General features: G+C 44.8%; 5 protein-coding genes across 9 annotated transcripts; 2 read left to right on the forward strand and 3 right to left on the reverse strand.

Annotated features, from left to right (window-relative positions):
- The first annotated feature begins 6,183 nt into the window (after window positions 1-6,183).
- BPHL (biphenyl hydrolase like) lies at window positions 6,184-24,075 on the forward strand. The gene is made up of 7 exons (XM_056331740.1): window positions 6,184-6,508; window positions 9,300-9,403; window positions 11,958-12,124; window positions 16,202-16,355; window positions 18,686-18,817; window positions 21,374-21,497; window positions 23,959-24,075. Exons 1-7 carry the CDS (start codon window positions 6,408-6,410, stop codon window positions 24,044-24,046), a joined length of 870 nt encoding a protein of 289 aa, XP_056187715.1. The 5' UTR covers window positions 6,184-6,407; the 3' UTR covers window positions 24,047-24,075.
- Window positions 24,076-24,325: 250 nt separating this feature from the next.
- Window positions 24,326-27,115, reverse strand: LOC130146062 (tubulin beta-1 chain). The gene is made up of 4 exons (XM_056331739.1): window positions 26,961-27,115; window positions 26,191-26,299; window positions 25,808-25,918; window positions 24,326-25,599 (listed from the first exon to the last, which is right to left on the reverse strand). Exons 1-4 carry the CDS (start codon window positions 27,015-27,017, stop codon window positions 24,539-24,541), a joined length of 1,338 nt encoding a protein of 445 aa, XP_056187714.1. The 5' UTR covers window positions 27,018-27,115; the 3' UTR covers window positions 24,326-24,538.
- A 13,006-nt stretch (window positions 27,116-40,121) lies between these two features.
- On the reverse strand, window positions 40,122-42,782 carry LOC130146404 (tubulin beta-2 chain). Its single transcript, XM_056332512.1, has 4 exons — window positions 42,626-42,782; window positions 42,038-42,146; window positions 41,626-41,736; window positions 40,122-41,417 (listed from the first exon to the last, which is right to left on the reverse strand). The coding sequence occupies exons 1-4, from the start codon at window positions 42,680-42,682 to the stop codon at window positions 40,357-40,359; spliced, it is 1,338 nt and encodes a 445-aa protein (XP_056188487.1). The 5' UTR covers window positions 42,683-42,782; the 3' UTR covers window positions 40,122-40,356.
- A 13,684-nt stretch (window positions 42,783-56,466) lies between these two features.
- PSMG4 (proteasome assembly chaperone 4) lies at window positions 56,467-62,754 on the forward strand. Its single transcript, XM_056330236.1, has 3 exons — window positions 56,467-56,730; window positions 56,857-56,932; window positions 62,492-62,754. Exons 1-3 carry the CDS (start codon window positions 56,551-56,553, stop codon window positions 62,611-62,613), a joined length of 378 nt encoding a protein of 125 aa, XP_056186211.1. The 5' UTR covers window positions 56,467-56,550; the 3' UTR covers window positions 62,614-62,754.
- A 1,365-nt stretch (window positions 62,755-64,119) lies between these two features.
- SLC22A23 (solute carrier family 22 member 23) lies at window positions 64,120-177,827 on the reverse strand. 5 transcript variants are annotated; one of them, XR_008820562.1, is made up of 12 exons: window positions 176,374-177,639; window positions 159,138-159,241; window positions 153,669-153,823; window positions 99,354-99,522; window positions 94,121-94,248; window positions 87,543-87,632; window positions 82,082-82,184; window positions 78,836-79,068; window positions 76,185-76,217; window positions 74,229-74,352; window positions 67,895-68,544; window positions 64,120-67,798 (listed from the first exon to the last, which is right to left on the reverse strand). XR_008820562.1 is itself a non-coding variant. In XM_056330232.1 (11 exons), the coding sequence occupies exons 1-11, from the start codon at window positions 176,911-176,913 to the stop codon at window positions 68,187-68,189; spliced, it is 2,037 nt and encodes a 678-aa protein (XP_056186207.1). In that variant the 5' UTR covers window positions 176,914-177,639; the 3' UTR covers window positions 64,120-68,186. The 5 variants fall into 5 exon arrangements, 4 of the variants coding, with proteins under 4 accessions (XP_056186207.1, XP_056186208.1, XP_056186209.1 ...); XM_056330232.1 differs by having other exon boundaries at window positions 64,120-68,544; XM_056330234.1 differs by lacking the exons at window positions 64,120-67,798; window positions 67,895-68,544 and adding an exon at window positions 68,553-72,880 and having other exon boundaries at window positions 176,374-177,811.
- Between the last annotated feature and the right edge of the window lie 79,929 nt (window positions 177,828-257,756).

The following is a 257,756-nucleotide window of genomic DNA, read 5'->3' on the forward strand; positions in this document are numbered from 1 at the left end:
CACAAACACACCACCCCAACCCTCAAAAACCAAACAAACAAAAAAAAAGGATGGCGTTCATTTTTGAAAAGCAACCCATCACGACAGACAAAAAATGCAGGAAAATAGGGGGGTGGGGGCGGAGGGATGTATTATAGTGTAGATCAGATACCTTTCTTGGCAAAAGAAAGAGGAGAAAGGACAGAACAGTAATTTCACATCAAACTGGCAAGCTATCAGCCTGAAGGACAGGACAGAGGAAGTAATGCAGCAGCCTTACAGGAATTTTTCATAAGATGGCTGAGGTGCAAGCCAGATTAAAAAAGGCTGTGGGCTGCAGCAGCAGACCTCTTCCTCATGGTCTCTCCTTGAATTTATACAGCGGGTGAACTCATCCACTTTCGCACAAGGACATTATGTTTTCCAATTTTAAGAGAGTAGGAGCTTTGAGACTTTAAATCATGGTTTTATTGCTAGTTGAGTTCTGCTCACAGAAAGTACTAGTTTAAGATATTGAAGAGTCCTCTACCCAGAATTCTTGTGTTCCTTGACATCACTCACTTTTGATTTCTCCTTTACTCTAGGCAACAAGGTTAGGAGCTTTTTCTGTGGAGCCAAATCTAGAACACTGTTTAACAGCAAATGATCAAATACCATTCAAGTACAGCCTCCACCCCATAGTCATTGCTACACAGCAGCCAGTCTGTCCTGAAATTCTAAAATGCATAAAGGATTCGAGTCCATGCAATTCAGAACAATTTACTTAGGTAATTTTGTTACTATCCCCATTCACAGCATACAAGCCACTAAGAATTTTGGGGAATTTTTACAGCTTCCAAAATAGTTGCTAAATGATACCAATTAATAATACTGAATAAAAAACTCAGGACACTGTTGCAAGTATTGGATATGTGAACTTTGAACTGAGCTGGCAACATACAGCTCCTCTTCCTCTGAGGCCAGTTTCCAAGGAGAGGCAATACTCAAGAACGGGGCCTCTGACTGATCAAGCAGCTTTAAATAAACTACATCCATTTTCTCTGTTAGATTTTTCATCATTATACTAAAACACATTAAAACCTCTCAGCCTTGGAGGCACATGGAAAATAGAAAGTCTCTGAAACACACCCAGCCTTGTACATGGCGAGAAGGAGCTACAAGGAAACAAAGTAAGAAGGATCATGCAGTACGGGCAGGACCACATCAGAGCTAACTAGGACTTGGGAGGGCTTTCTTCCATGGACCCTAGTGCCCTCTTGGCGTTTTTTCCATCCCTTTCTCATCCCAGTCTACAAACTACAGAAAGTGCTCCTTGCAGCATGCCAGGTTTCCCTCCTAGCATACCAATGAGCATCAGGAGTCAGCCAACTGATGCTCATTTGTTCCTTACCACAAAACAGCAGCTACGGAAAGTGCAGCTTTCACACTCGATCCTTAATACAGCCCCTGGGGAGAAGGGAAAGGGGGAAGTTAGGATCAGAACAGGGTCTAGGGTGCAGAGTCTAGAAGCTATCTTCGTGCTGGAGGAAGTATTGCCTATGAGTGAAACAAAGGAGGCCAGGCTCCTGATATTTATGCTGGGTTTCCCCCTCCTCTCCGACTAAGTAGGTCACTTCCTTTCTTTTTAGCAGTTTCCTCATCTCTTTGGTACAGACTCTAACTTCTGCCAGAGCTAAGATGTGGTCAGATAATAAGTATTAAAGTTCTAGAGCTCAGAGAGATGCCTGATGAGAGCTGTTTGATTCAAAAATCCGCATTAATCACCTTAACAAACTAGTAATACTGCTTGGATTTTGAATGATGTGATGCAATTCCTGTGTGCCCCACACACACCTCAGGTCAAGAGAAATAAATGCAGTACTGAAAGAGTCATCTGGGTCACAGAGTTCACTAAAATCGATTCTTACAACACCTTTCACAAACATATCAAGAACCACTTTCTGAATGTTACTCTTTCCCTCTCCAAAGTAGAAGCTGGATCTGGTTTGGTACCAGAGTATTTGGAGCCATTTCAGGTCTCTGAATCCAGAATGCCCTGAATCTGAACAAAAATTATACCAAGACTCTGCTTGGATTTGCAGGATGGGGATCATATTCAACTTTGAAATTATGAGACTGCCTCACATTGACATGTCTGCACTTGGGCACTTCAGATTTATAATGCAGCTATTCATAAATATATGAAAGGTATGCAGACACTACTTAAGCTGACAGACAACTATCCTTTGCTAGCATAAGAAAGACACAGGCAAACATAAAGAAAACAATTCTGAAATGCATGTCTGTGTCTTAGTACCTTAATCAGTCTGAAATGTTCTTTTGAGCCAAAGTATCCAGGATCTTTTTCTACTAGCTGTTCTGCTTATGGCAAGATGTTCTCAACTTGTTCTAGCTACCTGCACCTCCTGCTGCAAAAACACATGCTGCTACTCTCCACTTGACAGCTTCAAAAGTCATTTCACATACACTCTATCTTTCTCCTTTGGAAGGTCAATACCAATTCATAGAAACATCGGCATTTTCACATCTTTGTTTTGCATTTGGCAATTCACCACTACCCAAATCTTTCTTCTTTGTGCAGCTGGAGCAATGAAGTTTTGTCCTAAGGTGAAAAATGTTGTCTGCTCTAACAAGCATCATCCAAGAGGCACAAGAGCCCATGTATCAAAACAGGCATAAGAATTGCAGGATATTTCACTTCATAGAAGTAACTAAAATGAAAGAGGCAAAAACGATCAGTCAATACATACACAGACTCAAGAAACAAGTCTACACCAAGAAGCAAAGTCTACAACAGTACCTGGATCACTAGGGTCCCCAACTAGACAGATATGGCTGGGACAGGGACTCCTGAACCCATGAGCAGAGAGTGAAGGAGAGACCTGTTCAGCTGAGGCTGATCATGGCCATTAAAGCCTATTAGTGCCCCCAATGGACCTGGCAAATAAGTTCCTCTTTGAAAGCTCCAGAGTTAAAGCCCTACTAATGGTAATGATTCTGGTGCATTGTACGGATTGTTGCTCCTGATATGAGAATCCCATGTGTGAGTGAAATTTATGTCTCTGGAGACCTGGAATTAGCCTTTCTACCTGATGTTCCAGCATGTCTTGATGGACCCACTATGTCAATAACTGACTAGTCTTTTCTAGATTTTCTACAACCTGAGGAAGTACAAAAATAGTAGTTCTGTAAGGAACAAATCAATGCAGCACTGACAGCACAGCCTGGCTGCAGGGACTGTGAGGGCTCATCACAGGTGACAAAAGTCCCACTGCACAGCAGTGATGCCCTCCAGAGCCTTGGGTGGATATCAGAGAGAAATTCTGCCAGCAGCAGCAGCCAGCAGCTGCCATTGAACATAAGTTTCTGTCTGTAGAGATGATCACACTGGAAAGATGGGGCAACACCAAGGGGGCCAAAAAAATGACAGAGCAGTTAAGAGGGAAAGGGAGATCTGTATTCAGGGACACATCACCAGGAGAAAAGTGCTACCTCTTTAAAAAATTTTTTTTATTTTCTTTTTTCTTTTCCAGGCAACAGCCAGAAACAGTTAGTTCCCAGAACCTAAACCATCAGCAGTAACCAGACAAATAAAAACATTTTAAAGGAGCGGACAGGAAAGCTAGTGCCCCAGTTGTTCTCAACTCTTTCACAGGTTGTGTAAGAGTAAGCCTGTGTCTGGCTTGCTCAAAGCATTTTCCCTCCTTTCAGCCAGTAATTTGTAAGGAGAACATATCTGAAGAAATAGTTGAGCTGAAATACTTAATCCTCCCAGATGCCCATCATTATGTCCAAATCTGCTTTACTAACAAGACTGGATATTCTGGTGAACTGAGTAGGTTGAACACAGTTTGAACCTGTGAGTTTACACTCTTTTTCTCCCCAGATCATCTGCCACCTGCATCCAGCCTTGGCAGAATCCTGCTTCCACAGCTGCTTCTGGTGCCATAGCCCTGTGGGCCCAGACAGCAACTCTCTCCTCAAGCATGGCTCTCTCCTGTCACCCATCATGGTGCCAGTCATTTTCCACACACACACAGAAAAGCATCTTTTGCCACTGCCATTTCTGCCCCAACTGCCATGTTAGTTTTCTCTCTCCAGGCCAAAGAAGGCAGGACACTGCCTGTGAGAGGGTTTGTATGGTCCAGGCTCTTGGCAGAGGAATGGCTGCTTTACAGGCCTTGTAAGCTCCAGAGCTGTGATTGAAGGCCTGGAGATTATGTGGTACACCACCTCAACTGTGACAGCCTTTTCTACAAAGGGACCACTCAGCTTTTGTCACACCAACAGTGGGGTTAACCTGCCTGGAACTACCCCATCCTTAAGTGGTACAAAAACCTCCTCATCTCCCTTTTCCTTCATATCATTAGGGCTTCTGGTTTTACCTTTCTGATTACCTCTTCCCCCACCCCTACAATGTATGACGAACCCTTTCTACTTTATCCCTCAGTTCTTCAGCACAGATTCTGAGAATTTCTTATATCCCCTTTAGCCATAGTAGATAGAGGATATGTAGGAAGATTAGATTGAAAGGCATTTTAACAGGAGTGAAATTGAATACAAGTTTGGGACCTTTCCCTCTAAAGCTCATAGTGATACATGACATAGGAGCCCCTTTTGATTCGTGGGAATTACAGAATTCAGGAAAAAAATCAGTTTTGTGTAGCAGAAGACCAAGCTACCTCTTTTTCCTAAAGGCAGAATAGTCAGCCATCACCTCCAGTCGTTTTCCACCAGAAAGAAATGTAGACAGTGACAGTCACAACAAAGATGAGCCTCTGAAAGCAGCCTAAGAGCCAAGGAAACTGTAGGGGCTTGTAGATGGCACTGGGCAAGAATGAAGGCAGCTTGTCTTGATGATGGATTGCTTGTAATTAGCCATACTAAAGACCTTAATCTTAAATGGTTTGATCTGCCTAAGGGATAAACTGAACCAGTATGCTCACACAGTTGAGTTAATCTCTTTATGCATTGGAATTTGTTATGACTGTTGTTCACCCCTAAGACTTGTTAGTCCCATACAAATGGCAATAGGGTGGGAAGGGTGACAACTATTCACTCTCAGGGCAGTCGCTGAGCTCCCGCTTAGCTGGAGTGAATATGTAACACTGACCTGTCTTGAGGAAATCCCTCTCATCCAGGTATAAGGCAGGAGACTTTGCTTCCTAGGTCTGTTTCAAGCCTGGTACCAGCTTTCTGCTATTTCCCTCACTACCCTCACAGCCTTCCCCACCAACACCATGGCTGGCTGTGACTCAGTCTGGATAATTCTCCTCCACACTTGGAAAGCAGACATGGGAGAAAGACGTCAGTCTCCTTGGTGCTTTATGAACAACCTGTGAGAAGGTCCAGAGGAAAGTAACACCAAGTGCTGTGGTGAACAAAGGCAGCCAGGCTGCTCCAGAGGTGGCTGGCCCTGGGCAGTATGGGCCAAAGCCTGCGCCAGGAGATGCGTGCTGTTCCCACAAGCAGGACATACAAGGAACACTGGTGAGGCAGTTAACGATCCCTGTCAGGGGCCTGGGGTCAGCATGCTGAAGGCATCATCTCAGGGGAGCTGCAGACCCCAGAGCTGCCCTTGCTGTCCCAACTGCCCCAGCCCCACAAGGAGCTTTTCTCCAGGCAGACCTGGAGTTGCTGATGGCCGACCACCTTGTCTTTGGTTTTCTCACAGTCCATGGAGCTTCTTGCGTCATGGGCAAAGCTGGAGGTGCAGCTCACTCTTGGGCCCCTGTATCTCCCAGAGCAGGGGACTCCGCTCGCTGTAGGCACCTCGCCTGGAGCTGTGTCAGGGTGAGGACGGAGGCGCCCGCAGCGCCCCACTGCCCGTCCCAGCGGCGCGGCTGCCCACCCGCCGCAGGGCCGGCCGCTGCTCTCCTCTCGGGGCCGGCAGGAGCGGGCAGGGCCCTGACCCCCCGCCTCCTGCCCTCCAGGCGGGCAGCGCGTCCCCTCTCGGGGGATGGCAGGTGGGATCAGGGCTCGCACTGGTGTGGGAAACCGAAGGCACCCACCGGACCGCCCACCCGGAGCGGAGGGCACCCACCTCGTCAGGGAGCGACCGCCAACACCGGCCGGCGGCGGCGCCAAAGCCGAGGCGCCCAACCCCCCGCTCAGCGAGGCCGCCGGCGTTACCGCCCTGCCTGAGTGACACCGCCGGCAGCCAATCAGCGCACGGGCAACCGCGGGCTGTCCCGCCGGCCGCCTTCCCTCCCGCCGGTCGGGGAACGGGGCTGCAGCGCCGGGGCGGCCGAAGTGCCCGTTGGGTCCCCGGGCACCTCTCTGCGGGCCGGCCGCAGCGCCCAGCGCAGCTCGCTGACAGGCGCCTCCGACCCGCCCGGGTCGCGGCCTCCACGCCCCGGCGCGGCCCAGCGCTGCCAGGGCAGGGCGGCAGCCCGCCCCGCCGGGGAGGGACGGGCTCCGTAGGCAAAATGGCTCAACGGAGCGCGGGCCGGGCCCTCCGGGCGCTGCTGCTGCAGCCTCAAGCCCGGGCCGTGCCGCTCGCTCCCCGGGGACCGGCTGCCTCCTACGGGTAAAAACCACAGTCGCCTCCTTCCCCGCTCCCCAGCGCCCTGGTCCCTCCCCTCCGCCCCGGCCTTGGGGAAGGCGGTACTGGGCAGGCCGGGCGGGTGTCACCGGGGGGCCGGGGTGGACGAGGTGTTTTAGCCGAGGGGGCGCACACTAGGTGCGGGGAGGGACTCTGAGGTGCCCACTGTCAGGCGGGGAGGTCGGGCCGGCTGGGGAGGGACGAGCTCTCGGCTGTGGTGCCAGGAGGCTGCAGGGCTCCGCGGCCCCTTCCCCCGGCGTCTGCCACCCTCCCCCGCCAGCCCGTTGCCGCCTGCCCATCAGGTGCTTCCCGAAGGTCGCTAAGAGAATACATACACCTAAGGTATAATACTGCTTATTCCTGCTTATTCCGCAAATCCTATTAAGGAAAGCATAATACCATCATTTTGTTTTCCCCGCGCAGATGAGGCTAGGGCGCTGGAGCACAGGGCAGTTGCCAGGTGAAGCTGCGCTTCACAGCGGTGAGGTGGAGCGGCCTTGCACTACTTCAGTTACAAAATAGCAGGGGGGGTGTTTTGTTTTAACATGTTTTCTGATTATGCCAACGAATGGAAAATACAGTCTTTAAGAAACCTTGACAGAAGTCATCGGGCTGGCAGGCTCACTGAATTGATTTCAGATTCACAGAAACTTGGTGTGGAGAAGACCAAATCTGCCTTAGGTATAGCCAGTTCCAGTACAGTTCTTCAGCACGTAAAAAAGCCCAGTTAATTTGTTTAGAAATTTTTCCAGAAAGTATTGAAAATACTCTTCATGTGAAACTCCTGGATGTCACTGGACTTTACACTGAGGAACAATCCAAGAACAGAAAAGTGTCACAAACTCAGCAAAATTCTCAAGCTCCTGATGTTAATAATTAATCCTAAAATAAATAAATAGATCTTTTGTTAGGAGCTGGAAATGCTTTTGGCAATTATTAATTGGAAGCAAAAAAAAAAATCACATTCTTATAAAATCTAATAAGAGCAAGGTGCTAATTTGCTGTGGTGAGAGCTATGATAAAACAATATGTTGAAATTAATGACAAAACAAAATATGGTGTATCAAGAAAAAATATATATTTATTTTACAAATAGAAAAAAGCAAAAGTCAGATGTTCAAAAAGGGAGTAAGAAGGCCATCTGAATGCTACATTCAGAATTAAAGTTGTGAAGTATATAGCCACATAAGGTGTGATATATGGACTTAGAGGAGGTTCAACATTACAGTCAAACTAATAATTAATTTAATCAATTTTCAAAACTATTCAGCAAAACTCACTGAAGTTATAATGACATAGTTTCTTTGAACTGGATTCTTGCCACAGATCTGCATTTGTACTCCAGTTCTCAAATTGGATCTGCACAGGTAGAAAGAGCTGATCCTGTTCTGCACAGTCACAGCTTATATTTAAGCATGTGGCATGATTGGCTATGTAGACCAAGATTTTATGTAAAATCCAAATGGCTTTGTGTTAAACAGGTTCTGTGGTTTAACTGCTGCTTATGTGTTGGGGACCTGAGTCTGCAAACTACTATTAATTTTCATTTTCCTTATGAGAAGGGTTTAAGTTTTGGGGATTTTTTTACCTTTAATTCACCATTTTAAACTCTATATGGTTGAGACTATGCTTATGTGCTTTAAGTAGTTCAGAATTTACATGTTAAAATTGAATATTTAAGAAACTGCACAGTGCTTACCATGGAATAGATTGTGGTTGCATCTAAGACTGGAAAATGGCATTGCTGTATGCGTGTGAAATTCACATTGATTGAATTCATAGGGCAAGAATATTCAGTCTAGGTAAACTGGGAAGTGCAAGGAATGAGGATTAACCATTAGGTAACCAAATGGCAAAATTTTTAGCATAGTGCTACCTTTAAATAAAATTAGGTTGTTGAAAATATGTCTTGCATTAGGGCACAAACTTGCTTGGGAGAACAGATGCAGTGGTTTATACTGTTAAGAAGATACCTTCAATCTATGCTACTTCTGCTTTCTTGCTAGCTGTTTGTATCTAGACATGGTATTTCAAGGTACCTGTTTGCATTTACACTTATGTCTTGCTTTGTACTGAAGGTTAATGTAGGAGCTTAAGTGTTAGGGCTGAGAGGTGGCCTATGCAGTTGGTTTCTGTGATACTTCTTCAGAGGGTGAGAGGTTTTGGTCACATGGTATTTTCCAATTAAGCAGTATCTCCTGCTGAGACTACACTGGCAGAAATATTATTATCAGATGCTTCGCCGCTCTTATCTCAGTGCAAGGTGGTTTTCATTGCAGACCGTCTGGTTCATGAGGAACAGTCACAATAGATTGTGTTTTCTTTGAGCCTCTGTGAGAGGCACAGTTCAATAATAACAAGGGGAATGCTAGCCATTTCAAAAGTTATATTGTGACAGAATGGGGCTTCTCCTCTCTAATGTATTTTTTTCAGTACATTTCTGTAGCCATGTAAAGTTGCTAATAAAACATATTCCCCTTGTTGCACAGTCAAGACATTTTTTTCCTCCCCTTTAACTTAAGTCATTTAACTACATTTGTGAAACTTAAGTACCAGAGCTACATAGTGGTCACAACTGAATACTTCTCTGCTTCTGACAGATCTTTTATTTAGTCTTCTGCTCACCCATGAAAGGCAAGTGAACCATTTAAATCTCGCTGTATTGTTGTTAATATCTAGAAGAAGCAATTATTCTGTATTCCTTGAATGACCATGCAGTAATGAGAATTAACTGTCTGAATGTTTTCCTATTTCTCTCTCCTTCCCCCATCCCTAGTACTTCAATAACATCTGCCAAAATTCAAGTGAATGGAGTCCACCTGCATTATCAGCGGACAGGAGAAGGAAGCCATGCAGTTCTTCTGCTTCCCGGAATGCTAGGTCTGGAGATTTTGTCTTATCTTTGTAAAGCAACCACCTCTTTCACCATCCAGTCTCAATACAGAATGCACAAAACTATTTTGTAATATGTTCAACACCTGATTGTGGAGCACTGTTATTAAAAAAATGCTACACATACAACAGATAAGAAACAGCAGAGTTATTACAATCAGTTAACAGTTTTTAAAGTTTTCATTTGTACCACCAGACACTTCTTACACGATGTCTTGGCTTATGTAGTAGTCACTTGCACTTTTGGATGTAAGCGCACAGAGGGGGTGTCTGGCACAGGTGGCAAATAGCTGCACAAGGTGCAAAATAACAGAGGAGACGGAAAAATCAGGTCAGCTATATTTGTTACACAGACTTAATTATGCATTCCTTTTTAGGAACTAGATGCATTCCAACTGAATTAATAGACATAATGCAGCACTTGCAGTTTATTATAGTGAAAAAGGAACAGTTGAGACTGACTTTTTTGCTTAAAAATGTATTTTCATGTTTTGGTTATTAAGGGCAACATTGTTAAGATTCTCAATGGCTTTTTGAGATGGACAACAGGTTGTGCTAGCTAAGTGGTGTCTGCCCATCGAGACCACTGCTTTTGATAATAACCCTTTAAAATTAATTCAGGCTTTTTTCCTGGGTCCTTGCAGCTCTGAAGAGCTGATCTGACTTACTAGCAGTTCATGGCAGGCTCTCAGTAGGACCATTACTGTGCTCAGAGTTGGGCTCATGCTTAACTGAATTGCTGGATCAAGATGACAGAATGTCAAGAACTGAAGAGCAGGAAGCATTTGTTCTTGGCATCAACAGTTTCAAGTCTTCATGAAGTGGTTCTTTCTTTCAAAGAGCTCTCAAAGGGAGAGTGGAAAAAAGTTAATGTTAGGGGTTCTTTAGCAGTCATATGTTTTAACCTAATAATTTTTAAGAGATTTTTAAACTAGTAGTCATGTTGCCAATGCTAAGTCTTGAAATAACATATTGCTTCAGTTCTGAATAATATTATTACTGTTAGGTGTACACTGCTATCATGCAGTTAGCATTATTACAAGCAGTAATAGTTAAGCTTGGTTTCTTTACCATTATTAAGTTTATGGTTTAATATTTTTGGGCAGCACTTGAGGGCGACACATTCTGACACATACTTCTTCCCTTTGTAATGATAACTGTTTGCAGTATTATTTTATACCAGTACTAAGTGTGTTGTGGCAGCAAGATAAGTGCTTTTAGGTCAACAAAATTAATTAGTCTTTAGACTCTATAAACTGCACTAAAACAAAAGGATGCTTCTCTTTCTAACTAGAAAAATACTAAGAAAACACAGCATTCAAATATGCTCTCAGCCTTGTTTAATTTTTAAGTTACAAAAAATATAGTAGAACAAGTATGTGCATGATAATGCAGAGGTTCATACAAAGCCTATGTAGGAATATGTGATTAATATTAATCAGGTTGCACTGGTATTTTTCAAACAACCCGGTATTTTGCTTCTGACTATATATAGATATATATATTTATCTTTAGATATAAATTGGTGTTGCAAGACATCATGCCAGGCTGTAGTCTGCTCATCACAGCATGCTATACACAGCCTCTTTTATCATTTAAACTAGCTCATGATAAAGGAGGAAGGTTCTGAGGACATATTTCTCCAAGTAAACAGAAAAAAAATCTTAAATACCCTTAAATAGCCTTTTTAATATAATGATGGATTTCCAATTTGATATTTGATTTACATCATTTGAATATATTAGATATGAACAGGTTTTAATCAAGTAGCATGTGATACTGTTACCACATGAACATAATGCAAATAAGCAATAAATTGCAGTCTTACCTTCATGCTAGCGCTCATAGGTAGCTTAGCGCAATAGACTGGAGTACTTAATTTTTCAATCCTTTGAAGATCTGAGCCGTCAATAAAAAAAACTGTTCTGCATGAGAAAAATGGCTGCATTTAGCTTATTTTGGTAAGACACATATTAGAAAAATGAAAAGTTAGAGTTTTATGCTTTCGTGTCACCACTGTCTCCTCAGGCAACAAGTATTTGAAGCTCAGCTGTAAGCACTAATATTCTCATATAAATGTTTTATTGAGTAAGAAAAACTGTCTTACATAGTGCTTTTCACCTACAGATTTGTAACTAGTCAGTATATTCCTTCCCCTTCAGTTTCACCTGTGCTGTCCAGATAAATATCAATGACCATGCTAGTGCTGTAAATCTATTAATGAAAAATCCCTACCCAGGTAACCCAGTTTAAGATTCTGTATTAAAGCATCTGAGTAGAGCACAGTTTTTTATGAGCTTACATACCTGCCAGGAATGGTTCACTCTGAGCACATTGCAGATATTTCTGAAGATTTTTATTGTGGTATTTCCTGTCTGAGAGTTGCAATGTTTAGTTACAATTAGAGATAAAGTGTACTTCAGTTGATGGATAATCTCTTTTTTAGAATTAAGAAACAAGTTTCCCTGGGTTTCCATTTAGAGTATGTATACTATGTCTGTATTGTGGTGGTTACTATAACTGAAAAATGATGATGTTTCAGGGAGTGGTCAAACTGATTTTGGACCACAACTTAAGTCTATGAATAAGCAACTTTTCACAATTGTTGCTTGGGATCCTCGGGGATATGGACGGTCCATTCCTCCATCTCGAGACTTTCCTCCAGATTTCTTTGAGAGGGATGCAAAAGATGCTGTGGATCTTATGCAGGTAACTCTATTCTGAGATTTTATTGTTTTTCATATACATATATTTAAAAGCTGTTTTCCTTAAATTTTGAGAAGGAGGAAAGAGTACTGTTAAGCAGGTTGTTTCCAGCAGGCAGCAAGTTATGCAAAAGAGCACAAAAGTGAAGGCTTAAAACTGAGCAGATGCACGCTGCTCTGGAAAATATTTTCTTCTTCCACCTCTTCTGCAAGATACATAGACGTTCAGCAGTGGGAATTAATTATAAAGCAATAACTTCTTATTCCAAGACCCTGCCCTAAGAAGTTTGCAGCCAAGAACCATGTAAGTTTAGGTAAAGTCTATATAAAAACCAAAGTCTATGCTAAATGGTTTAACTGAAGGGATTACAACAGTGAAAGGCTCTTCGAAAATATTCTAGCTAATAGAACCTTGGCATTTTGCCTTGAGCAAAATGCCATTTCAAGAAACATTTCATTCTAAAAATTAACTTGACTCTTCCCATTTTACAGCATATTACTGAAATAAATTTTGTGGGAAATCAAAGGGTTCCTGTGGTCATAATAGATCTTAATAACAAATAGAGTTATTGTGACTATAAAGCATATGATCTAAAGCTGTTATTACTTCTCCATCTTGCAGAATTTTTTATTTCAAATCTGTGTTTTTGTGTTCCTCTTTTATTCTGTCCTTATGCTAACACTATTTTCTGGTTTAGTTTTAACTAATATTTTGGCTTTGTTACATTAAGCTATACAGTCTCTTTGGCCGTGTTAAGAAAGTTGGCAGAGCATTAAAATTCCAAAAATATGAGACAACATTCAGGCAGTCAATCCAACTGTATTTCTCTAATAAGCAGTAACCTTGCAGAAACCCATCTGAAACTAGAAATGCAGCCTTCCTGGAGTATTCTGCATAGCAAAACAAGTAAGTCTGACAGCAGAATCAGGGTTAAGACACAGTTTTGCCCTCTAACCATAAAAGCAACCTCAGCACCATAAATCACCATTTTTTTCTGCTACACTAACAAAAAAACCCCAAACAACAAAAACCCAAAGATGCTGCCATGGATAGGTGACAAACTTTCAGCCTAAATGGTTGTAACCCCCTTTCCTGCCTCTGTTCAAATACTAATAAACATAAAATAGAAAACAGAGCTGTCCCCAAAGATAACCTAACCATATAGCTTCCAGTCAAACAGGACAGCAGCCTGTCTAATCTCTAAAGCTGCCAAAACAAATAAGAGATATCATCCTGGCTTTTTGAAGAAGTTTATTGATACAAGCATATACTAATAATTTATTAAAATCTTCCCAAGCCTGGGTAACTTGCTTCTATTTTAGCATAACATAAACGATAGCACAAATCCCAAGGAATCATCCCAACTACAATTTCCAGAATAAAACAAAGTCATAACTCCTGCAGAAGGCTTTATAAGGATGTGTGGTTTACATACATCATCTGGCCTACACTTGACCAAAAAACCCATCCACACAGGTGAGCCTTCAGAACCGCTTTTTCAGATTCTGGTCTCTGCTGGAGCTGTGAGTGCTGCAGAGTTTCTGTGAAATATCAAAAGCTAAAATTCTGCAGAGTGTTTAGCACCTTGATGCAGTTGACACTGCCCTGTATCACTGTATATGTTCTGTGAAGGAGTTTGCTTGAAATAAAAGGAGTATAATGCAAATAAATCCACTTTGCTGTACTCCATCCCAATGTCTAATGCTAACAAAGGCCATTAGCATTAGAAAAATAATTGTGAAAATAATTAGAGTTGATATTTAAGAGGTTCTTACTCTTCAGAGCTACAGTCTTAGCGAAAGTATGAGCTTGGGCTTCTCCAAGTTTTTGTAGATCAGCTGCAACCCTTGTGATGTACTCCCTGTGATCCAATGAAAACATGCAGTGCGGAGTGCTGTTGTATTGCAACTCACTGTTTTAAGTTACTTCTGTCACAGCATGTGTGATCATTTGATTGCATTTCACATAGGCCTGGATAGAGGAGGTGATTTTGAAAGAGATTTTGTTCACTTACAGGATAGAGCCAGCACAAAATCACCCACAGGGTTGAGCTGTGCGACCAGCTCTCAGGTTATTGCCAATGTTTGATAATAAAGGCCTGTACTGTAAGTGACTGAAGATTAAAGCAAGCAGACATGCATAGCATATCCAACACATCTGTTACATCACATTGTTTTTTGGAAGGCTGCAAAGGATAAATTAAATTCCTCCTGCTGGAAAGGCATCCTGAGAAAACCCAAAGAATGCATCAAGATAATGGCTAGTAAACAAGAGAAATACTGGAGGCAAGCCGATCTCGGTTGAAGCACTGGCAAATGACCTGACATGAACAAAAATCTTAATCTGCTATTCCACCTATTAGCCAACTTTGAGATCCGTAATTTGCTATTAGTGGTAGGGGAACAGCAGCAGCCAAAGCAAAAACTGGAGCTTTACAAGTACTGCTGCCAACTCCTGAATCTTGCCAAGACATCAGTAACCCTTCAGCAGCACGAAAACTACTTTTCAGGCAGGCTAGGGCCAACTTGTGACAAGCTGCAAAGATTCAAGGTTCTCTTCTCTTGCTGTCAGATCTTACTTTACATGTTCTTTTCTTTTGCCTACCTTATTTCTCTTCTGTTTAGTAATTATAGCTTAACAGAGTGAAATCTAGTATTGAGCAACACTACAGTGAACCTAATTCCAAGGAAGAAGCCAAAACCAGAAAAGCCTTAGAGTGATAAAAGCTAATAGGTATCAAGTTGACTGATAAAGTTATGCCTTACTTGAGCATGGAGTTTACAAGCAGTTTAGAAACTGTTTTTCCTCTGTAGTTGTTTCTCTCATTGCCTGCATTTTTGCTTTCTTCTCTACAAAGAAAGCAGGCCTGGACTTCCAACAACAAAATGTCAAGGAACAGAGCAACTCATTCAACGAACTTGCTCTTTCTCCTCCAAAAGTACAATATCTTCCTTAATCACATCTAAAAGACTGTAATTTCTAAAAAACAAGCAAAAAACTAACCAAACAAAAAAAATCACAAACAAAAAAAACCCCAACAAACAATCCCCCCAAAACCCCTTTGAAACCTTTATGTTTGTTTCTAAAAGAGTTCACAGACTGAGGCTTCTGTATGCAAAACCGCAAGTACTGCTTAACTATTTTCCCTGTACAACCTTCAGATGCATTTTCTCCTGAGTGCCTTTACCTTTACCTTCCCCACCCCACCATTTGCCTACTGAATATCACACATGCAATCCTGTTGCTGCCAGTACCCACTACCACAGGTTGTGCTATATGAGGAAACATGAGTTTCAAATTCTAGTGGAAAGCATTGTACAAGTCAGAATGAATTAAGGTCTTGGCTGTCATATTTTTTGCCCTGAGCCTTCCTTTTCAAGAAGGAGAAATTTCGTTATTAGTGTTTTGAATTGCAATTGACTGTGAAGCAATATTTAAAATGTACACTTAAAAGCTTCAGAAAATGTAAATTAGGCACTAAAATTTGATAAAATCCTGTAGCAAATACTGTAAGCATGTTTTTGTTGTTGTTACAGAGCTGTTGTTTGGTTGGTTTGAGGTTTTTTAGTTCAGCTACCATCAGTAAATTACATCACTGGGTTCCATTTTTAAAGTCCTAAACTTTCCTTTTTCTGAAGTTCATTTTGGTCTTGGATTGTCTGCCATCCCACACTGTGGTAGTCTTTGCCAACTTTATACCAAGAGAATCCACAGATTCTTGATACTATTAGGCTCTCTGATAAGGTCTTAACTCCTCATTGTAAATAAACATTTCTTAATTTCAAGAGGTTTTTTTTTTTTTAAATGCAGAAAGAATCTAATATTGCTACTGCCTGTTCCATTAAGTAGTTGTAGAAAATTGGAAGGGCTGGTATAATTTCTTGTTTTCTAACTTTCTGACCTTTTCTTAAGTATTTTTATATATAGCAGGAAAATTACATTTTCTAATTATGAAAGCTAACAGTAGTTCAACTATGTAGTGTTGTATCTAAATCTGTACTGTTAGTTTTCAAGAAGTATTTGATATTTATTTGTAAAACCAGCTGACGATTTGCATATAACTTTCTTGTACAAATCAAGGCACTGAAGTTTAAGAAGTTCTCTTTGCTGGGCTGGAGTGATGGTGGAATTACAGCACTCATTGCAGCTGCCAAGTATCCAACTCTTATCCATAAGCTGGTTGTCTGGGGAGCAAATGCCAGCGTTACTCAAGAGGATGTGAGAATTTATAATGGTATGTACAAACGGAATATTGTACCCTAAATTAATTATTTTCATTTCTTCTTGACCTAAGGATCTTAGTCATGTAGCAGCTAAGTGGAGACAGAGTTGAGGACACAAACTTAAGAAGCAGGACATAAAATTCACTAAGTTGTAAGTATAGGGGTAGAGTAATCATAGTGAGAAACTCCATAACAGTTACCCTAGGGGTAATATAATAGATCTTGTAACAAGTCCCTACCACACTGCTGAAAAACATGTTATAATAGCTTATCAGTAGTTTTCAGAAATTCAAGGTTGTTTTTCTGTAACAAATTCCTAAAAATAAATTCCAAATAATACTGTTGACCCCAGGCTCGATTTCTTTTCTCACATCTTGCACAGCCTTTAAACAAAGTCCACAGAAAATCACTGGGGTAGCACACAACATCTTTTGTCTCCAGGGATTATATAATATATAGACAGTAAGAAAACAAGCTCATAAGTTACTGTTTGAGTTCAGAAAGAAAATGAATCATTCAAGTAAGTGTCCCAGGATGCCTTGCTAATTTGCATTCCTTTAAACTTAATTATTGTGGTTAGAAAACCCTTGCAAAGTAAAGAAACATGGGATTTCTGATCCTTATTCTAGTCATATGAAATAGAATCTGATCACTTGTTACTGTAAAGGAAAATAGCAAAAATTGCTAGTGAACTCAGAAAGGGACCATGCTTCTTTTTGAAGTTAGAAATTGAAAGTTAACCATGCAGCCATCAACAACTGTAAATCAGTGTAGTTTCATTTTAATGATTGGAATTTGATTTATACCACCTGTGAAATCTGACTGTCTGGCTTCAGCTAAAGTACAAATGTATGTATTGCACATGTGTACTTACCTTACCTATACTAAAGCACTTTCATTGGTGGTAGCAGTAGTATATTTTTTAGTTCAGTGAGCAAAATGCTTTTTAGCTCTGTGAAAGTGCTGCTTTATTTCTTTACATGCATTTATATTTACAAAGTTTCTATTACATACTAAATGACATGCATTTCGTAATTATCAGCCAACAGGCTAAAATGTAAAAAAAAATATATTTAAAGACTGACTTAACACAGAGCAACCACAGCAGTTCTGACCTTTGACCCCTTCGTGGACTGCTGCTTTCAGCATCTCTTTCTGGGTGATGGGGCTCAGAGGGTTGCAGTGCAAACCTCCCACAGCTGGCCCATCATGCATCTCAGCTGCTGTGGAAGCTTTGGGAGGAGAGAGATGTGTTTATTTGGTAACTGTGTCCTTTCAGTATAGGCTCTCCTCCTTTTTAAAATTAAGGCCAGCTACAAGAATAAACCAGTAAATTCTATAAGGGAAACACCTTTTCAGTAACAGTTAGCCTGGGGTGAGCAAACTCATTTCCAATCAGATGCTGTTATAAAACACTTTCAGTCACTGCTACCTTGCTTATTTGTCTGAACAGATTCAATTTGTTCATTAACACCTCACTCCTTTCTTCCCTTAACTCCCATTTTAAACCAATTAAAAGCTTTGCTAGTGCCATGTATTGCTGTGTGATGATTCAGTACTTTTCAGGTCTCTTTCAGGTACTCTGCTATGCCAACATTGTTTTGGGCTTTGTCAATACAAAGCTCTACAGCTGAAATACAGTTTAGTGAAAGTCACCCTTGTGGATATCTGGTTTTGTGAGCAGTACTGAGAATTTTAGAAGGGGAAAAAGAAGGTAAATCTGATAAATAAATAGCTAGAATGTCAGATTATTTGTACAGCTTTAGCTAGCCTGCCATGAGTCACAGGATTCTACTAAGTAGAGTTGCTTGTTTTTCTGTAAGACTATGGCAAATGTACCATGATGTCAGCCTGCTGGAATGCCTTAGTAAGAGCTTCCTTCCTCAGAATACTGGTAGGAGCCATGGAAGAACTTCCATCCATGAGCCAAAGCAAAAGGCTGAAGGACATGAAAAAGAATTTCCAGCTCTGGCACACTGTTATAAAACTGTCCCCTTTTCATACACAAGGTGCCTCCTTGAGCTCTCTCCTTCTGCAAGCCCTCCAAACAGGAACATCATAAGTTTTAGGACTGAGTCCTTTGATTACTTTTTTTCTGTTGTTCCATGTGACCTCAACAACAAAATGGTCTTCTGCAACTCAGGAAGACCCCAGCAGAGATCGTAAAACTACTTTTTATAACCTTTCCATACTATGAATTATTTAACACCATTTCAGTACAGTTTCAAGTTTGAAATACAAGTCTGTGGTCTGGTTTGAAAATTTACTCAATTAGATTGACAGTACTGGGTTATATCTTGTTGCCGGAAAGGACAACATATTTCAATGTTATTTTTTGTAGGCATCCGAGATGTTTCGAAATGGAGTGACAAGGTCAAGAAACCACTGGAAGAGATGTATGGACATAGCTACTTCGCAAAAACCTGTGAGGCTTGGGTAGATGGAATATCTCGCTTTGCTGAAAAATCAGATGGTAAGGCTTTTACAATGTTAAACTGAAGAAATCATAGTAGCAGACAGTTCTGGATAAAAATCTAACAGTATTCCTAGCAGCCAGTAAAGGAAGGACTCTGCGTATGGCATTAAAAGCTCAATCTGACTCACAATCATGAATAAAGCAATTACTTGATAGATGGTTCACAGAATCAGCAAGGTACAGGAGGAACACACGCTTATGGGAAGCATTAGCTGATGAGTCTCCTCTTGTTCCACCACAAAACTACATTATTAAATCATTGCTTTTGTGCAGACTGAACAGGAGGGATTCTGTTCAAGCTTTTTTCTCCTCTGTCAGTGTGGAAGGATTACCTTTTGGTGACATCATTGTGATATCCCAAGAGTGAGGCCTGTTCATTCCAGGCTCTGCAAACAGGAGCTGAAGCACTATTTCAAAGCTAGTAGTATATGAGTTAGAAAAGAAGGAAGTTCAGATTTTGAGAACTCAGAATTAACAAAACACATTTAAAGACCACTATTGTTGCAGCTTCGGTGTTTAAAAATCTAAAAAGAATAGTTAAGCAAGACAATATAAAGCGTTTATCTCTGAAGATTTCTGCAATTGCAGACATTTGCAGCCAAGACTACCATGAATAATAACTTGCAGTTCTGTTTTTATTCACAGGAAAATTGCTTTTAATTTGCCTAAAGCAGAAATACATAATACATAAAACAAGGAGTCTGTAATTCTCATACATATTTTCCTGTAGCTCTCATATTGAAAGACAGGTAACATACATTAACGGGCAGCAGGTGCTACAAGGAAAGCATTCCATCATTTTGTATTTTTTTCGTAAAGCTTTGCAAGGTATCAGCAACATGGTACTAGTGATTGGATAAATTGTGATCTGATTTTATGTTACCCTTTCTTGAATACATCTCCTTAAAACTAGTTTATTCCTAAGTCCAAAGCCCAGGGTGGTAAAACTCTGGCTGTGACATCCTTTTACTGCCTGCACATGCCTCAGATGCTATGAGATGGAGTGACTGTGAAAAAGAAGCCACCTGGAGACATGTAACAAGGAGCTGAATTACCTAGATGCTGTAACTAGGTCAGATATTGGGAGAAACCTAATGTTTGCTAAAAAAGATTAACAACAATCAGACTGCAGGTTTTTCCAGGTGTAGCTTGGGGCTGGTGATTTAGACTATAAGCAGGCCTCCTTGGAATTAAAGTTAAGACCCAATGCACAGAGGGTGCAGATATGTCAAATACAAGAAAAGAGTTTAATAAAACACATCCAAGATAAGATGGCAAAGCCTTTGTTGGTCAAAATCTCAACTCAAGCTCTTTTTAATAAGTAGACTATTTGCCCTAAATGTGACAGCTTTTAGCATGAAATGCCATAAGAAATGAAATTTTAGAGGGTACCAACACTTAATGAAACTAAGTTGCATAAAGCTGCAAAATTCAAGATCCTTCTTGCTGTTCTGTGGTTTTGGAGTAAATATAATCTAGTGGTTATAATACAAAACAGTTTTAGGACTGGAAACTAGGAAATAATAGTTTGATTGCCAACTACATCCTTAGGTAAGTAATTTAAATATACTTGTTATTTGTTCTGAAAAACAGTCAACATTTGTGCAGGTGTTTGAGGACTATGGGTGAAGTGTACTAAATGAAAATGTTTAACCAGTAGAACCGCAAGCTAAGACTACATAACCAAACAATTGGAAAAACCTCCATGAAACATGACTTTAGAGCTAAGGAAAACATGCATATGTGAGCATTAACTGTATGGCTGTTGGTAGCTGCAAGGAGACAACTACAAGCAGGACAAAGTTAGCTCAAAGATAAATGGAACATAATACTCACCAAGTATGTTTTGCCCAAAGATTCTCTTGCACAAGCATGGGAAGTTAGGCAAAGAGTTTGGAAACTGGGTTACTAAGGGATGAGGAAAAAAGAAAGGGAGGGAATTGGGAACAGAATAGTCTTTAAGGAAAAGCATTACAATTACTTCTAGTGAGATTAAAGACTAGTAAGCATAAAATTATTCTCGAGGTTCTATAAGATGAATGGGGAAAATAACCTTTGAATAGTTTTAGTACTATTTGTATTAAATGGTTATTCATTGCAGACAGCAAAGGGTCTGGAAGGTGGAACGCAGGCACGAGTATGAACTAAGTTAACTTGTTGATAAAAGCAGCCAATCTCATAACCTGACAAGTGATGTAACAAAATGTAGCATTAACGGGAAGGCCATAACACTTCGAAGGCTGAAAATAACAAAGCCAGGAAAGAGATGCATGTATTTGCTTTGAACAGTCAGAGAGCATGGGGGAAATGTGGGACAGAAGTACTTCATTCCCTCCATCCATTTGAGCTAGTATCCATTAATGAAGCAGATTTCAGTGAAGTAACATTTTGGAGAAAGAAATGTTAATTATAGTCCTGAAGATTAACTGCATGCTATTCACAAGGAGAGGTAATAACTAGAACCCAGTGGAGTTCACAGTCCTTTACAGAAGTAGTTTCAGTCTTTCATATTATTTTAAAACAAAGCGTGACCTTCATTTATTTTCTCCCTAGGTAACATCTGCCAAGAGTTGCTGCCAGATATTAAATGTCCCACATTTATAATTCACGGTGAGAAAGACCCTTTGGTTCCACAAGCTCATGCAGAATACATTCATAAGCACATCAAAGACTCTCGGTAAGTTATACGATGGAGTATTTTTAAACCATTGTTGAAGAAATGAAGCAGTTCAAACCCACAGTGTAAAAAAAAAATAATTTTGGACAAGTTGTCTCTGCCACAAACAGAGCTATTTTAAACTACGCTAGCAAGTTACAATGCAAACAGCATAGCTGAACCTTTCTTGCAATATAAGCAGTACAATATCTTAATAAGCCCTTTCCTAGTCTTCCAAGAGAAACCAAATAAAATTATTTTCCTCTTTCCACTTCACACTCAGAACTACTCCCTAATATTTATAGAAACAAGCAAATTTCTTCTCTGTTTCTGTTATGGCCAGTGCAATCCTTTTGCTGCAAGAAACTTCATTTCTATCCCATTCAGTAGAGCAGTGAACTTGGATGCCATGAGTGAAGAGAGATTCCCAGTTATTAGAGAGAAGCACAAGATACTGATGTTTGCTCTGCCTTGTTGATGTGAATAACCTCTTCAAAGATTTTGTTTTCCCCACTGTCCCATGAATTTTCAGTGTTTTTAAAAGCAGAATGAGGAAAAAAAAAATACAACTACACTCAGAGATAGTACTTTATAAAAACATCAGGGCACCATCTGCTTGATTTGAGAATTCCAGAAATGCTTCCTATAAAATGCTGGGATTTCACCAGCAGAATTTTCTTTATAGATTTGCACATAAGTTCAAGAGCTCCATTACTAGTTAATAATAGACTGTGTTGATTAACTCTGGAGAAAAGAATTAGGAGAACAAGACTTTTTTTTTTTTTTTTTGAATACAGAATGTGGGGAACTATTTCATTGGTGTAGTCTCTGAAGAGTTGAGTGATATATTTATCTCAAAGTGAACCCCACAGTTCATAGAAATGCATTATGCCAGAGGAAAGATGAGAAAAACAGACCTTCCTAACAATCACATGCAACTGTTTTATTTCATGTCTGCTACTTAGTTACTCCCACATGCCTGCTTCGAATACCTATCATCCTGTTGGGGTTCACTGAGCTCTGAAACGTTCCAGATACTGAGGCAGATCCTTAGAAAAACTAAAACAAGGATCTGGTAACTTCTCTTTGGAAGACAAGCTGAAAAAGAAACACTGTTAGAAGTTGCTGTCTAATAAAATGTAAAATGGTTCTTCTCATGTCTTCATGCTGAGGTACTCCCCTATATGTGTATTTACCAGAAAAGAAATTAGCCTAATTGTGTTCTCAGAAATTAGTAGTTAGGTACATGGTCCCCTTCCCTTGTTGCACTGGAGATGGCATGTTCCATTGTGAAGCAGAAAGAAAACCTTAAATTTAGCATGTTTTCAGTAATATATGCTTCTACCAACAGCTTTTCTTACCTTGATTTTTATCTAGCAATGCAATAGAATAAGCTTATGCTGATTGTAGTGCAGATACATTGCTTATTTCTCTCCTGGTAGAGTGTGCCATCACTGCATATTTGCATGGTTAAGCAGCATTACAGTGGCTTAACAGCAGTAGCCAATAGTAGCATACATAGTGCTATAGGTTTGCACATCTGTGCACTGCTTGGTCTTTGAAGAAAGAGAATGAAATTCAGACAGAAGTGCTAGAAGAGCTGGGTATGCTCACACACTATTGCTTTTCACCATCAAGGCAAAATAGCACTTGTCACTACCAAAAGTAAGATCCCCTTATTGTAGCGGGGCTTAGATAACATGAAGGCAACATTACAAAGTATCAGTCAAGATGGCTTTAGCTCTGTTGAATTTGCTTAGTATGTGGTAGGGTAAAATAAAGAGACCCCCCAATATGAAGCCACATTAGAAGTACACACCTGATCCATAAAGTTTTTCCCAGATGGAAAACAATGGCAAATAACATTTAGCCTTGTCACACTCATTTCAGTATTACAAAGTTTTAACCTCTTCACAGATACTACTTTTCTAAGCTTTTTTTTCTATAGCTGAGGGAGTCTCAACTTCCCTTTTCACTTCGATGGATGAATGGTGTTAGTTTTGGATTGTCTTTTGCAGAAAGATTAGATAAAAGTCAAATGCTAAGTTTGGATGTTGACAAATCTACATTTCTGTGGCGATCTCTTAAATGTGTTGCCTGCCTGGCACAACCACTGTTCTCAGAGAGGGAAAATAGCTCAGGTATTTCATATACCTTTGGAAGATGCATCCCCACTCACATAAGTTTTGGAATCTTACCTTCTCTGCAGACCACCAGAAAAATTCCCAGAAACTAGGTCTAGGAAAAATTTGTTTTAAGCTTATTTTATCCTCCCCAAAGCAGGGGAAAGCTGTATGCTTCTTGCTTCAACCGTTGCTCTGGTTCACATTTTGAACCATGTACATAGGGACAGTACTTTAAAGAGAAGTTACATCAGTTCTGTACTTAAGTAAACAAGAGCAAGGAAAAGACAACAAATATTTTTAGTTATCTATGCTCACAGAATAAAATATATATTCAGTATTTGATTTTCTCTTTTAAGGTTGCTTCTGATGCCAGAAGGAAAGCATAACTTACACCTGCGTTTTGCAGAGGACTTCAACAGACAAGTGGAAGATTTCCTGTGTTGACTTAAATAGTAAAACAAGTTAGAGTTGTATGTTGTTTGTCCTTGCCTTGTTTAGGATTTAGCTGGCTTTCCATTTTCATTCAAGTTACAGGTAGGTTTGAGTCCTGTAAGAAAAAACAGGAAAGATATTTGCATGGGAACCATATATTTTGAGAATATGTAAGCCCTCAGTGGATCAGGAGTGTGCTGCAAGATTTCTGATGTCATTAAAATTCTTGCCACACAGGACAAATAGATGTTTTGTCCAATAGAGGTGTTAAGAAAGACAGGAAACGTGATCTAGAATTCATGCCTTTATGTGCTTTTAACATTAGAGGACAAAAACATTGTAATAACTGGGTTTCAGAACTGTTACATTGAAAAATCTGTCAAAGTTACAAGTGCAGAGAGGGTAACTGGGTACATAGTTTCTAGAGAACATGCTTTACCACCACTATCAGAAGTCATTCCATACACATGCCTGCTTTACAGAAGTTCCTTTGACACCAGGGATTTACGCCTCATCCTCCTCCCCTTCCTCTTCATATTCCCCCTGCTCATCAGCAGTGGCATCCTGGTATTGCTGGTATTCGGAGACGAGGTCATTCATGTTGCTCTCTGCCTCCGTAAACTCCATTTCATCCATGCCCTCGCCGGTGTACCAGTGCAAGAAAGCCTTGCGCCGGAACATGGCCGTGAACTGCTCCGAGATCCTCTTGAAGAGCTCCTGAATAGCCGTGCTGTTGCCAATGAAGGTGGCAGACATCTTGAGGCCACGTGGGGGGATGTCGCAGACTGCCGTCTTCACGTTGTTGGGGATCCACTCCACAAAGTAGCTGCTGTTCTTGTTCTGCACATTGAGCATCTGCTCGTCCACCTCCTTCATGGACATGCGGCCACGGAAGATGGCGGCCACCGTCAGGTAGCGGCCGTGGCGGGGGTCGCAGGCGGCCATCATGTTCTTGGAGTCGAACATCTGCTGCGTCAGCTCGGGCACCGTCAGGGCTCGGTACTGCTGGCTGCCGCGGCTGGTCAGAGGGGCAAAGCCCGGCATGAAGAAGTGCAGCCGGGGGAAAGGCACCATGTTGACCGCCAGCTTGCGCAGGTCGGCATTCAGCTGGCCGGGGAAGCGAAGGCAGGTGGTCACACCGCTCATGGTGGCCGACACCAGGTGGTTGAGGTCCCCGTACGTGGGAGTGGTCAGCTTCAGGGTGCGGAAGCAAATGTCATACAGGGCCTCGTTGTCAATGCAGTAGGTCTCATCCGTGTTCTCCACCAGCTGGTGCACAGAGAGGGTGGCATTGTAGGGCTCCACCACCGTGTCCGACACCTTGGGGGAAGGCATGACGCTGAAGGTGTTCATGATGCGGTCGGGGTACTCCTCCCGGATCTTGCTGATGAGGAGGGTGCCCATCCCAGAGCCCGTGCCACCACCCAGCGAGTGGGTCAGCTGGAAGCCCTGCAGGCAGTCGCAGCTCTCCGACTCCTTCCTCACCACATCCAGGACAGAGTCCACCAGCTCAGCACCTTCCGTGTAGTGCCCCTTGGCCCAGTTGTTGCCAGCCCCACTCTGACCTACGGGGCAGACCAAGAGCAAGGTGCCACATTAGTGCCCCACCAAGGGACACAGGTGATGCCACCTCCCCCACCCCACGGGCTTCACCCCTCACCTCCACCCCCACTCCGCTATTGGGATTCACATCCCCCAGGGTCACTTGCATGCTCGCACCAGGTCTCTCCTGGGCGGAGCTCCCGCTTTGGGACTCCTCCATCCCACACTCACCAAAGACAAAGTTGTCGGGACGGAAGATCTGTCCAAAGGGGCCGGAGCGCACAGAGTCCATCGTGCCAGGCTCCAGGTCCACCAGGATGGCACGTGGGACATACTTGTTACCTGTGGGGGAAACCAGTGCCAGTGTTACAGCCCCGCAGGCAGCAGCCAGTGCCACAGGAGCCCCAGTGTGCTCCCTTCAGCCTCCCCACATCTCACTGGAAAGACATGTCTCAATCAAGACTACCATGTTATCAGAGCCATTCTGAGAACAAAGCTCTCTTAGAGGAGTTACTGGCAGATGACAGCTCTTCTTCAGGGATATTTCCAGCCTCAATGAGCTGGCACGCCTGCCCCATTTATTTAAGGGCATCTGAGGAAGCAGGCACACTTACCAGCAGCTTCGTTGTAGTAGACGTTGATCCTCTCCAGCTGCAGGTCACTGTCCCCGTGGTAGCTGCCAGTGGGATCAATGCCATGCTCATCACTGATGACCTCCCAGAACTAGAAGAAATTTTGAGAAAACAGCAATTACTAATTACAGCTGGCCAGTGCCAATCACACACAGCAGCGCAGCCTGTGCATGCCATCGCCCCGACCACTCCCTTGCACAGCAGAGCAGCTGCCCAGAGGAAGGTGAGTCAGTGCAGAAGGGCCTCGCTGGCCGCAGCAGCTGAATTGCTGAGGTCAGAGAGCAGCTGGAGCACCAAAGCACAAGTTCATGCCTTTACATTTTGCGTCAAAAAGGTGACAGCCCCCGGGTAGCTCTGCTTGGTCTTCTCCCATTGTCTAGGAGCAGCTTAAGACCCTCCAGCCACTGCAAGATGGCAACACGCTCGGAGGAGGGGGCTCTCCGTGGCACCGAGCGCCGCTCGCTCCCTCCCCCAGGAGCCGGCGAGGGGCTGCGGAGGGGCGAGGCAGCGGGCGTCTGCACGGGGCGGGGGGGGCTGGGCAGCGGGGAACCAGAGCCCGGGCGCACCCCAGCCACCGCCCAGGCCCGCGACGGCTCCGACCGCCGGAGACGGGGGGCACGGGAGCGGCATCCGCGGCGCCTTAGCGAGTCCCGGGCCGCTTTTCACCGCCGGACGGGGCTGCGCCCCCAGCGCGGGATGCCCGCAGCCCCCACATCGGGAAGCGGCCCCTCCCTCCCCGCACCGGCCCGTACCTTGGCGCCGATCTGGTTGCCGCACTGCCCGGCCTGGATGTGCACGATCTCACGCATGGTGACGGTGTCCGACGCTGCTGCTGCTGCCGCCGCCGCTACTGCCGCCTTCTCCGCCCGCTTCCGCACTCGCCGCTGCGGCGGCCGCGCCCCACGCCGCCCCTTAAATGGGGCGCCGCGCCCCGCCCTGCCGGTGACGTCATGCGGGAACGGCGCGGAGCCAATGGGCGCGCAGGGGCGTGGCGTGGCTGCAGCATTGTCTCCCGCAGCGGGGGCGGGGCGGCCCGGCGCGGAGCACCGTGGCCGTGCCCGTGTCTGTGCCCGTGCCCGGGCGGGCCGCCCCGCAGGCGGAGCGCGGCTGGCTGGAGGCGCCTTCGGCCGGTGGGAGAAAGGCCGGAATCGGACGAGGCGTGGCTGAAAGCGCGGGGAAAAAAGCCCAAAACTCCGACCCCCGAGCTGCTCCCTGCGCACCTGTCGGAGCTCGAACACCGCCTTCCCCCGCCTCTCTGCCCCGCAGCAGCAGAGCGTGTGCTGCTGTGCTCTGTTAGCACCCCCGAGCCTGTATTTCTAGCTCAGGCCTGCTTAACGGTGCTTTGATCCGTCGTAACGACAAGAATCGATCACCTTCCCATAGCTCGGGCACCCGAGACAGGCAGGGACGGAGCGGTGCCAGTGGAGCCCGCAGCCGCTGCCCTGTGTGCCATGGTACTGCCAGGCCTCGCTACGTGGGGCTCTGATGCCACGGACACAGCGCTGGAGTGGAACTTCACGCTGCTACTATCTGGGAGCGGTGCAGTGGTGACAGCAGTTTGAACACCCGTAGGAACGGTGGTATCTTTTTCTCTGTAAGTGAAGTTACGCTCTGTCTTACCAGACACCTGCCATGTACCTCGTTTTGGAAGATTTTGGATCCTGCTCCTCGCATGTCTGCTTGTTCCCTTATAGAAATAAACTAAGTACATGGCAGGTGGCTGGGGGAGGAGGGACAGTTCAAGAACGACAGTGAGAACAATATATTTGAACCAACTGAGATACACACCTGTATCTGCACTGCTGCCAAGGAGAATATCCGGAATAATTTTTACCAAGATCTATAATGAATTGTGCAGAAACTATCAAACTTAACTATAAAATGTTAATTCATTCACAGCTGTAAATTTTTCAGTAGTGAAAGTAAGTTTGCCACACAGCTGGCCAAGCTGGCGAGGACAGCTTTACACCAGGACCAGGGGAGGGAGATGGCAATCCACAGCCCAGCGAGGAAGCCTGGAGCAGGTTAGCAAAGAGGATAGGAAATGAGGTGCCTCGTATTCAGCACAGCGGAGCTGGAGGGGGTCCACCTCCAGCACAGTGTGGGAGTGCCAAGGGGACAGCGTGGCAGGGCAAGCTCTCAGGCTTTTCCCGGGAACCAGCAGGCCTGGGTGCCTCTCTGAAGTGCCTCTACACTGATGCACGCAGCATGAGCAACGGACGTGATGAGTTAAGAGACCTGCATGCAGTTGCAGGGCTATGGGTCTCACTGGGATCACAGAGACCTGGTGGGACAGCTCACAGGACTGGAGAGCTGCGATGGGGTCATGCAGGCTTTTTAGGGAGGACAGGCTGGGAAGGTGAGGAAGGGGATTTGCCCTTTGCATGAGAGCAGCAGAAATGCACAGAGCCCTGCCTGGGGGTGGGTGATGAGCCAGCTGGTATCTAAAGGGCCAGGATTAGTGGGCAAACCAATGTGCGCTATGTTATGGTGAGTATCTGCTGAACACCTCCTGATGAAGAAGATCAAAGTAGATAAGACCTTCAGGCAAGAATTCTCACGTTCACAAGCCCTAGTCCTCAGGGAGGGACTCCATCCTCCACAATATTTACTGTAGGCACAACACAACAGGGTACAAGCAATCCAGGAGTTTTGTGGAGTGCATTGGTGATATCTTCCTGACACAGATGATCAAGGAGTCCAAAAGTGAGACACTCTGCTGGACCTGATGCAAGCAAGGAAGAAGTGGTCAGGGTGTGAAGGCTCAGGGCAGCCCTGGATGCAGTGACTGTGAGATGGTGGAGTTGAAAATCCTGATAGAAGGGAACAAGGCAAACTGCAGGATCACAGTTCCCTGGTCTTCAGAAGAGCAGACTTTAGCCTCTCCAGGTATCTGTCTGCAAGAATCCTATGGGAGATGGTCCTGGAGAGAAGAAGAGTCCAGAAGAGCTGCTTGACTTCCAGGAATCATTTCCTCGAGTCTCAAGAATGGTCCATGCCAACAAGCAGAAAATCAAGCAAAGGTGGCAGGAGGCCTGTGTGGATGAACAAGGAGCTCCCTGATTAAACACACATGTGAAAAGGAAGCATTCAGGAGGTGGAAGTAGAGTCAGGTCATCCAGGAGCAGCACAGGGTCACTGTCCTAGTGTGCAGGCTTAGGAAAGTCAAAGCAAAGGATGTGAAGGACAGTGAGAAGGACTTCTACAGGTCTGTCTGCAGCAAAAGGAAGTCTAGGGAAAAATACAGATCCACTACTGAATATGGCAGGGAACATTCAGTGACAAAAGGACATGGAAAAAGCTGAGGTACTCAGTGTCTTCTTCACCTTGTCTCTCACTGTTAAGATTTGCCCTTAGGAATCACAAGGTTTTGAGACCTGTTAGGAAGTCTGGAGCGGTGAAGACTTACTTTTGGTAGAGGAAGATCAGTTTAGGGAACACTTAAATAAATTGAACACACAAAAGTCCGTGGGTCTTGATGAGATCCAGCTCAGTGCCGAGGGAGCTGGCAGATACTATTGTGAGGACACGCTTCATTATCTTTGAAAGGTCTAGCCAATCTTGGAGCTTCTCAGGACTGGAAAAAAAATATGGGTGTCACTGCTAACTTCAGGAAGGGTGGGAAGGGGGATCCGAGGAACTACAGACCAGCCACTTCACCTCAATTCCTAGAAAGATGATGGAATTAATCCTTCTGAAAACCATTTCCAAACATATTCAAGGTCAAGAAGGTGACTGGGAGTAGTCACCATGGATTTACAAAGGGGCAGTCACGCCTGACCAACTTGATAGCCTTCTACAACAAGATGACTGGCTTGGTAGATGAGGGAAGAGCAGTTAACATCATTTATTTTGTGAAGGCTTTAAAACTGTCTCCTATAACATCCCCATAGGCAAATCGTATGAGGTATGGCCTAGATAAATGGACGGCGGAATGGAGTGAAAGCTGGCTGCACTGCCAGGCTGAAGGGCTTGAGATCAGCAATGCAAAGTTCAGAAGCCAGCCACCGGTGTACCCTAGTGATTGATCCTGGAGCCAACACTGTTTAGCTTCTTCATTAATGACTTATGCGCCAAGAAAGTACACCCTCAGCAAGTTTGCTGATGATACCACACTGTGAGGAGTGGCTGATACACCAGAGGGTTGTCCTTCCATGCAGAAGGATCTCGACAGTCTGGAGAAATGGGCTGGCAGGACCCTCATGCAGTTCAACAAGGGGAAGTACAAAGTCCTATACCTGAAGAGGAACAACTGCATGAACCAGTACAGGCTGGATGCCACCCAGATGGAAAGCAGCTTGGCAGAAAAGGACCTGGGGATCCTGGTGGACACCAAGTTGAACATGAGCTATGTGCCCTAGCAGCAAGGGTGTCCAACAGCACACTGGGCTGTATTATTAGGAAGACAGTTACCAGCAGGTCAAGGAAGGGGATATGCTGTGGTGAAACACATAGTGAGTTTTGCGTCAAATTCTAGGCTCCCCAGTACAACAGAGAGATGGACATATTGGAGTGAGTCCAATGAAAGGCCACGAAGGTGGTTAAGGAACTGGAGCATCTGTCATATGAGGAGAGGCTGAGAGCTGGGACTGATTTTCCTGGAGAAGACTCAGGGGAATCTTATCAATGTATATAAACACTTGATGGGAAAGAGTAAGGAAGATGGAGCCATGCTTTTCTCAGTGGTGCCCAGTGACAGGAAGAGAGGCAATGGGCACAAACCAAAATACAAAAAATTACATCTAAACATAAGAAAAAATTTCCTTGCTGTGGCACAGGCTACCCAGAGAGATTGTGGAGTCTCCATTCTTGAAGATATTCAAAGCCCAAGCGCACACAACCCTGATTAACCTGCTCTACTGACCTTTCCAGGCTGAGTAGAAGGCTGGACTAGATGATCTCCAGAGATCCTGGCCAACCTCAGCTATCCTGTAACTGTGTGCAAGGGAGAGAAAGGAGTGGGAGGCTATGTGTGACCAGCAACACCAGACTGATGGTTTGTTGATCTCAGTATCACAGTACACTGTAACATTATATTGCAATTATAACACCTTCAAACCCAGCGGATTTTTGCAAAGGTGAGGTAATAATTAATGTGGTAAATCATTACCGCTATCAAGAAGAAAGGTAACTGCAGCTGGAATGAACAGAGTTGTTTACATATTACTCAGGTTAGCCGTGCTTAACACAGTATAAATTGATGCATAATGTCACCACTTTCACTCAATTTTTTCATCTATGGCAGGAAATACTAGTGGCTAAAGAAGTACCACATATCTTTGCCTGGCATTTGACTGCTGTGTCCTTGGAAAAACTTTGACCGTGCTTTCAAAAGCGGCTCTCAGTTTGCTTCATTGACTTGACTTGCTTATCATCGGTGGCTCTTTTTCGCCCCCCGTGCAGAAACCTCAGCTGCTGTGAAATGTCACAAGCATGGACTGGCTCAAGCTTTACAACATGTGGAATTACATGTGCTGTTATTGCATGTGGCTTTTGCAATCACAAACTATCCAGAGGGCACTGAGATCTTTTCACCAAATTCTCTTGACGTTTGTGTTCCTTATATCCCAGCTGTTGTCGGTATTTTCCTTTGACACATTTCTGCAATACCTAGTCACAGGCAGCTTTTGTTACTGCTTGCACAACTCACACATATACATTTCTACTTGCTATAGGCGTAACTCAACCTTTTGGGCAGCAGCAGTTACATCTTCTCACTACTGGTGGAACTGCAACTCAGGTGCATCTCTGTGGGATCCACCCAGGCATTGAAGTGCTTTTTGGGTGCCAGATTCCTGGCAACCTACAAAGGACCAGCTTGAAGCATTCTGTTTCCCCTCCTGAAGGCAGCTGGATCCTCCCTAAGATGTCTTCTCCCCACATGCACACAGTGGCCTCCTAGGGCTTTATAGTTAAGGATTCTGACCTTTCATTAGGAAACTAATTCTTAGGTGCTATAGCACTGGTTGTAGATCCCCACTGGTTTTGGGGGGATGTAGCTCCAGGTTTTAAAACTGACCACCTAAAGGGAGGTACATGTTTGCACAAATTCCCTCACCTACAGCAATGCTGAACATCCACGAACACACAGCGAAGCAAATTAAACATCTTTATTTGGATGTCAATTCAGAACCCTCCATTCTGGCAAACACTTTAACAGATCTTAGCCATCTGTGACATTTAAATAGGTATGGGAGGTCCCTGTTGTATTTTTTACTATAGCTCCATGAATCCTAAGTGCTCAGCATAGCAAATGGAAGTCACAGCTCTCCCACTCATACAAAGGCAGTGTGTGCGCCCAGGAGCGCCCATGTGCCCCTCGGCAGCCAGAACGGCCAGCAGCACAGCAGCGCACTCCCTGCCTGCGCGGAGCCCTGCCTGCACGGAGCCCTGCCTGCGCCGAGCCCTGCCTGCGCCGAGCCCTGCCTTCCCAGTTGCCAAGGCAACAGTGGAGCCCGGGCAATGGATGCACAAGGGAGGCAACAGGGATCCCACAACATTTTCATGTCTGTCCATAATTTCCCATTGTTCAAAAAAGAATCTCAAATGTAGAAACGCGAGAGCTGCTCAAGGACACAAAACGCCTGCGATGGCTTTATTCTGTTATTTGTGATGGGTGACGTCACCTATTGCTCAGGCGTGTCTATCAGAGACTACATGACTTTGCGCTTTTCTTTTGGTACTCGAATGAGAAGGCTCTGTTCTTTAGCTTATTGTTTGCCTTCTACCTGGTAACTACAATATTCCCCCCTGATGAGGACTGTCTGAGGTCACCTTTGGAACCTGATGCTTAATTACTTGCAACGTGTGTTAAGACAGAAGAATATTTCTGCCAGCCAGAGGGTGGAATAATTGTGAAGGTATTTTTAATTCTAGTAATAAAATACCAAAAAGCAAAATCTATTTTTATTTCAGAATTACAACCCACTGCAGGCACTAGAAGCAATTAAATGCTACAACACTGAGCATGTTTTTATGAATGAGCAAAAGCAGTTTCATTGCAGAGTCCTCTGTACTTGTGTTTATTGCACCTAGGGGCGTTGTGCGTTTGGCCAGGAACAAAAGAGGAGAGAGGATAAGCGTGTGAGAGAACATCATGTTACAGAGCAATTTAGGGCACTGACAATTCTAAAATGACCTGTGCTCCTTTTGAGGGAAGAAAAGGTTCCTTGTTTCTTCAGGAACCTAGTATTTCTTCCACACCGTATGGTTTCTCTTGTGATCTTGGATTATAACATCCAAGAGTCAGGAATTTCTGTGAGTGTGGTTGTGCAGGACAGAGCAAACAGAACTCCACTCACCAGGCTTCCAAAGTTACCATAATAAACATGATCACATGTTGCAAAATGACTCCAGAAAGCGAAAAATATGTTGATCATCATCAGGCAGCAATTTACCGAGAAGAAAGGCAAAACAACGCAGCCTCTCATTATTTCCGCTTGGCACACCAGATGTGATGGGGTAGCAGCCAGATGGCTCCTGCCCCCATCTAGGCTGCATCTACCTTTTAAGATCACTCAGGAGATGAAATACATCTGCTATATCTACGAACTGGGTCCTTCAGTCAAGGGATTACTAAGATTCCAGCATCAATATAAATGAAATGCTGATATCACGTTTTCCAGGGCAGCTTATTTCCTGCACGTCATCGAGAACAAGGTACAGATAGCAACTTTGATCTGCTAGTCACCGTTTCTTTTGTTCCTTAGCCCCCTTCCTCTATCTTGCAATCTGATAGTTCCTTGTAACTCAAACTGACACTGAGCAAACTCTAAACTTCAGCTTGTGATGTCTGCTAAGAGATGCAGTAGTTTGTGGTGGGAGTCAACGTACACTGTTTAAAATTGCTGGGATTCTCTGCAGGGGTTCAGGGGGCTGTCACACTAGGTGGCTGAATCGACTCAACATCTTGCTCTGTTCTCTGCTGCTTCCAGCTGCCTACCTTTTCCTCCTTTGCACCAGCTCTCCCTCTGGCACACTCCCTAATCCAAGAAAGAACTTCTTCCCCACCCCCAGTTTACTGTCCCTAACTGTGGAGTTCAGGGAGCTGGACTGACGGGTAGAGGGGTCAGACATGCCCTGAAGCTGCCTAAAGGAAATAACATGGAGGTAGCACCTGAAGTGGGGCAAGGGGAACATCCTTTTTAGGAGCTGGAGGATACAGAATCAGGCCAGCCCATGGAAGTGGGAGTTTTCTTGATGCCCTGGAAACCTCTAATCCAAGCTTGCTTTTTCTCCCTGCCTGCTAGGGTGGAGCTGGAGTCATAGTTGGATTTTCCAAAAACCAGCCATACAATTAATTTATTAATTATAAGACCAGCCTTATGCTGGATGCAGAGAAGCAGACTGTAAGAAGTCAATGTCTGAATTTCATTTAATGTTGGTAAGGCTTGTTGTGAGACCATTTGAATTCTGCTTGAGAACCCTGTTTACTCACTATGAAGGCAGGCAGTATCTTTCTATTACATTCGCAGAAAACATGGAAACATTTTTCAGTGCAAAACAACAGAGAACTGTTTACTGAGCAAGCTACACAGCCTCTGCCAGGGTAGCCATTTCATCCTCTGTAGCAAATGTTTTCACATTCTGCTTAAGCTGGATTATTATTAACGTTTCTCTTTGCAATGATGGAGGCATTCTTGCTAAAAAGCAAATAAAATATGCCCTAAACTTACCAAGGAAGCCAAGTGAGAAAAATAATCTGATTATAAAAGATAGGATATGGATAAATTGAGACCAGTTAGAAAATCTCTACCCTACAAGAATCAAACATCAGTAAACAAGAATTTAACAAAGCTAACTTGATTTCCTCCTTTACGAGTGGAATTCTGCCCTTAAGGGAAAAACGACTTTGAGCGGGGAGGAGGGAATGACCTACTCTTAAGTTATTTCTTTTTTGCCTAGCCACTGTAAATACATAGCCTTCTTATACACATACTTCATAAAGACACAATTTTTCTGTCTGGCAGATTCACAATTAAAATACTTGACAATAAGATTGAAGCTAGGTACAGGGAATCGGTTTGCTTCTTGTTAAATTACTCAGGGAGAGCAAAGAGTTGTCACCTGCGCTGTATCCTTTGCTGGCAGGATGGCTGGGGTGGGGAAGGGGGCCAGGCTTTCACAGTTGTGTCCCCACCTAATACCCTCCCTGCACCTCAGTTTCAAATGCTCAGAGGGCTCCAGCTGGACAAGTGTCCAGTAGAGTCAGGGCCAAGAAATGTCTTTTTCCAAAATGCATTATGAGGCATTTTCCTGTGACCAAATGCTTCCATTTTGCATTTTCATGTAGAAAAGCTAAAGATAACAACCATCTAAAATGGAAGTATCTGAGATCCAACAGTGTGCTCTTTCCCATCTTGCTAAATAACAGACTAGGACAATTGTCGGGAGTACCAAAAGGCAGGTGCTCAATGTGAATGAATTTTGGATTGGAAGGGGGAAAATTCTCAAAAACCTCCTTTTTTTTTTTAGTCACATACAAGATCAGATCTTAATAATTATTTATAAAGGTTTATTTTGAGTTGAAGAAAGTGGCGGGGGAAAATAACCTTACTTGGATTACCTCAGGCACATATAACACATCAAAAGAATCACAAGCTTTGTTCTGTGGAAGCATAGAAGCCACTGAAAACTACATGGGAAAAACACTGAAAAAGACTGGGAAGAGGATTATTTGTAAATGAGAGAACAGAGCCTCCCCTGCAATGAGCAGGTTCAGGGAAACAGTGTCACCTGTAGCTCCTACACAAGCTACCGCATCTGAACAGCCCCTCCAAGTACACATCCATTACGCTTTAGCGTGGAACAGAAAAGTAGAATAACATCCTGGGGAGAAAGGATGTATACCAAATATAGGGGTCAGTCACATGATTTCTCCAGAGAGGATTTTATCTTCTCATAGCTTTAGCCAACACAAATATTAGGCCTGATTAAATAGAAAGCAATAATTGAAGCACCTCCCACTGTGAAACATTCTCCCATCCTGTAAAACAGAATTTAATATACTTTAACAGCACTTCTTAAAAACGTAGTAAAAAACAACAAGGTGTGGGTGGTTGTTTTGTTTGGGGTTTGGTTGTTGGGGTTTTTTTTGAAAGTGATTTCAGTGGAACCACCAATAAACTTGCCCTACTAAACCCACTACTGAAGTTCATCTTGGTCTTACACGTAACTTTGCTACAAGGCTTACAAGAAGGGGCAAAGGATAAAGGAAGCAGGGCAAGAACTCTTTCTGGTGCAGAGTATTGCTAGATGCACGGGCTGTTTGTGGTGAGGTAAGAAAAACTTGTCCCTCTTGCACCACTCTGCCACGGTCCCTCTGGGTACCAGAGCTGTGTTTTGCAGTAGGGCATTGCAGCACTGTCCCATAGGGACTCTGTCGGTCCATCACAGCTTCTTTAAGCACATAGTATTTGCACAGATACCTAGAAGGACCTACTAGCACCATACTATTTGCTACAATTTGAAGTATGTAGCATGAGCAGATTTCCCTGCACAGAAGATTAGGGGTTTGCCCCATTTTTGCAGAGAGCTTGCTGGAAAAGAAACCAAAGATCTGGATTCTCTTCTTTCTTCAGGTTATAAATCCCATTAGTACTTTGGTTTACCATGTTCTTTACCTCACACCTTCTGGAAAGATACACCTATCAGCAAGATGGGCCTCAGCTTTGATTTTTCGATTATCACATCACTGAGACCATTTTCTGTTTAACACAACCCAATTTCTGATATATATGGAAACCTCACAGATGTTGGTAAGGGGAGAATTGTTATTGCTCTCACTCAACAGACTGGAAAACATCTGTTGGAAAACAGATGTAGGCCTACGTTTTCAACAGATATTTAAATGTTTTGAAGAACCAGACTATATATTGGACCATCCTTTCACAACTGTTGGTATAAGGCCTTAGGCTGAGGTCCTGTAACTAAACAGGGAAGGGAAATTAGAGATGGTATCTCAGTGTTAACATACCTCATTCCATTTCAATTTAAATTAAACCTACATAGCACCTAGCTGCTTTTACAGCCTTAACCTTACTTTCTGGCATTTACCAACAGACAAACATTGAATTGTTTGCCTTGGTCAAGACATTCCACTAATGCAATTAAAAATGCCACACATTGAATAAAGGAAACAAAACAAAAAAAGTATTCCTTTTCCCAACACCATCAGCTCTAACTGTCAACAGAACAGAATGCTTCCCCGCAGGCCGCTGTTGATATGTTGAAACAATAATATATTGCTCGATACTATTAACTTCTTTCTCAATACAAATGAACCATTGTATGTGGCCTAAGCCGCACACTGCTAAGTCTTACTATCTATCCTCATTTCTTCCAGACAGGACGCCTCACGCAAGACCTTTGGGGTTAGAGGTGCTGCTCATCACACGGCCAAATACAAATCAACACCCAGTAGAGGTTAAGGCAGCCGAGTTATCTAATCCTGAAATCCTTTCAGTGGTTTTGCTTTCTTTGTGAAACAGCGAAAATGCAACCACCAGCACTTGCTAAGACATCTGTTTGTTGTTTAGCACACAGCAGCCAATCTCCAGTTTTTATAGCGAATGGTCTCCTGGGTGATAGATACAGCTAAATCTCAAAGATCCAGCAGAAGAAAATAGTACTGCAGCCCCCAGGCACAGTGTGAGACTCATCCTCCCTTATAGCTGGTTTACTGTTCCATCCAAGGAGGTTTGAACCTTCCGTCTAAGCCTTCCAGTATCCCCTTTTCCTACATTTCCCTCAACTCCTACTGGAATGGTTTATTTCTTTATTTATTTTAATGATTATGACTGGCAAATAGGCTGTGTAGGATTTATGAAAGGACATGTTTCTGTCTAGAGTATCTTTATTTATGGTTTCTCTTCCTCTAGATAAAACCGAATACAAACAACAGCAAGCAATGTAGGATGGTGTCCTACTTCTAGTAAGGGAGCTGTACTGAAATGTGTCACTTGGGTAGCTATATTTAAGGGTTAGCTAGAGTGTAATTACACTAAGAATTAGAAGCTAGACATGCTGAACACCACTGAAACCTGCTACGCTCCCACAGTGGAAAGGATGATCTTTACTATCAAAAAACAGTTTCTCATCTTTTAGTTAAAACTTTGTTTAAATTCATTTGCTGGCTCCCCTTCTCAGCTTTACAAAGCTATATGATAAACAGTTTCAAGTACAACCCAACTAGGTAATTTCAAGGGAAGGTTACTCGGGCAACCAGATAAGCTGTTCTTTCCCCAAAGGCCTGAGGCAGCATGCATTAACTCAGTTACTAAAACAACCTTGGTTTGTTTAATGCTTAATCCAAGAACTGCTCAAATACTAAGAAATACAAGTACTAGTGGACATATATAAACTCATATTAGTTTACTGACAGTTCAGGCAGTTTAAGTGCTTCTTGCCCCTCTTTACAGGGTGTACACCAGAAATCAAGCACGTGGATGATGGATGAAAGAAAAGCTTTAGCAAGTGCCAGCTGTCCTGCACGCCAGGTTAACAGGCCCGTCAGCAGGGCAGCATCCACAGGCAGTGGAGTCAATTAACAGAGCCAAAACAGGCAAGATATTAGCCATGCACAGCATCTCCATTTTAAGCCTTTTTTCCAGTAATGCCTGGCAAGCATTTCATTAAAGGACCACAACGGAGGTTGCATACATGTGGATACCAGCTCTGTCAGAGCAGTAAGGACCACAGTAACTGTAGCACTGGTAGCAGTTCTCAAAGCACAGTTCTCTTTTGGCACAGCACTCCCCTAAGTGGTGCTTGGGTGAACAAGGGACTAAGCTTACACATTGGGTAACTGCTACACTCCATGAAGGATTTTACTCTTGTTTTGTACGAGTACAGAAAGTCTCACAGAGCCTAGAACTACCGACAACTGCATTGTAGGCTCACACAGGATTCTTACATCCTTTAAGCATATGGCAACTTAAGTCCCCCCTCCCTCATTGTAAAGAATCCATACTTACCTTCACAAAGACATACAACAGGGTGCTGCTGCACTGCTCTCACCTCCCTGGGTAGAGGTCTGGCTCCTGCTGCAGGGATCAAGAGCATCAAACAGCTGCCCTGCAAATGCATAACCTGGGATGCTGGAAACTGCTATTGTCAGGGTATCTACGACTACTCCAAGACAGTATGTATGCTTGAGCAGCCTTTAAGCCATGTAATCTAGAAATATGCTCATCACCTTGTCTCCTATAAAAGGAGACAATTGCCCTGAAGAATCAATCCCTTTACAGTTAAGGGCAGCTTAATGGCTGTTTTTGAGAAACAATAATTTTATGCCCAAATAGAGGTGCAGGTTCTTAACCAAGTCCTCAAGTTGTCTGCTAGTACACAGCTATGCTTCCCTGCATGGACTTTTTATATTTAGAGAGGAGGGCTGCAGGAAGATAGGTCAGCTCAGGATCAAGTCAAATCACAAGCAGCCACCCATATGCTATATAGGTGCCACACACGGATACTATGGGTACCATGTACTTGTTCCAGGCCTTGGGACAAGGAAGAGCTGCTGAATGGCAGTGGAGAAGCCTGCAGCTATCCCATCAAATCTGTTTTGACAGCTTGTAATGTGGAATTCAATACCTTCTCACAGACCTCACTAGCATGTATGTCCATAAATAGGAGTTGCAGAATTCTCAAGTGCAGTGTCTTGTTTCTATTAGCTAAGGCAGCTTTCTCCCCAACAATAGAGCTGTCAGACACAGGAGTGAACCAACGGTTTCCATAAATTGCTACCATCTTCAACTGCAGTTTCCCCATACCGCTAAATTCACAGGCTGAGAAATGTTGATTTATTGAGTTTAAACTTTCACTGAGGTTAAGGAATAAACTGAGAAGCAAAGCTACAGAAAACTACACGAGTTATTTTCTTAATCTAGAGAGAAAAAAGGCAGAGGAGACAGTTTAGGACACAAAAAGCCTTTATGTTTGAGAAGTTAACCATTTCAACAGAAGACTCTGAAGTATTTTTTTTGCAACTACTGTTACATTGGACAGTCAAGGATACAAAACTGCTGACAGAAGCAACAGTGGAGAGCACCAAATTAAGAAAATGCATGCTTCAGCACAACTGCACAGATTCCTCCTCAATGAACACTTGCCTGCTCAGACTATACTTAACTCCTACCCATTTCAACTTTACGCCTCATCTTCCTCCCCCTCCTCTTCAAACTCCCCCTGCTCATCAGCAGTGGCATCCTGGTATTGCTGGTATTCGGAGACGAGGTCATTCATGTTGCTCTCTGCCTCCGTAAACTCCATTTCATCCATGCCCTCGCCGGTGTACCAGTGCAAGAAAGCCTTGCGCCGGAACATGGCCGTGAACTGCTCCGAGATCCTCTTGAAGAGCTCCTGAATAGCCGTGCTGTTGCCAATGAAGGTGGCAGACATCTTGAGGCCACGTGGGGGGATGTCGCAGACTGCCGTCTTCACGTTGTTGGGGATCCACTCCACAAAGTAGCTGCTGTTCTTGTTCTGCACATTGAGCATCTGCTCGTCCACCTCCTTCATGGACATGCGGCCACGGAAGATGGCGGCCACCGTCAGGTAGCGGCCGTGGCGGGGGTCGCAGGCGGCCATCATGTTCTTGGAGTCGAACATCTGCTGCGTCAGCTCGGGCACCGTCAGGGCTCGGTACTGCTGGCTGCCGCGGCTGGTCAGAGGGGCAAAGCCCGGCATGAAGAAGTGCAGCCGGGGGAAAGGCACCATGTTGACCGCCAGCTTGCGCAGGTCGGCATTCAGCTGGCCGGGGAAGCGAAGGCAGGTGGTCACACCGCTCATGGTGGCCGACACCAGGTGGTTGAGGTCCCCGTACGTGGGAGTGGTCAGCTTCAGGGTGCGGAAGCAAATGTCATACAGGGCCTCGTTGTCAATGCAGTAGGTCTCATCCGTGTTCTCCACCAGCTGGTGCACAGAGAGGGTGGCATTGTAGGGCTCCACCACCGTGTCCGACACCTTGGGGGAAGGCATGACGCTGAAGGTGTTCATGATGCGGTCGGGGTACTCCTCCCGGATCTTGCTGATGAGGAGGGTGCCCATCCCAGAGCCCGTGCCACCACCCAGCGAGTGGGTCAGCTGGAAGCCCTGCAGGCAGTCGCAGCTCTCCGACTCCTTCCTCACCACATCCAGGACAGAGTCCACCAGCTCAGCACCTTCCGTGTAGTGCCCCTTGGCCCAGTTGTTGCCAGCCCCACTCTGACCTACGGGGCAGACCAAGAGCAAGGTGCCACATTAGTGCCCCACCAAGGGACACAGGTGATGCCACCTCCCCCACCCCACGGGCTTCACCCCTCACCTCCACCCCCACTCCGCTATTGGGATTCACATCCCCCAGGGTCACTTGCATGCTCGCACCAGGTCTCTCCTGGGCGGAGCTCCCGCTTTGGGACTCCTCCATCCCACACTCACCAAAGACAAAGTTGTCGGGACGGAAGATCTGTCCAAAGGGGCCGGAGCGCACAGAGTCCATCGTGCCAGGCTCCAGGTCCACCAGGATGGCACGTGGGACATACTTGTTACCTGTGGGGGAAACCAGTGCCAGTGTTACAGCCCCGCAGGCAGCAGCCAGTGCCACAGGAGCCCCAGTGTGCTCCCTTCACCTCCCAGTTTGCTGCCTAGGACATGGCAGGCGAGGGAATGTGGATAGAGGCATTTTGGGCTGGGAATACAAAGGAACCATTGAAGCACCACTGGGGCAGCACCCACTGCAGGGACGGACGGCGGGGGCACGGGCAGCACGGTGGGATGTGCTGGGGGCGCCCCTGCACACCCACCCACCCCGCAGCACCGGGCCGGGGGGCTCATCGCAGAGCGGCATTACCGGTGGCTTCGTTGTAGTAGACGTTGATCCTCTCCAGCTGCAGGTCACTGTCCCCGTGGTAGCTGCCCGTAGGGTCGATGCCATGCTCATCACTGATGACCTCCCAGAACTGCGGGGACAGGGCGGGAGGGGTCAGCGCCACCACGCCCCGCCCGCGCCCCCTGGCCGAAGCCCCGCGACGTGGCACGCGGGGATTCGCCGCGCGTGGGGGCGGCCCCCGCCAGACGCGGCCACTACCGCGCCCCTCCCCCCCCTCACACCGACGGGAGGGGTGTGGCACCGGCTCGGCGCCCCCTTCCCCCGCCCGCCCGGACCCCTGCAGCCCACGGGGGGCGGGCAGACGGCAGAGCTGCCCCCCCCCACCCAAGGGGCACCTCGCACACGCCACGGGAGCCCCCCCGAGAGCCAACAGCCCCGCGCGCACCCCCCGCACCGGAGGGGCGAGCCCGGCGGTGCCCTGCAGCGGGAAGAGGGGTCGTGCCCCCCCAGCTGCGCCCTGCCCGGGACACGCGGAGCCCGGCTGAGCGAGCACGGCACCGCCCCGCAGCCCCGGGCAGGCGACCCGCGGCGACCCGCACCGGCCCGTACCTTGGCGCCGATCTGGTTGCCGCACTGCCCGGCCTGGATGTGCACGATCTCACGCATGGTGACGGTGTCCGACGCTGCTGCCGACGCTGCTGCCGCTGCCGCCTTCTCCGCCCGCTCCCGCACTCGCCGCTGCGGCGGCCGCGCCCCACGCCGCCCCTTAAATGGGGCGCCGCGCCCCGCCCCGCCGGTGACGTCATGCGGGAACGGCGCGGAGCCAATGGGCGCGCAGGGGCGTGGCGTGGCTGCAGCATTGTCTCCCGCAGCGGGGGCGGGGCGGGGCGGGGCTGGGGCGGGGCTAGCGGGGAGCGGCTGCGGGGCACCGGCACCGCCGCCGGCCGCCGCCCCGGTTCGTCGCTGACAGCGGGGACAAAGGCGCGGAGCACCGCGGCGGGTGTCCGTCCTGGGCCGCCCCGCGTACGAACCGGCTCTGCCACCGCGCTGCTGGCAGCCGCCGTCCTTCCGCCCTCCCGCGGCCGCCGCAGCCTTTTGTTCCCCCAGACAGTCACAGCTTCCCTGCCGCAGCAGCGGGCGTTGCCGCCGCGGGGAGGGGGAGCCCCCGCCCCTCGCCGGTGCTGCCGTTCGCACGGCGCCGGCGGGAGAGACACCTCCCCACGGGGGCACCGCGCACCCACCAGCAGCACCCCGTGCCGTTAACGCCCGCATCAGCGGTCAGGAGCCCCGCGCCCTGACCCGGTTCATCCGTCTCCGGCAGGACACGCGTGGGCTTCCCCGCAGCACGGGCTGTGCCGTATGACCTCTCGTCCGCCTCCCCTGCCCTGTACCCCGCCGTGCCCCGAGCGAGCCGTGCTCGCCGCTCCCCCGGTGGCGGGCTCAGCTGTCCTTCCCCTCCCGTCAAGGGCGGGTGTCTCTCCCTCGGCTGAGCCGGGGGCCGCTCCCTGGCAAAGCCACCGGCTCCCGCGGTCCCCCGCCCGGCTAAGGGCAGCAGCCACCAGCCACCCTCGGCCAGACAATAGACAACGTGGGTGCTGCTTCATGGGGCTGGGGGCGCGGGGGGAGGGTGTTTTCCCTTAGCTCGGCAGCAATGGGGTCTTGCACCTCGCTGACGGATGAAGAAAGGAGCTGAAAAGGGGGGGGGGGGGGGGGGGCAAGGGAGGGCTGGACGTGTGCGCCCCTGAGGTGCTTTCCCCAGTTTATTTTCCAGCATCCCGGTGTGGCACTGCGGGCGGTACAACGGCACACGCCCACGCCGCCGGAGAGGAGGAGGTCGGGGGGGTCGGGGGGGGGAAGCACCGAGGGGCGGCACGGTCCGCTCCGCGCCCGGTGCCCGTCGGTGCGGTCAGCGCGGCGTGTGGCTCCCCGTGGGGGGCGCCTGCTTCCCCACACGGTTTGTGCGGCGGTGAGGGGGTGCGGGGCCCCCCGGGGGGCTGCCCGGAGCCCCGGTAACCGCGGGCAGGCTCCCCGCGGCCAGCGCCAGGCGGAACTCCGCCAAACCCGGGTTTAGTAACACACTAGACGAAGGCTACAACAGCTCTTCTAGAGGTGCAGCTAAAGAGTTCATCACCATTCCCGATCCGTATTTCTTCCATACACTCTTTCCTTTGTTCTACCCATGTGCCGATCCCCCTAATCTTTCTAACCTCGTTTATGCAGATGGATAACCCTGCCTATGGATCACTCTAGATCTGGTTTTACATTCTGCCAAGGTAATCTGCAGAACAAACCGGTTTCCTCTGATTGATATGCCAAAGCATCCACACCTTTCTTTTGTTCATCTTACAGGGAGAAGGCATCCCGGTTCCAAAAGGGGATGCTGCAAAAGGCAGCCTCAGGTTTGTCTCTTCAACAATGATTGTGAGAAATATAAATCACATCACTTGCACTCCCTGTGAAATCTGTTTTTACTGGCCTAAGCCAGGAGCAATTTAATTAGTTGGTTGACTATGCTTCACAATGTGTAGCTTTAATTCCAAGCGAACATTTTTTGTGGCATATTAACTGCATAATCAACATCCACATCTATAATTACGGGTTTAAAAATAACTTGCAGATTAGCAACTCCGGTGGACCACTGGCCGCTCCAGGTAATGACTCAAAGCAATGCCAGCCTTTCCCATGGCTGCGGTGGGTGTGCTCCTGAAAACACTGGCGCAGCAAAACCTCTTACAGCAGAGCCGGTGCGAAACAGGTACTGTGACTGCTTGCTACTATTCTTTCCAAGAATTCTGCGTATTGTGCACTGTGTATTACTTATTGACCAGAAGGATTGTTGACATTTCAGGGCAAGAGGGAGTAGCTGATTTTATGCATCCTCCATACCTATGTTAAGCTCATTCCTTACAGCTTGAGGCTTCAAAGGAAGCCATTTTAAAATCCAATTCAAGGAAAACAGATTATTAACACTGGAGGAAAGAAAGTCACCCCAGCTGCTTTATCTTAAAAAAACCACCCCAATTCATATTTCTGAAGGGGAGGGGGGTTCAAGTGTATCTTCTGTGTAGATACGATGTGAAATGTTTATTTCTAAAATAAACAGCTGCATCACTGAGGGGTGAGGGAGGAAATCCAGGTCTCGCTGTTCTGCAACCCCTGGACAGGACCCTTCAGAGGGGAAGAGCCCATCAGGTGACTTCAGGAGACCTCAGGCGAGGTCCAGCTTAATTCGAGGGTCAGCATCTGAAATGGAGGGTTTCCCAAAGGACCAGCATTGCTCATGGCGAATGGCTCGCAGGGAAATGGACTGCTGAGCTGTTAGCTCAGTTGCCTCTCTCCCCTCTCTGTATTTGCCTCACATCGATGTGTCTGTCTGCGCAGCCCCTGCCCCAACCCCGGGGCCGGCCCTGGCTGGATTCCTCCATCCCCAGTCTCCCCGGCAACCGCCCCCCCCCCCCCCAGCCCGGCAGAAACGAGCTGCACAAAACAGAAAGGGACAAAAAAAGCCTGCAACATTTTCATCAGCCCGGCTGATTTCCCAGGGTGTAAAAGCAGCATGGCCAGGGGAGCGCAGAAGCGGCAGCAGGACGGGTGAAATGCCGGCCCGCAAGGTTGTTACACAGCCATCCTCGCCCGACGTAGGAGAGGATGAATAACATAACCTCAGTCAGGAGTTTGTTTAATGAAACTCAGAGGATCAACTCGGTTTTAACCGATGTATCCTCTCCCCCTCCCTGACAGGGTTTCCAACCTCCCAGCTACAAGGCTGGGTGTGACAACCGCCAGAGCCTTGTCTTCAGCCACTGAAGTGGTCACTGATGAAAGTCCCGACTCCCTTGCAGGATGCAGGAGGTTGCAAAAACCAGCTAACAACAGCCCAAGGGAAGGACTCGGTCATTTTACTTTATAATAGGAGATATGTGCATTTGTCTGATGTACTGCAGGACAGTTTGTGGGTCATTAGAAGGTTTTTCCTAAAGAGAAACTTGCCTTCCTTTCAGAAGGCTTTCACCCACCCCATGGCTCAGCATGCCATTTCATGGGTCACATCCTTGTCTGTGGCTCCTCTCAGAAGGATGTAAATGCCTTAAAGACCTTGAAGTTATGCCCAAATCCCCCAGAGTGGCATCTTAAGTTTTCCATACCTTGAGGGGCAGGATGCTGTAGTGTATAGAAATGAGAAAGTATTTTGGATTCTCACAAGCTGAGATGCTACACCACAGACCAGGCTAGACAGTAAATGACCTGTGTCTAGGGCGGCTCACCAGGGTTAGGGCAAACCAACACTTTGCTCCTCAGTATGCAGCATTGTAACTCAGGGAGGGGCAGGCTGGGAGGACCCTGGGTACATTTGGGAGGAATTCAGGGTGGTGCCCCGGGAGTGGGAGCATTTTGTATCTATGCAAACACAATTTTTGTTTGGCATCTCTATTTTCCTGTGGCTTTGTGGTTTTGCATATGAGTTGCAGGCTATGCAGCGGCTGGACCCACCTGTGCCAGCTGGTGGGAAAGGACAAGACAAGCAGCACAAGGCTGGCAGCAGCCATCACTGTGTTCTGTGACCCTCGGTAGCCTTGTCTCCAACAAAAGCCCTGCTGTAACACGGACTGGCTGCCCAGCCTGGGCCCAGGCTCTGGAGAAAATGGCTGAGCTATGGGAAGGTCAGCAGCACAGCACCACACCCGATAAGAAAAGGTATGAATTCAGGCAGAGATAGGATTATAGGAACACCACCATCAGTAGCTCAAGGACAGGGGAGCATCAACACCAGAATGGAAAGCTGTGACTTCCTAAAGGAAGAAAAGATGGGGAATGGGGGGGCAGAAAACTGCAGCGTGTCAATACCGAGGACGCATTTGTGGGGACAGCAAAGGCCAACCCACCTCCCTCTGCCCACGTCTGCCCGGGCAGCACGCCAGTGCTGTCTCTGCCCATCGTTGCGATGCCTCAGTGCCAGAGCTCACCAAAGCCAAGCTGTCTTTGGGCCACAGTACCTAGGATCAATGGCAGCATGTGCCAGATGAGACATGCCCCGGGTGGCCCAGGACTGAGCCATGAGGGTTGGCCACACCATCAGTGGTGGCCCCACGCCAGCCCAGCTGCTGGGTGGGCTCTGGTCACCCAACAAGCCCAGCAGGTGAGGCCTGGGCCATGACCGTGCTGTACCAGCCCCCTCTACTCATCTGGGCAGCGTCCTAGGGGGGCAAGTCCTCCGGTGCTGCCATGGTTGCCAGAGGATCCTGGGGCTCCTGCCCCACAGCCCCCACTGGCGCTGCCCATCTTGGGGCACCCCTGGCCTCACCAAGGGTGAAGCTGGGGGCTGCTGGTGCAGCCATCAGGGGCTGCCACGCATCCTTCCCACAACCGGCTTCAACCAGATCATGGGATTATTTTTTTTTTCTCTGTTACCACTGCTACAAACCAGTGTTTCTATCAAAGAGTTAAATATATGTGAATGTTTCAGTTTTGCTGAGAGCACCTGCCTGCTCACCGGTTACTCATTATTAGACCAGTGAAGGGTTGCTTGTCTTAATATTTGCCTTGCAAGCTAAGGCGAAACAAAAGCTGGAGCAAGGCTGCTGGCACTCCTGGAAAGCAAACCCCCCCGCCTCAGATTAAGGGCTCTCACTGCGGCACCTTGTCAGCAAAAATTACAGCAGTAAGGAGTCCCAGAGGAGGCTCTGAGGGTCACACTGGCACCATGTGATACCCTTCATGCGCATAGTGCCATGTGTCATGAACTTGGACCCCCCAGCACACACTGGATCTGTCACCATGTTATTTCTTGTGTCATCTCATTCATAGTAAGGTTTATGGGTATGCCCTTGTATAAGCAAATAATAATAACTGAAGCATCTAATAATGCCTCCAGTCATATTTAACAGATGAGACTGTAAACCACAGAAGTGCAAAAGAGAGATGAAAAATGGTTTCCCTAATGAGGAAATTATTGGAAGACAAGAAGCAAAGAGCAGGTAGGGAGGTGAAGGGCAGTTTCCCTGCGATCGGGTGAGAGCGCTGATGAGAAATTGATCCGCTCTCTAATATATCTGCTTGCCTGGCCACCAAACACGGCAAGGTGTTGTACGGATGCTGGGGTCCCCGAGTCAATGACAGGAAGGCATTTTGATTCTTGTGTGCTTTGCTCTCCCAGCATAAATATTAATAAGGTTCCAGCCTCAGTGCTGGTGCTGATGCAGCTGTTTCTACATTCATGTGGAACAAATTCAGTAAATGCAAAAGAGCAAGGCATGAAAGAAAATACTCACTTGCTCGTCTGAGTTATTCTTGAAACCTGGTCTTGGTCCTTTCTTTCCTAAGCAGGATTTTTTTTTGTGTGTTCGGGCTGAACTGAGATCGGGCTAATTTGCATGGTTTGAGGTCTGGTAGCGAATGGCAGTGTCAGAGGGTAAAACCGCTGTCGGACTCTCGTTTGCAGCCGTCAGGTCAGAACCTGGAAGGGCAGTGGCACCGAAGCCACATGCCTAGCAAACACTCCTTTTTTCCTTTGATCCTTCTTGGTTCAATATAATTTCTTTCCACCCCAGAGACTCATCCTTGAAACCCCGATAGCAACACGCTGCTCTGCATCGTTACCAAGTAGAGTTTCTACTGCATCCATTGCCTTGCTCGGCCGGCTAGGGTTTGGTGTAGTAAGGAAGCAGGAGCCTTTGTAACCGGATTGAACAAAGCATTTTTTCCCAAGGTCTTCTACCACCACCCTGCATCTCCCCTCCCTGCGGTAATATTGCGGCTGGCAGCGCCGCTCGCTGCAAGGAAGAGTGTGCTTGTCAACTCGTTAACACTTTCTTTTTTCCTTTGCAAAACGCATGGTTGTGCAAATGAATTGTAAAGATCTTATCAGGCTGCCGCCTTGGCTGCTCTCAGGTGCCTCTGATACAGATCTTTCAGAAGACTGGAAAAAAAATAAATATAATTTTGAAGGCTGAAAAAAAAATATGGCCCCAGATCACTCATACGTATATTAAATCTCTCGCTTACTGGGAAAGAAAAATGACTGTTTGGAAAGATTTCTTTCTCCCCAGCATCAGTTGCCCTCCCGTGTCGGGCTGGAGGGAGATGATCTGGGTGCCAATAGCCTGCAGCCGAGAAAAGCAGGATTTGGGGGAGCTGCACAGGGCTCTAGTGTGCTGTCAACGCAGTGGCACAACCTCTCCTGATGACAGGATTTGCACAAAGGCTTTGATCATCTGCTTTATTAAAGCTGGAAGCATCCCCGCCAAGCTAGAACCGGCGGCAGAGATGAAAACACCGTTTCCAGCCCATCCTTCCCCTTATACTTTAAGGAATCCCTGTCTCTGGGATCAGCCGTGGGGAAAAGGTAGCAAAGCTGGGGTGTGGTGGCACAGGGCTGCTGCACTGCCACTGTCACTGTTGGGGTGTGCAGGGCAGGTGGGTGGCAGGGTCTTACAGGGGACCCCTGGGCAGGGAGGCAGCCTGTGCCCCCGGAGCTGCGCGGTGCTCCAGGCTGGTCACATCTTTCCACGGGTGGGATGCAGGGAGGTGAGCAAGCCCTGAGGCCCTAACTCAGGAGTCCAAGGTGCGGCATTTCGGACAACTGCTAAGCGAGGTTCATCAGTACAAGCTTTATCTTCAGCTCACGGGAGCTGGCAGGTGTTTTGTCAGTTGGTTTCTGTAGAGGCTGGCTCAGATCCCGAGTCTGTTACAGAAAGGTATCGCTCCCAAATGCCATGAATTTCTTTGTCCTTCTCTCTCCTCCTGTTTTCCCATTTACAGCTTTCTACAGGATTTAGGGATAATTTTCACCTGGTTTGTGTTTGCCTCCTGAGAAACACATCACAAACGTCCCTTTATGGGACTTTGTTCAAACACAAGCCTTTCGATCCTGGGGAAGGCCACCACCCATCCCAGGGCTCTGTACAACAGCAGCAACAGCACCTCACACCAGCTTTTTCAAACACCGAGCAGAAAAGGGAGATGACTCCTCATGCTTTCTGAGAGGCAGCAGGGAAGGATATTTTTCATTTGGTGTTCAAGGGCAGGACACAGACTTTTTGAAGATGCAGCTTCAGTCTGTTGGGATCCTATTTAGCTTTGAAAATACATAAAGGAACTCTGATAACATTTTCCTAGGGTTGTGTGTTCTGCCAGCATTAACTATCCTGTCTGTTCTGTTGTCATGCAAATAGGCAACACCCCCATCTTTGGATACTAGTGCTAAGTATTATTTTAATTTTTTTTTAACTCTGGAGATCGGAGACAGACCACTGCAGTGATGCCTGTGAAAGTTACATGCCTTGTAATCATCAGTAACTTCAGATACACTGATTAGGTGGCAGCAGTAGTTGTTTGACGTACTTCTGTTAGGAAATTAAATACATCCCTGATCTAAATCATGCTGTTCAAGAACTGTACTATGACCTTGGAGAGCCTGGCCTGAACAGCCATATCCTTAATGGATCAGACAATGTTGGGCTGCTCTGTAGCGATGTACAGGTACTAAGCTACTGTTTGGGATATTTACTCTTTCTGCCGAACCACTGTATTCAACAGAGCAGGAAGGAAAAGCCAAGAAAAAAGACTGGCTTGGGCTAAGCCACCTCAGAGTGAACACACAAGGGCTGCTAAGGGACAATGCCAGGCCTGTTAGCTTCACTCCTTGTCCAGGGAGGAGGAAGCAAAGTAATCAAAGCTGATTTTGTCCAGCTAGTTTTGCTTGCAAATGGAAAAATTAAAAGGCCATGGCATTACTTTAAAAAGTAATGAAAGAGAGCAGCTATTTGGAGAACCAGACTGAGAGGCAGGCACTTGCTGGCATGCTTGAGAAAGGGAAAAGCTGTGTGTAGGCATGGCCAGTCAGACCTGCAGGCTAATGGACTTTGGGACAGAGCCTATTAAGTCCAAGGCCTGGTCTAAGGACAAAAAGAAGATTCATGGAAATTCTGACATCAGCCAAGGGAAAGCATCCAGGGAGATGGGGAAGAGACCAGAAGTGCAGCAAGTCCCATAACCACAACAGCAATCTACCTTTCAAAAAAAGGAATTTCATTCCCCTCCCAAAGCAACCTGAACCTTGATCAAACCTTTGTTTATGTGGCTGCCAGCACTGCCTGTTGAATTCCATGGCTAAGAGCATAACTCTTCGCAACCTGAGCAGACGCGTCAGCCCTTGAGTCAGTAGCAGACTGGCATCCCCTCTGGTTCAAGCACACAGTATATCCTACGTATGTTATGTACCCCAGCCTGGCATCCCATTAGGTGGCCCAAGGACAGAAAAATAGCAGGATCCATCAGGTGTGTTGTATGTCTTGTGGGATCTGGGCATTGAATTGGGCAATATAAGGGAAAACACTTTTCAATACTATTTCATTTATTTTTCTTCCCTTCTCAGCATTTCAAAAGCTTGGTTCCATTAGGCTTTGGCACCTGTTCCCTGTCAGGTCACAGGTATGTAAAAGCCCATTGCACCCACAGGTCTCACTACAGCTTCTGGCTTTTACACACCAGAGTCACTTTTTGTAAACTGCTTTGGGATGCTCCACCATGAAGAGGTCTATCTGCACATAAAAATACGATTTCCAGTCGACTGCGTAAACCTCTTCTTGTCCCTGAGGGGAGTGATGAGTCACTCTGTGTTAGTGCCTCCCACCCAGCAGCTATGAAGCCACGTGTCTCAAATGCTCCCATAGGTCTAAGATGAGTTCCTCCAATGACTCACATAACAATAAAAGGGAACTGTCTCATTCAATAACAGCAGAAATTTAGTCTGGGCTCACAAAAGTCCTTAGGAGCTGTGTCTTACACAGACTTTCATTCAGCTGCAGGAAGACAGGCAAGAGGTATTGTACTCTTCCAGTCTGCAGAGGAGTGAAATAAAGCAGAGCAGAAGGGATTTGCACAAGGTCACTGTGCCAGTCAGGCACAAAACCTAACAGCCCCAGTTTCTAGTCCAACATGCTGTGCAGGACAAGCTGCCCATCAAAAAATCACTGTCATGTGCATCCCAGGCCTCACCCTACCTGGGCAGGGAAATCCCAACAGCCAGGGTGATGAACCCCCAAGAAAAGAAAAGGGTTTTCATCAAGGGAAAAAGCTATTACCTTAAGCCTTTTGGAAATCGGGAACTGGATTTCCTTAGAGCAATGCCTGCCTGGGTACCAATAGATGCACTGAGGAGTTATTACAGCAGTTCTGCTAACACCGTCACGGCAGCTATTGCAGATGTGGAATTGCTTGTGCACCTACACTGTGCATTTACTTATGGGTGCTTTTTCAGACATGGGATTTTTTTTTTTTTTGAGTAGGGTCAGGGCTGGCCTTGATATTGCTTTGGACCATGAGATTCATAGAATGAATTTAGTGTAGTCCCCTTGCAGATCTCTTAAACTGTGATTTTCATACAAGTTCACCAGTCCGATTCCCCTGTTTCCTGCAACTTTTGAAAAAGTTCCAGCCTGGATTCTTTTTCCATCTCTTCTCTGGGGCCATAAGCTAGGATGATCAACACTTGACAGTGTGTTTTTAGCCTTCAAGTTGAGAGACCTATCTGTGGCCATGGTTAGGTGTTTCAGGAGCATTTTCCTATCACAGTTAATCCAACATCCCATCCTAAGATCCCAGGCATAGTTTCTGACCAGTTTGATTCCCCAGAGTGACTCATTAGCATATCAGGTGAGCACTATGAAGCAGGACTGGGGCAGCCCCACCTAAAATCGGTTTAGATGGTCACAGCATCACAGCCACGGTGGCTGTACAGCGTAAGCAGAAACACTCCTCCCTTTTTTGCCGGCCTGTGCTTACCTGATGCTGCCCTCCCTGATGCCAGCACAAGTATTTGAGCAGTGGCACACCAAGCCAGATCAGAGAACTGCTGCAGCTGAGAAAAATAATCCAATGATGACTAAGAAAGGAAGCATTTTTTTCAGCACCTTGGGTGCCTCGATGGCACAAGGAGAGAAAAGGCCCCCTATAGCCAGCAGTGCCATGAAGGGAAGTCTGCATACAATAAATCTCCAAGTCTCAATACAAAGCAGACCCCTGAAAGTCTGGGACTGCAGCACAGCTACTGTTACAGCAGCCTGGTAAGACAAAGCCTCACCAGAGTGGCTGTGGAAGCTTCATTTGGCTTTATCAAGTGGTCATTTACTCCTCTGCAAAAGGTCAACAAATCAAGAAAACTGGCATGTCCTGAGGCATCAGAAGAGGGTTCACTGACACACGCTAATGGTTCACTTGCTTTCTCATGTGTCAAATTCACACTTTATTCATGCAGTAGCAAAAGCGCAGAACATATTTTGGAATCAGAAAATATCCAGTTCATAACTGTGTGCTTTACCTATCTTAACTCCTCAGTTACCAGGAGGAAGATTTACTCCTGGCTTATGGGTGGTAAAAAATGGGTGGTTTAGGACCTAGTAATTCTTGAGGGCACCTTAAAATTTGGAGAAGAACAAAGAGCATGGAAGTACATACCTTTAAATCACATATCCTGGGTCTTGGATCTCATCTGAGCAGCAACATATATGCATATCTAAAATACCCACAGTGCTTCTGCTACAGTATCTTCGCTTTACCACGAGTTTGCTATCCAGTGTCTCACTGCAGCTGAGACTTCTTCTAGCCTTGTACCTGACAAATAAGGCAGACTAATGGGCACTGCTTTCACAGCCACAGAAAAAAAAAAAAAGATGAGCGCATTAAAGGAATTGCAAGAGGTTCCATACGCTGCTGGAGTACTTTCCCCTCTCATTTTCCAGGGGCTTCAATGGCCTTGCAGTGCTGTAATTAGGAAGTTCATTTCACGCATGATGGTCTGCTGCTGCGCAGCTCTACTTCTTCACACCTGCAATGCAAATAAAAAATGTTTACCCAGCATTTTAGTTGCTAGATGAACTTTGTCTTCTGAGCTTAAACAAGGTTTTAGCATGATTTACAGATAGCAACTACATTTCACAGAAAAAAACATTCAATTAAAATAAATGAATTAACCCCCCTGTGACTTACCTTCAGAGGTTTGCAGGGTTTAGGATCTCAAGGAAAGTTACAAGCACTTTGGACAAGACTGATGAGAATACGGACAGATCAGAGCGTGATGAAATAGGGGCATTTCCCCCCTGGGGAGAACCACGTCTACAGACAGCCTTGGTAGTAATATAAGAAACCAGTACTTGATGTGGCAAGACCAGGGAAGGAAACAGAGTACTCTTACTTCAATCCAGCAGATCATTTAAACTTAGGTTTAGCACACCAAGGAGGCCCCAACTTCTACCTGGTGGGAAGAGACACACTGGGCTGGAGCTTTGTTAGAGCAGATCCTCCACTGGGACTCCACTGCAGAAGTCAACTCTGTCTCAGCATAGCAGAGAAACTGGCTCTGAACACTTCAAGAAGGATTTGCCTTTACAGGCAAAGACATTAATAAATCTGTCCTTAAAACTGCGCACGTCTTACCTTTTGCCTTAACCTCTCTAACCAAATCAGTGGAAATTGGTCACAAAGGGGTGCTTCTCACTCAAAAGAGAGATCTAAAGCAGCTCAGATGAACTGTACCTTAAATGGCCTGCTTTTCTCCCCTAATCAAGGGCTGGGGCAAATCTCCCTCCGTCACTGCAGGTGTCTAATCACAGGAATCTCACCAGCACCACCAGCACCACCTGTGTGGCTCCCAGCAGACATATTGTCTGGTGCCTGGATTTTTATTCCTGCAATGCCTCTGGCCTGGGGTAGTTTTTGCTGATGTGGCTGATGGCCTTAGCCCCGCGCACTGAGCACAGAGCCAACCTGCAGCCACAACAAGCAGAAAAGATGAGCGTGATGCAGAGGGAAGTGTTTGGTGCACACAGCCAGCACTCCCCACCTTGCAAGGTGGGGGGTGTCACCTGTTTGCCAGCCTGATGTCCCCAGTTGCCACAGGCTAAGTGTCAGTTTGTAAAGGGCTGCTGGGACCAGGGAGAGGCTGATTTTTGAGCCTCAACAGAAGCCTCAGCTTCTGCACGTACCTTGCGGGAGGCCAACCCATGTGGAGGCAAAGGATTGGGACAGGCTGCGGAGCGGGGATGGGGGGAGAGCTGGGTACCAGCACGAGCCTGATGCCGCCGCAGCAGTGAGGCAGGGGACAGGCGTAGCTGGAGTCTGCTGCCATGCATCCCATAATGCTTTGTGCGAGCAAGTGACAAATGTAGGGCAGAGGAGATGGCCTGCCACCCCCCCTCTCCCCGAGCTGATCGGGTGCAGTGGGATGTCAGGGTATGGCAGCTGGGCTGGGCTTAGCTGCCTCCCGGGATTTAGCGTGGATGCGGCAGCACGGGCAGAAATTAGCAGGGCTGAGGATTTTGTCTTTTGGCAGATGCCAGAAGAACTGGAGCAGCTTAGGGAAGAAAAGTGATGAACAGTTCCTTCCTTCCCCCCCCGCCCCCTCCACCCCCATTTTCTTCAATGTGGAAACAAAGTTTTAAAATTTGGACGTGGAAATTTTGATTTCTGGAAATATATGTGAAATCGGAGGCTGAGGAATACTGATTACAAAGCCAATCTGCACGGTTAAGTGGCTCATTCTTTACGCAGAGCTGCCCGCCCTGCCCGCGGTGGGAAGATGCACGTTTTCAACGGCAAAGGGCCGTTGGCCACCCGTGTGCCACCCGCGTTCTTACCAGCAACAGACACACAGGTCAGGAAAACCCTTTTCAGCAAGGACCAGCTCAGCTGTGCTCTGGAGAAAGTGTGGCGGGCACCAAACTCATCCCCAGCGCAGGGCCTTTAATCACCCGCGCTGCCATGTTCTCCTGGACCCGGCAGCCCCCACCCGCTTGCTTGTCGGTCCCCCGTAACGGTAAACACCTCCAGGGTTGACCGAAACCAAGGTCACCGTGACCTTCCTCCTGCCCTGCCCCGGGGGCTCCGAGGCTGCGCAGCATCTCGCCGGCCCCTCCGCTTTAGGCTGGAACCCCGGGCTGCTCCCGGGTGGCTCCGCAGAGCCCCGTGACCGGCGGTGCCGCCGCAGGCAGCGCTTCACCCGCCATCTAGCGGGGCTTCGCCGCCCCTGCGCGGCCTCCCCCGGCCCCGGCCCCGCGGCGGAGGGGGCAGCGCCGGTGAGCCCCGGGGGGCGGGGGGGGGCAGCGTGGCCGACCGGCTGCGTGACCGTGCGCTGGGGGCGCGCCGGGGCTGCCGGTGTGCCGCGGGGGGAGGCGCTCCGAGGGGAGGCTGTGTCCTTCGGGGGGGCGTACGGAGGGGGTGCGCACCGACCGGGGGGGTGCACACTTCGGGGGGTGGGGGGCGGGCAGGGGTGCGCCCCCGGGGGGGTGCGCGCAGTGACTGGGGCGGGGGGAGCGGCGCGCGTACCGCGGGGGGCTCCGCAGCCGGAGCGTGTGCGCCCCCCGGCTGCTGCCGGCCGGGCCCGGAGCCGGCGGCTGCGCAGGGCCCGGTGCCGGGGGTGGCACCGCCGGCAGCGTCTGCGGCGGGGCGGGCACGGCGGAGCGCCGCCTCCCCGGGCAGCGGGGCGGGCCGCCCGCTCGGGCCCTGCGCGCTGCGGCCTGGCTGCGCCGGGAGCGGGGCCGATGGAGGCGGCGGGCGGCGGCGGCGCGGCGGGGGGCGGCATCGCCCTGCACGACTTCAGCGGGCGGCTGGGCGAGCAGCGGGTGCACTTCCACGCCATGCGGCTGCGGGACTCGCTCTTTCTCTGGGTGGGCGCCGCGCCCGCCCTCGCCAGCCTGGCCGTCGCCATGTGCAGCCCCCGCGTGAGTGTCCCCGTCGCCTCCCCCGGGCTGCGGGACCCCTGCGGCGGGGCGGGGGGGTGGGGGGCGGCTGGCGGGGCCCCGCCGCCGGTGGGGACTGACCGGCCCCGTGCTCTGCTCCCGTTGCAGGACAGCATCCCGGTGGCCGCCTCGCTGCTGGGCGATCCCTCCGACACCGCCTCCGCCTGCCTGGCGCAGCGCTTGGGTAGGTGCGGGCGGCGGCGGGGCCGGCTGCGGGGCGGGGGGAGGGGGGGCTGCCTTCCGCGGGGGCGGGGGGGCCGGGCGGGCCGGGGCTGGGCCGTGCTTGTGGCCGTGGAGCCGCCGCCCCCGGTGTGTGTGGGGGGCGCGGGGGGGGCTGGCTCGCTGCCGCCAGCAGATCCCCCGGCAGACCCCCGGCACCGGCGGTTTCCACGCGGAGTCACTTTTTCCCAGCTGTGTGCGAGCCCCGGCCCGGGGGCTCTGCCTCAGGGCGCGCCGAGCATCATCCAACGCGTATGTTCATTTAATATTTAAGTTGTTATTTAATATCATATTTAATAGCCCAACCCGGGCCGTGGGTGTGAGGCAGGGAAAGCACATGCTGGTGCCTGTCGAGTGGGATTTCCAGTGACCTCTATAAACCTGCGATGCTTCTGTGCGGTGGGGTGGCTGTCACGCAAGGCACATGCATTTTGCCTAAAGATGAAGCCAGCCCTCATCGCATCTTGCACCCCTTAGCCCCCACATTCTGGGAAGTTCTGGCCTGGAAGGTTCTGGATCGTCTCACAGATGTCAGCGTTTGTTCTGCCTGGCCTTGCTGGGCACCTCTGAGGATGTCTTCTTTTTCAGCATGTGTAAGAGTATCCCGCTATGCCTAGCGCAGTGCTGACCTAGCCAGATCCCTGAGTCTTAATGCTTTCAAACTCCTGTATCTCCACTAAAACAAATACCTGGCCTCATGCGTCCTGGCACCTTCACATCCCTGGCTGCCACATCATGCTGGTCACTCATCATCACCTGCCTGTCACTGATGCAGCTCCAGCTGGTGAGCTGCTGCACTACTTGGTACCAGGTTTTAAATGCAAGATGCTGCACTGCTCAGTTTCATCTTACTTCTGTTACTTTGGTTGGAAGCGCCATGTAATTCTTCTGAATGATTTGTGTGCTGATCTTTGTTACGGGCGACATGCCCTGAGTTTGTATTGTCAGGTAGTTTGATGAGTCTACACCTACTTCTTCAGTATGGCCACTAATGCATTTATCAAAAAGGGTTGCTTACAAGACTGATCTTTGAAAAACAGTACCAGTGTCTTTTCTTCTTCCTGCTAACTTATCTTTTAATAACTGCTGTTGTAGTCTCCCCTGGTGGCAGCTCTTTCTCTACTTACTGGCTTCAACCATTTCCACTTTAAGTAACAATTCTGTGGGGTATTGTATAACATGATTTCTTTCTGTGTAATTAGTGCATTATCATTAAGAAGTCAGTAAAAATGTAGTCAGAGAGAGTTTACTTTGGAGAAAGTGTTACAGTTCATGCTGCTTTCCATTTGGTCTCTGCGTTACTCATTACTACTTCTGAATCTTGCTCTAAGCTTCTGTGTGGCACCAGAGTCAGGCTAACAGCTCTGTTGTCTCCGTGATTCTCTGTTGTCTCCGTGATTCTCACCCTCTCCTGTTCGGTTTTTTTTTGTTTTTTTTTTTTTTTTATTACACATCCTTGCTATCTCAACTCTTAAAAGACTTATTACTGATGTCACAGATAGGGTTGGTAGTAACGTGCCATTCTTGTATTAGTTCTTTCAGTATTCTAGGTCGGAGGCTGTCTGGGTCACCTGACTTTTCTCCTAGTAAGTGGCCTCGGTTTTGCTGCCTTTTTTTAAAAAGGTAATTTTCTTATTTACATTGCTAATTTCACATACTTTGTTAGTGAGAAGCGAGTGTTGCTTGGTACTGGAATATTGGTTACTCTTTATCCTCAGAGCATAATGCACCTTCCTATTTTTTTTTTTTGGTGTGCCTTTAGTGTCTTTAATTATTTCATTTTAAGCTTGCTGTGCCAGCTACGGCCCAGCTAGGCTTTTAGTCAATGTTCCTCTGTATCTGTGCCATCTAAACTCTGGGTTGCAGATATCCTTGCTAGTCAGCCCCTTTTATATTCTATTTATACATAGATACTATTCTTACTCGTGCTATCCTGCTTGAGGATATTGATACTGTATTGAGAAAGGCCTGTAGAGCTTTTTCACCTTTGGTTGGAAGGACAAAGTCAGTAATACACTTCTGGCTTTGAATAATTATTTTTCCTCTTCACCTGAGCATAACTGACTTTTGAAAAAAGAAATACATCTTCTTTCTGAAATCCTACAACTTAGTATTTAAGCTTGCTGTTGGCACTCCAGCAATTCAAGTCAGCTCATGGTCGCTTATTCCAAAATTATTTATTCTCCTGAAACCAGTGGATCTGCAAGATCATCACTAAGCATCTCTGTATCTTCTTTGTTCAGAGTGTTCGGTAAGGAAATCTGTGTTCTGCCTTGGCTAGAAACACCAAGCTTTACTGTCATTGGTGTTTAGTTTTCCTCTGGGAAATTAAACCCTGTTACTCCCATAAATTCTGTAATAACAGAGATGCTATTCACAGCCATGTCTGACTTTTAGCTGTACTTCCAAGGTAGCCTTTCTAACCATCCTGCCATGTGGTAATCTTCAGGCAGGCAGTATCTTCCCTGCCACTGCCCGCCCCCCCCCCCCCCCCCCCCCCCATGCCGTCACCATTTTTAGCATACCGTTTCCATTCTGGTCTTTGCAAGCGCTAACTTAAGTAACGCATGATGCCATTTGAATATAAGTATTTTTATTTCTTATCCTTCCCAGTCTTAATTCAGTCATCTGCCATTTATTCTTGCAATGCCAGGTTCCCTGCCACAGGGGAAGCAGGAGTTTCAGTGCTGCTGTGCATCAGTGTACACGTTCTCCCGTGTGGAGACTGGTAGGGGCCCTAGCCAGAGCAGCTGCATTTGGTGTACTGACTCCTTCCTTATTTCAGGGTTGGGTTTTTTTTTTTCCCTTTTCCATTGCTGAAGACACATTTGCCATGTTCCTCTTCCTCTTTCTACCTATTTTTACCTGTATCTGTTTGTGTTAGGTGGGTGGACTGTTTCCCACCAGCCTGCCTGATTGCTTTGGCATGAGATATGTCTCGCTAGTCAAGAAACCCAAATCCTAAAAGATTGTTTCCCATAGATTAGTGGAGTCCGATTCTTGAGAATGCCTTGTCCATTAGTGCCTCCCTTACCTGCCTATCCTGAAATCACAGTGCTTTTGGCCACAGTCACTGCTGAAAAGCACCATGGCTTCATCTTCCCTCTGTAGGGACTGGCTGGCTCTCGGTGAAGATCACCTTTGCCTCTTCTTTGAGGCTTTCTGGGCTGGGCACAGTTCTCCTCCACCACCTACCTCTCTTCCAGCATGAATGGTCTACAGACTTTTAACGCCTAATGCTTGTTCTGTCCATTCTCCTGCTGCTACGCCTCTTCAGGCTTAGGACTGGTGCCCAGTCCATAAGGTTGTAGGAGTGGGTCTGTGCTGGCATAGTGCCTCCTGGCACCTGGCATGCCGCGGCTGCTGGAGAAGCTTTCCTCCACTTCGAGGGGCTGGTGCAACAGGGGTTATTAGCCAGGCAATGTGAGGAGCAGCCCCGCTGCAGGGCTTTTTCAGTAAGCCTTATCTTTTGCAGTTTTCTGCTTTATTCTGAAGTTGCAGAGAGTCTTCCATGGAGGCATAAGGTCTTCCCTCTTTTGTCCTTCCCGTAAGAGTCCACATGTCCAAATGAATCTGCAGGCAAGGTTTCTCTTCCCAAGTAGCAAGTGATAAGACAAGAGGAAACGGCCTCAAGTTGCGCCAGGGGAGGTTTAGATTGAATATTAGGAAAGATTTCTTCACTGAAAGGGTGGTCAAGCACTGGAGCAGGCTGCCCAGGGAAGCGGTTGAGTTGCCATCCCTGGAGGTATTTAAAAGACATGTGGACATGGCGTTTGGGGACATGGTTTAGTGGTGGACTTGGCAGCGTTAGGTTTGTGGCTGGACTCGATAATCTTAGAAGTCTTTTCTAACCTAAATGACTCTGTGATTCTATGAAGTGGGGACAGAAAAGGTCCTGCTCCCCCTTAGAGCCCGGGAAGGGTGCTGGGAGCAGAGCTGCTTGGTGCAGGCAGCCCTGAGGGATTCACGGTGTTGCTGGGAACTGGAACAGCATCCCAGAGACTCGGATGGATCTTACGCAAACATAATTAAGAAGTTGAGTTTTGACACTGCAGTGTACAATATAGCTTCGTTAGCTAGGATAATGGTATTAATTAGTTCAGAATTAGCATTGCATTCATTTAGGGCATGATGATGAAGCACTAGTGCTTACAAAACATGCTGCTTTATACCACAAAATCTGGTGCCAAGCACTTTTGCAATCAGAGCAACGTGCTGCATTACATCAGCATTTTGTAGTGCCAAGTCTTAAAAGGCAAATGAGTCCTTGCATTTCAGAAACAGCTCTACTTTTACTGAGCTGGGAAGCTGGTAACCTGTTAGAATGGAAAATAATAATAAATTGATTTTCATAATGAAAATGCCTCAAAGGACTTGTTTAACTACATTTTGTATGTCTATATAGGTCTTCTGTAGTTAACTTTCTCATGTAGAAAGGACCGATGTATTAGGTCTGGTGTCTTTATTTTAATTTTTTAAATTTCAGATGATATTTTTGAATATTCAGCACAACAGTCTGATTTGTCCCTAGCATCATCAGCTCCCAGCTCAGCCCAGAATATCTCGTGACCCGAATACCATTTTTTGTCCTCCATTTTACACAACTCAGTTTAATTTTAGTGCCTATTTTGCCTCTATGGTGCTTACATTCTTCACAAAATTTAGCTTTAGCAATATATAGAGAGTTACAGCTTTGCTATATTACTATGGTAAAATCTAAGTAGGGTTCCATTTTATTTATAAAACACTTATTGGTGTTATCTGATCTGCACTGATAATTAAGTCTTCCTTCCCCAGTGGACATTATTTTTGTCACTGTTAATTGGCTCTGTCATGGAAGGCAGCTTTTAATTTTATAGCACCTCTCTCTAGGTATTTGTCATTACAGTAACTTGCAACTTGTGCTCAGCTTCATCACGTCCAGCCCAGGCTCTCCAGCCTCTTGAGTGTTAATGGACACCATACAAATAAAGGTTAAAGGAAACACATTTGTTGACAGCAGGCTTAGACAAGACTGGTGCGTGCTTTTTGGGAGCCTTTTTAGGGGTTCACAGTAAAACAGAACTTTGTTAATTGGGGCCCAATCACTTTCCTGTGCACTTTTCCCTCTGTTAAGTGTTTTCCACAGCACAGTTACCAACTCATAAACTAGATTTCAGTGCTAAGAGTCCAGTATAGTCTGTGGTTTCACTTAAACTGTACTATATTTAAGAAGCATCCAAAATCCACTAAAAGCACTGCAAGGCTTTTTAGTGACTTAATGGCTGTTTGCATCAGGCCAAAGACTAGTTGGTAGTCACCAGGCTTATATTGCCCATTTCAACGACCTGCATAGTTTTGCCCAACGTGCCAGTGCTCAAGGTACTTGTTCTGCTGTTCCTTTATAACTGGGTCCAGCTTGGCAGGAGTAGAGAACGTAGTCTTAGAAATCTGCATGGTACAGGTTTTTAAGAGGCTTGCTTGACTACCATCATCACTTTTATATAAAGAGCAAACTATGGCTGACTATTGTTTTGTCTTTTAGCCAGCAAGACGAAAAAACAGATATTTGTTAGCTACAATCTTCAAAATACAGACAGCAATTTCACCTTGCTCATAGAAAACAGGATCAAAGAAGAAATGATGGCTTTTCCAGAGAAGTTCTGAGTTTGCATCATTATAAAATAACCTGAAGTTTTTGTTTTAGAAAACCTGATTGCAATCTTCACACTGACATTTAGTACATTTGTTTTGTATTGTTTTGTTTGAATTTGCAATTGTTATTAAATATAGATGGACCTAAATACACTTGGACCTGGATTTTTTTTTTTTTTTCAAATTTGCTACTCTGTTAAGTAGGGGACAGGTGAGTAGAATAGAAAATATTCTGCAATGTATGAACATCATTGTAAAAATGTGCGCAGAGTCTGGCCTCCATTCAGTACTGGGATCTGCTGGGAAACTGGTTCCAAATTCTAGCTGTACAATTAATCTGTTACGGATTAGTATTGAACATAGTATGGCAGCTTGTAGTGCTCAAATAAGAAAGCCCACATTTTTGTGTTGTGAAGCTGTAACAAAACGAGTGTTGCTTTGCTCCTTTTAGCCCCTGTTGGTTGTTGATACTAGTGCTAAACACTGGATTTCCTTCAATCTCTTGGGCACTGAGGAAGGGTTTCACAAAGGGTTATCTGTACATCCCTGAGGGCTACACAGAAAGGAAAAGCACAGCTTGAATTTCAGGGCCATAGATAAAACTGTCAGGCTGCTAGAAGAGCATCATGTGTGTAAATTGAGCATACTTAGAAAAATCAGAGCGGTCACAACCACCACAGCAAAGTGTCCTGCTTCTACATCTCTGGACTTGCTTTTAGGTAGGATGGATATTCTTTCAAAGGCAGATCCATGGGCTGTTTTGTTCATTGAGAAAGGCAGGTAAAAGTGAAATATACCAAAAACTCCAAACCAGCCCCAGAGCCAGTGGCAGGGTAGCCATTTGCAGCTGTCGGTGTGTGCCATGCTGTGGCACACTGCCTGTTCGCAGCGATTTGCAGGAACACTGAGGTACCAACCTGATGAGCGAGTCCAGGTTATTTCTTTTTTCATTGCAAGTTGAGCCCTGCCTCAGGCATAAGCTTCTGATACAAACAAAACCCACTGGTACTGCTGCTAGACAACTGTCCTAAGTTCATCAGTTTTTCTGTAGGGTCTTACCTTGCTGTGGCACCGTAATCAGCAATTAAAAACTTTAACCGAGAGGTTGCTGATGTAGAGGGTGCAAACCTGATGAGCCTCTTGTCCAAAGGGGTTTGAACACCCAGTGGCTTCGGTGTTGGCAGATTTGATGTGGGCGCAGAGGGCCCTTCCTTACCTGCTGCGAACAGTCACTGGTCCTTGGCTGCAGTTCAAGATCAGAATAGCAAAAAACAACTGTTGGAGGGTATTTTCTTTTTAATTTACATGAGCCAGGAAACAGACTCAACCATTCTCCTGTGATTATAGTAAAGGATAATTAGTTGCAAATCAATGTGCTGATTTAATTAGCCTGATTTACAAGCAGCTCATTCTGTTTGTAGAGGAGGGTAGGACTGTTTGCTGAGATGCCACTGACATTAGCCACTGCCGAGCCGTTCCAGAAGTCATTGCGAGGGAGCCAGACCAAGGAGAGCAAACTGATGGGACAACGTCTTTTTATTCTGTACATTTACATACAAAGTTCTTTTCAGTAGGTACAACAGATGTAACATCATGCAGACATTTAGCTTGTAAGACTGTTTTCAGTACTTGATTTAAGCTTGTGCTATGAGGAAGCACCACCAGACTATTCATGATCAAAACATACAGTAACACGATTCTTTTAAAACTTCATCAGAAACTGAAATGGGGAGGGAGGTCTCACCCACTAGACATAACACACCGTACTCCTTTCCCAAAACATTTTACACAATACATTTAAAATGAGGTTTGTAATTTTATTTTTCTTAAAAAAAAAAAAAAGTTACAGTGGGGGAGATCATCCCACCCACTTAATAGCGTTGTCTTATGTGCCAGCTACAGGTGCGACTTGACATTCACAGAGTTCAGTTAATGGCACTTCTGCTTCCAGTTTGGTGACCTTTAGTGTTGGGTCCAGGAAGTGGCAACAGTTAAGTAAAATACTTCCATTAAAAAAAAAAACCAACAAAACAAACCCAAACAAAAAAACTGCTCAATGAAACCAAGAAGTAAATCACACAAACCCCTTTCTGAGTGACCACAAAACACTTGCAAACGGGCGACCTGTTGTTATCCATTTGCAGTGTGTCTGGTAACAAAAGCAGTACCGAAACCTTAAAAGGGGACAAAACCCCCAACATCAAGCATAATGTCACTTTCACATTTTTGTTTAAACTTACAAAGATGGAATAAAGCCCTTGAATGGTAAACCCAAAGGAAGATTCACTGATGAACTTGGAGGTTACTGAAGGTTCACAGAAAAAGGCCAAAATGGATAGGGCAGCTCTGACCGCTTTCCCTGTTGCAGTGGCCAGAAAGAGCCACCTGAGAAAAGCCTTTCCTGGTGATGGCTGTGGAGGAGACGCAGCTGCGGAGCTGGTGGTGCAGCAGACCAGGACCCCAGCAGAGCGCCCTGTCCTGCTGCAGGACCAGGCGGAGCAGGGTAAGCATCTCCGTATTTCCTTTCTGCCCTGCTGCATCACCTGGTACCCGACTCCTCCACGCAAGATACGCTTAGCAAAGGCTTTTCAACTCTGTGAGCGTGTGTGGAAAAAATTAATCATCACAGAAGTGTTTATTTTTTCAGGAAAAGGAGCAAAACTGGAGCTGCCAAGGCAGGGAATTAAGTTTGTGTTTCATTGTCGTGACAGAGGCAGAGGGCCAGACCAACTGGACAAGTTTGGGTTCCCCATGTTGCAGAAGATCAGTACCGACTACCTGGTTTCAGGCAAAAAAACCGCAAAAGCAGTAAATCAAGTCAATTTCATAAGATTTAAAAAAAAAAAAAAGCTGCATGTTCCTGTCACCTAGTTTGTTTACTATATAAATGTTGATATGTTTAAACAACCAGTCACTTCCCTGGGCCCGTCTGTCATCAGAGAGCAACCACCAGAATAGGAAACAATAAAGCGCTGTGGACAACAGCGGTGAGCACACCAGGACCGCTGACAGTGCTGGAAGCAGCCAGTTCTATAGGCTTGTGGATGGTCTACAAGAGCCGTACCGTAGCTTGAGCACACAGGCACAGAGACCATGAACGAAGGAGCTGCTGGCTCCACGGCACGATGGACGGCAGGACGCTGCTCTCCGCCTCTGCGCTTGCACCTTCTCCACTTTCAGGCCCTTTTTCTCTTCCCTTAAGACTTGTTTTGCTTCTTCAATTTTTTTGTTGTGAAACCCTGTTTGTTTTTCCCCCACCTCAATGTGCGTGGCTTGCAACAAGCATCTTGCATCGAAGGCAAAAGGTATTGCACAAATCTGGCATGTGAATACTGCGCGAATGGGGAACACCTGGGCTTTTTCCTTAGGTGAACACTGACTGCGGAAGTCTCAGCACAAAACAAAAAGAGAAGCAGCTGCGCTCAAGCTCGACAATAAAACTTGAGTGCAAGGAAGATCGGGCTCTCACTGTCACAGCAAGTCTAGCAAAGGTGAAAAAAACCAGTAGTGTAACTTTGGGCAAAACTACCATCAACTGGTCCAGTGTTTCTTACCAGGCTCAAGAAGAACCCGAATGTCCACATCCTCTGTACAAAAATTAGCAGCTTTAGGACAACATTGTTACTCTGAACACAACAATCTGTCACTTCTGCAGGTCTACCTGTCCCCTTGCAGCATCTGAGGCTGTGCTACTTACTGCATCGCCCACCCGGGAGCATGTATCTCTGATTTATTGGGGACTGTAAGAAGACATCGGCAGCCTAATGGAGGATGGAAATTGTTAGGTACAGTAGTTAATTGACAATATATACAGCAAAGGAGAAAGGGGGAGGGAAGGTAGAGGAGGAAAGTGCAAATGAGCACTTTCTACGTGTGTGAACGCAAGATGTACATCAAACAAAGTGGCAATCATATGGACACTCAATACAACATTGACATCCTGCTGCTCTGTTTGTCTGAACGTCTGCACTACCGAGCAATCACAAATGGATGGCCTGAGTGAGAAAGGAGAAGAGGGAGGGAGAGCAGGGAGATTAACTACAATGCAAGAAAGCTGTTTGTTTACAAAGTCCTTGCATTGAACTAGATCCTCACGATATTCACACAGTGAGAACCAAAAGCCGATGGCCAAAGGAAATAGTTGGTTTGGGGCCTGGAGGAGAGAAGTTGAGTGGCCACTATCAAAGTGCCATCTGCACAGCAGGAGACAAACTGGATGTTCACTTTGCTTAGGCTAGAGTAGGACTGATCCAATTTGAGTGAACTTTTTTTTTTCCCTGAATGAAAATCCTACGAGAGCAGTTGGGGATGCGGGGAAATCTGTGTGAGTTCATTGTATATTCTTGGGTCAGAACCAGAAAACACCTCTAAAAGCCCCAAGACAGCCAACAGCAGACCGTAAGTCATTATTCACAGGCCATCAACTCATTCCTTTCAAATAGTCACTTAAACATTTTGTCCGTGTAAATTTAAACCCCGAACCCTGGTTCTAAAACCAGGTAAGATAATACCAGGACACTCATTCCCAGGAGTGGGAAGCCCAGTTGTGCTGTCTATGGAATAAAAGTACGGATCGTAGCCCATGCTCCTTACTTTTCACCTCTGCTGGTCTATGCTCTTCCTCTGGAGCAGTCAGTCAGAGATTCTGGGCCTCCTGGTAATTAAAGCCATTCTCGGCAAAACTAATTTTTGCATCATTGGTCAGATCATTTACATTATCAACACTACTATTAAAGACCAGCAGGAACTGGCTAAAATAGATTAATGGACTCTTAAAATGCAGAAGGCTGATTCTTGTTGAAAATCAGCTTATTTGGGTAGGGTTTTCTTCACTGCATTCAGTAAAAAACCCCCAAACTAATATAGAAAGTAACTTATAAGTGCACATGGGCTATAAAAACAAACACAAGCTGCCTAAAATGCAGTCAGAGTTTGAGTCACAACAGGCTTTGCTCTGTTTTTTCGTTTTTTCTTTTTTCTTTTGGTGTACACAAACACAGCAGGCAACGTGGGCGCTTGGACTTTCTAGACAGGCAGAAGAATGTTGCACAAGTCTAAGTTTCAGTCAATTCAACTTTGCAGTGGATCCCTCTTTCCTTTAAAGAAACACAAAAACAAAACAGAAAACAATCCCCCCCATGGTTTCTTTCTTGGAATGGCTGCACCTCTTATAATAAGATGGCTTCATTTTTGTGATCTATGAAAGGAAAAGGAAATAAAGTGCTTCTTGAGAATAAATCAAAATAAATATACATATTTAATGGCAGGAAAAAAAAGAGTTCTGAAGGGCTACCTCCAGCCAGGTCTTTTCTCAGATGAGTCTTTTCCCCCATAACTTTTTCAAGAGCAATCTGCACAACAGTTGAAGATGCCAAAAGTTGCTTTAGCAGCAGAGTTGAATTCCCCCAAATCTGTGTCTGCTCCATCACTGGTTTGTAAAATCTGTGCAAAACACCTTTGCCCAAAGTGCTGCTCCTCCTGCACAACAGCATCAAATAAAATACAAAAGAAAGAGGAGAATGGAAAAAAAAAACAAACGAAAACCCCACCCAACCAAAAACAACAAGAAAAAAAAATCCACCCGGTTACATCGACTTCATCCCATTGGCAGTGGTGTTCTCTGAGATCCCGTCACTCACGGCTGCTGAGTCATGAAGGCCAGAGTAATCCTTGAGTTCAGAGTTTGTCAGGAGCAGGGGCTGCTCCCCCTTCTTGTGTGGCAGGAGAGGCTGCCGGGTGTAATGTTCCCCGTCCGGGATGTTCTCAGGCAGGTTCTGGTTCTTGCTCTCTGGCAGCAGCAGGATGCAGATGATGCAGATGAGCGTACAGCAGGCGAAGATGACATGGTGGAGGAAGTAGCCTTTCTGGTTGTGAAGCTCCATGATGGGGGCGGTCAGGCGGCCGAAGCCCGCGCTGGCCAGGACCAGCCCCAGCCCGCCTCCCCTGCGGACACAGCAGAGGTGAGAGCCCGGCCCCGCAGCCCCCTCGCTCCTGGTCCCGCAGACCAACTCCCTGTCCAGCACGCACCTGAGCATCAGAAAGCTCTGAGGCAAGCCTGGCTTGCTCACAGCTTTCATACTGCACGGTAACTCAAGCAGGGAATTGCTTTGCTGTCGTAGATCATTGCTGCCTCTTTGCCTCAGCGTGGGGAAACAACTATACCCACTGCAGTAGCTTTTCACACCCGTGTAACTGCCCCCGTGTAAGAGGAAGAGGAGCTTTGTCACGTGAGTGTGTAGACAGCCCTCTAAAGTATTCCTATTTCCAAGTATTTCTATATTCAGTGGAGGATAACCAGATTTCACTTCGCATGCCAGCCTTCTCCAGCTCACGCCAAGAAGCAGTAGGTGCAAAAGTCAATTTTGGCTGCCTCTAAAGTGTCTTGCATCAGTCAGCAGTGGAGGCAGATTAGACTTTATAGGCCACTACCCTGGTCCCTTACACAAAACACTGAGTGCTGAAATATTTTCTCCATAAAAACATGTTGTGGCTGGAACCTCTCAACACACTGATGTTATAATAAAATGCACACTTTTCAGAAAAAAAAGATAACATAGCTAGTGGTCAGAACAGGAAAACAAGAGTTTGGGATTCATTTCTGAGACCTCCTCTTAACTCGCTGTACAAGTTCAGGTACATCCCTCACTTCACTCTTTCTTGTTCTTGTATCACAGAAAGGTTACAAAAAACTTAGCATTGGTGAAATGCTTAAATTATAAATAGGTAACTTTATAAAATATTTATAAAATAATAGCAGAAATGCTTATTACTTAAATGCAACGTGCTTGTGTATTGAGATGATACATGCACGCACAACAAAAAACAACAGAAACACATTAAAGCTTAAAAAAAGTGCAAGAATAACCTCATCTTCCTCCAGCTGCAAGCGTGGCAGTTGCTTGTGCAAGCCAAATTCAGTGCTCTCTCATGACACCCGCCTATGCCAGCAACCTCTCTTGCAGTCCCTCGTCTTGCTCATCAGCCTCTCCAGCTGCTGGAGCAGCGGGCCGGGCACACCTGCAGCACCATGTGCATGCCCACCTTGTTCCGAGGCACAGCTCGTGCTCATCTCTGCTGGGTGACCCCGCGCAGAAGCGGCACCGCAGGCGTTTCTCTGGGGCAGACCATTCCCTCCTTCTGCTGCGGCACCACTGAGGTCTCCAGCCAGCCAAGTGTCACCCTCAAGTGACTTGTTTTAGTAAAACCTTTGAGAGTGGCAGCCTGTCCTTCATTTCCCAAAGACGCTGCTGCCTGCAGAGGGAGGTCTCCCTGTGAGCTTAATCACTGGCACCCTGCTCCCCACGCCTCCATCTCCCGGCTCGCCTGGGCAGCACGCTTCCTGCAGCTCCTCTGGGAGATGCCATCTATTCCCAAACCCTCTGGTGATCAGATAGGCTCAGGTGCTTCAGTTCCTGGCCCAAAAGCAGAGATGTAATTATTAACGATAACTGGACCTTATAGAAGACAACTGAACTGCTTTACATCAGCCATTTGGAAAAAAAGAAAGCTTCATCTACTATTGAGCATACTAGTAATCACAGCATTACAAACCTACAAATGCCAAATTCACTCAGCCAACCACCGTGTTAAAGCTAATCTGCACCCAATCCTTTCCAAAACCCACCGCTGCTTACTTGACAGCTGAAGTGCAGCAAGCACAGGGTTCAAAAGATGCTCTTGGGACACTGACTGGATCAAAAACCCACATATGCACCTTCTAATTCTTCCGACTCGGCAGGGCATTTTTCACAGACAACAGTGATTTCCCCAAATACTGCAAAAGCCCTTATTAAAAACTTGCCAGCTTTCCAATGGCAATTTAGCAACCCAGCTGAATGCGGCCATTGTGCAGCTGGCCTCCCTGCAACTTCATTAATACGCTCACATGAGTAATCGACACAACCAGCCCTGAATGCATGGCAAATCACTCTCCAAGCTGGCTCTGGAGCAACAAAAACCTGGCTTATTTACATCAGTATTTGCTACAGCTAAATTGTATCTCAACCCCCAAGAAGGACCTGAGGTGAGTTTTAAAAGCCGCTGTAGAAGGCCATCAAACAAGCTGAAAGGAAACAGGAAAAGGCAACAACAAAGGCGGCTCTGTCGTTACAGGGCAAGTAGCTTCAGATCTGGAAGGGGAAAAAAAAAAAGTTTTTCCATATGACACCAGTCATTAGAGCAGGCATTACTTTATCCAGCACCATCACAACCTGACAAAAGAATGCTTGAAAATACATTTTGGTATGTGTCCTAGAAGATGATTTTTTAAAAAATGTTTGATTATACTGCAAAGACATAAATTCAGGGGTGGGGGGAGGGGAGGAGAGAAAAGGAAACTGAAAAATGCTGTCAGGAATTTTTTGTTATTCACATGCACATCAGGGAAATGGGTACAGGGCAAGAGAGGCAGCACCCTTGTAATTCACACTTTCTGCAGGTGCCACAGGGCAGCAGGTGGAAATCAAAACCATTGAGGGTGTTTTTGGGGCACCGCTCTTCCTCAGTGCCAGGTCTCCCGTGGGAGGAGGCCAGTGTTGGTGCTTCCAGGGCGCTCCGAGCTGCAAAGCAGAGCCAGGAGAGGGACTGTGAGGGCTGCTGGCTTATGGTCCTGGCGTGGGCAAATCATGAAAGGACCTTGGTCCACAATTTTGCCCTCAGAAGGGGCCTCCTAGCTCACAGGGGAGAATTTCCTCGCTCGCTGCCGCAGCGTTTTTTTCAGAGAGCAGCAAAACACCCTCAGTGATATTCTCTGCTCAAACCAGGCTAAGCCCAAGAAAGGGGATTTGCCCTTCTCACCACTGCTCAGGGGAGCAGAGGAACGTTAATCCTATCTTCAGATGGCCATTTGTCTGTCTTGAGCAAACATCTGGGCCACCCGGGTGGCACGGCTCAGGGTACAAAAGAGCCAGAGCACCACTCGGGCTGGAGGAGTGGAGAAGATTTTAGGAGAGCACGTGCTCCAGCCTCCCGCACAAAGCAGGGCCAGCACTGGATTCAGACCAGGTTTTGAGGGCTCTGACCAGCCAGCTCAGGCACTTCTTGAAGTCAGTCCTTGGAAACCTCCATGGTTTTTCCCTGCCTTTCCTGTCTGTAAGTGACCCTGTTGTGCGCTCAGTCCCAGGCCAGAGCTTCTTTGGCACACCAGGGCATCCCTCGGCTTCACGGGGCAAGGCGCTGCCTTTGGAAAGCCAGGCCTGGTTCAGGTCCCAGTAAACAGCACCGTACCCGCTGGAAATTTGGGTTGAGATGGCTCTTGATGGGTAAAGCTCCTAATTTCTAATTTCCACTCTCCATTTCTTTGGCCAGGTGGGCACAAAAGCAGGACAGAGAGAGAAAAACCAACAGATCTCTCTCCCACTTGGTAGTAACTGAGCACACAGAGGACGGGGAGAGGACACGCTATGCTTTCCTCAGCCTATTCCTACCTAGTAGCTGGGCAGACTGCAGTGGTGTTCCCATCAAGATTGTTAGAGATGGATTATCAGCACCCCTTAGTGCTTAGATTCAGTTTTTGGAAGGAGCTCCATACCAAAGCCCCCGGTACAAGGAACGGGAGCTGCAGGTGAAGCTCTCCTAACCTAGCACCAGGAGACCGGGGTGCAGTGCAAGGGCACGAAGACCCCTCTGTGCCACATGACAGCATGGGACCTTTGTGCTTCTGGAGCAGGTGGCACCTCTGGGCGATGAAGATGGCTGCTTTCCTCCTACACCGCTGTAACTGTTCATCTCAACCCCACAGCAGCAGAGCTGGCCGGGTGCTACGGCTTCACTATTATGCCACCACTACTCCGACAACAGCAGCGCTGTCTTCCTCCCTTAGGGATGGGGGATTACAGGTAAAGGATCTGATCAGAGAAACCCCAGAGATGGCCCCAGTGCTCTCTCTGCCTCCCTTTTCCTTAAGGCTCCTCCACATTCAACCAAAAGTATATTGACATGGTCTGACACGCTGAAGGGCATCCAAGGCAGTATTCTGGGGAACAGGTTATGAGGGAGCAGGCAGATCCCACCAAAACCCAAGATACAAGGAAGCTTAACGACACACCTCTGCCTGAGACAGGATTACACACAGCGCTGAGCACCACCCACTAATTAGAGCCTGGAGTGGTTCTTATCAAGAGCTTCACAGTGACAGGACCACAAAGCACTGCAGTGTCATCATCCCTATTAATAAATGGGGACCCTGAGGCATATCCAGCTATGGTCACTCGCCTGGTGTCACCCAGCAGAGTCAGGGGAAGCAGAATTTCAGCTCCCAACCAGGATTTTGTCCCCTTCCCTGTAGACATATAAATGATTTAAGAAAAATAGCTTGCAAAGTTCACACTGTGCATCTGACATTGGTAGATTCTCTTCTGGTTGACGTGGCCAATTCCTTATCTATGTGTCTTTCAAACAGAGACAAGGAGAAAATTAAAGAGGCATAAAACCACCATACTGAGTGACACACACTGAAGTAAATAGCTGTTAGTGTTTTGGGTGCTGTATAACCTCACCACTCACATTGCCTTTCCCTGTGGAAATAACGTTACCTGTAAAATACATTCACAAAGTCAGATTGCTTGGAAGAAAAGGCCATGGATCAAGGAGACTCTGGCTACTCAGCTGACAGTTTTGCTGTAATACTTCTGCAAAGTTATTGAAAAGGTATATAATTTGGAGGGGGAAAAAAAAAAAAAGCGGAAAAACCCGCGATTCCTCTTCCCTCCACCCTCTCTTCCTCCCATCCATATGACCTACATTCCTGGGAAATTCAATGGAGGCCAGGCAGACTCCTGAATTGCTGCAGCATTGCTGAAAACATAATCTAGAACACAAAAGCACAACCTTTGTGCTGTGAAAGGTAATAAACAGTGAATACAGAAAATGGTACAAAAACCTGACAACACATTTTATGAGAAGCTCTCCAGCAAAGACCATCTGCCTGATTTCTACTACTGCCTGGGGTGAAAGCACTCCTTTTTAAAAAAAACTTTGAGCCTTTGCTAAAATAGATCTGGGTGCAAAGAGAAAGATGACTATCTGCAATAAAAGGCAAACCACTCACACTGATGCTGCTGTAGGAGAGGCAGACTTGCAGAGCACCTGTACACACCAAAAGCATTTAACACCACATGCTGCAACACCTCCTTTCCATCAAAGTACCCCTATAGCTGGCCTGATTAATTAATGGAGGCAGGGATTGCTGGCACCTATGTCCTCCTCTGCACACTTGTGGAATTTCTCTTTTAATATCAAGCCACATATTCACATGGTCACTGCTTGTACAAGTCCAGCCAGAGTATGTGAAGCAGTGACATGGTTCAACTGCACTATCTGGTTCCGCTAAGTATTTAAGACCATACTGCACTGCAAACAAATGCAATTCATGATGCCCAGCTTACTGAAAATCACCACGATGGGACACAAGGTGGAGCTATGGGAAACAAAGCCTCTGTCTACAGACAGGCATTTACTTGGGCAGACTGACTGCAGTGACATTAAGGAGCAGCCCAAAAATTGCTATGAGGTCTCCAACTATGGGGGATTTCTCCTCCCATACAGTGTATTAAGTTACACAGTCAGTTATCAATTAAATGAGGATAATTTCATCCCTACTCTTTGAAGAGGGGACTCCAGTGTCTCACCTGATTACTGTGGGTGTGATTTCAGCACAGAAGAACACGCTGAGGCTTCCAACCGCATGCGAAGAAAACATACCCACGATGGAAAATGCAGTAGAGAATTTGTCTTTGACACTGTCACTCATACCTGCCAAGACAAGTGTGTTTATGAACAGTGAGGATAAGGCCAAACTTCCAAGGAAGAAAACAAGGAAAAATTGTTTCTGTTACTCATCCTCCCTAGACAAGAACTTGAGTCATTTTTGTAATACTAATTTAAAACTGGTATTTATAAAATCCATTCCCTAAGCACCTGAAACACAAACATACCTGAAAAAAACCCCATAATGCCATGCCAAAAATGGCAGTGATCTCTGAATTGCTTATGTCCAGCCACCACAAAAAAGTAAAACCCAAGAAAAAAAAATAGATCTTTGGGCAGTCTTTTAGGCACCAGCCGCTTCCCTCCCACGTTTGACAGACAAGCGGAGGCAGCCAGCGTTCATCAAGCTGCCAAACATCTGGTACAGCTCGGTGGCTTAGGCACCAGGGAGGCTTGTAGGACAAGAGGGAAAGAAATAACAGTGCTCCCGTCTCCGTGCTAAGCCCCTGCACATGATCAGTCTGCAGACTCTGCCCTAATAGCCGGCTTGACAGCCTTCACCTGACACCCTGGGTGAGAAAAGCTGATGCCAAGGACGGTGAAGCCCTCCCCTAAGTCACTGTGTCCAGCAAGGCTCTTTGCTCAGTCATTTCATGGCTGGATGGCAGCGAGGTTTCCAGGGGTGAACAGTGTCTACCAAGCACAGGGAGAAACCCCAGTAAATGTAAACAAAGCTAAAGGATTCTGTCTCCTGGCCACAATGACAATACATCTCTCATTTGATCCCTGCTCCCCACCTTCTGCGGGCAGGGATGGGATATCTGATCCAGGGTTGCACAAGCTCCCGTGGGTCCCTCCTGGCCAGCGAGGAGGCCACGTTGTTTGAACAGGCTATTGCACCATATGAGGGGAACACATCATGCCTGACAGGAGCACTAGGGAAAGGGCTGGAGCTTTGCGGCCAATGTCCCCCACCTTCCTCCAGCCAAGTCCCAAGATCTGCTTGGAGAAAGGGCTGCTCGGCAGCATGCAGTCTCAAGCAGGTGCACTCTCTGGGTTGGATCTAATGAAAAATAACACCTGCTTTTGTTCTTGCTGAACATATCAGCTGCCTGGAGAGCAAAAGGTATTTAGGAGCTCTTTGGTTACAACTTCCAAAACATGCTGCAGCCTGCTCAGGGCTAAGCTCTTTCTGCAACGCACCCCAAACTGGGGAGAGAGAGCAAATACTGCCAGCAGAGAAGGATGTGAGTGTGGCACCTTGCAAACTATGGGTCTCCGAGGTAACTCTTGCACAGCGGGTGAGGCTGCACTCCTGACCCTCCAGGGAGCCGGGGACTGCTCAGCAGAACAGACGCAGAAAAGCTGGGCAAGGTCAGGTCCATTAAATCAAATACAGAAGGGTAAATTTTGTTCCCCTGTAGCCTGTTACTGCATTGCTATTATAGTATTTCAGGCTGGGATAAGTGTCCAGGGAAGTATCTTCTAAAGGTGCCTAAGTCCCCTTATCAGAAGGGACTTTAGCATCTCAGATCTTTCTGGAAAAAAACAGACTGGCAATGTTGCTTCTGAGAAGGAGACTTTCTAAGAAAGCCTTGCCCCTTATCTAAAAAATAAACCTCGGGTGATCTTTGCACCTTCTCTTGACATGCAGAGGCGTGTCAGACTGTGGAGGGGATGCTACACTGAGAGACTGTATATAAACGAAGAAGCCAGCCTGCCAGCGGGGTCCCCAGGCACGGTGTAGAAGTGGCCTTTCCCCCTGCACCCGTCTGTGGGAGCAGCTCTCCTGCGGGTGCTTTGGCTCCAGCCTTTCAGATCTACCCGCTCCCGGGGGAGGGCTTCCCACACGGTGCTGACCCATCTGGAAAGCATACCTGAGTCTGGAAGTTGACTGTATTTTCCAATCACTGGATCCAAGACCACAGAAGTTAAGAGTACGATAAAAGTAAGAGAGAAAGGGAGAGAACACAAGAACATACTATTGGTTACATACTTATTTATTCAAAGGAAAAGAAACAAACCCAGGTAAATTCCACATGCCACCCTAGCCCCCTGCACCCCACTCCCACACCCTGCCTTCTCCTTTCCAGTGCCATGGCTGGCACATCTTCCCCTGGCCACCAGATAGAACACACCATTTCCAGGCCCCTTTCAGCTGGAGGACAGCATGCTAATGAGGCAGTGATAACAAACACAGCAGTAAAGCTTTTTTAAGAGCCCCAGAATTACCACTGGGATTAACACAAAGGCCTCTTTGTCATTAATGAAGGGGGAGAAGAGAAACTGCCCTCCTGCTGCAGCCCCAAGGGAATGGCCTACAGAGGCTTTAGTTAGAGAGCAAAACTCTGGGCATCAGCACCATCACACTGGTGGGAGACTTATTTCTCACCAAAACCCTGAGCTGGTGGTCCATGTGCCACACTAGCCACCAGCTGCCATGTGTCCCAACCGCAAAGGAGCACATGGCAGTACTGGGAAGCAAGGGGCACAGCTCTGCTGGTCATCTCCCAGGTTCCTGCGACATCCCAGGTGACATCCCAGGGTCAGGAGGAAGGGCTGAACACGGCAAGCCTCAGAGGACACCGGCAAGCCTCAGAGGCCACCGTGGGTTTCCTGCTGATGGGGAGTACCCCTCTCGCTCCCTCACCCTCCTCCTCAAATTCTCATTTTATTTGCCAGTTACACCCAGACTGCGCTACGCTAAAACACGCAGGAGGCTGTAACAGGTATCATAAGCAGCAGGGTCACTCCAAACACTGTGCCTAGCTCTTCTGAGGAAGAAGTGGGGCATGGTCTAGAGCAGGGGGAGCCAAACTACTCTGAAGTTCAAGGCTGCCTTTGCTTCCTCTTCTCACGAAGAGAGGGGTGAGGGCAGGGTGGGGAAGGCTGGATGGCACTGAGAGCATCCTCGGTGCCGATGTAGCAGGATGTGCCTGGAGCCCATGGCTGCTCTCAGTTTTAGCAGCTTTGCTCACAAAACGACCTAAACCCGCTATGGAAAAGGTTGTAATGATTCCTACAGGGTGTTCCTCCCTACCTCCCTCACCCCTTTTTTGTTGTTGAAAAGCTGCAACCAGATCTTCATGACTCTGGAGCAGACTAATGGCTCTGGCATGCTTTCTCTCCACTAAGCAACTGCATGTTTATTACCTCAACAGCCTCAATAAACATCTGACATCCTTAAAACCCGAATAAATTAGACTAATTAGTATGGAGAGACCCTGATGGAAACCACCTCAAGAATGTGGAGTTTTGGGAGGCTGCACACAGGCACAGCGTGCATCTGCATGTGAATGGTCGCAGCCCACGGATGGGCTGGGGACTGCTGGACATGGTAAAGTGTGCTCAAAGGGAATGTAAACATCTGTGCCAAGCTGGGAGCAAACACACACGATGTTGGAGTTGCCTCCATGCCATGAAAGAGGTTCCCTGTTTTCCTCCTACACTCACAAAAAGCATGTCTGCTGAAGGTTCACTTAGTAAATGCTTTCAGGAAACACGATCTGTAAATATGGAACAATTCTTGCTGCCTCAGGGCTGCCTTCAGCATGTGGGAATGTGAAATCTTTCCATCCTTAATGCAAAAAACTTTCTCATTAAAGCCCTTAATTATTTCTAAACTTAGAAATGAAAAACAGCAACAAGTTGTAGTGTTTGTTGCATATCCAGTTTGTTCAAACCATGTCTCAGTGCTCTTCTCCCTTCCTTGGGGTGAGGTTTCATGGGGCAGGGGTCTAATGGTTGGCAGCTGTGAGAGGGCAAAGCATATCCCACCTTCCCTCTACTTCAACACCTCTCTCTCTGATCCATCAAGTTCAACTTCCTCATCCAACAGAAAATTAAGACAAGGCAATAAAATAGGGAAAGAGAATATTTCTTTAGCAGTTTAAATAGCTGAAGCAGCTCAAAAGGGCCAGAGAAAGGTCACTGCCTGCAAAGGAGAAGGCAGGATACTCTTGTTTTTGGCAGGAACAACCCATTTGAAAAGCTATGTCACCTCACAAAATTATGTGTATATATTCACATGGGCTATACATACACACTGTGCTAAAAGTAGGGTCTTTCAGCTGCATATTTCCATGCTACCTATATATTACTTGCAGTAGCAAGATGCTCAGAGCAGGCAGAGGATATACATCTACTGCTTTAACTTCTGTTTGAGGCCATTTGAGAAGCAGACTGGAGTGGGAAGGTTTTCCCTTCCCAAGCCCTAACCAGCTCTTTTCCCAGAGGTTATCTCACTGAATGAAATTAAAAGCATTTTTTGTTTAAGTAACAGTCCTAGAAGCAGCACCAGTGCTCAATGAACTTCACCACGGGGACTCATCCAGCGCACAACGGCTTTTGTTAATGAACCTAAGACAACAAGTGTCTGGGGAATTCTTCAAACAGATTCAGCTTCTTAAGCTAAGCAGGTGTACGGCATGTCAAATCTGAGAAAGTCAAAGGAAACGTTCATAATTCCTGGTCCCTTGTTTGCATGTCAAACTTGTGTGATCCTGAAAAGCTCGTGTCTCCAACTTACAGTTGAGAAGGCCCAGCTGCAGAAGTGATGCCAGGGCCGTAAGGATCATGAAAAGCAGGAGTCCTCCTCTCCTCCCCAGAAACCCAACCACTGGGCACATGGCCAGGCAGGATGCCAGCGCAATCCCGGCCATGGTGTAGTAGTCCGCGTAGAAGTTGTGGGTAATCGCCATCTTTGCTTCGTGCCCCATCATGCTTTTTGCAAAACAGTGGTGTATGCCATAACCAGTCAGCCTAGGGAAAAGAGGAGAGGGTAAGAGGAGATCATTGCTGAGAAGGCAGCCACGCACTGCAACGTAATTCAACGCAGGAACATGCTAATGCACGAAGAGTTTCTTCCTCTGCAGCAATACAACACCTAGTGCAAAAGGACTCATCTCAGACTTCTAGGTGCTGTAAAAATAAGCAGCGATCAAAAGAAGCAAAAGAAAAAACTCCACTCAACTAGGCATTTGCAGTCTACTGGCTTCATTCATATAACCTGTTGCTTGTGGTACGATCAGGGTACGAGCAACTTCACAAGGACTCCTAGTGTGTGATTGCTTTTCCCAGTGCACTCGAGAACTCCCATCTCAAGAAGGATATCTCTCTGTTCCCAGTGCATCCACTGACAGCCATAGAGCCAGCGCTGCTGGGATGAAGCAGCCCGTGTGCTTGGACAGCAAAACACCCACGCAATACAAACATGTCTTCCAGGAAGACCCGCCTGTCTGTGTCATTTGGTCAGACTAAAGACTGCATCTCACTTCCCAAGCTAGCCTGTTACAACTGAAAACCTCTTAGAAATGGAAGTCGCAGGTGCTGCAATGATTCTTACAACTATGAAACAATAAGCCCTAATTCGATCTATGAATTTACACCACCCTTCACAGCAATGTGTCTCCCCCTCTTTTAAAAAAGTTTCTTCATGATGCCAGTGATCAACATCTTGCCACTCCATTGCACTCCTTCTCCTGTCTGCCCCTGCCCAGCAAATAAAGAGCAGGGTGCTGGAGGTACAGAAGTCGGATGAGAAGCCCCAGCATCACCCCTGATGTGGTGCAAAACTGCAGGAAAGCTGCTACGGGAGGTCAGTGCTCCCAGCCACCCCCGTCACAGCACAAATACCCCTGCTGGGAAGGGCCTCCTGCCCCTGGCATTTGGAGCAGACAAACCTCGTGTCACAAATTAATTGTGCCTGACAGAGCAGCAGGCACAGATCCAGGTCTCCAAAAAATGAATGGCAGGTACATTACACTGATACACCTCTATCCTCCTGAAGGTCAAGAATTTGAAGTATCTCTCAGTGTAAATTGGATATTAATATAAACATAGAAACAGCTGGGGGAATATGCAATTGCTGAGTGCCTGACAGCCCAGGGCCTGGGGAAATTTCTCTTCTGATCTTGTGAATCAATGCTATAGTTCAAAAATACACCCCCAATACCAAACACCTTCCCCTTGATAAAAACCTAGCACAAGTACTGGCTGTTACACAAGAATGTCATATAGACTATAACTAGATTGTTTTCCTAGATTATAGCTGACTCCTCCCATAAAAGAAATATTAATCAGCAAAAAAATGTTGATAAGATGGCAGAATTAACTGGTTTGTATCTTCTGTCTTTTCTGTGCATGCAAACACCCTTACTGAAGTTGCTTTTTAGGTCATGACCTATAAACTAAATGAACATATAATTTGAAGTTTGCTTTCCAGCCTGCTTCCCCAGGAATTACTCTATTATCTTAACTTGCTGAGCAGCTCAGAACAGTTGCTTTTAAAACTAAATACATTTATCCCCCTTGATGTCTTATCATTCCCTGCAAAAGGTTCCTTCTCCATGTTGCACACTACTAAAACTTAGTTAAGCCCCAACAGGGGCTTAGTACATTCCTTAACAGGAATAACAAATAAAATGAAATAGGTTTTTTTCCCACCCCCTAAAAACAAACATGGAAGCTATTTCCTCAAACACACATCTGCTTCATGCTCTACTTGGAAGGTGAACCGCCTCAATGTGCTACTGCCAGAAGTTATTCTTTGGGCTGCCTTGTTCTGGTTTAGGGAATTTCCAAATGTGTGTACTTTAAAGGGGTGAGGCAGAAAGGGAGAATTCCCTACACAACCTTTTTTTCCCAAATACAGTTAACACAGGCTACTAAATCTACCAGCTCAGCCTAAGAGGAAAATTCTGTTTCCAAACAGAGGGAGTCACCCACTGGTGGGTGAGAGACACACACAAAAATCATAAAACCTGAGTTGATTCTGCAACTGGTAATGCTGGCAACCAACCCCTGAAGCCCGTGTGCCCCTGGGTGACTGCCCAGCACAGGGGCTGTCCCCTCTGGGGGGTGACTGACCCCTGAGCTTGGTAACAGGAGTGAAGGCTGCAGAGTAGGGCCCTGAAGTAATGAAGAAAAAGCCACAAGAGAGCCATGTACTTCTAAACAGAGCAGAGGATGGGGAAAATCCAGTCTTCTCCCCACCTCCCATTTGAAAAAAAGTCACAAAAAGAAATGGGCATTTTATAAGATCAAAAATTTAGAAAATCCACTGCCGCTACCCTACCCAAAATTGGGTTTGGTTAGAGGCTGAATTTTCTGCCCATCTCTTTCCACTTCACAAGGCACTCAGTTCTGGACAGAAGGTCTCAGAGGCAGATGGTTTTGCCCAGGTAAGCATGTCCAAGCCGAAGCCTTAGGAGCTGGACATCATGCTGCTCTGTGCGAGGCCACACATTCTCCCTGTGCGCCCCACACGTGATCTGGGAGCACTGAACCACTTTGTGATCTGCTTGTGAAGCCCTATCAAGCACAGCTATTATACAAGGGAGTAGGCTTGTATTTACTGGCAAGCAACATCTTCCTCTGCAGCACAGCTCTATCAGATGTAAACAACACAAACTTGCACTCCTGCGGCATGAATGATTTCAAAAACCCCACCCAGGCCACCAGCTGCAGGTGTCTGCGTGCGTAAGCATGTACCAGCACATGGCTGTGCAAGACCGCTGGTGACAGCAATGCACTTGCACCACGACACCTGAGAAGACACGTGGTGCTGCTGCCTGAAATGGCTGATGAGTTCCTCCACGTTTGCCGTAAAAAAAAATAATTCCCTGCAACAGCTTGTGGTTTTCCAGGGCCATTTATCAGAGACACCAGTGAAGGGTCCCACGCTGGGAACCAGAGGAGCTACCCTATCATTTCCCATTACTGCTTCCAGTTCACCAACCACACAACCATCCAAATGAAGAGAGATCGAACTTACGAGTTTACACACAATACTACGATGTTCTTCCACAGGTTTCTTGTTCCCACCACTTTAACAATACAGACTTTCTTCGGTCTCCTGGTGATCTCCTTTTCCAGCTCTGAAACAAACCAAAGCAAAATCATTCTTTCAATGGGAAGAATGAGAAGGAGCAGCTTTGCTTGTGAACTACAGATATTCTGAGGGATGTTCGGGAGAGCAGGACACTATCGATTACACTAACAGGAGCTACAAAAATGCTGAACAACCTGCCTAAAGTCCATCTCAGGTTCCACTTTTTTTCTTTCAAGCTTCCTCTAATCTTCTTAGGGCTGAAGAACTGCCCAAGAACTTCACACCCCAAACACTCTCCCGGTTTAAAACATGTATGTAAACTAGGGGCAGTAAGGAGCTTGATCCCAGCAACCATGATATAAAATTTCCTGAAGAACTTCAGGGTTCTGTTAATTTTCAAATCCCCCTCCCCAGCAAGACTGTGTTTGTGCAGTTGTAAGATCTGCTGCCTTTCTGCAATGCACACCTGAAAAGCCATAGAAAGTGCTGGAGCTCAAACTAATTTTTTGTAGGAATTTTTTGAGGTTTCTTCAAATCCAGGTTTCAGAAAGAAGTGGCTAGGACGCTGTCAGCCTATCCTCCCTCCCTCCACGCCTCCACCCCCTGCTCCCCATTTCAAATATTTAAAATTGTTCTGATCAATGTCCTAAACAGAAGACATTTCCTTAAAGAAAAATTCTTGGCCATCGTCAGCTCTGATGTCTTTGCGTTTCAGAACTAAACCCTCACCATATCCTTAAAGTGCTGGGCAGCTCCAAGCTAACTTTTCTTTGCAATGCTAATAGTAAGACACAAGCCTTGCAAATATTCATAGAATCATAAAATGGTTTGGGTTGGAAGGGACCTCAAAAATCACCTGATTCCACCCCCCCTGCCATGGGCAGGGACACCTTCCACTAGACCAGGTTGCCCAAAGCCCCATCCAGCCTGGCCTTAAGCACTTCCAGGGATGGGGCACCCACAGCTGCTCTGGGCAAGCTGTTCCACTGCCTCACCGCCCTCCTAGTGAAGAATTTCTCGCTAATACCTAATGTGAATCTACCCTCTTTCAGTTTGAATAAATATTGCATCTGGTATTCTTGTTGGCCTGGGACAGCAATGAACGGCACTGCTTACTTCCCAAACATCATTAGGTTAGAGCTCCAACACCTCCCTAAGCATGCCAAGCAAAGCAGTTTCCAAACTACTGGATCAGTGAGGCAGCTGCAAGGGCATAAAGTCTCGTAAAAACGAAAGAAGCTGTGGTTATAAAGAAGCATCACAAAAATGATGCACTCCAAGGGTACAGGCTAGGACTGGGTTTCAGGGCACAGGCTTCTACTGCTGCTTTCTAGACTGACGGTGTTTACAGGCGGCAGCGTGGCCCTGTGCTGAACTGTGCATGCGTTCCCTTCACGCATGCATTCCCTTCATGCATGCGCAATTAGTGCTGGTGTCCTCAGTCGCCTGCACTGCCCTGCCCTGACCTCTGCCTTCCTCCACTGAATAGCAATCTCTTTAAGAGACACAAGACAGGGAAAAATGAAAGCAAGTCATGGATTTATGAACAAAACGAAAGACACATTTGTCTGCTGCTACTTGAAAGCTGCATCATAAAAATAATAAATCAAAGAAACTACTTATATGCAAATAGTTAAGCTATTCACTGCTCACAGGTCACTCCTGGTCTTCTACATAGAGTAACTACAAGGAATGCTTCTGAGAAAAGCAACAAAGGGTATTTTACATTAATGATTGTACTTAAGCAGAATATTGCTCTACTACTTTCCTTACTACCTGATAATAGCCATTTCTCCCCAGAATCTACATGGCGTGAAGCTCACAAAAGCATAAAAACAGAGGTGGAGCAAAAGAGGAAATTGGTCAAACTAATATTTGTACTACAGGAGCACCCAGCAGGCTCAGCAATGGATCAAGGCTATATTAAAAAAAAAAAAAAAACCAACAGTAAAAAAAGATGGTACCTAATCTTGAAGAGCAAGGCCAAAATGATTTTTGTAGCAAGATTCTGGAAAGGAGTAAGTGGGGATGAAATAATTCAGAACAACTGAAGCAGTTAGATAAAAACATGGTTATAAAGCCTATAACGGAGCCCAAGCAAAACCTTCTACAGCAAAAACGTCAAAGCAAGCACTAGAAGCAGCACAAGGTTTTGAAAAGCTACTATGACTGTTTACTATTTCAGCTGAAGGGCAACAATGAAAATAACCACACAAACAATACACGTTGCACAGATTTCACGTGGACATAAAGGTTTACTTTCAAACTGTCTAAGAATGACCAGATCTGGCCTGTCAAAGTAAAACGTCATCTGTGTCAGCAGAAGACAGTCCTTGATGCCATATTCTTTGGATTTTCTTAATTAGTTTTTTTTTGTTTCTCAGAGTAATTTTTTTTTCTTTGGGAAAATCCAGTCTCAAGAAGAATCCAGTCTCAAACATTACATCAAAGAATGCACAGCACCTGACTTTTTACTGAAAGCCTTCTGGCTTTACCAGCTATTTACTCCTCCATCCCTCTACAACGTGTTGAAACTCCAAATCTAAGTAACCTGCTTCAGATGAAGGAGTCTCCCCAAGTCTCCAACACCATCTATCTTTTTGAGAACTTTCTCTTCCTTAATTTTTATATATACCAGTCAGATATTACCCCCCCCCCCCAATCAATCATTTACAATAATCAAAATATCATTCAGATAGCAACGAATAAGCTATGGGAGTTGGAAAAAAGTCATCGCCTACAGAACTGGCCATCATTTAAGTGGCCTGCTGTCTTTGGAGGTCACCTGCCTGTACAAAAGGACCAGCTCGGACTGACTGTGATGGGCATCAGCTGAGTGACGGACAGCTCTTTGGCCGCCTGGACATTATAAATCAACGTTAACATCTTAAAAGAGAAGTTGAGCCAATGCCTATTAAAATCTCATGGAGCATACTATTGCTCTTTCTGTTGCTGGACTAACACCTGGAAAATTTCCCCTGCCCCCAACTTATTCTTTGATTTTGCACTGAAGTCACCAGTTCAGAAGGAATTTGCATTGAACATTTCAGTTCTGAATGATTTACCAGAAGGGTGAATGTGGAAAATAAAAAATACTTTTATCCATTTACTCAGAGGCCCATTATGAGTTTTCCCATACTCCGGAGCCCACACACACTCCAGGCTTCCTATTCAGGGACTCGGTAGGGAAACTATCAACAAGCTAACTCTTTATATCTCAGTGGAAATTAAAACTATTCATTGGGAGACTTAAGAAGTCTCACAGGGAGAGGAACCCTACCAGCTTCCAGCTCCCAACGCTGTTGAATTCTCGTGGGATCTTCTGCGTTTCAGGAGCATGGCTTTCAAAATCAGAAAGTATCTTTAAAGCCTTCAAATGAAGGCACCACCCATCTCTGCATCACTTGGCAAAGGCAAAATAGACACAGGTCAAATGATGCCGCCAAAAAAGGATGTCCAAAATGACAAATGTCCTGGGGTGATGGACTTCTGCTGGATTTTTCTGGCTGCTAAACGATACTGTCAGTAGCTCTTTGAACACGCAAAGAGCTATGGAAGCCCAGCACAGAGGCTCAATCAATCCCTGGAGCATGACAGCTCTGCAGCAGGAGGTAGATCAGTCTGAAATGCAGAGCTGAAGCAACCTACTCTCAGCCATACTGAGTTACTGGCACACAGGTTTATTTATACCTTCCAGGATTTCTGTCTCCACGAAGTCCCTTTGTGCTTATTTATTTATTTTTATCACAGAGAACTAGCAGCCTGAAACATTGCATTTTTGAAAAGCCAAACAGGAAAGGAATACCGAAGTCTATCAAGTCACATACAGAAATTATAAGGTGGGTAAAGAGCTGACTGATGGGAAGACAGCAATAAGGGACAGAAAAATGGAAATCATAAACAGATGGCAACAGTTTAGTGGCGGGGTGACTTGTCTGATTCTAAAAAAAATAATAATCTTGTTTAATAATTTCACTAGGGAGCTTGGCACAAACCTTTGGAATGTGCCAATGAAGTCTGGTGGTGACAAAGTGAGGCACTGCCAGCAGTACAGCGCAGAAATGGGACATTAGAGGGAACTGGGTGAGCTTGAGACCCTGCATTGCAAAAGCAAGTAAAAATGCAAAACACAAGGTAAGATACTCAGGGACTGTTGGGAAATGCTTCTGCTGCAAGATGAGCTTTTAGCAAATACTGTTTTGGACGGACTTGGTTATATGCTACTTGAACATATAGGCATCTTGAACTACTTGAACTATAAGGCACCAGTTCATTGTGTCCATGAGGCCTTTGCAATTCAGACAATGAAATACTGGTGCTCCTTTACAATTCCGGTCATCAATATTTGAGAAACTAAAGCTCTGGCAAGCCTATTTATAAAAGGAGAGGACACAGAGGAGAACTTCAGCTCAGCAAAGGAATGCGGCTGCTGTCTGCTCACATAGCATGGGAAAAGAGAAAAAGACATTTAAGATAAAGATGGTCACAGGAGCAAATAGGGAGGGAAAAGAGACAAAGGACCTGGACAGATACTGTGTATTTGAATGGAATGCTAAAAGGTACCCCAGTACAAGAGCAATTTGGAGTCTGGAATGGCCTTCCAACAAAAGTGCGGGACATAAATACTAAAACCATCTAAAATGAAGCTTATTTCCTGAGAGCAACGCTTTAACTCAATGACTATTATAGCAAAGGACTGATTGCAATAATTTGTTGCAATGCTGTATTTCTAATCACATTCAGAAAAAGATAAGAAAAGCCAGACATAAGGTTGCCACTGCAATCTTCAGTTGCTCATATGCATTAAGATACAGCACTTAATCAGATGATCACACATTTGTTTTTTCCGCCAGAACGCTCACTGCAGTCAGGAAATGGGCAGCTATTAATGATGTCTCTACCTTTCCCATTCAACATGTGTCCCTCAGCCTTATTATCCAAACCTCCCAGTGAGTACAAAATCATAGGTTTCCTCAGAGATATTCCTACAGTGCTGTCAGAATATTCATGTACTTCATAAATACCAATGAAATCATCTCCACCACCTTCTTGTAAGAGCAAGGACAAAGCTTATTCCTGTTTTGCAGGCAGGGAGATAAAATACAGAGGAATTGTGTCCAGAATGAGAAAAATCACACAGCAATACCCCTTGTAGGTGCCAATATAAATGCTGCCAGCTTTCTGCCAGTCAAGCCCCAGAATTACATGCTAGAGACAGACATTGGAGAAATTGTGATTAGTGACAGCACTGAAAGAGCCTGATTCCAGGGAATTTCCATTATCATACAAGAACATCCCTGGCAGACACAGGGAATGAGTACAGCTCTTCAGGAAGCATTCAGCTTCATTTCCCCAAGACTGTCCTCTTTACTTCTGCAAACCCTCTGCCTCATTCACTACACACCTTCCAAATTCTGCAACAAATGAGGAACAGACAACAGCTTCATTCCCACAGCATCGTCCATGCTATGCACAGATTCGTCCATCCTATGCCCTGTGGAAAAAATAGGTCGTAATCATGTTATTCAAGGCTGTATCATCATGCCTTCATGCCAGGAGGCCAAGCAAGGGTTGCCCAGGCAACCTGACTTCTTGCATTTCCCAGAGCATGACTTGGCAATGTTTACGTTCCTCTAACATTACCAGCATTAAAAAACCCGAACCACAACACAAAGAACACCTCAAATGTCATTGTCTGAAGCCATACCTGGGCCATCAGGAGGTTTCAGGTACCTACACATGCACTGCTGCTATCTACTGCCGGAGCTATGGAGGAAACCTCAGCAGGCAGAGCAGGTGAGTTGCACAGTACGGAGGGGTGAAGCACACATTTTAGGAGTGGATTTCACAGGAGAAGAGTGCTGAGACTCAACAAGCTTGACAGCTTGTTCTGGATGGAGGGGGGGGAGCAAAATGGTCACAGCCCCTTTGGTCTCCATGGTCTAGGCTCTCCTCTTTCTCTACAGCTGTTAATTGCCCCCAGTCCGTTGTTGCCTTTGCTCCTCTAAGTTCCCTCCAACTATCTTTATTCTTTGCTCCTACAATTCTTTTCACTCTTATTTCCTCTCTTCTCTGTCCACCGGTCCCCTCTTACTGTTCTGCTTCTCCACTTGGTTCCCGAGATCTCCTCTGCTGTCCACATCCAGCCTCAGCCATCCTCTCCCATCTCGGTGCACGTGAGCCAGGGGAGCACCGGCAGCACCAGGGCTTGCTGCCAGCCCTCTGCATGCGGTTCCTGCCCCATAAAGCTGGCTCCTCCGGGAGGAAAGGTAGCGCTGCAGACAGAGCCAGTGTGCCAGCCGGGCACAAAGCAGCTGTGACAGCCTGGAGCACAGCCAGCAAGAGTTTGTGGAGGACTCAACTAGTGAGAAAGAGTCATTCAAGCTTAAATAGAGGCTGACACCACCTCTCCTTTCTCTTTTTTTTCTTTCTCTCTTTTTTTTTTTTTACTTTTCTAGCATATTTGGCTTTTTCCCAGTGGCATCAAAAGGCACATCCTCAACAGAGCACTCTCTTTTCCCCCTGTCCTCTCCAAATCCTGCTGCTGTCAGAGGTCACTTCCACTCTCACCAGGGATACAGTCAGGGCATGTATGGGCTCTCCTCTTCCATTCCTGCAGACCTAGCCAGCAGAAAAGGACTTAACTGATCAGTTTTATTCTTGTTACTCACTATTTATCATGCACTGCATGTCCTGAAAGAGTTGCACAAACTCTGTCGGTTCCTGCTCCTGGAACACAGGGGACCACCAGGACCACCACCCCTCTGGAAAGCTGATTTAACATACAAGGGGGAAACAGAAACCACTGGCTGGTTTTGTTTGAGACAGAAATCTCTGTGGCTGACACAGAGTCCTTTGTTAAGACCTAAAGGCTTTTGTTAAGACCAAGTAGCACCTCGAACTGTTTTGACTAAATTTCCCACATTTACCTGACTACCCCCTGGGACTTGCATGGGATATTTAAGTTTGGCACCATTAAACAACCAAGAAACTGGATCTGGTAAAAGAATGCATCTGACAGGTTTGTACATAGCATCACATGGAGTTATCTGTATTAGGGGCCAGGGAACTTGCTTTCCTTCTCTAGCAAATACACCTGGCTCTTCATCTATCACAAGCTTTAAAACAGTAGTGTAATTCTAGGTGTGATGGTCTAAGGATATGAGTAAAGCTTTGTGGGGAGAGTTAATATCTTCTATTAGGGAAAGATACTTTCACATATGAGGTTTTTTTCACCCTTCCCTCTGCTATTTACCCAATGAAAAAAAATGCATGTAAGTACATAGATACAAGCCCCATGCTTAGGAAAAAAATAATATATAGCAAAACAAAACAGAAAACTAAAAAAAAACCTAAAAAAAAAATAAAGAAAAAAGTCATGGCAGTGTGTTGCTCAGCAGCAAGAAAGGTGAATGTAATTTTTTTTTTTCGATTAAAAGGAAAGCCCCTGAAAACCACAGCTTTCCTAACTGCAATCCACACACATATGCACACATAGTACTTGCCACCCCTGTACCCCTTCTTCCTCTCCATATTGCGTCCTGCACGCTGAAGTATTGGCATCTATTTGGATGCTTGATTTTTGCTGGCCACTTTTGTAATTACAGTAATATTATTCCTTTAAGCTTAGAAAGGAACTGTGGAAAGGAACAGCTCCAACCTGTCTGTCCACAGAGGAACTCTGGTTTGTGTTTTCATCTGGAGATGAGCAAAAAGGGGTTTTTGTTATTCAGCCTGGTCAGGTAGTTATTTTTCTCTTAAGCAACATGTGAAATGTCTCCCACCACAGGAAAAGATAATGAGAACCAAGAAAGGGTGGGTTTCCATGAAAGTATCAAGTCTGACACTCAGGTAGCTGCTGATACGGCTTCTCAAGCGGTTCATTTCCCAGCACACCCAAACATGCCAGCAGCGCTGGGTGCTGCTGGCGCAGGAGATCAGCTTGCAGCAGTCAGTCAGCTCCAGCCAGCAAACAGACCCTTTGTCCCACACAAAGACAAGACATGCATCCCACCAAAATAAGGAAAGCTGCCTAATATACAACACACCTTTAACAGGTGTAAGGACTGTTGGTGCTTTGGGGATTTCCAATTCCCCTAAACACTCTTTTCTCCTGTTCTTTAAACAGATGTCCATAATTCCTCGGTATTTATTTCACTCAGGTCAAAATTATTGTCCTGCAGCTGCACTGAAATGTATGTTTCTTTCTTGTTCCACAAAGGAATGGGGAAGACATGGGAAAGTTTTTAGAGAAATCAGCAGTGAAAAACCTGTACTGAATTAATTTTATCAATATATTTCATTTGCTCATGATTGAAGCTGACAGTTTTGGATAATGTTTTGAAATATTTGTCAACAAAATTCACAAAGCCTGTTTTACAAATGACATTTCAATATGCAGTTGGATAAAAATCATTCCCTTGATGCAAAAATGAACTTAAACTTTTATTTCTAAAAGAGGGCAGAGTGTTGAGCCAACTGGTGAAATTTTGAGACTCAGAACATTAGGGATGATTTAACCAGGTCTAATTAGCACACCTAGATTTCTTCAGCATTAAAGAAGAAAATACGACCACATAAAACCAGAAATCTTTTTATGAAGGCAAATTATTCCTGCCAAAAATCACAAGGTATATGAATCACTCAAAAATAAAGCCACTTAAAGGTGCTGAGGAAGCTGCTTTCTGTGTGTTTTGTAACCAACATCATCACCACTACATTACACCCCTGGGACAGACTACTGAAGATAAGGGCAATGTTAATTTACAACACTCTAGGCTCCTGTCAACATCCCTTGTCTCACTTTGTTTACCGTACAAACGCACTCCTGTACTATCTGGCTGGCTGAGTACTGTCCCTGCCGATGGTTTTCCCCAGGCAGAGGTTACCACAGCTGCTGGACCTTTCAGCTGCAGCTGGACCCCTGGCCAGACATCAATTGTTCTCTTTAGAGACACCTCCCAGGACAGCACTGGCAAACCACTCCTACCCTATGGATTGATTCAGGAACAGGAGATAAATTTTGCTTTTTTTCCACCCAATGCGTGGGCCACCTCCCTGTGGAGAAAACAAACCTTGCAGAAGGTTAGTGGCGCTTTCCACTATGGGCGGCATAGCCAAATGGACCAGTAAAAGCTTTCAGCAGGCAATGGGAACAGTGTGATTCTTCAGAGAGGAAAATAGGCCCCTTCACTGCTTGGACAGCAATTCAAAATTGCATTTTCTTCCATCCCAGAAATACTTCATCCACTTGAACGCTATTTCTTTTTATTACGGAACTCATATCAGCTGCCAAAATGGGTACATATGAAACTACTGTAACTCTTGTAATGATCTGTTATATAGGATACACTAATTTGACTGGTACATACGAGTTAAATTACAGTGGGGTTTCCAGCTGGAAGGGACTGCAAGTGAGCAGTTCATAATTTAAATGTATTGGGAGTAATTCAATCACAGGAGGCTGTTACAACAATGCAGCGAGGAATAATAAACAGCAGTACAATGGCCCCTAACTGGAGCACAACAGTTTTTAGCCCTTTCAGAGGGAAAACAAAGAATAAAACAAATCACAAACAAAACCCCCTCTACACAGATAGGAAAGCTCAACAATGGAGTCAAGGGGAAACAGGGATATCTGCATCAGGCTCAATGGCATCCTTTCTCCCAGACAAGTACCAGCTTTTTACCCATTCCCTGCTACAGCAACTACGGGCATGCGATTATAACACACAAAAGCAGAGAAATGTTTTCTTTGGCTTACTGACCCACTGGGGGGACAGGTGGGCTGAGTTTGATCACATTCTTCATTTGGAATTTCTGCTTTTCCCCTGTCCTCACTCACAGTCAACACTCGCATGCACCCAGAATGAGAGAGAAGCTCCTTCCTTTCAAAAGTTTTAGTTAAGCTCATTTCATCCTTTTGATAGTGCTCCTCTTTTGCTCTCCCTACAGAAATGCAGTGTCCCTCCAGGGCTGGGTCAGGAAAGCCTTAACGTGTGGGGCTACAGAAAGATTTTAAAGAGAAAAAGCGAGGGAAGAAATAACAAAAAAACCCAACAATGTCCCAAACAAATGCAGCATTAACGAGGAGGCAGAAGTGACCATGTTCTGTATCACAAAGTTTGCAAAGGATAATCTACTGACAACTGCTATATCTAAATGTATTTGCAGGCAGAGAATCTATAGCATCAAGATGTGTAATAACGCTGTTTTCCACATGAAAGGGAGTCTCTCCTTAAACAGGGGTGTACCTCTACCATGAAACCGCTGCAAAAAGTAATCAGTCATGAATAAGTCATAAAAACATTTTGATACTTAGCATTCCTCTATGGACAATATAATTATACGTGGCTTAAGTAATTCCCTCTAGCACATGCTTGCATCTTTACCATTTTCCTTAAAGGAAACTTCAAGTAATTTATTTTTTCTTTCCCCTAAAATACATTTTATTTCATCTGCAAATTCAAGTAGCTGACTAGCTGAGACAAGCCAAATTCAGAGTTGGCTGGTAAACTCCTAGTCCAATTGTGAGACATTTCATGGCCTCAGAGACAAATTTTCTTCAAGATCCATCATTTTCACTCTGGGGATGATCTGCAAAAGGGAGGTGGGGGTGGAGAGTACCAGGTCAGCTGCTGCTCACATACCCCTATGCTTTTCAGAATGTTACCAGAAAAACAGCATTTACATTGCAAAGCCATGTTGTTTGCAATGCAGATCCAGGAACTGTAACCCCAGACACAATTATGTGCAAAAAAGCTGATTAACCCGTGTGCCAACTGCACCACCAACCGCAGCAGTGACCTGAATACCACAGACCCAAGTCGGACTTTTTCACCCCTCACTGACGAAGACTGCTTCATTCCTTAGGCACTGATGTTACTGGTGACATTTTTCTCTTCTGGATCAAGTCTGTTCCAGTACTGACCGGTGCCTTTAGCACTGACTGACTGATGCTACAGTCACCCCAGAGACCTCTGACAGCAAGCATCAGCCAGGCTGATCCCCGTGGGCAGAGCTGTGGGGTGAGGTCTCCCTGCAGCCCCTGGGGTCAGAGCATGTAGGGTTTGAAAAAGTGGGGAAAAAAGAAACTTTTCCACTGTTTTCTAACTAGTGAGTAGTCTGATACAGATTGCAAGTGACAGTGCAGAATGGGTGTTTATCATCACCATCAGGCCTGTGAGAAGGAAGAGGGGAGCCTGAACCAAATCTGACAGGTGCACTGGTGAGAAGATCCAGAAACTCTTCACCTTTGTTGTTAGAGCCACACAGACACACAGTCTCTTCTGCAAAGCACCCTGTGAGACAGGAGCATGGCTATTTCAGTGACAATCCTGGTGACAATGAGAGTCAGCTCTTTTTAAAATCACCACCGAGGAACTGACAATTGAGACTCTCAGCCCAAAACTGTGCCCTACTGCTACCGCTTGTGGGCCTCCTCCCACCCCCAGAGCAGCATTGCTCAGATGGTGCAGCAGAGGAAAGCAAAACGGCTCTGGGAGCAAGGCTTTAAGGAGAAACTGCAATGTGGTTTAGGTCTGCCACAGGGCTGGCACTTTAGAATTGGAGGTTCAAGTGCTGCAACTTCTCCAAACCAACAAAATAAGTGATGCATGATGAGCAGGATCCCAGCGAGCATCTTCCTTAAAACACAGGAAGATGTGCCTTTCCAGAGGCACACAGAGCTAAAGGCACACTCTGTAGCCATGGTAAAATTCTTCAAGAGATGTCTCTAAAGACATATGGCACTGCAAGATGAGATTATAATTACTAGGACTGTTCAACAGGCCAAGTAATTTTAAACACAGCGCTGGAGTTCGGAATGGTTTTTCAAGAAAAGCAAAATGAATGAATGAATGCATGAATGAACAGGATGATTTTACAGGCAGTAAATAGATGATTTAATTCTGGGCAGCAATACCACATGCAGCCTTTGGAGCAGGGCGGAGGGATTTGGGGTTGCCTGTCTATCCTACTCACCGGGCACCACTCCTTTGATATCGCTTTCTGTGTTCATCCTGTTCTTGTGCGTGAACTGAAGGATGAGTTCCTTGGATGCCTCAAACTGTTGTGTAGCCATCAGCCACCGAAGGGACTCTGGGAAAATACTTTAAAGATGGAAAACAGGTTAGGGTTGCTTCCAAGTTTCTGTCAGAGGAAGAACTGATAGTGTTTAGCTGCTCATTTAACCATTCACTAGCTACTTTAATTATTTTCAAAAAGCAGAAGAATCACAAAATAAAGAGGAAAAACAGGTTCAGAATGGGCAAATCAATGACATTTTCTTTTACACCGATTCACAAATGGTACAGGAACTATCCTATCACATAGAAATAGGACATATTAGAATTTTATAATGTATTAGAGGTGCTCTGCCCTTAATACAATCCTCAAAAAACTGGGAGAACGTGGCAGCACTGTCTGAAATAGACATTTGCTGCCAAGGAGGGAATGAATGAGATGTGCAGTTAACATGGTAATTCAGACCAAAGAAGGAAAATAGCTGAGAGAAGTGATTTGGATTCTCTTATAAAGACACAGAGAAGAAAGAGAAAAATTACTTTTTAGGATTATAATGGAACAGATTTTTAATTTTTAAACATGTCAAAAAATCTTCTCCCACATATGCAGACTTTAAGTCATTCTTTTAGGCAGGTCAGTATTGTGCATGCTCCAGACAACATCCAGTTGTTTCTCTAAAAGCTTCCCTAGTAATGACAATATTATGTTAGTTGAGTTACCTTAAAAATATACACATGCACACAAAGGTACAAAATACAAAAGTTTATTTTCCAACTGGTTGTTTCCTTCAAGTGCTGATATTCACCTGATTCATTAGCTTAACTGATCTTTCTTCCTTTTTTTCCCCAGATGAGCTTATTTTAATAGGAAACCAAAAGAAATATGTAGATCTTAAAAACTCCCATACTTCTGTAGATACAAGAACTTTCCTATCAAACTCCAAGCATATTTTTCTTTCTTATTTAGGCCCCATTTTCACTAATCTTCCAAAAGCCCTTTCTAAGAACAAATTTAACAACTACTTTTACCTTCAAATATATAATAAACCTGACATTTCCTTCACAAAGCACTGCTCTTTGCTGTGGATGCTGCCTCAGTTCTTACACTTCTAAGCAGCGGACCAGGCAAGGCAATCGCACCATTATGGTACTATCTTTTAAGGCTGATGTAATTTCGAAGACAGCTTAGCGCAACCTCCCATCCTAGATAGAGAAAGTATTATTTTTCTTTTGAAAGAAGAAGAAAGAAGTCAGGCAGACTGCAATCTAAATGATATCAGGCAATAAAAAGATGTAACAGCCATGATGGCAGCCATTCAGCTTGACAGCTTATTTACTACCGCTGGTGCTGCATGGGCGCATTGGCATATCCTTCTGTACTGCAAAAGCATTTTTTTGAAAATATTAAGAATTCTTTGAATGCACAGTCTCCCCACGCTTGGCTCCAGAGAAGGGACAGCCTCCGCCACTAACCTAAAAGCTGCACCTTTTGCACAGTCTGCTGACAGGTCCCAAATGACAAGCCCTCCGGTGATAACTGCTCCTAGGGAAAGGAGGAGAGCTGCAGGGATGGGCACTGTGGGGACAAACACCATCTTCACCTTCCAGCTCCTGCAGTTTTCTCAAAGGAAAAAAGTGCTGAAGCCTCACGTCTTTCAGCTGCTCCATTCCTCAGTGCAAGCAGTGGGAGCTTCATTTAAGGATCTTTAAGACTTCTGGGCTGCTTTGAGCCCAGGTTATCAGGCACAGCAAGGGGAAGTGCTGGGTGCTCCATCTCTGTGCGAGCACCCAAGCATGGACCCTGCTGCCAAGGGTCATCTGTACGTACCTACTGTTGCACTTCCCGTTGCCAAACCAAGAACCACCACAAACTCAAAAGCCAAAAAACAACCCCTCATACCTAAAACAAGGAGGCAAACCCCCTGGCCCCTGTGGACTTCTGCACAGAAATTTGGTCGCAACCTCGTGCTTCATCACCTGGCATTAAATACAAATGGAATGAAGCTGAGACAGCTTTCTGCTGAGGGTGGGCAGTCACCCAGATCACCGGGCTGAGCTGACTGCAGACATCTGGTTGATAGTCTTCTACCTCCTGCATCCGTGAGGCAAGGACCAGCCTTTTGCAGTCAAAGAAAAGAATGGGAGGTGGGTGGCTAGAGGGAAATGTTCATCTCCTGTTACACAGCTGCTGCTTGGGAGAGGAGAGAGGGAAGAGAGGGAGGGACACTGGGGAAAAAGAACCAAAGGCTGAGAAATCTGAAGGGCAGTGAAGAATCCTGGACAGACAGACAAAGGCCAGGCAGGTACCACATGCAGCTGGAAGAACCATGACCCTGTCCAGATGCAGAGCAAACCTATGCCCACGGAAAGTGTGTCGTGTGTCAGTTAGGGGTCTGCCCAAGGGCAACAAGCCCAGTTATTACAACTTCGTGTCTTGGTGAGGATAAATCCAACCTAACAGCACCAGAGAAGAACTGGCCACCCTGTCCCCATTCTTCAGTTTTGGTTAGAGTCAATCAGGAGTTTATTTCAGATTACTGATACCTTTGCTGACCTTCACAGCATGGTCTTGTCAGGAGTTTACTTTGTCCAAGGGATGGGAGATAATGCCTCTGTATAACTGGAGCTCCCCTTCCCTCACAACTCTAACACAAACACACACACACTTTGGAAGGAGCCTAACTTCTTACAACCCATTTTTATATGCTTGTCACCAAGCCCTGTGCTCATGTCCAGCTTATGTGGGTGCCTCAGCCCTTCCAGAACGACCTGAGAGCTCAGCAAAGCCATCTGCTCGATTTGCAGGTGTCCCAGCCCACTAGCCTATCCCTCCTAGACAAATCTGGTGCTTCTCCCTTTCCTCCCATCCATGCCCAGCTTCCCGATCCACTCAGCCACCCACCTCCTAGGGATGGTATGACCTGCCATGTGCATGTGGCTGGGAGCAGAGCAAATCTATACGTGGGAGAGGGCTAAGCCCCAGTCTGGAGGGGCAAACAGCTCTTACGGCAGGAGATGGAAGTAAAGAGAGTAAGGAGGCAGCAGTGCAGGGGCTGTCACAGCGTCTGTTATTGAACTCACTGCTTTGGGTACATGATGGGGAATTAATAAGCAGTGTTGTTTTCCAGTCGTTCCTTTATTACAAATCAGTGAGTTTTCTTCCTTCATCTGTAACATATGCTGAGCATCCACGCTCAGCTCCCCCAACACAATGCTGGGGGCAGAAGGGAGGAAAGGGAAGAGGTAATAAAGCGGTGGCACTTTCCAGAGAACATACAACAGATGGAAGAGAAAAGCCTAAGAGAAAAGTGCATATTGTACCGACAGCATAATTAAACCGGCATCCTAACCACAGTCCATTTCTGCAAATGCAAAACGCCTGGGCACTGCAAATCCTGTTACTTTGGCTATTACCACTATCTATCAAGCTGTCATATCACACATTATGTAAGGGGGATCTATTTGCACGGGCTGCTTGTCCCACCCAGCCAAAAAGCCACAAAGCTCTTGCAGATCAGCAAATAAATATTAGCATTTCCTATCGCTTTCCATGTCACCCATGTCCAACGGGAAATGTACGAGACCTTGATTCAGCCACCTGGAAAACGTGCTACCTCCAGAATACTGCTGAGGGGTTACTGCTGTCCATGTTGTCTACCACATTTATTAGGTGTCTTCGTACTATTGTACTGTCCTTTTGGATACAAATACCTGTAAACATTTTGTTTGATATTGGGTTCTATCCAGTTGTGGATACAAGGCATTTCAGCTGGCAGGCATCCCAATGGGAGGTTGTAGAGTAGACCTACGTGTGTTTGCACGTGTATAACATATGGTGGGTTTGGAAGAACAGTATCGCACATGAACAGGAACACTCTTGGTTATTCATCAAGATTAACACTGACAAGATGTGACTATTTAGATGTTATATGTTGGAAAACAGCGGGAGGGGAAAGCTTCACTCTCTTGCAAAGGACTCGTAACTTTCTCCTATGTGCTGTGTTTTGCCCTCAGCCCAAGCTGCAGCATGTCTACCTCAGGGATACGCTAAGAAATCCCCACTGAGGGCTGTTACCATGAACACAGGAGAACTCTTTAAGGCTTTTATGCATTAATAGAAAAATATTTAACTGGTAAAAATTCTTACATACTGTAACAAGTTGCAACATGTTGCAACCTATCAGGCATTACAACAGCTTGGCCCCCACACAGTTCATAAACAACTTGGTCCTGTACAGCACGGTGGCCTTTTTTTCTCATTTTTCTCAGCATACAATTTAATGTTTTAGTCTTGTTAGTGTTATCTTTAAAGTAAATGATCTAGCTTGTTCTTACTCTTATGGTTTTGTACAACACTGCTCTCCTAAGCCTCCATTGTGTTATGCTGCCACTGCGTGTCACTATTAAGACAGAACAACAAAGAAAGGATTTTTGGGAGGTGTATATAGTCCTGGTGGGGATGGACCTGGCACCAACCCTAAGGTGACAGCCACCCTACTTTTCTCAGGACAGCTGTACCAGTGCTGCAATGCTGCCAGTGCAGTGGGCAGAGAGGAACAGGAACAGCTAGGAGGGGAGGATTCCTTGTGGGAATGACCCCCAGCTACTGCCCAGCGCAGACTAGTTAGTACTAGTTAGTGTATACTAATTTGGGCAAAATTGAGCAGGCAGTCTAGTTCAGGGTTGGCTACCTCAAGCACACAAGATGTCCAAGTGCGCTTGTTCAAGAGCTGACTTATGTTATTTTTAACCTAGCTTGGCTAACCCAGGCCAGAGAAAGCAGCAGTGACAGCCCAGAACCACAATGCAGGTTTTAAGGGAAAATTTAGCGGTGCAGCCGCAACCTGACAACAGCTAGGCTGAGATGTGGCCTCTCAACAATTGTTTTCATCTTTAAAGAAGAAGTGACAGTGATAATAATAGCAAAGTGCAACTTGCTGCTCAGTGAAAATGGACCATCTCCCAAGTTCCCACCACACTGCAGCATCTAACTGATGTGTGGGCTACAGCAAATTATGAAGTTTTTATTTCTTATTTCAAAGTCCAATCTTTGCAAAAGGTGAACGGAAGAACAAAGGGAAAGGCTGATATGTATTGGAAAGCACATACACTTCCCAACAGTGCAGCAACTCCCAAATCTCACATTAGGAGCTCATGTGGTCTTTGACCCGACAGGAGAAAGAAATACTTACACCCAGTAAAGCAGCATCAGCAGGAAAGGACAGATGATGACGGCCTGGAGGACCTGCCAGTCCCTGCAGAGGGCAGCCAGCCCCGGCATGAGGAACTGCCCCGCCATCTCGATGAAGCTCGCCACCATGGTGATCATGAAGCGGTGCCCAGGAGGACAGAGCTCTATCCCTGAAACACAGAGCACACGCCAACGCATTAGCCCCCATCCAGCAAAGGCACCCACAGAGCATCTCTTCATGAAACTTTCAGGGAGTTAATGTCCTCCAAGACCTTCGACCAAAGTTATGCACAATCACATAAATCTTGTTTCTTCCTGTATTTGGGCTTCAAATACCCTTGCAGAAGCCCGTTAACTGCTGGCTGCGGTGCAAACACTGCAACTTGCACACACCTACTGCATCTCCTGCAGACCTGCTGTATCGCTGTCAGCTCCCTTTCAGTCTCTGCCTAGAGAAGCATTTTACCAAGTTTTAAGTTATTCGTTTTTTAAAGGGAACGTAGGGTAAAACACAATCCAAAGATTTTTGGGTTCAGCCTTTTCACGCTTCTCAGAGATGCTGCATGCCTTTCCAATCCGTTTGCTGGGAGGCAGAAGAGCACAGCTCTCAGCAGGATACAGGCTCCCAGCTCATACGGGATGCCACCTGCCCACAGTTTAATATGCTACGACTCAGCCAGTTTCAAACTGGATTTTGCTGAGTGGGTTGTTTCTGGGTTTGCTTTTTGTTTTCACAACAGCTAATCTTGATCAACTTTCAAACGAGCCAGCCTTCCATCTGTCTTATCCTGTCCTCCATACTATCTTTTGCTGGGGGGCAATTTACTGCCATCACTGGCATCACTGGTTGTCTTAGCTGCCTTGTGACTAGTGAGTTCAGCAGATTAAAAGTTTCCTTAAACCTGGAATTCTGGCTACCTTTATTCAGTCCTCAGAAATTAAGATGAATTTATCAGAATGACAGCTTTTTTTAAAAAAAAAAACCAAACCAAAATAACAAAAAACCCCCACCAAAACCCCCCAGAAAAAAAAATCACAAGAAATAGCAGAAAAATTGGACTGCCTTGTGGAAATATATTCAAACAATTTTGTCACCAGTAAGATTGCAATAGAAGCCCCTATTTCATATTTCCCATTTTCCCATATTCACTTCTACAGATTAATAATTAAGCACAATAAACCTGCCACAAATGTGTAGTACTTATCGGCATGCTGATACAGAAATATAGGCTCATAAACATTCATGATATGTTGCTGTCAGCACTGTTGTATTTCCTTGGGTTGTTTCCTAGGGTTATCTTAAATTAGAATTTAACGGTTGTTAAAACTGTAATTGAAAAGCTATAAGCTAATAGGAAGAGATGACAACTGCTCCTTCATTCACTCTCTCATCTGCAGCTTGTTCAGCATTTATCACTGTAACACAGATTTAAACTAGTTGACCAGGAACTAGCTTGTGGATCAAAATGCAGGATTAAACACCACACATTCCCCCCCCCCCCCCCCTTTTTTTTTCAGCCAATGACAAAAACTATTGATGGATTTTTGCCAATACAGAAGGAAAAAGAATCTGTTGTGAGGCAGCCCAAATTTTCATTAGCTTAACCACAAACACAGCAGCTTTGGAAAAGAAAGGGCAGGGAAAAAAACCCCTCAAAGATTCTCACTTGCTATAAAAGGCTTTTACATTTTAATTAGAAAAACAAGATTAAAACACAGAGCTCCTTATGACATTAATATGGTTTCATTCTTACTAATGAAGTATCCTAAGCCTAGGTGATTTTTTTTGTTCTAAGCAAAGAGGTCACTTCCGTTTCATTGCTCTAATCTTCAAATATAAAGCAGTTCTGTTTGTTTTTCTAAACCTTAAAGCCACAGTTACTCACATTCCAATATTCCTTCATTAAGTACAAGGATGAGTTTTGTTGCTATAGAAACGGGAAGTCTGCATTAGATACATAAGGCTTTGGCATTTCAATTGAATTGCTTAGGTTAATATCAGATAAAAAAAATAACCAAGAGAACAACTTTTATATAAAGTCAGAAAGAGGTGTCCAAATAATAAAGTTACATTAAGGCACTGGTGCACAGTACATAACTATATGCAGCAGTTATTTGTTGTATAGAAAGGAAATAACTTCAGAGATTGTTTAGCATCTATTTCCATCTCTGCATTATCCCATGCATATGATCAATTTTACCCTTTCCTCTAAAAAAGCTGGAGAAAACAAAAAAATAATCCCTCCTATAGCTGGGTGAGCATGGCTTCCGAGTGACCTCAGCAGCCACTCTGCGTACGTGAAATACCACATTTCAGTTGAAATGTTTTTCATATTAGGACAGCCTACTGTCTTTCCGACATCTCTGGTATCAATTTTATACAACAAAAACCTTTGCTGCAGTTTCTAGCAAGCATCTATCAGCCAGCCAGCCACCTTCCCCAGCACCAGGGAAGTCACCTCGCGCCCTGCTGGTGCTCATGCTGCTGCCACAACACACCCAGGCACGAGGCCCCCAGTTTGTGTGATAAATGACTAACTCAGACAAAATCACTACAAGACAGAGATCAGCTTTATCCATCCGTGGCAAATTCAGTAAAAAAGCTCCTGCGATCCCACTCACTGAAAAGGTTTCTACCTCAACTACTTTGTAGAGTGCGGAGCAAACTCTGGTCATACACAAAAATAATGGAAATCACCATCAATACCAACCCCTTCTGGATACATCCGTTTGCTCTAATTGAAAAAATTTTGTCTGGGCAAGGAAACAGGCATGGAAAGGATTTTGCTTCCTTGTCCAGCATTTCTACTCTGTGCAACACAGTGGGAGCAGCAGATCCGACTCAGATGCCTAATTTCTGTAAGTCCCGGGCAAGTGGTTGTCTGGGCAAGTTGAAACCTGCATGCAAAGCAGTCCTGCAGCACTTGGGCAGTGAAATCAGGCATGCCTGGGACATGTGAAGCAGACTTTCTGACCATCAATAGACACCCAGCAACAGCGGACATCACAAGCGCAGAAGCTGGACCCCGCCAGAACTGCTCCAACACGCTGTAAGTACGACCCAGCCTGACAGCAACTGTCTTACCACACGTGCGATGCAGACCTGGGCCCCACAGGCATCACAAGACACTGAACACACCAGACTCATGGCACAGCATACACCTCTGGCTGGGAAACGCAGAAACAAAGCACAGAATTCCTCCTTTGGGACCCTATCCCTGTATGCCCTTCTGCTGCAGAAATGAGCAAATCAACGTTCAGCAGCCTCACAGCCTGCAAACCTGGCGCAGGGAGAGCCGGCGTGAACTACGTCCCTTCTTACAAAGGATTCAAAAATTTCTGGTGGCTGTTTGATGCACAGAAAAGTAACCCCACTACTGACATGCAGGATGGGCAGACACATTCTGGCACAGAAGGAACAGTACTGGGGGCAGACACATTACTCTGCAAGTCTGCATGCAGCAATTTGTATTCAAAGTATTCAAAACGGTGATGAAAAAAGGCAGAGTAAAAGTGTGCGTGTGTGTATATGAGCGTATGCGTGTGCAAGAGCAAGCAAGCAAACAAGCAGGCACCAGAAGGGTGGGCAGAGTATGGAGTAAGGGAATGGCACATGCCCATTGTGCCAATCGCATCCTACCTACCCGTGATTTCATTCAAATAACGAGAGGAGGAGGAACAACGTGACCTGCAGGCAAGTTGTCATGAAGATGAAGAACAGGATTAGAGTCATAAAATATCAAGACTATGGGGGCAGAGGAAAGAACCAAAATTCATGAAGTTTGCCTGTGAATTACAAGGGATGAGAAAAAAAAATGAAACAAAAAATTGTAAACATCATCAACGCCTAAATGGTATGAAAAGCAGCTCCAAGCTGGTTCATTTTTGCTTGCCAAGAACAACCTCAGGGATGTGATGAGGACACAGCAGCCACTGACACTTGTCCTCTGTGTCACACAAATGATCCTGGCCAGAACATGCGGACAAACACCTTGGACCTTGAGAGTGCCTGGGTGTGAGAACATGCAGGAATGAAATGCGTTAAGAGGATGAGCATGGTTGTGCAAATCTGCCTACTTAGAGACCGTTTTGGGAAAAAAAAAATCACTTTGTCCTTCTGTAAGATCTCTTATCTAGTTATTTAGAAATTCCATGAGAAATCTTTTCAAACATTAACCAAGGGAATAAGAACTGTAGCAGCTATATTGGCTGTTGCTAGTGACAAAGGAAAAGCTCAAGGAAAGTACTTTCAAACCAACGGTTTTGGTATACTAAGAGGACACCACAAGACCACAGTGAGTCGGATCAAATAAGATCTCCTGAGCAGGTTTTGGAATACTGAAGTTACTTTTCTTTAAAAGGGATTAATTTTTCCTCCCTTACTCCCCCTACAAACCCCTTGTGGCACAATCCTTTGGGACACTTGTTAGGAAGAAGGGAAAACCTGAACAAGCCTTCACAGGGAAAAGCAGACCCATCCACAGAGCACATGAAGCGCTGGGAGGCCCTTCTGCAAGTGCACCTGCAGTTTTGCCATAAAGGAGCTGCATATAAACATCAGCAAACCAATTCATTACAGCCATATGGCATTTGAACTGGTGCATGCCATTTGTGCCACCTCACCTGGATACAGGTGTGCCTGGAAGAACCCAGGGAGCAGAGCAGAGCAGAAAGGAAGATGTTTCTGGAGTCAGGCTGTAGGGAGATGAGGTACGGCACATCTCAGACCTGCACACATTTTTGGAGTGTCTGCAAAGAGCCATTAGGCCTGAAAGGTTTTGCTTTATTTTTTATAGTCTTTGGAAATGTAGAAATAGCTTGCAGAAGACAACAGTGCTCTAGATTGTGTTCCACAGCAAAATCAATTGTCCCCAACAGCTGAACAAAATGGCTGGTATTTATGGAAAAGGACAGGGCTCCTTCACGTATCTTGGTGTGACTGGTGAAATTTAGGAAGATCCCAACATCATTGATATGTCAGGTGGGATGGTGGGTGGAGTTAGAGCGCCTGCTCCAAGCGAGACCAGGGCACTCTTCCCACCAGCATGCCTCACGAGCTGCATGGGCCACACGGACGAGACAGGAGGGCTTGTGGCTGGGCCATGCCAGCTGTACAACTGCAAGCACTGCGACTTGCTGGGACATGGGTGAGGAGGGAGCTGATGAAGAGCCTCTGCAATGCCATGGGGGCTCAGCCCCACCACATGCAGAGCTGCTCCCTTGCACAGGAGGTCACTGTCCCTGGGCATCAGCAGGGAAAGGCACAAGAAAACCATGGGTCAGACAACTGGTTAACCACTGCAAATGCAACCGGCACTGGTGACATGGGGCACATGGATTTTAGATCGGAATGGATTTTAGATTGGAAAGAACAAGTTGCCTTTGCTAACAGCTTCTCCTCTCCCTGGCATTGGGATGGATAAACCCCTGGCATACCCTTGACAACAATTTTTCAGGCAACCTCTTCTGAAAAGAAGATGGGAAATTGAGTTAAAATTATCTAAGCATGCCATGGCCCGAAATCTGCAATGCTGCCTTTTCCCGTTTCCAGCTGGCTCTTCTCTCCCACCCTCTCCACCTGCAGCTGTGGAAAGGAGCAGTCTGCCTAGAGGAGATGGGCATACGGACAGGAGACGGGGGAGGACCACAGTAACACCGGGTTAACATCAGCTCACGTTGCTTAGCCCACCTCCTCCAAACCCCACTGGGCGACCTGTCATCGCCATGAAGGGATTAAGGGCCACATCCCATCCTTTTTCACTTAGTTTTACACTTGCACACCGCTAACAAATAATTGGTTTCAGATTTCAGAAACCCTCTCATTTGTCTTCAAAGACTGACATTTATTCTCACAGGATATTTGCACAAGGATGAACAGCAAATACTTTTATTTAAAGAAAAAGAAAAAAGAAGTTTTAAGTCATTTGCAAATAATATATCAAGAAGAAAAAGAGGTTAAATCACACTGCCTGAACAACTCTCTAGCATCCACTCACCCATCTCCAGTCCCAAAACACAAAGCAATTCTTGCACCGCAGCCCAAGCGCTAGCTCCATCAGAAACCACAAGCTAACCGCTTTTTGTGCCTTTGCAGTTTTCTCTCCCTGCCCAGTTTCAGTCTATGAGCCATGAAGACTGTAATTATATAGGAGTATCCCTTGGAGAAAATAGCCAGGACAAAGCACCTGAAGTCTGGGCAACAGCATTCCCACTGAATGAAATCCCCGAGGAGACAATCTAATTCTAGACTCACATTCACAGTTTTACATTATATATATATATATATTAAAAAAAATAATCACAAGTTTTGACAGTTTCCTTCATATTACCACACACCCAACACTCTTAATTCCCTCCCTGTAAGGACTCCTCAAGATGTCCCCCTATCCCAAAAGGAAGGAAAACAATCAGACTGAGATGAACAAGGCCCATATTATCAGTTGAGCAGAAGAAAGCTCAGGCAACACAGCTTTTAGGTGTAAAATGCAGGACACCTGAAGTTCCCAGGGGTGTTGGCATCCGAAAACACCAGGGCTGTTTGCCTCTTGGCCCCAGCAGCTGCTGGCTCAGTCAAGAGTAACGTGCAGGCTGTGCCCCTAAGACAGGATTTTGCATTTGGACTCTGCTTTACAACAGAGCACAAAAGGAAAGAAAAAACATCTCGGAGCACTTAGTTTTTCAAGCTATTCAGTACTTCCAGCATGTCCCACCGCTGCTGTGCCCCCCAAGCTGACCCTTCTGGCACGATGTGCTCTGCCACCTCCATCACAGTGATCCTTAAAGACCGCTGGGAGGTGACCCCGTCCCCACAGCTGCGGTATTTCCTAATTCCCACCAAGCTCTCTCGAACCTCGGGGGCCTCTTCTTCCTTCAGCACTCTCCGTGGAATTTGCCCTCTGCTGTAAACAGATCATCTCACTGGATATTCCTAGAATAACATGGCCCGCGAGCTCACTTGTGGCTAGTCGACAAGATAAAATTGCAGCAAAACCTATTAATAAACTCCCAGACAAGCCTAGCTGGCTGCCAGGGGGAGACGTAAATAAATAAATCCCAGCATATCTGTTTATATACCTAAATTTCCAGGTGATTTGAAAGCCCTACCCACAGGCTATTTACACTCCTCACCCAAATCAGCACACTTCTGATTCAGCGCCGGCTGAAATGGCCCAGGTTAAGCCCACACTCACTTCTGGCCGAGTTTAGACATGGAGCACATTTTCTTGATCATCTTTGCCATCACCAGAAGTTACGGTGGAAAGCACCATGTGTAAATACAGTTTATTAGAGAACAGCAAACGAAGCAGCGCGTGGAAGGAAAGGGTATCGCTGCAGTGCATGGACAGCCACCAACTGATGTAAGCACAGGACAGAGACAGAGTGGAAAGGAAGGAAAAATCTAATTTCCTCTCTGGAGAAATCCAATCCGCTGCAAAGCAAAGCAAGCAGTAATAGACTGAACCTCCATGGGTCGAGTAATAAAAATGGGATTATTTTCCCCAACAGCACAGCAGGACAGAAATTACTCTAAAATAGATCTACGAACTGACATAGGTGCTCCTTCAAAGATACTTTTCTACTCATCATAGGTTTGGTGAGGGGTTCTTTGAAACACGTGCTAGCCCACCATTTTTATCTAATTAATGCTTTTAATGTACATCAAATCACTCGTCTGTGCACTGACACAACCCGAGGTGACAGAGCTGTCAGGCTGGCTCCAGGGCAGGCAGACAGCATGACACCACCAGATGTGCGGTGGCACTCTTCACTTCTGACCTGCACAGATAACCCGTATCTACCGGATGGAGCTATCAGATAGGCAGATACCTAACCAGAACAGATATCTTTCTTACCAAAACTGGATCAGACATTCATTTGGTATGCAAGTACCAGGGTAGTGCTAAAACTGATGCTAGGCAAAATACCTTTTAGATACACTACTTAGCCTCTACTGCCATGAACACTACAACGTGCATAGAGAGGCGTAGCATGAAAAAAGTAAGCACGGCTATACCTCTCATCCAAAACCCAAACAAAACACAAGGTACAACCTTCCCTCTCGATACTTTCCGCATGCCTGGCTCTCTCCTGTAAGGCACAAATGAGTAATATGCCAGTTTCAGCCCTTGCATTGCTGTCAGGGTGTTTCAGGAGGAACTCTCCCCACAGGCAGAGGGTTTGGACTGCACACATCAAGCCACCCTAGGTTCGATGCAGAACATCCACCCCCCCCCCCCCCACGAATGCAGCTGCAGGAGCTGGGGACCGCCTTGGCACCATGTACGTTCAGCTGAGCCCCTTCCTGGGGCCAGGCTGGCTCACAGTAGGGAGCTGGACAGGGCAAGGGTGAGCTCGGTTCCTCCAGGCACAGGAGACCCTGAGCAGAGGCTGCATGACCGCTGCGTGGGACGCGGTGATGCCTGCGATTGGGCTCTGGTTCCCAGGGAGCATCAACGGCAGGGAAGGGAGCACACGTCACTCCTCTGTTCATCCCATAGTATCCGTATCTGCTGAGCTTTACATTGCACAAGACAAACAATGTCTTACACAACAGCCGACTGCGTAAGAAACATTTAACATACCGTACTGCCTGCCACTCACAAAGTAACAAAACCAAGGAAATGTTAAATCACATTTGTGGTACTGCAGTTGCCATCTATCCTACTTGCAGAGAAAAGCAGCAGCATCTCCACTGCTGCCATAAGCAGCTCCCAGCCAACACTGATTTTTGATGACAGCTCCTGTATGTGAATAGCAGCATTATGAAACAAAACCGGGAGGATGCCCCTGGAAACCTGAACAGCAGTGACAAAAAGCATAAAAACCTGCTAGATACAGAACACACCAATTTCAGAATAAAGATGACTTAAATGCAATTAAAAGGTGATTAAAAAGCTTTGCCATGACATATGTCCTCATATACATTCCTCCTCCACCTCCAGTCCTTAACTTCCTACCCCTCATTAAGAGACTCTCCAAACCCATATAAATATTGGTTTATTTTTGCACAAAACTAAAACTGCATAGAAACACATTGGATTCTTCCTTGTTTCAAAAAGGTGGCTTGCTCTAAAGAAAATGCACAGATGATTACAGGAATATTTTGCAAATTGAACACCTCTGCTGTTTACAACAGCTGGCTCCTTTTCTCTTGGCAGGATCTAAATCACAATTGGCATCTTTTTGACAGGAATGAATGAGAGCAGCTGAAACAAAAACCGGTGTGAGAGGTATCAGAGTAGCTCATTTTCTTTGATGCTTCAGATGAAAGGATTCTGTATCTGTACTTGTTAGTGAATTTTTAGCAATATTGTAGCCACTTAAAATAAGAATAGAGAAGAAATTCAATAGCCACAAATCTGCATGGCAGTCTCTTAATTAACCAAGCGGCAAACGATATTCCAACAGCAGCTGTTTCTAAATCTCAGTTTGCAACCTCCAGATGGATGACAGTTCTCAAAAAGGAGAGAACAAAGAAATAACAGCCTAACACCTTGTTTCAGGTTTATTAAATGTTTCCCTGCTCACTGAGGCAGCAGGGCAGCAAGGGGCAGCCCCTCTCCCCCCGAGCACTGGTCCCACATGAGATGCTCCTCCAAGCCAGAGATTTTCACTGTTACTGTGCTACTGTTGGACAGGTGAATAAATGCACCGGATCTCAGATTTAAGCATATTCCCAGCAGAACCGCACGCTGCTAACAAGAATTTGACATGGGAGCCTCGAGCTGTTTGCAGCCTAGCTTACCAAGCAAGAAAAGACAAGCACAGAGGAAACCTTTAAACGGAAGGCCAAGAAATGAACTTGGTGCTCCCAGGGTCTTAATAAAGCACTGCCTGCCCTGCACACCTGCCCTCGGACTGGAGGAGGATGGCTTGTCTGAAGGACCACACACCAGCGGCACAACCCCAGGAAAGCATCTTGCTCCTTTAGCTTGTGTCAACAGAATAACAAGCCCTCCAAAGGCTTACATACGTGGAGTCTAAGCAAACATTTGGGTGGCTGGTTATTAAACTCTCATAAATACAATTGGTTTATATATATATTTATATATATATACACACACAAATATACAATTGTAAAGGCAAAAACCCCTAGTTCCTTTTTCTTCCCTGCTCCCCATTCTGATGTCAAAGGTGATCACTAGACATTTGGGTGATGCCCTGCAGTACCCCGTGCCATTTCAGAGGACCTGAATAGCTCAGGTGGCATCACCAGCATCGGGGATTGCCCACAGTACCAGAGTGCTGGCTGAAAGCATGCATCAAGGACCAGCAGAAATGCAATTTAATCAAAAGCAATTAGTAAGCATCTTTGTGAAAGGCTGTCACACAGCTGGCCCACAGGGCATCCTTGTTTTTAAAGATTCATGCCAGGGATTCTAGATAAATGTTTCATGAATGTGCTGTGAAAGGGGAACTGGGGGGATTCAGAGCCAGTAAGTCATTATATTTTGGATGCTTTTAGCAACACGTGCATTTGCTGGAGAAGGAAGTGCTGGTCAAACTAAGGGGTGACTTTCGCATTAATAATCCTCTGTCTCCAGAATTCGGTGTCAAGCCTGACACAGGTCTGGGGAAGGCAAAGGCAGGCAGGCAGGCAGAACGGGAATGCCCAGCCGACCAGAGGACTGTGCCATACAGCACTCACAACCATTGCACCGGAATAGGATAAGCAGGACAGCCCCCAGTTGTGTCTCCTCTAATTTTAAATCTATGATGACAAAAAATGAAAAATGAGGTTGTGATAGTATATAGGTGGTAGAAAACTCCTTCTGGTATAAAAGCAGCCCATGCACAGTTAGAAGTAGTACAGTTTTCCCTCTTCCATTTCCCAATGAGCTTTTATTTTCCAAGTAACATTTCCATAAGGGAGGGGAAAAAAAAATGTTCCAAGGGAAAAACGAAATACCACTGAAGGTTTCCTTTCTGTCAACTGCTTTTAAAGTGAAAAAGATATGACTTCCAACCTTGGGAAAAAAAACCCTGCTTCCTGAAGCTATTAAAGTTATCGTAATTTTTATTCAAAATTAAATCTTCAGGTTTTAATTACAGGCTTTTATTCTTTATATTAAATACATGAACTGTGCGCTGTAGAGGATACCTTCCACCACCCTGCGCATGAGGAGCGTTCTGTATTGCGGGCTCTGCTCGTGGCTGGTCTGTGGGCAGCTCCACAGCAAACAGCATAACTCAGCGAGTTCAGTACGAGGGCAGAAAACTTGTCAAGGAAAGAGCATTCCCTTTCCAGCCCGTCTCTATTGCAATCCAAGGTTAACTCAGGAGGGCAGCACCTGTAGTAGCATGCACAGAGGTGAGCACCGTGGAATGCCTCTCATGTGCTGCTGTCATGTATGAAATTAAAACGGTCTCGTAACTGCCAAAGCTTAAACGTTCCTTAAATTTCTTCCTTGCTATCTTCACAAATACCATCTGTGAAAAGTTCTTCGCCTGAAATACTGAATTCCTTGGATTGGTAAAGCCTGACTTGAGGGCGAAGACCAATAAAAGGGCAGCCAGCATTACAATGCCTCCAGCACTCCATATTTCCATGTAAATGCTGTGCTAAGGACCAAACCAGACCACCTGAAAACATCCACCGGGATACAAAGTTTTCCCAGGATCATCGAGTGGCTTTGTTCAAGAGCATCTCACAGCCAAGAATATGTAGTTTCACAAGGGTATAAGACTAATATAACCTGATAAAACTGCGGTAAGAGCTAAATATTTCTGCTGAATGGATGGAAAACCTACTGTTGCTTTGCAATACCTTTGAAAAAGAGAAAGCTCACTTTTCTTAATATCCTCTTTTGTGGAGACTGGCAAGTAGGCTGGGAATACACCGATCTCCCTGAGCAGAAGCCATCTTCCCGTAGAGGAGGGTGGCTTTTCTCCACTGAAAGACCTCTTTCAAGAAAACAACCACTTACCAAAGCATTCAAAGATGGCAACACTTGCTGATTGGTTCCAAACAAAACTACAATGATTTGCTGATCTAATTAATAACACAATTATTAAAAGGAAAACAAGCTCCTTGGAAAGAATCCAGCTGCAGTTCACGGAAGCAGATTTTACTTGTTCGATTACAACATTAGTAAACATTGTACACATCACAGCTACAGCTAAAATTGTAAAGATATGTGCTTGCACCCACCCCTTGGGAGATGAATGACTGTTAACCTTTTCTTACCAATTCTTAAGTGTCTCTATGTGATCCTCTGTGTTTCAAATGGCTGTTCCTATTGAGTGGTGCTTCACTGTACCTGTTGAAGGTGCAAAGTCAAAGGAGACCAGACCTGTGAGTAGACGCAACACTGCCTAGGAGACCAGCTGGCAGAGCCTGGTGTAGACCTCACCTTGCTTAGGTACAGCCAAATGTGCTCTTAAGGTCAGGGGATTTCTGGGAGGTTCTCTCTGTAGTAAGTTCTGTTACTAACTGTGAAGAAAAATGCAAAGAGCACGCAGTTTCTCGATTAATTGTATGTTTGTGCAGCAATACTTACATTGCTTACAGGACAAACAGCAACATGACTTCTACATGCTACTCCCTATGCCTGCAATGCATACCAGAGATGCATGACATGCAGCGTTAGGCTTCCCTCGCTCAGGGAGCAATTTCGGATACATCAGAAAAACCTGCTATATTTACCACCCTTTTGTAGAAAGAGAGAAACATGTAGGTGGGGTGGGAGAGGGGAGGAAGAGTGGTAGAAAGGAGATGGTGGCCATGGAGGAATGGGAAAAACGATAGACCAATTGTCCCCATCTCATCATATCAGATTTCCTTCCTACACTGAGCTATGAACAAATCACTCTGTTGCTTGACACAACAGAAGCAATTCAGTTACTGTTTCCAAATTTTCCTTTGGGTCTTCTTGCAGAGCCAGTAAAGAGGTAAGAAGGGGCTGAACTGGAAAGGTACGACAGCTGAGCTCAGTTTTCAGCTCACTGATTTGTTTCATAACTGTATGCAACCACTTAAAGGAATGTGCTAAAATAAACAATTTCCAGCCATGAGAAAAATATTGGATGTTGGGAGAAAAAGTCTCTGTGGCTGATCCTGCCTTTCCCAGTGTGACAAGGGGTCCTTGGCACCCCCACCCAGGGCTTGGACACCAGCACCTCTCCAGGTCCCAGTATTGCTGGCACGCAGCAAACCTGAATGCACCACAGGGGTACGCATCCCCTGTGGCACAAGCACCACAGAAACGTCTTAGGGACATGACCATCTCCCAACCCAGGTAACCATGGATACAGTAGAAGATGACACGTGCTCCGAGACTCCAGAGCAGCACCAGGCACTTACCATTGGCACATGGCTCAAGGGAACAGCATCCCCAGGGAAGGAGGGCAGAGCTGTTCCCCAGACCATTCATACCACAAACCTACAAGCTGTTGTCTCAAAAACACGTGGGAACAAGGAGGAACTGATTCCTGGCTTCAAAGTTGCACAGTCCAATTAGGAAAACCACCTTGTACCTAACATCCAGATTTTACTAAGTTATCACGTGAAGAGCTATATCCAAAAAGCATTCTGGCTTACATGGGAACTAAGCATAGCTACATCTGTTAGGGCTGTTCTTCCTGAAAAATAAGGTGGAGAAAGAATTTGAAAAAATACAGTTATGACCACTTACATTTATATATGATTACAGAAGCAGAGAAAATGCAAACTGTTCCTCTGAGTGATGTTTCTAATCAAAATTTGAAGGGGAAAAAAAATTAAAGACATTTGGAGGTGCTGCAAATCCTTCAGCTATGAAAGACATGTGGAGAGTGCCGCCAAAAAACAGTCATATTTATTACAGTGAACTCTGATGTTTGGTCAATGAATGATAAAGCTCAGAGGGCTATATAATTAGGATGCATATGGAATTCTGAGCCAAGAGCAAAAATAAATAAGTAAATGAGGAGTAACAGGAAAGAGTGATAAAAATAAATAAATAAAGAGCAAAAGTGTTCAGAACTACAGGTCCTACAGAATAAAATAAATTACAAATTACAAACCAAAAAGCGTCCATTGTGTATCTAAGTGGAATAGACATATTATCCCATTTAGGAACTAGAGTGAGAAAACCAGCCTTATTATTTTTCTTTTTAGTTTTCATTATTGAAAGCGCAGTCTTAAAGGGAAAATATTTTTGCCTGCTCCAGGTTTGGCCAAGGGCCTGAAGGAACTTCCGAGCAATGAGATTTGAGGATCACAGATTTAAGCGAGAGAAATGATGCCCACGAGTCTCACCTGGAGCACGAGCTGTCGGGAACCAGCCAGCGAGCAGGTCCCTTTACACATCCCTGCCCATTTGCACAATGCTCCCAGACATGGGGAACGTTCACTCGCTATTTTCTCACCTAAAAAAAATGGCCAGAGCTGGAAATCCTGGAAAACAGGATTCAGGCTGGAGCCACTGGGTGCTGGGGCTGCTCCGGGTGGCTGCTGAGTGATGGGCAGACATGAAGCACACCCCTGCTGCACTGCTGGCCCCACTGCACACCAGCCTTGCCCCGGGGCAAGTTTAAGCTCAGGTTTCTAAGAACAAGAGCTTCTGTTATTGTCACTATTTCCTTATTTTAACAGGAATATGTGGTTACATGACTAAGCCATGATAAAACATAGAACTTCTACAAAATTACATGATAAACAAGTTAAGCCATTTCTTCAGTCACTTCCTCACATTTATATTCTAGGCAGATGTTTCACACAGAAGGAGGAATGTAATTTCTACCAAGAGTAAGAGTAGAAAGAAGTAAACAAAAAGAACCTTTTCTAAATAAACCACCTTCCTTTCTAGCTCTCACCCAAAGGAGAGGAAATGCCGGGCGTTCACAAGCGCTGGGTGACACAGCACCCTGACCCACTAGCAGGTGAGTGAGATGCTGGACATCTGCTCAGCGCCCAGCCTGCCAGAGCCTCAAAGGGAACGTGCTTGCGAAGAGTTATTTGGTGCTGTGTTGTCCTACGATGCTGCGATAACTCTAAACGTCAAAACCCCTCAGCCCCTGCAACCACCATTTTGGTAGAAAAACCTCTGCTCAGGGTGAGCCAGGACCAGACTAGTTACGTGCTGTGTTCCTTTGTCGCACACAAAATCACTGTCACCACAGTTTCTCTCTGTGTCCATGTACCAGCATAATACATCATTAGGTTTTCTAGCATGTAAAAACTCACAGCGTTATTTTTATCTTTTATTTGTCATTCCAAGTTTTTACGTTGCTTGGGATATCTGTGCCTATTTACAGGCATGCCTGAATAGGTCAGAATCTGCCTGTGAAAAATGTGTGACTCTGCAGTCCTCATTGTAATGCAGGAAAAGATACCCATCAGTTGGGATATATAGGTAATATCTCTAAGTGAAGAACCAGCAACACAGGTTTCTCTTGTCTTAACATCAACTCACGCTAAACCAGGAGAAATATTAAGTGCCCTGCTACCAGCAACAGACTTTTTGTTGTTATTTGCATAAATAATCTTAGAACATGGATGCCTTTCTATACATTCAGATAAATCAGAAATGTGAGGGAATGACAGAAGAAAAGCAGTCTTCCCTTGCAGTGATTGAAGGTCCATCTGCAGGTCATCGGACACAGCTTCGAGAGGCAGAGCAGGGCTGACTGCATCTCCGTGGCACTAGTTCTGCTCCGCAGCTGCCTTGGTGTGGTTCTTGCAGGGTTGCTCCCACCATCCAGGTACCTGCCCGCCCTGCAGGGTCCACCACCAATGCTGAAGGCCAGGGTCTGCTGAGCCCTGGCAGTCCAGCACATTGCTCTCTCCTTGGAAATCCCAGCTGCAGGCGCAGCCCCAGCCACACAGCAATCGCCCAACTTTGTACACAGCTGCAGCACAGCGGTATGGGAGAGTGCAGATACCGCCAAGTCTCAGAGCAGTAAGAGGTGAAGGGTCCTATTATTTTGCCTGCTCTACACTAAACAAGGGCACCAGTGGTGAAATGGAAAATGATGTTTCCATGAAGAAAAAAACTGCAAAGCAGCTAGCTAGCTTTTGCCCACTGTTTCACTCTCCAGCAAGAGACTAGCAGCTCTCAGCTGTCCTACGCTAAAATACACTCCCCTGCCCTCGCCCCACTAGTTGCATTTACAGCATTCACTGCCTGCAGGTAAACTGCAATTAAATACAGAGGTTAGGTACTCCAATAACAGACAACCAACCTCCAACAGTTTCACTACCAGTTTCCCTCGCTCCAAAATCCAGACAACACACACCCTCACCTTTGCCCACATGAAGTTAAACTATAGGCATAACCTTCACTGAGGTTGTTTTTCTTTCAGCCTGGCCAGAAGCTGTTGCTCAGATCACTTTGCATCTGACACTGTAGGGCTAAAAATAACACATCCACAACTCATCCATGTACTCACATACATTTGATTAAAATAAACTCATTTAAAAGGCAAGCCACCTTCAAAATAGAAACAAATGGATACCGAAAGGCTGAGGATTTAAAAGCCTGAGAACTGCTGAGCTAGTTACTGTCAGGCTGCCATCTCCACCGCGGTGCTGGTATCACCAGCAGTGTTTCTGCATAACCACATAAACAAAAATCAAAGCTAAAGAAAATCATGACTTTTTTTTAGGGGATCTGGAATTGAGGGAGGGATTGAGAGTAACAAAGAGATTAAAAAATAATAATAGTAAAATATCAAACACCCAGGGACAATCCTAACCACATTAATATATTCACTTCTGACTGACAGAAAGTGATACGCAAGCTCCCAAAAGGACAAGACAAACACAGGTAGCACAGAAATGGAACAAGGCAAACCTTCAGCCCCTGCCTTGCTCAGCCCTGGTCAGGCAGCAGGGTTCACTAGCAGGCTGGCAAGGAGATGGCTAAGCCTTGTTAACTCATGACCTTCCTCCCTTTCAGGGAACTCAATTTATAGCCAATTTCTGAACTCCAGATATGAGAAATTGGAAATGCTGATATAGACGGAGCTTCTGGCTTTTAGACAGCACAGCTTGGTTTTAGTATTGACCTGGCTGACTGGCAAAGAATCAACTGCAAACAGCAAAGAAGATTAAGATCTGAAGTGTGGCAGCAACTTCATTTCTAAATCCTTCTTCAAAACAGGAAAACTCCCTGTGCAGTTCACTGCATGGATGAGAGCAGGGAGCAAAAAATATCCGAGTTCTGGAAAAGTGTAGGCATGCAAGGCTTGCACTGATTTATTACTGACTTATCAGTAGCTAACACGGAAAATCAACTATCAAAGCAACAACTGTAAAATATTCTCCATTTTAACAATCGTTGCACACTCATTGCATGCTCTTCCTTCCTAGCAGATACAAAGATTCAAAGCTGTTTTTTCAATTTCAAAAAATGTCTGCACAAGCATAAAAAAAAGGGGAAAAAATGTTAAGGAGGATGAAAAAAAAAGAAAAACAATCACATTTGCTTTTCGGTATCCTCTCCCTTACCTAAACACGAATAATGTAACAGGGTCCCTGTATTCAAGTATAGGTCCTAAATACACAAACCTGAAGCTTCATTGTTTGGAAAACTGAATCAAAGTTCTTTGGAGATGCATGTAAAATAAATAACAATGTTTGGAATTGATGCTAATAAGGACATCCTTATGTCTAAATACTGTATATCCACACCAAGCTATTTACATCACTTTTAAAGCTAGACCTACTAATTTTCATACATCACACCAGATTCAATTGCCTATTAAAAGGATCTTCTTTTCTCAGTAGTCAATTATTCATTAACCTCCTAGAAACATTCATAGAAGGCACAATTTATTTCAGAAAAGAATAGGAAATCTGTGTTATAAAAACACCTGCATTTTATATTTCCTTACGACAGAAACAGAACAGTAGGACACTTAACTGGCTAAGATCAGGACAATCCTCAGAAGAACCACTTTGGACATTATTTTTAATATTGATATTAATGTGATGACAGCATCTGTAAATCAACATTTTCAGCCAAGGAATGTATTCCCAGCAGGAGAGCCTTACATTAAAGGCACTCCTGCAGTCCATGCAACAACATATCCTAAACCCGGTGCTTCTATGCTTCCACTTAGCCACTGACCACACTATTTCCACTTCAACAAAACATGCTCAATGTTAAAGGAGTCAAATCAACAGTTATACCACGGCAAGCATCGCCATGGGTTACAGAACACTTAATTAAAACAAGAGTATAACATATAGCCAACCATCCTAAGAATGTGTTTCTCTTGATTATACCTCTCACCAACAGGTATTTCACACCAAACAGTAGAAGGTCTCTCTGCTCCAGCCTCTACCTTCCACGGTTTCCCACATAAACCACTAAACGACTATGTGCTGCAGCCTATGCAGTCAGTTAATATTTATCCATATTTACAATACCTAGCATGTATCACCAAAGGATCCTAACACAAGTACTGTCTCTCAAAATAAACAGCAGTCGCATTCTGTTTGCTTAGGGCGATGCCTTACTCCAGCTCAAGAAAGCAGCAAATAAGAAAACTAACTAAATAAAAGGATCCTTGCTCTGAAATGAGATGGGGAATCTACCTAGGTGAGAATGTGGCTTGTGATACTCCTTCACCAAAGTGATCTGGGTTTCTCCTTCACATCTTACCAGAAAGGTGATGGGCTGGAGGGAAGAGTACTTCATCTCCTGACATTTCTGTCTCAAGCACGGCAACTGCAACTGGCCCGTGGATTTTGGGAATGATTTATAATAATTCAGATAAAAGAGGAAACTAGATATGCTTCAGTCCCAGTATCATAACACAGCTGACCTCCATTGCAGTCACTCTCCAAAAAACCAGGTTGATTAAAAATATCCAGTCTCCACAAGATTCACAAGTTGGGCCCCGCAACAGCTGAAGGAAGTTTGCTAAATTACAGACGGTTAAAAGTTGATAGCAACAAGGAATATTTGAGACATGGTTTCATTCAGAATTTGACAGAACTAGAAATATCATATTGATTAAAAACATGGCTGAAAACAGCTAACTGCCAAATTCTCTGGGGTGTGATTGCACTCACCAGTGCTATTTGCTGCTGGGACACCCACACTATTTGATCCCCTTTACTGGAAAGCAGAGTACATTTATTCACTTAAGTGAACTTCTTCCCTCATCCAATTTTTTTTTGCAGGGAGAACAGAAGATTATTTTGGCATTAAAGATTGGTTGGTTGTTTTTGTTTTGGTTTAAAAAAAAACCCCAAACCACACACAAAACTACTGTATGTTTTAGGCAATGAAAAGCAAGAGCAGAGGTTGGCAGCCCCCAGCAAGGGGTCTGTGGTCCTTCCAGCAAGCACACATTTGAAAGCACCTTGTACACACTGGATCTGACCATGGGTTGTGTGGAAGAAGCCTTACACGCCTGTGGTGCAATGACCAGCATCCCTCTAGCACAGTGGTTTGGGGTATCCGCATGGAAGCCAGCCCACTGAGGGCCCTCATCCCTTCCCCAGGTCCGGGGGCTGCTTCGACACCGGGCAGGTGATACAGGTTGTGCAGGGAACAGAGCATGCAGTGGGAGTGGGAGCCGGAGGCAAAACAGGGAGAACAGGGATGGGAAGATGCTGGCAGCAATCAGAGGCACCTTCTCTAATTGAAAGTACAAAACAAATGCCAGAGATAGGGGCTAAACCTGCCACACTGCATATCGCTACCAGTTTCAACAGCAAGCTGTCAAGTTATGCCAGAAAGATTCAAAGTACTGAACTTGCTGTAACATACAGCATGTCTGAGTCCCAGCTGACATGCTTCCCACCATGGAGGATCTGGGATTTGGTGTTGGTTGGCCACGCAGCCCTGGGGAATGACGTTTGTCACCAGAGCACCACAGGCATGGCAGGGGAAACACTCCTGTTTGCAAAAAAACAAATGGTCCTCAACACACTCCTTGGCAGGTAAGCAGCCAAAGCACTGAATTTCCAAGGATGTGTGCAAATGGAGATGAGATGGGATGGGTAGGTCTGGTTTTTATAAAGCTTTAAGATAACTAATGATGTCTGCAAATGTTATAGGACAGTTTTAGATGAAGCACTTAAAAGATCATGGGAGAGTCTTATATTACGGTACCAGTATTTTCCACACACATTACTTGAATTAAAATTTATCACTATAATAAGGCATACACTGAAGCATATGAAGACCCAAAGCCCAAGCCCTAATGCACTTTATATGGGATCAGATTAAGCAAAGCTGTGGCTAACAAATTAAGTCCTCTGTGACTGCAGCACATTCCCCACAAGAAGCTGGCTACAGAGTGCTGTACAAGCTCCAAAAGCGTACGTCTGTGCTGGAGCGACCATAACACCCTGGGGCACTAAGGGCCTTAACATCTTTGGAATGAAACAAAGAGAGGCAATAGAGAAACAATTTCTTAGTACATTTACAATGCTGGCAACAAAGCAGATTTTCATATCTTACATTAGAAAAAAAACGCATACCAGTCCACGGCGTTACACGCTTAGTAGTCCGGGCCAAAGCTGCTCCTAATGCAAAAGCATAGATCTGACGCTTAATAAATAATCCCTCAAAACAAGCAGCCTGACCTGCCCTCCCATCCTTCTTCCCATTTTCTTCTGTGTTAGCTGTTAGGTGCTGTGTGCTCCCAAACCTAGCTTGGGCATTGCGTGCACTTGAAATATGCTTCCGTGGGCACCATCAGAGGGCTGTCGGAGAGGCCAGTCTCCTTTGCACTGGGATTGCTCTTGCAAAGGGTAAGATCTTCCTCTCTTCTGTCTCATAAGCACACACAGGCAAGTGACTGTGTGTTTGGAGAGGAATAATTTCTTCCTTGAGAACCAGATGGAGGATGTCTTTTGCATAGGAAATCAAGGAACACAAATGGTGCTATGAAGGAATTAAAGACATTTCTCTTCCTAAGGGGCAACCTCAGAGACACTACCCAAAATACACAATTTGCCTATTTCACTGGTGCAGTCCTGCTTATTTCCAAAACCAGGCAGCATGTCAGGTTTCTGCACCAAGCAGAGCCATGGAGTGAGCAAAGGGAAGCATCCTCATTCAGAGACCAGTCTTCCCTTCCAAAGGAGCTGCATCCCTAGCAGCCTGGCACCCAGCCCCTTCCCACTGCCAAATGCCATCCACCCCAGACATTTCTTGCTTCTGTTACATTTAAATGGAGCGGAGGTCCACACAGACTTACCTACCACCCTACGTACTATTTTTAAAGCTACGGCTAAGTTGTTTCTAGCACCTGAAAACACCTGGGTCTCCACTGTGACTGCAAGGTAGACCTGTGCTCCCATGATAGAGATGCTTTTAAATGACGGCTAAAGCCTGCTGAAGTCTTAAAGTGCACTTAAGTAAGCTCATGGTACTATTGTGACCTTTGACTTTGCAGTTTCATTTAGATATCACAAAAAAATTAGAGTAAAAAAAATTTAAAAATCTAGGTACAGTTAATGAAGAAATGGGAACCACTCCTATGACAGACCACTTGAATTTTTTCACCAGAGAAATCCAACTCATAAAAATTAAAAAAAAAAAATCCTTATCCTTTCTTCTTAAACCACTGTTTTTCCTTCCCTTACTGTGCACCCATCCATCCAGATACATACTGACCTTTCTCATTCCCAAACTCCTGACAGAAGACTTGTACCAGTCTCCCCGCAAACATCACTCAAATACACAGTTCCTTGGTGCAAGAACTACCGCACGCTACAGGAGTCAGGTAGGGAACACAGATAAATTTAGAAAGTCAAATGCAATAAAAGATGTTTTTGTTGTTGCTCACCCCCCACCCTGGAGTGACCCTGGCATTCCCAAGACAGGGCGAGAGATACTTCTTCCGACATGACCAGCAGTTTCTGAAAGGCTTCGGTTTTGACCTGCTGACGGGTTAAGTGCATTGCGGACATACCAGGTAGCCCAAGAAAGCCTTGCCTTATTTTTGGAGATACTCCCTGCTACTTAGTTTTTACCTCCAGTACTGCACTGCAATATATAGGACTAACCTTCCTTTCTAGAAAACCTATTCAGGCCTGTTGCTTTTCATTTGGGGATAGCTCAGGTATGACAGTTACCTGATTTTTATTTTAAGAAAAGGTTAACAGCAAACATAAAAGCTGCCGGGGTGGGTGGCAGTTTAGGGAGTGAGGGGGAACCCTTCAAATCCAAATCACACTTTCCTTTCTGCACTCCTACAGCTGGAATGAAAATCAGACCTATTTGAAACTCTTAATCAAACCTTTTTAATTCTGCATTTGAAATCACAGTATGTTTACCATAAATTAAATTAGTTCTAAAAAAATTAAATTAATTCAAAACAGCATTCAAGCAAACAATGATTTGCTTCTCAAAGCTTTGAAGAAAGTCAGACACTGAGCTTGCAGAAACCGTTGACCAGTGCTCTGAAACAAGAGTTTGCAGAAGGTCTAGCTTGGCTTTTGACAGCTACGGTTTTCCCCAAATGGGTGAAAGATGGATTGTAAATTCAAGTTTGCTTAAATTAGCATATTACTATTGCCACTGAAAGCAAGGTGTGGCAGTGGGGAAGTTTCAGGATGCAGAAAGCTTATTCTTCTCTTCCCTCTGGTACCTACTATGTTATCTACTATAATAACTAAAATCTTGAAGGATGTGGTAACCAGAAACAAAAAGCCACAATGCTTCTTTAGTTTAATGACACTGGGTAACTTTAAAGAACAAAACCATATGTTGGTAAACTTCTATTTTGCTCAAAGACAAACAAGAGCTTGTTCAAATGTTCTTCACTAATAATTAGTCTTTAAACAATGTTGATGCTTTTCAATTCCACTTTCCATCTAAGTGCAGCTTGGCACAAACTGCACGGAAAAACCAACTATTAATCAGTGATCTGAGCATGTGTACACAGAGCCCTACAACTACTCCAGTGAGCATGTGTACAGCATGCACCCACCCAGTTCTCCAGGAACAGTGCCAAATGAATGTGGAAACTATATTTAATTACAAGTCAACACATCTGAATTACTACCAGCCAGTGACCACCTACTTCCTTTTAAAAAGCATCCTAAATAATTAAGTTCTGACTTTAAGGTAGGGTTTCAGCCTTGCTGTCTGAAGGCAAGAATAAAGTAAAATCTATAACCAAATCCTTGATGTTCTCCACACCAAATATCTTGCCTGCTTTAAGATACGATCCAAAATTGGGATTCAGAGTCAGCAGCAGGGATCACCTCAGGCACCAACCAGCACTCACTGCACTTTAAATTATTACGTGAAGCACCCTCCTTCTTCGGTTCCCCCCTTTGCCACCAACTACTCCTTGCCCTTCTGGCTGACAGACAAAATGTTCGAGGCCTTTGCATTTTAAAACTGCTCTGCCCTTCCTTCCATTACAGATACAGGAAGGTTTTCTGGCTTAAAGGTGTCGATGGTTGTTACTAGCCGTATTAAAAGATATCAAGAGAGGCTTCAGACCTTGCTTCATTCAGCCCTTAGCCTTATTAAGTTTAAAAATAAAATTTGAATAATAAAAAAATATATTTAATAAATAAATAAAAGCATCAACACCACAGTCAGGTATCCAGAAACGCTTACAGTTCTCTTATAGTAGCCAGCCAAGTCCAACGGTGGACAGGACTTGGACAAAACTCTCCAAGGCAGGACAGCAATACCCGACCTGCAGGGTTACAGTGGCAGATGGACAAGAACTGATCAAAGCCTGCTGGGGTCGGTCAGGGGGAACAGCCATGACATGTTCTTGTGCATGCAAAGGAGAACTTGTCAGAGTGACACTGTACTGAATAAACCTACCAACCCGCATGGCTGTGGAGTACCTCTGATCCCACAAAAGCCATCGTAAATCCAGATTTACTGAATCATCAAAATCACAACCTTAACATTCTGGCACATTGAAATCATATTTTGCTGCTGTAATTTTTGTTTGAGACAAACAGATCTCAAACATTCAGACCTCAAGTGAGCTGAACGCCCCAAGCCCTGCACAGCATGGGTCTCAGTAAAGCCTCCTGTGAACCAAGGTGGAACAACCGCCAGCCTCAGAGCTTCACATCTACTTACTTAACCTAAAAGGAGAGGACACTTCCTTTCACCTCCAGGCTGTGGTACTTCTCCTTTTATTCAGCTGCCTTTAGTGGGCTCTTCCACTCCAGGAATGGGAACTCTCTCACATCACAGCAGTTTGTCCAGGATGCTTTGAGACACGCAAGCATTTCCTAGCCCTGCCAGCTGCATAACGAGGCTTGAAAATTAGAGTTTAGTTTGCAGAGTCATTAGATCAGTCATTACCATGGCTGCACAGAGCTATGCACAGGGTTTTATGTGAAACCTCTGTGGCCGAGGAGGAGGGTGTGGGCTGACATCTTGTTTACGGGAGCACTTGATGTTATAAACATGTGGAAACTTGGCAATGGCTAGCAAAGCTTAAATGCCATACAAGCTTTTACCTGTTTTGCTAGCTACTCTTAAACCCCATGCAAACCCCTCCTCCTGCCCTTCAGCTGAAGCTGAGCACCCACCGAAGGTGCCAAATGCCAAGCATCTTGGAGCTGCTGGGACAGCATTGCTCTGAAACAAAACAGGCAGCCACTCCGCCGTGCCCTGCCCTGCAGGCCTGCTGACCTCTCCAGTTCCAGATGCATCTCCTCTTTGATTCCTCCTCCTGAGTTCCTAAATTTCAAGCCTGCTAAGAACTGGTTTCAGAGAAGAGGCTGAGGGAGCTTTGTGCCAAGATTGTGGTCTGTTGCTGGCAAAGGGCCTTGCAAACAAACCAGGCTTGAACCAAATCCCCAGAAGGGATCCATGGTTCACCAGGGTGCAAGTGGTACTCGGGACATCCCTGCGTTTTCTTGTCCGTAGGCTCAGCCTCCACTGGAAGTTAGAGAAAGGCAGGCATCTCCTCTCCTCCATCTCAGCTGTGCTGGTCCTCAAGTCCTACTCCTCTCTCTGGATGACTCCTGCCAGAGCAAACAAGCTGCTCGTAAGCAGAGCCACTAACGAAGCCTGAGCCATGCCAGATCCTTCCTACACCTTGAGGAGCACCTTCAGGATTTTTGGTCTGCTTTTGTGTGACTGAAACTGGTCAAAAGTGAAGGGAGAAGAGGGAAACTGAGAAAATGCTGAAGCAAGCAGGAGGATACAGTGGCTGAATGAGCTACATCAGTTGATCTTCTTAGGAAAACAAGCTTAAAAAAGATTGGTTACATGGAATAACAAGCATCTTGGCCTGGAGACAGAACATTTAAGGTAAAGCTGGGAAATCTAGAGTGCTGTTTCTGACTATGGCTTGTGCTAGAACCATGTGGCAAGATTTTATTCAGGATATTTTCTCCACAAGACAAGTCTCCACCTGACACAGCTGCAGGAGACAAGCTACAGAGCTGCTTTTAAACTACAAAGCCAGAGAAAGGACACTCCTAATGGAAATGCTCACTGCTCTCGTGGGAGCTGTCACACCTTCAAGACTAAGCAGTCTGGCTTTCTCGGCACACCAAGGAGACTTGCCAGCGTGCTTATAATGGCTTGGTTCTGGTTAACACTAACATACACTGTCACCAGTTTGAGTAAGCAACGGAATTTGCCTGAAAGAACTACATCCAGAAAGTTCAGTTTAGATCTGCACTCCCCAAATTAACTACCAGCCCATTAAGAAGATCCATATTTTAGCCTTGGTGCAGCAAGGGTGGACATTCTCCTCTGATGTCCACCCAGTCCTAACAGTTACCACAAGTTGTTCACGACTCTTCTCTCACATTCCCAAGAAAGCTACTTGTAGTGTCAGATTTGGTCTTACGAGTGCAGAATCAGTTAATATAGGAAATGTATAGAAAGCTGCAATTACTTAAAAATAAAATTATTTTTCCTTTAGATCAAGTTGGTTTGATATTTCAGAAAAAAATCTGCAGTTAGTATGTACTATATGAGGTAAGTACCACGGAGAAGGGAGAATGTGTTGGCAGCACAGAGCACAAAATGACATGGGCAATTTGGCTGCCAGCAGGAAAGATTTTTTGGATTAAATAAAAAGAAGTGTTAAATGTTTGCCTGTGCCAAGAAAGCTTGACCCCTGCTTTTGAGAAGGCTATATAAATTGGTTCAACAATTTAACAAAGTTTCAATTATGCAGTACTTAGTGCCTGGAAAAAAAACACTTCATACTTACTACTTATAAACTCTGCTGAATCCTTGAAAGCCTGTTTGCTCAACACTCTCAGCTCTGCGAACACAAGACTAGGAAGAATTTTCTTCCCTGCACTTCTGCAAGGTTCGTTCTATACTGTCACAGGTGATCAGTTCAAGTCTGGCACAGGGTAAAAATGAAAGCGAATCAAAATATCCTCCCCATTCTTTCCAAAGGCTTAGCGGTATAGATAAACTAGCAAACTGAGTTTCATCTCAGCACCTGAGAAGAAGCTTAAACACCATAAAAATAACACCTGAAGCAGCAGTGCACATTGTAACAATGGTTGTGTGTGACGATGCCCAGAAGACTATGGAGAACATGGCAAAACCAGTCTGATACCTGTATTTCTGCATCAGTCCTGTCAGACATTGTAGAACCACAGAACAGTTTGGGCTGGAAGGGACCTTAAAGACCCTCCAGTTCCACCCCCCCTGCCATGGGCAGGGACACCTTCTACTAGACCAAGTTGCTCAAAGCCCCATCCAGCCTGGCCTTGAGCACTTCCAGGGATGGGGCACCTACAGCTGCTCTGGGCAAGCTGTTCCAGTGCCTCACCACCCCCACAGCGAAGAATTTCTTCCTAGTATCTAATCTACATCTAACCCTCTTCCAGCTTAAAGCCATTACCCCTCATCTTATTGCTACAGGCCCTCGTAAAGTCTGTCCCCACCTTTCCTGTAGCCTCCTTCAGGTAGTGTGGAAGGTGGCTACAGGGTGTCCCTGGAGCCTTCTCTTCTCCAGGATGAACATCCCCAACTCTCTCATCCTGACTCTCCTGTGGGAGAGCTGCTTCTGCCCTCTGACCATCCCAGCCCTTCTACTTATACAAGTGGCTGTAAGCATTTACTTTGAAGAAATGAGTGCTACCTGACATAAGTAATGAACACTTCAGCTAGAGACAGAGCCCAGCCAGGCGATCACAATTAAAACCAAGTAAAACAGAAGAAAAAGCGCCCAGTCAACTAACATGCCTCGTCAATTTGGCAGCCAAGCAAGCTGTCTTCCCTGCACTCCCCCCTTACTGTCAGTCATCTGATTTTACTGCAGTTGCTTTTACTTCACATATTACAGTATGTCACCCCTCTGCTCACAGGTACATGACAATTACTAATAAAAGAGGCATGGGAAATTAAGAACAGGGCTCAGGATAAAACGGCTTGCGTAATTCTGTATGTAAGACGCCAGTTTTTCACAACGCCAACTATATGGCAATAAACAGATATAAATATATCGCAGCTACAAGCAAAAGCCCCACAAACCCACAGTCAGCCCACACACAGTGGTTTATTTGGGAGTTTTTAGTTTGGTTTTTTTTTTTATTATTTTTTGGGTAGTTGTGGTTTGGTTTTGGTTTGTTGTGTTTTTTTAAGGGTTTTTTCCTTCTCATTTGCAATCAAATAGACTTGAAGATCACAGTTTGCTGATGTCTCTCAGTTATGATCCAGAGCTGATTGTCCTCCCCATACATAAAATAATTCCAGTAGGCAGGGAATCTCACCTCGAGCATGATGCAATTGCAACTTTTATGCACCTCAGCTCTATATGAAGCAATGTGCCGATCTGCATCCAGTTACTTCATGTGGCTCATGTACTTGCCAGAGTGCAGAAGCTTCTGGGAACATGAGGGTTTGTTACCTGTGTCAGTTTATACCACTGCTTACAGGCCAGCATGTGAACTGTGGTGTAATAACACTGTAAATTTTAAAATGACAGTAATAGAAATTCTTAATTGTTCCCACAGTCAACCTGTCAGCATCAACTTGGGCTATGCTCTGGACTGAGGGAAGGGGGGAGGGGAAAAAAAAGCTTAATTTTCTGAATGGCGGTCTATAAGAAAAGACTTCACATTTGAGATTACACACTCTTCCCTCAGAAATCCTTCCCAGTTTTAATGAAGTGGGAGTGGAACAACCCCAAAGTGCAGGTAAAAAATTAAGCAAAACTACGACAGTTTGGCCAACACCCCACTGATTCGTGCCTTTAAAAAAATCTGAATGATGCTGCAATCAAAACTATCATCCTCTTACAACAAAAAGAGGACATAAACGGTTTCAGCCCTTACAGAAAGCGCACCTCTTCAGAATCATTGTGCCACAGCCCTACATGCGCAGAGGGCTCTGGTCCTGCTGGACACAGCTACTAGTGCTGAGGTTTCAGACACTTTTTCATCTGTTCCTTTGGGCCGCATGAACAGTAATGGACCCCTGTGCAGAGCCAGAAGTGTCATAAAACCAGAGCCTTGCCAAATTAGCTGGAACACTAAGAGCAAAAAGCCTAAATACATCAGACAAGGAAGTGCCTGAACTCAGCAGTTGGTAAACGGAGCTAAGTGCAGGCTCCTACAATTCTAAAGACTTCAAGCAATGGACCAGGCTAGATCAAGCAATTACAGCACTGTCCCAGGACACAAGACTACTTGAAAATTCAAGGGGACCCGAAAGGTGTCTGAACACCACCAACATAAGGTCATCCAACCAAAACCAGAGCATTTCAGAACTGCAGCCACAGATGACAGTGATAACTATTTAGTTCTTTACGCAGTCAGGGACATAGAACTAAATTTTTTTCCAGGTGAAACAGATAGGGACAACTCCATCCCTAATCATTTTGGGGACAGAAATGTGTGCTTACTTTCCCAATTTCACATGAGGCCTCTGCAATGCCTCCCAGTCTATGCATAATAATAAGACCGACCTGTGGCTTCCACTGTAGACCTTGCATGAGAGTCTTCCTCCTTGCAGAAAGCTTTTCATGTTTTATTTGCATACCTACCTACATGCCCCTGTTCTCCCTCCTCCACTGGTATTTCTCAGGTTCAGAATCAGACTCTCACAGTGTGGAAACTAATATACTGCCAAGAAGCATGACTGAATATAAATGAATTCATCAAAAATGAAGGAAGTCTAAAATACTATCACAACCTGAATGTTCCAAAAAAATGTTTCTTATCCCTGAATCAGCATATTTTGCAGCTCTCTGTAGAGCTTTCTCTTCCTGTTATTGCTGCAGATGAGCTCTGCACCATATGAGATATCGGCACTAAGAACACACAGAACAACTTCTCAGGAGGAGACTTCTCCACACCTCCCCCAACCTTCCCAAGTATATCTAATAGACGTGCCTGTCCAAATTCTTCAGGTTTTCATTTAAAATTGAAATGGATTTTAATTCTTCAGTGAACAGTTCTTGCTCGCTCTCTTTTTTTTTCTTTTTTTTTTTTTTTAAAGTTTCTGTTAAGGACTTCTTGAACATTATTTAAAACCTGATCAAACAACTTCCAAATTTAGAATTCTTGCTCAGATTCTCTTCCAGAAATATTCACGTACATTTTTCTATTCATGCCTCCATCAAAGTTACTTGGCAAATAATGAGCAGCATCTTCTTTGTTGTGGCTGTCTAGGAGCTATATATACATGCAGAATGGCAGAAGTTTCCTGGGTCATTTCTAGTTCATTCCATTTCTGGCTCTACAAATCCCCACCCACACCATGATTATTACTAATTAATATATGAGGGAGAGAGAAGCAGGCCAGGGGGGAGGAGAGAGAGTGAAATGCACAAAAAAGTATCTTCATCCCAGGAAACACTTAATTCCCCCTTACAAGCTGACCAACTTCAAGCATATTGACTGCTCTCCTGAATGCAGACTGACTTCTATTCAAGCCCTAGCATTTTTCAGAATTAAATCACACTGCTGTAACAACTGAGCTTGTCATCAAAGTCAAGGCAAGACCTTCAAGTTCATACAGATATTGCCTGAAGCACTATGAGTGACAAACAGAGAAAACAGACTTAACAGCATTAGAAAAAACCTTGCAAGGCCTGGTCCTCCAACACAGCCTTTCCACAATAGCATTAAGACAGACAAAAAAAAAAACAAACAACCAAACCACCCAAGAAAAAAAAAAAAAGATGAGAGAAATCTCTTCATCATCACCTATTTATTCTAAAGCTCTCAGCATATCATTCACCTTAGCTCCGAAATGCAGAGAGGATACATGCAAGTGGTCATGCTCTAGCAAGAGGAGCAAGACTCCCACTTCCTTTAAAACGGAGTCAGAAAATAGACTGTTAAACCAAGATGGTTAAAAAAAAGAATCTGTGAACTCAAGGTGGAAGCCATCAATTTTTAAAATGCTCATGGAAACAGATTCAAACATATATGTACTCAACAGCTGAAAACAGAGCTGATGCAAGACGGGGACACAGAGGAGGCTGACATCTCAGAAAGCTAGCTATAAGCATTTACAGGACAAACAACGAGGAAGAAAACAAATGAGAAAACCTAGGGGCATTACAAGGCAACAGGAGCAAAAGAGGTTCCAATTGCCATTACTTATTCACCAGATTTACAGCGCTCTATTAAGTGGCACTGCTGTTATCTGCTGCTAATACAGACTAATTGCTAATACAGACTAAATCCTATTTTATTTAAGCTACTGAAAAATGAGTACAAAGTTGATGAATGGCTGGCATCGTCCTTGTGCAGAAGGTGCTGATACACACTCAGGCAGCCAACAGCACTGAGCTAATTGAGAATCCATAGTCTTTTCCCAAGACCATGCCTGTATTTTAGCTCGTTACAGCTCACAGTGGGGTATGCTCAGTTTACATCTTTGCATACTCTTCTTTTAATATCCCAATGAATAATTTAGTTCAGATGATAAACCCTTTTGAATACTCCAGGCATTTTCTCCTCAAGACTATCGATGTGGTCCGAAAGCGCCTTCCAATTCGATGCTTAAGTGGGGCTGTCAACCACTCCTCCCTCCTCTCCTCGTATTTTGCCCATTTCATAAAAAGTAGAGTGCAAAACACAGGTCAGCCCATGACCTACAGCAAGTTGCATTACCTGCATGTCTCCCTCCCTCCTGCCTCTGGCACCCCTTCCCTTCCCCCTACTGGCACGTTACCTTGCAGATGACAGTACATGCTGCATTTGATTTATGACACCAGCTGATTTCTTGCACACACAGAAGCAAAACCTCTCCTGCAACACACAAGAGACATTCCACCCAAATGCGTAAGGCCAGGACAGAGAAGGTGCTTCAAGGGCCTTTTCTTACATAAAAAAGAAGATATTATGGCATACACTTGGTATAATAAACATCCTTCCTTCTCCAGTTCTGAGGGAAACTCAGATTTCTCCCCCAAACTGTGTGGAAAAGAATCTCATAAGTATCCACTTTGCCATCTCTGGTATTTCAAAAAATCCTTTCCCTGCTTTATTCGTCAGCCTGACCACAAGGAAGCTCTGCACCATGACTGCCGAAGTCCTTCACACCCAGCACGCGCATTCCCTGCAACATGAAAACTATGCCATGTTTCCAAATAGCATCACAGGTTGTTTACAGAGACAAGCCAACTAAAGATATTTTTATTCTCGTCTCCTAAGACCAATTTATAATTAGTATCTTTTGAACAAGATGCACTTGCAGCACAACATCAACATGCTGACTCAAAATAGGGGTTCTCCTGCCAGTGGCCTCCCCAGGACAGCTCTTCTCAGTGACTTCCGATGTAACAGCATGCTGGGCCATAGGAACAGGGATATGGGCTGGCTGCAGGGCACAGCACAGACTAGGAGTTGGGCAGTGAAGGAAAACACTTGCAGGGGAGCTGAGAAGTCCCTCGAGAAGAGATGTTCCTTCTCCAGGCAGACAATGCAGCCACCACTGCTCTAGCCTCTGTACCACTGGCTGATGTCGACAGAGTCTCTTCCCTTTCACAGAAACCCTAAGACTTGCTTTGCTGCTACGTGAACATGCAGCAGCTGCTCGGCAGAAACAGTTCCATTGCAGTGACTGCCGGTGTGTTTCCAGGCAGTTCACGTTACAGCATCCCTCCTGTGTCCCCTAAGCCCCCCTGCAGTTGTTCTGCCCGGCTCAGAGGGTACCAGCCACACAGCTCCCCTCTGAAGCATCCCTGAGTGCAGCCTTAAATACAGGCGCTGCTGTAATGCTTTCCACAGCATACAGATAGAGCGCTCCAGCTACAACAAAGGCTCCCTTGTGCTTCGGCACAGCCTGAAAGGGGGTGAAAAAGAGTATGCTATGGGATATGGCTGCCAGGAAGCTAGGGAGAGGCATGAGGGGGTAGGAAAGGAGAGAAACAGAGCCAGATGAGGGAGAGCAACAGGAAATCTGGATCCAGCTGCCTCCTCCTCCTCCTCCCCCCAGCTTGGTTAGAGTACAATACCCGGGCATCTGCAATGCACAGCATTCTTCTCGCTTCCTCTGCATTTCTGAACAGGAGAGCTGGAACAGAGCAAGGGGAGCCTCTGGGGTCCCACCTGCCCTGTGGTGCTCCTCCTGTGGACAGGGGACAGCAGGCACCACCCTAAGGGCAGCGTCCCTTCCTGCCCCTGTCTATCCCTCTGCGCCCCGTCCAGAGGGCAAGGGAAGCCAAGACCAGGCAAACCTTTCAAGTCTCATTGTGGGATAAGGCAATTATAACCCTTTGTTTTCCCAGAACTGTCAACTGTCAAGGCAGGTTGTTTCACCTAGCAATTTACCTTCCCAAATAAAACCACACAGAAACACACAAAAGGAAAAGCAAGAAGTCTGCAGACTGCAGCAACATCCACCCTGAATTCTTCTCTTAAAAAAGAAACTCTGTGGGCTTAAATGCAAGGAGAAATATTTATGACAAACTAAGCAACCCTCCTAAACATAATTAGCCGTCTCATTTTCTTCAATTATGAGGTCACCAAGATTCCTTTCCATACTTTGCCAGCTTTTGCTACGGAAAAAAAGCACCAGAAACCTCATAGATTAAACCCCCACTAAATTAACTTGGCTTGCTGGCCTCCTTTGGCTTCAAATAAGGAAAACCGTTACCTCAGGAGAAACAAAGCTTGCCACCTGCACTCACGGCACTCTAGGACATCTTCAACACAAGTGAGAAAGTTAATTGAAACAGCCACTGCAGCGAACTGAGAAACAAACATTGTCCACTGAGACCTGCTTAATCAGATGCTTTTACCAACAAGGTGTCCCACGTCCATAAATTTGGCATTTCTAGACTGCTGAAGGTCCTCCTCCTATGCAAGTTTTGCCCTTCCATGCAGCAAAAACTTGCTTTGTTCTGTTCTGCTAGCAGTTAACGAAAAATTAGTAAGATCATCTCCTGGAGCATGTTCCCTTATCACAATACAGCACTGATCTCTGCAAGCAAAAACCCCCATATTTTCAAGGAAGGCAAAACATTAGGTCATATATGCAAGAGACACTTACTACCTCCCATACATGGAGACATGCATACTTCTGGGCTGTACAGCAAGGTTTCCAAGTCTTGAATTAGCCTTTGGTGCCCCAAAACTAACAGCTACATTGCTTTGCCTAAGCCATCATGACTATAACAACTTTAACAGAGAAATAATCCCATGGAAAACACTGGCCAGTTTCCAAGACAAATAAATAGCTATAATCTGAGAACAGCTCAAATAGTAATTACAGACAGTGGTCAGTTGGGCAGTGCATGTGGAGCAGCCAGAGAGAAGGGATAAACTGACTCACTCTTAACGCAAGGGAGGCAGCTTGTTACCCCTGCAGCGTGGACGGGCTACAGCTGGGGCGGTGCAAGGGAAACCAGTGTGTGCCTCAAAACAAACCTCTCGTGAACCTGTGCGTGGTAGACCGCTGCACATGGAATTGGCTCCCTAAGAGAAGCTGTGTCTAATCCTGGCACTAAGTCACCCTTTTCAGCTCCTGGAAAGAAGGGTACTTGAGTCTGTGCTATCCAACTCAGTCTTCCACGACCAACACAACTAAAATGCAAGCTGCTAGGGATCTGGTTTGATTTTATACAGCTGTCTCTTACAGGAAAGCTAAGTTTTAGAGAATCAAATTAGTAGTTATTTTGTTTCTAAGGTAAAATCCATAGGGCTTTACAACAAAAACACCAGCATTTCTGATGACCTGAAGTGTCACTGCGAGAGCAGCAGTCCAAGCTAAACTGCGTACCTCAGCAATCCTAGAAATTTGTGAGTTCAAACACAGTTAAAATGAAATGAAAAGCCTTGTATTTCTGTGATCACTGTGGGAATGGCATACTTTGTTCTGATGGGACACCCTTGCCTTATTGGTAGACATTTTGCTGCAAACTGACAGAAATTACCAAAGAACTCAAGCATCAGATTGAAAAATAATACAGTTTTTTCTACCAGCCATCAATTCTAGCCAGTACTCGTCACGTGTGCAGTTACCAACAGCACCCGCAGGGAACAAAGGAGCACAGACATGGTTTTAACCGATTTTCTTTGCTGATTCAGAAAGAATCACCCTCCCACCAGCAAGGCTGGGCAGTAGCCATACAGCCGAGGTGTTCTATTACTTTTAGGCAACCTGTATGACCTTGTTTGGAGACTGAAGAATGCCACAACTGAATTAAAAATGGTTCAGTAAGGCAAAAAACAATTGCCTTTTGCCTTTGGAAACCTGGGGTAAAACATGGTTTCAGCCATGAAGGAAAACTTCATGTGTTCTTAACTGCATGGGCTGCTATGAACAGAAAAAAACCCCTACCACCCACTGAGGAAGACTCCATTTAGATGCAATTGCCAGTGCTGAAGAGACCTTCAGAATTTAAGCTCTGCATATATACGAAAAAATTAAATACAAATACAGTAGGGAGGGGATCAATTCAAAGGACTTGTATTGGCCACTAAGTTACCCCATGTACTAGGTGGAAACAAACCTTGTTAAAAAACACAGCCATTCCTTCTGCTTCTTGCACCTTCCCACAAAACCCATCCTAGGAGTACCCATCCCTCCATCCATAGTTAGGAGGGCTTGCGTTAATTGGTTGCCCCGAGGTATTTGCCTTCAGCAAGACACTTTCCTTCTTGGAGGCACAAAAACTACCTTGAGAAACAAGTGTGTTGCCTCTGCCACTCTCCCAGTCCCGCTCCCCTTTCCCTCTTCAACACAGGGATCAGAAATCCACCAACCAAATGTGCCTTAACACGTAAAAGACATTTGCCCTCACCCCATCTTGCCCAGCATGATGTGCAGTGTGTGGATGGAGATTCTTTCTCATCAACTGCACCTTGGAGCCAGGTGGTACAACATGCAGTCCATGGTGGGCATCAGTCGTATTTAACGGAAAACAGAAAGGTGCACTGGCAAAGCGCAGTACACAATATTGATTCTCTCACCTGAAAAAAGCAAAAGCTCTTCGTTTCAGAGAACAAGACCAGGAAACATAATGGGATCCTGGGAAACCTAACAGGAGCAGCTGAGCACCCCACTCCACACCACTTTCGCTGTGGCAGACGTGCCGATTTGTCACCTTTCGACACCAACAAGACAGAACAGGAAAAACATAATGCACACCCACCCCAACAACCTTCAGTGCCTGCTGACAGATCCGAATCCCACCTCGCCACGCAAGGTCTCTCTCCAGAAAGCGCAGGAAGGCCCTGAACAGAGCCTGACTCAGCCTTTCACAGGGGGGGAAGCTCATCCCCTAGGAGCAAGATCTGTGTTTTAAGGGTGTTTCCCCACTCCTAGCTAGAGACAGGCATGCAACAGCCATCTCAGTCAGGAACATGCCTCTTTCATAGCCTAGTTCAGAGGAGGCTGCCATTACTACTGCTAGTTGTTAATAGACCAGCCCCCCTAGCTAACATTGAAGAGATCTGCAGAACAGAACTAAAGATTTTATCTCTGAACCTGGCAGCAGAGAGGGATTAAAAACATTTTCTATGAAGACATATGAACATGCGGTCAAAGATGGGACAAGCCCCCTGTAGCAGATTTTTGTGATACCACTTCACTTTCAGGACAAGGTGGTAGACGCTGCGATGTTAAGAGTACATTAATCCTAGACAAAAAGCCTGCAGCTTCCAAAGGGTAGATTAATTATTAAAGCAGCAGCAATAAAAATATTCAGTAGTTCAGGACTTATACCTATATTATAGGCAGATAAGTACTCCAATAACCTTGTAGTTCAATTTGTAGATTCACTCCCTGCTCCCTGTAGGTAGCAACATAGCCATCTGAACTCCCCCATTTTCATTAATTTCCCTTTGTAGGAATAAATTAGAAAACATAACTAAGAAGCACCCTGTACACAGTAGTAGCAGCTTCCTCCATCTTCCCATGCTCTCTCTTCTCAGCCCCCTTAAGACTACAGCACATTTGCTTCACCAACCAACAAGCCAAAAGAGGGATCACCAAGATGATTAAGAACTTTTAAATACATCTTTTTTTATTTCAAAATAATCAGGATGACAAATACTGGGAGACTAAAGATAAGATCCCTTGGATTTTGAACAGATGCTCCATAACACCCTTGGCCTTTCAGAAGTCAGGTTTATCACTAGAACACCCCAAACCCAGACATTCAGAATAGGGATGGGCATACGTGCCCTCAAGAACATCATAACTTTGGAGAAAAAGTCCGTTCCTGATAGGTACACATGAAGATCACCTAGCTTTGTGAGTAAAAGCAGAGCATATTCTGTTTGAATGAGGAATAGTTGTTGTTAACTGACAGGAATTAAGTTTCACCTCTGTGCATTCAACCCGAGTGAACTCCAACACACCCATTTATAGATATGAAATGCAAAAAAAAAGCAAAAATAAAGTCTTGCAGCGCTGGCTGTGCGTCATTCAGTTGAGCAACTCCAGCTAGCAGTATTTAACTTGGTTAAATGAAAAAGTTGGTAGGGAGGCTGGAATCTCAGCAATTCCTCAACAGATTAATTTACTGTATTGTCTCTTGAGGGGAGAAGTTTTAAGTCTCTGATGTGTGTACCACTATACACTGTGAGTATTAAACAGGAGATGACAATTGCCAAGGTGGCTGTCCTCCAGTTAATCAGCCTGCTTTGACTCAGAGTCATCTGTGAACCACCGTTGAAAACCAATTGCTTGTTTAATGGGGCAGAAAGATGAAATCAATTTCAATATGAATCTCTAAAGTGTCCCTCTTATATAAAAGTGCTGCCTGAGGGAGCGAGGGGCACTTACATTTCCTTCTGGTTGTGCCAGTTTTACTTCAATTTGCCACCCCTACAGGTATTGAATTATAAAATTACATGAAGAAAGAAGCTGTAGCTGCATGCAAACCGTATCTCTTTGGTTCATAGCATCCTCAAGACAGACAGAACTTCTCCCTGGTCTCCAGGAAGGTGACAGCCATACCCTCAACTGAGATTAGTTAACACTGACTCATCAGGTGTTTCATTAAGCAGCTGTGTCAATGGAGAAACCAAACACAGTGAGCAATGCTAATGCCAGCTGCTGCCACCAGCACCCTCAGTGCTCTAGGAAGAAGTGGTGACTGCTAGGGTGGAGGGCGTTCCAGGGACAGGTCACCCTGGCACGGATGGGGAATTGTCTCCAAACAAGCAAAAGCCATTAAGTGGCACTGTCAGGAAATCAGGGTCAGCAGGAAGGCAAACACACACACACACACACACACACACACAGAGCGTTATATGCCTTTGCTCAGGTGAGGAGCACTCACATCGGATCACAAGTGATTTGCTGACTGTACTGCATCCCATAATCTTTTTCCATTCCCAGACACCTAAAGGCAATAGCACCATTTTAGACTTAACCCTTTTTTCCTCTTCTGTTTTAAACAAATTTCCTAAGTTAAGAAATAATTCAATTTTACATTTCAACCTGGGAATTAAAGAAATGCATTAACAAAGAATTTAGGAAATTTTGCTGGTTTGCTTTTTAATAAGATTTTATGCCAGAAAGTCTGCACACACAAACAATTTATGTGATCCTTCACTAACATACCAAACCAGAAAACAAACATTTATGCTACTTTAGGAAAGCAAGAGACCACAGCCTGGACCAGTGGTTGACACACCACCCATCCCACCTGCACCCTCCCTGTGCTTTCCAGTCACATTTCATTACTTTGTGGCTATCACACAGAAACATCCCCGTGTCATGGAGGTGCGCGCCAGCAGGTCTGTGTCCCCACCAGATGCACAGTGCATTGCCTCTCACAGAGGCAACGCTACGTTCTTGTGCAATGGCTTCACACACAATGTGGGGGTGCCATCTCATTTCCCAGTTATTTTGAAAGCAGATATTCCCAAAAGCATAGCTTGTTCCCTCCCTGTCCCTTGCCCCAGCACCACGAGCAGTGTCAGGGTGCTTAGTCCCACCAGAAGCCAGGCGATGGAAATGACAGTGGACAGCCTACCAACACATTAATCCTCATCCTACTGCCCTCTCTCACTTCAGTCAAAGGCTCCATATCCACAGAGAAACTACTTGATGCCACAGTAAGGAATTTCTGTCCTTTAAGACAGCCTAAGAGATCACGCACATACTCGAAAATGAAATCTCTTACGTCACCTGCAGTGTGTTAACATTGCAAAGAGTCAAGCACTCAAGCACTGCAGAATTAAAAAGCCTGTGTTATCTTCCTGTAAATCTAGCGCCTGATCTCATACCATTCTTATCATCACATAGATAACTAAGTCTGCAAATTGTGTCTGCCAGTCTCTCATTGTGCTTTGTCAACAGGCCACCTTTAGGGGATAAGGTACACAGGATTAAATGTTTCCAAACCCCACAAGAAGGATACATAAGAAATGAAGAAAAACCAAAAGCAGCGCTTGGGAATTTGTTTCCCTCTGGAACAGTAAATTCTAGCAGCATCCAGGCAGCCCTGCATCTCTCACCTTTGACTCCACAGCTCACAGGCTTTCCAGAAGCTTCCAAAGAAAGGTTCTGACTTCACATCCAGAGGCTTTGGACTACCACCCTCAGTTATCCCAGCTGAAATGAACGGAGGAAAGAATACTCATGGGGCTACCAGGTGCATAACAGAGGACACTAATGTCTGCAGATCTTGGGAGCAACTGCCTCTGTCGCCGCACACCTGTGCAGCACCCAGGTATCACCAAATATTTCAGGGTGTCCTGGATCGTGCTGAGTCAGCATTTTCCGTAAGCCAGTCTCTGGTCACTAAGAACTTGATGCAGAAAAAGAGAAATGAAGCTATTGTATGCAAGTGCACGATATACGTTGTGTGTAGGATGGGGGTTTTGATCCCACAAGAAATTTTAATATTTTGACATGTACTTTCATCCAAGTCTATTTTCATTGCTTAAGGATTCCCATGATACAACAGACTAGTTTAACAAGGAAAGAAACTGCAGTGAAAATATAAGATCTAGGAATCCACGCATGAGGAATAAAACACGTATAGCATTTGAAAGCCCCACATTATCTCCAGAGAACACAGGTATTAAATTTGATCCAGAACAAAACATTTACAGTTTTTCCAGCACAGGCAGATGCCAGAGCATTCAAGCATTTTCTGCAGAAAGTTTCCATCTCAAAACAATACAGTTTTCAAAGAACAAACATATATTATTTTTTTAAGCAATCTTCTCATCCTCTTAAGTCCCATGCCCTCATATGCCATGCTTTCCATTTAGTGCTTCATCATGTGCCTTTTACCAGTTTGCCACCATTCACTCATACATCCACCTTTGCTAGGTCTTCTGCTAATATTTCAGAACTCCAAATGAAAAAGAGACCTTGACTTCCCATTAAAAAACAGCTGAGTGAAAGAGAGTTTCTTCCCCTCCCTGACCTTTCCATGGGAGGGTGGCCAGCTCAGCTGGAAGCCACATATGCACTATTCCTCACTCGTCATTTCTTTAACTTCCTTGGGGTCCAAGGACTGTAGCCACGTCAGACAAGTTTGCATGCTTCCACTAGAAAAATTTATACTTCAAGAATTCAGTTTTCCTCACAGGACGATGCCCTGATTTCTTCCCTTTTGACTTTGCTTCATCTGAAGCGTGCTCTGCCGTACATGAGAAACTCATCTATGTACAGCTCGTCACGAATGCACATGGACGATGTGGTGTGAGGAGGAAAGAGCACGCTGCAGGTTATGACTCCCTCATCTGTATCAGTCCCACCGCTGTTGCAATCACGCAACAATCCTAAGGTGGATTTGTTCAACGACAGAGCAGAGCAACTGGCGGTGGTGGGCTGGGAGTATCACTCCAAGAGGTACTTTTGAATTTTTTTGTTTAAGCCACATCACCTGGGCACAGCTGATTTTGAGCACAGCTACCAAACCAGTGAAATTAGAAAAATTCAGGAGGCAGCAACACGTCGCAGGAACTTCAAACGGGCTGTGCTGTTCGAGGGCCACAACTATGCTTTCGGATTTTCACAAGACAGCGCTGGGCAGCATGCAGTCTGCCACCCCATCAGCAAAGCCCACCTTCCTGCATTCTTGCCTCCCCTGACATTTATGTTTGACATTTGCATCTGTTTGCCCCCTAATTGGCTATTTCAATAGAAGAGCAGAAAATCAGCTCAGCAGAGTAAATTGTTTGTTGGCTGGATTAAGTGGCTGAAGAGAGTGAGACAAATGTCAAAGCCAGCAGAAAGAGAGGGATGCAGGTGAGCAGGGCTGCTCCTCCCGGCAGCAGGAGCTGCTGGGCGATTCCCCCAGGATTCACCTTGGGAGTCACGTGCAGTCGTGAGAGTGCAAACACAGTTCTCCTGCACAGTGACCACAAAATGGGAACGCTATATCCAGTAATTACTGTACCTCAGTAGCTTACCAAGATCACAGTTCCCATGCAGAAAAATCTTTCCTTAAAGACCACCAGGAAAACACCAGTACTGGGAGGACTGGGTGTCGGGCACATAGGCAGCAGCTCCACCAGACCCTCACGGCACTGACAGCCTCTCCAAAGACAGACCTCTCCAGGTACAGACAACACGAGACAGCTTCGCCAGCCACATCCTATTCCTGTCCTGATCTGCCAGCTTGCAGAACAAACAGAAAATGGAAGTTTTATACTTCTCTTTTAAATGAGATTAAATCGAATGTATTTTACACCGAATGCCTGTCTTGAAATGGTCTCAAGGTTTACATCCGAACAGTACCATTTCATACCAATTATACAGTATACAAGTATAACTACAATGCAGTATAAAACCCCCTAAACTTAAAGAATGTTTGGTTTGGCATTTAACCTTGTTATTTAAATTTAAGATACTACTGTAACTAAAATTATATTATTTGAAATTAGGATTGTGCATAATACTTTGCAGACCAGTATTCCCAATTCACCGTCATCAGGACAAATTTGTTTTCATATAAATAGTTAAAATCTTAGTGAATTCTTTTAATATATTAGCAAGCATTGTAGTGTACCTTTCTCACAGATGTCTTTTCCAAAGAACAAGCACTATTCCCTTCCAGTGCTGAGAAAAGTAAAACTCACTCTTTTCAGCACTACCATCTATAATAAAAGAAACGGGAGACACAGCTGAAGCTTAAACACGTAAATCCAGAAACTTCCCTTTGTGTTTTCTTATATTACACAGTATAATATTTTAAAATAGACATGGACATCCTGTAGTCAGACATTCTCAGGTAGCCACCTAAGTATCAATCAGAAATTAATTAAGCAAGCAGAAATTAAAAAACCAATCAAAACACTGAACACCATGACAATCCCAAAGATTCTGCAAATGGTCTGAGTAGATGATCAAGGTCATACGAGCTCATCAGACAATTCAGTGCAGAAAACATCTTTCAGCATCTTTATCCTAGACACAAACATTGTGAACTCTGCCCCTCAGTTCAAGCCCTAAACCTTTTTTATCCCAAAGTCAAAACTAAAATCTAGTCTCCTTAAAGGGTAAAATTTACTGAAGCAAGACCGATGGAACAGCAACAAAATGACCTTTTCAAAGAAATCGGGTCTTTCCAGCACTGTAATACCAGATAGATGATCTGCCTTTCTGCTCCTGAAGGTTCAGGATTGATCATGGGCTGCCAAGTCCACGATCAGGATGTTTTACTCCGAGTCACAGATTATTCGTTGTCATCAGCAGACTGGATACTTCATTTATTCATTAATCTCAATGCTGCTAAGAGAAGCCAGACAGAAAAGCAGAGATCGCATAGCCAAAACCTGATCGTATTTGGTTCTCCAACTGAGCTTCAGAAGTTTTAAACAAATCCAAGGCTGGTATCCTCACTCTGAAAGCTGAAGTAAATAAAATTAAAGCCATACAGATCTCTATAAATTATTTTTAAGAATCCTTTTCTCTACTGCCAGTTTATACACTCTTCTCCAAGACAAGTTAGTCAGCGCCTAGAAGTGGTGGAAGAACTTCCATCTGCTACTGCTTCAAAGACAGCTATCCTGAAAGGAAATATCAACCTGTCCAAGGCATAGGTTTCTAAACGTACTAGACCTACCATCCCTACCAAGATGCAATTAAACACTGTCTGATCTTTAAAAAGCCTGCAGGAACAAAGTTTTAAATCCCATGTACTGGAATGACCCACACTGAATAAAGGAGTGACTGGTAACAGCCTGATCTGTTTTCACCAAGAGAATTTCCTGACCTAAGGCTGCTGCAATAAGCTTGCAAGAATCAATTCATCTACGCTACAAGCCACAAGGGCTCTTAAACTGCATCTACAGCAGGGCACTACAGCAAGCTGAATTTGTAACATGGCTTTTGCAGTCCTTTCTCTCTCCTTAACTCCTCAGTCACCTACTCCTGCTCTCCTTCACCCACACTCATCCAGCGCTGGGGTGCGCTTTTGAAGGGAGAAAGGCGAGGGGGAAAATGACTTTAAACCGAACAACAAAACCAAGAGTTTTCTCCTGGTTTAGACCCTTGTATCAGTTCGCTGTAGGGCCAGCAGCAGGTGGGAGCACCAGCCAGGGAAGGACGGGCAGACCCAGAGCAGGCAGATCCAGGTCAGCTTCGGCCGTCCCAGAGCTGCTGTCAGATTCTCCTGCAGGGCAAAAGCTTCAGCCTGTCCCTGCACTGTCGTTTTGAGATTTTAACTACTCCCAGCAATCAGGGCAGAAAGGATGTGCTTTGTGTATAGACATAAATAAAAGGCCCTCTCCTGCTTGGATGGCCAGGTGGGTTATTTCTCCAACATCGCTGCTTCTGTGAGGCATCTCATCCGCGCTGCTGTAAGCAGAGCCATGCTGAGTGGCACTGGGCAAGCAGGACATGCATTGGTGGCCGAAGAAGGGACAAAGACTACGGGTAAATAAACACAGAGCTGTCCTGGCAGGAGAAAGCACCAATATCTCCAATGGAAGTCCCACCTGAAAACTGAAAACTCCCAATGAAGTACAGCACCGAGGCAGCAGTGCTACTCAAATCCACACAAGCTACCACAACAAGCTGCTGGCTTCATCTGGCTGTGGTTTTGATTCCAAAAAAATTAGGATATGAAATCTTTAATTGCTGTTATTATTCCTCATTGGATAGAAGCATATTTCTTATTTTAGAAAAATATCTATCACATTCTCTCTCAGCAGCAGGAAGAGAAAAGCAGCAGCTGTGGTACATATTGTATATTCTATTTTCTTTATTTTCCCTCTAGGTCACACAGCGGCTATTCTTTTTCTCAGCTTTGCCACATGCTACTGACCCTGGACCGACACAAAGCAAAGGACCGACTCAGCCAAAGACCACCCTTAAAGAACAGGTCAGGAAGGGGAAAAAGGCACTTTCTGAATGAGTATTTTATTGAAATGCAATACTCAGTCAAAAAGGGTGAATTTTGTCTCCTGAAAAAGTCAAATCCATCAGGTTAAAAGTTTACAAGATGCAGACTGAACTTTTCATATTTTCTTCCAGACTTCACTAAAGAAAAAAAAAAAAGCAGCAGAACAGGACAACACTTCAGGCTGATTCACAGCTCTAAACTCACACGTGACATCTGAAAAGACTCAAACGGGTAGAGTCAAGGTTGGTACAAAGCTTCTCCTGCCCAAACTCCAAAGCACTCAAGTGCAGTAATTGCATTTCTATACTGTACAGATACAAGAGCAGCCATTTTTTCCAATAGATGAGTAACATTGACAGCAGCTTGCTTTATTTATTTAGATTTCAAAGCAGAGACATTTTTAATGAATCTGTAATTCAAAAGCTCTTTTAATTAATTTTCCTCAAGCTTCCTAGAAACACAGACTTGGTTTTGTGCCTTGAAAAACAAGTCAGTCAAGTTCCAGGCAAAACCCCCTATTTCAAAGTCAAAGCTATAAATGAAACAAAAAAATGGGATCTTATTAAGAACACTGGTTGCAATTTCACCACATAAGCTATTTCTACCATTATACAATCTTTATAAGTTGCTCTTGTTTTTCCTCCCTGCCTTCAATCCATTTTTGGTTGCTATAACAAAAAACCATTTCTTCCATTATATTGCTTTTTGCCTCACCACATTATCGACTCCGCTTCCTGTGTGTTTTTTATTATAAAACTGTAAACTGAGTGCTTATATCCAGGAGGCAGCTACACTGCCCGCCACCACAGGAGTGAAGTCACACTGGAAGCAGCACTGGAAGCGAGGAAGGCCCCTAAAGAGCTGGCAGAGCAGCACGTTGTTCCCTCTGGACAGCAGTTTCAGATCAAGCAGAAGACACCAGGGATTTATTTGTTTATTTATTTTAGACAATGATCCCTGGTCCACGTGCTTAAATATCCATTGAACTGAATGCTTCACAGTGAAAACACCCTCCTTATTTCTCCAGGGAATTAGCCTCAACTGTTTGGATAACAGATGGTACATAAAGTAACCTACCTACGGCTTAGTACCGGGGCACACAGGTCTTGCAGTCTGCTTTTTAACAGAATTATTAATTAAAGTGCACAGCGTTCCAGCAGAGCTTGCCCTCTTCCACTGCACTGTGGCACTTCTCATGTGCTCGGCTGGCCAAGGCATGTGCAAACATCAGGCTCCACTGCTGCTTCTGCCAGAGATTATTCTCCTCTGAGAATACACAGCAGCAGAATGAAATGCATGTCCTTAACCTAATATATTGAATATGTGAGGTAAGCCACTGATGGAGATGTATTTGCACTTAAACGCCCGACTGTTTGGGAGAGCACCGAGGCATCAGTGCACAAACTAATAGTTTGCTCTACAAGAAGGTGATCTCTGCCACAGCATTAGGACAGAAAGCTGGAAGAAGCCACAAGAACAGTTAGTCTGCCCTGAATTCCTCCAAACACAAGCCAGTAAGAGAGAGATGCTGGTGCATCCAAGAGGGGTGCAGGAATGAGGGTCTGGAACTTCTGATGCAAATACTGGACCATGCTCCCTCTGGCAGTTCAGCACAGACACTTCATCAAGCAACAGCTACATTTCCAAGCCACAAGCCTTCTTCAACCACCCTTCTTCTCTAAGATATTACCTGTTTTATTACCAAGCTTAAATTCAAGATCATCTATAGCTGAAAGACTCCTTACTGAATGTGTGGGGTGACTAAAGCAGACACACTACTCATATCTGGAACTGGAGTAGTGCTCGCAAAGATTTGCGGATCATTCATTAGACTTCAGTAAGCTGATTTCTTCTCTCACAATTCACACCACAACCAGAATGCAAAGAATGTTAGCAAACAAGTTTTCAAGATACTAACAAACACTTACGTCTCAACTTATCTCTAAAAACTACTAAGTCTATGTACAATTCATTTAAGAAGGGACCAGATGTTCTCAAAAGACAAAAACATAGCTCATACTTTCAGGTCCATCAGTAACTGCAGCGTATGACTTCAACAGTTTCATTTGCAATGCAACCTTGAGTAGTTTTATTTAAAAAATAAAGAGAAGTGATATGAGTACTGGAACAGCATGTATGATTGAATTCTGTAGACTGGCAACAAATAAAATGAAGAATTAAAACAAGAGTGAACTTTTTATTGTATCTGACTAAATAATATGCATTTGCAGAAATCCTGCAACAAGAGTTGCCTGCAAATTTCATGCTTCGAGTGAAATTTAATTAACTTGAACTAGTAAAAATCCCACAGGGTTATGTTATTTGTAAGCGAGAAAATAGGACTCATGTCTGTGTGACTGGGGATGGGAATTTGGCTAGCCTTGTTAAATTACAGTTCCTCTTGAAAGGCACATAAATATTTATGTGAATGTGTGCTGACATTTGTTGCTGGACTTGAATATTCAAGTCACTACAGATAACTTCTAAATCTACCTTCTTCATACACATGGTTTTTCCTCTGTGTACATCCTGTTGCGATAATTTGGCTTGCATTTTCATGACAAGCTATCCTGTAGGGACAGGCAGGAAAGGGAAGTAAAGCACTGTTCATTCATAGGTGATTTATGAACCTCTGTGTGCTTCCTCTTGCAGCAGAAAGTTAACAGATGCACACAAAAAAAGTCTACCTATACTGGAAGAAACACAGGGTTGAATTTTTTTTCCCCAGCTATGCTGAGTGCCTTAAGGGCAGCTCCTGAGCTGGTTGCTGCCCATCTTATTTCCAACCCTAGTCCATCCAGTTTTCAAGCTCTGCCAAATGTAAAGACACGGCCGAGGAACAGGATAGCTAAAACTCAGTAAGCAAACAGACTTAGCAAAATAGGCTTTATATGTACAACTTCTCTTTGATGCTCTCTGCAACAAACAAAGTTTCCCGCTAGCAAAAAAATCCCCCAGCCCTAAAAATAAAAAAATAAATCACAACTAACAGAGTCCACATGCCTGTTTCTGAATCAGTCGCATTTCTCAGAGAAAAAAAGAACACAACATCCTCTCGGATCATGGAAGCATGGGATTAACTATGAACACACGACAGTATCAGACATACACCAATGATACAACATTGCTGCAATATCAAACCTCTGTAACTGCAAAGCACACAACCATTTCCCAGCCCAAACAGGCAGTCATTGGAGCTGAGGCACTGGGCACAGTGGGAAGGCTTTAATCTGCTGGTGGGAAGCAGCAGACCTGACCGCTGTGGTGGGATGCTCTCCTCCTGCTGGGGGACTCCTTGGCATCCTGCTGAGACCCAGTCCCAGGAGGGAGGCTGGCAGTGCCCGGTGCTGGTGCACAGCAGCCAGAGGACTCTGCAAGGTACAGAGCCCCCACGGCCCGACAGCAGCATCAGTCACTTTGGACAGGGCTTGCACAGATGTGCACGCACACGTTATGTGAAGCTTTGGCTATCAGCAACCCTCCTTCACAACGCTGAATAGCTTGGATCTGCATAGCGAGGAAAAGCCATTTAGCAGCTGTCTTACAACAAAGAAGAAAAAAAAAAAAAAAAAAAGAGCAGCAGGGGAAACAGACTTTACAATTTACTCTTACAGTAAGAGTAACTAACACCACTTTAGCCAAGTCAGAGTTGCAAGTGAAAGGCAACTTTCTGGATTTAACTATACACCCATCATAAACACTTCCTTGTAGTTTGAAGACATGGTTGTATGAGCAGCTGAGACAATGCAAAGGAATGTGGAAGGGGAAGATAGGAGCCCTTCTCATTTCCTCTCAGTGGAAGCAAGCTGTTAGCTGTGCAACAGGGATGAGTAGACCTATGAGTATATTTGACATTGCTCAGAAAAAAAATAATTTAAAAAATCCCTAAAAATGTCATTACAATCCTGAACAGTTACAGTTACAAGTATCTGCATGACAGAAAGTAAAATTTCACATGCTGAGCACACCCAAACTGCTGTAGCTGGTTTGGAACAATTAAAAGACAGACACTTTAAATGGTAAATGCAAGCTGCATTTTAAGCTGGGGAAATTGCAAGTGTACTCTAATCTCATCTGATTGTCATCATCACAAGTATAACAACTGCAGTGTTGCATCTTATTGCATTCTCAATTGACCAGTCATACAGCATATACCTCAAATAAAATTAATTCCTTGGGCTTTCTGTCACATTGACAACACACAAGATTTTTAGCAACTGAAATGGCAAAACTGATTAAAATTAGATCCTGCCGCAATTTCTGCATTAACCAAACATCTTCTAACCTCCCAAGAAACCTTAGAAAGATCCTTCTTTTATTCCCCTCCAGCATACCTTAAGATGGTATAAACTTCAAATGTGCTGCCTCAAATGGTACAGTTTTCCCAGGATTCAGGACAATGTTAGCAATGCTTCAAGGGCACCACTGCTCTAGAACACAGTTTGTAGGGGTTAAAATAAGGGTGATGTCCACTGTGTTCCTAGAAGAGTCCATCCCCACTCTGACCATCAGAAAAGGGAAGAAAATTCAGAAGAAAGTACTGAGGAGGAAGAGACCAATAGATTATATGAAGAGTCATAATTTGATTGTACTGAGGGAAGCAATGTAGAGCAAGGAAGATTTATACTTATAAGGAGAGCACTGTAATTCCAATAACCTTTTCCACTCTTGCATAAATTGAGCCCCCAGGCATCTGATAAAAGGCAGGCATAGTCCTTTTTTTGAGCAGCTGGATTGCTCCTACTGCATATTATTTCTTACAACCGGTCTTGTGCAAAGCTATTAAAAATGCAGAAGTGCTGTTTCCAGAAACTCACATCCCATCTCAATGTTAGAACAGCCTGTGACTCCTCTCTAAACAGAAGCTTTGGTATCGTTTAACAGTTAATGGTCACTTTAGGGTGATCCAGTAAGATTTTCCATTCAGCGGATCCCTCTGCGATCACTCCTACTAGATCTGCATCAAGTGACTCAGAGCAAGGAAAGGCTGGTTACATAAACAGAAGGTAGGTGGCTTAACAACCTTGATCTTATCACAGACCTGTCAGTGGAGAGAACTGAATGTTACTGCAGAGCTAGCGCACATGTCAATGCACAGGAAAGGAGTCAGATGTTTTCCACATCCTCCGATCTGGGAATGCTTTGCAGAGTTATTTATCGAGCTGGTTCAGATTACACAGAATAACTTCAGAGCCTGCAGTTTCCAGTGCTTCGCTTGCCTTGCCTAGCCAGGGCCATGCTTGCTACTGAAGAGTCAGGAGAGGAAAATGGAGAATAAAAATCAAGCAATTCTATTGTTTAGAACATTCAGCTGCAAGAGAGGTGAAAATTATAAACTTGGGATGCTCCAGGATCTTACAGCCTCGTACACTTCTGTGAGGGAGAGGAAGAAGGGGGGAAAAAAAGAAAGAAAGATAAATCTCACCCTTTATACTGACACCTGACTGGAAGCAAAATTATTTTACAAATAACATCCCTACAGCCCAACACCCAGAGGCTTCCACACTCTGTTTTGGCACTTGCTCATTTTTCAGCCTGGAGCAAGCTTTCTAGCATGCTGCTCCAGCTTTCCAGGATACCTGTTTAAAAAAAAAATAAAAAATCTTAAGCAGCCACATTTAGCCTCCCTCAGATCAGCGCCTGTGTAATTTACAGGAGTAACAGGTTGGATTGACCTAACTATAAATGAAAAAGATACATCACAGCTGGACACCTTAGCCAGCCTGGAAGCCTTTGCCAAGCTTCTCCAGGCTTTTGAAACACAATCTGTGATTTTCAGCAGCATTCCTACCTTTTTTTTCTTCTAACAGCGAAGGAGAAACAACATGCCTACTCATCCTGCTACTATGTATTGGAGGACACCCCTGCCTCCCCACTCCAACCTGAGATGTTGTCTCCCTTTCAGCAAAGCTATTTCCAGAGCCTATTTACTGGTTCATTCAAGTCTAGACTTTCTAATTTTGCAGCATAATCTGTAGTTCAGTCACCCATGAAACTGCTGAACAGCCTGCAATTGTGCGCAAACGCGCACCATGGCTTGTGCTGTCTGAGCTCAGGTACAGTCGTTAATGATGGCACGCAGCACTTTAACAGGAGGCTTATTAAACCTGCCAGGAGCATTTGCCAGAAAAAATACAACTCTTCCCCCCTCCTCTCCTCCCCCTTAAGTAGTTTAATTAATACCATCATCCTAGTTTTGACTCCAGAAAGCGACAAAAGCACGGACATCGGGAAGGAGACAGATAGGGCATAGGAAGCAATCAGCTGGACGGGAACCCTTGCTTCTCTTCATTCATTTAACACCCAGCAGATCTCCCAAAGGAAGAGGGGACAAGATCAGAGGGTCCATCCCACGGACAACAGCTCATTGCCTTCTCCAGAGGGAAGGTGGATAGCGTCCCTCGCAAGGGCTTAGGCAGACGCTGGCACCAGTGTGGCCTGGGCAGCAGCACGTGAGAAGAGAGAAGAGGGAGCAGGAACTGCTGCCCTCAACCATAAGAGCTCTTGCATCAGCGTGCCTGCTCATGAAAGCGAGCCCTAAGGAAGGGACCCGTGCTGAGTCAGCTGCAGAATCTGGCCTTCTAGAGAAGCACACAGGAAAGGGCTGCCCTGTGGTCACAGCCAAGGCAATGCCCCAGCGAGACTGAAGTGACCCAGAAGCAACGCCCTCCCCTGCCCTGAGATAATCAAATTTGCTTTCTCCCATGACTTTCACATTTGCCAAGTGTACTTCGTCCCACATGAGTTGCAACCCGCAAGCAGAACTCTTTGCAGTGAGTGGCACACCTCGCTCTCTGTATGAGTCCACAGACACCAGCTGAGCATTACTCAGGCACACGTGTCCCTACTCAGGGCTCCCACACCTCTTCTCCTTCCTCTTGGCCTGTCTGAAGGGAACTCCCTTGTAGGACCAGCTTAGGGCTTTCCACCCCAATGGGTAAACTCAAACCTCCTCTTCTTCAGCTGGGCAGAAGGCCACAGCGCCATGCATCCAACTGTGCCAAGCCAGCAGGGGCAGGATGCCCGTCCTTCCTTCCTGGACATGCATGCAGCAACAAATACTGGAGCGAAACGCACTCTCAGAAAAAATAGCTTTTCTCTTAAACAACCTGTCCTCCTCCAACCCCTCAATCTATATGCTTTCCTACATTTAACTGCTGGGCAGGGCATACAGCCCTGTCCAACCACTGCAGCCTGAGTGCTCCTTAGCACCCCTTCACCATTTCTCTCTCCAGGAAATTTAATCTGCAGTCCCAGCACCCTTCTCCAACAAGGGGTGGACCATTTCCACAGAAATCTGCTCAGCAAGCATAGCAGGGGACCTAACCAGCATCTCAGCAGACGGCTCCAGCTCTGTGTATCAGATGACTGCTGAGCATGGCATATTGGGAGCCACTTTGCTCTCCTGGTGGGGAGAGTTTCCCAAGGACCTTCCTGGTGCCTCACCACACAAGATGTGTGCCAGCTGCTCAGGAGCATAGGAACCCACCGAAGGTTGGTACCAAGCAGAAAACTGCTTCTGGAAGACGGTAGAAGCTCCCCCCACTCCATATCAGCATGGAACAAAAGCCTTTCAAAGCTGTGTGTGTTCACTGCAAAAGGTTTAAACTGCCTTTCGTTTTCCTAGATCAGGGATCCTCAAACTTTTTAAACGGGGGACCAGCGAGCAGATCAAGCAGCAGCAGCAGACTGCCTGCCACTTCGTTTCCCCCACCCAACCCCCGGTGTGTGTATGTGTGTGTGGGGTGGTCTGCAAATACCAGGGGCTGGATTGAGGACCCTGGAGGGCTGTATCCGGCCCACTGGCTGTAGTTTGAGGACCCCTGTCCTAGATGATGCAATGACCTATAGCACCTGGGAGGGAAAAGCCCCAGGTTCATTTCTCCTCTGCTTCCCTCCGCAGCAAAAACCATCACCTGCTCAGAGCCTGTCTCTTCCTGCAGGTTCATGAGAAATTTCACCTGAAACTCCTTTTTCCAACAAAACTACAGCAGCTGCAGGAAAACTTCTCAGTTTAACAAATCAACATCCCAAAGTGGTTTCTCTAGACAAGTCCAAAGCAGCTCCAGGCCAGAGGCTACACTTGGAGGCTGCAAGAAGCTAGCTCACTACGACACTGGGGAAAGCCTGCAGAGAAGCACAGGTGGTCTGGGCTCAGTGCTGTCCCTCCACAGAAGGCAAGGCTCATCCCCCGGCTCGCTCTGCACCTTAGGGCAGACAGGTGGGAAAACAGCATTAGGCTATTAAGAGTGCAGTTTGAATGGTGTGGACAACTCAACCTTGGCAACTCTGCGTTTTAAAAACAGCACTTCGGTGCTTCTTCCCGCTCCCAAAGCATCCAGGACTGCTATTGACAATTTCCCTTAGGCAGGCCATAAATCCAAGCACAACTAGCAAGCTCAACACAGTGTAAAAGGATCCCTGTGGCAGGCTAATTACCTTTGCAGGCTATGCAAGCCTGTATACAGTCGCTTCTGCACAGTAGCTTTGAAAACTTCAGCTAATGACTGTCTGGCAGATCAAACTTTCCAGTTTCTATTGTTTTTCTCAGGGCAGCCAGCTGGGAATTCAGGGGCAACAAACCTCCAGGGGAAGAAATGAAGGCCATGAAGAGAAAGGGAAGAGGGGCTATGAAATGGAATAAGACTCCAAAGGAATGCAGTGGCATGCTACAGACTCCAGCAGAAAGGGAAAGACAGTAAATCTAAATTGAGAGAAGGGCTAACAAATTAGGAGTACTGAAATCAAAACCAACATCACCACATAAAAACCCCTGCTACTCCCATTCTCTTAAGACTTGACAGATTAATCCTCTCCTGTTGCTCTGCACCAAGATGACAGCCTTTTTTGTTTGTTTAAATGAAAATATTTAATACAGGAAAACCCTTCCCCTCACCTCCCCAGCCAGAAGGGTCAGAAGATTTACAAGAGGTGCAGGGGTTGCATCTTTCACATTTTCTTACTTCCACACAAGTACACCTATCTACAGGCTGCAGCTAATCTCACAGAGATCTCTCCTACTCCTACTCAGAGATAGTCACTCTACTCCCGCAATGTCTTTCCAGACAGCAGTGGTGATAGCAAACGCTAATTATCAGGGTACGCATATGTGTGTAAATCAGACTCAAATCCTTGCCCTGGATCAAGCAGGGCATGAACTAACCAGGATCTCCCTTTTGCTGAATGAAAGCCTTGGAATGGCATGCTACTGTCTGACCCAAGGTGACACATACATTTGACCTAAGGTGATCATACACTCTTTCCCTCTAATTTCAAAAGGTCCATAATAATAATTTTTTTAAAAAATATTTTAAATAATGTATTATTTTAATAAATAAAGAACAAACCACTAACCAAGAAAAACTAACAAGCTGCATTGGGCTGTCAAAAATCCCAACAAGCCTAATTTCCAAATTTCCAGCTGAATGTCATACTGGTAATGGCTGAAGCCTCCTCCCACAGCTTCCCAATACAAGTGTAATGTCTTCAGTGGTACTTTTGGGTTTTTGGTGAAAAATTCTCACTGGAGATTTTTCACCAAAAGCAAGAGAAGATAAAAATATGTGTCTCAGGTACCATATCAGCTATAATGAAGAAGTGCGATACAGAACAAAGTCTCATATAACCTAGCTGGACTTCTTTCCCTTTGCTGCAGACCAAAACCAAAACTGTGGAACTTAATACTATAAAACACTCCATGTAGAGTAAGGATTCTGTGCTAAGTCTCAATGGGTTGGATACCATCTACAACAGGCAGTAAATAAAAATTTATGAACATATGTACAGCAACTTCCAGGGTATAGTTAATACTATTCCAGAGCCATAATAAAGAGTGGGCAATTTTGTGTTTTCCTCAGGTGGTACAGTACTCTGTTAATTACAAGTAGCCAAGGAAGCTGTTAATTACAAGTAGCCAAGGAAGCAGCAGACAGAGCTCTCTGGAGCATATCCAAGGGACACAGATTAAGCTGGTGGCATCACACATGTACTCTCCAAAGGCAAGGCCTCCAAAAGGGGTTTTCAAATGTTTTAGCTACAAGTTTACACATCACCCTAGATATGAAAATATAAACACTCCTTACAAGCTTTCCCTCAAGTTTCTTTACAGTTATTTTTTTCTTCCATGTAACAGACAAAAAGCAACACCACCACCACCCTCCAAAAAAAAAACCCCAATCCCTGATAAAATTACTTCAGGCTCTTCTCACATATTTTTGCCGTACTTTACAGTCCTGAGGTAGGGACACAGGATCTCTTGCTGCAAATAACAGGAATTTCTGAAAAAGTGCCAAGTACATACTGCTAGAGACAGTAAAAGTGGGGAGTCTCCTATCAAGCTCAATACTGCAAGGTGAAATCCACTCCCATTACACATTATAGCTATGACATAGATGACTTCTAGGTTTAAACGACAACAAGCAAACTCTTATATATAACTCTTACATATATATAACTCCTTTACATAACTCTTATAACTCCTAAAATGAGCTCTCAAACAGCTTCACAGATTACTCTGTAGCAACTTAGAGAGACAGCTGCAAAACCTCTAACTCCTTAACAAAACTCAGGCTAAAGCTTTTTCAGTCCATAGGATTCAGGTTTCATCTGTCTGGATGAAAGCAGGAAGCCAGAGAACAGCAAACCACGTATCAATAATTTGGATGGGCGATGAAGGCATACTCACGCAGTGCGTACAGGGAGAGGACTATTCCAGCCAGGCAAAACCCCTCAAAAAACCTGAGTGTGCTGAACATGGTCACGTTCACGGAGAGTGCCACAGTCAATCCAAATATCAAAATGAATATGACAGAGAAGAGCAGTACGGGCCGTCGACCAACCCTAAAAATAAGGAAGTATGAAGAAACAGTGTTAAAAAGCCAGGATGGACATAAAGCTAGATCGTTACAGCTGGCAAAGAGGTGAAAAAGTCATGCAATCCCTTCCAAATATTGCCATCCATTTTTAATTCTTCTCATTATTTTTTTCCTGCTTACTAAAACCCGGATTTCTCAGCCAGCTTTGCATTGACACATTCCTTTCAGATGGGATTAAGCAGGGACAGCACATTGTATTACTGCTTGATTTAACCATCATTTTCGAAGCAGCAAAGATGAACAAGTAAACATCTAGGAACTACTGTAAGGCCGTAAACAAGTCCCTTGGAGATTACAAGCAACTTGTCAAGAGTTTTCAGTAGTAGCATGAGAGAGTCTATGGTATTATATGTTATATGGCACGGTATATTATTTCTCTATAGCTTACAGCCACAAAACTCGCTGCAAAGATCTCCTCTTCCCAACAGACACGTGCTTTTCAGCCCCATCTGCAAGAGGAGCTGGCTCAAAAAACTATTTTTCTTGGCCTTATTGTTGAGGGCAAGCCTAACAGACACGGACCAAGCACAAAACAGGGCTCACGTCACTTCACTGAGCCTTAGGCAGCCGTTAGTTGCACTCACAAGAAAACTGTCCCTCCACCTTGTATCCCCACAGCAGCCACAGGGATCCACAAAACCAGCCCGACTGGAGGGTGAGGAAGAAACCGCTCCAAAATGAGTGCTGGCAACAGGGGCATGAGGATCTGCACTGCTCCTTCGCAGGCAGGCTTTGCAGTTGCAACCTGTAGTTGCACGTGTTGGTACACTGCTGACGAGGAGGAAGAGTTACGCTGCCACCAAACTTGGGGAGGCACCTGCTGCAGAGCTTGGGCTTGATGTCAAAGGAACATGAGATTTTTACATCTTACTCTCATGCTTAGTGTTTATAATTCCCCTTTCTCCCCCTCTTCCCGTGCAAGAATGATATGAAGCACCAGAGCACACTGCTATTTTTAAACAATAATTGGATCATTATGTGGAGATTTCCAAAATTTTTCAACTTGTCAACTCCCACAAGTTTTCCAGTGGAACTGAGGATCCCTTTTAGTCAGCTCCATATGCCATTTCCACAAAGAATATATGAACTTGCTTTTCGTAGGCAGCTTTCACAGACCCATTCAAAGCAGTCTGTCAGCTCCAAGCCAGCCATCAGGTTGAATGTCAGCACAATAAAGAGCATTTAAATCTCACAACTTCGTCCAGTTTCACATGCTGTAGTGTTTCTATTCAAATATTTCAGCAGATTGTTACCAGCAGCTATAAAGTATATTACATATATGCATTCACAATTAGAACTTTGGATTTTGCTTTACTTAAAATAGAGTGAGATCAATAAAATACGGGGTGAAGGGCTGAGAAGGAGACATTGTTATAATTTTTTATATTTTGGGGAACTGGGAGAGTGCACCACTACGTGTGAAAAAGTGTCAATGATTGACAAAGTCACACCTAAGAAGGCAGTGTCATGGCTCCTTGCATGAGGACAGCTTTACATCTGAAAAGAAAATAGTAGCATCACCTGTGGGGCATCTCAAATATTTAACTTCTTGACACTAACCGTTCAAAGTTTTTAAAACAATGTGCCACCGTGCAAAGTGAAGACAGCAAGGTCAAAGCAGACTGCTCTCGATCAGCATACAAACCCAGCCCACCAGAAGACAAGCTGCTGTTGAGCTCAGCGTGGGAACTCATCACCACTGCCTCAGTGACATGCAATGCACTAGGAACATGCTGGATACCAGGGCAGTTAACCGCTGTGTGCGTGCTTCAGGTTTTATATTTATGGAACACAAAGCACTTGAGCAGGGAGTGAGGGGAAGTACCTCATGCGAAACCCTGAATACAGAAAAAAACCCCTATGAATGTTCTGTTATCAGCGAACTGCGCAGACTTTTGCAGCCCTATTTTCGTAATCACCAAGCTGTAATTCATACTAATTAGTGTTTGTGGAAGTGTTTTGTAGATGAAAGGCATTATGCAAACACTCAGAATTAGGAACTTAATTCTCATCACAAGCCTGACCTGCCATTCCCTGGTGTTGATTAGAAAAGACCTCATGGTTAGCATACTTCCATTCCCCTCTTCCCCTCCTCCCACCCTCTGTACTGAGGTTATCCATCATTAGGACATAGAATTTCTTCTACCATTATATAAGCTACGTAAATGAATCATTGCTACTAATGAAGAATCAGGAAATCTGCAAGCCTCCTGGGCCTGTGAGAGCCAACTGAGGCCAGATAAGCCCTCCAGAAAGAGGCATCACCAGCACCTCCTCCCAGACACAAAACTCCTTCCTCACCAAGGCACTTAGCACATTCCTCAACAATCAAAGCTCCAGGGCAGCTACCAGCCTGGTATTTGGTGATCCACTCGGTGTTTTGACAGGATGGTGTCTTAGAGCATAAAAAAGCCTTTTATATGGAGACAGAATTATCTAACAGCAAATGGAAATGCTTGTGAGAAATTAAACCATACACAATCTCCCTGGTAAAACAGCCCCAGGGTGTGATTTGCTGCCATCCAAACTATCCCAGAGAGAGATTTCTGTGCCACAGAAGTCTCAGCCTACACTGCATAACATTATGTAGATCAATTGCTAAATGCTGCCTGCACAGGTAAATAACTAGGGATACAAGCAACCCCAGGCTTTTGAGGAATCTGCAATCCACACAGCATGACACACAGATGCATCAAAAAGATATTCCTAACATCATCAGAGTTGCACCACACAGGGAGAGGGAATGGTTTGAGAACAAGACCTGCTCTTCCCATGCTCCTACACAGGTACCTTGCCACCCTGAGAAGATTAAACTGATCAAATAGTTCTTCCCATGCTGTTCTTTTGCAGGTTTCCACTCTGTCTTGGGACTTGAATTGGCACAAAGGCTCCAAAAAGCACCAGAGCAGCAAAGCAGGGGCGGTAGCGCGCAAATGGGAGGCAGGGACCTACTGTCTGGATGCTACATGACCAAGGCCACCTGCTCCAGGAGAAAAGGCTTCCACAGAGACCTCAACAGCCTCTGTCCAGAGCAGGCAAAATTGCCAGCGGTGCTCTGCCTCTTGAACAAGTAACTTATTCAGGCATTGGACACAGATGGTCTTCATACAGCCAAACATGTTTACAGACCTTCTTCCTATAGAGCTATCCCAGCATGCATGGCTACTGTATTTGGAACGTAAACCACCCAGTTTACTTAGCAAATGACCCTAATACACTCTATGCTTTTGCCACATACAGCTTTAAAAGCCTTCTTTCAAGAAGGAAAAGCAAAGCCCCTGATGGTACAAAAAGCCCAAAGCATCTTCTAATTATTTAAACTGGAGAGTCATATATAAGGGAAATGAAAACAGATTTTGAAAGTTTGTAATACTTTTATACATTACATTGTTTAAGCCTTCCCTGCCCTTGCTTGGGGCTAACATCCTTTTTTTCTTCTTTTATAGGTACATTACCCTTTGCATCCATCTCTCCACACAACCCCCTGACTTAGCGGAAACTCAAGGTGTGATTAAATAGCAAAGTAAACCCCACTTAGGTCTTCTTTTACCAGCCCCACGTGCTGCTGTGATGTGACAAAAAGACTATCTAGCACAGGACCTCTGCTGAGTCTGTTACATCAGATGGCAGCGATGGGGACTGAAGAGGGGCCTGAGGACCGGCTTTGGTGGCAGCAAACCACGTCCTTTCCGTTCACCCACAGAAGAGCAAGGGGGTCACTATTGCCTCCAGCTACAAAGTTACCCTTTTTCTCCTTCAAACCACAGCTGGAGACTAGGTGCTCCTTAAGCTCTCCTAAACTCACTAGGTGAAAAAGAAAAAAGCTACCTTAATTTTATATCAGGGTAATTTTATGCTGCATTAGCTCAGCTAAGCAGCTCACAAAGGGATCCAAGAAGCGCACGTAGCAGCGCGAAGTACGCACCGAGGACAGAAGTGGATGGAAGAGCAGGATGCTCCTTTTGGTGGCAGAGAGCTATTAAATCTGCTTACTGCAATTCTCTCTTGAAGCCAGTGCCTTTGGCAACAAGTTGTTCATTTATTTGTGACTTATTTGTCAATTAGAGCAGCATTTTCCTAACTTGGGAATAAGTCTGCTTTCTCCACACCGATTCCTTTTCAGGAAAACTGAGCAAGATCCCTCATTCATTTCCCTACTATACTTTCTATGTGTTGTTAACAGCCCTGTTTTACTTTGGTATTTTAATCAAATTCAACTGTATTTCATCATGCATGTTCCCTACTTCACTGGAAAGCCATGATTCCTCACTTGCCTCAAAACTTTTAGTGACCATTCAAGAATTAAGTTGCCATTTTGCTGCAGATGCTTGAGCCAAATTACAGCACAGCTGCAGGGGGCCTTTTCTCTCCCAACTGACTGGCGAGTTGCTGAGGCTTTGTAAGATTTCCCTAATAGGCAACTCTTCTTCTTCCTTTCCTGTTTTAATGAATGGCAAAAGAGTTAACTTGGGGCCATTTAAAGCACCAACATTGGCAACCGTGCTGGAAGCCACTCAGATGACTGGGACAGCATTGCAGAGCTATTGTTTCAGATGCTGCAAGTTTCCACTGAAATCACTTGAGTCATGCCTTCAATTTTTCTCCCCTCATCTTTTGCACTACAGGACCGTTTCTTTAAAGAAAAGCTGAACTCTAAGCATAACTGGGGTATTCGATAATGTTTTCACTACTGCACTTTAAGGAATTGCACTCTATGCTTTTACATTTAATACCCCAATATGACACATAAGTCAGCAATTCCCTAACACTACATTGAAATGTTTGCTTAACAAGAACTTTAAAAAAAGAATAATGGAAAGGTTTGCAAAAACCAGCCTTCTACCCACCAAAAGATACTGTGTAAGCACAAGGTTGACATTACATTAGTCTCGTATTCAGTCAGATCAATGCCGCTTCCAATTTCTTTTGGCCCTACCTCTCAGTTAAAAAAAAAACCAACAACAAACCCTAAAGGCTTCACTTATATAATTAGAAAATACTTAATTCTGTACTAGCGTTACAGCTGTAATAAATTGTGTCAGTGGGAAATAACTAAGCCAATTACCAAATAGCTTATTTATGTTATTTACCTTGAAATAAACTACTCAGGTTCAAGCTATTAACACAGTTTTAAACTGTTTATTCATCATGCTTCTTTTAGAGCCTGAAAAATCGTTATGCAAAGGTTCTTCATAAATATAAAGTAGAAGAAAATCAAAACAATATTTAATATTATTATTTATTTATAATTACATTGCATTAAAAGATTTTTCACTTACCAGTCAGCTATACATCCTGTTATTAAGTGGCCGAAGATTAATCCTACCAGTAGAGAGAATTTAGCAATGTGGACTTTCCAGGCAGAATCACAAACAAGATCCCACTGAAAGAAAAAAAGAAAGGAAAACAAAAAAAAAGAAAGAGATAAACTGAAACATTTGTTTCTCAGATATGTTTCAACATACTCATGTTGTGCAGCTTCTTCCAAATTTCAGTCCTAGCATGAGCGCATTGAAATGACAGAGGAAAGCCTTCTCCTTCAAGCCAACCCCCAGACCCTGAGGAACAAATTAAAAACCTCATTTACTTCAGCGAATTTTATCAAACCCTTAATTATAAAGTGACAACATCCAACACTTGTCTCCTCCTCTCTAGGCCACATCAGTTTAGACTAAGGAACGTATCTCCATCACACACTGGCAGTACTGGTGTAGCTGAAGCATCTCATGGCAGCAGCCCCAGGCACCTACAGCCAGAGCCCCGTGAAGCCCACCAGCAGCAAACCCCACCAGCTAAGAGCAAATTCTCCAAGTGAGCTCCTCAGGGCCATTTGGAAACATGGGGAAAAGTAGCTGCTTTGCCAGAGACACCTCATGGCCATTAGCTCCCACAAAGCATCAAGACACTTTCACTTTGAGAAAAGCATCCCTATTCCCCAGGTGCTGGAAGAGGATGAAGACTAACTAATGGGCATGACTCATCAGGACAAGTTCTGGCACAGAGCCGGACAGGACAGCTGGAGAGCCCGGCGCAGCCACACGACTCCTTGGGACAGCAGCCCCCACAGCGACATGTAACAGCTCAGAGTTCAGACAGGGGCTGGACCTCCGCTCTAATGCTATCCCTGACACCGAAATGACCCTTTCTGCCCAAAGGAAGAGAAGATGGACCATTTCAGGCACACCCCTGCTGCTGTTAGGGTATTGCCTCATTCCCATGGGAAAGACGGGAACAATAAGGTTTCTAGTGAGGCTTCCCTAAACTCCAAGACATTTTCCTCTGAGGCATTAAACCGAGTCTCAGATGAACGAGGCTGCACTCCTGGCTTTAGCCCAACACCCTCATTGCCCTCAGACATGTAACTTAATCTCTCTTATGTGTAAAGTGTGGATAGTACTATTATACCCTTGAATAAATGTAGGAAGACATGTTTGCTTGTGGTTTGTGAAGTGTTCAAATATTAATGGTAATGGGAGCCATACACATTTCATGAAAAATAAGTACAGCCAACTTTGGAGAGCCAGATACTCCACAATTGAAACTTAGGGGAATAAATGTCTGTTGTGTGTAATATAATAGCAGCAGCCCTCCTGACACCCGTAACTGAAGTTTCATGGCCAAAAATGTAGAGCAGAAGTGTGCAATTTATTTTCAAAAGTCAGATGCAACTTCAAGAGAAAGCTTCCCTCAAAAGAGCTCAGTTAAGTGCGCTGCACTTTTAAGCATTTCCATAACATACAGCCCTTCCACAAACAAGGCTAGCCCTGACTCAGCCCTCTGGTTCAACTTTGCAGGAGACATCCTCCCTGCAACACACCATCTCACCAAGAAGTATAGCACTTTTGTGGCCAAAAGAAATAAGCCAGCTTTCGGGCTCAGGTTTTTTTTAGTTAAATGTATTTTTGAGTTCCTCACTGCACTGACTTGTAGAAGTTGGGACATATATGTGTGATCCTCCAACCTACAGCTGAAGGCACTAAGGAACCAAAAGCAAGTAATACGAGCAAGTATTTTTCCACCAAAGAGCTATGAATTATTTGCAGCAAACAGCTCAACAAGGCAGTGAGAACTGCTCTCCAAAGATGCTGAGTTTTCAGAAGTGTTTAGCAAGTGGGGGAAATGCAACTCCTAGTATTTGCGATTACAGACCCAATCTCCAGTTAGCAAAGAAGAATATATGCCCAGACAAGCTGCAAACAAAACACAGTTTTCTGAGATATATATGAGCTCCAAGGTAGGCTTTCAGACGGTCCAGGTTTATTTTCACAGTCTAGAAGGTGCATACGCTGCTTAAAGCTGTGAAATACTTTATTTCTAGTTTTAATAAAATCAATTTGTTCTCTAGTCATATTTATACACGAACACTTTTTTAAAGGCTATCTCTACAAATTGTTAATTTTTACTTTTACTGTTGTCAGAGGAATGGTAATTTCACCCAATTGCAAAAAGAAAAAGCAGATAGTCTGGTGCCTTTTCATTTTCACAGCTTACTAATGCTAGTCAAAAGGTAGCCAGCCCTTGCACGAGGCCCGGGCAGAGAATGTGCACTGCCAGATTGCACATAGGTAAAAGTTCATGGATGGAAAACCCAAATCTCATGAAGGGCAGTTGTGAAATTTCAGGCCAGGACAACAGATGTCAAACTGGTTTTGCACACCGGCACACAGAGTAAGAGTTTAAAAGCAGAAGGAAAGTCAGTCTATCAGCACGCCCTTCAGTGGTGCCTATAATGCACCCACTCCTTTTGATAACTTATCTGCTAGTCACCATATGTTTGTTTGTTAAGGCTATTACCCAAGTCCCCAGCTGCTCTGAAAATAAAACCACGTATTTCCTTGCAAACCCTGCACTGGGCCCTTCCCTGCCCTGGGTTCAGCACTCACTCTGCAGGCCGGGGTAAATCAGAGCTGGTCCCCAAGCCCACCAGCAGCTTCATGGGTGCTGACACACAACGGCAGCCCCTGCCCTTCCCCCAGCCTCTCGCTCTTAAAACCCCTCAGAACTGGTAAATACTGAAATATTTCAACAGTAGCTTTAGCACAAACTTCCAGAGAATCTGCCATAACCCCAAATTACTTGCTGAGTACTGAGAACTCCAGCACACCCCGGTTTCTCCTCTGGCAGCTGTCACAAACCAGAGAGGTCACTGTGAAGCCATTATCCCAAATAAATTCGGCAGGACAGTGGTGGGTGCCACCAGGGCATTCGACTGGCAAAGAGACAGAAAAATAAGGAGAAGACACAAAAGAAAAACATGGATGCTGCCGTCAAAAGCAGCCTGAGTTAAAGATGACATTAATAGGACAAAATACATATTTAATAACTAGCATATAGTCCCCACCCATCTAACACAGCAGAGAGCAAACCAGCAAGGCTTTGTCATGCTGAAAGTGCAGGAATTTTTCCAGAGACCTATGCTGCCCCTTCCCTTCCCCAGAGAAAAGCCAAAGGCAGGGGTCTGTAGCCTCAGCTTTGAAGACCTAGAAATAAACAGCAAACATTATATAGCATCTGCATGGCCTTTCCCCATACATACACCTGGGCTCGGCAGTGCGGAGTGTATTGGACATGCCCACATGGCATGGCTGTGCCCGGAGCCTCAGCAGGTCTGGCTGTAAGTGCCAGTAGTTTCACCCCACAAACACGACACTCGGGTTTGCTCCACAGGGAAAGGGGTGACAGGTTTCCGTGTCCCTGCAGAACAAAGTGCTGGCTGGGCAGCACCGATGACAGTTCAAGTGGCACCCCAAGCAAGTCTGCCCTGGGAGGAGGCTGGACAGTAATCCTCTCCCATCTCTTACAAAAGGTAGGATGCACTGGGGGACCATCAAATCCTGTAACTGCTCTGGCTGAACCCCCTGGTGTCCCCCTTGGGAGTTAACAGCACTCAGCCTGAGGGAAGGATGCTGCTAAATTTACAGTGCTTCCTGGGATTTCTCTTTGTGTCCCTGAGTTTTGCCTGTCTTTCTGTCCTCCATCTCCATATCCTCCTAATGCAAAGATCTGATTTTCTCACTAAATAAATACGACTGTATTGTTACGCTATAACATATATAACAATAACTAACTCACTAAATAAATAGGACTGTATTGTGCTGAAACAAAAATAACTGTATATAAAGTTTGCTGGTGGAAAGGGAACATTTAAACAAGAAAAGCTTCTTTTTTTAATAGCAGTACAGCAATGTAGAGAATTTGCCACCTATGCGGATGTGCAATATATTGCAAGCGGTTTTTTTTCATGTTGTGACAGCATTGTCAAAGCTTAAGGAGTCACACCTTCAGGATCCTAATGTTTAACTGATACCAGTGAGTCACCACCTGTGCTGTGAGTCACTCCGCTTCCCATCAACACGGAGGACTCTCTGAAACATGAGGTGCTTCAAAGGACATCTGGCAAAAGGTAAACGCACCCAAAAAAAGCGACCATTCTGTAACTTCTTTACGAGGAGTGAAAATCTGGAAAGAGCTCATGCAGCGAGCTGGTATTTGCACTGAGGTTAAGTTATAAAAGTTGCAAATGTAAAGCCTGCTGCGTGTTTGCTACTGCAAAGACACACTGTCTCAATGAAGAGGTCCTGCCTTGCAAGCACTTGTCCTCCAGAGGCCATAATGCTGTCTATGGCATCTAAGCACACTGAATACTCACTGCAAAAAGGTCATAGTAAGATGCCTACCAAGGATTAGGGTTCTTCTACCTTCACCCTAACTGCATGGAAAAGTGCAAGGCAGACCCTTCTGTCCTAAAAAGAGCAAAGAGATGGGAGGAGAGACGCTCTGGTCCAACACTCGCCTGGAGCCTGGTACAAAGAGCCCACGAGAGGGGAGCTGGATATGCACACCTTCTCCCCACACTGCGGGTTTGCAGTCCATTTGCAGTGACTGATGCCCAGATCACTGCTGAGAGCAAGCCAACCCTTCCCCAAGCAGTCTGTGGGTGGACCATGGCCGTGCTCCCACTGCTCTCTGCATTGGTTTGAGCAGGAGGAGACCGGAGGGTCGCTCACGCTGCTGCCTTGGAAGGCCCTGAGCCAGGCACGAAGCTGCACCCTCAATCCTTCCCCAGTCAGGCAGCTGCACTGGCCCTTGCAGACACATGACGTGCTCGACACACCACACGTGGCCTCTTGGACCTCTGGAGAAAAGATCCCACTCCGGGATCCCTAGCCTCTACATATCACACACCACAGCTTACCGCAGCAGCCCCAAACACCTCCTGGGGAAGAGCCACAAGCTGCACTGCACATTAGATAGCAATTTTAAGACCAGTTCATGAAAATAAGAATCTATCATTTGTCACTGAGGTGACATGTATGTCAGACCTCATCTTTCTTAGTTCCTCTCCTTCCTGCTTCATCTTTTTATAACCAAACCTTGTCAATTTTCCCTGCACAGCACTAGAATCCATCTTCTATATAAATACCTAATCTAGTAAAAGTTTAAATTTATGATGCCTTCAGATTCTCTTAGTGTTTTCCCCAAAAAAATACGAACCACAAAGATGTTTTTAAGAAGAATAATTTAAAAAGTTATGCTTTTTATACAACATATGTAAGACAAAGCAAGACAGTCTCCAGGTACTTGCTCCTGGAGGAAAAGCTCCAAGTCAGCAGACCAAGCACTAAAAAAAAAACAACCCAAATAACTACAAAAGAAAAAAAAAATTTAAAAAAAATCAGTATTTCTACTATAATGTATCTACTACTAACTAATGCCTTTTCCTAGTACTAAACTATCCAAGTAGTACTCATAGTTGCAGCCCCAAGAGACCACTGTAGCAAAATTTCCTTCCAGGCTGCTACAGGACAATATTGCTCCCTTTCTCAACCCCCAGCCAAAGATGACACTGGCTGCATTTTTAACTTTAAAGAATGTGTACAAGTTCCAGGAAGTGGTATGATGCTCAACTCTACAGAAAATAACTGTGCAGTTAAACCTCACTAAAGAGGCTGCAGGAGGAATCTCCCAGAGGGATGTGCCAGCACAACTACAACACTTAGAGTTGGGATGGTTTTATTGCCACAGGTGTCTCTATCTCACTCTCAGCCATGGCAACAACAGAGCATTTAAACTATTTAACCTTCAAGGTTCAGAGTAAGAATGCCTCTCCTTTGAGATCACAGCTGGGCAAAGCACTCCCTGTTCTGTATTTTAAATGTTGATAAAGCCAAGAAACAAACACCTGGCATTTTTTTGACCACCAGTACAGCCAGCTGGGTGCATCAAGAAGGTCACATTTCAAAATGGGGACATTAAGAAGAGTAAAAAATATAAAACCAAATAATCCTGGAAGACTTGAGAAGAAGGTGTAAAAACGAATGATTTCCTCTTTCTTTGACCAGCCACATTCAGAACCAAACATCTCCCATCTACATCTTTCCTTACTTTTTTATCAGACACATCTGGACTTACCTGGAAAACAGAAGAGTCATTAAAAAAAAACCCGAACAAGAACATCCACAAGACAGACAACAAACCAGCCATTGAAAGGTTTTGTTGTTTTCTCTGAACGGCCACTGTAAGTGGCATACATCACCTGCACTGGAATGCCTCAACTCACACCACGGCCAACACCTGACTTTTAAGCTACTTCCCCTCTGCGTGACACTAGACCTCCAAGTGCTGAGCACATCTAACTTTCTTCAGCTTTATTGTAAGTGGATGCTTTTGCTGAAAAAGAAGAAAAAACCCCAACCAAACGAAAAACCCCAAACCTCTGACCAGTGTCTGAGTGCTTAGGGCCTCTTAAGATAAATCCTTCTAAAATAAATTTCTACTGAGCAAGTACACACTGGTATTTTGATATGTTTATAACCATCCGAGTTTGTAAGAACTTTTACTCAGGTAGCAAAAGCGATACTGTTGGTACCAGAGTATCACCTTTTGCTCAACATCTGCCTCCTTCCTCTTCCCAAGAAAACTCAGGTCCCTATTCCCATGCACTGGAGCTTGCTAACTCAATAGAAGCGAGGGATTGTCCTGTTTGGCTTCTTATCCAATTCATTTTTCTTACAGCACTTTCATTCTCAGAAACCAGTAAACCATTGCTAACCATGGCAGGCACCTGGCAGGGAAAGCTGAAGCCCAGGAAAAAAATCACTTGTGAACAGTGAACACAAGGTGACCTACATAGAAATGGTCAGGTTGCTTTAACTACAGCCATGACTGACGGCCTGGGCAACGTACCATTTGGAAAAAATCAAGCAAAGAAACTACTTTTGACTAGTACCACAAAGCCAAAGGTTTTGGGGACCTAAGGAGGGGAGGGGAGAGCGAGAGGGGAGAGGGTGTGTGAGCCAGAGGACACATGCTTAGCAGTCTTCCAAGAAAGATATAATTAGATTGTGCAGCATCATATGAAAGCAGTTTCATATACCTATGAAAACAGTTTCCATCCTCACAAAAGAGTACAGGACTGCACAGCTGTGGACTTCACAAATTTCCCTGGTTTCTGAACCAGAAACTAATGGTTTGTGAAGTTTAACGTGGTTCAAGCTGCTGAAATAATTCCTTCAAACCTGCGTTTTCCGATATGCATGACTTTGCTGTGAAATTTCCACATTAATTTTTGAAGTGAATATTCTTTAAGACTGGTATTTAAGCCTTTAAAAACAAAGCACTTGGTGCCACACATCACTGTGTGAACACTGACACATAAAATGGCACTTCCTCCTGGTTTGCAAACTCCAGTTCTGTCACGAAGGTGGGACACCTAAGGCACAGGTTGTGTCAAGCTGCTTGCAAACAAGAGGCAGAGATACGCTGCCTTCTATATTAATTCATTCCAGAAACTAGTTGGTCCCCACTACACCCCGCAGGGCGACGCTGTCCTGCTCACACCCGGTATGTGCACGCCCCGTTCCCACCCCCGGCAGCAGAAAGGTGATGCTGACAGAAGGGTGCGTAACTGGGCATCTCCTGTCTGCATCCACGGAAGCAGCTCCAGACTGCCAGCCAAGCTGCACCGCGCACATCTGCGTGCCCTGTGTCATATCTAACACCTTTCAGTCCTGGTTCACCTGTAAGAGATCTCCCCAGTGTGGTGAGATGGCTCAAGCAACACTGCAATTGCAAAACAAGCCCAAAACTTCAAATATGCAAAAGGACACAAATCAACTTTGTTTCAGAGTGAGGAAACAAACTTGGAAAAGACTCTAAATTGAACACTTGGCACTACATTATTCCTTAGTCTATGCCATAAGCAAAAAAGACCCTCCAAGCTAACCACCAAGCACATCAGCAGAGTCCCAAGATAATGAGATGCTACCTAAAACACTACAAAACTGGAAAAAGTTTCATCTACCCTTTAACTTCATGTTTTAATCAGGAGCAATTAGATCTTCTGTTCCCAACCCTGTTCTCATCACAGATCTGTTACTTTTCCCCACTGGGACAGGGAAGAAGGAAGTTTGCTAAGTAAATAAACATCACTAATATGGTAACAATTAAAATATGATTTGTTAATCATATGACAGTCTTCTGAATACTCAACATGATTAAATCAATTTTAGTAGCATCCATATACCACCCACTTCATCATTATTTCTTTTATTTTCAGTAGCAGGAGTTCCCTTCATTCTGAGACATTTTGATCTTCTCCAGCCTTCACCCTCCCCAGATTAGTCAACTAACTTGTTTCTCATCTGATGAGATCTGCTTCGCTTTTTCAGCTCCGTAATGTCATTTAATATCAAAGAGTTGGGAGATACAAAAACTTCCTTGCAGCTTTCATGAACACTATATTAATAATTTTCCAAAGAGCAGGATCAGGATCATCTCTCTTTTATATCTCTTTGCTGCAATTAAGTATCCTTTCTACACATATTCTGACATCATTAGGAGCCAATGTCACAAAACTGACTTTAATTTTAAACCTGTTCTTTGCTCTAAGTCCCATAGCTGTTTGCCTCCTTCCGGCTGCACGAAAAGACCAGAAGTAACAACACCCATCACTAGGACTGAAACACAGAAAAATGTTTTTAGTGCCAGCCTTCAGTTTCCAGCTGACAACAATCCTTATTGTTAAGGAAGTATGTGGTGCTGGGACTGACCTCACAACCAAACTAAATAAGAAGTTAAACTAGTTATCAGCTTTGTATTTAGAAGAGGTCTAAGCACTGTAAATAGAAGGCATACGTAAAAAAGCCCTAACATTTTAGTTAAATATTAACATTTGCTATCATCTGATCATGGAAAACAAGTTAACACTTTGAGGACTGGTATTTTTAAGGCTGCCAAAGCCACACGTGTGTAAAACATACTGCACGTGCACAGCCTTGAGCGGGCCGACATGGCAAAACCTAATTTACTGCCTTATTGGGCCTTTTTAAAAATCAGAGGGTAGGGGGTGTGTGGAAATTGAAAATGTCAAGCATGACATAAAACTCTGAAATGGAGAAGGGGGAAGGAGGAGACAAGAGGACAAAGCCATTCTTCACGAGAAATACTTGCTCAAAGTCACTATAGATAAAAAGATCAGACACCTTAATTTTGACATGCAATTATTGCTGCCATGACCCTGCCCTCTCATCATTTGAAGACTACAGCTATTATAACTCAGGGAAGGAGGAGAGGAAAAAAAAAAAAAAAAAAAGAAAAAAAAAAAGAGGGTCTAGTATTAATTCAGACTTAAATAAATATAAAGGGGAAGGAAGAAAAGAGAAAAATATTCCACTTGTTTTACAAATCAAATATAAAACAGGTCAACAGGTCTGTCAAGCTTGTATTGTTCTAGCAGACAATGTTTTACATGGCCCTGGGAGACAGAACAGTGGAAACGGTCTTATAGTTTAATTTACATTCCCTATCCTTAATAATATTTGTAGGGTGGACATTGCGACACTGTCTACACATTCATGAACTTTGGTCTGGAGGCCAGGAAGAGACCAGGCAGCTCCAGAGTGCTGGAGAGAAACAGGGAGACAGTCCTTGAGCCAAAATGAACTCTCCCACAACTGTCTGGAGCCAAAAAACCTTTTCCAGGAAATAAGACCACCCTGCTCTGAAAACAGAGCACAGGAATAACAATAAATCACATGCTGCGGGACAAGGCAAACACCACTTCCCCACATCTAACATGTAGCATTCCTGATTCTGCTGGCTTTGCTACTTGGGGATCGAGATGGGTGTCCCAGAAACAAGTATCAGGATATATTTGCCCATTTAATCATATGTTCTTGTGTTTCTGTAGAACAACCGGCACTTGTGCCAAATTGAAAGACAAAATAAAAAAACTTTTGTACTACACATTGAATTTTCCTCCTGGGGAAGAGATGTGTTAAAAAAAAAAAAAGCCTTCTCTTACAGGAAGGAGCCCCAGGCACCCCTTCACCCCTCAGCAGTTTTGCAATTTTGCCCTCTCCCACTGCAGGGAACAGGAGCAGACCTACTTGCACATTCCCAGCAGGTATGATGTGGCTGGGATCAGCGGGAGCTACTCCATGCCTACATGAATCATCGCTGTCTGCCAGGTTTTACAGGCTGGTGGCACGGCAGGCTCCGCAGCACCTACACTGGGAATGGGCCAGCACAACTCCAGTATGGCGCTGAGCAGTTACCAGACACTGACATTGGTCTTGCCTGGATGCCTCCACAACACATCCTGATGACATGTTCCAGAAGGGTCTTAAACTCTTCTCTTTCCTTTAGGTTCCTTCCTTCCCACTTGGCTTTAAAAGAGAATTCAGAGGGCACACAAGGTCATCTGCTGTTCAAAAGTCAGCTAGGAAAAAAAAAAAAACCTAAATTGCATTACAGGAGCTAAGCACACATTTCAGAGTTGAGGTGAGCAGAGCCCAAGAGAAGCTGCTCTGAGAGGATTCAGTGCAACACCTGAACACTGCACTGCTGCAAAGCTGCAGCATCCTCCTGTGACAGCATTCCCTGATTTTCTACGCATCGTCTACAGCAAACCCCACTCCCTTCCTCTACACCCAGACCTCAGCCTAATTAATTCCGCAGTTACTGGCGGGTAACCCAACGCCAGCCAGGCTGTGCTGCAGAAGAGGAGGAGGAGAGAGTAGGAAAGGGGAGGGAGCAACTGTCCCAAGCAGGGATGCCAGGTAGCACGGAGGGGAAACAAACAGACTGAGGAGGGGGAAACAGACTGACGTGGGAAAAAAAAAGACAAGGTACACAACAGCTCTGACACCCTTTCAGCACTTTCTCAATTTAGCAGCTCTCTAGAATTTATTTGGAAAACCTTAATTTAAGACTTTGCACCATTAGTATGGCCAAAAGTTTATAAGTTAAGGAAAACCGTAAAGTCCCATGCCATTCCAGATATTATTTCATTTAAAAAAACCCGAACACCTTCATGTTTGGCTGCCTGTAATCCTCATCTTAACGTTACCATCAGAACTGACTCCAAATTAGATGCCTTCCTCTGTGACAAACGCTTTGAGAAAAACATGAGGTCATGTTTTTGTAATGGCACTCTTGTAGCCAGAGTAAGAAGAGGTAAAACTGTTGGTGCACTTCAGAAATTCAGTTTTAGACCGCATTAGCAGCTGGTAAACATACACCGTAGCCTGCAACTTCTGCCACAGCATGGGCAGGGTCTGTATATTTAAACTTAATGACGGAGATACAATGTGTGTTAGGGAGTGGAAACACAAACAAATAGAACCCCAACCATTTCAAACATCACATCCATCCAGGAAAAAAAAAAAAGCAGTTGTTTGACATACATACAGAAAATGAGGAATATGAAAGACTCAATAGCAAGTCTTGGAAAGCTGAGAATGACTTTTAAGATATTTCAATACAAAATTACCTTCCTGGAGGATCACTGTTAGTTCTAACAATACTAGAAATTGTTTGTGGTAGGCTGAAATCAGATTCCTGTATGTGAGACGCTTTATCTTAAGGGTGCTAATAAACATTAACTCTATGTACATGCCTCTAGTGAAAAAAAATAATCCATACCAGATAGGGAACCTGAGACTACTTGAGTTCTGACGTCAGTATCGGTCTTAACCCAGTCTGTTTTCTAGACCAACTGCTTCAAACTTTTTTGGCCCATACATAACACCAGCCTCAGATAAATAAAAACAGTACCCAGGCTCACTAAACAAGTATTTGTGCGTGGCGATATCACATTTGGTTCTCTCAAACATCAGGCAATTTGCTGTTTGTGGGCAGGCAGAGGACAGTTTCTCACCACTGAGAAATTGCAGGCAGGTCCTGTTCCCAAAACATCCCCTTCCTTCACACAACTTGGCTGGAAACTTGCCCTGTTGTTTTAGGGTGTTGTTCACCAGCACCCTGATAACTGGGAGCCTCCATCACCGTGTGCGGTGTGTGTACGGGCAGCCACACGGCAGCTGCAGCGGGACGGGCTGTCAGCTCTCCTTGCTCCCTCTTTAACAAAGAGGTTTCTCAAGCCTGCAAGTGCTCAGGCCAGGAACTCCTCATCAGCTAACTCACAGAGGAAAGGAGGGGAAAAAAAAAAGAAAAGTTTGGGATCTCTTCCATAGATGATGAAGCCATAAAAAAATTGTAGTAGACATTTGCTCTGGTCTGCCCAGATTTCTGGATACCTCTGATCACAGGGACTCGTTGACCTCCAGCACCCATTCGAAGCAGACAGTAATTTCAAAGCCTTGCCTAAAAGAAATTTAGAAGTCTTTCCACCCTTTGCAAGTGTCTGCCTTGCAGGTCTCTACACCTCTTTCAATCTGCAGAAGGGAATCAAAGGTGTGGGTGACACACTGGTTTTGATCTTGCTGCATCTGACCCAACCACTGCGCTGGGTACCGTAACTCAAGGACTTCATTGATTCGGGACTAGGTAGAAGCCAGTCAGCCAGGAACCAACACTGACAGGACAAATCCTGGCAGTTGCAGGGGGGGCAGGGGGAAGAGAAAGAAGCATCAGCATTTCTGAAGTCTCTTTGCAGAGACCAGCCAGCTGGAGGATATGCAGAAACAGGTGAGATTCCAGGCACAAATGGGAGGCAGTAAGGGTAGAACAGCTCTTACTTTGGGAAGGACCTCATTAGAGTGATCCCTTCAAATTAATTAGGAACTAGACTCTGAAAGTTTACTCGAATTGCACACCTATCCCCTACCCCAAGAAACATCACCCCACAAGCAGTGCCAAACTTATACATTTATCATCACTATTACCACACAGAGATTTTTTTGTTGTACCATTTCTGGCTACTTGCAGATACCTGCAATAATCCCATGAGACATCACCACGGTCTACAGCACATGTCATTGCACAGAGCCAATTCACTTCATTAACCCAGCAGAAAAACCCAGAAAAGAGATGATGTTAATAACAACAATAATAGTAATCATAATAACAACAACAACAATAATAATAATAATGTGTTTAAAGAGTGAGTTTTCTACCAGGTTAGCAAGCCGAATCAGCTCAGGCATGTCCAGGGAAGTGCCAGAACTGCCAGAAAAGCAAGGGAAAGAAAGGCTGGTAGGGCACAGAAGCAAAGAGCATCACATCACAGCCCAAACAGATCCAACTTCACACCAAGACAGCACTGCATGGCAGCGCTGCCCCTGGACCATTTGGCTCTCCCGAATTAAGCTCCACTTTTTCAGAGGGGACAGTTTGCTAGAGGCTCAGCCAAACTGGCAGAAGAATGATCTAATCAGTGGCAAATAGGTAAAATGATGGCACGTTACTTGGGAAAGAAGATGACTCAACCTAAATCAAGCGGGAAGTTGAGAGCCAAGAGAACAGCATTGCAGCAAAACAAGGCATCTGGAGCAGAAGGGCAGCCACAAGAGGAATTCCCTTGTGACTAGACATGAAATATTATTACAGAATTGCTCTGAGTGATTAAAACACAGCCCTCAACTAACCACTTCCCTCTATGCCACCCCCAAGAGGTGGAATGATCTGGAATGCTGTGGGTGCACACCGAGGGATGCTGTGCCATCAACCGCTGCAATTTAATCAAGCCTCAGTCCTTGCCCATTGTCAGCTTTTGGTGTCCATTACACAAATTAGCATTTAGAACTACAAACCACCCCACCGCATAATGGCATGATGTGATTGAACACAGCAGACAGGTCATCCTAGTAACTGAGGGAAAAAACCAACAGCCATCAGTCCTGTAACTAAAAGCCTCTGTGAAAACTTTGCCCCAAGATTACAGCTGGCTTTGCAGATGATCAGAAGCTCCAGGCACTAAAGGAGTTGAGTGAGTTAGAAAGGTCCCTGCTGAGTACACACTCCAACCTCCTGCCAGGCTTCAACGCTATGTTATGTTTAGTTAGCATTAATGCAACAACCAACATAATGACAATAATTTACTTGAAGTATCACTTTGCAAATGGGTAAAATAAGACCGTAGGTTTTCCCACGGCAAAAAAGAAGAGTATTTCTCAGCATCCTTCCTTTGGACTGTGGCAAGATACATAGGCCATTTAAAAGACAATTCTGGGTTTTTTTACTAGCCTTTTGCCTAAAGGCTAGCTCAGGGTACATATCTCAAACAATACACATGTGCTCTGTTTATAGCAGTGTGGTAATGGCGATGTTGTGATAAAAAACAGGTGAAAATCCTCAAATAAGCATTTAGCAGTGAAAAAAGCCTTACAAGCGAATTGTCCTAAAGGAAAATATTTATGTACAAACCAAGCTAAAGTCCAAGATTTATGTACCAAGTCAGGGCATTAGCTCAGATGGGTGATTTAATATGGCCACTGGAATCCCTGTGGTTAAATTATGCATCTGACCTCTTCGCTATATGTATTTCAACAGCGTTAAATAATAAGCAGTACGCCCTTTATTACCATTTCCAGTTCTAATGACTGGCAGCACTATAAAAAGTACCGTTCCCAGTGACTCAGTCAAGGAGGTCAGGACAGTGGCAGCACCAAGCGTGGCAATGCCACTCTTCAAGGAAGGTGCAATGCCACCCTTGGCTCCAGCGAAGACTCAAGGAGAAGCGGGGCTAAGCAAAGCACAGCTGGAAACAGCAAAACCTCCACTACATCAATCCCAAGCATGACACAGGCTAGAAGAAAAAGGGCATCAGGGAAGGGAGAGCTGAGAAAGCCTGGACAGAGAAGCACCAGCTGCTGAAGGGTACCAGTAGGAGAGTGGATATGGAGACAGTGAAACTTCACACAGTTTAAGGACAGCTATCTGCTCCCAAGGAACAGAGGACAGTGACATCTCACACGCACGTATATGAACAAAATGCAGAACGGGAAATATGCTTTGTGCTAAATAACCACAATTGTTTCATTGTTTCTGAAGACGATGCAACAATGGAGCACCCAGCAGTGATTAGCTTGGACTGCTGAAGATGAGAACAAGGGGATTTACTGGCAAAACAGAAGTGCATTTTTTATTAATATACTTTTGGCTCTCTTTACAATATTTCAATATAACCCTGGCTACTACACAGATGACCGTATTTTAGACTAAGATTTAATAAATCTCTATTTAGAAAGATGAGAACATTGCATAATACATTACAGAAACAGATGTATTTTTGAGGGGACTTAAGGGAGATCTGAACATCCAGTCTTCTGAATTTATCCAGGGCTGCTCCTTCTCACAAAGGACAGTAAGATGCATGTAAGAGAAGTCAGCAGTTACGAGAATTGCTCCCACAGTATCAGAGCTCCTGGGGGTTTATAAGAAAGGAAGTCCAAATTAAGCTACACTGATATTCTGCCTGGGGTTTTCCTCTTTCTTCATTAGGATAAAAACAGACAACACACCCACCCAGAAAACCCCCAAAACAAACCCAAAGCACAAACGAAGCAGGAATCCTGACCCTGAGAAAACAGCCTAATTATAATTTAGCAGGATTACAAATCAAAGCAAAAAAGCTGCCAAGTTTTTTGGAGTAAGCATACAAAAAAATAAAAACTCTACACTGGAAAAACCCGTAGTCTCAAAAGACGGCTATTTTTCTTTCTAATAGAAAACAAGACAGCAGGGACCACAGATGTTTATTTATCCCTTAAAATTGATCTGCCCTTTACCACAAGTTCTTCCAAAGAACGCTTTTTTTTATTGTTTTTAAAGAAGCATGCAAGATAGCAAACTAACTCTCCCTCGACCTTTTGTGGCCAACTTGATGACGACCTTCAAAAGATTCAAACATTAAAAAAAAAATTCTTTTACAGTGTCACTAAAAAGAAATATTTCAAGATCATCTTTTTTGCGCTTAAGCATCAGCATTAAACCCTAAAACACATGAATAGCTCAGTCCTAGTTATAAACAGAAGAAAATATGCCTCTCAAATGTCAAATTTCATTATTCACTGCTACATCACCAACCATTCAAGTCCACCATGTGCCTGTATTTTTCTCATGAAAGGCGTGTAGCTGGATTTTTTTTTTAATACATTCTGGGTTCAAGGTTTTGAGGGATTTGCATTACCTGCTTTTTCCCTGCTGCACATGCTTTCAAGGCACACAAGAGAAACTGAAATGATTTTTCAATGATTAAATATGAACACATGCTGGCTGACCAAAGCACAACTGCACTGGTCATCTGATTATTGCTGCAATTCTTTCTCCCAGCTAGATAAACACAGTTAATCTAAAACACTGCTCTCAGGCAGGAAGTAATTTTTGCTGATCTCAGGGAGGGGGTCTTGAGATTAAGGGAACTACTTTCCTGGTATAACAGTTGCATTTTACATTTCCAAGAGCTCCAGTTGCTTGTCAATACCAACGAGGCCCATCCACAGCTGGCAGGGCTTTCGCAGGGCCGGTACCATAAACATGCAAAAGCTTTCAGGTGAAAAGGCAGGCGTGTTTTTGCATGCACTACTCAGCAAATATAAAGTAAGAGCAGAAAGCGGCGCATTCCTCCTCACTAGAAATTTTCCACCTTAGCCATTACATTAGGAAACACAAAACAGCAGTATGCACTTTCTGCCTCTGGAGGACAACAACTTGTGTGAGACATTTCTTCTTTTATTGCTCTACCAAAACAGTTATCAAGGGAATAAGTACAAAACGAGAAGGATTTGGCAGAACTTTGTCTCATTTTCCTCCCAACAGTGACCACCTCATCAGCATCCCCAAAAGTCAACCTGGTTTTTGGTTTGTGCGGCTGGTTTGGTACGCTTGCACAAAGATGAGCGATATCACAACCACAGCCTTCTCCACAAGCCTTTCCCCTCGCAGTGGCGATACTGGCCCGCAGCATCTCTTCCGCAGATGCCCACGTCCCGAGACGGCAGGCCAGCTGACACCGCTGGGATCCCCAAGAGCCACCGGGAACTCTATTCCAGGATCTAACTTTGCAGCTCAGTGCCGCAGCCAGCACCCAGGTACAAACCCACCGGCCGGACGCCCAGGGAGGGAAAGGATTACGGGGATGCAGGACTGCTCCTGGCGGGAGGGTGACCCGCGGGGTGCCTGATGGACGGGCAGATCCGCATCGCCTCCAGCTGTGCCCCTCGCCCTGGGGACACACACTACACAGGGTGTGCCGAGGGGTGCCGGGGGAGGGCCGGGGGGGTCCGCGAGGGCTGGACGGGGAGCGGGGCTGAGGGAAGCCGCCTGTCTCACCTTGCTCACGACGTTTTGGACGAGGCCGGCTCGGATGCGGTAGTGCCACTCGTGGCAGTCGCACTCGCTGGCGTTGCCCCCCGCGGGGGTGGGCAGCCCGGGCGGGGGGAAGATGCTGCCGTTGCCGCTGCGGTTGGCGTGGCCAGGCGCCAGCGACCCGCTCCAGTTGCCCTGCCCGTCCGCCTCCCGGCACCAGAAGTCGGGCTGGTCCAGGAGGAAGGAGTCCGAGAACTTGCTGAAGCCGATGAAGAGGGCCGGCACCCAGGTGAGCAGCACCAGGGTCCGCTGGTACCCGCCGCCCAGCCCCCCGAGGAAGGGCAGCACCGAGCCGTCGTAGTCGAGGAGCAGCGGGCTGCAGGCGGCGGCGGGCGGCGGTGGCAGCACCGGCACCGCCTGGATCTCGGCCCCGGCGGCGCTGGCGGGGGGCGGCCCCGGGGGGGCGGCGGCGGCGCCCCCCCCCACGGCCCCCGGCACCGAGCCGTTCTCCTCCGGCAGCGGCCGGCCCCCGCCGCCCGCCTCACGGCGCCGGTCTATCGCCATCCAGCCGCCCGGGGGGGCTCACATAGGGGGGGGCTGGGGCAGCCCCGGCTCCTTCGCGAGTCCTTCCCTCCCGCTCCTCCGCGCACACACACCTTGCAACGTAATCTATCGCACACACGCTCCCAGCCGGCGCCGGCAGGATACGGATGGGGGAGGGAGGGAGGAAAGGAGGGGAGGAAGGAGAGGGGCGAAGAAAGGGGGGGGCACCGGGCGAGCCCCTCGCTCGCTCCCCTTCTCACCCGCACCCTGCGGCCACGAACCGCTGCAGCTGCCGGCGGTGCCCCCCCTCCCCTCGCCTGTGCGTCAAGCTGCACTCATCCCAGCTCTCCCTTCCCCCCTCCGAGAGGCACCGCCGAAAATAAAAGGAAGGATCCAGCCGGATCCGAGCATGCAATGGGCCAAAGCGGGGGAAGAAAAGGGAGGAAAGAAAAAAAGAAAAAACAAACCAAAACCCCAAACCAACCGAACACAAAACACCCTGCGAACCAAACCCTGCAACAACAAACCAAGCAAAACCGGTGCAGCAAGGCTGTACGAACACGCCTCCTCTCCCGGTTTTGGTGAGGAGGAGGAGGAGGAGGGAGGGAGGAGAGGGAAGGCAAAGGAAGGAGGAGAGGAAAATAACAGCTCCCGACGCGGCTTCCCCGCTTCCCGCACAGCTAAGGGTCCCCCCCCGGCCGCGGCAGCAGCGGCGGCGGCAGCCCCCAGCACCCCCCCGCCGGCCCCTCGCAGCCCCCCGTCCCGCACATCTGGCTCTGCAGCACGGGGCCCCGCCGGCCCCTCCGCGGCCCGGGCTGCGGGGACCGCCGCCGCCGTGCGCCTCCCGCCGCAGCCCGCTGGCCGCACCTTCCGAGGCGGGCAGCCCGCCCGGCCCGCGCCCTCCAGCTCCCGGCAGCCCCCACCTGCCGGCCCGGCCCCGCCGCCGCCCCCCGCTCCGCCCCCGCCGTGCCGGGCGGCCCCGCACCTGCTCCCGCCGCGCCGCCGGCCCGGCCCGGCCCCCTGCAGGGACCCGCCGCCGCCGGGGGCGGGACGGCGCCGCGGGGCGGGGAGGGCGCGGGGCGGCCCCGTGCGGGCTCCGCGCCGCCCCGCGGCCGCGCACCGCTCCGGCGGGCCGGGGCCGGGGGAGGGCAGGGCGAGGGCCGGGGCCGGGGCGCGCTCCCCCGCAGCGCGCTGCGATTTCCATATCAATTATTCACGCGGTGCGCCGTGAATAACGCAGCCGGGCTGCAGCCGGGCCGGAGCAGCCGAGCCGCGGGAGCGCCCGGGTGGCGGGAGCGGGGGCAGCCCGCAGGGAAGGAGTGAAAGTCGAAGGGGACATTTGCGAGACCCGGAGCGGTGCGGGAAGGTGTGCCTGCATCGCCTTGGCTGGCCTGCCGAATTGGCGCACACTAGGAAAAAAAATTTACGCCTGACATTAATTGTAAAACAGACATTTCAAATTTGTGACGGTTATTTTTATGTTAAGCTAAATTTACTTCAGCGTGTAAGCGCCTCGGATTATTTTCATCGTGTAGCACAGCCCATGCATTACTGAACTGTGCGGTTATTTTTTCCTTTGGAAGAAGGGGAAGAGAGACAACAGATCAATAGGCGCTTGTAGACATGAACATGGCTAGTGAGCAGAAAACACTTGTGTGCATTAGAAGAGGACTGGCGTCATTACCGAATATAAATGGAAGAGCAAGTTGTTGGTGGATTTTCATTTACTTGATCCAGTCCCTGCCAGCGAGTTATTGTACACCATTAACTCCTTAGACCTTTCTCCCTTTAGCTCCTTTTCTTATGTAGGACACCAAAAAGTTTTCCCATGTACTGGTGGCTCTGGATCCCTTTTGTAGGGCTTCCCTTAGCCCTGCTCTCAGGGATTGGCAGCACCCAAGCAGCCCTACAGCCTCCTCAGCATCTGAATATTCCTTGCTGAAATATGTGTATATATATATATATGAATATCAATCATCCCCTGATCTGAATATTCCTTGCTGAAAGAAGAACCTGGTGCTCCCTGCCCAGGGAAGTCTTCTCTTACTCTTCCTGTGTTGTAGCGCCCTTTCGCATCTGATGGCTGTTACCATGTCCCTGCAACGTGCTTTCTTTATGACAACCAGCTGTGATCTGTCCACCTCTCCCGGTGCCGTCAGCGATTGCCCCCAGCTGTCCTCTGGTTCCCCCTCAGCTGCTGCCTGTGGTGCACTCTGAGCAGTGCCCCAGCCTCTGTGCGTGCAATGTGTTAACCCTGCCTGCAAAACCAACTCCTGTTCCTTGTTTTTCAGTTATGTTTTGTGCTTTCCAAGCAATTTCTTAAGAGGATTTTCAATTCTTATGTTATTCTCCAATGTACTTGCTTGCAGTTGCTCCCCGATGAATGCCCTCTCTGAAGGCCGCTAACAAAACATCCCAGGACAGATCCCTTTGAAATTGCACCTATAATCCACCCATTGGCCAGTAAACCACTGCCAGCTGCTCTTTCCACAGTTTTGTACCCACTGCCCACATTTTTCACACAAGCTGAACTCTCTCATTTATTAACAAACGTGCAGAGCCTAACAAGGCCCAGATGACTGAGGCCCTTGCTCTTTCTTCCATAACAAGGTCTGCTCTTCTATCACCAAATTTTGCTGGCTTGTCCCAATTTCTTGTTGACAAGGCCGGGCTAATAGTAGCTTATCTCATAGTTTCCTTCTACCCCTTTACAAATAATGTGCCTATTTGTGCTAGGTGCTTTCTAGGGAAAAAAAAAAAAGGTTTGGCTGGTCTATCTATCTATCTATCTATTTATTTATTTATTTATAAATGCCCTTTTTAAAGATAGGCACCAGTTTTGCCTTTTTCTATCAGCAGGGCCCTTGGCTAGCTTCCCTGAGCTCTCAGAGACAGACACTTTGTTTCCCGTGCTGTCTGAGCCACTTCACTACCCTGATGTGAAGTCCAGCCAGTTTGCTGGTTCGAACAGCTCCAAGTTATCAAAGTACTCTCGCAACTGGTTCTGTCCCAGTCTGGGCTGAAACCTTATTCCCTTGTCATTAATATGTATTATGTCAATCACCTGATCGCAAGTGACCTCGTTTAGCCAAGACTGGTGCAAAAAAGGCCTGAGGCACTCTGAGCCTCCTTGGCATTGTAGACATACAATGGTTTGGGTTGGAAGGGGCCTTAAAGATCACCTAGTTCCGACCCCCCGGCCATGGGCAGGGACACCTTCCACTAGACCAGGTTGCCCAGAGCCCCATCCAGCCTGGCCTTGAGCACTTCCAGGGATGGGGCAGCCACAGCTTCTCTGGGCAACCTGTTCTTCCTAACATCTAGCCTAAATCTACCCTCTTTCAGTTTAAAGTCATTACCCCTTGTCCTATCGCTGCATGCCCTTGTAAAAAGTCAATAGCTTTCTCCCTCTGATGAGTAATCCATTTGCTTTTGGCTTGCTGTTACCACTGATGTTCTTAACTGAATGATTTGCTGTTACTTGCGATGATTGTGCTGGTGAAGTTATATTTGGTGTACTGGCTTTTTTGTGTTTGTCCCCTTCTGCTCTGGCTAGGCGGTACTTCTGCTCTTACCCCGTGGAAACCTGATCTGCTTTCTCTGCCCTTCCTTTTTGTGAGCTTGATTGGTTGCTTCCTGCCCTTCCTAGATTTCTTCTGCGATGGGATCATTTGGGACAGATCTTCTAAAACTTCTAGCTACCACTCATTGCCTTTTCCCAGAAAAGGCCTTAGCATGGCCTGGGGTTGGCAGGGAAAAATGGAGAGGGGGAGAGGACTTTGGGAATGGATGGCTCAAGTTGAAGTTTTGAGGGAAGGGAAATATGACTGAAGAAAGCAAAGAACTGAAAACTTGGAAGAGATGGGAGGGAAAAGAAGAGCCCTTAGAGAAGGAAGTAGGTCTACTGTGAACGAGTGGATGTGTAGGAACAGGTTGGAGTCATATAGTACAATGAAAAGTCCGTAACAAGAGATGACAACCCCTTACTCAAGCTGATCAAACATTTTTGTCCCAAATGCCTCTTTTAGGATGCTACTACATCCTGCGATTTTGTTTGGAACTGAAAAATTTCAAACATAGCGTATTCCTGAGAGTTATTTTTACTTAGTAGAAGTTCTCCCACCCTTGAAAGTGATCCTCAAGAGACTGTTTCTGAGTACAAGAAGGTTGAGGGGAAAAAAGGGAAGGAAATACATTTCTAGGAGTTAAGAAATAAATCTTTGATGAAATAAGAACTACTGAAGCAAAACTTCATGGAAAATTATCTTTCAAATAACAGAAATGGCTTTACATACTCTTGTGAAAATTAGTTTTGGTTTGAATAAGGAAATGAGAAAGGATTTGAAAGGAATATTCCAGCTGCATGGTGGAGCCTATGCAAGCTTCTATCTCCTGTGCAAGGCTTCACAAGACACTATGTTTTGTGGTCAAGCACAGCCTCTCCAACAGTTCCTCTTTGACCTCAGACAGAAGACATTGTACCTTTGGGGTGCCTCTTCGCTAGAAGACAAAAAGATACCATTTAAAAGACAAGTTGCATTCAAGAAGAGAATGAATCAATGTCTTTTGGCTTTTTTTCCCCCGACATTCACTGAGTTATATTAAGGAAATTGCATACCATTATAACCTGGGTCCTCAGCAGTTTGGGGAGGAGAAGCAGAAAAGGTGGCTTTGGTCTTCTCTGACAGGAGCAGTTTGATCCCTGCCCTACCACTGAGTGAGCGGCCTCAGAGCTGGGACAGCACAGCGGCGCTGGAAACCGATGAACTTCTCCCTGTTGCAGAGCAAGCCTCCCGTTGCAGAATGAGCACCCTGTCTGTCGGCACCCTGCCATGGCTCAGAAGATTTGAAGCCAGTACCCAGAGAAATATCAGTATGTTTGCAGAGAGGAGGACGAAAAAAAAAATCAAGCTGCCTTAGCAGCTTTCTTGGAAAGCCAGTCACAGTACTTTGAAGAGCTCCTGGCATAAATTCCTGGTTTATGTGGAATTTGCAACAACCTCATTCCACATAAAACCCACGCTAGCTATATTTTATTGTTTTATGGGATGTATGCTTGGCTGCCTTTTTTGACTAAAGGAATCCTGTACCGTAGAGGTGAAAGTGTGACAGTGCAATAAACCAAAGCTACTTGGTACCAGGATCGATTAATGAAATCACCTATTGGAATGCAAACTATTTATATAATGGAGAGAAGCACAATGTCTTCATAGGATCACATTATAATTCAGGTTGGAAGGGATCAGGAGCTCTTTAGCCCTGCCTCCTCTCAAAGCAGGACCAGCTATGGGGTCAGATCAGGATGGGCAGAACTTTATCCAGATGCTAGGGGGGATTTTGCAGCTCAGGAGGGCCACATGAGTACTGTGAGAGCTGGATGGGAGGCAAGATAAACAGGAAGAAACGGGAATGAGCTGAAAATGGTAAAAGGGGCTGTGCCACTTGGGGAACAGATAGAAAAGCCTGTACTTCTTTCCATGTGCTCTCCTCTGATCCTGATGGACCCCGAAGACTTTCACCGTTCTTCTGATGTCAGCAAACATTAGTGAAACTCACTGGCAAAATGTTCTGTCCCTCCCTGATGCTGACTCAAACAGAAGATGACAATCTATTACTTGTGTCATTTACTCTGCTGGCAGAGGTCTGTACTCCACATGGGGAGGGATGCCGCAGGAGAAGGGTACCCCTCCCCCATCTGCTAGGGATGTGAGCATGATGGGGAATGTGGCTGGCTTTGTTTATTATCCTAAAACCAGAAAGAATGATTTCTACACTAATTAGTGGAAAAGATCATAGATGTTGCAAAGTCAAGCAATCTGGCATTGGTAAATGCTGTAACTAAGATTGCTTGGGCTATGTTAATTTGTGCCCCAAATCTTGTGCACGTGCATCCTGATGCAACCTTTAATTAACAGTGCAGTATAGTGCAACGTATAATTACATGATTATGTGCAATTTTTCTTGCTCCTGTCCTAGTCAGTTAAAAAAAAATATTAAAAAATGACCACTTAAGAAGCCCTGACACTCAGCAGGATTTAGGCACTTAAAATACCTTCGAGAATCTGGGTCTTAATGAGGAGCAATTCAATATTTTCTTTTCTCCTTGTTCAGTATGGAGCCCCATGACTTATTTAATGCACTATCTTCAAACCTTGCTCTCAAGAACTAATGATTAAAGTCCTCATGGGATTTTTGTAATTCTCCCCTATGAAGTACCTAAGTGTTTCACAAATATTAATGCATTTATTTTCACAGTGTCTCTGTAAGGGGACAGTTTATTACCTTCTTTTCATATTGGGAAACTCAGAGGCAGAGAGGTTCAGGTGAAAACCATGAATTTTTGGGCACTTGTGTCCCCCAGCAGTTTAGCATTCTTGAGCATGGTACAGCATTCTTTATTTTCAAAGCACAGCTCTGGCTGGCAACTGTGAATATGCAATGCTTTTGTAAATCAGATTCCAGAGTCTCAAGGCATGCACTCACAAAATGAGACAAATGCAACTGGAATAACATCATATGGTGCTTTAAGGAAGAGACAGAAGCCTGACATCACTCCCAGGCAAGAGGATGGAGCAACTGATGCACCATTGGATTAATAAAGAATTAAAACTAGGTAAGATAATTAGAGGCACTTAACCTGGATTTAAGGAAAATAAACTTTTTCTCACTACCATTTTTTTTAAATGTGCTTTCGAGTTTGATTAATGAAGACAACGGTACTGATATAGACTGCTAGTGACTATACAGGAAGAAAGATAAACCCAAGCTAGTCCTACCCTAGCGTGGTCCAGGTTGTGAACAGCTGTTATCTTCTGGACACAGCTGTATCAGCAGAAGAACTTACCTCCACCAGCTGTTTGTGACCATTTCCTAGCTAGAAATTAGTTCCCCGCCCCATCTGTCTGCAGAGCGTTTCCTGCACGCACCCCCTGTTTTACAGTGGGGTAAATCGGTGAAGTTTCCTCAGATCAGCAACTTGATATGGTTAATCACATAACCTTGTCCTGATAATTTTCCTTGAGGGGAGTTCAGGAGCTCACTCAGATACCTCTATACCTGTCAGCAGCCAGCCAGTTGACCTTCTAAGTTACGAATTTAACTCTCTGGAGAAGCAGTGACACCCCTTAGCTCTTCTTCCAGTGTCCCACCTCATCTGTGATTCACCTAATGAGGTGAATGAGGATACGGCTGATGAGGCAGTGTCATACAGGGAACAGCCTTCTCCACAGTAAGGTGACCCACATGTGAAGCAGGTCTGTCCTGTTCACTGAATAAAGCAAGAACTCTCCGGAAAAAAACAGCAGGTAGTCATGTAATTAAAGGCTTTTCTCACTGTACATGCACAAATATTATATACTTAAAATATATTTACGTATGTATATATAACACATAGATATTATGCGAACAAGCAGAGAGGCCAAATAAAACTCACACAAGCTATTTTACCTTGTATAATTTCTGACTTTCAAGTGCTTAATTTTGCATTCTTCATGGTGTTTTAATGTAGGGCTTTCCCTCTGTGTGTATACATTAAAACAATGCAAAAAACTAATGAGTGCTTACAACAGACAAGTTCTACAGTATGCATAATTTTTAGACAGATTTTTCAAATGCCTGAATGGAATGTAGTGAAATCAAGCAGGAATTAAGTCAGTCCAGTGGCTTTTTTATTTTAAACAGACCTTCAAATACTGGAATTATATAAATTAAATTAAATTAAACAAGGTTTGAGCCGGATTCCTGCTTCAAAACACCAGAGTCTCTAACAGCATTCATTTTATGTTCCCTAGGTCATAAGATGGTAACCAAACATCTGATATTGAAAAATCACTTAGTGTGAATATATGTCTATATTTTCTGCATCCTCCTCTGAGGCTGCTGACAGATTCTTAACAGAAATACTGAGACTGGAATAGTAATATTTAGTTCAGGAGTAAGATGGGTACATTTTCACCTATAATGGGAATCACAATCTGCTACATGCAGATGCTTACTGTCACTTTTACGGTATAACTCAGTTTCTAAAGGGAAATCAAAACGAAGCAGCACCTAGGATATTCCTTAAGGATTATCAGAAGCAGGGAATCAGGACACCCTGAGGAAACTCAGTGACTCAGAGTGCAGTCCTCACACAGAAAAATTACACCTTGCACACAGACTAACTGTGCAAACATGATGTGTATATGCTACAGAAAGTATCCAAACAAATGTAAGGATGGCAACTCAAAGCTTAATTGCCTCAAATGTGTGAATCACCAAATTCCGATTGTGCAGGACCTAACTGGAACATTTAATAAAAATGGAACCTATAATCGAGAATCTTATCTGCACATGAAATATTTCCCTTGTTGTTTTCTTTTTTCCTTCACACCTGGATAAAAGACATGCTCGATGGCAGTGTTTCTTACCATGCCTGCTCCTATATTTTATATGCAAGCTCAGACTCACCTAGTGTTCAAAACAGTTTTGCCGTGAGTCCATGGTTACCTGGGCTGGGAGTGAGCTCCAAGGTACAGCAGCAAGACTTGAGCCTCTTCTACTCTTCAGCACAGGCCCAAACTGGACATTACCTGTGGGGCAGCTGAGAAGGGACAAAGTCTTAATTAAACAGTGTCATGTCAGCATGGGATGTTGAAATGTATACATCCATCTGTCTACAATTTATCTGGCACTCACTGCTGCATGCACCCTGCAAGTCCTGCTTGCAGTTGGGCTAGATGGTTGTTGCAGGTCCCTTCTAATGAAACTGTCCTGTTCTATCGTATTCTATACTGCCAACAGGAATTACTGGGATATCCTGCACAGACCTTGCTAAATTTGATCTGTGCAAGTGCAGCCCTGGACACTCTCCTACTGCCCACCCACAGGCATCACCTGCATCAGTGGCTCTCAGCTCAGCTCATGGTTCTCCTGAATAAATCCTTTCCAAAATTTCAAGGAGAAGAGCATATTCTCTATTTTCTGAATGTAAACCAAGCACAATTGCGTGCACATGGTTTAAAGGGAAATAAGAGCATTAATTAGTTCAGGCTGGAGAAAGAATGCACTGATGTTGTTCAAGAATATTGTTATGAAACAAAATAACAGCCTTAAGAGCAAAAGGGAAAGAAAGGGGTTGGGGAAAAAAATCATAACACAATGTTTAACATTTTTGTTGTATTTTTTATAGATGTTTGAAGATTGGAGAGATAAAAGCCTTGCACTGTTGGAGTTAAATAGTTTGTAGTTACCTGGAATGCCTGCCAACTTGTGCAAGTACAGCTCTGCAGTGTGGTCAACCCGGCAGGCACTGTCTTTCCAGGCGTAACCACCAATTTATACCTTACCCCACAAAGGTCAAAACTCCTTTTCCAGCATTCTAGTAATGTTGTCTTGAGCTGTTAGCCTCTACCCTGGAAATACCAAGTACTTCTTTCATAATGTTTTTTTTTGCCTGAATTTATGCAGCCTAAAATCAAGGATACCATGTACTTTGGAATTTTTAAAAACAGAGAAATTGAGAGAGGGAGTGATCTGCATCTGAAGTAAAGGGTGAAATTCCAGCTAGTTTTGCTCTGGATCAGCAGGATCTGGCCAGCACATGCAGCTCTACTGGGGTGTTTGCTCAGTGCACACCCAGCATATCCAAGGAAAGGTGAGAGGCACCAGCCGTACCAAGTACACTGCACCAAATGACCCGTGGCAGATGTGCCCCAGCCTTTTTCCCCTCCGCTGCCCAGTGAGGATGCTGCATCTGAGGAATCTGAAAATACAGGAGACAATCTGAAAACTCAAGTTCTTCTTCAGCTGGAGTCATGTAGTTAGAAAAGTTTTGCTACGAGGGAAAAGTGCCAGCAGCAGCCAGAGAAGGAGACGTTACACCTGGGTTGAGAAGAAATGGTACAAGGCAAGATTTAGCTGGGAATAAATACTTGGCTTGGGGGAGAGGATTGGCTCTTAAAAAAAAAAAAAGAAAACAGACTTTAAAAACCCAGACAAACAGCGAATTGTAAACTATATTGTGAAGAAACAAACCTGGTATAGGATGATGAGGGAAAGGGAAATTCAACTTTCATCCATTCAGGGCTTCTGTTTGTGATTAGGAGACAGAAGAACGGAGGATCCTTGAGGGTCCTTTATGGTGGTCCTTCCCTGCTTCCACTTTCCCACTGAGCTGGTCCATGGACAGCCAGCCAGCAGAACAGGCGATATCAATGGCCTCAATTGGCAAGGAGGAGGCTGTTTTTTGCCGGCAAACCTGCATTTCTCTTCCAGCAAACATTCTTCTCAGATGTGCCAGCGGTTCAGCTATCTTCCCCAGGAAGACACCAACCAGGCAACAAGTTTAAAGCAGCTAGCATTTAAAAAATGAAGAAGTCTGTACTGGTGACTGCAGATGTTGTAAATTGTTCACACTTGTGACCATGTCATGGGAGAAAATCAACCAGTTTTGTGTTTGCTTGGTATGAGATAGGCAGTGAGCCAAAACCTTGGCAGAAGCCTGCTGTGTTGTGCAGCTTAGCTGTCCTGCCAAATATCTTAGGCAGGACATTTTTTATCTCCGGTTCCTTTTCATAGGGATTGAGTGTTCCTGGCCATTTGGATTTTGACAAAAGGCTCTGTATGGTTATCAGCTTTAATACTATCGCCGGGCTTTAGGCAGGAGGGAGATTGTTAGGCCAGTTTCACAGTGGTGTTACCAACCTGTGATCTCCTTATTCAGTGTTAAACTGTTATTCCAACTAGGCACCTCACTGCTCCTGCTTATTTTCACAAGCTTACCTGGAGCAGACGACTAACTGGTGCCCAGTCAGTCCAGCTTCTCCTTTGCAACACGCTTTTGTGATTAAGATACCAGTGGTAAGAGATGAAGACGTATTTGTGTAATTATGCAGCAATTCTCTGTTAACCTCTCTCAATTATTTTTAAAAGCACGTTGCTATGGGAAAATGCTCCTGAAGTCAGTTATTTTAAAGTTTTCCTCTTAGATACTTAAAGCCATCCTTCCAGTATTTTCAGATTTGAGGACAAACCTTTATCCAGTTAGCAAACGTAGATGCGAAGTATGTTGTTTACTCTGCTGGGAATAAATCTTCCTACCAACCCCTCCAAGACCTCAGAGCAAATCAGTGCAGTGCTTAATGAACATTAGCCTATATTTAAAAAGCAAGTAGATTACAGATAGTAAGTTTTAAAACTTAGGGCAAGGCTTCTTTTCATCAATGTATTAGAAGTGGACAAAATAGGAGTGGCACAAAACTAACAATTACTTATTTTAAAAACACAAATAGAGGAACAGAGTCCAAGTCAGACAAAGTTCAGAGCCTGCTGTTTACTTTAAGTGACTTTACCTGAAACTCCTGTGAGCTTTAAATCAGACTTTTCTTATTCTTTTCATTGCATGACGTGCAGACTCCTGAGCTGTGACTGATACTAGGTATTTATATTTCTCTCACTTTTAGGGTTGGCTGCTACTATCATGGAAAACATCAGTGTCAGCTTCACCTTTTTGAAAAACAGTCAGCATTTGGTTTGGCTGAACAAAAAATATTTTGGAATGGACCTCAGTGACCTTCTGCAAATTGATAGCCAGCTTGCAACAGGCAAAGCTGAGTCACCAGTTGCACAGGGTTGAAATCCAACCCATACATCTGTAGCATATCTTGCATTGCCAGTGTAATTGGTGTCATGATGTTCTCGAGTTTTAAAATAGCTTTGAAAAGCCTCGGATCAGATTGTGGTTGGATACTGTACATTACACATAATCTCTGTGAGGACAGGAATGTAGACGTCTATTCTATGAAGTCTGGGTATTTGGGTTTTCCTGTTCTATATGCATTTCCCTGGGAAATTTCAAGTCCCTTAGGGGGAATGAAATTCTGAGTTCCTCCAGATTCACACATTTCTGGTGGATTTGATCCATCAGACCACTGAGGCAAACAAATGATCACTTTCTTTTATTAATATGTCCGTTCCATGCAGGGGTTCTGACACAGTTTTGATGATGTCCATGGTGCTTGAACTTCCTTTTTAAAATCAGTATGATATCATAGGGAAATGTAAGCTTTTCTGGGATGGGGGAGTAAGGACTGTATCACCCATTTGGCTGTACTTTTCAGGGTCTTTAGTGAACTTCCGAAGGTACTTCAACCTTCCACATCAAGTACATTTTTGGAAAGTGAACTACTTTGTTGCTGACCCGTTTTACAGGGTAGAGGGGAACAAGCTGCCTAACACTTCACATTTCAGGCTCCAAAGTGTAGTCTCTCCTTTCAACATTGGATTCAGTTGTGTTTTCAGATTTTATCAACATTTTCAAGAGTATCCCCTGGGTAAAAAGTTTCTGCAACAGTTTCCTTCTCTGCCAAGTTCCCAGCTTAGAGCCAGCTCTAACAGCCTGACTGCAGAACTGGCTGCAGGTTGCCATTTCAGAAGCTGCATCATAATATTGTTCTCAGTAATTGGTAAGTCTTAGCTTTAGCAGGAATAATACAGATCTTGTAACCACCTTTTATAATCCAGTGAATGCTCCCAGGAGCGTTCATGCTGTTACCCACATACAGCAGGCACAGAACCGCTTGTACTTTATTAGAAAGTGCTGTAATTTTGCTTACCACAGTTTAGTCTTTTCTTTTCTTTTTTCTTTTCTTTTCTTTTGTCTTTTCTTTTTTCTTTTCTTTTGTCTTTCTTTTCTTTTCTTTTCTTTTCTTTTGTCTTTTCTTTTCTTTTCTTTTTTTAAAAACTTCCCTTGTGGCTTTAAGAACCATGATTTCCATTATCTCATTTTAAACAAATGAGGTTGAGTATTTGTTACAACTCTTCGAAACACCAGGGTCACAGTCTGCTTGCACACAAAGTAGCTGAATAGAGTTTCAAGTCTACATTTCCACTTAAAGATGTTTTTTCATCTTGTTCAGCCTAATGGCAGTACAAGTCTTCCTGCCCCAAGCCAAGATAAAGTATAATGTCTAATGTCTCCATCAGGACTTTACCATTTTGCTTTTCCTCCCTGGAATTCAGAAAAGCTAATGTGTCACTGGCTTTCTTTGTTCACTTTGAAGAATCTCATCTGCTTTATGGGGATATACAAAAGTCCAGCACCTCCTGAATTTCTCAGGCATTTTTTTTTTCCCACAAAGAAGGAACAGAAGCAATGTAAAAGCTTCTTCTGGACACTTCGTTACAAGTAATTTGCACCTGAAATCTATAGTTAGAGAAACAAAATATGCTGTCACTGGCTTCTGAATAGTGAAATCACTGCTGGAAAAAAGTCAAATGAGGGAAAACAGAAAGAAAAAGCAAGTTTTACAGAGCTATAGGTGTAGCAAAGCATATATTGTGGCTGATGAAGTACCTCAAAACTCCAAACAGGCAATTGGAATTTGATTGTAATTGCTGCTGGTGGTGGACATTTTGAGCAATATCCAACCTCCCTCATCTTTCCAGCACCTAGTTTAAATGCAGGATAGGTGTCTGGAGGTAGGAGCCTCTGCAGTCAAGGGTAAGAGTTGGCCATCTCCAGTGTGCAATGCAGAGCACATAAAGCTATGTGCCTTACATCAGTTATTGCATGTTTATCCACACTAATCCTTTCCAATCAGCCATATTAGCATGATTAACCTTAAAATATATGTTTTTCATTTGTATTCTTTAAACAGGAAGGATAGCGTAGGATAGTAGGGTTTTAAGGAAAATGCATTTAAAAAAAAAGCTACAATATTCAGCTAGTATAAATTATTTTGCTGTCTTGCCGGCCTTACGCACCGTATTTCTTGTCAAGGTCTAGGATGTGGCGAGGTAGAATGATTCTGTCCCTTAGCTATTGATTGTACTGGAAAAATGACCTCTCTGGTTCCTTCCAAAGCAAATCCCAAAAAGACCTAGATGGCAGAGTGAGGTGTCTCTCCATCCCTTGTGTCTTGGCACAGTGAGAGACTGTGCACAGTGAGGATCTCCAAAACTGAGCTTGGGTGAAGTGGGGCTCCCACTGCACCCTCCTTCCCTGCTCCCCTTGGTGAGCTGAGAGCTTCCACCAGGCAGCAGGAGAGCTGAGCAGATGTGGGGTCATTGCACCTCACCTTGGACCTGCGGGGCCAAAAGGGGCCACATGTCCTCATCCACGGGTGTGGTGCAGGAGGAGAGGAAGCAGCAAGGAGAGCTTGAAGAGCCAGCAAGAGCCTTGTTTGAGCACAGATGTGGTGATCTCTTCCAGCTTTTCACTTTTTCTCACTTTTTTTTTTTTTTTTTTTTCACTTCTTCACTTTTTAGGGAGCGGTGAGAGGACCCACAGCATGCCCTGGGGATCTTCAGCTTGGTCTGTGCTGCTAAAACTCAGCTGATACCTTGGGGAGAGGTGATCTGCCTGAAATCCCTCTGAGGCTGTCAGGAGTCTGTACTCCTTCAGGCCTGAAGAGAACAAGTTTTTAAGAGTCTCTGGGGAGAGTGTGAAAAGTAACATTCAACTACTTAACTGTATGTCCTTCCTATTTGCAGTGGAAGAGGATATGTCTAACCTCCTGCTCACAGGAACATCCAGGCACTAAATTTTCAGTCCCTGTATACAGTGTGGGAAGAGACAATGTGGTGGAAGTCCTTGACTCTGCAACAGAGTCCACATACAAAAAAAACCCTTGATCTTGCTGCCAGATAGTTAATAGATGGGAATTAATAGGATCAGTCTGTAAAATCCTGCTTGGGACTTGTTCTGAAAATGATTCAATAATACCATGTATTCTACAGGGTGTACATGGCCTGCAGATATTCAACACATTGGTTGTTTCCAGGCAATTGTAACCAACATCTTTTTGTTTTTTTCCCCAGGAGGGTAAAAAAAGTATCTGTTGACTAAATTCTCCATCATAATTTTAACTTTTAATCCCCAAGGCCAGAGCAATTACTTTCCTTTTTCCTTTGATTTCTGATGCCCTCCATCTGGGTTGTAGATTAGCAAACACAGGTGCTAAGTTTAGTAGAATTAGTGTGCGTATGTACTAATTAATCTAGTCACAACAGCCACTGCCCTCACCAGTGATGCCTTTCAAGCATCTCTGGAAAAGAAAATGCATGAATTTACAGGTTTTCCAAAGAGCTAGGCTGGATGCAGAGGCCTGCTGACTGTAATCCCCAATTTAGCTACAAGGGACAGAGCAGGACTTTCACTGTGTTATCTTATCTGTGAGGCTCAGTGCCAACCAGTAGAGGACCAGCCACACTCAGCTGTCCCGAGGGGGAGGTAGCGTGGCACATGGGTTTGTGCCGCCTGGATAGAAGTCCAGTGTGCCCCAGTCCTGGACCACCTCACTTCTTTGGGGCTCACATCTGAAAGCATCATTCTGCGCTGCAGCAGAAATAGCAGCGGCACAGTGTAATCCAGCAGCCAACACACTCAATATGCAAACTGAAAAGACAGTTTCTCTAACTGCTAATGCTGCAGGAGCAGTATGGGGTCACCACATTCAAGTAAGGCCTTTACTGGGTTTTTTAATCTCTCATAAAATACAGTGAAAATGAAAATTCTCTGAGTAATCCCTAACCTCATTCGTGCAAGAGCAATGACATTCCCTTCAAATGATGTCTTTTAGTGACACTGTAGAAACCTCAGGATTTTTAAAGGATTTGAAAGTGTAATTCACTGGGAATTGCAGAACAATTTTGCTGGTGTGCCAGGGAAAAGAACTCAGCTTGTTCTCCTTGAAAGCAAAAGTAAAGATCTTAAAACAATTTAACTCCAACAAAATCCTTAGTCTGGAGTTGTACTCGAAGTGAAATACATGCCTGGTAATGATCTGCCACAAAATGTACCAATTAAGTTCTGGTTGAGTCCTCAAAATACGTCTTCAAGATGCATATGTTTTGTGCTGATCCTCTCCACAGGAGTGAATTGCACTCCAAATTCTATTTGTTTGCTGAAACTAAGAGAAAGCCAGCAAGGCTTCCTGCGGGTCCCAAGCTTACACTTTCACAGCTCACTCAAGCTGTTGGCATTTTGTTGAATAATTAAGGAATGGATATAAATGTATTTTTGAGTTTTAGTCTGAATACATTATGAAGTTTTTAACATACTGTGTAGCTGTATGCAGCTGTGTGTAGTAATTGTATGGCTGTGTTAAACTTCCTGATTTATCAGGTGCCTTTGCAACCTGCAAAGAAAATCAGCACATCCCTTTTCATCCTTTAAGACAACTTATATTAAGGTGTCAGCAAGAGCAGGAATGGACTTTCAAGCAGCTGGTATCCTGCAATATGGTGGAGATACTGTTGAAACAGATAGATGAAAACAACACCAGCAGACACAGCAGGAGTGTCCCCACAGGCCAAGTGGCATTTCATGCAATTGTATGAGTGAGCTTGTATTGTTTGCTTGAAACTTAAGAAGTTAACTTAAACAATAAGCAGAGCTTATCGGTTTGGCATCAGTTAACTGGTAACTTGAGCTCAATAGATTAGGCTTTGAATATTGCTGTTATCTTCCTTTTGCTTACTGGGGAGATGGAGGAAAGTTCTTGAAGCAAGAGGGGAAAAAAGCCCCACATAACACTTTGAGTTTGCAATTAAGTCAATATTAAGGCAAAAACTGGGCTAGCTCAGTCCTAAGTCTCTGTTGTATGAGACAGGTGTTTCTATGAAATAATTTTACTGAATGGCCCTAAGTCTCTGTTGTATGAGACAGGTGTTTCTATGAAATAATTTTACTGAATGGCCCTAAGTCTCTGTTGTATGAGAGAGGTACTTTTATTAAATCATTTTCCTGAATGGTGCATCAAATTATTTTCTCTAAGGTAGAGCACAAAACCTATATATGTATCTGTGCCCCTGAGTGCTGTTGTCTGCTCTTTCAGGTTAGCAGTTTGTACCAATATGTTACACAATATGTAGGAATTTATCTTCAATAACTGAATGCTAGTCCTTTTTAAACAAATTTTGGCTGTTTTGTCCCATGAGGCAGAGCCCATTGTGGCAGACCCCTTGACTTTTGGCTCAACTCACTTTTTACTATCCCCGTCTTTAGTTTCATCAGGGCTGCCTTCTGAGCTAATTAGTGTGTGGCAGTGGGCTGGGAAATAGTTAGGTGACATCCATTTTCTGACACAGATAGCAGTTAAAGGTGTGAAATTTCAACAGCAAGGTTAAATGCATGCATAAATTATCACAAGGCAAAACACATGCTAACGGGAGCTTTCTCTATTAGCCCATACAGGCAACTACCAAAGAAACGTCACTGCACCACCCTGCTTACTATTACATGTTACATGGACCACAAGTTTCATTCCAAGATCATAAATCTACATTCAAATACTAATCTTTACATCACGCTGTGTCATATATCCCCCAGGGTTATTTCACAGATGGGGGAGGCACAACAGCTTGCAAAGGTCCCATACCATGATGGTGCCAAGCATCAGTTTCAGCAAACAAGTAGAATTCACTCCTCTGGAGAGGATCAGAACAAAACATGTACATCTTGAAGACATATTTTGAGGACTCAACCAGGACTTAATTGGTACATTTTGTGGCAGATCATTACCAGGCACATATGGATCAGGATCCAGGGATTCTGACTGTCAGTACCAGGGGTGTAATGCATACCAAACCAGTCTCTCCTTATCCATTCATCTTCCTTAACTCCATTTTCCCTCTGAAAGTCAAGAACCGCCAAAGGGAAGAATTGTGTTTGAGCAAAGCCTTCTCCCAGGCCCCTTTAGCACTCACAGACCGCTCGTGGAGACTCTGTAATTGGTGTGGTGGCTGTAGACATGTGAAACTCCAGTAAAATATACTGAGAATACGGACTGTGCTGCGCTGTACTGTCCATTTTGGTAAGCCCAGTAATACATCCCTAAGAGACAGCCAGTAAAGCCCGATCACTCCACCCAAACAGCCCAACTCTCAAAGGCTGGCTGGTTTGATCACAGGTTGAGCGCTGCTGGAAAGACAGCCAAAACCAAACTAGGATCCTGAAGTGTTACTATGAAAGAACCAAATTTTATTAGATTTTTGATACTATTTATTCTGTGAGTCTTCCAGTTCCCCTCTGGAGGGCTCACCAGCAATCCCTTCCTCCTGCACTGCCACTCCTAGAAAGTGCTTGGTCATGGCTGGGCAAAAAGCCACTGAGCAGCAATTGCTTTTCAGGTTATAAGCACTCCTTTTTATATTGATTATAGTGATCATTTGGGAACAACATGATTTGCTTCCTCCTCTGACAGACATTGCGCTGCCTCTGCAGTGTTTTCCATCTGGCCAAGCCCCGCTCCCCTCACCCATGTCAAGCTCAGCTGAAATGACCTACGGGGTAAGGAACTGACATCCCTAAGCAGGGAGGATCAGGGACTTAGGGTGGGAATGGAAATCTGTATCAGTCCTATAAGGTAGCAAAGGGCTCAACCCTTTAAGTCATTGAGCAGCCTTGAATTTTAGATTTAAGCGGCACCAGTGGTTTTAATAGCCTTATTCACAGAGCAACAGTGTAGAGCAGGTGTGTTATTCTGCCGAAGAAGGTCTCTTAGACCACAGGGCATATACTCTGTGGCGAGCGTGCCTGTTCTTTTATTAATTGTGACAGTATGGCATTTCACCTCAGCCAGCTGCATCCTCTGAGGTTGCCATTCCCTCTCTGCCCCCAGTCACATACCCTTGGGACCTACCATTTGCACGCGCAGTGGCAGATGTTGCCCTGCCTTTCTCATGTCTCAGTGGAGGACTTGCTCTCAGCTGGCAAGTGGCTTTATCATAACTGTTATTTACAGACATCTGGTAGAATAAGAAGACATTCTGTTTTGAGGAAAAGTCTTTTTTTTAAATTCCAGCTATCTAAGCTAAACTGTCACAAATTAGAGGACGCTGTGGCCTGTTGTTCTACAGAAACAATTCTGTAACACCTGGTGATAAGTCCATGATAGACAAATGCACAGGAGCTTCCTTGCCTGTACGTGCTGGAAAGTCACAAAAATCCAGAAGTCGCTATAACACAGAGCAAGTAACTCACTGGTATTTAAAGGATCATCAATATAATTGAATGCAAAGAGATGGAGTTTCTAACTTCCCTTGACAGCATGCAACCTAAGTGTAGTTAAAAATACAGCCGGTGGGTTTTGAAGCACAGGGTAATGCAGTGCCAGCAATTTAAGGTTTGTGTGGTTGTTCACAGAAGTTGCACACTAGGCAGTTTTAGATTTTAGTCTTGGAGGTAGAACTGTGAGATTTATAGGAGATGACAAAAGTGATTTTGACCCACTGTCCTTTTCTGCAACTAGTACCTTTGCCCTTCATGCCGTTGCTCTTGATTAACATTTGTGACATGAGGAATCTGGGAACAGCATAGATACTGCACTGGCACCACCTTGCCGGAGCTCAGAGCAGCTTGCTTTCAAATACAAAAACTAAGTCAGGAAGCTGGTGAGTCTTCCCCAAGGCTCTTCTCTAAGATTAGATGGTAATCAGTCCCCAAATTACTCAGCAGGATTCCTATAGCCAGGAATCATTGTTGGCTATTGCATGTGCAAGTGGGGCTGCAGAATGTGCTGTATTTTCTCTTGCCCTTTATGCTCCACTTGCATATATAATTTAGCACTAGTCACATCTCAACAATACAATATTTACTTTCTGTACGCCCTTTGGCATGTCAGCCTGTAGCATGTAGCTCCACAGATGGCAGAATTACAGATTTTTAGCATGTGGATTCTGTGATATAAAGGATCAGATCATTAGCTGGTCCCCCAGTAAGGATGTTAACACCATCTTCCCTGCTTATCTATCATCTGTTTCCTTAAAACTTATGTAAATTTAGTATTATTGATATCTCAAGTGCCTCTATCATATTAGAATGGAATTTGCCAATAAATTCAAGAATAATTGTGTAGGAAGACAGACAGATGACATGCCTGTACAAGATTTGCTTATCTTAAGAAACCAGGCCACAAATTAATACAACAAAACCGGCAGAGGCAACCTCCCTCTCCCCCAGGTCTGTGAGCAACAACATCCTTCCTTTTGATAAAGAAAACCAGCGTTTATCCCAGAGGAGAGGAAGAAAACACAATGTGAAAAGCAGCCTGCCTAGGAGAAGTATTCCTAGCAGGCTTTAAAAAATTAGAGCAATTCCAAGTTCTTTCTCTCATCCCTTAAAACCCCCTTTTCCTCCTAGGAATAACTCACAATACTGAATGAAAGCCCTCAGCAAGGTGCACTCATACAGTGCTGGATGCCATCAGGAAACACGAAGAGGCAGTCAACCTCCAAGCCTTGTGGTCAAAATGGGTTTGCTGGTTTGGGAGTTTTGAAGACAAAAGCCCTTTGACCAGGGAAGGATAAGCACAATCCATTCAGAGGCACGAATTTCAACATGGGGCACTTTTGGCCATTAGTGCTTTTGACTTGCTCCTTAAGGGAAGTAGTCATCGTCAATGGGCAGCATAAAATCCTGTCTGGAGCAGGAAGCTTATACAGGAATCTAGCGCCAGGCTGGGATGCCACACATAATGTCACGATGAAGACACTGCAGCAAGTGACAATTATTTTGTAAATTAAGCTCTCCCTTGTCAGCAAACTTGATAACAGCAGTGGAAATAATTCTTTACAGGAAACTCTTGTGTACCACAGAAGAGGGATAGGAGGCTAAAAGTAAAGGCAACTACTGGAGGAATGCAGTAATGTATTTTTTTTATTAGTGATTTGCCTCGTATTTACTTAGCTTGCTGGTTGTTTCTCCTGCTATAACCTCCACGATTGCATTCCTAGGGAAGACAAGACACAGATTTCTCCATTCCAGCCCGTGGTACCATTCCAGCATTTGTGCCTGCCTTGCCCTGCCCTGCTGCTTCCTACAGCCGTCAGATTCCTTCTCACCCACCACACTGCCGTGCTCTGAAATGAGCATTTGTGAAGTACAGGGGTTGGGCTGTGGTTAATAACTCCAGCAGAGGCAGTCAGAATAAAGCAAGTGGTTTGTGTAAAAAGCCAGTAATTTGGGATATTGGTGTTCTGGGGGACAAGGCCAAAAGAGAATTGGAAAAGCCTCTTGTAAGGTTTAAACACCCTGCCCGTCCCTACCACCTCCAACACTTTCAGCTGTGTGGAGGTGAAAATACCTGAGAGCTGGAGGCTGCATTTTGAGAGCAGGCAGCTCAATAAAACACCACAGCCATCACCGTGATCCTTAATGGACAGAGACAGGCCAACACGTCATGTAAGGAGTGTGGTAAAACCCGGGGGAACCTCTTTTGTTCTGTACCCCTCACTGGGGAGCCCGCTCACATCCTTGTGAGCGCTGGTGGCACCAGCAGCACAGAGACATGTCCTGCTGCTGCCAAACACATGTGGATGCTGACCACGTCCCTTACCCCGAGAGACCAGGACTTTGGGGTGGGCAACCACATACCAGCCCACTACTTCATTACAGTGATTACCCCATTACTCTGGGGTGCGTATTTCCCTGCAGCTAAGAGGCTGCTTCACAGCTTCAGACTTCAGCAATCTCATAAATGCAGGGGCAAGGCAGCAGCTCACACTTATAAACTCCCTGTGCTAGAAAAGTTCTGAAATCTCTTAAACCCACTCTGAAATCAAGTTTCCACCCTTTTTACAGGCTGAACTTTGCTTTTCTTCTCCCACTTCTGACATGCTTTACTTGTAGTTAGAAGAAGACAGAAAAAAGCAACAACAGGAAGAAAATTGTTGTGGAGAGATGAACCTCAGCAATGTAATCTTTCTATGTCAGTGAAAACCTACCCTCCTCTTTTGTTATTTGGATAATAAACCCTCCACAAGGCTTACGCTACCTGGCAACCACCAACAAAACAAAAGTTTCTGCTGGCTCTGGTCAATGCTCTGCTTTGTGCCCGTCTGCAGACCAGTATGAGCTCAGCATCCTAATCTGTTTTAGGTGAGGTTCTCCATCACCCATTCCTTTCGCTTACCTTATTAAATCCCACATCAGACATGGCTCTTGCAAACCAAGCCCCACTGTGCAAAACTTGGGCAGGCTACCAAGCCTGTCATGCATGCAATTTCTCACCTGCACTGGATCCTGAATACCGTATGAGTCGTCTTCTTTTTTTGGGTGGATTTTAGCCTGCGAGTGCTGCACAGCAAACTGAGAAGCTACGGAGAAGCAGTATTGCTTTCACATTCCTACTTCATCCTGCGATTAGTAAATGTTAAACTTGCTGACACTATAAAACAGCATCCAGGGGACAGCTGATAAGCTGTAAATATTTATATCAGAACAGGTAAAGTTATAATCATAAGTCCTGCTATCCAAATGCATCAGTCCATAGGCAAAAGCCTGGAATTATAATTATCCACTAGATCTTAATGAGGCTAAAGGTTAATAATGCTGTGATGTTAAACTTTTCCAGTTTTGCATCTTATGTCTTATGTTTGGCCATAGTTTGACTCAAACTCTGTGACTTCCTTATTTACTGCAGTATTGCCAAGTTACAGAAATAAAAGTCTGTGAAAAAATGCTATGACGAGAAAACAAGCTTGGTATTTCTGAGATTATCTTAGTCTTTTATGTTGGAACACAATTTATGGCAAATAAAAACCTGTGTGTCTTCTAATGATCTACTTCTGCTCCTAATTACCCGAAGCGTACACCAGTTGGATCAAGACTGCCTTTTTGTAAGTCGAGTCCCTGAGACTTTGCATGGAGCAGTAAAGTTTGCCAGGTGGGCAGGAGAGAAGTAAAATCTTTTTTTTTTTCCCTCCCCAGTTTTTTTTTAGTCCTTTAGCTTATAGAAAAATTAGTGAAAATAGAAACATTTTTCAAGCTCAGACAGCTCAACAAAGATTTGTGCTCAATCCCCAGCTTCACTCAAAAGGAAACAAGAAGGATTTATAAGGAATGAGGTGACGACAAATACAAAAAAAGTCATAATTTTGAAAGATGAACAAATGAATGGGCTGGCCTCTCGGAACAGCATGCTCAGTGCTGCTTACCCTAAAAGAATGGCTGTTGAATAACCAAAAGTTTTTCAGAAGGGAATAACAGGAGCAGTCAAAAACCTAGAAAGGCTCAGGTTAAAGTGATTAAACCCGCTGAGTTTCTTGCGCTAAGGAGAAGCTAGAAATGGGAGGTGAAAAAATACAATAGTTGATGAATGATTCAACGTGTGGAAATTCTGTTCTTCCCAACTAGCAACAGAACAGCAAGGGGACAACCGGTGGCTCTAAAAGGGGATGGCTACAAAACTGTGAGAGAGGGCAAGCACTTCACGAAGACCAAGGAGCTCTGTGCCCCAGGGCACTAGTGAGCACAGCAAAACTCAGAGACTGGACAATTTATGTGGCTACCGAAAATAAAATTACAAATAATCATGCAAATTTAAGAAGAAAGACTAATGTTATGCTTCAGGCCTTAAGCCAGTCTGCAGTTATTAGAGATTAGGGTGGGACTGAGACAGGAAGGGTTACTGAACGGGGTTCTCGCACATCCTTCCACATGGGCGCCCTTGGAGAGAGGATGCTTGGAGCACGTGGGTGCATTGTCCATTTCAGGTGCAAGCTTTTGTAAGGACAGAGCCCTTGCAGTTCACATCAACACTAGTGGGACTCTAAGGGCTTGCTTCAGAGATGGGGCCATTCATTAAGGCACCTGGCCTAGAAATTCTTGGTTTCTATTAACATTTGGGTGACAATATCCTGGAAGCAATGTGCCACTTTTGCCATTTCCTCCCTACTTATTTTGTGGACACTTATTTGATTTATGGGATTTTGCTTTTGAGTATAAGTTATCATTTTAGGATTCACTTCTTGTTCATCAATAGTACCAAGATACAGCAGTCACAGATGGACGGTTGTGCTTCATGCTGCCTTGGCAGTACAATGAGCTGGCGTTGGCTTTGTCCTGTCCCGCTAACAGTGTTGGGGTTTTCTCCCCAGAGAAGCAACAATCTGCTCCTGAAGGTGTTCTGCAAGGGGCTTGGTAATGCACTGCTGAGCTGCTCTGCGTGGGCCACCTCTCACATGGAAGTGCTCAGCTCGCTGGGTTAATGCAACAGTAGTTTGTGTATCAACTGTCTCCATTAAAAAACAATTAGGTCCCCTGATCTCTTCTCTTTTATCTTTATAATCTCCAATGGGGGGAAATTATTCAGCCAATTAGCTTTCTACTAGAAATTCCAGATAGGCAAGTCAGGCCAGATTTTATTATTGTTAATCAGTAAGTCTCAGAGTACAATGTCAAAGAAATCCATGTTCTCTCAAAAGTATCATTATAATATTGGTTGAACTAAAATAAGAGTTCCAGTAGATTTAACAAGACACTTTGAAATTGATTGCATTATATTCCAAACATTATTAATTCAAGCTTCACAATGAAAGAAGGACCATTAACTGAATACCTACCGAGGATGACAGTAATAATCAGGAAAAAGCTGATTAAGGCCACCATGTTTTGAAAGATTGTAAGATCACTGTTTATTTTGCAAAGCAGCAACACTATGGACAATGACAAATTGTTGTAATTACAGTGCCTCAACCACCAGATGCAATGTGTTCATTTAAAAAAATATTTAAAATATGGATTTTTCCATCTGTAATTGGGCAGAGTGCTCTGCAGTGCAAGCATCAGCAGCATCGGTAAAGATCCTCCAGGAGTGACCCCGTGTCCTTGGCTGCAGCTGAGCCAGGCCACCAGGCAGGAATGTGTCTGCACTGGGGTAAGTGAGGGCAGAAATCGACTGAAAGGAGAATTTCAGCTTTCACTTTGCCACTGCTCTATTAGTGGGTTTTGTGATTGAAACAAGGAATTCCCAAATGCGCATAGAAAGATGATCTTATTCATTTTAAGCATCTCTCATCTGACTAACTCACTCTGTAATCTAAAATTAGGGAGTCCCAGAGGAGTATAATCTCTTTTGGTCTTTTCTGCTGATGTAATAATGTTTGATCATAAGGAGTTACGCAAAGGCCTCAAGACCATTATGCTGGTACCTCGCTCAGTTCAGTCTCACCTTTGCTTGTCTGCCTCCTCATTAGTCAGCTGTGAGATCAGTTCAATGTGTCAAAAGCCTCAGGTGTTGCATCATCTGCTTAAGAGGAACAGCGAGAAGGAATGAGACATGTTTTACTGGAGGTTGCATCATTCTTTCAGGTTTTTCTTAAAGAGATAGAACAAAGGTTAGCTATGATCAGACAGAAGCCCCTCTGCACACCTTCTTGTCACACATGTATGCCATGTCAGCTGTGTCCATGTGGAAACCTGTACCTTGGTCTCTGTGCATTGCACAGTCCATTTCATTTGGAGAACCACAGCATTTCTCACGTGCTGTGGCAATGCCTGGCACTTTACACCATTCCAGGTTATGTTCTGCAAAATAAGGATGTAGGTTTTCTTGGAGACAGGTTGCTGGAATGAAGAGCAAAGCACTTCAGGCTCTCGCGAAGGATGTACAGTTCACAGAGTGCTGTTAAGAGCCTCAGCTTGACTTCTGAATTTTAATCACCAGAGCAGGATTATCCCATAGGCTCATAGCCTCTTCTTCTAGCAGGTAGTCATACCATGCATAGCAATTCTTAGATGATAGACAGAAGCCCTATGTTTGTTTCTGAACTACAAAAGAAATCTGGGAGCCTGAGCACGACTTAGGTTTGCTTACAGGGAGGGCTGGGGAAAAGCAGGATTTTTTTCCCCTGCTGATTGCCACATCCAAAGAAAAGGGTAGCAAGTGACAGATGCAAAAGCCAGCACCCTGTGGAGAAAAATCCTTCGTGTTGTACACTCGGCAGTAGGGTGGGGAGGAGGGAAATCCCTGAACCCTATTAATTCGCTAATATTTATCATGTAGTTCTTTGTTGTCATTTCAATATACAGGTTTTCCCCTCCCCTGACTTTCAATAGGGCATGGCCACCTACTCTGCACTTTTACATTCTCAGTCCTCTGTAGTAAGAATGTCAGCAGGAAGAAGAAAACACTGTCTTTTTCTTCCAGTGTGTTTTGGCTAATCATCTGAAACAGTGCAACAGGGACTGCCAGGAGGCTCTGCAGTGGGGTGAGCTGGTGTGACTCCTCTGAGCAGGGAGAGAGCCCAGAGGGTGCATGAGGCAGCGGGGAGGAAGGTAGAGGGGTTGATACAACTCATTTCTTGTCCCTCAGTGCTTGGGGCCTGGAGGAATGCCTAAACTTCAAAAAGTGAGAGGCTTTCATTCAGTGCAGACTGCCTAGAACTCCTGGGTGGCCCTGGGCAGCTGAAGCTTGGCATGACCCAACCTCACCTTTGGTACGGAAAGACAAGGCACCTTCAGGTATTGCTGTTGTATTAGGGTAGACCCCCACCTCCAAGCTCCATACTTCTCAAGAGATACTCCCCTTACATTCTTCCAAGATCACTCCTAATCCATGGGACCACAGCACTATGTTGTCCAACGTACTTTCTACTTGACATGCTGAAGACCAGAGAGGTTTGTATGCTGATGCAGTAGCCCTCAGTGGCATAGCTGACATCCAAATAAATGAGCTCTCAGGTGCATAAGTCTGTCTTCAGGCCTTAGTGCTTGCCAGGTTTTTTCCTCTAGCCTTACTACTTGTTACAATAAAAGATTTTAAATCTTTCTACAGTTTCTGCCTCATGGCCTTAGGCCACTGCTGCCAGTAACAAGACAGCTATGGGATGCGGCAGATAGAGCTACAACACGTGAGCTGCCCAACACCTCTCACAAAAAAAGCACAATGGTTGGGCCATTTCTGCGGGGTGGGGATATCAGTTGTTGTTCATTTTTTAGTTTTATATCTAGGACAATCCCATGCATTGGAGCAGCCTGAGACAGTGGCCACAGAAGGTATGTAGGACTTGCCAGGGAAAACAAGCACAGGACAAAGACAGAGACAAAAAAAAGTCTGTGTCTGCTTCAGTATACCCTTCCCAAAATCTGGGGTGAAGGCAGGATACTCAGGCCTTACAGTTCCTCTGCTATGCACCAACTTTTGTCCAACTCCTGGCAAAGGAGCCTGAAATCCCTCACATGGATCAGCCTGGAGAAGGTCAGCCCGCCACTGCTGTCAGCTCCTCTGTGTGCAGGGCTGAGTGATCTACCAGCTGGCAGATCACAGACATCGAATTTACAAAGCTGATTTTTTTTGCTGTTTGGGTTGCTTCCATTTCTTAGTTTAAGGTAGACATTGGCATGTATCACAGCAATACTTTAAATTCCTCACCATAGAGGACAAGGCAAATCACTCACCATAATCCTTATGCAAAAGGAGGCTGAAGTCTTCAGTAGGATACCACATACTACTTTTTTTGCTGGCGTTCCTGCCTTATTCAACACAAAAAATGAAATGCGCTCACTTAATCAGCATTTTGTTTTCTTCTTGTCACTCAGCATGCGGCCCTCAGCTTGCTTTATGGCGTGCTGTTCAGACCCTGCTCTGGGGAGAAAACTCATTGTTTCCTTCTGGCCCCATCCTCACTGCACATCGCTACAGCATCCAAGCACTTTGAAAGTATTAACAAACTTGCTTATGCAATCCCCCTGAAAATGCTGCATTACCCTCATTTTACAGAAAGGCAGCTGATCCACAGAAAGGTGTAACTTTCTGGAAAGGTCAAAATCACATTTTCAGAGACATATTCCGCTAATTTCAGTTTAAATTTTTAGGGTTTAATACTTCAAATGAGACTGCAGGTGGGTGCAGCCAGAACGCCAGCTGGGAACAACTGATAGCTGCAAAACATCTGCAGCACCTCACAGGAGCTCTGTGGCACGGGCTGGGGAGAGATGCCTTTCTCCAGGACCACATTCAGCTGCCAAAGGCTCCTTTCCCCTTCTGTCAACGCCTGCCTCATTTGTTATGTGCTTTCTCGCTTCTGCTGCTACTGAAAAGGAGGCAAAAACCAAGGACTCAGAGTGAATGGGAATGTGTGGAAGGAACCTGGAAGCCATCTAGTTCAGTCCCTTCCTTTGATGCAGAAAGAGTTAGCCCTGCCTTATTTCTGATGCCAGTCTCATGCTTTGAGGACAGACAATTCCTCCATCTTCCCAGGTGACTCTACACCAGCATTTTGCTGCTTGGAAAACCGTTCACAATTTCTTCATGAAGTCTAATCTACATCTCCTTGATATGGCTTGACACTTTTGTCCTACCCACTGTGGATAGGGAAAGCAGATATGTCCTCCTTTGGAGGAAGGGGCCTCTTCCCACAGCTCCAGCTTCTCACCAGAGCCACTCTGTGCATTCACAGTACTGCCAGGAACGTCGTGTGCGATCACATGAGAATTGTGTCCACCATATGTGGAAGTGGGATGAAAAGAGGAGAAAATTAAGATTTGGCAGGCATCCTTGATAATTGCATTACCTAGTCAGGTCTTTGCTGCCCACCATGACGATGTTCTCTCAACATCGTTCTTCCTAAGTCTGTTTATGCACACCCATATTGTTCCTTGTAAGTTTATTTATGGACACGCATGTTTTAGTAAGTGCCATACAAGTTCAGAAACTGATGCAATAGGTATCACTGCAGCAGCCATACAGCACAGATCTGGTGATAGCCCTTCCTAAAAACATAACCAGAGCATTGTTTTAAGTTCTAAAACTCAGTCTTTGATGCTTCAAGCACATACTTCCTGCAATGCTCTTAAACAAACACCCAATTAAATTTATCAGCCACTGACATTCACATGTTTGATGTTGATCTGCATTAAATTAAAATTTATGCCCAAGCTATTTCACCACGTGACTGACCACAAACTGACTGCCTGGAAGCAACTGTGCTTTTTTAATCCTACCTTATTTTGTCAGAACAGAGCTGAAGCCAGTGGGATGCTGTCTCTGGGGAGAGCCTTTACTGTTCACATTAGCAAAGTTCCCAGGGAAGGGGTAGAGCAGATCTTTACAACTGCCAGGGGAAAAAAAAATATCACTGATTATTGGACTTCAGTGTGGCTGGGACCATCTGCTGTAGTTCAAGGATGGTCTGAATACGTTCAGCCAGCAGGATGCTCTTCTGGCAAGAGTTTGAGAGTTCAGTAGGAAAACCAGTTATTGAAGGTGAATCTTACAAATGCCAGATAGTAAGGAACAGCTTGCAAAATCAGTCTTGAAATCAGCTGCCCCAAGGCTCCCTGCCACTACTGTATGTTTCTTCAGCTGCAGAATGAAATAGCAACAAGTTCCCCTCTGTGAAGCGCTGCGCAGTGGAGATGTGGATGTTGATTGCTTCATCCTGCCTGGGACAAGGCTCACTGCAAGGGCTGGACTTTTGCCTGGAGAGCTGGACTCATTTGCGTGAGGATGTACTTTCAGCTTGTTGAAAGCACCTATCAGGCAGGAGTGTATATATGTTAAGGATGGGAGGGGTCAATTATTTTAAAATGTTTAATTGTACAGAAAGAGAAATGATTTATGTAGTTCACTATGCTCAAATGAAGTTGAGTTTGATTTTGAAAATAAAACAAACAAGACCCCTAGGGCTTGTACGTACAGTCTATATTCAGTCTTTTTAGGTATTTATGTTCTGTGATACAGTTTCAAAAGCTTGCACTAGTAATTTGATTGCCCCAGGCATACCAAACACTTAATCCATCAGCACATACTTCAACAAGAACCTCTCTACTTCTCTATCGCAATCCCACATGTGCAAAATAGCTGATTCCAGATTCCCTCAGTTAGAGGAATGGATTAATTAATTAATTATTTTTATCAGTACAGATTAATTTTGTTAAAACTAAAGAGCCTGAGGGTACAGGCCATAAAGGGAAAGAAGGGGGAGGGGGAAGCCTTTTAACAATGTATATTGGAAACTTTTCAAATTATCTGAAATAATCCATTTCAATGCTGCTTATAGGACACTAACAATTCACATGTAGGAGTGTTTACAACAGAAAATTAAAAAGTAGTTTTGACAGTTCAACGCTGAGAAGCTCACCTTAAAAAAAAAAAAGAAAAAAGGTCCCGCCTGTCCACCTGTGCTCCTTGCCTTGCTGTTGGTACCCACTGGGTGTCTTGCAGGTGCTCCAGGAAGAGGTGGGGGAGGAAATCACAAAGGAAAATTGAAGCTCAATACTGAAACAATTCACGGTGAAACACACTATAGAACACTGCCCCTGAGCAGCTAGGAGGAGTCCAACCAGGTAGACCATTTAGGAGCAGACTGGCTGAAACACCGGAGCATGCAAACCCCCACGGTCTCCATCATTTACAGGCAAGACAAAATGAATCTACCTGAAAAGCCTTTTCTCTCTTTATTATTCCTGGGACCCTGGGCACAGAAAACTGCCTAATTATAAAGGCGTGGGGACTTTTGTGAATGTACCCAGCAGTGAATTCAGCCTAGCGTTGTTCCAGAAGAAAATATTTCCTGTTTTTGCAGCAGGAAGCTGGGCTCTCGGCGTGATGCTCCACCAGGAATAATGTCAGTTTTCTCCCCTGCTAGTTTGCCCTGTAATCTTGTCATTCGGCTGCCAGGGGCATCCGGCAGGCACAGGTAATCACCAAAATGCCCGGCAACAACAAGCTTTCTTCAGTCGCTGACTGTAAAACACGGCTAGCGTTAAGTGGGTCCAGAGCATTGCTCAGGGTGATTGCAGGAGCTCAGCCTCAAGCCCAATGGCCATTTTTTCCACTCCCATGTGGTATGTTATGCTCAGTTCTCTCCTTGTTAAGGCAAGGTAAAAACTCCCTCCATAGCTGTAGCTTGACAGCACTGCCAACGTCATGTCTCTCTGCTCTGAAGGTCACGTCCAGCCCACTGTAGAGATCCTGGATTTCTAACAGAAACATTTTTTCCTGTGGTTTCCCTTGCTCACAGCTAAATTCAAGAGCAGTTACCCTGACATAATGAAGGAAGGCTCCAGGGCTGTAAGACATAACATCAGGTACAAATGAAACCCAAAGAATTTCCTTTGGTCCCACTGTACAAAGTTGATAGTGGAGATCCTATTCCCCAGGTGTTCCTCAAAAATTACTTTTCCCCATTCGTTTCTCCTTCAGTGACCCTTGGTTTCAGTATTGGCTCTCAGCAATACAGGATTAGTGAACATGCATGCAAACCAACAGTATTTAAAGACCTTATTCCAAATACTCTTTCTTTGAATTCCTTCCCTTTGATGTTGGTATTTCTGCTGTCTCCGCTGTTACCTACAGCATCCACCAGCAGCGGAGGGCTGGCAGTCAGCTCAACAGATGCTGCAAATGCCACCACTCCCACTGAGCTTGTTTGAGAGACCAGTGTGTGCATTTGGCTCTGATGAAGTGCACCAAGACCGGGAGCACTGCAGAAGGAAATTATACTTCGTTCTGGAATCAGTATAGCGAGGTGTACTGTTCACTCAAGCTTTCCCCAAGCTGTGATTAATGTATAAAGACAAAACCCACGCTAGTCTTTGGCAGTCATCAGCCTCTCTGCAAGGATATAGTGAAGTCTGAATTTCTGCTTCCCATGGGCAAAGGCCACTTAATTTCCCTGTTACTAGAGAGATCAAGCACCTTCATGATTTCTCCGCAGGTGTCCCCCCCATAACTAGGCACAGCTCCATACAGCCAGCATGCATCCTTCCTTGTTCCTTTCCTCTGTCTCCTCTGCCACATGGTGATGTAGCATCCATGCATGTCAACCATCCTGAAGGAAATAGCTGTGTTTTACCCTAAAAAGCTTTCTGTAATACTATGTTTCTATTAGGACCCAATTTTTCTCTAATTCGCGCCGCGCGCCCCCCCCCCCCCCCCCCCCCCCCCCCCCCCCGGTGATTTCCCCACAGCTACGCAGCACCTGGACGACTGTTGAGCAGCTTGTGTGCCTCAAGGTCTCTGCTTCCAGGGCTGACCAGTCTTGTCAGCCTTGTACCTTAGTGCTGCCCTTAGAGTGTTATCTCACTGGGGTTTTTTGCTTCACTTGACAGCTTTTTGGGTCATAGACCATTTCTTCTGTGGCTGAACAGCTTCTTTAGGGCCCACTGGTTCCTGCACTAGAAGGCATAAGCAAGACCAGTATCTATGATGGCGAAGTGGTGCTGATGGTGGACAGCTTAGTTTCTGATCAAAATTACAAACCAGCCTAAACTTCCAAATCTGATTTTGCACTCCAGGCCTAGAGTTCTCACTTTATACTTTGTCCCAGGGTCTGTCTTTTTCCTTTTTCTTTTTCTTTTTTTGGCTTGTGTTTCCCCCCTCCCCCTCATTTATAGACTCTTGAGCGACTGCCAGAAAGACTAGGCTTGTGATCTGGAAATGAAAAGGCTTAGTACTCAGCCTGGCCCCCTTTTAAATAACATTTTAATTGACTGCTAGAAAGTACTTCTAAAAATTGATGCAAGTACGTACTTTCACACTTTCTTAGAGAAATAGCTAAATAAAGCACTAGACATTAATTTCAAAGAAAACAGAAATACCATTTAATTTTAAAACATTATTGGTCATTTTCACATAACAACCACTCTTCAGTGTGGTACCGTGTAATCTCAGCCATGTAATTATAAACACTAAAAGTTTTTTCCAATATGTAATTTTCTCCATCACCAAAAATATCACTGCGAGCAACACCTCATGGGAAACATAGTAAAAACCATAAACCTGCCTGACTATGGTTGTGGCCTGTTAGGTAAGCAACGCTGAGCAAAATTATAGGTCACCTATGATCCCACAGTATTAACCGTGCACCTGCAATTAATATGCACACACATTGATTTCAAAAGGCTACCGTTTTCATAGCCCCGGCACATTATGCAGAAAGGATCTGATGCCTCCAAACCAGACCTGTACTCGAGGAATAAGTGCATCAAAGTGGATGCCCAGAAGTTGTACCAAATAATCCTGAGCACTGAAATACTACCAGTGCATAAAGCAGGAATGAGAGAAAAAAAAGTCAGAGGGAGGAAGGAAAGGGAGGGGGAAATGCCCTTGGACTGAAGATGAAGGATGATGTTTTTTGGCACAGCCAATATGCCAAAGGAATGAGAACAATGGACAGTCCCTGGAGGTCCGTGGAGCAGATCACGGCGTCTATAAGCACAAAACAAACAGTCCCGCTTTGACAATTTCCTTTATGTTTACTGGGCAACAGGGAGAGGGGGAGACGAGCTGATAAGTGGTCGAAGAGACTACCCAAAAAATCACAGATTTTGTTGGTGGCTGAAAAATGAAAATGCTTAAAAGATGGGAGCCCAACTGCTGATAGGCACCTGCTGGCTATGCTGGACCAAATGGGCCTGTAGGTGCCCTCACCTCTGATGTATGGGCTTCTGCAAAGCAAGAAAATATTCAAGCCTGAGAGCTCTTGCTCAACTCTCGAGCTTATTCACTCAAAAGTGTTCCTAAATTAATAACATGTTGGCACACTCAGGTCATGCAATATAAAATAAGCTTCCTTGAAACCCAGGCAAAACTTTCCTGTTGTTCAAAAAGAATTTTTATAGAAGTCCTGAATATAATAAAGTATGAGGGCTTAAACTGAGAGGTTGCAAACAGGAAAAATACTTGTTTGACAATATGAACATATATACAATTTCATTCTTGGGAGATCTCACTTTACATTATTTCTTTTTAAATTGCTAATGTGCAGAACTGAAATGATGGGCTTTCTATTTCAGGATGTTAAGCATATTGGCCTCTGAGAGCAATTAAGAGATGACTAATACATTTGTGCTCTTCTTCCTTTGCTCGCTTATATTGCTATGGTTTATTTTTCCAACTTGCCTATTTTTCAAGGTGGTTCTTTAATCCTTCCTGGGAAGCGCATTTGCTTTTGTTACCATATTCCCAGGAGCATATGGGTAAGGAGCCTGACTCTGCATGCTGAGGTTGAAAGATATTATATGAAGCAGGAGAGATCCTGGAGGCCAACGGCTCCATTGCACTTGTCAATAGCTCATCCAGGCTGGTGAAAGCAGAGGGAGAAATGTTTCCAGTTTCTTCTTAGACTGCAGAACTTCCTTTAGCAGACTACACTAGCTGGTTTTGGTATAGTCATTTGGCAAACTAGGTCTGTGAATGTCTAAACCTAATTAAAAAAGGAAGCAACGACAGTCTTGGACAATTTGGGGACTATCAGCTGCTGTGAACTCAGACAGAAGGGGAAAGTTTGGGGACTTGAGAATGGGGGAAAGTTTGGGGACTTGAGAATGGGGGAAAGTTTTGTTCATGCTGCCTTGTGCTAGACTTACAAATGAAGACTAACTATCTGCTGGAGTGGGTGGGGAAACTCCCAACATCTTGCTTTTCACCAGCTGGCTCTCACATAAGTTGAATATTCCTGCCTAGGCGCATCCCGAAATCCACATACGTGACTACAAGAAAGCTGAAAAACAAGGCCCTAAATTCAAAAGTGTAGCTGGTCACACATATAAGGATGGAACCTTTGGCAGCTAATAGGATTCCACAAACAAGGCATCATTCCACCTTGACTTGAAAGATCTAGTGCAGGGTACTTAATTGTGCTGCTCCAAGGCTGGTGATGTTTTGTATGATCCCATCTCCTGCTGAGTCTCCTGCTGCACCCCCTTGTACTGTGTGTATATGCAACAGTATTTGTTAAAACGAGACTTCTGGGAATAGAAACTGGAAGACATCCAGATATTTCAAGCTTGCAGGCTCTTGTTGTCATGTCCTCTGCAAAACAGGCTCCCTTTATGAGGATGGACTAGGTAGCCCATTGATGCCTGTATTAACAGAAGACCACCACAGAGCAGGGCTTCACACTGGCCACAAGTCCCAACAGCTACAGCAATTTGCAGGAGATGCTACAGACCTCTGTAGCGTTTTTCCTGGTGAGACCATGGGCACCCATCCCTGTTTCCTCCTTGCTCAGCCCCAACCACGTGTGGTCTCAGCCACAGCACACTCAGGGGTGCAGCACCCAGCTCCATACCCCACCACCTCTCCCTGCTCAGGGTCCTTGGGGGCTCCTGTATAGTTTGGTGCAACACAAAGGGAGAACAGTGCACCCACTGAAAGGGAAAAACATCCTTGTTTTGGTTTTCAGATAGTGATACCAGAGACAGCACCTGGCTACTAGAAGGGCAGGTGGAAAAAAGCCTTATGTTAAACTCTTCTTGTAGCTTTCAGGTGGCTGAAGACCATAACTACAAACATGACTGGGGCTCAGAGTAGCTGTGCAGTTGCCTGCGAAGTACCAGAGCAAGCCAAACGTACAGCTGATGCAAAATATGCTATAAGACACGATGCTGACATTTAAGCTACCAGGCTAAAAAAAAAACTATTAGGCTCTCTATCCACAGGTGAGCACCAACGGAACGGCTGGGTTTTCAGGAACAGCGAGGGCTGCACAGAACTCCTTAAATCAGTGATCTATGCCACTTGAAAAAGTAGGGCACATAAAACCAGCCTCCAAAGCATATAATTTGACACAGAGCATTTTAGATACTGTTGTTCTGAGAGGCGAAAAAATAACTCTTGAGAGTTCAGCTATAGAAATTGTTATAAACAATAGCCACCAATGTGTGCATAGCTGAACAAGTTACTAGTATCAGCATTAGCCATGTAATAAGGTTTGTTTGTTTGGGCCCAAATCCCCATTTTTGTTAGACAGAACCAAACTTGCAGATGTGTTTATTTCTTAACTGAAAGAAGACCAAATTAACTGAGAAATTCTGTTTTTATGCTGGCTCAACTCAATTTCCTAAAGCTTAAATATTTTTTTAAAGCCTTTTGAAGTAAGCAGTTAAGCATCAAAATAAACTCCAAATGTTAGTGTTTCAAGGTATTTTTAATTCAGCTCAGCTATTAACTGAATTTGGCCCCCATTGCTGAATAATTATGTCCTAAGTTTTTCAGTTAATCTGCTGCTCCCTAGAAATGCCTTGCTCCTTTCCAGTTAGGAGTTCAGCTGGCAAGAATAACAGGTTCTGATTAAAACTAGACTGCACTTAATCATATCATGCGCTGGAACTTCAGTTTCCTTTAGATGCTGAAGGTAAATTAAAAAATCTTTCAGGCATGATTTCTAGATAATCAATCTTCTAGAAGAGGACTGTGCATTCACACCAAACTAGAAAGAAAAAAAGTGCAGAACTGAACTGGGAGAGCATCAGTTAGAGGGTACTAAGCAAACAGCAGTGTTACAATTTCCCTAAGATGTGTTGTCATGTTACCTAGCTCCTTTTCAACCTCTAGTGATTAGGGACCCTTTCAGCTAATTTCAATATGGTGTTGCAACATTAGAGGAAGGGTCTGAACAGATGGACATGGCATAAGTAAACCCTCATAGATGTCCTGACCGAGGAGAAGGCTGCAGTGCAGGCTCCCATCTTGGTAGATGATGGAGAACCCCCAAAAGGAAAGACAAACATCAGGGATGCCAAGCTATGAATACAAACCCTTTGGAAACCAGATACTATTAGCTCCTCAGGACATAGCATTTTTTTCTAGGGTTTTTTTCCTCCACTTTCCAAAGATTACTAGAAAAACAAAGAAGTAACGCACAGCCATCCATTTGTAGATGGAGGATGACTTTGTCCCTTTTTTTGGAAGTTCACACCATGGTTGCACAGGCTTAGCACAAGATCTGCACAGGGGCTGGGTAGGGGAGCTTAAAGCGTAGCTCGCCAAGTAAATCCCGAGCAGCATTTCTGGCTCAGGCAGTTGCTGCCCCTACCTCCTGCTTGCACAAAGGGCCACAACCGAGCAGTCACTGAGCTACACAGAGGAGGTGGCAGTGCCAGGCTGGGGGGACTGCCCAGGTCAGCTGCAGCAAAAGTGGCACGAGGTATGGCCTGGATCCTCTTCTGCAGAGGAGTGTTCAACAGGCTCAAGATGCATGAATACAATGCAAGTAGCTAGTATATTGTGACCGTTAGTCTTTTCCCTTAACCTGTCCCCACTCTTTTTAAGTACAGGCAATGGGGAACAGGTTCTCATCTTTCTTGCACTACCCTGTCCCCCATGCCCTATCACTTATCTGGTTTCCCGCACCAGAACTGGCCAAGTTCCAGAGGGCCAGCGATGACTTGAAGGAGCACATGTTCTCATCTTTCTTTGTAGCTAAGCAAATTTGCTCAATACTGGTGTGTGCTGTTCAGATAGCTACGTTAGACACAGAGCACCAGATTCAGGAGACACCATGCGCAGAACATGTATATCCTGCTCTTCGCTAAAATGAAGTTGAAGAAAGGAGCTAGAGTTGCCGAAAATCGGTCTAGCTAGACACAAGCATTTGCCAATGATTTTTTTTTTAAAAAAAAAAAACAACCAAAACCCAACACAACCAAAAGAAACTAAGAAAGAAAAGCAAACAGAAAAACTTCCAATACATGCTTTGTTTGGAAAACACTTTGAATGCAGTGGAGAAGGCTGCAGCAATAACAATGGGCCGTGGGGAGCAGCACATACACTGTGTTTAACTCTGTGTCTCCTGGAGCAGTCCCAGGCTCCTGAAGAGCAGCCTATCTTCAGCGCTGGGACTTGACACTGGGAAACGCAATTCCTGATAACAGTCCATCATGAAGATATCATAACCTAGATGGAAACACTCTTTAAACTCCCTGCCAAGGAAAACGGTCAAGCACAAGCTATTAAGCTGCAATAGCTACCTACCCACTTTATTAGTGTGCGCTGAATTTGTTTTGTTTAAATGGCTCTCAGGGGAACAAAGAGCGGAAACAGGCATTACACTTGTTGCATATTTACCATTGAACTCATTCAGTTCCATTACAAGCCAGGGAAGATTTCAAAGCCTTTGCTCATGAGTTGGAATGCTTACTGAGAAGACTTTTTTTCATAGATACAAGCTAGGTCAGTGTTCCTCAACTTTTCTCTTTTATTTTCTTTTTTTAAACGGAAGAATTGCTTAAGGCTTTGAAAAGAAACAACTTACATGGTGAGATCACATAGTTCTCAGTAACAATTGTATAAAAGTTAGGTTAACCTTAATGCTCATTTATTGCTTTTGTTCCCCTCTACTCCTTCGATTAAATTTGTTTGCTCATATGACTAATGACACGTATGAGAATCTGCTCTTTATTTTCCTCTCCTTTTCATTTGGATATTCATCTGCTAATAACTTAGAGACCACAAGTGGAGAAGGACTGCTCTGAAAGCCATTCTCCCTGCCAACCAGATAAGCATGGTTCCACAGAATAAGACAAAACTTGGCAGTTACTGGGTTCATTGTGCATTTCCCCACATAGTCTCAATGAATTGCTAAAACTGGAGCATTTGGAAGGTCTGAACATTCACATTTTACCATTATGTCCTTATCACTATTGAAAATCCTGGAACTGGGTAATGCAAGTCTGGCACATGTTTATCCCATCTTCTGGACCTGAGGATACTCAGACTTACTCATTTTGCAACAAGACATCAGCTTGGACCCACAAGCATGAATTATATGTTCAAATGCAGCAATACTTTTAAAACCTTACAATGTGGAGAGGTTCAGAGATGCTTTCCAGGAGAATTAATAGCCAAGCTTCTGCAGTATCAGTCAGCTTATGATCAAAACAGATGTAACTAAAAGCCTGATACTCAAAAAGCTTTATTTTAAAGATAGCTTAATCCTCTTGGCACCTTCTTCTTGGATCTGGCACTCAAGTTACAGAGTCAACCTCTTGGCTCCTACTCAGAGGGCTTTTTGCTGTTCTCTAGTAACCCTCAGCAGAGGACTGACTAGCTCTGGAAGGCATCAGCGCCTGCGTGGCTTGAATTAGTTTTTGTCACACTGGAAGGAGTATCACACCCTCAGACATCTGAGTGGTTCAGGTAATTAAACAGGGACATTATAAGCACGTATTTAAATTTTAGTTAAAGAAGGACAGCAAAACACTTCAAAAAGCAGCACCTGATTTCAATGACAACAACTGCAAAATCCTGTGCTGCTTTTATGGCCTGAGTCTGTTCTAGATGCAAATAGTCAGACCTGTTAAAAAGCAGCTCTAGGCTCTTAAAAACTAGGGGAAGGGCACATACATGTGGGGCCAAGGCAGCAGAAAATAAGACCTTTTAACATAAGATCTTACCTTGCAGTGGTCTCTCTACTTTACCAGTAAACAATACCAAATTAACTACACAGAACCCCCCATCCTGATTTTTATGTTATCAGTAAAGCCAAACCCAGGAATAAAACCCCAAGTTAATATGAAAGCATGTGTTCATGTTTCCGGATTTACTGTTGCTGGACTTTTCCCTTTCTTACCAAGAGTAAACAGAGCCTCTAAAAGACTGTGAACACACGGGGTGACTAATAACAGTAATGTGAGAGCTGCTGGGGCTGCTGAACTTTTTCCAGAAAGTAAAGGAACAGCTCAGTAGCAATCCTGCCAAACTGTCCCGTTTTTTTCCTTGACATTTTCAAGCTAAGAGGTTGGAAAACTTTGAAATTTTGTTTACAGCTTTGGAAAAGACATTCTATTAACCAATAGGGTAGAGGAAGAAAAAAAAAAAAAGTACATCTGGTTTTGCTGGTTTGTTTGAAAGCATGATCTTTCCCCTAAGCCATAGCTACCCCCCTTCACTTCAGAAATAGCATTTCCAGTGCTCCGTGTTTTACTCAAAGGCAGAGGTTAGCCATTGTCTGTGGTGTGGCACATGTGTAGTGATGTGACAGGGTTTTGTACCTGTGCATGGGCAGCTGCCAGCATGGCTGGACTCATCTCCCCCTCAGAGCAGCCCTGAGAGGTACTGATAAGACATTTTGCTCCTCCAGCAGCAACTATCAACATCCATAAGGCAAAAGAATCACCACAGATGTTGAAAAAGTTTAAAAAACAGAGCTGGAGGGGTTCATTTCTCCTCCCCCTTCTCGCTGCCAAGCAGGATAAAAAAAGCACTCCATGGAACAAAGCCAGCTTTTCTGGTCCAATTATTTTCTACTGTTGAACAATGACCATTTATACTAAAGATAAAAAGCAAACAGTGAAACAGATGAGACTGGGGTGGAACAGCAAGGGTAGATTTGGAAGGAGTCCATGGAGGAAAGTCCCCACAAAATGCCTCGCGTCGAGCCAGCAGTTGGGCTTTGGAGACAACTGCATGCTGGACAAGCAGCCTGCTTCCTTCCAGAAAGCTCAAGTAGGCGGGTACAAGCATAAACAATCAGCAAAGCCAGAAGATAAGCACAAAAACGTGAAACCCCCAAACTTGTTTAATATAAATAAAACTAGCTTTTTACTCGGAGTGGGATTCCCTAGTTACTGTTAAAAGCCAATATTTTGAGTAACTGAGAAAACCAGATTAAAGAAAAATTATTCTTTGAAAAGATTAAAAAGGTAAAGCAAGCCAAAGTGCTCTTCGTTCTCTCTGAGTCAGCCCAAGCAAAGGCTACAGCATGCACCATACACCTGTTCAAGGGGACAAGGTACACTGCAGCATGTGTTACATGTTGAATCAGCATTTTTGTTGTGGATTAAAAGCAAGCACTGCTATTTTAAAGGTGGAGGGAAGCCACACATGGTGGGATATAAGCGAAAAATCCATGATGCTGAAAGCAGTACTTCGTACCGCAGGAGCTGGGATGCCTTTACATCCCCAGCACTTGCCATCAGCGCCTCGCAGAGGACCAGACATTATTTAAACTGCTTTGGAGATGACTTCTTACCAGTAGCTCTGGGCATTTGCTAAATATTTACTTAAAAATATTTACTATCTATTACCACCTGTCAGTGGGCGCCAGGTACCAGTGAGCAGCCAGCTTTCTTCCCTGGAGCGCTGCAGCCCATCCCACCACGGCCAGCAGTCAGCTGCCTTCTTCACAGCAAGGACAAGCAGTAATTAGAGACAGATATTTTGAAGTGCAAATCCAGTATGTGAGAGAGGGACTAGAGAGCAGGCTTTATTCTCTATACCTTTTAATTATTTTTGTCTTCAATAGAAGACATTGAAGTCTAATTTTCTGGAGTGAGGGGCAATAGAGAGGGTCTGCGAATGCTCTGAAATCTGTTGAGAACTCAGGTAAGACATTTCAGACAGAGTAAGTAGGAAAGATATATCTTTGCAACCAAAGGAAAGCCTCTGGATGGTCTGAGGAAGCTGTTATTTCCAGCGCTACTTTAGCGCTTTCCTGCAAGGTCAAACCTCATTTACTTTGCTCATTCATACAATCACTTCTGCAGACAGGGAAGCCAATTTTCTCAGACAACCCCTCCCCAATCCCTGTCCCCCCTTCGCAGCAGCTGACTTTGCAGCACCAGCCAGGACTGTAGTGCTGCCCAGGTCAGGAAGGTGCCACGGCGGGTCTGCAGAGGACAGCTATTTTCCCCAGCCCCCTCGGTGTCATCCTTTATATCTCATCCTACAGAAAGGCTTTCCGATCCCCCGCCCTTACACCACAGGGCTGGCGGCCAGCTGAAGCCCCCTGCCACCCCTGCGGTGCTGCTGCACCATTTGGGAGCTGCCCCCCCCCCCTCCGATCGGCTGCTGCTTTTCATCCCCCTCAGCTGCTGTGTGCATGTCGAAGAGCCAAGAAAAGGGAGCAGCTGCGGGTGGACCCACCGGCCAGAGATGAACTGAGGCTTCTCCAGGCCTGTGACAAGTGACAGGAAAGCTGAAATGTAGAGAGCCACAAACAGGTAACAGTTTTGTCGCAGGAGTATGGCATCGGCTTTTGTGATGTGTTCCGCTGAGATTGACCCAATGACACAAACATGCACAATTTGCACTGCCCTCCTTCCCCCCCTACGGCTTCCTTTAGCCTTTGAGCAGAGCAGAGCAGGATCCCTGTGGGGAGCGGGGGGGCTACAGTCCTCCCAGAGCCAGGTCCTCTGGGGACATCTGGTATCTCATCCCAAAGCAAGGAACAGAGCGTTAATTCTCTCCCTCACGATTCTCTGCTGCTTTTGCCACTGTATTATCCGTACAAAGCTATACAGAGGGGGAAAAGCAATCTGTTCAGAATCACTTGGGAGCGAAGGATTAAAAAAAAGAAAGAAAACAGTGACACTGTTAAGACACGTACACAGAGAAGCCTTTGTGCGCCAGAGCAAGGGAGCCAGCAGAGATATCTCCAGCAGTTTACAGCAGCAGAGCAAGCTAGGATGGAATTAGCAACAAACTCATTGGGATGCAATTCAGTCACACTGCCCGAAGGCAGGCCCGCTAAATCATCTTGCTGATATGCTTTCAAACACCCGCTGCCCTCAGGCGTTATTTGATCACTTCGGTTGAGACCGGGTAGCTGTTTCTCTGTCACTGCTAGGCTATGGGATAGCCCCAACAGTTTGGGATATGGCAGTTAAGCATTGAGAACACTTCCCTGCTAATTTGCCTAGCGCAGCAGCCGCAGAGAGATGGCAGCTGGTTTACTGCAGACGTTGCTGGATTGTAGCCTTGATAGTCTTACCACGGGCTGGTTCCTCTGCTTCCTCTCCATGCGCTCTCCAGCCCTTCCTGTCTGGTACAGGCTTCAAGATATGAATAAATAGCGATGAGCCCTCAGACCAGAAGGGTAAAACACAGGCAGACGAGCCAGCCAGCACTCCTTCTACACACACTGCGAGCCCGGGGTCATCAGGTGGGTGAAGCAAATGAAGTCCCACTGAGGTCAAGCTCTGCCCAGCCTAATGAGAAGCAGAGTGAGTCCTGGACCACGACTTACGCGATGGTGGTCAGATGCTTTTAACCAGGCTGTTGTAAGCTCAACCAGCTCCCACCCCTCCTACAAATTAGGTTATAAATACCTACTTGATCAGCTGTGTATAGAAGCAAGTCCCTTGGTTAGTGGAGAGAAAAAATTAATCACTGCGTGAACAAGTCACTGAACTGTAATCTGATGTTTAGCATTAGCGGTCTTTGATAGAAACGTGCTCAGCAAGGAAGAGCTTGGCTACCTCCAGGGCAAGCAAGGTACAGAGCTGTGTTGCCAAAGCTGAAAACGCCTGGCCATGTTTTCCTGAAAAAATGGCAGCATTAGCATTTCACATGTGCATACTGGTACCCTGTACCAGACGTCAATGGTTATTTTTTATAGACTCCTACAGCAATGGATACCAGAGGCCAAACATAGGAAGGTTTCCTAAGGCTAGATCTATACTTACCTGAGATTTATCATACTAATGACCCTGTTCTCATATTAGTCAGTATAATCTGTGAAACATTCAGAATAAAGTCTCAAGTGCCCTGGAAACCAAGATATACGATTAAGGCCAGATAAGGGCAGAAGCTTTTCAGTGATCTTCTGCCACTATTACATTCAGAGCTCAGCCAGCCTATTAGGTTACTCTAATTAAAACACTTCAGCTTTCTTTTTTAGCAAAGTGTATTCATTTGAAATTGTGCATAAAAGCCTTACAACATGCACTTTGGAAGTGCTGTAAAAGGTAGTGAAAAGATGGGATTGCTATTCTTGTAGACCAGCGCTAGTCAGGCTCTTCATTAGAAATGGGAGCAACCAGCTAGAAAATGAAACAGACCATGATGTAAGATGTCAAGGTATACTCTGCAGAAAGACATTCTTCACTGAGACACCTCAGGACTTGCTGGAAGTTTCTGGCTATTGCCAGGGAACAGCATTTGAGGTAACAGCTTGGCCAGGGGAGCAGCAAGCCCTCAGCACATCCCCCCTTGCTGTGGAGATTGCCACCAGCAGAATTATGGTGTTTCATCCATTATTCAGCAGCTGCTGCCAGCTCTCATTCACATATATCACCTGGGCATAAATAAGTAAAACACCATACGTATAAACCTATGACAGAGAAGAGTATTAAAAGCTAATGAGCAAGCAGGCTTCATCTATTTGCCTGTACTACAGTCCAACACCGACCATTTTGCCAGTACCCATTATGCTGAGATCAAGATCTTGGACCAGTTTTACTCAGTTACACACCAGAGAAGCCTTTTCACCTTTTTCGGCAACAATTGTCTTCTTTTTACCTGGAAAAATGCCCTCCCCAACCTATTCCAATAAATATTTTTAGAACAGTAAAATAGGTCTATAATAATTTCCATTAAAAATGTTTGTATGGAGTATGGCATGTTCCAGCCTCCCACTACTGCTTGCAAGAATCCTCATAACTCAGCTGTATTATTACTTCTTTTCTCAGGACCAACCTAACAAGCAAGGATGAAATCTTTTCAGATGCTACACACCCAGTGGAGATTTCTGCACCCATAGGCTTTCTATGCAGCCTTGACTTCAAGCTAGGCAAAATCCTGAAGTGGTAGGTCCTGCTCAAGAGCCTGCCTCATTAACCAAGGCAATAATCACAGCTAGACTTTGTGATCCTCATTCCTGACCTGCTTCCAGTATCACTGCACTGTGCCAAGCAGATAAAACCCCTGTATTCTCACATTGGCAGCTAATCCTGGGAAAGGCTTCTGGATGCCACCCTACTCTGGAAAAAGACACTGCATAATGCTAACACATACAGTTTGGTACATTGCAAAGTTCATGGTTTCTTTCTTCCTCTTCTCAGAATCAGGAGCTCTCAGGGTCATGCTACAAAGCCACCGAACGAGTGCAGCCAAGCCATAGCCATAGCTCTTACATTAAAAACAAACCCAAACCCAAACCAAACAAAAATGCACACACAAGTTTAATTATATAGAATCACATTCAAGTGGCACCATAATCGACCAAACTGGAAACTAAACCTTAAAGGGGGTGGGGGAAGACATGCTTTTCTTTCCACCAGGAGTCAACATTGTCACTTGGCCACACAGTATTACAATGAAAAGAAGTAGTAGTAAGAAGTGGTCAAGAGTACTCTTAAACCACCTGGCCTTTTCTATCAGCACATTGTGTAAGTTATTACAAAGTAGTTTATATACCAAAGGCTTTTGGAAAAGAATTCTAGAACAAAAAGTAAATGATAAATACTATTTGTTGGCTTTTGGACATCTCAAAACTTTATGATCTGTTTTGATTTATCCATGCAGAAAGTGGCATATTTAAGATTTACTTGGAGATTCATTTCTCCCAATGCAGTAACAGATATTCAAGTATTCTTAGAGTGCTGATGACACTGTTAAGCATACAAACACTTTCACAGTCTGAACTGCCTGTATCTCTTGAAGGTACTCTAGGAAATGAAAGCATCTTTGAGTTTCACAGGAGGGCAAGATGCTTCTAAGGCAGCAAAATGAAATGCAGATATTTCAGAACTTATTAGTTCAGCAAAACTGATCCAGGTACTAGAGTTCATTATACCATAGGGAAGTCAAGAAAACCCTTTGCTCAAACTATAAAGCCAGAGTCACTTACCTAATTTTCAGCTTACCATAAAGCAATACAGACTTTTAAGCAGCAGCTTATAGCTAGGCTATACGCACAAGACATTTTTATTGAGGAAAAGTAATTTCAAACTTGGCAGTGTGTGCAACTCTGTCTGAGGACCACTACTTCCCTGTAACGTTAACAATCTGGATAATACATTCTTCAAAATTAGCAGTAGACTTACATGTTTCTTCCTTTTAGAAATAGGGCATGTTTATGGATGTTTACCTTAGCTGTTTTCCATTAGCATTTTCCCCCTAAACAGAGAGATTCCTTTCAATTTGTTTGATTGCAGATGTATTTACTATCGTACCCTTAAAATAGCACCTGCATTAACTTCAGCCAAATTTTATAGGGGGTGACATTATCTCTGAGACTTCTACTCATCTGTATTTTGAACACACTGATTTAGTGGAGGTCTTTGGAGCCAGAAGTTTGCTGCTCATTGTGCAAGAGAGGGAGATCTCTTAATCAAATCTAAAAGAAGGTTACCTGCAGGTCAGTAGAGCCCTGGAAAGGGCACAGCTTATGTCTGCCCAGTGCCTACCACAGTTTCTCCCCATCCATCAGGATCTAATACAGCAAGAAGTTCAGTCCACCGACCAAGTCCACCAGCATGAGATCCCGCAGCAGGGGCTCTTCCCCCAGACTGAGGACAGTGCCTGATAAAGAACCACCACAAGCAGCTGGCTAGCAAAGGCTCAGCTGGAGAGGCCTCACCAAGCATCAGATTTTCCCTTAGGGTCACCCACCCCATAGTTTCACCTGACTGCTCCTTCAGCCTCTTTTGAACTTTTGCAGTCAGCATGTTCACCTCCTCTTTAGAGGTCGTCCAGGAGCAAAGGGTTCTCTCTCATTCCTGCTTTACATATACCTTCTTTTAGGAAAAAAGTTCCATGCTTGAGTCTCTTGGCTTTTGTCTCAACAGTTTCTTTCCTGACCTGTGCAAGGCTCGTAGCCCCTACTAAGCTTTTTTAATAACCACCCTCTCTTCTACCCTATAGATCTTTCTTCAGTCTTTTTAAATGGCAAATCTGCAGTCTTATCCACGCCTGCTGCACACACAAGACAGTGCTAGTCCGGAACTTGCCCTTCCATTTAGAAACGCTGGGTCCAAGTCACAGCCAAAAGACAAAATAGCTCTTTATGTAGCTGGATGTTTATAAATATAGCAGTAAAGCTCACAGAGGTACAGGCCAGCATAAAATCACTGGCTACGCTGGGCAGCCTGGCTGCAAAAGTGCATCCATCTCCAGGCATTTTAGAAGACAGGTAGTATTTTAGCAGCAAGTAGTTAGTATCGCCAGACCCTACTCTCCATCAAACATCTGTCAGGAGCAACACAGTTTTGCAGCCAATCCTGCCTTGGGCAGAGGAATAGATTAACTGTGGTCCTGAGTCCCAAACTGCCCCAGGAACCTGTTGTGCACCGGATTGGGCAAGATGCAAAGAGGGTTCTAGACACATGGACAGGAACCTCACCAGGACAGATTTCCTTCCCAGCTCTTAGCTTTCACTGCGCTTTTGTATAATGTTTTCACTCCCTGCTGAGAAGGGAAGAATTCTGCCTTAGTGGGGAAGCTCCAGAAAAGCCAGTAGAACCACATCAGTATTAAATCATTGCAGAATTTAACCCGCTGCACGTTTCCATGTGCCTTTCTGGTTACCATAACCAAGCTCTTGCTCTGATGTTCCTAGAGCTAGAGGTCACTGCTTGGATTGCACAAAATTTTAACATCACACACACACACACACACCCCAGGCTCTGGAAACCCTTTATAGTAAGCTGAAGTGGTACACCTTTTTTTCTGTTAAATCAAACAGAAATAAGTTTTCATTAAAATTATATGTACTCCGCAGATGAAAGGACAAGACATGGCAGAGTAAACAAGGTCATCTTGGCTGGCAAGGACCAGTACCTCAGAAGCGCCTGCTCATCAGTGAAATGAAGCAATTCACTGCACAGATGCATGTCAAGATCTGCAAAGAGGTAATAAAAACAGGCTGGAAATTAGTTCATCCTAAACATCTGTGTATACACCACAAGCTTTCATTCATCCTGGGGGAAAAGCTGTAGGTCTGTTCCTCATTTCAAAGGAATTAGCCATCCTGCTGTTGCATGAGTCAGTTGACTCCACCAGGGCACAACCTGGGTAGGAAATGGAACAGATCTCCTCTACCTGCTCGAACTTTTCCAAAGCAGCTCCTCTGCAGCTTGACAGGCTTATTTCCCAGGAACATCCATCCAGTAGGTATCTGCTTACCCTGCCACAGGGTCAGAAAAACAGCAATATAAAACGTCAGATAGAGCTCGTCAGGGCTCATCAACTTGGGAAAGGTTTCACTATTTCTTTTGGGCATAAATGCTCTGTGCCTCGCAGAAGCTGGTTTTAATGGTGTGAGTGTCAGCAGGGAGAAAGGGAGACAAGACATTTGCCATTGTTATTGCCTCAAGAAAATTCTCCAAACAGCTGATGCTTTTACAGCTTGGCTGTGGGGAAAACATCAGGTTTCTTACCTTGACAGAAGTCAAATTAAAAAGCTGTATTAAGAGGGAACCCACACAGAAAGATTAGAAGGCACATGCTTGTCTGGTTAAGGGTGCAATCTCACAAACACCATCTTTGCAGGAGTCGATGGGCTCAGTAAAGCAGTCACTATTACCTGATGGTAGTTTAGTCTCCATTTGGTTCTCTTTGGTTAGGTTTCCATAACATCAACCCCCAGCTGGCACTAATTGGCACCTCAGCTGGTCAGAAGAGAGACGAAGTGAGTAGAAATGTGAAGAAGCAGGGCAGGCTCCAGCTGGGGGGAAGCCAGTCCTGTTTTATCCCTGTCAAGGAGCTGGTCCACTGGATTTAATTGGACTCTGCATTTTAGACGATCCCTGATTAAAAAAATGCAGAGACTGGTTTCTGGTACTACCTGTACTGAGATCCAATCCAAGCTTAACTTTTAGAGCATCACAGAGAAACACCACTGATTTATCCACAAGGGATAAATTTACCTTGTGAAGTGTAAAGAAGGCAGCTAATTAGAAAGCCAAGAAATTAGATCTACAATGAAAAAAAAAATAATATATGTGCAGTATTACCAAAATAACAGAAAACTACATAACCTAGGCAAGATACCCGATTTGAACATAGCATTATGAAGGCTAAAAATAGATTTGAAAATAAACATTTAAAGTAGACCGCTTGCTCTCTGTTATGACCAGTCAAGATAAAGTACAGCTACAGTACAGAAAATGAGAAAGGAGAATGGATTTTAAGAATAAATTAGCCTGATGTTCAGGAATGCAAAGTAGGAGCTGGGGCTCTACCGAACACCAACCTCCTGCCTCAAACATGGTTTCTGCATATTGTTAATAAAGATCTCTTTCCCAGCTCTCAGACTACATCCTGTATCACTTATTGCTAATGAATCCCTGAGGGGTTTAGACATTTAATATTGCAATATGAGAAGATGTCTTAGCAGCAAAAAAAATTAAAGCAAAGGCATCTAAGCTTTAACCAAAGAATTCATCACAATGGGCCAGATTCCCTCTCGAAGCAGAGCTCTGCTCAGTGCAGGAGCAAATCGGTATCACCTCCAGATGCATGGGAAAGATCAGTCAAAGCCTGGAAAGAGCAGAAGCAGTCCAGGGAGTTCTCTGATTTATGCTGTTGGCCTAAATTCCCACAAGGGCACTGTGGGCAGAAGATCAATCAAGCCTACACCCTTCCCTGACTCACAGCGAGAAACCAGAAGTGAGAAATGGATCCAGGAGTTTTCCAGAAGAAGTTTCCAGGCTAGCAGGAGATTTACCACCAGTTACTTGTAACTGGAAGCTAGCCCACGGTCTCTGTGAGGAGAGAATGGGCCTTTATGTTGGGTATAGATGTAACTGTCTTGGCAAGTGCTCCTAGAATAGATGTAGCAACAGAATGATTTTGCTGGTAGAACTTGCCTTGGTTCTGCTGGTGAAATAAGCCAATCTGACAGAAAGAGACCACTCCAAGGACTTCTGCCAATATTAAAATGTCATAAGAAAAAAAATAATAAAAAATTGTCTCTCTGCATGGTGTTACTGCCCTGGGAATAATTCTATGTGTAAGCGGAACAGATTTAAATAGAATGAGTGGGCAAGACCTTAGTGGGTAATCCCAATTTGCCCGTGTGAAGAAAGGCAGCACGTTGCCTTTGTAACACCAGAACTGCCCCACGAGCTCTGTTTGGGCTCCATAAGTAGGGCTGGAGAGGGTGCAAAGGCATCACTTCTGTGCTCTGTGCAAGGATGCAGCCCCCCTGCCTCGGGCAGCACTGACATGACAAACAACAGCTCCCGTGTGGAGGGCAGCTACAGTTTTCACATTCATAGACACAGATGCATAGTCAAGATATAGATGGCATCATTATCTGCTTTTCTTTGGTTTCCTGAAGAAGTATACATTTCAATGGCATTAGGATGAGGGCCTACCATGCTGTGGCTTGTCTGAAATTGTCATTATCTCTAAAGCACATGTTGCAATGTCAAGATGGAAATAAATTTAGCAGCATTTTACCCAGACAATAGAACCATCTAAGAAGGGTAACAAAAAAATAGAGGAGACAGAAAACTGATCCAGGATGGTGTAGGGGAAATGTAAGAGCAGCATACAAAGGTTTGGGAACGGTAAGTTTGCCTTGTGTTCCAACTCCCACAGGACGATGTGGAACAGCTTATATGCAAGGCAAGGGGCATCTCCATGCATTGCAGCTATTAGCTTGAGGTCCTTAACTCCACAAGGTTATCTTTGACTATAAATACAGTCACCGATAATTACAGAACATGAGCAGGTACCACCTATTTCTGTTAAGCCCCACAGCGGGCTGGATCTCAGATCGGTTTCCATCAGTCAAGCCAGTGTATGATGACACATTAGATTTACACCATCTGTAGCAGAGATCCCTGTCTGCCTTGCCAGCTCTAAGAGCCTAATGACAAACTCTCAAGTTGGGAGCTATTTTAATGGGAGCACAAAGGAGTAGAAAGTAGTAAAACTTTGCCAAAGCATCCAGTGGAGCAGAGCTTTCTCTCCTGTCTGTGGATGCTAGCAAATAATAATGACCATGTTTGAGTTAATAACTACCAGGTGCCCCAGGCCACCAGATCAAGCTACCCAGAACAAAGATACAGGGCATTTCCAGTGTCAGGCAGCTGCTCCATCTGCTGGATTAAGCCTACAGCTAATGAACATAGTCCTCAGTGTCAATCGGTCAGTGAATCATAACTATGAATAATTTTAGCCAGCCTCGGGGAGGTCACAGGTACTATGGAGGTCCTAGAGTTGTGGGTGACTTGAATCACTGGAATGGGGAATAAGAAGAAAAAGAATCGTAAGGTCACTGGCAGGTTGGCTGGTCTCCAATTATTCTCTGTTCAGTCAGGCACTTGAAAGTTAATTTGTGAAATAACGTGGCTAAAGTCAAACTGTAAATGAAGTTCCTTAAAATATATAAACAAATTAGCATTGATGCTGCTGTTTCTGGGTTTCTAGGGTACACAGAATGTCAAGTGACTGATGATGCATACAGAAAGCCTTGTAACAAAGGAGATGAGTATTTGCTGAAACAGAGCACATCATGGAATTTTGCTTTTGACAGAGCTGAATGCCAGCATGTTCAATCTTCCACACTGATAGACACAGTCAGCTAGGAGGAGGAAAAAAAAATATTCCGCATCACTCCGCACCTTGTGTGGTCATTTTTATCAGGGTGAATAGAGGATTTTTTTTTTAATACGCTCCCTTTGTCTGGCTTTAAGTGGCTGCACAGAGATGTAAAATAAAAAGCTTTAGCCTTAACTGCCACTGAAAAATTTAGAAAAAAGTTTCAGGAAAAGACAGAGATGCCTTTCTTTAAAGTGACCATCATTCCTGGATAGTGCATAGGATAATTCAGATGGTATACACCGGGGAGATTTGCTTTCATTTATTTTTTTTCCTCTCAGGGCACACCACATTTCTTCTTATAAAACCCCAAAAACCCGAAGTGTGATAGAAATGAAAGCTGGAACAAGGCAGACCAGTGATGAAAATGATGTCAGAGTAAAGTGCATCTCATCCAGAGTCATAACTTCTCCATCTGTTGAGGCAATCTCATCTATAAAAGAGACTGTAGACCACAGCTACTAATGTGTACAGAGGTGGTTAGTCATATCACAGTTATGAAAAGATTTCTTGTTGAAGGAGAATCTTGTCTTGGGAAGCGATGACCAAGAGATTCCTATTTTATTCCTAGCTGTAACAGAAATTTTGTGTGACGTTGCGTTAGCTGTCATTTCCTCATCTGTGTGATGATTATTATAAATACAATACCTTTATCACAGCAAGATTACTTGCATCCTGAGATGGAAGTTTCAGCATAAATGTAATATATCATTATTCTTAAATGAAGTGATTTACAGCACCTGCGAACTAAAATACCGTCTTTATCCACCGGAATACGTTTCATACCATGAGAGATGTCACTGAAAGGAATCCTGAAAATATGAAAGAAAAAGCATAGCCTTCCTAAACATTGCGATGATGGGAATTATCTTCTGGATCCTGGATAACAGTGCAGCTGTTTCATCTGCTGCTTTCCCATTTTGGTGGGATCTGCTGAGATCCAGCTCCTGTCCTCAGTTATGTTCTTTGGGTTAGAAGCCGGGACAAAGGACTAAGGGCAGGGGTTGGTCTTTCCTTCCAGATTTCTGCGTTTGACATTTGAAAACACAACTGCTCCCCAGCCACAAGGGCCTGTGCTGGCTGCCTGCATTTGCATCCTCATTCCTAACCCCTGAATCATGGTGGGAGCAAAGGAATTAGTTAAAAGGACTACATGAGATGACTCATACAGCATGCATACTTGCAGGGATGCATAACCATGGGCCCCTTTCCCTCATCGCTCTTACCTTTGTTTTCTGCACCAGTTCTCCCTCTTATTATTAGTATTTTTTTACTGTGTCTGGCCCAAGCAGACTGCAAATGCTAGCACTCTGTGAGTGGTTGTGGGTCTCCCGGCTGTCTCACAACACAGGATAATAGACAGCCATGAGAATCTCACAGTAGCACAGCCCTTTCTCTGCAAGGAACACCCCCGCCACACGCCCCACCCCAAACCTGACTAGCAAAGTACAGTTTGGAGTACTATGCAGCCAGGAACCCAAGTCAAACCAAAATACTCAGTATTACGTTAAATGTCCTAGTAGATTGTACTCTTACTGCCTTGCAATGATGGGCAGAGATGTCTATTGGAAGGTATTTGAGAGACAGCTATATCAAAATACAGAGGTGACACATGCACAGAGCCTTTTTTTGATATAAACGGGATGTCATTACAATTCTTTGTTACATACAATTATAAATACCACTTAATATTATTAACCTTGCAGTATCACCAATAGTACAGGAGAAAAATCCAGGGCACTTCCACTTAAAACACAAGATGCTACTGGTGTTCTGTAGCCAGGGATTGCTTTGTATTTCTTGTGGGTTTCATAATTAAAGTAAGAAGATAAAGGACTATCCTTTGAGGCTTGCAAGCTCTTAACGAGCTTGGTTCTGTGGCGAGAGTTAGCAGAGCCTGATGTCTCTTGAACAAACAGTCTCTGTCTGTGCAATGTGTACACAGCTCGGTGAATTTACTAAGGGTGAACTGGGAGTACATCACAGTGCTTCCCACCCTCCACACCAACTCCTCAGAACCCGGTGTTCACCCTGTCACCTGTTAATTTAGGGAAAAGGTCCAGGCCAACAGACTGATTATGGGTATGGTATCTTTTATGTACGGTAGCGAAGTTAATACTGCTCATGGAGATTGTTCAACTGCAAAAACCCCCAAACAACCACCAAAGGAAAAAAAAAAAAAAAAAAAGGCGGCCCAAAGTCCGCAGACCCTCACAACACAGGCAGAATGAGGGCGAGCTGCCCACATTCTCATTTCCTCCTTCCCTGACCCAACAGAAATTAATCTTTATGCCAAATCCATCATCAAGCTCTCTGCTAAGAGAGCTGTCAAAGGTGCCAGATAGCACAGATCAGCGCGTGATATAGATGTCTTATGATCTAAAAGAGTTCATGGCCTTTTGGGCTAGCTGAGGGGACGGTGAGCTCAGCTTCAGGCGCACCGGTGGTGCCGTGGAGCGCAGGCCTGAAGCGCAGGAGCTAGTCCCATGGAGCCATGTTTTGAGCCCTCCCATGAGCTGTGCCAAGCGTGGGCACCCCAAGTTTGGGTCTGGTACGCAGCCCAGGCTCAGCTGGAGCCTGCCCCAGGAGCTTGCATCTGGAAGGGGTGGTTGTGTTGCTCTTTGCAAAGAGATGATTTTGTGCCCATTAAACCACAACTTGTTTACACTTGCACAAATCAGTGAACGGCTGTTCCTGTTACCATCAACATTCAAGATGATGTTTTGAACCTATGCATCTGGATGCCTGAGGGAATGCTGTCAGAGCTATCTTCTCCAAAGACACTACAATTGTGTGATCTGTGCTCTCACTGTCACTGTCTTAAACATTTGCTTATCTTTTCTGCCCATACACACCAGGATCATTGAGGATATTTTTCTCTTCCTCACCACAGAGTCAAATCTTTCTTTGAAATACTATTATCTTTCCAAGAAAACAATACCATTACGCATGTGGCACAACCTACACAACCTCAGCCAGGGGACTGTGGAGTAGTATAACAATACCCTGGCTGCAATTTCTTAGGCTAGGATTTAAAAATGATTAATACTGAATCCATGCCCAGTGCGAGTCTGATCCAGATTAGACATACTCACACAAACACATTTCTGTCAGAAGAAGCTGGTGCACGTGATACAGAATTTAAACACTGCAGTGTAGCTAGATCCAGAAGCATCTGTCCAGGTGGTACAGATAAGCAATAATTGATCTACTAGAGCCGGCTGAAAAATAGGTGACACAGTGGTATGTTTTTAAGAATACCTGAAGCAATGGAATATAACTACTTTACCAGCAGTTTGTGTCACGTAGTTATAAGCATTTTTGATCTGGTTTTAGGAAGATCTTTGCATCTTCCCAATAATAGCAAAAGAAATGATGCTCCTCTGATGAAAACAGCTCTCCTTGCAAAGCAGATCCATGTGTTAAGCTCCAAAAGATCTCTGATGTTTCTCCCCATGTACTGCTGTGCAACCCTTCAACTGATTCACCATGAAACCTCCCAGCCCCAAGGACTGGTTTACGCAAAATTATTTCCCACCAGTTTAACTACAATCTGCTATTAAACTGATTCAGTTACTCCTTCAGAAGCTCCTTTGGGAACACAGTTGAATTCATTTGTAACAGTTATGGCTTAGAGCAATTTACCTTTCAGTCGGTAAGTTAATTGTAATACAAATTCACAACTTAGTTTCAAGTTAATAAACTACCAAACTAAGATATAATTGCTATCAGCCAAAATACTGTTTTCAGTTGTGTTTCCAAGTGATGTTTTCCATAACAGATTACAGTGAAGTCAGTTCAACTATTTGTACAGATCAGCCCAAAATCCCCTGCTCCAATTACATGGTCTTTGGTCCCAAACGTTGAGCAATACACAAGTGAACGATCCATCTGTCCCTCTTGTAAACAGAATGGTAAGGCAGGCAATACTTGACCCTTTTTTAAAAACAGCTCAACATGCAGAAAATGTATGAGGAATCATAGTGAAATGGCAGCAATGAAGAATTTGTCCCACAGAATTTCCTTTCAGTCCATCAGCCCACACATTTATTTTTTTTCTGTGCTCGTCCCAGCCACTAATTACGGCCTTGTCTGTATGGTGTAAACTACACCCTATGAATAAAACCGTTAGCTAGTCCTAAGATACACAAGGCTCCTATTTCCAAAAGCTTGGAGCTGGCATTGCTGAAAACAAGTTGAAACAAGGGAAGCTGAACAGGTGCTCTTGGTATGGTGATCCCAAACTAGTTTTACTCCTGACCAGCACCTTCAGATTAATAAGCTATAAAATATAACTAAAACAATAGAATTAAATTAATAAAATTAAATAACATTAATGAAACAAGATTTGTTCTTATTTCTGGGATGGGAGAGGAGCAGCAGGGAAGATAGTCCCTATGCTCTCACCTGTCGGTGCTGCCATTGTAAAAATAAATTACCCCTTTGCTTCCTTAGCTAGACTTGTTTAATGAGGCCATCGCCTGCTGCAGACTCAGTGGGAAGCAGCCTGGGACTCACTGGCAAACCAGTCTGGGGAGCAGGGTGTCCCCAGATCAGGCTGGGGTGCATGGGACAGGACAGCTTGCACCACTGGCACGGCATGGTGGGGCTCACTGCTGGCACGCTTCAGGCTCCTGCTGCTGCACAGCTCCTTGCCAAGACTGGGACAGGGAGCCCAGGGGCTTTTGCAGCTGCTTTCCTTTACTGCTCTGCTCTTCGCTAGCAGAGGGAGAAAGCAAGGACTAGGGGATTAAAGCAGTCTCAGCCAGGGCACACGAGTGTTGCAGAGCATTGTGCTGCACCATGCAGGGAACAGTCTGCAGTCTCAGGAAGAGCTGATGCCCACAAGAAAACAAAATAGCTTCAGAAGAGCCGAATGGCTCCAGTCACACCTTGCCCATCACACTTAAATTGCACCTGCCCTAGGCCAGCAGGGTGAAAGCTGCTATCTTCCTGCCATCCACTGCCACTTGCTCTGCTTCTCTCTGTAAAGGTTTTTAGGACTTTTTCTGTACCTTGTGATGTGGGTTGACAGCTTTTTGGAGGGAGTCTGCATGTTGCCTGCTCCCACTGCCGGCAGCATGCAAACTCCCTCCAAAAAACCTATGTCCAGCAACTCTGTTGTATTTCAGCTCAGTGATTAGGTGGTAGGTTCTTTCTCAATTTCACTGCAGTACAGAAATCTGTTTCATGAGCACCAGTTTTTTAAGTCCTGTACTATTTTGGGAGGGCACCAGGTGTCACGGCTATGCACCAACCTATGCTGAATTTTTCCATTTTGTTTCAGCTTGATTTCTTTTCAGAGTTGAAGTTACCTTCAGTTTTCCCCAGCTTGACTTTTTTCTGGGGTTCCCTTGGGACAGTCTGTGCTGTCCAGGCACATAACTCCACTTCATTGCTGCTCTTTGCCTTCCAGTGTATTAGTATGGCTTGACATGGCAGTTTCATGACTGCAACTGATGTGAATCTAACTACTTTGTGTTATTTTTTAGCTTTTAGCATGTCACGTAGCAGCAGTAAGTGGTCTATAAGGTTTAAGTGTAAAAAGATCCTCATCATCTACCTACACAATGCCAGCCTGTGTTGCTGAAGGCTGTGTTACTTCCTCATCTGGTCTATAGCTGTACCACAGGACAGTAAAGAAAGAGCGGCTGAAGCTAATCCTGCTTCTTTCTCAGGCCACCCACTCCTGCACGGCACTCAGCATCTCCAGTCTTGTTTGCTGTAATGCTGAATGCCTGATGGATGGTCCCATGCCCATCCACGCTGCCCATCAAATGCCTTTCAAAAATCAATTCAGACACAAACAAGGGAGCCCATCATTCTGCACATTTGTCTGGCACATCTTCAGCAGGAACACGTGAGATGTCTCAGAGGTTGAAGCCAGCCTTGGTTTAGCTTTGCAACCATTTCTTCTTTCACCCATGACTCTTGTCAAAGCTTATTAACATTCAAACGGTCCCCAAGAATGAGCTTCCATGCTCTCTTGCCCTTTAATTATATCTGTGGTGTTCCCTCTCGCATCCAAACCCTCCCATGTTCTTAAGCAAATATGCTGACACCCAGGCCAGCCTTACACAGCACTGCAGAGAGATCCTGCACCCATGCTGAGGGCAGCCTGCTTCCTTTCTGCAGCCAAAATCTGCTGGGCAGGGAAGAAGCCAGGTGTCATATTCCTGGTCGCACATCTCTAATGGTAAGACTAGTCTGAGAATGACTCTTATTTACTCTCAAATATTTACAAAATTATATTTGTAATATAAGAATATTATACCAGTGGCAGATGAACCACAGTCTTGATGTTCCTATTACGCATTCTGCCCACCCTGAAGACAATTCCTGTGAAAGCTGCCTTTGTCAGCCTTAGACAGTTGTGCTAACTCTTCTGAGACAGGTAACCTTCCTACAAAGTATCTGCAGCCCCTTTCTACCCACTGCACCCGCACAAACAACATACCCTGAATGAACTGGATTGGTAAGAACAGAAAAGAGAAAAAGCAGTCCCTGGTTAAGGTACTTGCAGGTAAGCATGCAGTGAAAAATGAGAAGCTCTCTGGCCAACATCATGGTGTGACCCACTTTGAGGCAGCAAAGACTGACAAAGGGCTATTTTTCCTCCATGTAAATAAGAGGAAATCTTGGGTTTGTGAAAGAACTGCTTGAAAAGAGAGGGTGCTCCAGTCCCTAGATGAAAGCCACCAAGCAGAGCTAGCGAGACTCTGTGGTTTTCCATTGGAGACACAGACAGAAGTTCTACCTGAAGCACCAATACAGCATCTGACCAGCTTTGAGCAATTCTTGCCACTACTTTGTAGCCTAATCTGTAAGACGAACATGATTTAAAGAGGCTTTTCTTAACCTCTTGAACAGAAAAGCAAGAGCAAACCACTAGATGGTTCAGCATCCTGCAGGTCCAAACAATACAAAGCATCGAGAAAGAAAGGGACACCAGGAAACTATCTCCTAAGGCACCAAAACAGAGATGGAGAGCGGAGATACCACTGAAAAGTTATTTCATACTGGGGGCAGCAGGAGTGGAAGGTGCAGATAGCGCTGTGCTGAGCCAGACAGTGGACAGGGCAGAGCGTAGCACCTCACCTTACAGCACAGTGCTTGGACGGTGCTTTCAGGGTGTCACCCACCACAGCACCCCGTTAGCAGCACAGCAGGATTGCCAAAACACCATTTCAGGCCCAGTGGCTCTTTATGCTATGGTTGGTGTCTGCCAGGGAACTGGCTGACAGTTGAGGGAAGGTGGAATTTGTGGCCAATATGATCCACTCCGCCTATCCATACAACAGGAGGTGTTCCTTTAGGTATCTGCCTCCTTGACCAAACTAGTTTCGAGACATGGTATCTCATGTCCCGGTTTTCATATAGACTGCAACAGGAAATACATCAAATGAAAAACAGGTGGACTTCTGCTGAGGTGGTTTTGGTTTACAACCCTTTAAAAATATTGTAAATGACTGGCAACCCAAAACCAGCAGGTGTGATGGGTTTTTCAGTTCAACAGATCTTGGTTTATTGCCTATATTAAGTTAAGGGATTCGAAGAAGGTAAACAAAAGGCAAACTGCCATCTTTAATGGTTACAGCCTCATGAGCTTGCAGTAGGCTTGGTTCTGGATCTGTTTTCTTCCAGCAAAGGAGTTGCTGCCTTTAACCCAAAGGAGAAAACGTTATTCCTCACCTAAAGAAAGTCTCAGCTGCCACCCAGTGGAACTAGAAATCTCTGCATCATACCAGTGGCTCCTACTGCTGCCTCATCACTCCCAGCTACAGGATTTTAGGGACCAACAATGAGGCTTAGTTTATCTGCAGTATTTTGTGCCTATAGCTCATTTAGCACTTTAGAAAAGTATCACCATTTCCATTTTCAACAAGGGAAACTGAGGCACAGGAGCCAAGTGATCTGCCCAGTCACACTGCAGGCCAGAACAGAATTGGGTATAGACCATGCCACTTCACAATGGATTTCTAAACATGGTTGACTGCTGATCCAAAGAAGATCCTGTGGTCTCATAGTCTGAAGCAGAGGGGACAGTGCAGAGCAGGGTGAAGAGACAGAAACACAGGGGAGGGTGGGGGCAGAATTAAGTCTGTCATTTAATGCTGGATGACCAATTCCCTTCTCTTTGTGGTCTTCTGTGTTTTCTTACAATGAAAACAAGCAAGCAGTCTGGTTTAAGAGATGCCTGGAGGTATTTTGCAAGCTGTCACCAGTTATTCTTCACTCTAGGAGAGCATGCTCCAGTTACTGCAGGAAAGACCTTGACATATGGTAGGATGCAGACACAGAGCTGCCTGTACAGCTGGCAGTGCAGCTCCCTGCAATAAATGGGCAGCCAGAAAGTCAGGGGTACCACGAGTAAGGATGGCATGCTACACAGAGGCAGGTGCAGCCCTAGCAAAAATACAGATAGGAACTGCCCTTGCATTAGGCTACGACCACCTTATGTGCAATGGAAATATCGACCTACGTATCAGGTCTTACAGAGGCCCTGATGTCCAACAATCCCTCCACCCACTGTCCACCCACAATTAACATAAATTTTAAGCCTCCATAAGCCTTGTCAGTGAAAGAAAATTAAAATAGCTAGAATATTTCTTCCCCATCCTATGCAAGCACAGAGCTCTGAACTGCAGCTCTGTCATAGCAGGGACAAGAGCTGGTAAATACCGTGCACTGGGATGGGTGGAAGGCCCCTAGAAACTGGTAGTGACAGAAAGAGGTGGTATTTATTTCCAAAGACAGTGTATATGCATGCATGCACTTGCACACACAGACACACACACACATATATATATATATATGTATGTTTCTTGGAAGATGAAGAACAATTGCATATTCACAAGAGATCTAGATTCTGAAAAAAAAAAGAGTAAAGCCTAATCTTCTCTGACCTAAATTACAATGGCAAGGTGTATATATATAAACAAATCATTTTTCCAGAAGAACAAAACTTTGTACCTCCTGCTATGCTCCTGAACAGCAACCAGCAAGTGATCATCATCAGTAAGAAACACAGATTTTTTTCTATAAGCCTACATCTTCCTCCTTGAATAGCTGGATTTGAAAAACACACGTCAAATCCTCACCTAGGGATCCAGGTAGCTCAGAACACAAAGCAGTGACCATTGGGATTTTAGGGATTCAGGGAAGACCGCCCAACAGCCAGCAACTCAGGCTATTCCTGGTCAAATGGGAGTCTTACCTTTGAACCCACTTTCCAATTTGCTGTACCTTTACTCCCTTTAAAAGAAAAGGTGCTGCAGACACTGAGCAGGAGGTAGACATGCATGTTCAGCTGTTTGCCCAAGGTCACTGAAGTCGCATTATAATTTGACAATATTTTCACTTTCCTACTGAAAGTTCACATCACTGGAAGCCTACTACAAACCAAGAGCCAACAGTGACCCAGTGCCACAGAGTAATCCCAGATTGCAGTAGCCTTGTCTCTATTCGATGGCATCATCAAACAATGACAAAAATACCCCTTACTAGATTTACCAAGTAGAGACTATTTCAGAGAAGGTTTTTCAAGTTTTATATTTCAAAGATAAAAAAAATTACCTACTTAACTTTTCATACCTGTAGAAGAAAAGGCACTTTCTGTTGCTGTGTGTGTGAGGGGATTTTAAAACAGTTTCCATAAAAAAAATAATTAAAAAAATAAAATCCCTGAATGTTGCTTCCAGCAGCAACAAACCATCCCCGTTATTATCAATTTAACCTCACAGCACTGCTGCATCAAAACCACAACTGGTGCAAATCACTGGCTGACTTCACTGCTCAGGGACCAAACAAGGTTGATTAGCAAGAAGAAAAGAATGAGCTGTGGTTTGAAACCCAGGCAGCCTCACGCAGCCAGATCTAGGCACAGACAAGTCCAAATAGAGCAGTTCCACGAAAGCCCCAAGATTCAGCATGGTAGGGAAATGACTTGGGGGAAAAAAGGAAATCTGTGGTAAATAGAAACCTTATTTAGCAGACTGACTTTGTTATTTAGTCTGTTGCTTTGCATGCACAGTAAATTAAATCCAGAAAGTATACTCTGCCAGGCAATCCTGTCACAACGGACACCACATCCAGGCATGCAGGCTGCTAAATTGCCACCAAACCTTCAACCTGGAGCCATTAAGACACATAGCTGGGCTGATGGGTTTATTCCCTCTCTAAACAGGCTTTGACAGGTAAGATAGCATCATGCTCCGACTAGATAATCACAGCAGACTGTATGTACGCAGTGCCATCTGTCTCTCCCTCGGGAACGTGCATCTGTGGGTATCCAATTGCACTTCCATCTGTATTCCTGCCTGAGCCCGTGGAATGATTTTTATACGCATCAGTGTCCAAAGTGCATTGATATGCTCACGTGTGTTTTAAGCTTTACGCATAAATATTGTCCTGGCCTGTTGGGCCTCCTCATTCTTTGATAAAAAGAAAGAAAAGTACACTTGCTGGTCTTGAAAGCTGCAGTGTCAGTGACACCCCTAGTTGTTCTAAGGAGGCACTTTACAACTGTCCTACAAAGTACACCGTATTTACTTGCTTGGCAAGGTACTACCACAGTGAGTGCACATGCACAGACTGACTGTGAACGCATGTTAATAAAAGGGATGCAGAGAACCGTAATATCAATCAGCCTTTCCCAGCAAAGCAGGGCCTCCTTATACTGATCCATTTCCCTGCATGGGAACAGGTTTCACTTGGCCCAAGAGATCCATGCTAGCAAGCCTCTTCAACACAAGGGGATACCTCCCACTCAGCTTGGTGGTGTTGGAAAGGGTTGCTGTGGCTGTAGTTACATTTGCTTATTTAGAACCCAGAATTAAGGGATTAAGAGGCCTCAGCCAAACTCCCTCTACCCGCAAGGTGCTGGCCAGGGCACCGGGCTGTCGTAGGGGAATCAACTTCGAGGGCTTCCCCTTTGGACTCCATGGTCTGGTCTGCTCCGTGCAGCAAAAAAACCCCAAATTACATGGACCTCAGAGGCCCTCCCCACCCCTCAGTCTATCTTCCCATTCACACCTGGATCTTGGTGAGCTCTTTATACTGGTGTTTGTTGAGGGTCCTCCAAACACAGCCATTCCAAACCAACTAAGTTCAAGGTTAATGATCAAAAGGGGAGTGGGTTTTTAAAAATTACTTTCTATAACAAACAGGTAATTCAAATAAAACTACTTGAAGTCTCAAGTGATTACAATCTCAGACTACTGTTAACCAGAAAATTCAGCTATACACCACTGTTATATCCTTATTTTTCTTCTGTGTCAGCTTCATTATAATGAAAATATAGGTGCAGTCAAGTTCATTTTAGGAGCCTTTTCCTCTACAAAACCACTTTTTTCCTAAAATATCAATCAACTTTTCCTCATACCCAGGCTCTAAACATATGATGTTTTGCTTACAAGCCATAGAAGTTAGATAAAAGCTTTTGGTTTTCAACACTTTTTTCCTCATGGTCTAGAAACATGCTAAGAAAGGCAAGAGACTACTTGAGTACATTAGTGTGTGGTTCAGCTCTGTCTCCAATGCCAGCTACGTGCATTGATCTTTGAACGAGAGTTATAGATAAAACTGTTATATACAATTATGAAACCTCTTTTAAAGCACCAAAGCAGTCATAATACACACAGAGTAAATATATCTTAGTTTCCTCAAACAAGAAGATACTGCAGGTGTTTAATTTTCTCCATGAAAATCATGCTACTGAGAACACCCGCTCTTCCCCACTGATTAGACAAGGTTTTGAGGTATCTAACCTTGGTCCTCTCAACTGTCTTGTTAGACATCCAAAACAGGCAGCTTAATACATCCAGTAAGGATCCAGCTTCCTCATAGTCAGAGAAGGTACCTGTGCATTGGAAGGTGCATTTTGACTTTGCCAGTGTCCGAAAGATCCAACTGGGCTGCTTCTGGGACCGCAGCAACCGCAGGAGCCCTCATGGAGGCTGGCTGCTGGACATAGTTTCCGTAGCTGCAGACATTGTATATGAGGAACTAAATTTTGAGTGGAGCTTTATTCAAAAACAAAGTCTGGACAAAAATCTGTGATGATTTACCTATCCTTCCTTTTATTGTTAACCTGCCAGTCAGTAGGGAACAGCAAATGAGTAGCTGAAGTGGAAGACACAGCTGTGAAAAGATTTAGAAAACTCAAAAGCGGGTAGCAGAAAATGACAGTTTCAGTGTTTATTTCTAATATTTTCTTTAGTGCAAAAAGAGTCATTTGGAAGATACAGAAAAGTGTCAGATTTATTCTTCAGAATGTTTTATTCCAAATGATATATCAATATTTTGCAGTTATTATGATGTGCTGGCCTTGAGAAAGGATTACCTTGTATTAACTTCAGTACAATATGACGGTTGTTGCCTGAAAGATGCTGTGGTGGTTTGACCCTGCCTGGATACCAGGTGCCCACCAAAGCTGCTCCGTTACTTCCCTCAGCTGGATGGAGGAGTGAAAATATAACAAAAGGGTCCTGGGTTGAGATAAGGGCAGGGAGAGATCACTCAGCAATTACCATCACAGGCAAAACAGACTCGACTTGGGGAAATTAATTTATTACCACTCAAGTCAGGAAAAAACCCTACCTTCCCCCCCAGGCTTAACTTAATTCCCAATTTCTCTACCTCCTACCCCTGCGTGGTGCAGGGAAATGGAGAATGGGGGTTACGGTCAGTTCATCCCTCGTTTCTGCTGCTGCTGCTTCCTCCTCACCCCCTGCCCCGGCGTGGGGTCCCCACGGGCTGCGGGGGGAGATCTACTCCCCCGGGGGCTCCCCGGGCTGGGGGCACAGCCTGCCCGGCCGGGGGCTTCACCGCGGGCTGCCGGGGAACCTCTGCTCCAGCGCCTGGAGCCCCCCTGCCTCCTCCTGCCCTGGCCTGGGGGGCTTCAGGGCGGTCGCTCTCCCAGTCTCACTCCTCTCTCCGGCTACAGTGGCAGTTTTCTTTCTCCCCTTCTTAAATATGTCACCCCAGAGCCGCTGCCACTGTCACTGATGGGCTCAGCCTTGGCCAGCAGCGGGTCCGTCTCGGAGCTGGCTGGCATGGGCTCTGTCAGGCATGGGGGAAGCTTCTGGCACCTTCTCACAGAAGCCACCCCTGTAGTCCTCCCACTACCAAAACCTTGCCATGCAAACCCACTACAGATGCTGAATGAACCATTGAACAGACAGGCTACAAAAAAACCCCCAAACAACCACCAACCAACCCAAACCCCACCAGGAGTGCAAATTATTTGGTTTTGCTTCTGAAAAATCAGTGCAATAAATAAGAAATATCTAGCCAACATTAGCAGCAAATACTCTTTTGTGTGCATGAAGTAAAGTTTCTAGCAAGATTAAGGAAAAAAACTGATTCTAAAGAAGGTATGCTCTGGCTTGGTCCAACGACTACAGGACGGTGGCTTGTTTCTGGAGTCTAGTGGGATTTCTTTGCACTTCAGGGGAAAGAAGTTAGGATTCTTTCTTTTAGCACTCCTATATCTTCCCTATGAAGTGCTTGTTCACTAGCTGCAAACCAGAATACAAGATCATCATTCCTGTGCCTGCCTTCCCCACTCTCAGGCCAATCGCAGCTTTGGGGACAAGCAAACAACGTAGTCCCAGGTTCCAGCACACAAAGATTGCTGTTGTCACAGACTTCTCTGCCGGGCGAGGTGGAAGCAGGTTTCCCAGGCCATATCTCCTTTTCACTCACCTTTGAATCATCTTGTGGCCATCTCATTTACTGGAGGTTGTAAACCTTTTAATCACTCAATTTGACATCGGTCTTCATTGTTATTCAAATGTTTTTTAGCACTGAAGCTCTAGTTCTGGTCAGTGTAAAAGCAAAGTTTCTGCAAGTATTTCTCATGGTTATAACGTGCCACCCAAAATCAGCAATTGCATGGGTATGTGAGGCTTTGGAGCAGTAATCAAGCATGACTGACTGCAAAGCCTCTGACTGACTAACGCTCACAAGAAACACCTCTTTCTGGTAGATTATGGACAGAATGATGTCATATTTATGAGATTGAAACAGCTGGAATGAAAAGGATTATTTCCTTGATTACTTCAAGCAACAAGATGATTGCTCTTCCTCTTACAACTCCCACTACATTCACAGCCTCCTAAAGCTGTCACAAAGATTGATTCCCTTCATACTAACAACATTACCAGTCTAAACTAATGAAGAGCCATTAGCCAGCAGGGTACTATAGAAACAAGCTTGTTGCTTGATGAAAGGTTCCAATTTTTCCTCTAACCTTGGCTGTTAAATCCCAATCTACTGGGATTTGTGACAGGCAAAAAGTAACATAAAACCAGCTAGAACTACTGCAGTGATTCACCTGAAGCTTCTAAACAAGTTCCAAGGCACAGACGCAGAGGAGAAGCTAGTTTTCTTCCTGTGGCACAAAGAGTGATTCACCATTGCCTCATTTACAGCTGTGTTCCCACCATTGCCCAGGGTACCTGTGCAGTTATGTGGTGAGGCATCAGCAGCAACAGGTGGTAGTGCAACGTAACAGTCAATAAAATTGCTCCTCTGAAAGCCAACACACTTACAGAAGCTGGAAACTCTTGTAAACATGTAAGATTGAATCAGTCCATGTGCTTTGATTTTGGACAGTCATATAGAAATTCATGCAATGAAGCATCACCTATTCCCCTCATTAAAGGTCGTAGGAAGGACAGAGGATCTACTAACACCTGGTTCAAGCCTCAGGGTCTTGTAGATCATCTCAGAGGCAAGCAATATTACAGATTTCTTAAGTCTATTGACAGACCTTCATGGTTCTGGATCAGCTAGAAGAGCTTTGTCTTGCTAAATACAGGCTAGCTCCTCTGTGAAGTGCCTTATTGCATACTGCTGCCATTTCCATGTGAAAGCACACACAGCGCTAGCAGGAGCAATATATTTGAGAAATTCCATCAAGCCCTTGCCTTGATACACCTGATATTTGAAATAACACATGAGGTGTACTTGTTGAATCTTATGCTCCCTTCTGCAGGAACAAATGCAAAGCAAGAAGCAGCCAAGAAGCACAATGGTTGGGAAAGAGTTAGTGAAGTAAACTGATTTTTGTTCTGGCTCAGTATTTAAATCCAAATTCTCAAAATCTTTCTTTATAGTGTAAAGCTTCTTCAGTATAATATTCAAATATATATGTGTGTTTGTATATATATATATACACACACACGTATGCCTGTGCACATGTATTTAACTCAAATATTTAGATTTAAGTCTATGAAGAGTATCATTCCTTCAATCACACTAGAAAAGGGCAGTCCTAAATGCAAATTTTCCCTAGTAACAGAACTACACTGGTAAGAATGACATGGTGGACTGTATCCAGATTGCCATATTGTAATTAATATGTTATAATTGCAAACAAGAACAACATGTAATCACAATATTGAGTGTATCACCTAATATGTTTTCAACTATATTTTTTAAACACCTGACATAATAATGGGCTAGGAAGTAATTAAATATCATAAGAATCCTTTCTTATGGCAAATAATGGCAGCTATATTAAAAATGAGCAAATAGAGCTCAAGAAGCCAGCCCAGCAGTTAACATCCTGCCTGGACTCAGCTTGTAACCCTTCAAGCTGGAAGTACAGCAGACACAGAATACAAATACAGCTGCAGCAGGTAGCATAAGTCTGTCACCATGTAAAAGCTACCCCGTTATTTAAGGGCACCCAAGAAGCAGGTGTACTGGGGGCAGGTTGGGTCAGACAGCAGCAGGAGGGTGTGCAGAGCAGAAAGGACCCCAGGCACACCTATAGCTTGTAACACGCTCCTTTCGTACTCAGTGCAGATATCTATGACTTTTTAACAAAGCTACTTGCACCACTCGGCAACACCACCACCCCACCGGAACCACAGCTTTAATAAATAAATAAATCAATCTCTTTAGTCTTATTCAGGTTTGGCATCACATAAGCACGAGTTTGATGCAATTGAGAGCTAAGCAGAAAAGCAAAGAACAGAGCTGTCAGAAACCACTGAGATCAAAACCAGCTCCCTGCAACCACAGGCTATCAGAACACAGATGCTAAATTTCAAACATCACCTCCGCTTGCTTCCTGTGTGCCACAGTCCACAGACCTTCCTCTGAAGTCCAAGACCCTTACCCCAGGGGAGAATAGAGTTTTTCTTTTGAAATGGTAGTTGCCATCTTTCTGTCCCAGCTAGAAGTGTTTGCTATGCCCAAAGCACATCTAACAACACTGGGGGAAGGCAAATGGAGCCTTTCTGGAGGTGGTCCTAAGACAGACAGGGGTTTTTTTTTGTTTGTTTTACACAAAAACTGAAGGGATGCAGGAGGGTTAATCTCACAGCACCTTACTAACACAAACATGGCAGCCCACTACATCCTATTTGGTGGCAGTGATCCATTTGTGTACTTAAGCACTTCTGCCAGGATGAGGAGCTTCAGGGCAGATGAGGGTGAGAGATTGTCAATAGCACTACAGCAGGAAAGGCGAGGACTCAAGCAAGAGCCCTGGCTATTCAGACAGCGTGGGCATGGAAACAAAGCTGGGGGACAAGCTAGAATGGGGAATACAGCCACTGAATAAACAGATATTTGCAGCAAGGAAACAATTATTCTACTTTTATTTAGTGAGCTACTGTCCTGAAAAGAAATGTGTAAAATTTTGGAAGTCAGATCATAGACCAAGTTTGGCATTCCTCACTCTCACAAGTGACCAAAGAGTGACCATTTACAAGAGCAGCTTTATATTTTTCCTACCAGGCAGCCACAGTAGGCTAAAAGCCCTCAACCTAAGCAACACAGGTTGTAATTTTGTAGGTTTTAATAAAAGGTTCTCTCTAGCATGAATGTGGAAGGCATTAATATTTATGCCCATCTGAAAGAGGGCTGCTTGCCAGTTAGTGCTATTCATCTACTGAACACCTTAATCTCTCTAGTTACTACTGCTCATCTTTCTTTTCTTTAAATTTAACTGCCTTTTCTTGCTGTGACCTATTTTCTAGAGAATATACACTCAGCTACCGCTGGTAGATCAAATCAAAACTATAGCCATGCTTCCTTTGAACAGAGATACATCTTTTGCATTCAAAATAAGACACATCAGGGTTTTTTCTGGCATTTATTTCTAGATGGAAACACTAGATCTCATGGGATGCCTAGCTTAATGTGAGAATCAGTTATCCTTATTACCAGAAGTATTTTTGGATTACAGCAACAACAGCTCACTATTTTCCTCAAAACAGTCTGGGATACCTCTACAAGTAATTCAATTGCTGTCTCTTGTCCACAATACCCAATAAAAAGCGGATGGGAATAGCTGTGCTGAACCAATTTTTTGATACATTTGTCCCCTGCTCTACATCTGTGGGTTTGCTTGCTGTTTCTGAAACCTGTTAGACCCTCACCAAATGTATTTAACTTAAATGATAAAGCTGAGCCCAGTGGGAGGAAATACCTTTGTGATTCTTTCTACAATCAGCTCAACGCAAGACATGCTTAGCTCTGCTTCAGCACCTGGCTGCACCTCAAAGTCTTTGTACCCTTTAACATACCGCAATAGATTATTTACCTTCATTGCCCAGCGGCAGCCTGTGGCCTATGCAATGTATATTCCTCTCTCAGTATGTATCCTGGGATGATCAGGAGTTCATTTCATCGGGCAACTCCATCAGAGCACTTTGAGGTGAGGACCACATGCTGCGCTCCCCCTCGCTGCAGGAAAGCTGCAAAACACTTACATGAGAACCGCAGGAGCTCCGTAGGTACCAAACCATCCTGCACAGGGACAAGGTGCTGCTGACTGGAGCAGTGATTTGCCGAGGAGGCAGCCTGATCCACAGCAGTTGTAGGAACCTGAAAGCGGCTTGTGGCTGAGTAAGGCAACAGCACGTCCTCTTGCAGGTGGCCTGCAGGCGCTAGGATCTCTTTTCCCACAGAAACCAGCTTCTCTTGAGAAACACAGTCTTGCCTCTCAGATATGACTTGGAGCTTGTCTTCGTTTCACTGGCTTCAGGTTAAGTGGTCTAAGTCACACCCTGTGGGGATCCCCTGTCTTCCACAATGTCTGCATTCTCCCCAGCTTGAGCCATAACATGGAAGATGTGCATTGGAAAGGGAGATCCATGATGGGTTCTAGCAGGTGAGTAGGGGTAAGTTTCTGTTTGGCAAAGTCAAATCTTTGTCACTGTTGAGCTGCATCCTTAGCTACATGTTGCAGCAGTACTGACCATTAATGGCTTCAGCAGACCAGGTTTTCTCATTTTTTAATCGCAGTCTCTTGAGCCTCTGTCTGGCCTGGGCCTTCAGAAGGCCTGTCTCCACTCTTTCCTCCTAAAGACTGTGCTTTTTATGGGCTTATGCACACAGAACTCTCGATTCCTAAATATTTCGAGTTATTTTAAAAATACCTCTTCCCAATCCCCCCAAATAGGGCACCAATATGAACCGCACACATTAGATGGCAGAGTTATTTTATAGACAAACAAGTCAGAGCAAACCTAGCTACCACAAAAGGCTCCATTATCACATCTAAAGCTCTTCTCATTAATGGGCATCTTTCCACTTGTTTCATTGTGAGCTGCATCAAGACCTTGGCTTTTGTCCAAGAGCCCCTACACCAAAAACTACAGAACTTTCTGCTGCAAATGGAAGGCTGAACTGACCTTGCAAATCTTTGTAGCTAAGCTTCAAGGTAGCAAGGTGGGCACATTTATGGAACAAGAGCAGTCATGCATTCGTGTTCTCTTTCTATCACTCTTTATTTTTAAGTTCTACAGATTATTCCATACATCTAGACCTTTTTCAAATTTGCTTTTGGAACTGCAATTTAAAAAATATTTCAGTTACAAAGAAGGAGATTGTATCTTTACGGAGCTTTGACTCTTGATTAGGACAATTTTCAGCTTGCACACATATGTAAAAATTTGAATGTTTAAAAAACTTTCTGTAAAAAGGACATTTAAAGCATTTTTCAAAGTTAACTTTTCCTGTGCCAGAGGAAAGAATCAGATATGTTATACTAGACCAGCTGGAAGAGACACAGTTCCTTCTTGTTTGTACAAAGTAAAATTTGTGTTTTCTAATACAAATTTATGCTCTGGATCACAACTGTATTTGCTGTGATATCAGTTTTCTGTGGATTTCCTTCTACCCAATATTGGATGCATCTTAAATGTTTTCTGTAAAATGAAGATAGGGAGTTCTTTCTTCTTTCTACATAATTTCCAGTGCAGACCAGATCACAACTTGACAGCCTTAAAGAATGTGATGTAATGGGTTTACCATATAGCTGCAGACATCCATTGTAATCTTGATCTTCTCATGCTTTGGTGACCATCCATCAAATGAATTAAGGGCCCTCATGTTCAAAAAGCAGAACAGAGGACTGAGGGTGAGGGAAAAAAAAATCAAAGCTATCCTTACTATGTTCTGTAGTTTCCTGTTTGGACAACCAGAAGACCTTCTAACAACAGTCCTGTACCACAGGGACCTTGGAGTGCAACTTATGAGTGAGAAACTCAAGTGCTGCAGGTTCATTTGGGTGGACACTCCTGAAAGGAGAGAGGTTTGATTCTGGAATAGTGACTCAGTTTTCAAGTGCAGTACTTCTCCAAAAGACAGTAATCTCTGTTTTGGAGGAGGGAGTGAGCCAGATGAAAGCAGCTAGCCATAGGAAACCCGTCACATTACCCCAGTGATAACCAGACTCACCATAGCAGAATAATACACTTAAGCCATTTGACAGCCCCAGTGCAGTCAGGGCTGCATCCCAGTTTGCAAGAGTGGCCGCTGCCACTGCTGTTCACATGCTGTTTCAGTCCAATGAAATGCTTCTCTGTCTCTAACCTGCTTTTGAGAAGGCAGATGTGAGCTCCTCAGTCACTTAAACATTATGAAAATTCTACCCTGCTCATATTAATTAAGAGGAGAATAACACTCATTACAGATCCTAATTAGCACTAGATTTGGCAGAGGGTTCTGTATCATATATGTGCGATGTTTAATGAGCATGTGGCAGATGTTAGTCATCTCATTTAACATGCAGCTGGCAGAGGCTCCTCTCACAGAGTAGGATGGTGAAGAAACAACCACCACAAATACTGCTTGGACATAAACTGTCCTCTGCAGAAGTGTTTCCAAGTCACTAGCTGCCCTGTTCCACCGCTCCCCATCAATGATTCTTAGAGGTCCACCTCTATTTTTGTGGAGCTAGCACAGCCCCACTTTTTCAGGGGGCCACTGCATGTCTCTCAAAGACGATGGCAAAGCTGTAAGAGATTATTTTCATGAAGTAAAAGGGATAAAACCCCACAGAGCCATCCAAATGCTACTTGACAGAGGTGCACGTACAATTACTACTGCATATCTCAGAGCAGTGCCCTATTTGACTAGAGCTGTGCCCTATGGCTGCTGAGAGTGTAAGAAGTGACCATCATAGACATCTCTATCAGGTGATTAAGAACACCAATAAATATCTGTTAAAAATCCTTCCCATTAAGGGCCACCGCCTTGTCAGGAGAGCTTCATGGCTGGCAGGTGGTTGTTGTGGTGGCTGAGCATCAGCAGCAAGCTGTGCCCAGCCACATGCTCAGCTGAAACCCATCCATCACAGCAAGTAGTTCCTTAACTCTTCAGATTACAAGAGCACTCTATTAAATAAGAATATCCTCTGGTGTTAAGCTGCCACCTGCTATAAATAGTGAGGCATTAATTTTAATAGTTTTATTGGAATATGGAAGCCTGGAAATGTCTTGCTTTGGGATTTGAATATTTATTGCTATTTGCAACGTTCTGCTGCTTGGTGAACTCCCCTAAATGGTTATCCGCTTCTTCCATCAAAACCTCATTTTTCTTTAGTATTGCAGAGCTGTACTGTAGAAGTTGCAAACAAAAAGACATCTGCGACTTGGGCTTTGTAAGAAAAACACATTTTAAAAGTGAGGTGGCTTTTTGGGTGTATTTAGCTAAAAGGCTCATTTTTAACTGTAGTCAAATGAAGGATTTGTAACAATTAATGAAAATGAAACAAATTAGAATAAATCTTTTGATAGTCTTGCCTGGAACACCACTTAGTCCCCTGAGTGCTTTTATCAGCATCCCTGAGATGCAGCTGCACTCATCTTGGAAATCTTGTTGATGTTTGCTCAAATTACCATTTTAACACAGACCTGTTTAAGTACTATGGTTAAATACGGTGGAGGACCACAGAAATCACCAAGTTTAGTTTCTAATGTAAGACTTTTCTTTTTCTCTTCACTACAATCAGGACTTGCAAAGAAGCATTAACCAAAGTTACTCGATTGGTGACTGCCACTCCAGATTAAAAATTTTTTGTAAAGCGTGGCTTGGTTATCCCCTAGCTCTTTACTCCAGGTTGCAAATGTGTGCATAGACCCTGTGCTGGCTTTTCAGAAAGGCGAGCTAACTCACCCTCTGCATTTGTAGTGAAGCCTTCCTCAAATTTTGTAGCAGAGGCAGTGAGTCCTTCAGTGGTAGTCATGGGACCAAGGCTTGCTTCAGGTTTACAGCAACCTCAGTGTGATAACACAGCTTCCTCAAAGTTTTTTTGCATGGTAACAACATGCCCTGTACTACTGCACACGTGTCCAACGCTATTCCTGGGTTCAACAAACCAAATGCTGTACAGAGCTGGTCAGAGCCACAAGTACTCGCCCATGCTACCAAGGAGCGTGTAGGCAAGGAGGGAACCATCGCGTCTCTGCCAAAACTCTGTACTTTTCCTTCATTTTGTTTGGAGGAAGGAACAAAATGGAAGCGTACAATTCTGAATAACAGGGAGAAAGCACTTGTCTTTCTTAAAGAAGAAAATTGCACAACTTGGTTTAGTAGCATATTTTGCAACATAGCCCGTTTCCTCTCCTTTAATACTCAAGAGACCACAGAAATCAGAGTGCTTTCAGCAATCTAAAAAGACCTAATGGTAAAGGAGAGCACTACATTTCAGAGTAAGACAAGGAGGTTAAGAATTACATCATTTTTTTCAGTTTCACAGTGGCTTTTACCTAGGGTGAAAGGGCCATTACAGATACAAAGCACATTTCCCCTGTCCCAGATGCCCTGGTTTGTGTATTTGCTCTCTGCAGATTTCTCACTCCAAGATCAGCCGTGTCCTCGTAACCATGGAAACCGTTGTGGCAAATTCCCTCAAAACACAAAAGCAGAAGGATGGAAAGGAACAAACATTTTAAGAAGGTTGTGCACAAAAAGCAAGACAGCATCTTATCTTCATAGAAGCATTCCTGATGTCTTGGGTAATATGCAGGACAGGATCCTGATGCTGTAGGGTCAGCTGTCAGGCTGCTTACCTTCCTCACTGCACAACAAAATAGAGGACTTACTCTGACATTTTTCTTTAGCATCGCAGTTGTACGCTGTGGAGACTTGCATGCACGCAGCATCAAAGCTTTTCTGAACTTTTGGTGAATTAAAGGACTTAATACTGTATTTTCACAGCAGTATATGACAACCTTGCATCATGCCTAGGACAAATATACTGCAAATTTAAAAAGTAACTCAGAATTTTGGCTTCAAAATGCTCCTGTGTAAAATCATAACAGCAAAGGAAGATTCTGTCATGGCTGAGTGGACCTTGGTCCACCTGGTTCAGTTTTCTCCCTCCAACACTGCTTGTAAATAAGGAAGAGCAAGTACTACTCAGGAGGCAGTTTCACCCTAATACTCCCCCCACCTCCAGCTTTCCCCAGCTTCAGGCGACTCCCCCAAGCCTGTTGTGGTTTGTGTAGATAGTAAGCCTCAAAGAAGCTCTATCCCTTTCCCAGGCTACATTCCAAACCATCCTCTGGCAGGCAGTACACAGGCCTTATTCACATGAACAACCACCTCCTGTTTGCATTGAGCCTACCTCCTACTAGTGTCACTTGATGGTTCCCTGTTCTCATGCCAGAAGAAATAACAAACAGTCAATAATCTCTATTCACTCCTCCCATATCACTCATGATTTTGTAGATCTATATCATATCATCCATGCATCCTTGGAAAAAGACAATGTAATTACTTAATTATTAAATTAAAGCTTACTTAATCTATTCAAGGAACAGATCATCTCGTACCTTTGCTTACATGCATTGCCTTTCTTCAGACCTTCTCCTGCCGTAATATGCCTTGAGATGAGAAAACCAGAACTGCATGGGAGGGCAGGAGGGTGAACCTTGGAGTCATGCAGTGGCTTTTTTTATCTCTGTTACCTTCCCACAAAGTAATAATAATTCATCTTCCCTGCACCCCCGTTACTGAGCACTAAGCTGGAATAATTTTAAACCCATAGTCTTGCTCTTAAGTGACAACAAGGAAGTCATAGCTCAGAATATTATGTGAGGCCAGGATTACTTTTACCCAGGAGTTATACTTACCTGCACTGAATTTCATCTGCCATCTTACTCTTCATGTCTCAAATTTAGCAGATTACTCTTTAGTCTACCCTTGAGCTCAGCCAGAATGCTTGGGTGATTAGCACCAGCCTTGGCAATTAGTTAATTTTCATTTTGTTTATTTGTACTTGAACCTGTTCCATAATTACTTCAAATTTCAAGCTGATAATTTGCTGAATCACTGCTAAAAAGAATGACATAGGGAATCTCCCCAGCTGCTTCTACAGCAAGCAGACACAATTATCTTCTCTGCAGTACTCTTGTCCACATGGCCATCAGATGGCCCCACCAACTTCCTGGTGGACATGTCCTCTGTGTTAGGCCCTGCAGCCTCCCCTCCCCCTCTCCCGGCCTTGATAGCCATTGCTCAAGACCAGCTCTGATACAGCGCAGCTGGGTGACCTTGGATCTGACTGATGGGAACAGAGCCGGAAGAAACCTTGCTGGGGGCCTTTGCACCTTCCAGGGCATTAAGCTCAAGCTCTTGCCCTTGGTCCTGCCCAAGCTATGGTGTAGGCAGCCTTGTGCCTACCCTTGTCCCTCACCAACCCAGACCCTGACCCAATGACTTAACTTCCCAGCCTTGGACTTGCTTGTTACTATGGTCTTACCTGGCAAACTGCACTCCTGGCTGCCCCAGATCAATATCAACAGACCTGCTCTGCTCTTCCTGCCTGGACACTGGGACCCACCATGAGGGCACTGTCCTACCTGCCTTGCTTCACCTTCACTCCCAGCTCCCTTCCCCTGTGGAGCAGCCTCAGCCCCATTGCTGCCTGGCAGACAGGGTGGGAGGAAGACCAATTCCTTTACCTAGCTGATTCTCAGATTTGGATTCATATTACATTGTCATAATGCATTTTAAACTTGCGATGACTAAACCTGAGGAATATTTCTGGAGACGTATGTGGAGAAGAGGAGAAATGGGGGCCTCCAGTTTATACTGGTGTCAGTGGAGGAGGCTTGGCAGCTGCATACTCCACACAGATTCCCTGTGCACAGGCTTGATCTCATTGCTTAACTGCTCACTGTTAGATTCTCTTGCTCTAAAAAACGATTAAACTTTCCTCCTGAGAACAAAAGAACACTCCTTCCTCCCTCCCTGTAACAAATGTCAACAGCAACAGCCCTGACTGGAGCTGGGAAAACTTGAAAGTCTTTCTTAACCTGCTAAAGTTAATTGCAGAGGATTCATTTACAGAGCAGGGACAAGATGAACTACACAAGCCAGTTTGGTCCTCCTCTGTGTTCAGCACGTATAAACACACTAGCACATGAGGCTGGGCATCAGATACCATTCCTTTGTAAGCCTTGTAAAAACACACTTGGAAACTTGCAGAAAGTGGCTTTTGATTCTGAAGCACCAAAAATTTACTAGTGAGTATAATGCATTACACTGCCTGTGTCAATGTAGCCGGCTTGCAGCCTCAGCTAGCAGACTTTCTTTTAAAATCTATATTTTGGCAACAATTTTACTATGGCAAGTTACAAAGGAGATGACCCATTGCCTTCCACTCGCTACATTTTAGGAAAATCTCTCCTACAATACTAATTATCAATATGGCCTTCAAAAAAACGCTAACACAGTTATCAAAACACATAGAGGCACAGAAAGTTAGAAATTAAGCTCAATCTAAGCTCTAGTCATGTTTCAGCAAGCTGCAAATGAACTTCTGCAAGGGGGGCAGAAGCAGGGGGAGGACCTCAGAAAGGCAGGAGATTAGAACACCAGGTTTTATTGGCATAAATCCCACCTGTGATATTAGATACCTTGTCATCTTTCCCGATTCAGTTATAAGAAACCTAAGGCAGTTTTACAGGGCTCTACATTGTAATTGGTATAGTCTTTCCCTTCTCTCCTTTGCTGCACCTTTTTTAGTGGCACAGTAGCAAGAGAGGAGTGGAGAGAAAAAGAGATACAAGTATCAGGGGAGGAAAAAAAGAAGAAATAGGATATTTCTTATTATAATGAAACTGTTCAGGGTGAAAATCGTTTTTAAAAAACAAGTCTTGCCATAATGGTACAGGAATACATAGAAAACCAGTCCTGGAGGCTGAAAGAGTATTTGCGAGTTGTTTTGTTTTAAACCAATAGATACAGTTGGTAAAGTTACTAGGAACACAGTTGTTTTATGCAGGAAGTCTGTATGGAAAAGCTTCACCTGCTCTCCCCCCATTCACATCAGTTGCTTTTAATAAAACTTAACTCCCTACAAATCTTACCTTTTAAAAAAGTTGGCATACCTACATTCATATCTATTTATGTTTAGCTCAGCTGCTTAAAAATGTTTATCTTTAATTAGATTCCAGTGTCATCTCCAAAATTAAGCAGCACTGGCATTAACAGGGTAAAATAAAAACAAGCACGATAATTTCCTCACTTTTAACATGTAACATTAGTCCTGCATTTGAGTGTCCTGACTTGGCTTCCAAACAGGGAATTCCATACAGCACCTACCCAGAGTATGGGAAAGGTTATTAACAATAATAATTGCTATGTATCACAAGACACTCCTCAGCTCTGAAGGTTAAATGGAATAAGGACTTAGAATCCTGGTCCAAAAGGCTCCCAGAAACGACTTAGCATTTACTACATGCTTAGGCAACAGATAGTAGTCATAGGAAAAGACCCTAAGGAATCAGTGTTGTGCATTGCTCGTCGCATCATTTCTCCCAGGCCCTTGCCATTCAAAAGGTTTAAATTGTTTGTCCTGGGAGGGGAGGCACCTAAAGAGAGATTAAAAAAAAAAAAAAAAAAAGAGCCTTACCTTAAATCTGCAAGGTGGTGTATCAGAGGTAATGCATCTACACTGGGTGACTGATTAGCAGATCCTGCGCCAAGCCCTGCACTTACACTGATTTGGAGGTGGCTTATTGGGGAATGGCTTGGTGCTCCAAATACCATGCAGCAGTATGCAGAGCAGAGACATCCAGTCCTGATCTAAGCAGAAATTCCATTTTACCACTTCTTGAAGTATGGCAACAGCCAGGTGGGAAGCTGGTTTTTCCCACCTCAGGAAGTTATTCCTGTACTTTAGAAAGCTCACTACAGGTTTTAATTGCTCAGAAAAATATTTCTTCCAAATGTGAGCCATAAACATCTCCTTTAACCAAGAATTCAACATTCGTGCTATTGGCATCTATATTTCTATGGTGCAGCCATAGCCTCTGCTACAGTTGTAAGCAGTAGGCAGCTATTTTTAGCACAACAGCCTTGAGCCCCATTTGATGTGTGTTATGTTGGAGGCTGCTTCACTGACTGGAATGATAACAGTACCATACACCAGGAGCATATTTTCCCTTCTCAGGCTAATTAAACATATTAGAGGAGGTTCCCAAGTGAAAGCATCTGATTATATATAAAATATGAAAGATACCCATCTTTCTTCACAGCTATTAATAAATCACCATTTAGATGCCTAATAAACTTGCACATTAAATTCTAATTGTGTCCAGCTTTCCTTATCAACCTGAAGCACACTGCTGGTGAAAAATGTATTCTTCTAGGAGGCACTATAGTGCTTGATGCTCCCTAATTAGGCTAAACCCCTGATTAGGCTAACCCCCTGAATCTGGATCTGCAATCTCAGAGCCCCCTAAAGTCATAATTCCAATTTTTTCATTTTATTGTGGCCATGCAACTGCTCTGCAACTCTTCTGACTCACTGAGTTATATATTTCCCTGCCCTGTTGCTTGCTTCATAAAAAACCTGTCTCACCCTGTAGCTCTGTGGGAAATAATGTCCGTTTTCCATGTTAATACTTCAGATACCTTAAGCCAAATCCCAGTAAAGTTCATTATATATTGCTACAGTACCTGTGACTATATCCCTTGACCGGCATTCTTGCTGCTGTTTTGCCAACATATGTTTACACCCATTAGCAGCAGATTTTTCTCCCCTCAGTCATGTATCTGATCAGCCAACCTCCACAGCTGGCTTGCCTCCTTCATCATTTCTCAGGTTGTTAAGCACAAAGGAAACAGATTTAATCAAGAGTTTTCTTACAGCCTAGAAACTGCAGTTCTGCATTTCAGTACAGATTGCTTAAATGTCACTATTATCTCCTCAACTTGAGGAGCAGGACTCCCAGCCCATTTAACCTGTTCACAACCAAACCCCAGGTTCCCATGCTATTTTTCCTATCTGCACTTCAGTAGCGATTAAGTAGAAAGGAGACCAAAATCATTCTTTCTGAAAAGCATATTGCTTGCACATTCAACACGACCAATGCCAGCAGTGATTGTGCAGACTCCAGAGTGATATCTCACCTCTCAAAACCCTGACCTTTATGGACCACCTGCCAGGCAACATCTCCACTCTTCCTCCTGCAATGATCATATTTACCACCTGGATCTACAGGGTATATGACCAATATGGGTTCAATTTTGTGACTAATGTAACACCAGCTTGTTTGCTGGATTAGATATTTACTCACGCTACAGAGAGAGGAAGCCAATAAGCCATTTCAAGTGAACTGTCCATTGATAAAGTTTCTGCCAATACAGGCTAGAATCAGAAGAGAAACACAAGCAAAGTTCCCCATCATGAAAGCCCATAAACTGATTCTTTTTGGAAGTTACATGTGAGCAGATTTTGTCATTTTATTCTAAAGCATGATTAATTCATAAAAAATATCAATGCACATCAGTGCTTTCTAGCAGCTGAGCCATCAAGCAGTTATACTCTCCAGAACAAGCCAGCTATACTATGAACTCATGCACTGTACAAAGAACATATTCCCAAGCACGTAGTCTCTTCAGATATCTCTGGGAAGCACTTACCTATAACAGGAAAGTTCACACTCATATCAGGAAATGCTTTTAAAGGTGAGGTTTGTCCCAGTAACTGAAACAGGGGAACTCACCACGAGGCAAAGCATGGTGGCAACAGCAGCTCCCATCAGGTATCCAGCAAGCATCAGGCAACGCATGCATCATGTCAGAGGACAGCCTACAAAATCCCCCCAACTACTCAGGAGCACAGCTAAGGGCAGCTGCTCTTGTAGCCTGTCTTAGGAAAGGACTAAAGCTCCTGGGCTGAGCTGAAGTTGAGCCCCTTCTTCTGAGGGTGTGGGTGGGGTCCCAGGTGAGGGCGGTCAGGGCAATCAAAGCCTGTTAGTGCCCTCATGGCCCTCACCTGCAGCCATGTGCATTTCAGTCCGACAAATACAGAAATGAAGCAGACAGGGTAAGATGTATGGGGGACTAATTAAAACAGAAGCTGAACTGCAAAACCCTTTACAAGAGCTGTGTGCTGCTTTAAAGGGGCAATTGCAATAAATATTGTTGCTGCAAAATGTGTTTCCAAAACATCCAGCGCATTCATTTTATACAAGGGCTCCCGATCAGATACAGACATCTCCCCTTTTCAAAACCATCCAAGGCTCATGCTGTTTCTTGCAGGATAACAGGTGAGGAACAGTGTGATTTAGCGCTCAGACAGTGCCAGTACAACAGCATGCAAGCCCACCCTCACTCTGACAAAGATGAATTATTGCAGCTTCGAGACTGAAACTATCCCCAGAGATTTCCTCTGTTTGCACACAATCCTTCCCTTATTTCTCTATCCCTCTCCTTCTAAGCCATCCTTGTGCCTCCTGCCCCCTCCTGCCTGCAGTACACCCACTGCTTGCTTTTCTATCTGAAGGTCACTTCAAGATGGTTGAATGCAGCATGTGGTATCACTGTGCTCAACCACTGAAGCCAGCTCCCATGAGACAAAGGGAAACCTGGCAAAATTTGGGCAATTTCTGTTTTAGAACAGTGTATGTTCATTCAGAACTCATGGATTCTGGTCAAATTAATTTTAATAGCTACAAGGGAAAATTACGGACAACAGTTGTTTGGCTGGTGATGGTGCTGATTATTTTTTTTTTTCATTTTATGTAACAAAGTTGGCTGCTGGTACTTTTTCTATCTCCAGCCTGCGCAGTACAAGGTGATACAGCTAAAGAAGAGGTTGTGATTACTTGCAGATGGTTTCCAAATGAAACTACGATTCTAAACAAAGCCAACTTACTAATGGAAATTACTACAGATGCTTGGAGCCCCCCAGAATGCTGGAGGCATTTTAAGGTTATGACACAGAGCTTTGTAGAGAGGATCAGTGCCTCTGAGGAGCTGAAAGCCTCCTGTGAGATGCCAGGGGAGCCAAAGAGGGCTCCGTGGCTCACAGACCTTACAAACACATGTGCTGCAACTGTGGCCAAGTAGTGATTTTTGCCAGGTTGTGTCAGAAACAGCTGTACCAGAGGGACATGCAAGGTCTTACGTGGAGCTCCCACGTATGCTATAAAAGATTCTAGAGAAGAATCCTCTATTTTTTGAAGTTCACTTGAAAAAAACATACACAGAGCTGATGCCAGGATGCTTTTAGTCAAGACTGCTCACATTTGGGTTTTCTTCTTGCCAGTATGTCAGTTGTCATTTCTATCTAAAAGTTCCTGAAAATTGTTTAGCAGAATTTGAGGACTAGAAGATGGGTGTGGAAGGCATCTCTGCAGCCTGGACAGTGGCTGGGGTCTAATCCAGTCCTTTCTGGCAGTAGCCGGCCTTCATGCAGCTGAGAGCTGATCTGGAACCAGCCAGCTCTTCAGACACATAGGTAGCCTCACAAGACAGCAGAAAATTAATTTTTCTACTATGCAAGGTTTGATAAGGCATCTTTATAGAGAATGAGGAGCTTTCCTCTAAATCCTT

This window comes from Falco biarmicus, chromosome 3, assembly GCF_023638135.1.
Source record: "Falco biarmicus isolate bFalBia1 chromosome 3, bFalBia1.pri, whole genome shotgun sequence".
NCBI classification, from domain to species: domain Eukaryota; kingdom Metazoa; phylum Chordata; class Aves; order Falconiformes; family Falconidae; genus Falco; species Falco biarmicus.

Excerpts from the sequence above, each read along its gene's own strand:
- BPHL (XM_056331740.1), top strand. The coding sequence starts at position 6,408 with ATGGCTCAACGGAGCGCGGGCCGGGCCCTCCGGGCGCTGCTGCTGCAG. Across the intron at positions 18,818-21,373 it reads CTTTGCTGAAAAATCAGATG|GTAACATCTGCCAAGAGTTG; the intron begins GTAAGGCTTTTA and ends TTTTCTCCCTAG. Across the intron at positions 21,498-23,958 it reads AAGCACATCAAAGACTCTCG|GTTGCTTCTGATGCCAGAAG; the intron begins GTAAGTTATACG and ends TTCTCTTTTAAG.
- LOC130146062 (XM_056331739.1), bottom strand. The coding sequence starts at position 27,017 with ATGCGTGAGATCGTGCACATCCAGGCCGGGCAGTGCGGCAACCAGATC. Across the intron at positions 26,300-26,960 it reads GCAACCAGATCGGCGCCAAG|TTCTGGGAGGTCATCAGTGA; the intron begins GTACGGGCCGGT and ends AATTTCTTCTAG. Across the intron at positions 25,919-26,190 it reads CTACTACAACGAAGCTGCTG|GTAACAAGTATGTCCCACGT; the intron begins GTAAGTGTGCCT and ends TTTCCCCCACAG.
- LOC130146404 (XM_056332512.1), bottom strand. The coding sequence starts at position 42,682 with ATGCGTGAGATCGTGCACATCCAGGCCGGGCAGTGCGGCAACCAGATC. Across the intron at positions 42,147-42,625 it reads GCAACCAGATCGGCGCCAAG|TTCTGGGAGGTCATCAGTGA; the intron begins GTACGGGCCGGT and ends CTGTCCCCGCAG. Across the intron at positions 41,418-41,625 it reads TCCCGACAACTTTGTCTTTG|GTCAGAGTGGGGCTGGCAAC; the intron begins GTGAGTGTGGGA and ends TCTGCCCCGTAG.
- PSMG4 (XM_056330236.1), top strand. The coding sequence starts at position 56,551 with ATGGAGGCGGCGGGCGGCGGCGGCGCGGCGGGGGGCGGCATCGCCCTG. Across the intron at positions 56,731-56,856 it reads TCGCCATGTGCAGCCCCCGC|GACAGCATCCCGGTGGCCGC; the intron begins GTGAGTGTCCCC and ends CTCCCGTTGCAG. Across the intron at positions 56,933-62,491 it reads CTGCCTGGCGCAGCGCTTGG|CCAGCAAGACGAAAAAACAG; the intron begins GTAGGTGCGGGC and ends TTTGTCTTTTAG.
- SLC22A23 (XM_056330232.1), bottom strand. The coding sequence starts at position 176,913 with ATGGCGATAGACCGGCGCCGTGAGGCGGGCGGCGGGGGCCGGCCGCTG. Across the intron at positions 159,242-176,373 it reads TCCAAAACGTCGTGAGCAAG|TGGGATCTTGTTTGTGATTC; the intron begins GTGAGACAGGCG and ends TTTTTCTTTCAG. Across the intron at positions 94,249-99,353 it reads CTGATGCTGCTTTACTGGGT|TATTTTCCCAGAGTCCCTTC; the intron begins GTAAGTATTTCT and ends CCATCTTTAAAG.